General features: G+C 35.7%; 4 long non-coding RNA genes and 1 other non-coding gene across 5 annotated transcripts; 3 read left to right on the top strand and 2 right to left on the bottom strand.

Annotated features, from left to right (window-relative positions):
- The first annotated feature begins 7,836 nt into the window (after positions 1 to 7,836).
- LOC144315159 (uncharacterized) lies at positions 7,837 to 35,523 on the top strand. Its single transcript, XR_013380926.1, has 3 exons — positions 7,837 to 7,905; positions 27,551 to 27,721; positions 35,342 to 35,523. It is a non-coding gene; the product is annotated as an uncharacterized LOC144315159 (long non-coding RNA).
- A 3,688-nt stretch (positions 35,524 to 39,211) lies between these two features.
- On the bottom strand, positions 39,212 to 189,253 carry LOC144315671 (uncharacterized). The gene is made up of 9 exons (XR_013381415.1): positions 189,147 to 189,253; positions 185,143 to 185,243; positions 184,178 to 184,297; positions 180,639 to 180,767; positions 145,356 to 145,437; positions 143,882 to 144,061; positions 134,359 to 134,462; positions 113,112 to 113,311; positions 39,212 to 39,443 (listed from the first exon to the last, which is right to left on the bottom strand). It is a non-coding gene; the product is annotated as an uncharacterized LOC144315671 (long non-coding RNA).
- On the top strand, positions 59,827 to 76,461 carry LOC144315158 (uncharacterized). The gene is made up of 3 exons (XR_013380925.1): positions 59,827 to 59,989; positions 74,766 to 74,877; positions 76,222 to 76,461. It is a non-coding gene; the product is annotated as an uncharacterized LOC144315158 (long non-coding RNA).
- On the bottom strand, positions 95,601 to 95,705 carry LOC144316665 (U6 spliceosomal RNA). Its single transcript, XR_013382588.1, has one exon. It is a non-coding gene; the product is annotated as a U6 spliceosomal RNA (small nuclear RNA).
- A 13,908-nt stretch (positions 189,254 to 203,161) lies between the features above and the next one.
- LOC144315672 (uncharacterized) lies at positions 203,162 to 234,969 on the top strand. Its single transcript, XR_013381416.1, has 3 exons — positions 203,162 to 203,290; positions 210,715 to 210,797; positions 234,578 to 234,969. It is a non-coding gene; the product is annotated as an uncharacterized LOC144315672 (long non-coding RNA).
- The last annotated feature ends 338 nt before the right edge of the window (positions 234,970 to 235,307 follow it).

Raw genomic sequence — 235,307 nt, 5'->3', positions numbered from 1 at the left:
AAATCTTAAAATTTATATAAAACCTCAAAAACCTCAAATAGCCAAAGCATTCTGAAAAGAAAAGCAAAGGTATTTTTAGAGGTATTATTATACCAGACTTCAAGTTATACAATTTTAGAGGTATTATTATACCAGACTTCAAGTTATACAGTCAAAATAGTATGATACTGGTACAAAAATAGACATATAGACCAATGGAACAAAATAGAAAGCCCAGAATAAACCCACAATTAAATAGTGAATTAATCTTTGATAAAGCAGGGAAAAATATCCAATGGGAAAAACAATGTCTCTTCAACAAAGTGTTGGGAAAACTGGATAGCAACATGCAAAAGAATGAAACTAGATCGCTTTCTTATACCATACGCAAAAATAAATTCAAAATAGGTTAAAGACCTAAATATGTGAGTTTTTAAACCATAAAAATCCTAGAAGAAAGCATAGGCAGTAATATCTATGACATCAGCTGTAGCAACATTTTTTCTAGTTATGTCTCCTGAGGCAAGGAAAATAAAGGCAAAAATAGACTACTAGGACTACATCAAAATAAGGACAGGAGAGGAAACAAACAACAGAACGAAAAGGTAGAAGATATTCACAATGACATATCTAAGATATTCACAAATGACATATCTAATAAAGGGTTAGTATCCACAATATATAAAGAATTTATAAAATTCAACACCTAAGAACCAAATAATCCAATTAAAAACAGGCAAAAGAAATGAACAGACATTTCTCCAGAGAAGACATCCATACGGCCAAAAAACACATGAAAAGATGCTCAACATCACTCATCATCAGGGAAATGCAAATCAAAACTACAATGAGATATCATCTCACACTTGTTGTAATGGCTAAAGTCAACAAAACAGGAAACAATAGGTGTTGGTGAGGATGTGGGGGAAAAGGAACCCTCTTGCATTGATGTGGGAATTCTAGCTGGTGCAGCCACTGTGGAAAATAGTATGGAGTTTCCTCAAAAAGTTAAAAACAGAACTATGCTTTCATATTCTTAATTATTATTTTTATTTTCTTTATAATTTTACTTTAAGAATGACTCTTATTCTACAATGCCAACTGGCATTTTGCTTAGTGATTCTAAAAAAAAAAATCTTTAAAAGAGATACGGTATAAGAACAAAAATATATATATCTATTTTCATGTATTGATAAGACAAAAGTTCTTTCCTCTTACATTTATTATTAAAGATATTTAATATCTTTATTATTAAATACATTAAATTAAAGATATTTAATTCTATCATTGTGAGTCTGTAATTTATTTTGAAATTTAGAGAGATCTGTCTAGCGGTGACTATAATATAATGCCCTTAGCTTTGTCTTTCTTTAGACACTACCCTTTGGTTCCTTAGAATAAATAATGCAAAATGTGCTTTATTCTCTTCACACTCTAATTCTCTCCTTTTCAACTCAATCTTAGTAAATAAAATATTTTTCTTAGTCTTTAACTCTGTATTTTTAAATAGGCTTAAAAGTCTACTACTTATCAGCTTCTACTGGTATTTTTGACTTTCAGCTATTATAAATGAGGCAATGGAAAATCTTAATTCTACTTTCCATTTTTCCTACTCTTTCCCTCATTTTATTACCTGTGTAATTTCTACTGGCTGTTTCTGACATGACCCCAATCAAAAACTTCTTCCTTTCTTCCCTTGTCTCCATATAGATGTAACTTTCTGCCTAAATCCACCTATCTTTTTTTTTTAAGATTTTATTTATTTATTCATGAGAGGCACAGAGAGAGAGAAAGAGAGGCAGAGACACAGGCAGAGGGAGAAGCAGGCTCCATGCAGGGAGCCCGACATGGGACTTGATCCCCAGTCTCCAGGATCAGGCCCTGGGCTGAAGGTGGCACTAACCGGCTGAGCCACCCGGGCTGCCCTAAATCCAGCTATCTAGAGTTATTTTTGACCCTAAATATACACAATTAGTAGAACATGCTTAGTTTCTTTGTTTTTACTTTCTGTCATCTAGATTTAAACCTAGGTTAAAAGTCAAATTGGCACATTTAGCATATTGTTGTGTATTAGCACAAATTATTTTTTTAACTAACTCAAATGTACTGGCAACAAATACAGAATGAAAGTAATATGCTGAAATTTCTCACACAATGAGTGTCTTTGTTGTTGTTTTGTTTTCTTAAGTGGGATAAGATCTATTTGGCAATAAAATATTACCAACTCCTCAATATACGGGAGGTAGTAGAATTTTACAAAATCTTTCTGTATTTTGAAACAAAAGAGAATCATTCTAAAGGGAAATTAATTATCTTCTTTTGAAGTTTATTTAGGACCTTAAATTTATCATTAAAATTAAGCAAATAAAATTAAAATATAACAATAAAATGTATTTATAACATCACTAAAATTGATTGTTACATCACACATGAAGGAGAGACTCATTTCTGAAGTAACTCTAATGTACTGACATTAAAATGTTTGTTACATAGGCTACTTTGATAATATTATTAATAGGATAGTCTGACAATACAATTCAGCACAGAATCAAGTATGTACATGCAACTATTTGTGAACTAGCAAAAGGCAGGGATTATGGGAGATCTCTACATCCTGCTCGGAGAGACTAACGCTAAGAATGTTTACATTTTGCTTTACTTTTATTTGGTATGCACATGTGGGAAAATCAAGGAAAACCCATAGTTAAGAAAGAATCTGACACATACGCCAGGAAAAAAAAAATGTTACGCATTTAGATTTGTTTTCATGTTATCATGAAATACATCAACAAAGATAAGTTTATATTGACACTTAAAGCTGAAAGCTATGACAGAAACACACACACGTACACACACACTCATACAGAAATGATGGCTCCTGCAGAAGCTTTTGCCAGTCTCACATTCCTGATAACAGGAAAAAATCATGAGTTGCTGGCTTCCTCTAAAATCAACCTTGAGGGGCAGCCTGGGTGGCTCAGCGGTTTAGTGCCACCTTCAGCCCAGGGTGTGATCCTGTTGACCAGGGATGGAGTCCCATGTCAGACTCCCTGCGTGGAGCCTGCTTCTCCCTCTGCCTGTGTCTGTGTCTCTCTCTCTTTCCCTCTCTCTCTCTGTGTCTCTCATGAATAAATAAATAAAATCTTAAAAAAAATAAATAAAATCAACCTTGAAATTGCACAGAAGAAAGTTGATTTTGAGATATGAGAAGGGAAATATGAAATTTGTGTGTAGGGTAAGGTGGTTGCTTGCCACTGAGAGATGGAAGGAAAGGAGGTGACAAATGTGAAGTCCATCAATGAAAACTTCTGGTCAAAGAATAAGAAAAGGAAGAGCTTTATAGCTGTGCTTAATTCTTCCCCCCAGGCTGCTGTTAGTGTGTCACCACTTGCCTCAATAGCCTAGAAAGAGGAGCATCAACTTGGATCAGGTCAGGGATGTCCTCAGAGCCTGGTTGGATTAGGGTACAGATTTCCATAGATTCAGAAATGCATTCTAGTTCTTGAGAGTTATCTTGTCCCCAGATAACAATTCTTGCAAGGCAGGAATTTTTGCTTATTTTTACTTTTATTTTTTGGAAAAATGAGTACTCTTAACTTCCTAAAGGCCAGCATTATGTGGTATGTTAGGAGAAGGAGACTAGAGTGTGTTGCTAAATGTGTAATGGTAAACCTCACACTCTAGAACCCAAGAGATGTATTTCCAGCCACTGGAGTTGATATATTCAGGGAACATGTTAAGATAGCTGAAAGATGCAATTGCTGGGTAAGAATAACATCGAATTGAATAACTATGCCATTTAAAGTACAATTAATGGGATGAATAAATAAAAATTTGAATAGTCGTTATCTATAAGAAGATAGAGAAGGCTACACAAATATGAATTAAGCCAAGAAGCTAGGTAGAAAGAAAAATCTACTGGAGATACTGGATACTCATAAAATTAAAAGAAACAAACAACTGAAGCAAACTCACAGAAGCTTTGAACATTGAATAGTTACTCTCAAGAAATGAATTTGGTTTGTTCAGTGAAAAAAAAAATAGAAGAAAGAAGCATATTTAATATTTATCATAAATAAGAAGGTAGAAATAAGTCCTAGTATAACAATAATGCCATTAAATAAAAATAGGTCTGGGTCCCAAATAAAAGCTAGAGAACTATATTTGCATTAATAGGAAAAATCTGAAAGTTTGAGAATTACTGAGAAATATTTGAAATAAAAAATACTATAGAAAACCAAAAATTATATATTGGAATAAAATACAAAAAGCAAACAACAAAGTACACTAATTTGTATTAAAAATGAAAAAGATTTGATTAAAAATATAACCATGAAAGGGTACTATATAGAGTAATATGAAAAATATAATCAGAATGACATCATCATTATGAACATATAAACATCTAACAAAATAACTTAAAAATGTAAAAAAAAAATCTGACAGAGTTATAGAGGAAACAGACAAATCAGCAATTCTAGTTTGTTATTTTGTCATAAAATTTTTAGAACCTGATAGATTAAAGAGAAAACATTAAGTACACATTATTGGAATAATATGTTAAGAAGCACATACATTCTGCATATATGTTGGGAACAAAGTAATATAATTTTACCAAACTGTATTTATGTAGGTATGTTTTATACATATATAATTTTTACCTAAAAGATTGCTCATTATGCCCAAGAATACATTGATCATTTATGAACATCAATCATGTCTTCAGTCATAAATGATACAGCAAATATACCAAAAATTAAAGTATGTTCTCTAACCAGCATGCAATGGCATTATTAGTTAGTAAGCATAATCTACCATTTAATATGTAAATGAACTTAAACTGAAATGTCACTACTAAATAATATGTGAGTGAAAGAAGAATTTAAAACTAAATTGTGAGGAACGCTTGCTTGGATGGCTCAGTCAACTGAGCATCAGACTCTTGATTTTAGCTTAGGTCATGATCCCTGGATCTTGGGATTCATGCATCCCCACCCCTCCACCCCTGCAACCCTTCGGGCTCCAGGCTCAGAGGGAGTCTGATTGAGGATTCTCTCCCTTTTCCTCTGCTTGCATATGCTCACACTCTGTCTCTCAAATAAATAAACGAATCTTTTAAAAAAATAAAAAGTAAATTATGAAAATCTTAGAGTCAATGACAAAATTGGTAATGGTTAAAATCTATGAAAACATAGCTAAACCAGTAGTACTTATAGGGACACCTCAAATTTAGTTACAGATAAACAAAAAAGATTTGAAAATAAGCTAAAATTAAAAAAAAAAAAAAACTAAAAGACTTAGGAAGAGAGAATGTAAATAAAACCGAATAGGAAGAAAGGAGATCATAAAGATAAAGGCAGAAATCAACAAAGAAGAAAACAAAAGGCTGATAATTTCCAAAGCCAAACTAGTCATTAAAATTAATTTAGAAAATCTAAAGGCAATGCTGCCAAGTATAAAGAGGAAAAAAAAAAAGAAATGATGCAAATGAAACTAATTCAAAATAAAATGTGAAATAACTTCTTCATATGCCATCAATAACAGATAATTGAAATACTATAATGACAATACATTTTCATACTGAGAAAAATTAGATAAATTTGTCAGAAAGTATAAAATGTTAACTTTAAAGAAGGAGGAACAATAAAACTTAGATATATCAAAAATTAAAGAAATTAAAATTTTAATCTATTACATTTCTTCAGTAAAAGCCATGCCCCAGGATTGAAGTCTACCAATTTAAGGAATAATAATTTTTTCCTCAGACAAGTTGTTTCCAAAGAAGCAAAGGGTTGTTCATCCTTTTGGTGAGGCTAATATAACTTTGTTTACAAAATTAGATAACAATAATTCAGAGAAAGAAGATTAAAAACTTGTTTTACTCCTGTATGTCAAAAATTCCTAAATAATATATTCCCTAAAATAATGCAATTTTGTACTAAAAATAATATACCAAGATGAAATGCATTATAGTCTAAAAACATGTATATAATAAAATAATAAAAAATCAATATTTATTTAGCTTTATAAAGATGTATATTTATTTATCTCTATGTACATGTGTATATACATGCATGAATCTATATTTCTATCTATATAAATCCATGTATATACTTATATCTCTTTCTCTTAATAGATAAATATTGATTCAGATATAGCTATCTACAGATCTATCTCTCTATATATAAGTATTTATCTATCTATATGCATATATATTACACATACAGAAACATATATAGGATGGATAGAATGGATAAATTTAAGATCTTTTTAAAATAGTGAGGTGTATTTATATACATTTTTGGTGTATATACATACACTGTTTATATATTTATATATATATCCATTAATGATTGTAAAAGAAAAAAATACATTATTTTTAAATGATATCATTTACCTATAAGATATGGTGAAATAAAAAACCTATTAGAACTAAGAAAAACCTATATTAAGGTAGTTGATTTCAAGATCAATTTGCAAAAGGGTATAGAATGTATCTACACAAGGAATAGCTAACTAGATAGATAATATAATAGAAAATAAAGTTGCTGAAAATAGTTAACAAATAATGCATAGACTTTTTATGGGGAACATATTAAAATACATTAAAGGATGTAAAAGACATGAATAAATAAGACTTAGAAATGATAACTTAAGATCATAAAGATATTAATGTATAAATTTAATACTTCTCAAAAGAAATTACAACTGACTTTTGAAGAATTTGAGAAACTTATACTAACTTTATGTGAAAGAAAAAGGTCCATGAATAGCTAAGCCAATTTTAAAATAGATGAGAATGAAAGTAGACTTTATTCTATCCTATCAATATTAAGATAATATACAAAGCTACTGTAAAAGAGCAGACAGTGCAAAAATGATTCATCAGTTATAGAATCAAAGAGAAAATGTGGTATGTGTGTATGTATGTGTATATGTACGCACTGGGATGTTTAATGGGTGTCGTTGGAATTACTGTCATGATGTATGTGTAAAAATCAATATGGATTTCTCCTTTTTTATTAAGCTCAAATTCAGTTTAATTAAGTCCTATATGTAAAAGATAAAATTCAAAATATAATTAAAAAATGGTATAGTATCTCTAATTCGGGGGTAGATAAAGACATAAATCAGATCATAAACCATGAGTGAAAAATTCAATGGATTTAACTATATTAGACATATTGGATTTAGTGGATAAAATATTCAGAATCAACATACAATTGGTAGACTGAAAGAAGGTATTTCCAATGCATAAACTCAACAAAGCATCCATATGTGAAAAATAAAATGAACAGCTGCAAATGAATCAGAAAAAAGAAGGGAAAACAAACAAAATCAAAAAACTATTTGACATCCTTCAGATTGTTCTACATTGGGTCCCCAGATGATATCATTTGGCCTTCTTCTAGAGCGAAAGGGAATCTCATGTGCTGCTGGTAGGAGAATAACATGCTTCCATTTAAGTTAGTCAACCAGCCATGCTTAGTGAAATATAGATTGCGGGTACTCAGCATTCTGCTTTTCATTTCCTGGAAGTATGCCCTAGAAAATCCCCTGCAGGGAGGCTGTATATGAATTTATTACAACACAACTTGTGGTTACATGGAGTTGGTTACAATTGGAGTGACTATTATTATTAGAGCAGAAGAGGAGATATGAGTACCATTAGATAGGTGTTTGTGTGCATATATATACGTAGAATCCATACATATAATGAAATATCACATGTTTCTATTTCCTAGAGCTGCCACAACAAAACATCACACACTGAGTGGCTTAAACAGAACTTTACTGTCTCACAATTCTGGAACCTAGAAGTTCAAAGTGCCAGCAGGGTTGGTTTCTCCAAGGTCTCTCTCCTTGGATTGCAAACAGCCACCCTCTTGCTGCTTCTTCATGTAGCTCTGTGTCTACATGCCCCTGGTATTTCTTCCTCTTCTTATAAGATCACTAGTCATACTGGATAAGGACTCCATCCTAACGGTCTCATTTTAACTTACTAATCACTTTAGAGACTTTTAATGACCATAATTAATAATTCTGTATTGTATAATTGAAAGTTACTAAGGGAATAGATCTTAAAAGTTCTTATCACAAGAAGAAAAAAGAAATTGTAACCATGTATGGTGATGTTTGTTACTTAGACTTATTGTGGTGATCATCTCACAATACGTACATATATTGATTCATTACACTGTACAACTGAAACTAATATACATGCCAATTATATCACAATTAAAAATACCCTCTCCAAATATGGTTACATTCTGAGATACTAGGGGTGGAGACTTCAAAAGATACATGTTTATTTGGGGACACAATTCAGTCCATAATACATTAGAACAGTTAACATTAAATCCCTAAAAATATATTTGGCAACCTGGACAGAATTTGAATAGTGTTGAATAGTAAAAAAGTAAGAAACATAGGAAACATAATTCTATCAATAGTTAAATAAAAATTTTTATGAATTAAATATATACATAAAGAATTAGTATATATTTGGAAGGTATATTATATATATTAGTATATAGTTGGAAGGCATATATATATATACATGCATACATATATACATATATGCATACACACATATAAAACAGTGAGAGAGAATAGAATGAAAATGAAGATTAGGTAAAAAGACAATGGAAGTAAAACGTAGACCAATAGTGACTGCGTATCATAAAAAAGGAAGTTGATAAAATCAACTCTCAAACTGGAGATGAAAAGTTGAAAGCTAACGATCAAAGGTGTACAGACATTTCTATTATGTTGTAGAGACATGCATTCGATTTAAAGGCTTGCACTTTTTAAAACTGAGTTGACATTGTCATAAACATTGTTAATTTTATTACTACAGGATCATTAGGCTGAACACAAAATTATTGGCATTATGTGAGGGGACAAAAACAGGAAGAACATAAGTTTTTTAAAAAGAATACTGAACTGAAGGAATGAAATACAGCCCACAGTAAATGCTAGAGTACTAGATTAAAAAGGTGGCTCTAGAAAAGCTAAGTTGACGTTAAATTCTATCAATTCAGGGATAAAAATTCTTGCAAGAAGCATAGGAACAGAACTTGGAGCTGGACATGTTTTCATCTGTGAGGGCTGGGACTGGGCGGTAAGGCAGAGTGTTACTTACAGGTAATATCAAGAACAGTGATATTCTCACCTGAATTGTTTTCTGATATCCTGGCCAAACTAAACACATTAAATGGACCCAGGGGATGATCCTGAGCAATGTTAGACATGGTTTCATATCTGTTCTCTCCTGATGGATACTTACAGGTTGTAAATAAGGATAAATCCACACAAGCCTTTACCTTAAAGTGACCTTATTTTTAAGACAGATTTCTTTTCTATCCCTTTTCTTTCTACAATTAGACACAGAAAATATACCCATTGAGAGTCTCACCTAAACATCTGATTCTTTATGACCACGTGGAACAGTAAAACATATATAATAATATTTACTATTTACTCATTTATGAAATAAATATTTACTGATTACCCACTACATCCTTGGCAGTATACTAAGAACAAAGTTTAAAGACAAATAAAACTAGAATCCTGCCTTTGGTTTGGCTCATACTCTTTTAGAAATCTAAACAAACATAACGTTACACAAGTGTGAGAAACAAATAATGATGATTACCTAAATTATGGAATCACAAAAGAAGGAAACCTAACTCACAGTCGACAGAAGGGATGAACAGGGAAATCTGATGACATGGACGCAGGATTGTGTTTTGAAAGTCAAGTAAACATTTGTCCACAAAACAGAAAGAAAATGCCTGTGTATTCATAGAAGGGCAGCACATGGGAGTCACATCATAAACACATTTAATGTATATGCAATCAAAATACATGTGCAGCAAAAGTCAACAAAAGATTTGTTTCAACTATTGAGGGAAATCTGGCTGCACTGGATTTGTGGAGATAAATACAGTGTACATAAAATATGAATGTTGTACTTCATGGCAATTTTCAGAGGAGATTTTGGCAATGCATCAATTGTTGCTAAGTGTGCTGCATTTTGAGTGTCATATTTTGCGTAACGCCTATCTACACTGTATTTCAAAATGCCGAGAGCATGATGGGCAAGTGTATTGATGGAATTTAAGGAACAAAATTCAAGAGAGGCATATTCAGGGGTTTCATGGGCCCTGCTAATTGCTTAAGTTTCTTTGCTAATATTCAATGACAATTTTAATCGGTGTAGTGACAGAATCATAGGCATTGAAGAGAAACAAGCATGGATCTGTAAGTGGACAACAGATCACACAAAGGAAGGCATAAAGAAGGCATGAGGAGCAGTTAGATTTCAGTAACTCAGGAGGAAATCAGGAGGAGTTGAAACTAGGAAGGAGCCAAGGGGTTGGGCAAAGGAGACAGATTCAATAGGGGAATTTGAAAACACAATGACCAAGCATAAGGGGAGGGCAAGGCAGGCCAGGGAGGGTGAGTTTTTGGTGGCTGGCTTAGGAAATTCTGAATGTAGTATCATTCACAGCACTGAGGAGGATGCATTTTATTTGGGATATTGGTGGGAATCTAACTGGAGAAGTATCAGGATCTTAAAGTTTAGCCAAAATATAAATTTTAAGCTGTTTCATCTATACAGTGGTTGAAGCCACAAAAGCAAATGATATTGCCTAGAGAGAGTTTGCGGAATACTACATTTACATTAATTCTTATTTGATTTGAGAATAACTTGGTTATAGATAATCAATTTTATAATGTATTGTTCATGAAACAATCTTATCTCTCCATGACTCAAACATCTATGAAGTGTACTTTTTGTTTGTACTTTCTTATTATTCTAATTAGAAGCAGTATTGTGCAATAGAAATAGCTGTCTTTCCAGACATGTAGACGGGGGTTGAAATCTAGTCTGACACTTGATCTTTGGATGGGTAAAATGAGGTTAACATTATAAAACACACAGTACACAGTCTGATTAAAGTGAACACTCTATTAAATAGCAGCACACTTTGTTCTGGGTATTTTTGCCAATGCTATGGCCATGGGCCAATAACTGATACAGAATCAATAGTTATAGATTATTGAAGGATGCTGACTGCCTTAACAGGATGCAAGGACTTTAATGAATTCCAATATAAAGGAAAGACCAAGGGGTAAAAAAGGCAAATAAGGAAGAGAGTTGCAAATTTCCACTTACATGAAGCATTATTGTTTCTTCTTTTTCTTTGAACTTTGGGTTATTACTCAGAAGCAAAGTCAAAAAGCCTCTGATTAAAGCTTTCAGTGCCTCTGGAGTCTAGTAGGAAAAAATTATGCCAGGTTCAGTGGAAAGAAAATGGGTTTAGGAATCAAATCCTACTTCAGATTCTAAACTCATGTTAATACACTATAAACTAAGTGTCATAATTTCATTTTGGGGAGCCTCAGTTTCACTATCTGTGAAAGGGGTAATATACACTTCCTCTGCATATATAATTGGGTCCTGATGAGAATAAAAAATAAATTAATGCAAAAATGTTGAGAATTATAATATTATAAGTATATTTATATTTAAAGGACATATTAGCATGTGATGCTTAGTATCTTAAGGCAAAGTAAGAATGTCAACCTCTCATTTTATTTCATGCTATTAAATGTATTGAATCGTACTGTACTTGCCAAGAAATGAGACTGGCTGTACTTACATGTTATGTGCTCATTTCAATTTTTTTTTTTTTTTTGGCTTCTTATCCTATGGTTTCTAAATAGGAATACTTTTTCATTCAGTTTTTATACACTTCTTTCATGAGAAACTGCACATTGAAATACCAGAATTCGTAAGAAATATATCTTTTTAAAGATTTTATTAGTAATTTATTTAGAGGGCATGCTCCTGTATGGACAAGTAGGGGTAGGGGCCAAGGAAAAGGGAGGGAGAGTCTTAAGCAGACTCTGTGCTGAGCTCTGAGCCCAACTTGGGGCTCAGTCCACGACCCTGAGATCATGACCTGAGCCAAAACCAACAGTCAGACACTTAATCAATTAAGCCACTCATGTGACCCTAATAAATACATATTCTTTTCAATGATTCAAAGATACTACTAATTGCAAGGTGCATTATTATTTCACGCTATACCAAGAAGAGGGGTGGGAAGCACTGCTACTTAAACTCCAATACATCTTAATCTTAACTTCAGAGTTCCTGCAATGTTAAGAAATATATACATAGGGTCTGTGATAAATAATAATAGTGTCTTGAACTTGTTCAATCATTATTATTTAAAAATTACTATTTTACATGCATTATCTCATTTCATCATCACAAGATATTGGTATTTCCCTTAATACCGAGGAGTGGAACTATAGTTTACCAAAAAAATGATTTTTTTTTGCATACTGTCACAGGGTATAGGATATTTTGAGAACAGAAACCCAAGCTTCTCCTAAGGAACTTTGTTTTTCTCTTGTACCATGCCATATAAAGGAAAAGAGAAAAAAATAAAATTTGAGAAATTATATAAACTTGGAGGTCGCAGAAATAGAATTTCTAATCCAACCTCTCCAATAATACAGAGGTCCATTCTACTTAATAGTTTATTTGCTGGCTTAGATTCAGCACTTCTACCAAAATCTATTTGACTTGGAAAATTGATATGACTCAGTGAATAGAGAGATTTAGGATCCCATAAGCCATGATGAGATCAGAATGCTAATAGAAACACACACACACACATGCACATATATCAATGTCTTTGTTCAGATGCATTTAATCATACTTTCTACACCTAACCATTAAAAGAAAAAGAAGTTGAAATGATGACAACATGTGACTCAAGAAATTAAGACCTAAAGGCATCATACAAATAAGACAAACTCAAATTATTTATATTTTGCTCACAGAAGAATTTTAGTCCTACCTCATAGTTTCTTTCGATACCTAGCTTGACCCTTCCTTCATTTAATAGAATATTAAAATTCCCATTGTTTCAATTTCAGAGGAAGAATGAAGTTAATAGATACCATGTTTCTAATTTAGTTTGTAGTAGTGGTAGATCTTCCCTGGGTAGTCAATGATGAGCTGGAACATCAAAGAGAACTGTCCCCTTGTAAAGTCTCTGTGAATACAAAATACATCAGGAGACCATGGTCTCTATTCTGCAGTATAACTCACGGTGTATCATGGTGGGTCTGACTCAAGTAAACCTCCAGGAATGCCTGGAGAGACTCATATCATACTTGTAAGTTTTTCTTACAAATAGCACTAATGTAGTATTTATGGTTTTATACTCACTGCATGGATAATCAATATAGATCACAATGTAGAACTTCCAAAAACAAGTAGGAGGTCCAATAAGATCAGTGCTTTTCAAAATTTAATGTGGATGATAGGGTTATTGCACTAATGGGTCTCATTCTTGTACCTCTCGGTATGCACATCCTTTGGTAGTACCCTCCTACTCTGATTCTGTGATTTGGTGTAGGGATTTTTTTGGTCAAAGCATCAGTACAAAAACTGATGCAAAAAAGACACTTGAACGTTTCTTCTCTCCCTGTTTTCTTCAACATTTACCATTAGATAAGCATCCTTGTCTTTTAGAGAATGAGATACCATGTTAAGCAAGGAAGTTTTATAGATTTTTGGTTTGTGAGACTGGGTGGCACAAATAGGCATCATGTAAGTAATAAGGAAACTGAGGGAAGAAAAATTGTAGATAACAAAGTGTGGTTGAATCATGTAAGGTTGAGATACTTATAGTATATCAAAGTACAGTCCTATAAAAAGTTGGTGACACAGATTTCCAGTTTCAGTTAGAAATGTAAAGAGCTGGAAAAAGCAGTACTTCTATTTTGTAAGCAAAAATAAAGACTGGACAACTTGCACATTCATAAGTTTTTTTTAGCCTATCAAGAACTGAGATTACAGGATAACTAAGTAAACTGAAATTTGGAGTAAGAGGGACTCTTACCAGGTGAAAAAGACCTGTTCATTCACTGGCTTGGGAAAAAACATTAGATGATATAAAAATAGGTAACAAGTTATAGTTAATAGTAAAAAAAAAATGCTAAAGGCTGAATGTGAGCTAGTATGAAAGTATAAAGTAATGGGCACCAAAGATATAGGTAGAAGGTAAGTTGCACTATTTTGCACACTTTTTTTTTTCCCATAAATCCAACGAGGTCTCACAGAGAATATAGGGAAAATGCTAAGTAGAAGCTCCTGCAGGGCAGGCACAGTTAGGAGGACAGTAACCACTGTCAACTAAACTCATCCACTCTGCCTCTCCTAAAGAACAAATATCTTAATAAACACAGTAGAGCAACAAAATCTCCTGTCTTAGGGTATATTTCTCATTGTAGTAGTTACAGAAAGTAACAGTTTTCTGTAGTTACAGAAAAAGAAAAGAAAAACAAACAAGCAAACAAAGCAAGCACAATCTCTAGAGGAGGTTCAAGGGTAATTGTGAAGTCTTTAGTATCTCTATGATCCAGGGCAGAGTGACTTAGTAAGACCAAAACATAATCAGGACATCAGAAAAGGTCTTCTTTCTAGCTTTCTAGCTTTCCTAGGCAAGCTAACATGCATAACAACAGTTGAATATAGTTCAAGAAAACTACAAGAGACAGATTCTTTCTGGAGCATAGCTAAGACAAAAACCAAAGGAAAAGAGGGCAGATACTGAGGAAATAATGTTGGGAAAACAAACCCACAGCCTAAACACAAGTTCTTATCAGTGCAAGGTTTCTCACCCTCAGCACTACTGGTATTTTGAGCTGAATAATTCTTTGCTGTGTGTATGTGGGAGGGGGGATGTCTTGTGGATTACAGGATGTTGAACAGCATTCCTGGCCTCCTCTTACTAGATGTTAATAGCACCCGCAAACCCAGAGTAAAATCAAAAGTGTCTCCACACATTGCCAATGTACCCTGGGCATGTGTGTGGGGTTGGGGTTGGAGGGGGGGTGGACAGAATTCTTCCCCAGTTGAGATTCACTGCACTAGAGGACTTGGAAATATGTAATAGACTGAAGACAATCACAGCAACATTAAATATAAAATCCAACCAAGTTTCTAACTTGATTAACACAAAGATTTACATTGAACGGCTAGCAGAAGGAAAAGTGTGTTCTCCTCCAAATACCTATGATCCTAATAAGATGTCCAGCTTTCAACAAACCAGGAAGCACAGAAATAAGGTCATAACAAATTCACTCAAAACATGAAACAATTAGAAGAAGACGACTCATCTTGGAACTAAAGCATGAGTTCATCTTGTTCATCTTGTTAAAACAACAGGAGAAGACATTTAAACCTAACATTGATATTATAACACTGAAAAAATTTCTTCAATGTGATTATCACTAGATTCATCCGTTAAGGAAAGAATTAGTGAACTTGAAGGTAGGTCAATAAAAATAACCCAAATTATATCACAATGAGATAGAAGACTTAAGATACTATAATAACATAGCCCCCAAGAGGTATGGGACAATGCCAGATGTTAAAACAGATGTATAGTAACAGCCAGAAAGTGGGGCAAGAAAGAGAATGAGGAAAATTAATTGCTGAAAAATAACATCCAAAGATTTACCAAAATTAATTATAATCAGTAAACCAGAAATTGAACTAGCTTAGAGAATATCAAGAAGATAAAAACCAAAATGAAACAAAGGTGAGCAAACTATCACACTGAAAAAAAAAATATTAGCTGTATCAAATTCAAACTGCTAGAAGTCACAAACAGAAAATCTTGAGAACTGATAGAGTAAAAATACTTATTGCAAAAGGAACAAAGATAAGAATTATAACAAATTCTCATGAAAACCCATGCAAGCTGGGGATGATGGAGGTACATCTTTAATGTGTTAAAGGAAAAATAAACAAAGAAACCAAACCAAAACAAAACAAAACAGAACAACAAATAACTTGTTAATCCAGAATTCTATAATCAAAAAACTATCCTTAAAATAATGATAAATACTTGCTTTTTTATTGATCTACTCTTATGTCAAGGTTAAAGGATACTTATTATGACACTGATCAGAAATTTAGTCCATAATTTAAAGCAATGAGCATTGAGAAAAGAATAAGTTAATGTAAAATGAGTATAAAATTCATTCTTCTATTTTTAATTGATTTAATAGAGAAATGGGCTTTTCTGCATACTGTAAGCAATACTCTAAGAAGGTATTGTGTGAATTTTATAACATAGATGAAAGTTAAAAAAAATAACAACTGCACCAAGGTAGACAGAATTATGAATATACAGTGTAAAGTCCTTACATTACCTGTGAAGTGGTATAATGTTAGTTTAAAGTGTTAAAGTGGATATGTTAATTAAAATGTATGCTATAATCCCTAAGTGAACAATGAAAGAGTTTATTTTAAATAGATGTATAATAAATAAGGAAAGAAAGGAGATGAATTGTAATAAAAAAAAGTATTCAAATAACCCAGGATGAAGTAGAAAGAAAAAACAACAAATTCTTTTTGAACCTAAGATTTAATTCAAACATATTAATAATGACTTTGAATGTGAACTGTCTAAACATACAAGTTAAGAGATAGCTATTGTCATCTTAAAAAAATAAACCAAGCCCCAATATACACAGTCTGTGGAAACATGCATTATATATAAAATACCTATTTCATTTCATATCCATTTCATATATACTTTAACACTCCTCTCAAAATATAAAAGAAGTAGTTACAATCACTAAGCATATGGTGGTAAGAATAATTCTAAAATGGCCATGAATATCTCAATCTTTAAGTGTACAAATTCTGCATAGTCCCCAAGAATATGAATATGATAGATTTTGATTCCAAGGTTCAGTTATTTTATAAGGAACAGTAGACTTTAAGAAATGTAAATAGGCAGCCCTACTTAATAAAAGAAGTCCTTTAAATTTGAGAGTACCAGTCAGAAACAGAAAAGGTTAGACATGAGAATCATAAGCATGATTTGATGCAAGAGATGTTCTCCATTGCTGGCTTTAAAAATAGCAGGGAGATGGAAAAACATTCCATGCTCATGGATTTGAAGAATAAATACTGTGAAAATGTCTATGCTACCCAGAGCAATCTACATATTCAATGCAATCCCTATCAAAATACTATGGACATTTTTCACAGAGTTGGAACAAATAATCCTAAGATTTGTATGGAACCAGAAGAAACTCTGAATAGCCAGAGGAATGTTGAAAAAGAAAACCAAAGCTGAGTGCATCGCAATGCTTTTCAAGCTATATTACAAAGCTATGATCCACAAGACAGCATGGTACTGGCACAAAAACAGGCATAGATAAGTGGAACATAATAGAGAACCCTGAAATGGACTCTCAACTCTGTGGTCAACTAATCTTTGACAAAACAGGAAAGAGTATCCAATGGAAAAAAGATAGTCTTTTCAATAAAGGTCTTGGGAAAACTGGACAGCAAAGTGCAGAAGAATGAAACTAGACCATTCTCTTATACCATACACAAAAATTAACTCAAAATGGATGAAAGACCTAAATGTAAGATAAGAATCCATCAAAATCCTAGGCACAGGCAGCAACCTTTTTGACCTCTGCCATAGCAACTTTTTGTAAGACATTTCATCTCTAAAGGAAAGGGAAACAAAAGCAAAAATGATCTATTGGAATTTTGTTAAGATAAAAAGAAAGCTTCTGCACAACAAAACAAAAACAAAAAACAAACAAACCAAACAGTCATAAAAACTAAAAGGCAACCTACAGAATGGGAGAAGACATTTGCAAATTACATATCAGATAAAGGGCTAGTATCCAAGATCAATAAATAACTTATCAAACCGAACACCCAGAAAAACAAACAACTCAAGAAATGGGCAGAAGACATGAAAGACATTTCTCCCAAAGAAGACCTACACATGGCCAATAGGCATGTGAAAAAATGTTTCACATCACTTGTCATTAGGGAAATACAAATCCAAACCACAATGAGACACGCTTTACACTGGTGAGAATGGCTAAAATTAACAAGATGGGAAACAACAAATGTTGGCGAGGATGTGAAGAAAGGGTAACCCTCTTACAGTGTTGGTGGGAATGTAAGCTGATGCAACCACTCTGAAAAATGTTATGGAGGTTCTTCAAGAAGTTGAAAAAATAGAGTTACCCTATGACCCAATAATTGCACTCCTGGGTATTTACCTCAAAGATACAGATGTAATGGAAACAATGGGTCACAGTACCCCAATGTTCATAGCAGCAATGTCCATAATAGCCAAACTGTGGAAGGAGCTGAGATGTCCTTTGAACAGATGAATGGATAAAGAACAGATGAATGGATAATACCTCTTCTTTATATATTTGTATATATATATATATATATATATATATATATATATATATATATATATATATACACACACACACACACACAATGGAATATTACTCAGCCATCAGAAAGGATGAATACCTACCATTTACATCAATGTAATGGAACTGGAGGGTATTATGCTAAATGAAATCAGTCAGTTGGAAAAGACAATTTTCATATGGTTTCATTCATATGTGGAATATAAGAAATAGTGTTAAGAGATCATAAGAGAAGGAGAAAGACAAACCATGAGAGACTCTTAACTCTGGGAAATAAACCAAGGATTGCTGAAGGGGAGATGGTAGGGGGATGGGGTAATGGGGTGACAGGCCTTAAGAAGAGCACATGATGGGAGAAGAATGGGTGTATATGTTGGCAAATTGAATTTAAGCTTAAAAAATGGTAGGGAGTATATGGCAAGGTATGTGGGTGGCCCTGTGATCTGAAAGTGGTCCTTAGCTGGCAGCCAACAATGAAATAGGGACTTCAGTTCAACAAGTACAAGTACCTAAATTCTGCTAACAACCTGAAAGAACATGTAAGTAGGTTTTTCCCCAGAGAGAGATAGAAAAATTACTCCAAGGAATAGTAACCAAAACTTCTATAATTTGATGAAAAACATTAGTCTAATACAAAAGAAGTTTAATGGATTCCAAGTAGGGTAAACACAAAGATACTCACACATAGATACATCATAATTAAAGCATTGAAAGACAAAGACAAAGAGAAAATATTGCAACCAGCCACAGCAAAATGGCTTATATACAAGGAAGAACCATAATAATATTAACATCTGATTTCTCATCAAAACTAGTGATCAATGCAAAGGTAAAGACCAAGTATTGAAAGAAAGGAAAAATAAAGTTAATCGACAATTCTATTACAGAAAAAAAACTATATTTCAAAAATGAAGGCAAAGGCAACCTAGGTGGCTTAGTCTGTTAAGCATCTGACTCTTGACTTCAGCTCAGGTCATAATCTCGGCTGTGAGACTGAGCTCTGTGTCTGGCTCTGAGCTGGGCATGGAGCCTGTTTAAGATTCTCTAACTCTCCCTCTGCCCTTTCCCAATCTTCCCTCTCTAAAGAACAAAACAAGACAGAAGGCAAAATAACATTTCCATATAAAAAAGATTTAGAGAATTTGTTACTAGAAGCCAAATACTAGATGTAGTTCTCTAAGGAAAAGTTATATAGTAATTAATACTAGATAATAACTTAAATCTGTAAAGAATATAAAACATTAGGAAAAGTGACTATTTAGACAATTATAAAGGATACATCCATATAGTTTTTTCTGTTTTCTTATTTTATTTAAATAACTTTGTATAAAACAACATATTTTTTTTAATTTTTACTGCAGGATTTATATAAAGATTTAATGAACATACATGTCTTAACTTGGATTAGTTTCAAATTAAGGCAAAGTAAAAAGATTACATACTGTAGGATCCATCTATATAACATTCTTATAGAGATAGATAATAAGTACTAGAGGACCATCATTCATTCCCAGGGTCCAGGGTAAGAGAGACAGTGACTATAAGGTGATCCTATGATGGAGTTTTTTTGGGCAGTTGAACTCTTTTGCATCTTAATTGTGATGGTAATGTGTGAATCTATACATGTGTAAATATTCTTAGAAGCATCCTAAGAGTAAATTTTATGGTATAATATAGAATATAAATTTTAAATTAACAAAAATATCTTCCCTTAAGCATTATGCAGAGATGAATGTTATGGGTGCATATCTGAAAGGCCATCATCTGACACAAGTGAACAAAAGAATAGCAGTTTACTTCTAATGGGTAAACAAAGTCATCCAATTGAATCGTCAAGGATGGGGAGGGAAAGGAAAGATAGTCTTGACTTAAATAGCTTCATGCATGTGAAAGGCATGAAATAAAGATCTTAGGATATCCATGGAACTGTGAGTAGCTGGAAGGAGATGACAATGAATAAATAGGAGAGCAGCAAACAAGTGACAGCAAGCAAAGGTCAACTCAGAACATGAAAGGTCATTCAAAAGATCTCGTTTTATCATGAAAGCAATGTAGAAGTACTGAAAGGTTTGAAAGTCAGGGAGGAGCCTGAGGAAATCAATGTTACAAAATGACCAATTTGGTAAGAAACGAGAGTAATGAGGCATCAAATGGAGGGGGAAGATGTCAAGACAGAACTTTTTGTGATGATGTGAATGTTCTGTATCTTGAGGAGGGTGGAGATCACATGAGAGCATACATATGTCGAAACTCAAACTGTATGTTTAAAAATAGGTGCATTTCATTGTAAACTATACAATTTTTTTTAATTTTTATTTATTTATTTATGATAGTCACAGAGAGAGAGAGAGAGAGGCAGAGACATAGGCAGAGGGAGAAGCAGGCTCCATGCACCGGGAGCCCTACGTGGGATTCGATCCCGGGTCTCCAGGATCGCGCCCTGGGCCAAAGGCAGGCGCCAAACCGCTGCGCCACCCAGGGATCCCTCATTGTGAACTATATCTCAATAAAATTGATTAAAGAATACTATAGGGAAACTAAAAAGAACTAGCTACTCAAACGCATCACAGCATGAATGGATTATATAAATATAATACTGAGAAAAAAAAGAAATGTACAGCATATTCAAAAACACACAAAGCTCTCTTGCTATCTTTGTCACTATCTCTCTCAAATAAATAAATCAAAAATATTTTATTTATTTTTAAAGACTATTTATTCATGAGAGACACAAAGAGAGAGGCAAAGACATAGGCAGAGGGAGAAGGAGGTTCCTTGTGGGGAGCCTGATGTGGGACTCAATCCCAGGACCCTGGGATCACAACCAAGGCAGGTGCTCAACCACTGAGCCACACAGGTATCCCTCAAAATTTTTTTTAAAAGGGGTGGGCATAATCAGTCAAGCACCTGCCTCAGGTCATGATCTCAAGGTTTTAGGATTGAAGACTGCATTTGGTTCCCTGCTTAGCAGAGAGTCTGCTTCTCCCTCTCCTACACATTTATGCTCTCTCTTGCTGTCTGTGTCACTATATCTGCCTCTCTCTCTCTCAAATAAATACGAAATCTTCACATACACACACACACACACACACACACACACATACATACACACACACAAAGCTAACCCATGGTTACAGAAGTGGAAAAAAAAAATTACTTTTGTTAAGTAGTGACTGGAAGAGTCCTACAGGGGACTGTGTGTGTGTGCCAGTGATATTTTATATCTCGAACTGACTGAAATTATATCTATGTATACAGTGTAAAAAAGTCATTGAGATGTACTCATAATTTATACATTTTATATAAATCTGCTATACATAAATCTTTTAAAAAATAGAAAGGCTAAAACAACAAGGATGGTAGGAGAACTCAAGAGGAAATATACAGATTGTGAAGAAGGAATCTAACTATATTACAGCTTTATAACATATGCACACCAAAAAAGATGGGGAAGGAATAATCTAACCTAAAAAATTTGTAAAACAGTGTTTTGACTAAATACTGTTATGCTAAAAAGAAAAAAAAAAAGAAAACTGTACACAAGCAATTTACTCTGATTGGTACATTTTTTTTTCCACAGAAGTCCAAGTCAGCAATTCTGACTACTTTATATGTATAAAAGTTTGGACAAGCAAATATGTTATAGATAATGAGAGCCAGGTTTCTCCTTGTAAAGAAAAAAGTTAAATATAAGTGAAGTAGAAAAGGCTAGAATCCATACTGAAGTGGTATGTCAGAGTGAGAGATATCAGAATGAACTCATATTTATCTTGATTGATAGACTACATAGATGATAGATAACGTAAATACAGATTTATGTATGTACATGGTTAGTATGAATAAGTTTCCTAGCATGTCTAAAATCAGTAAAACTTCAGTAGCAATGAGTATATCTCTTATACTCTAAATACCATTTACCAAGAAGAATCTAGGGCTCCTTGAAGAAATATTTAAATCTTGAATTTGAGCAGGCTCTAGAGAATCTTATGTGGCTAGAAAGTAGAGAAAAAGAAAGGATGGATACATGTTGAAAAGACACCAGGAAACAACAATGGAAGAACCCCCAATGGCCAAAGCTGAAACAATTTGAGCAATAGAATGATCACAGCATTAAATTATTACCTAAACTATATATCTACAAAACTACCTCAATATACACAACTGAAAATTGAATGAATAAATGAGTGAATAAATAACTAAAATATGATAATTCTTCCTCACAGAATTACAGTTAGTTAATAAAAAAAAGGTGGGAAGTAATTATTATTTAAAAAATAATCATTACAACACTACAGTAATAATTGTTGCAGGCAAGATCCACTGTGAAAGCTAAAATTAGTGGGTAAAACTTAAAAGACAAAACAGAATATCTTCATAGCTTCAGAGTATCTTCCCCCAAGTATTTTTAATTACTGTGGTGCTTTTAACATACATTCAGGGATGCCTGGGCAGCTCAGTGGGTGAGTGTCTGCCTTGGGCTCAGGGCATGATCTTGGGGTCCCAGGATTGATTCTCACATTGGGCTCCTTGTGTGGAGCCTACTTATCCCTCTGCCTGTGTCTCTGCCTCTCTCTCTCTCTCTCCTTCTCTCTCTCACGAATAAATAAGTAAAATCTTAAAAAAAAAAAGAAACATATATTCAAAACTTCTTTCAGAGTTCTCCCTTCAGGAATTGAAGCTTAATTCCTCTCCCCTTAAGTGGTCTGAGGAACTCACTTCTGAAAAACAATACATGGAAAGAGAAAAATAGTAACTTCATAGTGGAGAAAGCTGAAAGACACTCCCTTCATCAAGTGATCAAGGTGAACTTCATGAATAATAAGACATAAAATGAGACAAGAAAGGCACTTCATTTCCATGCTATTTTTTCCAAATGTCCATAAGCCCCTTTCAACCATGAGAAAATACCAGGCAAAAAAAAAAACAAAAACAAAACAAAACAAAAAAAAAACCAAAAAACAAAAAACAGGCATTCTATACAATAATGATCAAAAGTATGGAGGTTATGATAAGCAAATAGAGGTTGAGTAACTGGTCTAGAGTGTTGTGTCCTCAATTAGATTCTTATAAAGGACACTAGTGAGAACCTGCTGAAATACAAATAAAATCAGTGTTGAATTACCAATGCTTATTTCTCAATTGTGGTCATTTAACTACAGATCAGTACAATGCCAACATCAAGGAAAACTGGGTAAATGGTACCTGGGGCCTCTTTATGCTATCTTTAAAACTCTTCTGTAAGTTTAATTTCAAAATAAAAAAAAAAGTTTAAAAAACCCAAAAGATAAAAATAAAATTGGCAACATAATTCTGGAAGGCAGAAGAAAGATCAGAGCTAGAAATATAAATTTGGGAGTTGCAATTGAAAGACAGAAGTTGAAGCTTGAAGGAGAAAGTAGACCACCTGGGGAAAGGATGCATGGTTTTGAGAAAGAAGAATTAGAAGTCTACTCTCCTGGAACTGTCAGGTCCTTTTAAGATTTTAGCACACTGGTGTTACACTATATGTTGGCAAATTGAACCTCAATAAAAAAATATATATTAAAAGTAAAAAAAAGAAATAAAAGTGCTAAAAAAAAGAAAAATAAATTCCAAAAAACTATATGTTTGAGAACATCACAGTCATGGTGCAGCTTTAAAGACTGCAGATACATTAACTAAATTTGACCTCAATTTCAGATCCAGAGAGTAACTTAAACTGTCATACTTAATTTATTTATATTTAAAATAAAGTGATTATTTTCCTATTTTAAGGGACTTTTGCCAAGGATATTGTAAATAAAGTGCTTAGCAGAGTGCCTAGACCTAATAGTCACAGAATAAATAATAGCCATTTTTAATATTCATTTTAAAAGACAGAAGTGTAGAGAAAGTAAAAGATATTTGACTTTGATTCCTTTGATAACTACTCTTGATTAATTTTGATGATAAAAATTGAGTAGGTTAATTTGAAGAATTCCAGGGGAACCAGAATCAGCATTCAAGGGTCATTAAAATAGATGTCTGTTGAGATGCCTCCTATCTCCTTAGCCATTTCTACTTGAGTTCTGTAGACTCTGTTCTTAGAGATACAAATCCTACTGATGTGGTTATGAGGAAGCAAAGCAATGAGGCCCTAAATATGAGTCAATGTCTCTCAAGGAATTTTGTTCTATTTGGACCCATTGCCTGATCGCTCCACTTATCTCACCTCTGAAATTACTACTTTGAGCAAGCACAGTTTAATGTTGGAGTGTCTCCAAATCACCAAAGCTTCAAGCCTCAAATAACATATTTGCCCTTCTTTAATTATAGATTTTTAAATTAAAGGTTTATAATAGCAATAGGGCCTCTGTGTAGTTGTCTTGAACCTGACAGATGTAGTATATATAATGACAAGATTTATTGCCTAAATAAACAGTCAAGAAAGCCTATAATGAACTGCAGCAATCTAGCCAAGATATAATGGGGACATGAATTAGTGCCTCATTCTCCCCCTGAAGGCAGCATTGGTTTTGTGCTCCACAGAAGAAGGTGGTGAGAATTATTATTGTTATTTAAAATGGAGTAGTAATGACTATTGATAGAACTAGAATTTGACACTGAAATTTTTAATGAAAATTCTTTTTAAGTATTTATTTCAAGTTTAGTGAGTAGCTGAAAATACATTCATCTGTGTACTAAAGTTACTTAGAAGATGGGTAAAAGGAAAAAAAAATCTTCCCTACTTTCAATGTCATGTTCTAATAATTTAACTGTAAGACATTCAGACACTCAAGACTGAGTGTCAATTGACTGGAAAGAGCTTCCTTTTGGTCAGGGAAAATAATTCATACATCAATGTTATCTTAAGTGATTCCTTTGAGTGATGATATGTAACCACCTGGGAACAAAGATGTGAACCCTATCCGACTATGCTGCACATTTATAACTATTAGGAGAGCTGAGCCATGATTGCATATTGTGTGCCCTGCATAAAATAAGTCCCCAAACTTTTCTGAAAGTGGCCTAATTCAGTAACATAAAGTTCCACATACCTTAAAAGTCCTCAAGAATCACAATGGCAGAAAATAATACTTTTTGATTATAATTCATTCTATTATAAATTTGTAAGTTTCTACCAGGTACAAGTATGAAGACAAAACAGACTGCAGTTCTCCTATTCCCCTGAGTTCTCTACCACAGTATCTCCTATATCAGAACTGTGCAGAAATTTACTCACAGATTGACTGGGTAGAAGCTAGGGCAGCAAACACTAGAATTTTTAAGTTCTAAAGTTTCATATTCCATTCATAGGCAAACTATGTTATTGTGGAATCTTTGAATACAATCAGAAGAAAATTATTCTCTCTTCTTGCCACCATGGACTTCTTCCATTTCACTTTAGTTTCCACTAGCCTATCTCTGTTTTAAGGTCAATTTCCATTTTTCATTCAGTCTCTCTTTTCCTGGTTTCCACATTCTCACAAAGAAGGCACGATGGAGGCAAAGCTGGCACAGTTAAAACTAATCAAAATGCTCCTGAATTTCATTTACCTATATAAATATTCTTGCCCCTTGAGTATAGGTTGTTTAGAGTTTTGCCATTAAAAAAAACCTCCTAAACAGAACCTTTATTGCATAATACAAAGTATGGTTTCTGTTGGCAGACTGTAATTGAATACTGGCTCCTCCCTTCACTAATTGTGTGACTTGGAGCAATTGCATCTGGAATCTTTCATCTTTAATCTGAGAATACACATAGTATCTATCTCAGCTATACTGTATAAGAGGATCACATTTATAAAGATATAAAAGTCTTATGCGAATGTCTAAAAATACACAGGAACACTCAAAAGATTAGCTTTTCAAAAAAACTATATTTTGTTTCTGTATTTGTGTTACGTTGTTTGCAAATGACAGAATAGCATTAAAATTGACTTAGAGGAAGGAAGGATATTTATAGGGTCATATAACTGAAGAGTTATATAGGATAGGGAGTCACAGCTTGACATAGGGTTTTAAATAATCTCATCAAAATCTGCTTTTGTCTCCTGTATGCCAGGTCTGCATCCTCTGTGAAGACTTTATTCTCAGTGTATTGTATATAGTCACAAGATGGCTGCTGGCGGTTCTCAGGGCTCAATCCAGGACTCGATCCTTCCCAGTAGAGATCAAGTGAAAAAAAAAGAGTAGGAGACTGTGTTCCAATACTTCCAGCTAAACCTGTCCCTAAGGCCAACCTCTGAATCAATATTGGAAGCCAAATAAATGCACGCTTATACATACACTTCATGTAATCTGCCCCGAAGGTAGAGTTTAGGCCTTTGGAAACATATGAACTAATATGGACACAGGGGAAGAAAAAGCATGGTCCTAGACAGAAATTAGGGAGGGATTACCCAGAGGAGGATGAAAGCTGCTAGGGTGCAGAAAGAGTTGATGTCCATGACAGCCTGGAAGTAAGAACATAACCACCTAGATATAAGATCATAGTCTCAGTATATGTGTGTAGTTCATTAGCACAAGATAACAGAAATTTAAAACACTATAAAAATGATGACCAAAATAATAACACAATAAATGCTGACTATATTTTGCTTTTACATTCAAAAGTGCTTCACTTTTCTAAGAATTCCACACATGTGACCTCATCTTTTCTGTGTAATATCCTGTAAAATACCTGTGGGTTCATCTTCAGCTTTGTACTTTGCAAGAAACTGAGGCTCAGTTTCATTAAGCAATTTTCCCTAAGGCTATGCAAACAGCTTGAAGCAAAACTATGATTAGAATCAGTGTCTACCAGCTTTTAATCTTGTATCACTTTAATGACATCACATGACTGTATCCCAGAGATCTAACCAGTGGTTCATGTCCTGGGCAAACGTCAGGAGGAAGGGGTACCATGTTAGGGGTCAGTATCTTTACAAGATATATGAAGAGGGTAGCAACTGGTAAGCACTGCCCATCTGATGCTTTCAAATTCTGCATGATCCTGCTATAAAAATTGTACCACTCTCTCTAGAGTGGGCAAAAAACTTAGTTAATGGAAAAAATGATTAGAGGTAGAAGCTGCTCAGCAGCTCTAATGGTCTCAATTTTGTTCACAAAATAACTTCTAAACCATTCATAGTATTCTACCGGTACCTCCTTCTCTTGATTTATAATCTCTTTTTTATGGGTTCAGAATGGAATCAATGGTCTGGAAGAGCACAGGAGGGTAATGTTTCCCAGAAGAGATGATATTAGGGAAAAAAATGTGCTGCCTTTGCAGCTTTTGATGCACTTTCTCATTGGTCTACAGGTTGTTTTCTTTCTCAACTGTGATCTGGAAATGTACAACTAGAGGATCTCAATAAATGCTTCAATGTGTGACCGGCTAATTTTATTAACATCAGTTCTCTCTGAAATGATGCTGCATTTACTTGGTAACAGAAAGAAGTGGCGTGAGTGAAGAAGCTGCGGGTACAACCTGGTGAGTGAGAGAAAAGAGCTGCTGCCCATAAGAACTGGGCATCTAGGCTCCATATTTCTCTCTAAGTGGCAGTTTCAATAGGACTAAATATTAATTCATCTATCTTCCCCTAAAGGTACCACCTTCATGAAGAAAACACCCTCAATATTTGTGATTTGTCTTGTGTTTGTCAGGGACCATCATTTCCTCTGCCTTGCTAATGAGAAAATAATTTTCTGTCATTCATGGCCTCTGTTCTAGTCTTCCTTTGAAGTAGTAAAATTTATTTTAAAAAAATTTTGGAATTAAAAGTGCCCTTGTAGTCCTTGACAAAGAAAAACTAACCTTTACCTCATGAACATTTAATAGATTAGTATCCAGCTATCCCAAAGAGCCACTCACCCATCCATTGAGCCCATAATTTTCAAGCCTTAAGAAACATAATTACTTAGAATTTGAAAGATCATGTCCCCACTGCTCTTACCAAAGTCTAGCACCTCAGATTTCACTTGGCAGGTTACTGTCTCCCTTACTTGAGAGAGCTATTTGTCATGAAAAAGAAGTGCATCCCCACTCTATTCCAGAGAGTCCAACTGTTTGTCAAAATCCATCATATATTTGTCACTCCTTCTATGGGACACGGCAATGTAAAACAATCATAAGTGTTGTTTCAAATATGTGATTTCTATCAGCTTTTGCCTAAGGGTAATTTAAATAATTTATGGTAAAACAGCTAATTTTCTCCTTGACTTTTGTCTGGTGGCTATAAAAAAAGTTTAAAAATATGAATTAATTATCAGGTAGTAAGCTATTTTATGGTGCTATGATTGTGTTCTAAGGATTAAGAATTTACACCATTTAGTGAATTCTAAACGCAAAGATAAAGCTTAATGCTTATGATGACATTTGAGGTAATGATATATAAGATGGTCAGAATTTTTGGTTATGGTGCTGAATCATAGTTAATTAAGGGATTAAGGGATGGTAAAAAGAAGACCTCCGAAAAACTTTACTTTTAGACAGCAATGCCCTAACTGCCATAGAAGTCTATGATGGCCAAGGGGAAACATACTCTCTACGGATTGAAACTAATCCCTGCCATGCTTCAGGAATGACCATCAAATGAAGTCAGAGGTATCTATTGTATTATTGTAGGAAGAAGAACAAAAATTCATGCTTGACTAAGCAAAGGCACAACAAGATCTATAAATCAATGTGAGTTGGGTCTCTGTTCTTCCAGAATATGAACACGGGTTGCTGGAAACTCTTATGGTTTTTGGAAGCTATCCTTTTGCTCTACCCATTAGTGTAGGAAAACAGATTTTCATTAACTGCATGGGGACGTGAACATCTCTTTTTCTGCCTGTACCCCTGCAGTCCTCTCCATGGCATCTGAAGTAATAGACATTAAGGCTGGCTGCCTTCCAGTCCAAAAGTTCTGATCTATCTGAGGCTGCATGCAAAATGATTGTGAATTTGTGCTTATGCATTTTTTCCTGTAGGAAGGATCCATTTTTCACTGCATTCTCACAATCCTCACCAAAAAAGACTGGTCAAATCCAAGACTATTGTATTGCAAAGAGAAGGAGGAGAGAAAGAGAGAGGGGGGTGGAAATAGGTCTCAACAGATACTTTAGGTGTCCACTGATGATTACAGGCAGAGGCAGAACTATAGCCCAACTAACTGCTCCTCCTACAAGAGGACTGGTCTTTCCTGAATACTGTGCAAGTAGCACCTGGCACCCACCCGACCCCCCAAAAAAGAAGAAAAGGAAAGAGAAAGAGAAAGAGAAAGAGAAAGAGAAAGAGAAAGAGAAAGAGAAAGAGAAAGAGAAAGAGAAAGAAAGGGAAAGGAGAGAGAAAGGGCTGGAGAGAAATACAAGAGACTCAATGCTTCCAATTCTTCAAAAGTCTGCATCCTTTATTATTAATAAAATTGTTTATCATTTGCAAATTTTGTGTTTAGAATTATTATTTAAGTTAAATCCCTCCTTTCTTTACAGAGGCAAATATTACAAATTAGCTTTTTTGAAGTTAGTTCTAAAGCAAATCCAATATTAAGTTATATAATAAAAACCTAGTTCTATTGAAAATCTATAGATAAAAATGTATCTATTTATATTGGATGACTAGAGAGAAATATGATGATCTTTTTTAAATTCACCTTCTAATTTTTAGAACCCATCACTGTGAAATGCGAGATGATTTGCAAAGAATTAACATAATCCTATTTAATAAGAGCTTAAGTAACAAAAATTGCTAAAATTCGGACTGCCTACTCATTCCTTTTTATTACAAAGACATAAAGGTTTACACAATTTGGTAGAAAAGGCAAAAACTGTTACTTTCCCTCATTCACTTAGCATTTGTAAGCAATGTTTCACATTGTTTACTTCTTCCTCAATTAAAATATAGTTGCTTGGGAAAATTTATAAGGTCATCCCACTGGTGCTAAACACATGAAACATATCATCTGTTTAAAACCACTTTAATGGGTGGGCAGTCTCTGTAAAAGTCTGTAAAATTATAACCCTAGTCATGAATATATAGCACAAAGTAGTGTAAGTCAACTGGTTCAATTATCAACCACATAAGGACCTAGTATTTGATTATTTCACGACTAGGGTCATGAGCAAGCACTACAGTTTAGAATCATGGATAATTTGTTTTGTGTGCATATGTGTAAATGCATACATGTGCATTTTGTATAAGCATCTACTTGTCAAGTCCCAACGTCAGTTTTCAGTCTTATTTTATTTGACTTTTCAGTGTCATTTTACATATTTAACTATACTTTTATGCCTGAAATATTTTTTCCAGGAGCTGTGAGAGCATACTCATCTAGTGCTCCTCCTAATTTATTGGTGATTTTGACTTAGTCAACTTAACTTGCTGCATTTTCTCATTCTGATCTCTACATGCCCTTTATTTACATACATTTCCTAGGTGAGCTCACCCAATCTCATATTATTTAGCCTCCAAAATATGTTCTGAATACAAATTTCTATTTCTATGTTTAGCTCTCCCCTGAACTCTAATCATTTCTAGTCAGCTATACAAGAACCTCAAATTTCACATGTAAGTAAATAATAAACAAAAAGATATTTTCTTCAAATACACTTTCTGTTCTTCAGACTTCCGTTTCAAGTAGTCACTCAGGCCAAAAACCTAAGTGCTATCCTTAATTCTTCTCTTTCCTCACACTTCCCTCATTATCTTAGCCATCAGGAAAATCTGGTTAATACTGGCTTCAGAATTGTCATTATATTCACAAAACTTTTCCATTTTCACCACTATCACTTCTGAATAATACACTAGCACTGCTCAGGGACTATGTGATAGCCTTCTCTTTAATTTATAGAGTCTATATTTGCACCTGAGTGGTCTATTCTACACCCAACAGCCAGACTGATTTCTTTTTACTTAAGGTCATGCTATTTTCATGCTCAAAATTCGTCTATGGCTTCCATTCATGCTTAGAATAAATCTAAACTTCTTGCCATGGCCTTAGTGGCTATATAGGATTTTATCCTTGCCCACTTCTCCAACATAATTTCCTAAGGCTATGTTCCTTATTGGCAATGTTCTAGTTCAGAGACATCTGTACTGACTCTTACTTTGTACATGTGTAACATTATCATTTACATATCCTGGGCTCTCTGTCTGGAATCCTCCTCCCTAGATCTCCGCCCCCATCATTAGAGTTTAATACAAATTGCACCTGTATTGGCTGTAGGGGCAAATCATTCATTACCACCCCATATCACTTACTATTTTATTCTACTCTATTATTTTCTGACTTCATTGCTCTCTAAACCCACAGCATTTATTTTTGATCAACCTCCACAACCCAACTTTAACAGTGCCCACCATGAGAACAGAGACTTTTCTTTTGTTCAACATTGAATCGCCATCACCCAGATTAGTGCCTGTATACAACAGGTGCTCAATAAATAATTACTGAATATATATATGGTTTTGCATATTGAGATATCATATTTACATATTAATAATTCAGTCACTTGCTGAATAAGGAATTTCCTTGGTGAACCAGTTATAACAAAACCTGACTTAATTAAAACTCTGAATTAAGTAAAAACATAGATGAATTAAGAAAATAATTTAATTCTATGTGTTTGGTTTAGTTGATTTATCTATATATTCTCCATCTCTTCCTGTTAAAATCTAGAAATGTCCACAATGATGACCCTGATCCTTTGTGAAATTCAAAATGAGGAAACACTTTTGCTTTGATCTTTTGGTCTCTCTGATATAAAGAAATGTATTTAGGAACTTAGAAATGGTTTTGATGGTCAAAAGTAAAACAAATATACTTACAATAATTTTATGATTTTACTGTAGTAAGCTTACCAATTATTAATTGTTCTCTAAATGATTTTAATAATTGTTTAAAGTAACTATAACTAACATGTAAGGTCATTTTTTTACCTTCTAAACTGAAAAAATAAATCCAGGAACCTCAGCAGCAATAAAAATGGACTTGAAGGAGGTGTCTCTGGCAAATTTACCCCACACTTATTTGGAATCAATATCAGGTTTATCAATATTAGGTTTATCGGACAGGTAGGTGGTCAGAGACTTAGAAAAATCAGAATTCAGCCAGCTATAGGATAGCTATAATGGACTGGAACCACTTCAAGATCCAATTCTTGACCAATATGTAAAGTACCTTTATTTTTATGGGGGGGAAGTAACTCAAATAAATAAAAATTGCTTTTTCCACTTACTTTGCTAACCTTACTCAAAGATGATTTTCAAAATAGCGAAAGAATATGTCTTTGTCTTCTAAACAAACATTTCCAAAAATTTGGTATAAGAAGTTAAGGTTACAGGGTCATTCAAGGTCTCATTCTGAGAGGATATAAAAGTATGGGGGGAGGAGAACTTTGTAAATCATGTTGATTATAGAAGTGAAAAGAAAATCCTTTGAAGAATAGGTCATTGGTTTTGATATTAGGGAATAAGGTATGAGATGCACTTTGAGGAACTGTAACCTAACCAAGCAGCTCACACATAGTGGTTTTCATTAAAAAAGTTGCCATTTATCTTATCATGGCAAGTTTATCTTACCATGAGCTGTCATTGAAAGGATAGGGAAATACTGTGACTTACTGCAGGCACAGCAGATATCAAAAAAAGACAGATGGCAACTTTTTAATGACAGACACTGTTCTCCAGGACTTATGCATGTCTTCAGATTTAGGAGCAGCCACCATCAATGCCAACCTCTGGGGCTGAGCTGAAAGAAGACATTAATAGAGTAAATTCTACATTAGTATTAAAATGCTGATATATTTGGGAAAATTTTATTTCTTATGGAATCTCCTGTTCATACTGGAAAAAGAGTACATGATGATAAGAGACAAATTTTTACTTTAATATTTTAATCTTAGCTTTTTAAGCAATGTATATTATTTATAATATTTGCAAATTTTCTGAATCGAATCTAATAGTTAAAAACCTGCGGTTTTGAGTCACACATTCTTGGAATCTATCTGCTTTTCTCTCTTTCTCTCATCCATAGTGTGTGTTTAGGAAAAACTGTTCCCAACTCACAAGGCTGTATTACATAGTCAAGAAGATAAAGAACAGAATAATAGTGTTATGCTTACTGTTCTTAGTATTAACTAATGATGTCCACTGTATTTGATGTTCTATTCAATAAATCAAAATCAAACTCTTTAAATAAGGAAAGCAGCTCTAGTGATTGCTCGCCAAAAGACAATTTAAAAAATATTCTACATTTAAAACAATTAGTTAAACATACCCATAAATCCCAATTCTGTAACCAATGGCAGACATCCTTGTGTCCTTTTGTATCATCAAGTGCTGACTGGCCATGAAGAGAAAACTGTCCTTCCTACTGAATCATCTCAGTTGGGCTACGCCCAAGCCACCTCTCTTTCTCTCTCTCTCTCTCTCTCTCTCTCTGGGCTATTGAGAACACTTATCACCCACACCACATGTTTTGGTACTTCTTCATATAATGCATACTATCATTTTGTTTATGTACCATTCTCTCCCAACTAAATACAAATTCCTTCAGTGAGAACATATGCTGCACATTTTTTCATAGGCTTCTAAAGCAACCTAGTCCAGTGTGAAGCAAGAAATTAAAACTCGTTTATGATATTTTACTTTAAAACAATATAAATTAATTTACATAGGCTAAATTTACAATATCATCATTCTATTTGTCTTACCTACACCCTTAAATTTAACAGTGTGATGGAATGGAAATATACTAAGCTCAAAAAAATCTTCAAACTTGCAATTTAGAATGAACTTCTAGAAAAAACATTTATTCTCTCTGGACCTTAGTTTCATCACCTGTTAAATAATAAAATTTAACAGGTGATTTTAAAATCCATTCCAAACTGAGTGTTATTGATTATTATTTTATTAAATTTGACAATGTTTGTAACATATTCACTAATTTCAATATACATTTCAAAATACTGGCCTAGCATATGTTCTAACCACATATAATGACACTGGTCATAATCTTCACAATTTTAAACAAAGAAACGAAAACAGCAAATGAAATCTGATCACTAGGTATTTGGTATTTTACATTCAAACACAGAATTATGCTAAAATATATAAAACCCGGAAGTCATTTCTTTTTAGACTGCTTTTAATTCCCTTCAGTGCTTCACTTGAAGTATTTTGCTTTATTTTGTCATTTATCAGATGCTTAAAAACTCTGAAGAATGAAGTTAACTAATTGTCCATTAGATGCCATGGATCTTTCATCTATTTAAGAATGTCTCCTTGATGCAGTTCCTCTCATTAGACAAAGCTATGAGCTTTGCTGTGCACTCACAGATGGTATCCTGGCTTCTGCAGCAATGGGCACTTAAGCTCCAGGAAGCCCTGTTTAGACGGGGATGCTTTAATAGAGCAGTCCACATCCAACCTCTCACTCTTGTCTAAGTACCTGCTGGTGATGATCACTTTGCTTCCTGCTGCTCTAAGTGGAGTCATTAAAAGAAATGCAACTTTCAGCACTATTGGGAAAGGGTGGAAACTTCATCTGAAGGTCAGCTCCACCAAACATTTTCCCTGTCTACTTCCATCAATTTAATCATTATGAAGAAATCCAGTAATTCTTATCGTTAAAGAGTCCTAAGAGACCATTAAATATTATTTTTTCCTCCCAACACTTGGGGAAGGGAAAATAATAAACTAAATTTTAGAAAATTAACAGCTGTTCCTACCTTTTTTTAGATATACTAAGAGTATATAGTATTTCCCAGAATGTACTTTGGTACTTACTATAATTAAATATTGGGGACCAGTTTCTTCAGTACCTCCTTAACCTTCTGTTTTGTGGTAACAGAGGAGATAGTGATAAATTATCAGTTTGAGATTATCTTTATTAGAACAAAAATACAAGAAATAAAACTTGGGCAAAATGTGGCAAAGAGGTTGAAGTGAGGATAGAAGACTGACCATTAAAAAAAATAATAATAAAAAAAAAAAAAGAAGACTGACCATTATCTATGCTAATGACCAGGTTACTGAAGAATAAGAAACATGAATTTAATGGTGAATGAATAACTTAAGTTTTTAAAAAATATATTATGTTTATTCACTGGTTTGCTGTTAATCCCATAGGTGTTTATCAAAGTTACAGGAATTGGGTTATATCACTTCCTGGGGAATGTATCAAAGATGCATCTGATATGACATCTCAGGAAATCTGTTCTGAAATCTATTTGGATAAAAGGAGACAATACATATAAAGAATAAAATATATTCTGGATTGTGAAACAGAGGAACTATAAGCCACCATAAAGGCAGGTACTACCTTTAATATAGTGAAGTACAAAAATAAAGTATAAAGTTTGTATTTGCAATATATAGTCAAGATATTCAAGAGGTTACTACTACTATTCATATTAATGCCCCATATGTAATTTTAGATTTGAAATGATTGTTGAAGAAGCAGGAGAAAGAAATTTTAGATGAAAAAGTACAATGAACAAAAGGTAAACCTACTTCTTTAACTCAGGGAGTCCTAGGTAAAAACATTTATCTGGGAAGAACCCTACCTCTTTATCTAGCTCCTGAAGAACTTTATCACTTTATTACCCACTTGGTCTCCATGCCCATCTGTTTTATTTTTCCTTATTTCAATTGTATATTTATAAAATTGCACCCTCCACTTTCAATAGCCTCAGGGTACAAGTACCAATAAAATTCCCATTGATTAAAGTATTAAAATACATGAAAAGGAACAATAGCCAGCAGCAATAATGATTAAACACGTAAGTATCAAACAAAACAAAATTGTATTAAAAACAACAGCCTCCTCAAATCTATCCCTTAAAATGTAGCAGGCCAGCTCAGAACGTAGGAAAAAATTGGGTGAGTTGTAAGCATACACAACAATCTTGCCTATGAAATAGAGTAAAACTTTCATATTACTGTTTGGCTCAGCTTCTTCATAGTCTCAGTATAATTTTCTTTCCCTTCTGTGTGCCTCTGTTTCTCTAGCTGTCAAATGGGAAGGATATGCTCATCATAGAAAAAAGAGTGCTGGCTCCTAGGAATATTGTGATAAAGAATGAAATAAAATTCAAATTACCTAAATATGTATAAATACTAATTGTTCTTAACATTATTTAGCATTCTAACATTTTAAAAATATTTAATACCTGACTATGTCCTTACTCTAATAATAGAATCTGCATTTTTAGAGGTAAAGTCTGTGGTTGGAGATGCTAAATATCAAATACTGAAATCACACATAAATATTGTACTTATTGCTTTATTAGTTTGTTAATACAGCTGATGACAGTGTAAGAGGTAAAATGACCCTGTCTTCTATGGTACATTTTAGACATTACTAGGCACACTTCTAAAGACCTTATTGAAATAAAAGAGACTAAAGGAGGGCACCTGGGTGGCTCAGTGGTTGAGTGTCTGCCTTTGGCTCAGGTCATGATCCCAGGGTTCTGGGATCAAATCCCACATCAGCTTCCCCACAGGGAGCCTGCTTCTCCCTCTGCATATGTCTCTGCCCCTCTCTGTGTGTCTCTCATGAATAAATAAATACGAATCTTTAAAAGAAGAGAGAGAGAGACAGAGACTAAAGGATACCAATTTTGTGTTAAGACTTCAGAAGCCACAAGTGTCTCTGCACGGCTACTTTTCTACCTACACCAGTAAATACAACATTACAAGATAAATTTATCCCCCAAGAAGAACAGTCTTATTTTCTTTTAAGCCTTCATTTACAAGTTAAACTCTAGAAAACTATCTTTACCATAATATTCACAAAGTCTATTCCAAACATATTTAGCAGACACTCTGTGCACACGTATACACATAGCATCTGCCATTCTGACTGCTCTGGATGCCATGTTATCCTTATTCTCATTTTCTTGAAAAGAGCAGACACCATTGGTCCTTATCCTCATTTCAAAAATATAGGGATCCCTGGGTGGCGCAGTGGTTTGGCGCCTGCCTTTGGCCCAGGGCGCGATCCTGGAGACCCGGGATCGAATCCCACATCGGGCTCCCGGTGCATGGAGCCTGCTTCTCCCTCTGCCTATGTCTCTGCCTCTCCCTCTCTCTCTGTATGACTATCATAAATAAATAAATTAATTAATTAAAAAAAATATGTTGGGTAATAATTTAATAAAAATCAAACCACCTATGCACACTACCCAAAACAACAATAATGATACCAAGAACAATTGATAGGCATGCATTGTTCCCATGCTTCATTGTGTTCTTTGGAAATTACTTAATACCTAACTTTAGGTAAGATCTTTACTTGCCTGCCTTGTTAGGCCATTCATGTCAGAAATGGAAAGAAAAATCACAGTATCTCTTTCTTTCCTAAATTTGAACAAATAGTTGACCTCCCTATTTTCTCCCACATTGCAAACTATCAAAAAGAAACTCAGTGAAATTCTTTAAGAAGCGAAAATATACACAGTGGTGTTTTTACACAAAGTTTCCAGTTCTACAGATACAATAATGCTAAACAAGACAAAGAAAGTTTAGTGACCGAGCACAAAGATTAATGATACATAATTCATTCACCATAAGAGCAATGGTTTGAGTTCTCTTTCTTATCTGGGCACTGGTGAGATGGTACTGACAACCACAGAACAATATGAGAATATGATGTCATAAGAATGGCTTATATACTGAAAGTACTATAAACTCACACATATCTCTACTAATGCTTATGACTTACCTTCTGGTTGAAACAAATATATAATTGGATATGCATGACTCTTTTAGCAGCTACTCTCTATATGGTAAATTTTCCTTAGACATTTCACAGATCTTTCTCAAACTGTGAGTTCTTCTGGAAGGAACATAAGTATGCATTGCTACTAAAGGAAAGAGGTCAAACATCTATGGATCTAAGGCAACCCTGCATGTTGCCGGAGCAAGCACTTTGCTAAAGAATGTTTGTAGGCTCCAATGGGCATAAAACTAGATTTTCTTCCACAGTAATAAAACTAAAATTTTAATTTTTTGTACTACAGGGACCCTTTTGGATTATCATTACTTTTTGTTATACTATGAATGTATCATTATATATTTTACCTACTAGATATATTTGTTAAATGTTTATTAATGAAATTCATTATTATAGACAAAGAGGTAGGGCAATAATAAACAAAAATCAAGTTTGGGAGACTAAATGTAGAAACACAGGTAATATAATACATCATCATCTGAATGATGGAAAATAAAGGAAGGAAAATAAAGCATGACAAGTGAATGGAGTGTAGCGAATATAGGAAAACTTAGATAAGTTGGGACAACTTTGTGCAGAGACCTAGAGAAAGCAAGTAGATATATGCGAAGAGTATTTTGTATTTTGTAAAAAAAAAAAGGAAAAAATAAAATAACAAAAAATGAACAAACAACACTCCTCAGGACTCTAACAGTATTCTTGGGACTTGTGTAAAATAGGAAGATGGTGAGCAAAATTCATTATTTCAGGCAAATTCTTATAACTCATTACATATTATGAAGAATTTTCATCTCATTTGATTTGTTTATTATAATCTAGTGTCATACATATCATAGATAATGTCCTCCATTTTCAGATGTAAAAACCTGGATTCAGGTATTTAGTTCTGTTGTCCAAGCTATTGGTGGGGAATTGGTAAAGCTCAAAGTGAAGTTTACTTAGTACTTTTCCCCATACTCTACATACTCTGTTCAGAAGGTCATTTTAGCATTATTACTTGATAGATTCCTCCCAACTTTTGAAGACCATATCTTTAAGAATTTATTTTCAAACAATATACATAAAATACACATATATGTTCGTGAAAATAGTCACACATTAACACATAAATGCAGAAAAAAATCTCAGATATTTAAAAGAGCCCTCAAAAGCAGGGCTTTCATAGAATAATGTATGGAAAAAATAAAAATAAATAAAAAAAGAATAATATATGGATTGGAAAGAACTCAAAGAAAAGAGAAGTCCTAATGAAAACAAATAAGTTTTAAGGAAAAGATGACTTCAGTTTATTTATTTATCACTTCAAATGGTACAAAACAAAGAGTCCTACAAAAGAAGCTTGATGGGGTAGAGAGCCAAGGACCAATGGATACTTTGGAAGGACTGCATTACAAAATGTCTAGGACTTCTGGTGAAAACATTTACTCCAGAGAGACCATTTGTAGCAGTATAACAGCTCTTACATAGTGAGAGGATTCACATTCAGAAGATGTCCTGAAACAGAGGAAAGGACAATGCAATAAAAAGTACAATTAGTTACTACATTCTGTGTTGTTAGGAATTAGTTACTACATTCTGTATTCTTGAGAAGGTGACAGCCCAATCAATCACTCCACTAGCACATCACTGGTGACAGTAAATACTATCTGCACTCCTCATCATGGTCTGCCATGCCCACTCCTTGGTAAACTGAGCCAATTCACAGCAAAATGTAAAACTCGTCATATTTGTCTGTATCAACTTCAGCTTTATATATGACTTTTTTAACATATATGTGGGCACACACACACTTGCACACACATTTATCTCTGTAATGCATTTTAGATTATATATTCTTTGCTATCTGTTCACTTGTCTTTCTCAATGTAATTTCAGAATAAAAGTAATAATGGCTAATGGGTTAAAAACATACACTTTTACATATAAATATGTCTTTCAAATGTGAAGTTGCTTTGTTCCCAAGTAACTTAAATTGGGATCTAGCAGTGAGGAGATGATGGGTCTGTGTATTTGTATGTGTCTGAGTGTTTTTTTATGACCCTTAATAATAAATATATTGTTTATAAAGCAACGACTTGTTGCTTTTTTGGAAAGATGTAGGTTTGTTCCTTTAGGCAATCCTCTAAAAGGCGGGGCGAGGGGAACTTTTTTTCCTGATGAAATATGCTGCACTAAACAAATCCAAGAAACTTCAGAGAAGATTATATACTCCTGACAGCCCAAATGTGATAAGTATATCAAGATTTAGTGTCCCTTTATTAGTTTCTCTTACAAGAGACCACAGCTGCCAAATCTGAATCATTACCCTCATTTTTCCTGATATAATCAGTATGAAAATGGTGACTACCTGGATATTGCCTCAATGTGAGCTTTTCTAACTAAATAAGGTGAGATCAACCTTATTGTATCCCTCACTGATTAGAGTTCTGATTAATGCTTCTTCTTTTATTTCCATTCCCCAGGTGGAGATAATGCATATGCTCTTGAGTTACTGGGCCTGGCACCTGTTTCTGAATCAGATCCGTTCTAATATGTTTGCTGAGAGTTTGAGGAACCCACAGGCTTCTGGGAAAGTTTAATTACTGCCAGAGTCTGCCCTTTCCTCTCTCTTTTATTTTCCATAACTTCAGACTAAAAACTATGCCCCAAAGCTGTATAGTGTGTTTATTTCAGTATATTGAACAACATCCTGGTCCAAAACAGCATTGGACCAGCAACTCTAACTACAGATACTTTACATTTCCTGCTAAAACACTTTCGAAGTTAGAAGACAGAAAAGCATTAAAAACTCACCACCCCCAAAAATTCAACTGACAGAAAATCTTTTGCTATTATCTGAAGAGATTTGACATTAAGTATAAAGACAATGGAGCTGGGTTGAGAAAATAATAGGTGGCTCTCCTGCTGTTCACTTCCTTGAGGAGAGCAGCCTATTCCCCTGGCAACAAAATGGGGAGACAGTATCTTTTCCCAAACACCAGGAAATGTAACAGTAAGAGAACAAAGCAGCTTCTGTCCACTGCCAGGGCACTGCTTTTTTTAAAGGACATATTTAAATGTCCCCTTCCCAGACCATAATATCACTTTCATCTTCTGCCCATTTTAATACTGCTACATGTATTTGAAAAAGAGTAGGAAGTAGGGCAGAAAAGGCAGAGTGAGTGCCTGGGAAGGATACATCACGGGACGTACACTTTCCACAAAGACACTGAAAGTTTTTCTCTAGGTCAAACATCTTATGGAGGCAAATGGAATATGTCCAATCCTCACTAAAGAAAAAGACAATTTATTATTTTATAGCAAGGATCAGCAAACTACGGCCTACAGTCACTATTTTTATAAATGAAGTTTTACTGGCACAAAGTCACAATCATTCCTTTATGTATTGACTGTTAGTGTTTTTACACTATAATAGCTGAACTCAGGATTTGAGAAGGCACTATCTGGCTCTCAATACCTAAAATATTTACTATCTGGTCATTTATAGAAATGCCACCCCGACCCCCTCCACCTGACAGAATTAATTTATCCAGAGACGATTCTAACTTCCAGGATGTTTATTGTTTAGGGTCTCTCTCTCTTTCTGGCCCACTTCTCTCTCTCAGAATTACAGTCCAGTATGTTCATTTCATTCCCATGCAGGCTTTCTCTAAATGCAGGCTTTCTCTAAAGAATGTCACTGGTAGTTTCAAGGTCATATTATCATGTTGACAACATCTGAGAAAGCAAAATATTTTTCAAGTAGGTGGAGCACAAGCCTGTGGAGGCTTCTGTCCTGAATGGTTAGTGTTCTCATCCTTGAAACTATTCAGCTAGATTGGGCAGGACTGTGTTTCTCTGGTAGGGACAGGAGCATGGTGAGGCTAACTCAAATCCATGTAGAAGACATGGCTGCTACTGATTTATGGAAGATGGGCAGATTAAAGAGTAGGCAGACATAAAACATGGCCACTTCAATGGCAATGAAGAGGGAAGGAAGAGTGCTCATAGCCCAGCATAATTAGATCTGTAGTTTTTGCTTACTATACAAAGGGTTAAAGCATGAGGCCATGTATTTAAGTCCCTCAAACCATCAGATACTCCAGTTGAATGGACGTTTGATACTATCAATTTGACCTACTATGACTCTAAGAGGAAGTTTAAGCAGAAACAAAATGGACAACGTGACATTAAAAAAAAAAAAGGCGTTCACACATTCTATATATTGACAGACACAAGATGTGTATTTTTTCTAATTTTGTATATTTATCCAAAAAAATACTGAGTCCTAAATATGTCCTAATTATGTTTCTAGCTATTGTTTTTAGATATTGGGTATAAGGTGAGAAGACATTAAGAAACAAATTACTAGACTATAAATAAATTCTTAGAGAACTTATCATGACTTATACCTCTTTAAAGTTCCCTATAAATAGCTCTCTGTTAAGGAGAAAAATATCCATTCTGAAACCTCAAAATAAAAGCATATTTATATTTTTTTTAATTATCAAAGAAAATTTTTGAGGTCTGTTTCCGTAACAGCACATATTATATAAAGATATTAATTAGAGAATAAAATCTCATGGACAGAATGGATTAAGGTACAGAAACCTATATGGAAAGAAAATGAAATGAATGCAAAGATGATCAATAAAAATGAGACAGGAGACCACTGACAAAGTTTAATATACTGCTTAAGAGAATGGGCTTTGGGATTTAATAAACCTCATATCATTTCCAGGTTTTTGTGTTATTTAAATCCATAAAGCTTTAGTAAATTAATATGTTAGTAGTATCTACTTTATCATTTTTAATGGCTAAGAATTAATTTAAAAAATACATAAATATATAGAGAGAATGTAAAAGCTGACCAAATATCGCAAAAGAGTAATAGATTATAAATAAACAGAATATTTAGGAATATAATCACAAAAAAAGATCAAATAGACTAATTATCAAAATAAATGTAAATTAATTAAAATCTACTTATAAAAATACCAAGTATGAAATTGGAGGAAAAATTAACACTAAGAAGAAACATTTTTAAAGAGATGACAGAATGAATAAAAATAAATTAAATGAATAATATTCATTGGGCAGTACTGAAGAAGATTATAAGGATAAAGTGGGAACGTTATTTTTTAGACAAAGTAAAATTAAGGCAAGTTCCTTCAAAGAGTAATAAAGTTTATTCACAGTATATATACCTTTCATACAGAATAATCATACAATTTTCCATACCAATTTATTTATCAACTATATATATTTAACTGTCTAAAGTGGAAGAAGACTGAGAAACTCACAATGTTTATGAAGCCTCCAAAATACATCTATCGACATTGGACATATAAAGTAAGTGCAATCAATATTCAGTGTAGAAATAATTTAATATGTAATTAAAAAAGAATGAAAAGATTTATAGACATGACAGTCAGAAGTACTAGCCTTGACTACTCAAATATAAACAACTGGAGAAATGGACAAAATGTATGAAATTATTTTAAGTACTGGACAGTATACAACATAGCACTGAGATCATGGATGGAGGAAAAAAAATGTGGTGAGCTCAGTAGTCACCTCGGCTCTCTGTGGAGGAAATTTTCAAACCATGGAGGAACTCCCAACATTTCCAAAAGGAAGAAGGACTCACAATGAACCTTGTGACTGCTGAGTTGAGGAGATGGATTCGGAGTTCAAGGAGGCTAAGGCAGTTGCAAGTTGTGGAGAAGAAATACAGAAAGGATGGACTACTCAAAGAAAGACCTCCAAAAATCACTACGTGGTACCCTGGAGTCTTTGCTAAGTACAAGGACATGAATAAATAAAGTGAAACTCCACAAAGTTGGTTAAATAATATCCAAGGGTAATATACTTGGTAAAAGAATGAATATTTTCCATTTAAAACTGAAGGAAGCAATTTCTACACAACACTGTATTTGAATCCTATTAAGGGAAATAGGGCAAAAATTTTAAAAAAAATTATATATATATATATAAATCATTTGAGCGATGCAGCTAAAGCAGTTATAAGAAATTTCTATTTTAAAATGCTTTTATTAGGAAGTTCTACAATTAATGATCTAAGCTTCCAACTTGAAAAACTAGAAAATTAAAAAAAAAGAAAAACTAGAAAATTTTGCACAATAAACCTAAAGTAGAAAATGATAAATAATAAAAATAAGAGAAAAAATCCATGTAACCAAAAATGGAAAGACAATAGGAAAAGCAACAAAAGCCAAGTAATTTTCATATATATTAAGAAAGTTGATAAAACCAGGAAGGATGATAAAGAATAGAAGAGAGAAAATAAAGACTTTCAAAATTAGAAATGAAAGTGGAAGTATTAGCAAAAATCTGTTAAGTATAAGAAAATTATATTTAACACCAATAAGCTTCATGAATACAATTAATCTCAACAAACATTTGCAAACTAATCCATGTCTTTATTTGACTAAGCTTTGTTAATTTTTTAACAAAGGTATCAAGGCAAGTACCTGGAGAGAAAAACAAAGTTTTAACACAGGATGCTGGAAAAACGGAGTATCTGATTGAAAGGAAAAAAGCAAAAACAAAAACAAAAAACAAATCCCCTCAACATTCTGGCTGACATACACAAATAAAAGCTAAAGTATAAGAAATAGGGGCACCTGGTGACTTAATGGTTGAGCATCTGCCTTTGGCTCAAGTCACAATCCTGGGGTCCTCGGATCAAGTCCTGCATCAGGCTCCCTTTGGGGAGCCTGCTTCTCCCTCTGACTATGTCTCTGTCTCTCTCTGTGTGTCTCTCATGAATGAATAAATAAAATCTTTAAGAAATGAAATGAAACAAATTAAAATTAAAAATTAAAAAAAATTAAAATTTTAAAAAAGAAATAAAGTAGAGGAAAATATTAAGTAACTCTGGATTAAATGGATTTTTTAAATAAGACAAAAAATGACAAGAAAAAACAATAGACTAAACTATATTATAACTAAATACAACTGGTCTTCCGAATAAATCATTAAAGAAAAAAAAATCTATAAGCCAGATTGAGGAAAAAATACCTCCCTAAATATATCCGATGAACTTTATCAAAATATATTGATAACCTCTACAAATTAATAAAAAGGTAACAATCCAAACACACAAAACACTTATGACTTCACAAACTAAAACAAAATAATAACCAACAAGGCAATCTAAAAGTGATTGCCGTCATTAGATATTGGAAAATAGCAAATTCAAAATATGAAATACCACTTCACAACCACTAATATGAATACTGAAATTTCATTACCAAATACTGTTGAAGAAGAACAACTGAAATCTCATAATTTTTCGGTGCAAGTTACAAGTACAGCAATCACTTTGGAAATCAGGTATTTTTATAAAGTTAAAAACAGACCTGTAATGTAGCAATTTTGCTCTTAGATAGTTACCCCCCAAAAATAAAAACTTATGTCCTAAAACAGAATGCTTTTAGCTGAAGTTCAGAAGTTAAAAATAAAGAACTGCAGCTAAATGCAACCAAATGTAGGAATGTCAGTTTTTAAGTTCGGCTAAGGAAGCCAGGCATATAAAAAATACTCAGTTATGTGAAGTCTTAGAACAGATAAAATTCTATGCTGATAAAAATCAGCACAGTGTTTGAGGGGTGTGAATTGCCAGAAAAGTGTCCAAGTGTTCCATCTGGGTTGACAGAAACTTCTGTATTTCCATCATGGTTGGTTGGGTCTGTGGTTACACTTATTTATGCATTTGTCGGAACTCATCAAACAGCATGCTTAAAATGCATTCATTTTAAATTCTGTTTAATTTGCAATAAACAAACAAATAACTAATGGACAAACAAATAAACAAAGTAACAATTACTTCTGGGTGACTGGTCTTTTTCTAAAAGAGAGAATTCTGGGTAAGTACATGTAAACTGCTTAGTTTAAAATTCCAGGCATATCACTTGGCAGAGTTATGCAACTTTTCTTCATCTAAATTCTCTTATCATCTCTAAAATGGGATTATTGACTGATTAAAATACATTGAGCACACACAACAAAACCTAGAACATAATCCAAATAAAATGCATAATAAATATTACTAATTTTTAAATGTTAAACAAAACTGAAGATAAACATAGATCAAAATGTATAGGGTTTTGCCAAAGTACATTTATAGCTTCACATGTTTTCATTATTAAAAACAGAAAAAGTACTGAAATATATCTTTACACCAGGCAGCTTGGAAAATAATAGCCACATAAGGAAAACCATTCACAGGAAAAATAAAATAGCGAATGATTATGTAAAGTTAAAACAAAGACTATGTAAATTAAATTTTAAAAACCTCTTATTTAAAATAAAAATATACAAAATTATACTTTAATGTGAGACAAAAGAAAAATATCTAAGACACGGAGTTTAAAAGGGTTCTCCAAAACTTTATAATGCACTTACTGAAAATTTGATGTTTTTTTAAATACATAAATTTTCCGGAAAATATAAAAATAAATTACCACATGAACAAGAAAGGTGAATAGCAAATAATTTCCAGAAGCTATAATTTGTTTAAGAAGGTAAGAAAATCTTAAACTTTCCAAATAATTTTTGAAAATTATATTAAAATGATCATTTTTGTTTTCATTTTTTCTGTAATATACTAAAAATCTTAAATAAAATATTTATTTAGTAATTTTAAGAATATATCAGTTGAATAATTCTAAAGAAAGAATCTTTATCTCAGAATTGTGATTTAATATTAGAAAATGTATACTTTAATTATGAGAAATTTTGTAAGCATATTGCACAAAAAGGGTCAATAAGAGAAATATGATACAATAGATTTCAAAGACATATTAGTATTCTAAATAGTATTTAAATACTTGTAAATAAAAATGGAAGCATGCTTCACAATGCAATAAAATACATATAAATCATTCCAGACTTAAAAGTAACTTTACAATATTAGAACTCTCAGTAAATTTGTGATAGCTATTTATTGTAAATTCTCTTTCAAGAAATTTTGATAAATTCAATAAGACATAAAAATATTTATTAAAGGTAGTAATTAGTGAAAGGAGACAGATCATAATTGCAAATATTTCTAAATTATATTTATAGAAAATAAAATATAATATACAGAAACAAGTATAAAATTAATAATATAGTGTCTTAATGGGCTGGTCTATGTACCATAAACAGCTAAAATATTTAACAATGCTGTGAAACAAATGTTTTGCAAAACCCTTAGTATAATTTATACTGTAATTAAGTCCGTCTCTCAAAATAAATGTATAGATCATCACGAAAATTATAGGATTAATATGTTTTAGAGTCAGTTATCTCAGGCAACAGAACAAGAATGGCAGTGGTAAATGTTGGATTTATTTTGATGAATTGATTTTATAATTTTCTAAAAACTAAATACAAAAATATTTTTAAGCACTAATAATGTGAGTATTTAGGACACCAAATGGGTCATAATTATTGCAATAAAATAAAATAAAAATTAGACCTGAAAATTCCCTAAGCAGACAAAACCAGTTAAGTCCCATAAAGCAAAACTTATTCTAGTTTATTTCATGAATATAAGCAAAACATAACTTAGTTATGTCTTGCAAATGGTTCTGATAATCATAATTGAAATTTAAGTCATCTTCCTAAAATGGCATAAGAATATCACTTATTCCCTGCCATCTGGAAGACCTCATGCAACAAGTAATGATTATAAAGGTTAAACACTTCCTCATTTTCACTTTATACGCCATCCTGTGACATCATGCCTTTTAGCTTCTTACCTGTTTCAAGTGTAAAGTATCCCTATTTGTGCACAGTTTCTTTCCTGTTCAATAAAATATTTGCATCAAGTAAAGCCCTCTGAATTTTCTTTTGACATAATAAATGAAATGTCAATAATAAAAAAATTAATGTAGAATAAAAGTGTTTTTTCCTAAAACATACATGTGTGTATTTATGTGTGTGTAGCATAATATACAATAAAGGTAACATTCCCTATGATTGAGAAACAGAATTTAAAAGTCAAGAAAAGTGTTCAGTTAAAAAGTCAAGTTAGAGTCTTAGCTTATATTATATTAGAAAATAAATCTGCAGTAGATTAATGAGTAAAAAACATCACAAAATCATATGGAAAATAAACACTTGAATTACAGGTAAAAACTGATTTTAAGATTGACAAATGTTAAGAACAAAAAGATAATTAAAGAAAATATTAATGTTTTACCACCTCATATTTTGTACTTTAAATTTGACAAAATAATTGAAGCATAAGTGAAACAATCTGGAAATATTTTAATATAATTGAGAAAAGGTTAATATCTTTCATAAGAGATTTTAAGAATTAGTGAGAAATTCTTAAGTTTAAGAAAGAAAAAAAATAGTAAATAGTGTAGATGTTTCAGGAACAAATGGAAATGCTTAATACAATATGAAAAATGTCTGCCAATGCTATTTAATCCCCTTCCAATGGAAGAGTAAATTAATACACTATTTCAAGATATCTATTTGTCAGGATGAATCAAGAAACTTAGAGATGATGATATCCTTTAAATTAGTTATTCCTTATCAGTATTATCTAAAAATAACAGAAACACATATAGGCAAAGATTAATGTACAGAAATAGCAAATTTGGTATTTATTAAAAATCGAAAAAGGAAACAAATGATGAACAATATTGAAGTGTTGATTAAATTGATATTTAAATCAGGGATTGCTGAACAGCCAATTAAAATCACACATGAGAACCATTTACAAACAAAAAACATGTTCAAAATATTTTATGGGAAATCAATATATGAAAATTTAAATAGATTAAAGCCATTTGAAATTGTCAATATCTGTCTAGTTTTGATCTAAAAATGGTAATATAAAATTCAATTTAATAATAGCATGAAAAAAAAATAATAGCATGATTTACAGATCCATGAAGAAATTCCAAATTATTTAGAGCTATTTAAAATATAATTATTAGGATATTTCTATATTTCAAATTGTTCAAAAATACATTTATTATTTTTACACTAGAAAAATAATTTAAAATATATACCCTGTTTCAAAAATGAACTCATTAACATTTCGACATCTGCCCTCTCTCTCTCCCTCCCTCACACATACACAACTCTCCCACACACACACATACACTATGCAAAAAACTCAGAATTCACTGAACAACTCCTATGTGTTCTAAGTTAGGTTAGATTTTTTAGGAAATTCAAAGAGGAACCCTAAAACAGAAGTTACAATTGTAATAATTTACTAGAAAAAAATGAAGCATATTAAATTAATAATTTAAACTTTACATAGTTTCACATCAAAATGAGACATAAAGGTATCATCATAGAAAGGTTTTACTGAACTTTAGACTTAAGTTTGTCTCTGAAAAATAGGATTTGGATAAGTAGAGATTCTAAAGACTTTCTAAAACAAGTACTTGGTTAGTTCCCTTAAGAAACTAAGAAAGAGGGGATCCCTAGGTGGCTCAGCGGTTTAGAGCCTGCCTTTGGCCCAGGGCGCGATCCTGGAGTCCCGGGATCGAGTCCTGTGTCGGGCTCCTGGCATGGAGCCTGCTTCTCCCTCTGCCTGTGTCTCTGCCTCTCTCTCTCTCTCTCTCTCTCTCTCTCTCTGTTTCTCTCATGAATAAATAAATAAAATCTTAAAAAAAAAAAAAAGAAACTAAGCAAGATAATTTGGACACCGACATAAAACCCATTCTCTAGTCCATATGCGTTGCCAATGGAGGGTCAACAGAATCATGGTTTGCTGTGAAAGATGGCATAGTAATTGTGGGCCCTTCAATAAGTAACATAAAATGCAATCATGAAGCAGCCTCCAGAACCACTCAGCCAGGAAATGTTGAGATGCATTCTGCACCAGAAAATAGCAGCTGTCTTAAAAACAGTTTCTTATTGATTAGAGAGTAAGGCAGGCCATTTTTAAGACTCACTCCCTGGAAACTTTACCATGTTGTTTGTCACCATGAAAATATGTGTAGTTTGTTCCAGAAAAATACATGTAACAATGGAAGAAAAGTTAAGACTAAGAATCCAGACACTTGCTTTTGTTCTAGCCTCATATCAACAATAAACTTATTGCATAACACCCATCAGGTCTCTGTAAGATAAATTCTCTCCTATGGCTGAAAACCATATCTATATGGTGAAGACTCCAAAATCTGTATGTACATGCTCAGTGACCTCCTGAATCAGGAAGCAGCATCTATTCGATTTATCTTTAATGACCTCTAATATACCTATCATACATACTCAAAAGACAGCTCTAGGTTTATATACTATAAGCTTGTACCCCACATATATCTTCCCCCATCTCAGTAAATAGACATCATGTCATTGCCCAAGACAAAAATCTAAACATTATCCTTCTTTCCACAACCAATCCATCAGGAGATTGTGTCAATTTTACCTCTTAAACATTACAAATGAATTCACTTCTCTCAACCTTTACTATTCCTTTTGAAAACAACCCATCTCCTAAAAGATTTCAATTGCCTCCTGCTGGCTTCCTCCTTTTTTTTTTTTTTCTTACCTAATACTCATTTTCCATATCCCATACATACTGATCCTTTAAAGATGAAAATCAGATCATGTGACCATTGTAAAGCATGCAATAGCATCCAATTGCACCTTGAATAAAATCCAAACAACTTACTGTTGGCTTAGAAAATCCTTTAAAAACCCGGACCTCTATTTCTAACCTCATCTCACAAGACTTTCTCCTTATTTCTACATTCTGGCACTGTACACTTTACTGTGTTCTGCACATTTTGCAAGCTGTTTCCTACCTGGGAGAGATAGAATAGTCTCCCCCTATCTGAAGGGGATACATTCCAAGATTCCCAGTGGAAGCCTGAAACTAGATAGTATGGAAACCTATGTATACTATATTTTTTCTACACATGTTATACCTACGATTAAGTTTAATTTATAAGTTAGGCACAGTAAGAGACTAACAACATAATAATAAAATGGAATGATTAAAACAGCATACTGTAATAAAAGTTACATGAGTATGGTCTCTCCCTCTTTCTCAAAATATTTTATTACACTGTATGGACCCTTCTTCTTGTGATGATAAAATGCCTAAGTGATGAGATGAAGAGAGGTGAATGATGTAAGCACTCAGTGCACCATTAGGCTACTATAGACCTTCTGACAACTCTTCAGAAGGAGGATCATCTACTACCAGACAGAATGATCACAGGTAACTGAAACCACAGAAGGCAAGGCTATAGATAAGAGGGGACTACTATATTAGCAGTTCTCTGACTCTAATCATGGGAAGTTTCACATCTATGGCCCTTCTTTCAATTGAGCAGGATGTTTGATAAGATCTGGTCAATACAGTGTAAGCATGAGAGGCATGTCACTTGCAGGCTAAGTTAGTGAAAAGCCTATATACAATCCTCTAGTCTTTCTTTCCTTGTCTTACCAACCATAAAAGTCTGGTTGTGTTGTGCATGGCTTAGCCAAAATATGGTGGGATCTCACTCAGGTGAAGCTTAAGCTTGAGATCCTAATAGGCCTGATGAAGCAGAAAAGTTGCCAACCCCTGCTGAATAAGGACCTTGAGAAGTAATTTTCTATATGTTAAATAATGGTAAAATTAGCCTTTCCTAACTAATGAATCACTTTAGGGTCTTTGAATGTACTATTATATTTGTCTACCAAAAAAAAAAACAAAAAACAAAAAACAAAAAAACTCTTCTTTTATCATTCTATACTTCACTTCTGGTGATTTAGTTTTTATTTTAAATAACGTATCATCAGAAATATATACAATGATAAGACAATTGAAATTAGACCCAGCATTCTACATAATGTCACTCTTTCAAAAATTCTCTATATATCTTTGTCTGATATTTTTCAGGTTAGTTTAATTATCTGCTTACTCTGTCTCCCATGAGTTCTAATAAAATGATCTCAAGGTTTTTTTTTTTTTTAAGATTTTATTTACTTATTCATGAGAGACACAAAGAGAGAGAGGCAGAGACATATGCAGAAGGAGAAGCAGGCTCCCTGCAGGGAGCCTGATGAGGAACTTGATCCCAGGACCCAGGGTCATGACCTGAGCAGATGCTTAATCACTGAGCCACCCAGGTGCCCCTGATCTCAAGTTTTGTTGGCTGCTTTATCCCTCAGATTTTTATTACAGCTTGGGTCATAGCAACTGATCAAAAATATTTCCTAGAATATCTGTCAAATTAGCAATTGTTGCTTTTCTTATATTGTAGTAAAGATTTTAAATTTAGGACTTTATTTTTATGGTACCAAAGTAACAAAGTCAAAAGGTCAACAATTACCTGCAGAGTCAGGTCAGCTAGTTCCTAAAAATCTTACACAACTGTATCAAGGCTTTTGGAAGAGTTACTGCAGTATCTTTCATGTGGAAGACTTAAACTTTATTTTTCATAGAAGAAACATGTATTCTCCCAGAGGTGCTTACATAAGTAACACAGTATAATCATTTTGATATTTGAATAATAATATGAAAAACAGCTTCCTACAAGCCCTAGCAAGTGTCCCCATAAATAAAGCCATATTATGCATGTAGCTTATGTGCATGATGCCTGAAGGTACCTTAAAGGGGTACTACAAAAAGCATGAAATTGTTGAAAGCTTTCTATTCCTGAAAGCATCCAAGGCAAACATCAGAGATAAAGATCACTTGAGCTATGTTTGTCTGCCTTATGGTGTTAATTAAACGCCAATATTTTTTTCTCTTGAGAAGCTCAGAATTAGATTCATATTCTCCTCTGAGAAAGACAAGATCATAAAGTATGCTTGTCACATGGTATAAGGCCTCCCATCCTTTTGTGAAATCCCCAGGAGGTATTTTTCATTTACATATTTCTGAAATATTATTTAAGGTTGTAATTTTTTTAAAGTATTGTATATATTTTATCAGAGTGACAAATCTTGCAATTTCATAGAATTTAAAATTGAAGCAAGAAGAATCACCCTTATGTCGTTTGGTCTAATGATAAATCTTAATCTTTATTTTTCATTGACAATAAATAAACTGTTTATTTACAGAGCATATACTATGTACATATAAAATGAGCTAGGTGCTATGAATGATAGAAAAGTATAACATATAATGTCAATATTAAAGAAACATTAAGACCATAAAATCAAATTTAATTATATAAAGTCATAGGGTTCCCATATAAGCCAGCATATACCTAAGGATCTGGGAATAGTTCCATGGATGCCTTTAACAATTATCAGGTATTAAGGATTATATATCTCCAAGTGACGAAAGCATCCTAAGTACATAAAAAACAAAAGCCATGTTCCTAAAAGGTGGCTTTAATATGTCCCAAAATAAGTTAAACATTGTACTGATGATCCAAAAGTATTATGTCAGTTAGAAACTATTAAAATAGTCCAGTTATCTGCGTTTCTGCTTCTGGCCAACATGGAGAAACAATAATTAAATTACCTTGCCACCAGAGCTTTTCTTTCTCTCCCCCTACCAAAACAAAACAAAACAGAAAACAAACATTTAGGGAGAAAAAAACAGTTTTTAAGACACTAGACATCAAGAAATAGAAGACAGAGATTCCTGAGAGACAAGAAGAAAAACAAAGTGATACCTGTGATTATCCCAGATTACTGCCTTGAGAGAATGCATAGGCTGTAGCACAGCAAGGTGGAATCCAGACAAATCCAGGCAAATTGTCAGTGAAAATCCAGGAAAATGAAAGCAACTATATTTTGCAAGACAGAGTACCTGAGAACTGAGGGTGCCCAGTGAGAGAATTTCAACAATATCTGCAGATGGTCAAGAACAATATATACATTCCAGGAAAGACAAAAAGAACTAGAAGACCAGTAACATTAACACAAAGCTTGATATAGTGCCTATTCTCACCAGCCTGACTACAAAACTTCGTAATTCATGTGACCCTGGAATAATTCATGTTATGTAGGGTAAACAGGATGGTCTGACCTCAGTGGCAGGAAGTAATTAACTATGAATTAAACACAACTCTGGTCCCACTTAACATTCTAAAAGTACGACCAGAAATAACTAAAACTAAACAACTAACTAGTGTACAACTAACTAGTGTAAGTTAGTGTACAACTAACTTAACTGTGTGCTAAAAGAAAGCTCCAAAATAGAGGAATTCAAAAATATCCACCATCCAGAAAAGTAAAATTAATAGTAACTAGCATCTAATAAAAAAGTACCAGGCATATAAGGAAACATGACTCATGGTGAGAAGAAATATCAATCAAAATTCACCTGAATTAAAATTAGCAGAAACGCTGAAACAGCCAACATAATTGTATTGTATATGTTTAAAAATTAAGCAGAAATAGGTAAGATATCTTTTTGAAAAAGATTCAAATTAGGCTCCTAGAGATAAAAACTATAATGTCTGAGATAATATATATATGTGTATATAATGTATGTGTGTATATATATGTATATGTAGATATATATGAAGAGATTAATGGAAGGTAAATACTGTAGATAAAAGGCTAAGTGAACTTGAAGACATTACAATAGAAACTATAAAAAATGGAAAATAGGGGGAAAATGAATAAAGATAAACAAAGTATCAGTGAGCTGGGAAAGAACTTCCAATGTACTACTATATGCATAATTGGAGTCCACAAATGAGAGGAGAGGAGGAAGAGAGAGAAAATTACCTGTATATGGTCAAATTTATCCAGACATAATGAAAATTATACACCTGCATATTTAATAAACTCAATGAAACCAAGCACAAAATTACACGTCACACACACACACACACACACAAAACTATGCTGAAAGTCAAATTCCTCAAAATCAGTAACAAAGAGAAAATCTTAAAAGAATTAAGAAGAAAAAAGAAGTATTACATACATAGAAACAAAGTATAGGATGTTTGAACAATACCAAATAACAAGCTTGACCTAACTGACATATATAGATATTACATCCAACAAGGATAAAATAAGCTTGTGCTTCAAGTGTGTCTAGAGTTTTCAGAAAAATTTACCACATATTGTTTTCTAAAGCAAAGCTCAATATATATATTTTTTAATTGCATATATTCATCATTTGATATACTACAATGGATTTAGGCTAGAAATCAATTTAAAAAAAGGTAACTGCCATTGATCTATTGCTTAGAAAGTAAGCAACACACTTATAGAATACCTATGACTCAAAGAAAAAAAGAAAAATATTTTATATTATTTATATATAAATTTATAATAAATATATACTATATATGTTATAAATAGTACAAAATACTTATTTATAAATATATGAATAGTATGAATATATTTTTATTTTTTTACTTATTTTAATTTTAGAAAAAATCAAAACAAATTGTTTCCCAAAGTTTATTAGATCAGCTCCTTTCTTATGTACTTCAGTACATTTATTTTACTAATTTGTAGTACTATCAGAGTTGTCACAATCTGCATTCCATCTTGAATTCTTCCAAAATCTTGATCTTTTCTTTTGACTTTAATACTGTAAAATTTATCATTTGTTGGGGTGTTTCGTGGCACAGCTGGTTAAGCATCCAAATCTTGATTTCAGATCTAGTCATGATCTTAGGGTCGTGAGATAGAGCCTTGAATTGGTTGTTCAGGACAAAATATGCTTAAGTTTCTCTCTCCCCCTCCCCCTCCTACTCTCTCTCTCTCCCTAAAATAAAGAAGTAATCTTTAAAAATATATAAAATTTATCATTTGTGATGTACAGTTCTATAGATTTATGCAAATACATATAGTCATTCATATACTATCACAGTACTACAGAAATTGATTCCTTTATCCCCAAAATGTCCTCATGGTGTCCCTTGTAGACAATAAATTCTCCTGCCCCAAATCACTGGCAACAGATGATACAGTTCTTATAGTTTCATCCTTTACAGAATGCTACTTAAGCTAGAAACAAAAACACATGATACGTAGCCTATTTTTTCATCTGACTTCTTTCAATTAGCAAAATGCAAAATGTGCTTAAGATTCATGCATGCTACGTGAGTCTTAGTACATTTCTTTTTATCACTGAGTGGTACTCCACTGCAAAGATGTACACAAAATGTTTATGCATTTACCTGTTGAAGGACGTTCAGATTGTTTCCAGTTTTTCTGTGATGATAAATAGAGTTTCTATAAACTTCAAAGTACATACTTTTTCAATTCAGTTAGATAAATATCTAAAAATGGATTGCTGAGTTATGTGATAAATGCATGTTTAACTTTAAATGGATTTCTAATGTGTCTGTAAAATTTTGTTCCAACAGGAGTATATGAGAGTTAGACTCTACATCCTCATCACCACTTGATATTGACAATCATCTTTAAGCCGTTATTTTTTAGACTGGTTGATAGGTTCACAGCAAAATTGAGAGGAAGGTAGAGATTTCCCATATCAACCATACTCCCAAACATGAACAGCCTCCCTCACTACAACATCCCCCAGCACAGTGGTACATTTACTACAGCTAATGAATCTACACTTGTACCTAATGAATCTACACTGGTACATCGTAACTACCCAAAGTCCATAGTTTACTTTACAGTTCACTCTTGGTGTTACACATTCTGTGGGTTTGCACAAATGTATGATGACATGTATCCACCATTACAGTATCTACAAGGTAGAGTATTCTAAGAGATAGATATTTTTATTCAAATTTTACAGATCAGTAAACTGAGAAATGAAATAGGAAAGACAGGCAAAGCATATATTCATTAAAGTGGTGTGTGTGTGTATAGTGTCATTAACTGTTGTATGTAATATAATGCTAGGAATAGTCCTGAAGACATCCAGACCTATAGATGTCTTTCACTCACAATGTAAGCCCTGAAATTTCACTTTCAGGTGTGATATATTTCCACTTAGAACCTGATCATAAGGAAAATTAAAATCTTCCTGATACAAGTGATGTTCCAGCTCCCTAAGAAGAATATGTATAAAATACTTTTTATAACACAACTGAAAACAACAACAACAAACAACAAGATATCAGAATTAGTTGTGTAGGGGTGAAGTAATGAACACAACAAACTTCTAGACTTCATTTTTGCCTGTGGCCAAAAATAATTATAATGATATTATGAATTTTTCTGTATGCAATGAATAAATCTAATTTATTCCAGTAGTCAAGGATTTAAATTAATTGTTGATGTAGTTTATATAATTACTGGGTAAACACAAATATAGAAAACATAAGTCTCATTTTATGTGAACATGAGCTACAAATAAAAGGCTTTGGTTCAATATTCTTCATATTTTAAATTATTCATCAAAGACATTAAAAACAGTAGAAACCTTATCAAATAGATTGAGAAATAGATTTTAATTATACACAAAATAAAATAGAATGTAAATTTCATGAGGGAAGGGGATTATGATTGACTTGCTTACATCTGTTTATTCCAGTATTTCTTGTGTTTAGAACAGTATCAAGTATATGTAACCATGAGATGAACTATGCATTAATATGGCCCTAGATACCGTGGTTATACTCCGACATGCAAGTTATGTGGTCTTTGTTGAGTCTGATGGTAATACTGATCTCACTGGAATGTGACAAAAACTAAGGGATGTATACTAAATAATCACTATAGGATCTGACACAGTATAAGCACAGTTTCTCTTAATTTAAGAAGTTTTTAAAAATTAAAATTTGTGTCATTAAGAAGCATGTATTTAATCTTCAAATGCTTTGATTTTTTGCATTACTGCTTCAGATTGTTGAGAAGAATTCTCAACATTAATCTGCTTTTACATAGAAGAATAAGTAAATATTTATTAATCTCTATGTGCAAGGAACAATCCTTAGCCAATATGATCTTGATAAACTCTTTCTCAGTCAAAATCAAGTATACAAATTCTAAATCAAACTAGGTTAAAAAAATGTAATATAGGGGACTGAAGACTCTCCCCTAGCCCATTAGAATTTTATCACTGCTAGCCTAATTCAATGAAATAGTATGTACAGGAAAACTTGAGAAAAAAATAACCCAACTTGTTATGAAATATTATAACCATTAATAACAATCTTAAGAAATCAGACAAAATAATTCAGTGGTTACAGATCTCAAAATGTCTGATGCTGTGCTAGGAGTTAGAAATTTTCCATATTCCTTGCTGCATTTGACATCATGTAGCCCAAACCTTTTGGCCTTTTCCTTATGGTCCTATAAGGAAGTAAGGTTTTATACTATGCCCTGATGAAGTTTCATTTCAAATCCAGGCAGCAGGCAGGATGGAGTTGCTACATGACTCTCTTCTCCTTAAAAACATATTATCCCCTAATGGGTATATCCTCACCTTCCAACCCTTCCCTAGGAGAGAACAGTCCATGGCATTTTAGAAATATGTGCTGCAAATTGGCAGGCACAAGCACCCTAAAAGACTATAAAATAAACATGAATCCCCTTTGAAAAAAACTTTATATTTTCATCACATCCCCTGTAAGCTAACACACTGCACTGTTTACAGTCTTCCACTACAATATATTTTGAAACGATTACCTTCTTCTGAGTCATTTGTGTCATAATGCTCTCCATAGGTACCCATAAAATGAAAATGTAAGCCGTTTTTATTGGCCACACTACATCTTAATTGAAAATATTAAAGGGGATTGCTCTCCTACTGATTTTTTTCCTCCATTTAATTGGCTAATCATATGATATTTTTAATGGAATAATCGTGAAGGAAAATATGAATCTAATTTAAATTCAAACTGGATTTGGGATATTTAAGAGATTATCCCAGAGTAGCAGAGGGTGCATGAGGCAATAAACATCTGTTCATTCCTGACCACTAGCCTTGGTGTTTATGAGCTTGGGGGATATTTATTTTCAGGAGACATGATTCTCTCTACATTTGAGCTTCAGCTGTTTTACTGCTGTGTTTTTAGTGAAAAATTTTAAATTTATCAGCAGATTTTTGTCCATTTTTTTTACCTCCCTTTTTGTACTTTTATCAAAATGCAATTCTGACAAATGAGAAATTGTCCCAGGGAATCTCTACACCCTACTGAGAGGAAGAATTCAACCATTTATTTATTATTGGCTACAATATACTGTAAATAGATGAACCAAACCATGTAACAACAACTGGGCATGTCCTTCTATAAGACTATCATAGCCTTAGTGATGGAAAATTAAACATTTCATTCATGCATTCATTCAAGTACTTTTGAGTATCTACCACTGCTAAAATACAGTAGAAACTACTCTAAGCTAAATAAAAAAGTCCCAGCAATCTCAGTGTGTGCAGTCTAGAGAGGTAGATAGAGCCCATTCCTGTGAAAACTAAAAGACTATCTCTGCAGTTTTAGGCATTCAGGATAATATGGAAATAACACAAGTGAATTCATAATTGTGTTTACAAATGTCAACTATACTTCAACTAAAAAAATAATCAATTTTTAAAAATCATCACTAAACAAATGGTACAGGTGAAAATTAAAATGCAAACTCAGGTAATATCAGAATCAGATCATAGCAGACTCATGTAGCCAAGAAAGCATTCACTTTAGAATATTGGCTTTGACTTTCAGGGATATAAAATCTGGAATTTTCATAAAAAGTAATTCAAACAGATTCCCACAGGATGTGTAAATACCCATGGCTGGCTAGGTAATAGTAAAAGACAAAGCTTACAAGTATGTCACCTGAAGTTTTCTGGTCCTATCAACCTATAAGCATAATAGAGCTCTCATCAATAGCAATAATGCCTAAATAATAGGTTTCTTTCTTCTAATTCAAGTTGAAGTCTCCTCCAAATTTTCCTAGAGCACATCTAAGAATCTATAGATGTCATTTCACCAATATTTATAATCAACACTGTATCAGGCATTATAGAACATCCTTTTAGCAAAATTGTTGCTTCTCTAAGTCTTGCTACTCTCTCTCTCCAGGCTCCAAAGTCTCATTTTTGGCATTCTCTTTGCAATACTGGGCAATGTGGCCTCAGTCACACCTCTGCTGGATACCATCATATCCTGGAATGTTTCAATGTATACAGCTGGTAAAACTCTAAACTCATAGAAGCTGAAGATGTTCAACCTACACATATCTCCAAGGTAAAGTGGGGCCCACCTCTCTCAACTTTGCATTCATTTAAGGCAATCTCAAGAATTTAACACTTACACTCCAAAACTCCTAAAAGCTTTTGGTGTAATCACTCTTCCTTGTTTTTTGGGCTTCTGCCATAAGGCTCCTGAGGTCTCAGACTTTAAGCCTTTGGGTCCTAGTCCATCAGTTTAGTTGAAGCCAAAGTTTTGTTCTTGGGTAAGCTAATCACGTTGGACTTCTTCCCTTCAGATGATCTCCAATAAGGTGGATTTTTTCAATTCTATAAAAAATACGTTTCTGTGGACTCTCCCAACAGGCCACCAATCCTATGTAGTCAAGCCCTAGACCTTGCAACAATAATTAGTACCTGGACTTGAGGTCATGTACAAAATTTAGTATCTCTCAGAGGACATAAGACATTAACACATACCAGTTATTAATTATCATTCTGCTGAACTTATATTTTGCTAACTAAAATATTCTCACAAAGTGTCTTTAATATAGGAATTCAGTTAAAACCTAAGGAATCCACTTGGGGCCCCTTTGGGCATTTCCAAGTAAATTGTGAGATTACAAAACAGCTTCAAAGACTGGCCTACAGATTAACATTTGGTTTGAGAATAGTTACAAAGAAATGCATGGGATTTTAAATGGTTTTAGAGAGCTTGCAAGGAATAACAGAAATTGCATTTTTTGAAGTTGTACATTGTTAAATAACATACACTCCATCTTTGAGTTAGATCTTTCACTGCAAAAAAGAAATACATGGGACAGGAATTTAAGCAACCAAACTGTTATTGATTATCAGTGGTATAAGTGGTGATCTTAATTCATTGCAGTTCAGAGTAAAATTTCTTCCCAAGGTGAATGCCTCATCAAATGACCATTCGTCTTAATTTGGAGCCAAAATTTCAATGGTATCTTTGCTCAGAAAACAGAAAGAACCTTTAGAAATAAATAATATACTGGGTGAGGGATCAAAGTTAAGTGAATCATGAGGCATAAATGAGTAAGCGAATATGGTCTATGACCTCATAATATTGCTCCTGTTGTTGTATATCTAAGTTCCATAATTTAATGTCCTCTGTACAACCACAGTCCTGAGAACAGTAAATAGTATAAATCTCCTAAAATAGGTTTATACATATATGCACATTTTTAAAGGTTTTATTTATTCATGAGAGACACAGAGAGAGGTAGACATAGGTAGAAGGAGAAGCAGGCTCCCTTCTGGGAGCCCAATGCAGGATTCAATCCCAAGACCTGAGCCAAAGGCTGATGCTCAACCACTGAGACACCCAGATGCTCAACCACTGAGTCACCCAGTGCACATTTAATATTAGCACTTTGGGTTCTATCACCATAAATTTCACATGACAGATAATTAGGGCTAGAAATTAGATGGTGTGGTTTTGTTCCAACTGTGACTCTAACATTTTACGTTTATCAAGGCACATGTTTTTCCTTGTCAGGGACTCAGGTTCACTCTGTATAAAATGAAGATTGTTGACTCTGGTGTTCTTGGAGGTCTTCTATTCTAGTATTTCATGGTGCTTTGATTCTCTTTGTCTATTCCCATGTGTTGGCTAGGAACAAGTTCTGTCTAGTAAGGTTGGTTTCTGCCCCATAAGAACTATGTAAAAGACTAGGGGATGAACTTTCTTGAACAAAGACCCTCGATCCTATTCCTTTATGTTGCGTATCTATATTCTTCTTGGCCTGCAATTACTTATAGAAGTGTTTGAGTTGACCTTGTAATTAATTAAACCACCCCAAGAAAGTGTCTTCCTGATTTCTTTTAGTTTTCCTTTCTATTTTCTGATTCTCTTGGAAATCTAGACCTCTCCTGACTTCCTGGTATACATGTTGGTCCTTCAGATATTTATGCACTCCATTCCTGATATGTGATACATATTGAAGGCTAGATAATCTTTGGTACTCAAGTCTCAGTGATGATTACATCTTCCTTCTTTGAATGTAGCTTATCTAAATATTGCCTAAATGTAAAGATCCATATTTCAAAATCCTGTGGTATAAAAATCATAACCACAGGGGATAGACTATTTATTTATTCTTATGAATTTTAAGATTTTATCTTCAGATAATTGGGAAGATAATATGAAAAGTTATTTATAAAGCTTCCTGGTGACTCTTAAACCTCAAAAATTTGAGATCCTGAGGCTGTCATTTCATGCTAGCCCATGTAATTAAAGTAGTCCACCATTTTCACTATGGCATACATTTATACATTGAGGAAAATGAGTGTCCTTCTTTCTTTAAAGCACAGTGAACTTGGAAACAGAAGACATAAACAGCCTTCTAGATCACAGCCAGGGTAAAAATTCAGAAAAATAAGTTCTTATACCAACAAGTAGGCATTCTACAGCAGAAACTGAAAGTATGCATTTCCAAATAGTTCATGTTCTGCTAATTCATAACTTCACAAATTACTGGGCATGGTGCAGGATATAAAAGAGTAGAATTATTTGTTTATTTTTATTAGTTTTATTTTGTTGCTACTTTATTAAACACAAGTGCAGAAGTAGTCATGACCTTATATTAAACACGGCTGTTACCTTATTAAATACTAGAGTAGAGGAAATTTTGCTCAAATATAACATGGGGCTGGGACAAAATATTACATGTCCTCTGTATTCTAGTAACACATTTTATTCTCTGGCTCTCCAATATACTTTTTAAAAATCCTGGGTCCCTGCTCAGAGGGGAGTCTGCTTCTCACTCTCTCTCTGCCTCTCCATCCTGCTGGTGCTCTCTCTTTCTCTTTCTCTCTCTCTCTCTCTCAGATAAATAAATAAAATCTTTTTTTAAAAAAATCTTCTGTTTGTAGTGATAGTTCAAGTTGTATAAATACATGAGGTAACTAAAGAAACAATAAAGAGGCAGTGAAGGTCAAGATCATAACCCAGGGGGTTCCTTATACTGAGGTATTATATTAATGAGGAACAAAGAACAAGAGTAATGTCAGCGTTAAAAATGGAGGACAAGAATACTTTAATAAAGTTAAAGACTGACAAGAAGAAAAATTTAAGAAGGAGAAGAGACAAATAGTCAATAGTCTGAAATGTTACAGATGGTAAATAGGATATAAAGGCAGGAAAAGGACAGTAAATCCAGGAACATGGCAGAAATTGTTTCTGTATGTATTGTAGGAAGATATGGTATAGGGCAGCCCTGGTGGCGCAGCGGTCTGGTGCCGCCTGCAGCCTGAGGTGTGATCCTGGAGACCCGGGATCGAGTCCCACGTCCCTCTCTCTCTCTCTGTGTCTATGAATAAATAAATAAAATCTTAAAAAAAAATAAAAATAAACAAATAAAATATTTTTTAAAAAAAGGAAGATATGGTATATATCCCTTACTTATCCCCACCCCCAACTCCACCTACCCAAAGTATTATAGGGCAATATCTTATAGAATTCATAACCACCTGCTTAAAGGAAAATTTGATTAGTCAATGATATATCTAGTTAACACATTCTCTCCTCAATGGAGACATGGTGCAAATAAATATTAAGTTAATTCTCAGAATTTAGCTCTGAGATGTAAATCTATAAATACTAAAACTTAGTATACATCATATGTCTTTCTCAGCCAATATCTTTGCATAACCTCTTTTTAATGGTGGACACTGCCTTTAAGCTTCTCAAACTCTCACATGCAAATGACTCATCTACTATTGAAGCTCATTACTTTATTGAAACTTTATAGGACATGAAGTGACATGGAAAATTTAGAGTCCACCGCTGTCATTATGATCACATTAATTAAGCAATAAGACCCAGCAGTGCAGGAACTACATTGTACTAATTCATATCTTGGGATGAATGTTCAAAGTGATACTTGGGAATAAAGCCACAGGACTCCCATTAATGTCATGAGGCTATGTGGATTAATGCTGGACACCTGCTCCCCAATTCTGCCATTGCTGTTAAGTCTTGACTTAATCTTTGTGGAAATGTGATTATGCCTCCCTTCTCTTCTTCATATCTCTTTTTAAAACCATTTTATTTGCCAATATTTTTCCTTACATTAAGTGTATGACTCAAAAATTTTAGGTAAATTCAGATGTATAATTAGAAAATCAGGGATGTTTGGAAGGACACTTTACTGATTTCAAGACAATTTAATAACATCATGTTAACATGTAACTGGAAACAAAGGACTAATGGAGTAAAACCCCACCTAAGGATACATTTGGAAGATACTACTTTCACCGCTCAAACTAGGAGGTATAGCAGGTAGCCTCAATATACACAATCAAGTTTCAGAACTTGAATCTAGTAAAGTTTCAGACTTCTCAAAACCCATGACGGAATCTCATATTTGGGGTTTTCTCTGCAGTGTTTTTTACTCCCTGTTTAGTGTTGGTGATTTTGGATCAATTCTTATTAGTAACAGTTCAAAAAAGTTTTACTCTGATTCAAGGATTCTCAAATTGTGACTTCTGACCTACATTATCAATATCACCTGGAATTTGTTAGAAATGCAAATTATCAGGCCTCCCCATAGATACTCTGGAGGTGGGGCCAGAAACCTGTGCTTTAACAAGCTCTCTGGGTAATTCTGAAAAATGTTGATCAAAGGTTGAAAAACAAAGCTATAATTGAAGTACTAATAGAAATGCTGTCATTATTTCTGTCTAGCCTGTCTTTTGCTATCTGTCAGATAGAATCTTGGTTATGGGCCTGCTAGAAAACTCTTCTAGGTATTTACATTAAATTTTAATATGGCTTTAATTTCAGTAGGATTCAATAAGTCAGTGTGGTTCTCGCTACAAAATATGTCCATCTGGTTTTACTTATTTTTCCTCAAAAGTCTACAGTGATAGAGACATACCGAATATAATTTCAGCCCCACCAAAAACTTGGCTTTATAATGCAAATAGTTCAATTGGATCAGCATCAAGTCAACAGTGGTTCTAAATCATCTTTGACCTTGCATCTCTTTCTAGCACACAAGATGTCTGTCTGGATCCTGAGATACAAGAGGCAACTTCTTTCACTTTTGTGGTTACTAGATCCCTGCCTTATACTTTCAACCTCTGACCCTGTCTTGATATATAGTTCCTCTAGGACCAGAAATATACCTTCTCCTAATAAGTTCCTCTGAGAGAAAGAGTCATAGATCAGCCATAGAACTGAACTTCAAATACTATCTTATTGGATTTTTGCATATGGTTCTATTTCTGAAACATGTTCATGCCAGCTAAGATACTCCCCTTTCTCCTTGTTGGATCTGCCTGATAGTGGCCATTTGGACACAATGTCTGAAACTCTTCTTTCAATCTTCCTTCCTAGCTGTCTCCTATTGTAAAGCCTGTCTCCACCACTAGGCCTCCACAGTGTTTATGTCTGGATCTAGCCTTTCCCAGCTCACACTGCTCTGTTTTGGTTAGATCTTTCGTCATTAACCCTCCAATGTGAAAACGCTATGCTAACTTCCCTATAGGACTCTCTCCGTTGCCTAGTTAAGAAAAGCAGGTTTATTACTACAGAAATAGCAAAATAAATCTCCATTGCCAAAGGCTAGATTCAGGTCAAGACCACGACATTTTTTTTTTTAAGATTTTATTTATTAATTCATGAGAGACACAGAGAGAAAGAGGCAGAGACACAGGCAAAGAGAGAAGCAGGCTCCATGCAGGAAGCCCAATGTGGGACTCAATCCCAGGTCTCCAGGATCAGACCCTGGGCCAAAGGCGGCACTACACCGCTAAGCCACCAGGGCTGCCCTCGACATTTATAATACAAAGATTAAGAGATGGGTTTTGGAATTAGACAATCTTGTTTCAAAACCTAGCTCAAGTTCTCAGTAGCTATGCGACTTCAGCAAGTTGCTGAACCTGCCTACACACCAGAGCTTATTGTTGCTGTTTTTGTTTTTCCTACAAACTAGTAATAATACTACTACCTTTGACATACAATTATTGAGAATAAAAGAGCCAGAGTACCTGACACCTATCAGTCCTCAATATCCACGAATTATTATTACTCTATTCATTTCCCGAGGATACACAGATGAATTGCACTGTAGTCCCTGTTCTCAAGAAGTTGACAATGAAGCAGAGGAAATTAAATACATGTTTAGATAGTGATAAATATTAACAGAGAGGTACAAATACAGTTATGCATTAAATTTAGGAATCAAAACTTTCAACTAGGGGAATCATGAAAAGGATTTTGGAGGTGTTAGCATTTAACTGTATCTTGGCATCTGGGAGTGATTTTTTTTTTTAGCAAAGCTAGCAATAATGGGCGACATGAGGGAGGCAGATTATAATGAATTCCAGATGCTGAACTAAGTATTATAAAGATATTATGTAATTTAATCCTCATGGCAAAAGAATGAGATAGGTTTGATTCTATACATTTTACAGATGAGGAAACTGAAAGTCTAAAAGTCAGTGGGAGTAGTAAGAGGCTAGGACTGTATGGCTGAGAACAGGACTCTTGAAGTGTCTAAATCCTGGTCTAAATCACAATATCTCTTCCAGCAGCCTGGAAAGAACAAGCAGGTCGCTCCCATCTCTCTTTGAATGTCTTCACCAACAGGGCACTCATGAGGTGATTTATTCTATAACTGAAGAGTTCTGGTTTTTTTAAAATGATAGTTTTAGAAATAATATTTCTCCAATTTAGGTTCTTTCTCTGATTTTTTCCATATTATGTTACAAAAAAAACCCTGACAGTTCAGGGGTGAATTCTTGTGACTGGACTGGTAGAGGCTATCATGTGATTCATATAGTGCAGGACACATTGAAGGTTTTTAAAGTGAAATAAATTTATTTGGATAATGTGGGTAGCATTTATTTTTGAATGAATACAGATACTGAGTGTGGCATTACGGATGGAATAAATGCAGCTGGGCAGCCCCGGTGGCCCAGCAGTTTAGCGCCACCTTCAGCCTGGGGCCTGATCCTGGAGACCCGGGATCGAATCCCATGTCGGGTTCCGTGCATGGAGCCTGCTTCTCCCTCTGCCTGTGTCTCTGCCTCTCCCTCTCTCTCTGTCATGAATAAATAAATAAAATCTGAAAAAAAAGGAATAAATGCAGGCAAAATACTTATTTTCAAAAAGAATGAACATAATAACTGCCTATATGAAGTAAGAGAGAGAAAAGCAGAATGGCAACTTTTGGATTTATAGAAATATGCTTAGACATTTTATGTATTAGACTATCAGATGAATTGTATGTGCTAAGAAAGATGTTCAGATACAGGAGATAAAAGAGCTAGAATCTAGTTAAACTGTGTTTTTTATCTCCTGACTGAATCTTATAATAGCATTCATAAACACTATGACCACTTTCATTATCCAGTTTAAATGTGTTTTACCTAGCCAGGGATATTTTCCTGCCTTCTTACCTCTTCCAGGTATTCCTCAAGATTCATTTCATGCCCAATCTCTCCTTTGTTAAATATTCCACACCCTATCTGACTCTCCTCTTTCTGACACTTTTTGTCTCTTCCACAAAATTTAGCAGTGGATTAAACAAAGTTGAATTTTTCTCTACTACTTGTGTTTGATTTTCTTCCTTAGATGATTATAAAATCATCTCAAATAAAAGTTACATCTTACGATTTTTCACTTGTTTCGGTAAATATTTGATTGAATGATTGAATTGATGGATTGAAATTGTGTATATGTGTGTGTTTAATCTCTCAGTATATAAACTAAAAAAATACAGGGCAAAGAAGAAGTCTTCTAAAATCTATTACAGTAGAGAGATAGGGTTGTGATAGTATACACTATGTAAAAATGTGGATATTGCTAGGTTTTATTTTTAAAATAATTTTATCTTTAAGATTTAAGTAGTTAAAAATCTCCCTTATCATATTGTTCTATTAATATTTCTGGATTTTGTTTAATTTTTTCTCATAGGAATGACATTAGCATGTATTTCAACCCATGTGCACATGACAATAATTAGAATTATGGTAGTCCTTTATGGTTGTAAATGGGCAGGAGTCTGGTTCCCAATAGAGGGAGTGGTGAAAAAATGGAACTCCAGCTCTGTGTAATATAATTTTTCCAACTACAGAGGAATACTGTAAGTTGGTTAATTTTATGTATCAACTTAACTAGGCCATGAGTGTCCCCAAAGGAGGATAGTGGGAGAAATCCTCCCATTAGGCAGAACTTTGAGCAGTGCACCTGGTTGTTTACTTTACGTGAAAGAAAAGATCAGCCATGTAACTGTATACTGATTTATGAGCTGTGACAAATGGATGGTCAGGGCTTTGGAAGGAACAGGATTGGAAAATCAGTGACAAGGAAATTTGGGGAAGAGGTATATGGAGAGACATATCTAGGAAATTTGGGGAAGAGGTATGTGGAGAGACATCTCTGAAAGGGCACAACATATGAATATACTTGTGTCCCATGTTGATGATCACCAAAGAAGAGATTTGAATAATCAAGTGGATAGGACGACCCATTCTGTGGATATCAGCCAGCCTCTCCCTAGCCACCTCTGCCATTGTCCAATGGGCTCATAAAAAAAGAGGCCAAGGTGACAGGGATGGGTATTATATGTGGACTCAACAACACAGACTTCCATTCACCAAAATCAACCTGGGTACAACCACTTCTGAGTGCCCAATTTGCCTGCACCAGAAACCAACACCGTGTCTCTAATGCGACATCACTACTTGAGGTGATCAACCAACTACCTGGAGGCAAATGGATTACATTGGACTCTTCCATTACAGAACAGATGGACAGCAGTTTGTTATTGCTATGAGGAGGTTGCTTGAAGAAATTAACACTTAAATCAGTAGATTGAATAAAACAGATTGCCCTCTCCCCCCCCCAAGTCAGGCCTCATTCAATCTGTGGAAGGCCTGAATAGAATAAAAGGCTGAGTAAGAAAGAATTATCTCTGTGTGACTGTCTTTTAGCTGAGATTCTGGTCTTCTCCTGCCTTTAAATTTGGACTGGAATTTACATTATTGGCTCTCCTGGTTCTCAGGCATTTGGATTTGGACTGAAATTATACCATTAGCTCTCCTGGGTCTACACCATGCCAACTGCAGATCTTGGAATTTCCTAACCTCCATAATTGTATAGGCCAATTTCTTAAAATAAAACTCCATCTCTCCATCTCTCTCTTTCTCCCTTTCTCTCTCACTAGACATAAATACAAATGCAGATATCTCTCTATATTTTTCATTTGTTCTGTTTCTTGGAGAATCCAGACTAATACCTAATGCATACTGATTCCAACTAAATCTGAGTAAGTCCAAGCTAACTTCCCTGGAGCCAGAGGCAAACTACCCCAGGGATTGGTACTTACCAGAGAATATGTCTGTGGATCAAGAGAGAAAGCCTTGTGCTCTTCTGCCTTCTTAGTAGTACTTCAATCAGAAAAAGTCATTTTCTAGCCCCAAATTCTGAATAAATTTCCTTTTTTTCTTTCTTGGTGTCTTGACTTTTCACTGGTCTTTAATTTCCATTGTTTCCTTAGCTGATGATTTTCTCAATAAAATTTATTATCTTACATTTTTAAATTAGGATAAAATATTAGAGATATCTTGCTTCAAGTAGCTTAAAAGTATAGAAAGTTTTCATGTGGGAATGAGAGAGAGAGAGAGAGAGAGAGAGAGAGAGAAAGTGTGTGTGTGTGTGTGTGTGTGTGTGTGTGTGTGTTGTGTTAGACCATAAAAGTAGGTCCAGTTGATGATGGGCATCCAAAAACATGATGTACACATATGTATTAATATATTATCCCATACATAAACAGACTTAGATTAAAATATTGTTGAGTTTCACCTTTTAATTTTTTAATTTTTCACCTTTTTAATTTGTTAAGTTTCACCTTTTTAAATTTTTTTAAATTTGTTTTTAAAGGAAGTCTTATAAATGCTTTTAAACATACTTTTTATTTATATAATAGATTAGGTAGACCCAGAGAAATAAAGGTCTTTTCCAAGAGTGCACTGTTAGATCTGGGCTCGAACTAAAAGTTTTTGAAATCTAATCTGTTTTCTTTCTAAAGTACATTGTCTCAAGCAAGAAATAACTGAACACCTGGTAAGTATTAGATGTTATTCTATGCAAAGACAAAAGTGTGACCGTTGCTTTCAGGGTCTTAGAATCTGGTTGAGTAGATAACGTAACTAATATTTTGTCATCCTTATTACATGTCCACTAACACACATGTATTTTAAAACGTAATCATTCAATTAAACTACAAAGTAGATCCCATATAAATGGGAAGATTCTCAAGTTCAGTCACTCAAGTAAATGATGGATTCCAGGTGAAGCATTCAAGACTGAACCCAGGTCCTTTTCCTCTCACTTCACCAAGGTCTCTCAACTGACTAAGAGTGAATTCCACATGAGGGAGCTATCTTCAGTGTTCAGAGAAAATAATCACCAAGCTTTGTTCTTGAGTTGAGATTTTTGAAATCAGTAGAAAGAACAAATGCAGACATCCTCATATAAAGGAAAGAGCCCTGTTGTCTGTCTCTCTAAATCAAAGCCACACAAATTCTCAAAGCTAGACTATGTCCCAAGCACCTTGCAAAAAGTACATTATTGTTTAGCATCATGTACCTCCCAATGGCCAAGTAATGCATGCTAATATAACTCACAGACCCTTGAAGGGATAGTGACATTGTTGTTAATTCAGAACAAACCATACAGTCTCAGCATTGGGTAATGTCAATTGACCTATTACAAAGTAGAAACACTTGATTGCAAACATGCTGTTTCCCATATATAAATGCATACAATACTTTTCATTTAGGCAAATGTAATGAAACTAAGTCTTCCAGGAATTTTCTCAAGCCAAAAATCATCCTGGGGTTGGAGATAATCAATTTATAATTTGAAGAGCAATTATTTGGGCCTCTAGACTTCCAAAAGAGTGAAGTGGAACAAACATTCACAGCAAGAAAAATGAAGCATTTCACCTCTCTTCGCATCTAAGCTTGAACCTCAGCTCTGGGGCATAACTCAAGATTTGATATTAAAGTGTTTCATTTGCAGCCAATTAGACCTAGGATTAGATTTCGCAGCCTCCTTGCATATGAGGACAATAGTGCGATTTCCAGCAACCTTATATCCACTCCCTTACTCCCTCACACATCCCTTCAGAACCATCACCGCCTTCATCAAAACAATTTCATTTGTACTTATGAAAGCGTTACAGCCGGTAAGCGGAAGGTACAGAACAAGCTTAACCACTGTAGCTTTTTTCCCATCTGAATATCACGAATCTTGTATCTCACTGTGGTGTAAGGTCTCTGATTACATCAACCTCTCCAAATTATGCTGAAATGAAGGCCATTCAATTTGCTACAATCAGTAACTTTCGAAAGAGCCCACATAATTGATTTCACAGTAATATAGGCATAGGTGACTGAGAGCCTCAGCTTCATTTAGACAATGTTTTCTTTCATTCCAAAGTGCAGTATTCAATAGAAATCAAATTTTTTTCCCAACAGTTGGCAGCTAAGCTTTGGCACATACAAAGTTTTTTTTCATCCTTTTTTTTATGGTGCAGAAACATGAAAATTGAAATTAATGCCCAGGGTGATCTAATAGAAGTCGACAGGCGTTAGGTGAAATAACTTCTTTTTGGAGCTTGCCCTGATGAGGATTTCAGCCAGCAGGCAATGAGCCATTCTGAATGCCATTCAGACCTCCAGCGACATTTGTTACTGAGGTAGTTTCTCAGCACCCAGCTGACGGAGAGCTGTGATGTGAATGTGGCTATTATTTCAAATGTTGCTCTCCCATTGTTTGCTTATTTATAGTGTGATCTGATTTTGACTCCATTTTTGACCTATAACTGCTGATGATCTCCACTATTTCCAGATGCACACATGACTTTGAATCAGCTGAGCTTCCTCCTTTGACCTTCAGTTGGATAACAATGCACGGGGAATGCTTACTTTTACTGCCCAAATTGGGAACTATCTGAATGTTGTGAAGAAGAAGCAGGTTCTGAACCTAGAAAGTGTATAGTCAAATACTCCTGAAATTTTCATTGGGGAGTTAGGCAGATAATGAACTATTAAATTCATGACTTTATCAGGCAGACATTTAGTTGGGGGTGGGAGAAAGCATGACTTAACTCAAGAGCCTGAAAGCCTTGGATTCAATTCTCAGCTTTAACTTTGGCATCTACATGGCCTGAAGAAAGTCACTTATCTTCACTGAATTTAGTTTACTCATTAATGTGACACTTATTTTATAAAATTATTGTGAAAATTATGTCCTTAATAATGGATATACATTATGACTATGGAGTACATACTGGGTACTAGCTGGATGATCTTGGGTAACTTACACGATATTATGAACCTCAGTTTCCTTAGCTGTAAAATTAGAATAATAATGCCCCTTACAGTTTTTAAAAGAATCAAATTAAGTAATGTCTGTTAAGTGTTAATTGGAGTATCTGGCATTAATTATGAAAGACTTAATGATTATTATTATAAAATTGTATTTTATCACTCCAAATCCCCTTCCTTGATACCTATTAGTGAACACAAGTTAAGCACTAAGTACAGTTTCATGTTTAAATTATACATTTCTAAATCATAGCATATATTGTGTTTTTAAGGCAACATTAGCAGAAAACAAAGCACATTCATTTAACTTACTAGAGTATTAGTGTACAATTTCCAAAGGTAATTTCCTGTGGAAAATAAGGTACTGAACAAACAGTTCTGATATTGGGGCACTTGTAAAGGTCATGGTTGACTCTGATCCATTGGGACTGGGAGGGTGATCGCATCAGAATAAGCAAGGTGGTAAAACTGCGATAAGATTTAGAATACAAGCAATGCTGTGATCTGTCTATAGTGTCTTCCATGAAGAGGGACATATGTGACAGCTTAGATGCCATGCCTCTTCTATCTCTGTTTTGACCTTGTTTTGTCTGTATCATCAGACTTTCACCACACAAACTACCTAAAAACAAATCATGGTTTCTCATTTTATTTGTTCTTTATCTTTAGCTCCTCTCTAGTGGCCCTTGATATATATACTACATTAGGAAGACATTGGTTTCTATAAGTGACAAAGATAATTTTCATCATTAAAAACCTTTATATGATTAAGTGGTATCAACAAAATCAGAGCTACATGCTAAAAGAGAGAGATTTAGTGAATATATTAGATAAACAGTATTAGGAAACAAATGCAGAAGGAGTGATTTTTAAAAAGACAAAATTTAATATGACCTACAAAAATGGTTTCTGCTATTACATGATTAGTATCAACTTGCTAGACTGAAAAAAGAATATCAATTTTCTCTGCAATAAATGACCATGGCAAATATTTAATGAGTTATTTATAAATGATAAAATAGTAATTCTAAATAAAAATCAGCTATGCTACATCGTTAGAAAATACTCTTTCTGCCCAATAGCTTTAATGTAAAACTTAGCATGAGCCTCAAGGCACATTTTTTGAGGGAAAAACAAGACTGATCTCCTTACATGTTGCCAGTGGAGACTACTGTGGTGAACCCAAAACAGCAAAACCCAGTCAAGGATGTCACCGATGGTCGAGAATTTTCCTAGCGAATTCCACTATTCATTCTCTCATTCATATATTCATATAACAAAACTGTTCAAATGGATTATTAGTGAGGCAACTCATAAATAAAAAAACTGGTCAAAATATATTTGACTAAACTAAATGATTCATATGGTTCAAAATGCATTTAACTTCAAAGTGAAATCAAAGAGATATTTCACAGTAAAGATTCATACCATATTTTCAACATCATTATTTTTAAATTTAATGACAATTTTTTTCATTTAGAAATATATAATTTCCTAGAGTGAAAAATTTGTTAATCTTTCTAAAGTTGTCTCATGGTCTCAGCTACTCACTGAATTGTTTTGGCTATTTCTTGTTTCTCTGTACATCCTTCTTACTTTACCCTTTTCCATCATGCTTTATGCCCCAAGAGATCAATCTCCAGAAACTCAAAGGGCACCCTTTTTTGACTTCCTATTGGGTTTGGCCAATGGAAGGTACCTGTAGAAGACTAAAGGACAGGAATGTTGAATTGGGGTATTTGGTCTTCTTGCTTTTGTCTAGCCAAGATGCCACACATTTGTTGTGTGCCTCTAACAAAGGCCACAATTTCTGTTTGATAGATCTCCCCTACAACTCCCCTTTCCACTTACTCCTCTTGACCTTTCAGGGGTGGCGATATCCCTTCAATGTCATTAGCCTTAGATTAAAGCATCATTTTTTATTGGTTTCTCTTAATCCTGCCTGTGTTTTTCTGAACAGTCTCCTTTATAATCTTTCCTCAATTACTCCATTTGAGTGTACCACCTATTTCTTGATGAGACTCAAACAATACCTTGAAAGATAAGGTGCTGGTTTTCCCTTGGTATAGCCTCCCCACTCAGGTTGTTCTATTGACTAGCCTACAATAACAGTCTCAGATACACAATGAGGGACAGACTAGAAGAAACTTCCAATGGCAAAGTGAATTAATCTATTCTCTAGAAGGTCCCAGGCTAGGAAGGATGGCCAAGAGGAAAAGCAGTGACAGATTGTCTTTCCATATGCTTATACCAGGCATCATTAGAATAACAATTTTATAACTTGCTTTTTAATTTAATGTATGATTTAATCATTTTGTCATATTCTTAAGGCTTCATTGTAAAATCACTTTGGTTACATATTATGCCAAATTAAAGGCTGGGTTTCTAGTAGTCATAAATTACGGAAGTATAAGAAACATCTTTCAAGTATTTGCTATCCTCCTTCTCCCAATCCTACCATGCAGGGTCCAGTTGCAAATTTTATAGATCCCCAAAGGAACTCAATGGCTGAATGAATATAGAAACTAAGGTTTTCTCCAAAGATGCCTTATTATAGTTCCTCTACCTACGATGCAAGTAAGTATCTTCTTCCTTTAGTTTAATACAGTTGAGTCAATAGCTTCGTGAAGGATACAATCTAGATTAAGTCATATATTTTAAAAGAGACTCCTGTGACTTACACCGTAAGGAGTTACACACATATGGCAGCTAGAAGTGAATAGACACTTCGGGAGCTTTCATAGCATACTGGAAGGTTGTCAGATCCAATGAAAAATGGTTTCTGGGTAAAATGTGACTGATTTCATTTAACTTGCACCTAGCACACAGTGGAACTCTATAGTCCACTGCATCAGACGCTGGTGAGAGACAAGGGATGCAGGCAATACAACATTTACACCAAACCGTTAAAAAAAGATAAGTGCAATAAACAGTAAAAAATTCTAAGGGATATTTTAGTTTTGTTAGTAGAAAACCTAGAACTCCCCTACTCCCTTCAAAAAAAAATTTTTAAAAAGGATGTAAAGAATAGAAAATAGTACTCCACATTCTTTTAAGGGACCATATCTATCTTTGAATATCCATAATGGCTTGTGTAGAACTGAGCAAAGTGTAGCTCCCCTTTACTTTGTCCTCTCTTCATAGGCCTGGGCCAGGCATACAAGGGTGTGAAATCCTGGTAAAACTGGCCTTTGGGTGCCTGGATCTGAAATGCAGAGATATCACCACTTTGTCATTCTGCCACACAGCCATTCTCCCAACAGGGGATCTTTCTGAGTATGCAAGGCTACTTAGACCAATCAACCTTTTCTCACATCAACCCCACTTCCAGATACATTTGAGAGCTGTTTAAATAAAGAGGTCACTTTCTATTCTGGAGGTTTTGACTTTAGAAGAGTCAATTTAAAAAATGTATCGTTCTGTGGAAAGTACTGCCTCATCCCACTTGGGTACAGAAAATCTGGCCTTTACTGTAAATTAGTCTATATATACATATATTTTTTAAATTGAGTTATTTGTTGTGATTTTGTGTGTGTATGCACATTGTGCATATTTGTTTGTTTGTTTGAATATGGGAGTTCAATTATAAACTACCCATGAAATATATTTCTACACAGCAAATTTGAGCAGCATTAAAGTTTATGCTGCTTAAATCACTTCAAATTGTGGGATATTCAGATCTCTGAATTTTATGATAATGTCAAGAGAGCTTCTGGTGAGTTCCATTAATTTTTTTGGTATTGTTTAATTTTACATGAGTAAATATAATTACTCCTTTTGTCATGAAGAGCAAGTTCTAATACCAATTTATAATTCATGGAGCTAATTATGTTAACGAGAAGGCAATCTTTCCTCAGCTATCTCCCCTGTAATTTTAAAGGATTTTGATTTTTCCCCTTTCCTCTACAATTTCTCTTCCAGCTATGAAAAGGAAGTGTACACAATTCATCTGTGATATAATTATTTACCATGGCAACAGTTTGTGAATGGGATTGGGAAGTTGCACAGAAGGAGAAAGCAGCTTAAGGGAAACAGCCGAAAAAATCCTTTCAAGACAAGTGAAGAGGCCTTTCAGGTGGGGATGGTTTTTGTTTTCCTGACATTTTAAGGAGGGGCTCAGGTTTGCCTAACATTGTAAAAACTGTTGTTGATCCTAAAATAAAAGAGTCTATTTTCTACAGTTGCATTTCAGAAAATCACTTTGATTAAGAGAGTGGCACAAAAGGCAAACCCACATTTCCCTCTGCATTTGAATTAACAGCCCTCAGGAAGGTAAAGGAAAAGTATTTGCTGCTAAATTATCAGATGGCATTGCCAGGGAACATTTGGAGGAAAAAAAGAGACTTGATTCCTCATATTCTTAAAATGAATAATAAGCTCCAACCATGCTCAGCAACAAAAATCTTCCTTCTTGGGTGACAGAGTCTGAGAAAAGTAAAGAAAATCTATCCGAATCCACTGGTCCAATCTCTGGGCCTCACCTGAGGCTTCACAAATTCTCTCTTCATCTCCCCTGTTCAATGGGATATTGATGATATTATTCCCAATTGTGCAATGCCAATGAATGTAATCAATATTCTTCAAAAGAACACTAGCATGCATGTTAAAATAATAATAATATATCAAAATATAAGCCACCTTTTCCTGAGTGTTTGCAGGCTTATGTTCTTTTTACCTGTGAGCAATGCTACTTCTCATATTCTTCCTTTCTTCCAGTGTTCAGCAATAACTAACATCTAGCTTTAGCTGAAGTATTCTTGATTGCATGATAAAATTACTTCTGTTCAATATTCCAGGATGCTAATTGCATCAAGAGCTGTGGGAGAAGCTCACAACTGGAAGCTGTAGGAGTAGAAAACTCCAGAGAGCTTGATTTTCTCAGAAACATACATAAACAGGATAAGGCTGGAAAGGGTCTGGCCATACACCACTTTAAAATTAAACATTAAATACACACACACAACTTGATTCTACAAAACACTGAGTTCCTATGTTCTAGTTGCAGAATCAGCAGAGTTGGTTCATGAGATGTTTTACTGATCTGAGCTCTTGCTGATGTTGCTGCATTTGGGCTGCCATTTGTATGTGCCCATGGTGTGCCTAGAGTCTAGTACCAAGCATTGCTTTTCTGGTGTTCTGCTTAAACTAGATTGAACATACCGTTGTGCAAACTAAACAAAGATAATATATATTTCCCTTCAGGGAGAAGGACAAGGGAAGCACAACATAGTTTCACAGGATAATAGAACTGGAACTGACCTTTGAGATCCATATTCCTATTTCTTCATCTTAATAGATAAAAAAATTGAGTTTCTAGAAGGCTATACGACTAACTTTAGGTCTCTCAAACTTCTTACGTCCAGGCTATAATTGCTCATTCAAGCAAGATGTACAAATAGGAAACAGAAAAAACTTCAAAATCAAGCACAGGTAGTACACTTCTACAAGGACTCCACAGAAATTTAGAAAAGAAAAGATTAACTGTGCTGGTTAGTCAAGGCAGACTTCATGGAAGAGGGAGCCTTCACATGAACCACACATGATACGTGAGATTTCATTTAGGAGAGAAAAGGAGGTCCTTCCCAACCATCAGAACATAAAGCCTGCCCTCAAGTTTGCCAGGAGCAATACTGTTGATGCAACCCCTAACAGTTGCAGCTTTAACTCTTTGCCCTGCAGCCTAGACAAGGAATAATGGAGGTTATTTTCCTGAAGTAGAGGCAACTGATATCCCTAGGAATAGGGAAACTACCCTTAATTCAGTCTCTACAATTAGGATTAGTTCAATTGTGATATTACCAATAAGTTGACTCCTTTAACCACAACCCATCTAACTAACCCAGATAGATACTGCCTCTTCACTACTGATAAGATTATCATTTCAGCAACCACAGCCTTCAAGTGACTCCTCACTCTATCTCCACTATGAGGCTGTATGCGTAATTTAGCTCTCTTGCCAGACCTGGTTTTTTTTCTTTCTTTCTTTTCCTTTTCTTTTTTTCCCCTTCAGTTGCTCATGTCCTTCCCCCAGATATTCTTACTCTGTTACATTATTGCCAAGTTTCTGAAAACTCACTTACTTCCCTAGACTTTTCCCGGTTTAGAAATTCCCGCTTTCAGGGCAGCCCAGGTGGCGCAGCAGTTTAGCGCCGCCTTCAGCCCAGGGCCTGATCCTGGAGACTGGGGATCGAGTCCCGCGTCGAGCTCCCTGCATGGAGCCTGCTTCTCCCTCTGCCTGTGTCTCTGCCTCTCTCTCTCTCTGTTTCTCTCATGAATAAATTAATAAAATCTTAAAAAAAAAAAAAAAAGAAATTCTCGCTTTGGACAAAAACGCCCTCTTGTTAAGGTCCCCTGTTCTAGGAGTGTATTTTCTAATGGGATGAGAGCAAATAATAAATTTATTCACATGAAGTTGTTTATGTCTGAAAGTGACTTAAAAAGCCAGAAAATATGAGACTGCCTTCAGAAAACTGAGCTCTGTGAGCCACATGATCTCTCTGGTATGAAGTGGAAGGTGGGCGGAGAGGATAGTGTTAGTGTTTACTATTGAAGACTGAACAAAGGCAAAGAGAAGAAGCAATGGTTGGCAGTGCCCATCCCAGCACTATTCAAGAGAAAAGGAGCTTTACTCTAAGGATGCTGACGATCTCAGCTTCTTAAGGCAGTCCTGGATTTGGCGAAGACAGCCTTGTCTATACCTACTCTACCATATCAGTTAGAGACTGAAGAGTTGAATTCATCTGCTTTTTCAGGGCCCAGCTAACCCCTATGACACAGGCAATACTTACTTATTCTGTCTATGAAGATATCCCCGGTGATCATCTCACCCTTCTATGTACATGTGGCTTGTGGCTCCTCAAAATGTTACATTAAACGTGTTAAGCCAGACATTGGGGATCCTTCTGCACTTAATGAGGTAAATATACAGTCTGTGCTTCTGCAACAACTAGATGCTTCTGTGCCTTGGGGTAGGAGTGAGGGGAAAGAATATTCTGATTGGAATCACAGCATGCCTGTATGCAAATCAGCAGTTAAAGGCGACTCTGTAATTATGCTAAAATGACCCACTGTTAAACATTTCTCTTGTACTCTTCCTGACCCCCAGGTAAAGAAGAAGTGGTTGTTAAATGGCATTGACCATCTATGTCCTCATCTATGAGGCAGCTCAGGCTATAGCTGTTGCAAAATGGTATGTCCCAGCCCTGTCCACGTCCAGATGGCTGGTTTAAAGCATCATGAAGTGAAATAAAAAAAAAAAAAAAAAGAGGAAAACATTAGCAGATAGAATTGTAGCTTGTTCATGGAAAATTAGAAGACACACTCTTTGATTCTTTTGTGGCTCCCCACCCCCACCCCCACCCCCAAGTGGTTTAGAATTAAAATAGGGACAAAAAACATCTCTAGATTTATTTGGCTCTGCCATATTAACCATAAAAAAGATCTAGCCTGTTCCAATCTTACCCAGCAGTAAACTATAAATCCAACTTCCCCTCTCTGCTGGGGAAATAAAATCCAAATACAGTAACATCCAAATAATTATCAAGAGTTGAGCTCTGCTGGCAGAGTGCAATGTACAAGATTCAATTTTAACTAGTGATTACAGACCGGCAACCTTCTAGCCCTGAATGTCAAACGGCCATGTCACTTTCTCCTGTCACGAAGTATGTCAGGACTCACCGCAGCCTGGTGACTTTTCATCAGAGGTAATGAATCTTGTACTCCTGAGATGGGAAATGTCACTGTGCCTCCCCGCCCCTCCCTCTCCCCCCACCTCACCCCTCATTCCCTTCCTGCCACCTGTCCAGGTCCCAATAATTAGGAAAAGAATGTTGCATGTGACACTGCTTCTCACATCCCCACCAGGGCCCTGCTACTGTCGATTTAAATTGTGTGGTCAGTACTCAATCCACAACCATACATGATGAAATGGCTACCTCAGTAGACAGTTTACGGGGCTGGAGTCTCATGTATCAAGTTCTCTTGTCCTTGAGCAATAAAATGGAAAAACAGTTAAGCTCTGACCTTATAGCCTGTATGGTTTGGGGCTCCAGTCCAAATCCTGATAACTTGCCTTTAAATCTTTCAAACTTGGGAGTTTTTTGTTTCTGACCTTTCTGCTGCTCAATGCCATTTGGGACATTAATGAGGGTGGAGCCTAGTATGTCTGTGTGGGTGGTGACAGAGAAGGAGAGTACATGGTTTGTGATGTCATCTGTTAACTCCAGAGTTCAGTGTCCAACATGGACAAGCATTTTACATTTTTTTTTGACATAGTGAAAACATAGATGACATACACACACGTAGTCACTGGTTTCTGAAAATCTATTTCTTAAATTTCTTAAATTCTTAATATAAATCCATGAATCTTAGAGGTGTAGAGGTAGTACATATGAATTGAATTAGAAAGAAATATTTCCATTAGTGATAAGAAAATTCCCTTTATTTTTTATGTATTTCATCATTTTTAAAAATATCAAATTCCTAATATGGTCAATACAACATTGCTACTTATTAAGAAATATAATAAAGCAATATATGGCATGATCCCTGCCTCAGTTAATATGAACAATAAGACACTTGCAGGATAGGTATAAAATAAGGAAATAGGTAGTAAAGACGGTCTTCTCAGTACAAATAACAATGCCCATAAGATATAAGTGAGTTAAAGTTATCTCAGATGAGAGAAAAGACATAAAACCAAATATGGTCTGTAGTCAACCAAGGGAAAGGTATTAAGGTAACAGTGCACACAAATACAGGATTACACTGTTTGTTAGTGCTAGGAACACCTCTATATCTGGTTGTAGTGATTAGGTATCCCACGGAACACAGCAGTAAATTATAGTTGGAGGTCAGTTAATCCACTGTCATCCAATATAAGTCAGACAGATGGGAAGGCAAAATCAAGGCTAATCATAGTGTCAAAAATGGTTCCAAAGGAACTGTGGGCCAGCTAGTTTCCCTCGCTAAGTAGGCATTTTGTTTTTCTTGAAAAGCTCAGGGCATTTTTTATGAATCAAGATTCTAGGAGAAACACTTAAACCTTAGTGTACCAGGACTTGTTAGAGAAAGTTTATTTCTAGATACAAGACTTGCCTACCTTCCTTCTTTTTTTTTCCCCTTCCTCTTCTCCCACCTTCCGCCCTTCCCTCTGTTTCTCCCTCCCTCTCATACTATGTTCCAGATATTGAGCCAGGCATAAGCAATGAAACACTAAGCAAGGCTAACAGACTTCTTGTCATAATGTAGCCTAAAGCCTGGTGGAGAAAATGGGCAAGTATCCAGGCAATTACAATCCAATATGAGAGGAAAATGAGAGAGGCTGCAATATGCTAATGGGGCCCTAATAGGGGCACTTGGTCCAGACATAGGAAGGTAACAGGAAGGGCTTTCCAGAGGGGCCCCAAAGGTAAACAGGAAGTCTTTACCATTGATCTTCTAGGAAGCCATGAACCTCGGGTAGATTTCAAGTTCTTTGAGAGGAGTCTGAAATGTCTTCTATTAGCCACTAGAATGGGTCTCCTCACTGGGGTGATGGAAAATTATCCTTATTGTCATCAGTGTCTTTATCCTGCTATTTAACAGGACATTTAGAGGAGATCTTTAAGGACAGAAAGGGGCTGAATTTGAGGCCCACATAGTATGATTAGGGATTTGTGTCATAATATTGCAAAGCATAAGCATACCTTCTCCTTTTCATGTTCTCTGTGCCATTACAAATTCATTACAAGTAAATACTGGGTAGTAAAGTCAGAAATTGTTTCAAACCATCTCCTTGAAGCATGACAGAAAGTTGGTTTTCTAGTATCTATTCTCCTTATATCTATTTTTTAAGTTTATTTTTATTTTCGTTTTAAATTCATTCAAAAATTGAGAGTCTACCATGTAGCTGGCCAAGTTCAAATTATTGAGGGACCCAAGAATAAATAAAAGCAATAGTTTTTTTTCCATTATGTAACTTGTGGTCTAGAAGGGGAGACAGACGTAGTAGACAAATAATCACAAAGCAATGTAGTACCTGTGATGATATGTGAAGACTTACCCTGTATACTAAGTGGGGAATTGTGATTCGGCTAAAGTTCATGGACATTTAAAAAAAAAAGGCATAAGCCAGTATATCTGTTTTTGTTAAATAAGCAGCAACTGCCTTTCCAAAATATAGAGGCAATTCTCTACTGAAAATTAGTAGAGGGGAATCCCTGGGTGGCTTAGTGGTTTGGTGCCTGCCTTCGGCCCAGGGCATGATTCTGGAGACCCGGGATTGAGTCCCACATCAGGCTCCCTGCATGGAGCCTGCTTCTCCCTCTGCATGTGTCTCTGCCTTTCTCTCTCTTTCTCTCTGTGTGTGTCTCATGAATAAATAAATAAAATCAGAAAGAAAAAAGAAAGAAAGAAAGAAAGAAAGAAAGAAAGAAAGAAAGAAAGAAGAAAGAAAGAAAGAGAAAGAAAGAAAGAAAGAAAGAAAGAAAGAAAGAAAGAAAGAAAGAAAGAAAGAGGGAGGAAGGAAATTAGTAGAGCCATCTGTAGCTTCACAGATAGGGTAGGTGCTATTCTGGATCCTGTGATGATCCTGAACAGTGCAGAAGTGAGGGAGGTGATAAGTGTGGCAAACAAAAAGAATGTGCCAGAATGCTCCCTAATTGCACAAGATGCATGACAGACATACATTTCAGGAAGCTTCTTATAAGTCAAACAATTAAATTGCAAATGTCCTCCTTTCATCACCAACACTTAGGTCCTGGTCATTCTTATCTTCAAGTCAGAATAAATGAAATATATTTCTTTGGGGACAAAGAGACTCCCTGCTCATTGGAGCTAAGAAAACTGATGTCTTAGTGTTTGTACAAGCAGTCACCAAAGGGACACAACCTCCTTGAAATGCAGGTGTGTCTGGGACAAAGGTAAATGATCACAGGGAAGTCAAATTCATTAACTGGCACACAAGAACATATAACAAGAGAAAACTATTTTGTGTGATACTGTAATGGTGGATACACATCATTATACATTTGTCAAAACACACAGGATATACAGTGTAAAGAGTGAAACCTAATGGAAACCGTGGACTTTAGTTAATAATGATCTATCAATATTGGCTCATCAATTCTAACAAATGTTCCACACTAGTGCAAGATGTTAATAATTGAGGAAATGGAGTGAGTGTTAAGGAAGTATATGAGAACCCTCTATACTTTTCCCTCAATTTTTTCATTAACATAAAACTGCTCAAAAGTATATTTTTAAAAAATAGTTGTTATACTGTATAGTGGTTATTCATATAATCTTGGTCTTCTAGTTAGTCTATAAGCTATGAGATGCTTATATTTTTAAAATTCTTCTATTTGGTAACTTAATAAAAATTATTGCATGATATAAAAAAATCTAGGGTTTAGGAAATACTTCTCCATTATAAAATATAAAACTGAGATGCTTAGGAATTAGCTGGCAAAAGAAGAATGGCAGCAGTCTGAGTGGCAGTTCCAGGCAGAGATGACACATTGTACAAAGGTCTGGGTGCAAAAGCAGGTTCATTTAACAATCTCAAAGTACCTCTTCTCATGAAAGGCCTTTGGGGAAACTAAATCATGACCTTGGTCCACTGCTGTGGGAATATGCAAATCAAGATCCTCATGACTCCATATTCAATGTCCTGAGATAGTCTTTCCTGGAATGTCTATTTAGCTACATTCATCCCACTGTCTTTGATTCTGGAAAAAAAAATTAAATTCTGATAATCGGGGGAAAAATGCTCTTTTAGTTGAAGCCAAAAAACAGCATCATGAATATCCTATTTAAATGCAAACTTCAGAAATTATATTTCTAAGAGGACTAATTAATAATTGTAAAGTGCTTTGAAGATGGAAAGTGCTAAATTAACGTCAATATTTATTTATTAATAATCAGAGGAAGTGATGCTGCCATCTTGAAGTTGCTTCTTTCACAATCAAGTACTGACTGCTACAATGATTTCACCCTCTTAATTGCCTTCTCCAGCCACTATTGCCATGTGGGAATTCCAGACTTTATGCTTGTGTTTAGTATCTTATTATTTTAAAATATCACTAGTTCTATACACACGATTGGAAAGAATTTCTACACATTGTGTGCAGTGAAGCTATGCATTACAATGAAAATTCAGGCATCAGATAAAAAGAAGCTATACTTAATAGTTAATACCAAGCACAGGATCCATAGAGTAGGAGCTAAGTAACAAAATTTTGAATGAATAAATGAATGAAAAACAAATTAACCCAGTTTCTTTTTATATAAAGTATAAATAAATGTTTCCTTTAGCCTTCACCTTATATCTATTTGTATCACTTGGGAACCTACTTCATATATTAACTACTCAAAAATATGCTTTTTTATTTCTTGAATGCTAGGTTGCAATCTTCACTGTCATATATATTGTTTAGCATTCCACATGCATATTCTGTTACTTCCAATTATGTCTGAAGATATGCCAATGGAAAGGGAAGTTTTTTAAAAAAACTCAACAAATAATTACAATATTTAAAATGAGGGAAGGGAGAAGAAATGGGTAGAAAATATCAGAAAGGGAGATAGAACATGAAGACTCCTAACTCTGAGAAATGAACTAGGGGTGGTAGAAGGGGAGGAGGGCGGGGGGTGGGGGTGAATGGGTGACAGGCACTGAGGGGGGCACTTGACAGGATGAGCACTGGGTGTTATTCTGTATGTTGGCAAATTGAACACCGATAAAAAATAAATTTATTATAAAATAATAAAAAGATAAAATATTTAAAATGCCCAAATAGCTGGCATAACTGAGATCAAATCTCAAGAGGGCTTCTTAGCTTTCTAATTTTAGAGTTAGGTATTTTGCACTATCCACAATGAATACTGTTGCAAGAAAGGTTGACACAGCCTGGAGTCCATGGCTCAGTTTCTACCTTAAAATCCCCTACTAGCTATAGTCAGGACCTGGTGTGAGACATACCCATCTAAAGCAGTGTTGGTTACTAGTCAGAAATCACAACCCTTTCTTAGGAACAGCACATATCTTTAGTCAACTAGACATAGGGACCAGAAGAACAGACTGTCAAAAGAACAGTAGATAGTAAAAATTCACTTATAATTTCAAACTGTGGTCTTCAAAACCAAGATTCAGATGAATAAATAAGGGGAAGATTACAAGTGAACATGCGGACCAAGAGAGAAACACCAGTGTGAATCTGGCATATCAGGTCCTCTCTGATTTGGAAGGCTGAGAGAAGGCCCATTTTTTGACTAAATAAATGCATTTTATTTTATTTTATTTTATTTTATTTTATTTTATTTTATTTTATTTTTTATTTTTTTAAGATTTTATTTATTTATTCATGAGAGACAAACAGAGAGAGAGAGAGAGAGAGAGAGGCAGAGACACAGGCAGAGGGAGAGAAGCAGGCTCCATGCAAGGAGCCCGATGTGGGACTTGATCCCTGGTCCCCAGGATCACACCCTGGGCCGCAGGCGGCGCTAAACCACATGCGCCACTGGGGCTGCCCTTTATTTTTTTAATATTTATTTATTTATTTATTTATTTGAGAGGAAGTGGGGGCAGAGGGAGATAATCTGAAGCAGAGTCCCTGCTGAGTGTGGAGCCCAATATGGGGCTCGATCTCATGACCTTGAGATCATGAGTTGGAAAATCAAGAGTTGTCTGCTCAACAGACTGATCCACCCAGGCGCCCCCTAAATAAATGTATTTTAAACACCATGCACCCAAAACCTTAAATTAGACTATAATTTAAGATACTTATATAGAACTTTGAAGATTCAAAATTCTGATTGTTCTTAAGGAACCTCTACAAATAGTACTTAGGCTAAAACACTCAGCAAATGAGTAAAAACTCAACCACTTGTCCAGCCTTGCCATCTCCATGGGACTTTGCTCAATTCTTTACCATATACTCAATTACTTCCAGACAATTATACATAGCATTATACATCATATATATGTATATATATATATATATTACATACAATATAATGTTATATTATATATTTAGTTAAAAAGCTTTCACACATAGGGACACCTGGGTGGCTTAGCAGTTAAGCGTCTGCCTTTTGGCTCAGGGCGTGATCCTGGAGTCCCAGGATCAAGTGACACATCAGGCTTCCTGCAGGGAGCCGGCTTCCTCCTCTGCCTATGTCTCTGCCTCTGTGTGTGTGTGTGTGTCTCTCATGAATAAAAAAATAAAATCTTAAAAAAAAAAAAAAAGCTTTCACACATAAAAGAAAAAAAGTAGCTGAAAATTTTAAAGATAGTTATATAGAAAGTACATGCCTCTTGATAAAAAACTGATTCTGAAGGAAGCAAGAAACCTGTACAGATATTTCCATATAGGCAATTTAGAGAGTTTGCCAAGAGCTAAGCATACCACCTTTGTGACCAACAATATTTTGTGGTCTAAGACACCATTCATTTATTACCATGTGACAGACAATGCAAATACACAAATGTATTGTGTTGGGAATACAACTACAATGAGATAATCATGTTTTTTTCATATTTGTAAATTTAATCTCATCTACGAGATAACTAGTTGCTTAAAGAAGGGGTCAGTTCTTGCTTAAGACTTCTGTATATTGCCAGATATACACTCAAGAATGGACTATAGTTGACTGATCAATATAAAGCAGACAGAAAACAATAAAAGGCACTCTATAGCAAAATTCTAACATTAGTGCAACAGATGCATAGGAATCCAGAAGGAGAATTCCTAGCTTTACTATTTTGAACTATCTGAAAGCCCCAATATTTAGAATTATGGAACGAAGTTTATTTAAATAAAACAAGTTAAGTCCTAAGGCCAACTCAAATAACTGTACATGATGAAAACAATACCATTCAGCTTATTTTCCTGTCTTTACCTATCTTGTTATAATGTTCAGTACCACTGCCCATGCTAGCTGGGTGGTTTCAATGGCTACCTTCCCACTCCTCCAAACATTCATTGCAAATATCATTTAGGAAAGGCTTGGCATCTCTTCACTGTCTCCCACTTCAATTTCCCTGCTTTTCTTTGGTTTCCCACATATTTACCTGTTTATTAAAAAGTGAATTTCTCTAAAATAAGCATTCATTTTTTTAAAGATTTTATTTACTCATTTGAGACAGAGAGAGCACAGCCAGAGGGAGGAGCAGACTCCCCACTGAGCAGGGAACCTGATGCAGGGCTTGATCTCAGGACCCTGGGATCATGACCCAAGCCTAAGGCAGATGCTTAACTGAGTAAGCCCCAGTTGCCCTGATAATAAGCATTTAAATAAATATTCATTTCTTTTTGGTTTGGTGTCTCCCTATAAGGGCTTTTCAGATACCCTCTTCCTCCACATATTCACAAGCTATACACCATGGTCACCCAGCAAGGCCCAGCATCATAGTACAGCCACTTTGGGGAACCCATTTGTGGGGTAACGAGGGACAGTTGAAGAGGATGGGGGAAGCTACCTCAAAATGCCATCCAAGAAATTACCTGTAAAAGATAAAATTATATCTCTACTACTGAGAAATTATTTTGAAATAAAGTTATTAAGAGATTCTCTGGAATTTTATTTTTGAGCTAAACACTGTTCCAGTCTGAGGCAAATTTTAGACTACTTTAATAGCTACCTTCTTTTGCTCTACATTTTTCCTCCTCTTCCTCATCTCATTATCACAACACTTGTGCTTCATACTAAATAAGATCTTCCACCTATATTCTGACACCCATTTCACAATTTTGTGGTGAGGATGCTTCCACCCAGAGGGAAATCAACAATACTGAACTGCTGGATATTTCATTTCCCACATCTTTTATGTAGTGTCCTAAATTATATCCTCTTTTTTTCAATTCTTAAAGCACTTCTGGTCATTGTCACATTGTTATTTGAAAGATGTGTGTCCTAGTAAATACTTTGGATTTTCCAAGAAGGTAAATGACAATTTTGGAAAATTTTCTTGAGGACAGGAACTATGTTGTATGCTTTCAAATTTTCTGTCATTACTGGCACAGAACTAGGTATATTAGAGATGATAAGATTTTACTTGATATTTGATTGACAGATTTATTGATTGGCTGAATCTTTATGGTAGAGACTGTAGCAGAGACCATTGTTCTTTCAATTTGTTGTGCGCTGTGCTTTGTAGATAGCTGGTCTAAACACAGAATTTGTTGAATTCTATTACAACAGAATTCTGAATAGAGGGAGAGACTTCTAAGGAATAATATTGGAATGTTATATGATATGATTTATAATTATAATGAAAATAGATTCTATCATATTTTACAACTTCATATAGGTTAATATAAATTTGTGTTTTTCTTTTACTTTTACAATAAAACAATAAAAAAATTCTTTCATTGCAAAGACACAGGAAAATTGTACAGTCTCCTATACACATACATTTGGACACACACATATACACATACACACACACACACACACACACACACACAAACCCCTCTATATATCAAATAAATACCACATGAAACACCAAGCATCTTCGTTGGGTCTTTGACAGCTAAATTAGATTAATTTAAGTTAAGTTAAATCAAATACCTTGCTTTGTATATTTAAGTTGCCATTCAAATAGTACAGATTTTTCTGCCTGTCATTTAGAATGAATTCAGTACCACAAGTTTTCCATTGAATGAACAGAGCTAACTGAGGGCATCCAAGAAGAAACCTTCATAGATAATTGGCTCGCTCGGGGAGCTAGTGTAGCGGAACATGATTCCAGATTGAATCAAATTCTGGAGCTCTCCTGAAAAGAAGACTAAAGAATGGGGGGAAAGCAAGGTTATATGCCAATTAAAGAATGATTTGTACTTTTGTTTTTATTAAAATGTATTTCTTCTCCTCTAATACAAATTTCTTTATGAAAATATATAAGAAAACTTGATCTCTATATTTTTTTTACATATTATGAAGTGGAATAAGAGAAAATGTCTGTTAACTGGAAGAATAATGAGCACACAAATTAATGAGGATTCTATTTTCTCTTTTTTTTAATTTTGGAAAAAAAGTTAGTTTAAAGGAAACGTTGGTAGAATTGTCACCATCATTAGGCACATGGAAGTTCTATAAGGAAATTTATCTCCTATGAAATTTAATACATCACTGACAACATCAGAGGTTAAAATGGGCTTTGGGTCCAAACAAATATAATTATCCTTGATATTAAAAGTTGAAATAAAATTACATTTAGTCAATCAATTTTGCTTCGTATTTGTGAATACAACCCTAAGATTAAAATTGGTCCTTTATAATTTACCCCAGCTAATTCTCTATTATCTATCTACCTATCTATCCAATGTCCATCTAACCATCATTTATTTTTCATCATAATATATTCACATTTCTAATAACCTACTGTTTTATCATTCATATTTACATATTTTAAATATATATTTTGGTGTCTATTATCTATCTAAAGCCACACAATATCATCTCTAAAGACACAAAGACTTATCCATGCAAAGATACCTAAATATTTTGTGAGAAACAAAGATATTTGTCATAAATTATGTTGCTGGTCTGTATCCTATGTGGTCTACATAGTAATCATAAAAACTGTTTCTGTTTTATAATCCTGAGACTAGATGCCTCTGTGAGTTGAGACTAGTTACCTCTTTTTTCATCACTCCATCAATTGTGTATTTTTCTTACTCATCTGCAAGATCCTTGGTTCCTCTGAAGGCACTGCTTTATTCATCACTGAATTTTCTATAACATTAGCAGAATTAATTGTATATAACATGTGTCTATTGTATCTTCAATAAATTAATGAATCATCCATTTCTGGTTTCAATGGATGGGAGGAGACTGAAATTTCAATTTGAAACATTCTTTTCTATTTTTCCTATAGGCATACTAAGGTTACTAATATGGTATAGCCTGAATATCTGATACTACTCTCTGTTTTAAGTAATAATGGGATGTTACCTTTCTCTAAACAAACTGAGCATTTAGTTTTACTGTTTTAGACCAAAGAATGGATGGTGTAAGGCTTCCACCTGATTGCAAAGTCCTGTTCACTGCCATCTTTCAAGTGCCACCCCTAAAAGTTGTGCAGTGCTCAGACTGACAGCCCTGGCTGTAGTATCTTCCCTTTCCTCACAATTCGAAGACCAAGCAGGTTCCAGTTGACCTAATCTGTGTTATGAGCATTGTAACTTATGTTGCATACTATTGTTATAGGAAGATATTTCCTTCTCTCACTCTGTGCACTTGGAAGCTAGAAACACAGGGATTTAACAGATTCTTAGAATACTGAAGGTGATGATAATTGATAATGAAAACAAAAACAAAAACACAGCTCTGCTGAGTATAATAACTAAGCCATATATAGCAATGGTTTGGGGTACTCTCTAGTAACATTAGTGACTTTAGCCACAGAATGACCTCTCCTTTGGCAAAATGGCTAAATGGGAGACTTTATTATAAATGCAATATAGTGTAGATGTATAAACAAACACATTAGTGAACAAAATGCTTTAAAAGGTATAGTTATCTAAAGAAACATCCAGCAATGAACTGAAGGATCAGTGGTGATTCATATTTTTTGTTACTTTTGAAAGAGGATTGGAAGAGTAGAAAAATACCCTCAAGTTCTCCTGTGAGAAAATCAATGGAAAGATTTGGAACTGTAATTAGGCAAGATGACTTGCCAGATGGCATAATTTAAAATATTTTTATTAAGAAAGTATTTGCATTTTACAGGCAAAAAAAAAGTGATTAACAGGGACTTTTGGCCACCTCCAGCATACTTTCAATAAATGGATACTATGCCCTGCCATAGGCCATGACAGAACTGGCTGGCAAGCTGTCATTATTTCCCATCCTAACATGTGCTCTCCAGTGAGGGTAAGTGTTGCCTTGATTTTGTGGGTCCAAGGGATAAGATGAAAAAAAAATTAACTGCAGCCATAAATACCCTGTATCTTTTTAGTTCTAAACAATTTATACTGGCACTTACAAAATATTGTCATTCCTTTCTTCCTTCCCATCACTGCATGTACTTATTTCTCTCCTGCCATATAACAGGTCTCTTTGAGGGTAATGCCTTAGCCACTATCAAATTTTCCATAATTTTTACTAGTTTTGCATAGTTTTACTAGTTTTGCATAGTTTTGCATAGTTTATATCTATTAGATCTTTGATAAGCACATAAATCATTCATGTTTGGTTATCAATGGATAGCATGTAGGACGAGACTCAGTTTTTAATTTCATATATTCTATTTTATAAAGTATATTGTGCACAAAAGCAGAGCTGGGAACTTTAGCCTTTAACTCTAATAATCACATAGGCCACTTTCCGTTGACTTATCCCCATCTATTCCTCCCTGCTCCAGTATTCTCCAGTACTTCATGCACCTTGCCCTACAAGTACTTTAGCTTTGACCAACAGCTTTTCTTTCTCCTTAGATGCAATCTAGTATTTGACTCTAGCCTGATACACAGCATAGAGCTCAAATTGGAGAAACCTTTTGTTCCTTCTTCTCTTCATCTACACTGGACGGTACCCAACAGTCCACTCTTCAAAAAAAAGAAAAAAAGAAAAAGAAAAAGAAGAAAGAAAGAAAAGAAAGAAAGAAAGAAAGAAAGAAAGAAAGAAAGAAAGAAGAAAGGAAAGAAAGAAAGAAAGAAAGAAAGAAAGAAAGAAAGAAAGAAAGAGAAAGAAAGAAAAAGAAAGAAGAAAGAAAGAAAGAAAGAAAGAAAGAAAGAAAGAAAGAAAGAAAGAAAGAAAGAAAGAACATTAAGATATATGGGGTCAAAAGAGGCTTGGGTATGCGATTGTGAGTAAGACAGATTGGTATAAATGACAAGAAGATTCAAATGAGTTATCAGAGAGGGAGGATGCAGAGGCATATAACAGACACGAGACTACATCATAAAAAGTCTGGAAGTTTAGGGAGGGCAAAAGCAGGGTGAGTTAATAAAAGCAGGTGGACAGAAGGGAGGTTTGGATGGATTATGAAAACCATGCTGCTGTCGGCACCGGACATTTGGAGTAGGCACGATTTTATATACCCAGCAAAGGATAGATGTAAGCACCGATAAATCACCCAACAGCACTTGTGAAAATATTTTTCAGAAGTACCAGATGTATTCTTACAAGAACTGAGGAAAACGACTTTGGGGATAATTATAGATGCAGGAAACTACAAGAATAAAACCTGAATTCAAGATTCTTTGAGATACAACCTCTTCTAAAATGCAAACAGAAAACCTACTAAAATATTTTAGCTTTTCTGATAATTACTACTTTTATTGTTTTTTAGTTTCTTTTAAATTCGGCCATTTTAACAAGGTACAACTTCTGGGGATCCCTGGGTGGCTCAGCGATTTAGCACCTGCTTTCAGCCCATGGCATGATCCTGGAGTCCCAGGATGGAGTTCCACGTCAGGCTCCCTGCATAGAGCCTGCTCCTCCTTCTGCCTGTGTCTCTGCCCCTCTGTGTGTGTGTGTGTGTGTGTGTGTGTGTGTGTGTGTGTGTGTCTCATGAATAAATAAATAAAATCTTTAAAAAAAAAACAGAACTTCTAGTTTAATAATGGAATTTTGCATTGGTGATATCCACCTTTTTCCAAGACCCTGTTTTTTTTTTTTTTAAAGAGATATGGCAAGAGAAAGGGCCATTGATTCAAATCCTGACTTTCATTTGCCTTCTAATTTCCTATAACATTATTTTCAAACAGCTTAAAACCATGAAAAGATGTCAATGTGCCTTGTGTCCAGGAAACAATAAAAATATCTACCTGTGTTCACATTATCTAACTCAGCACATATGGTCCTCAATGAGAACATACTGGATGGCACCACAGAAGTGCAAAGTGCAATGCAGTTCTTGGTTTTCTGCAAGTGCACAGGGTGATTTCTAGTTTAACATGGCGATCAAGTGCCTGCATTTGCCTCTCTTCTCATTAAAATAAGTGAGAATAAAAACAGAACTAAACCCCTAAAGCCTAATAGGAAAGGGACTGGAAGATGGGCCATCATTCAACATTAGATGTCACAGCATTTCTGGAAGATGAAAAATGGATGAGAATCATACAATTGAACAACGAAGACTGAGGAATCCGCAGCCCGAAATTAACACAGGAAAGGATGGTAGAGAAAGAAATAGCTAATTTTCTAGGCAGAACCCCTAAAACTTCTGGAATAAAATTAGAAAGAATGGAGGGTAGTATTAGGAAAACAAGCCAAAGCTGGTAGAAAGAAATAGAAAGTCTGACTGAAATTCTGTTTCTAGAACACGAAGCCAATCACTTCCCTACTCCTCTCCTCTCTCTCCCACATTTCTATCTGGATATAACAACAGTACAGGAAACCTCACACTGCTTCAAGGCAAAAGAAAACAAAGCAAAATGATAATCACCATAACAAAAACAATGACCCATACGTTAAGAAATGTACTGCATTGAGTGGGGAGAATTAGGACTACTAGCTGGGTGCTAGCCCCACAGAATAAACTTCTCCCCATTTTAGTAATCCCTTATCAAAAACCTGGCTCCTCAATGATTTAAGTACAGACCTGGCCAGGTTAGCCTCCTCACTGAAGGAAAAACCTTGTAAGGAAAACAAGCATGCAAATACAGTGCAGAGAAGATCCAATCCACTCCCTGGAAAAGCCAACTGAGTATTTCCTGTCTTAAAAATGCACAAATAACTTATAATCACTCACGCATATAAAGAAAATTAGCAGCATTAAAATGGCAAATAAACAAAACAATCCCAGTGGAAACAGAAATAACTCACTGAAGAGAAGAAACTTGAAAAAACCTAATTAGTATTCTCAGAGAGATTTGAAAGATTATACCGAAAAACAGAAACAAAAACAAACACAGTAACACAATAAGATAAAGTCAAAGAACTCTACATAAGTATAGAGCAAAAAGGACAGAGACAGAAAATATGTGATAAAATATAAAAGGCCTAAGAGGATAATCATTAATACCAGACATCCCACAAATATGATCTCTAAAAGAAGAAAACAGAAAAGAGAAGGGAAGAAATACACAAAATAAAACACAGGAAAAATTTTGTAGGACGTGAATCTATTTAAAGGGTACCCTGCTTACATACAAGAATGGATGAAAACATATACCTATTCTAAACATAACATCAGGGGATCCCTGGGTGGTGCAGCGGTTTGGCACCTGCCTTTGGCCCAGGGCGCGATCCTGGAGACCCGGGATCGAGTCCCACGTCGGGCTCCCGGTGCATGGAGCCTGCTTCTCCCTCTGCCTGTGTCTCTGCCTCTCTCTCTCTGTGACTATCATAAATAAATAAAAATTAAAAAAAAATAAACATAACATCAGAAAATCTGAGAACTTAGGAGAAAAAAAAAGTCATCTCAAATTTTGCCAGTTGCTGTATCAGAGGACTGACAGCTATACAGTTAGATGCCTAGATCTGAGAACAACTTGCTTCCCTGCTGCTCAATTAATTGGCCAAAGCTAGTCCCTTGGCTTCACGGCCACAAGTGGTACAAAGTTCAATAATTCCATGTGCATAGAAGGCAGAGAGGAGGAAAAGTTATTTGTGAACAGCACTAATAGAACAACAATTGCTTCTACATACCTTTATGAATAGCTTGTATATGATATTATTCCAGTACAATGAGGGTGAAAATTGAGATGTGAAGAAACATATTAATTTTATATGGAAGTCAAGAGATATGAAAAGTTGAATAGGAGATAGTTTATATTTTTTTATTGTGATAAAATATGCATACTAAAATTTACCATTTTAGGGGATCCCTGGGTGGCTCAGCAGTTTTGTGCCTGCCTTTGGCCCAGGGCACGATCCTGGAGTCCCGGGATTGAGTCCCACGTCAGGCTCCCAGGATGGAGCCTGCTTCTCCCTCCTCCTGTGTCTCTGCCTCTCTCTCTCTCTCTCTCTCTCTCTCTATGTCTATCATAAATAAACAAATATTTTTTAAAAATAATAATAAAATAAAATTTACCATTTTAAGAATTTTTAAGAATATACGGTTTAGTGATATTAAGTATATCCACATTGTTGCACAGACATCATCACCATTCATCTCCAGAACTTTTTCATCACTCCAAACTAAATCTCCATATCCATTAAACAACAAGTCCTATTTTCCCCACTTCCCAGCCCCTGACAACCACCATTCTGCTTTCTGTCTCAATGATTTGATTACTTTAGGTATCTCACAAGAGTAGAATCATAAAATATTTGTCCTTTTGTTTCTTGCTTATTTCACTTAGCCTCATGTTTCCATGAGTCTTCCCTTAAAGTACAATCTTTTTTAAGGCTGAACAATATTCCATAAAAATATGCAATGCATCATTAATTTACATGTCATCCTTGAGCAGGGGTTATGATCATATCTGCTATCATTCCAATTTTAACATATGTGCTGCTGAAGCAAGTACTGAAGACTTAACCTACTGGAAAACTAAAATATTAGCTAAGAGTTAAGTAGAAGACAGGAAATTGAGGTCATGGAAGTTAGCTAAGTCTTCATCTTTAATAGCAGTAAATGATAATGCCTATGTTTCATAAATCAAGAAAAAGTTACACCAACACCTTGCTTACAGCTATGGATATAACCTCCACAAGAACAAGAATTTTTAAAACTAACAAGAATAAGGGCAAGGTAATTGGAGAGGTAGAGTGAGGGAGAGGTGTTATTTTAAGCATCATTTCATTATTGTTATTGTTGTTGTTCTTAAATCTTTACATATAATAATCTAATAATAAAAAGTACCTCCAACAACAGTACTACTTGACCAGAACTGTAAACCAAAACTCCTGATATTTAATAATGTTTACTTTTCATTGCAACAGGCTACCTTTCTCAAGACACTTTCTTGAAGACTTATTGCCAGAGACATCATTAAGTCACATGGAAAAGGACACGGAAAGGCATAGCAATGGCCTAATTCCAAAGGCCTTCTTTTCTCCTTATTTCCATGTTTTACTTCCTTTATTACTGATATTATTATATTTTACATAATATTTTATTACTATAACTATCACTTTTACTACTACTTTTCTTCTTTTAATAAGGTCTATCTGCTTCTTTTGGCACTGGTTTTTGCTACTTGCCTGGAATGTGTAAAAGTTCCTTGAAAGCACACTATCTTACTTCTACACACCCCAGAAATTTTCTCAAAGACCCCTTCTTTTCAGCACAATTTCTACATCAGCATCCAAACTTTGAGGGTTCCAGGCCAAGGCATCACCAGTCAGTATCTTCTGTAGTAGCCCCAACTTCCACTATCCCTATGGGAATAATGCTTCTTCTCTTTGATTCTCCTTAACTAACCAAAGCCAGTCTAACCAACTTAACACTTCTTTTCCTGACTAATCTGAAAGCCTGAGCTCTGTTAGCAACATTAGCATAACCATAAGATTACAGTGAGGCTCTTAAATTTGCAAGAATGATGCACCCCCTGTGTGGTTGCACCCAAGGTGGCTGAGAATAAAGGATATTCACCCCAAATTTCAGCTGATGGGGGACGATCTGGTTCCATGTCCTCAAAATTAAGGAAGAAATCATTTAAACTAAGTTGTTGTTGTTTTAAGATTCTATTACTTATTTGAGAGAGAGTGCAAGTGCAGGGGTTAGGGGAGCCAGAGAGAGGAACAAAAAGACTCCCTGCTGAGCAGGGAGCCCAACCTGGGGCTCCATCCCAGGATCCTGAGATCATGATCTGAGCCAAAGTGAGATGCTTAACCAACTGAGCCACTCAGGCTCCCCTAAACTAAGTTGTGTACTACTCACTTTTATAGAGAAAATGGTGATGTTTCAAATAAATACAAAGAATCCTTCTGATCTGAAAATAGGGTCTTCTCAATTGTCAATATTTTCTATCTTCTTTAAGTTCTGTATTTTGGTGTGTTTATGATGTAAGCTATCACCTTTATTTTAATAACTTTTGCAGATGCAGAAATTTGATTTGAAAAAGTGATGAAGAAGGGTGGCCATCGAATCTTCTATATGCTGCATTTGTCAAACATTTCCGTATTATTTCCAGTTCAAAGTTCCATACATTAAGAAAGCTAGAAACCTTTAAAATAAAATCAGTTATGATCATGTGGTGACTAAAAGTCATATCAATTAAGGAATTCTTTTTTTTTTTTTTTTAAAGATTTTATTTATTCATGATAGAGAGAGAGAGAGAGAGAGAGAGAGAAGCAGAGACACAGGCAGAGGGAGAAGCAGGCTCCATGCACCGGGAGCCTGATGTGGGATTCGATCCCGGGTCTCCAGGATCGTGCCCTGGGCCAAAGACAGGCACTAAACCACTGCGTCACCCAAGGATCCCTCAATTAAGGAATTCTTAAGGAAGCAGAGATGTGCAAACCAGAAAAAAAATGAATAAGGAGATAACGTGTAAAATGAGAAGGTAGAAGCTGTTTGTGTGTCCAGGATGCAAAGTGCCTAAGAGCTTGAGCTCTGTGATTTAACAGACTTGGCCACAAGATCTAACTCCTTATTAATTGGTAGTGTGACTCTGAGCAAGGTCACTCTAGTACTCTAGGTCTTGATTCCTTCTTCTGTAAAAGGGGAGCAAATATTAATGCCTATAACATAAAATGTTTGTGATAACAAATGAGCATAATCACATGCAATTTTATTACATGCCTACTATATAGGAAAAAATTTTCTGAGCCATCATTATCATAATTATCATTATTTCTCTTTTTATCACACATTATTTTTATTATTCCAAACAGGAAAGTAAATACTAATGGTAAAATGTCCTAGATCAATAAAAGGGTGACTTTCTTAACAAATGAACAACTAACCATGGGATGGAAAGTTCAATGAAATAATGAGCTTCCAATGGCCATCTCACAGGAATTCTGTAATTAACAGGAGTTCCTGCATTAAAAAGGAGGTTATACCTGATTATCATTAAGGTCCCTCTTACTTTTTAGATATAATGTAATGATTAAGTTTATGCAGCTCATTAGTGCCAGCAAGTTTGGGGTGTCATGTGGTCCCAAACTGTCCTTACTTTTAGTTAATAAGGAGAGAGGCTGACTGGGGAGTTTCCAGTTACTATTTCCACACGGTGCTGCCAAGTAAAGTTGTTTCTTATACCCCACAAGCTGGCAGGCCTCACTCTCCTCTTCTGTTTTCATCATGAAAGCCTTAGGAAGCAGAGACCGCCTGTTTTTCCCATCCACTCCCCCAAGAAAATGACAAAATGACATTCTTTCCCACTCTCTGTGAAATGATTTCTGTTAACAGCTCTGGAAAGAGGCTGCAAAGATGTGAGAGAAATGATGGCAGGATTTGTTGACAAGAAGGTAAAATGAGGGAATTCAGAAAAAAATCACCCACATTAGAGACTGAGGGGCCTGTGGGTTCCATCTGCTCCTCTCTCCCCTGGCCTGGGGTAGTCTCAGAATCATCTCAGGGGATCGTCAATCTTCTTTTAAATGACTCAATCAATGGGGCTTCTAATAAAGTCTAATGGATCTCACTATCAGCAGATTTTTTTCTTAATATTCAGTCTAAAATTTTCCTTTGATTAGTTTAACCTATTCCTCTTCATTAGATGATGGCAGTAATTTTGAAACAAAGGAAAGCATGCAAATCTGAAAAAAGTCATTGTGGAAATTTCTGCTTAAAATATCCTAATTTTACAGAAAAACAGGGCATAATTACTGTTCAAACAACCTCTAAAGAAGTGAAGTTTCTGAAACAGGAAGTATACTTGGAGCCACCTTGCCCTAATGTACATATTTCTATTCTTGAGACTATGATTAGAGAAATACAAGGAGAGGTTACCTGCTGACCCAAATCAGGCCAATGTGCCTGATATTATATGCAGAAATTCACTCTACATCTTTCTAGACTCTTTTTTTTTTTTTTAAACTAGAATATCTTTGAAAGTCGTTATGTAAACTAGTAAGAGGATGAATGAAAAAAAAAAAAAATACCACTCTGAAGGCAACGATCACTGTCCTGGGAGATAAACACAGGCTCTGGGGACTGTGACTTATGGGTCCTGGCTATGCCACTAGCATTGTCTTAGACAATGTATTCATCTTTTGAAGCCTCAATTTTTGTCCTATAAGATGGTCATAATAACCCATACTTCACAGAACAGTCACAAGGCAATTTTGGAGAAGACCTTAGCATAATATAAAGGCAGAAGTCTAACGCTCAATAAAGATTATAAATAATAATTCCCTTTTTGGTGTAAGATTATTTTAAGTATGAAGTTTGGGAAAGATTTATCAAAAATATTTCAAGATGACTGGAAGCAGATGATAACAGACAAATGTAATTAATTGTGAATTTGCATGAAACTAAGTGAAGGGAGCTCATTTAGGAGCAAAATGATTGGGGGGGGGGGAGTGTTTCCAGAAAATCTCAATCTTGGCATTCAATGGTGGGAGAATAACGGAGGTGGCGTTTCAGGCAAGGGAACACACGGTATGTTAAGCTGAGCACAGAGTATTCAAGGAGCAATGAAAAAACAACCTGCTTTAAACAAAGATGAATCCTGGAGCATGAATGGACAGAGAGATGTAAGGAATAGGTGGGGAAAGGCCAGAATAGGAAGAATATGAGAAGCCAGGCAGCTGTCATTGTGAGCTGAGTTCCTCTTTGGAAAGTGCTCCTATCCTCTGTAAAGACTTTGGTGTGCATCAAATATCAAAAATTACCCTGTGTCACAGGCATAAATGGCAGTATGTGTAACATAAAAGCTCTATACCTGAATCAGGAAATCCGAGTTATGATCTTTGCTCAGCCAGAAAATCCTGGGCAAGTTACTTAACTTAAACAAATCACCTGATCTCTGTCCCAATGTATTCATATGTGAAATGAATGATTTCATTGCTGTGCACTAGCAATGATCAGGTGAGATTGTTTTGCACATGCAAAGCGTTTTTGTACAGCTCTGGGTACAAAGGAAGCACTCAATAAGTGTTCATTTAAAAATAATTCAAACAAACCAAAACCCTCATTCAGTGGATTGGGCCATTTAAATGGGATCACCTTTCACAGAACTCCAGCCCATAAAACATGGCTTGTGAAATCCTCTAACACAGTGATTGTGTTGCTTGTAGTAGGAATGGGACAAATGATAGGGGGATCAACTTCACAGCACTGCCCTGTGAAACTGGGATACCCAATCTCAGTACACAATGAAGAACAAAGTACCAGAAACACAGCATTCTGTAGATGCTGTATGGTACTACTATGGTCATTGAGAGTTTTTATTAAATGCTATTTGAACAAAAAGAATTGTAACTGCCTTTTCCCCACCACCCTTCTGGTTCTTGTACTTTCTGATAATAATCTAGCCACCTTCTTGCAGACCTAGACAGAACACACCTTTCCCATCACATTTTTCTTCCTCCTCATTCACCAAACATTTCTTAATCCATGAAGATGATTGGTTGGGTTTGTTAATTCACCACACAAGTGTTTTGCTGAAGATAAGATCCCAAGATCTGTTGTAAAACAGAGGGCACCCCTATGTTTTATGTAATAAAACCACTGATCACCAGTAGAGAGTAAACCATGTTTATCTGAAGACCCCCACTCCTAAGGATTTATTCATAGCAATAATACTTACCTATAGGAAACTAGCCGCTTCTCTGCTTTGCCAACTCTGGCCAGTAATGTCCCGTGCAAATGAATTTAGAGATTTTCTCAGCTTGTGTTCATATGCTACAAAAGGGAAATGGTCCAAATTGCACCTACTTGGGCCTGAATTATCGACTTCAGCTTTGAAGTGCAAATGAGCTGAATGAAAACATACTTAGGCTGCAACACAAAAACTATTCCTACTAGCTGATTGATGGTGCATTAACTCTCTTGTAAGGAAAGCCTTGTATTGCTATGGATTTGTAGTCCCCTGGTCCAATTATCCCACAGATGAAGGCAAATGCCACCCACCATATGAACCAGTCAATAGTGGTCATTTCTTAAAATTCTTTACTTTCTCTTTTTTTCTCATAATTTGAATTACTGGATCACCCATAAAATAGTTCTTTTGTGGTTTATCGGCCCTGCTGCTTCTAAAGCTAGACTTATGGACTCGGGCTAAGAAAACAAACTGCTATAAACAACTTCTCAGTAGGCTAAAATCATCAGTATTTATTGTGAATGCAAACTCCTTTGGAAACTTCTAATCACCATAATCCATCTGTATAAAAATAATCCTTGACTAAATGAATATGTCTGGAAGGAAAAATGAACACAGTATTTATATGACCACACAAATGCCATGTACAAATTATTAAAGGGTTTTCAATATTTTGCAGCTTCAAAAAAACCCCAAATGAACCTTCCATAGAGCCTGACCATATTGCCCTGCGAATGAATGAATAAATATTGACTTCAGAAAATAATGTTAGGTCTTTTGGTAAGTCCTAGATTTAATCATAGATATTTAAATGAACAAATATAGTCTTTGTTCATTACTTCCCACTGGTACCAATTTAAATCATGTTTCAGGTATAACTGAGAGACTGTGCACCAAGATGTCTCCAGGCAATCTTTTGGTTAGGTTGGCATATTAGAATTGGCTTCTAAGAGGGTCCCCTTCTTTGTTGAAAATAGTAGCAAATAGGTAATATTTAACATCTTATGTTAAGGTATCATAAATATCTCTTTCATAAGATGATGATTTTTAACAACTCATTCATTCACCTTTACTAGTTGCCCAAGAGAACTTTCTGTATCATAGAATAATACTTAGACCTTTTAAGAAGGTGAGAAAGAAACCAGGTTGAAAAGGGAACAAACAAGGCTAAATACATTTTCCTTTTTACAGACTCATGTGTTAGGAAAAGTATTTTAAGAGTCACATGAATATTTTACCACTGAAGTGTATCCACCTTTTTTTACATAGAGATTCTTTCTCCAGAAATGACAATGGCCCCAGGGAGTGTTTGGGTATAGGTTCTAACGTTGTGTTCCCCACTAATAAGACAAGGAGGAGGTCTGGAAGTAATAAAATGTGGAGACAATCTTCCAAGTTCATTGTACTTTACCTTGCAATACCTTTAACCAGTTCTCTCACAGCATTTTCAAGCATACATGTGAGAGAAGAGCAGAATTCATTGAATTGAAATTCCTATTGCTCATAAAAAAAAAAAAAGGACAGAACAAAGGGGTCTTGCTAGCCAACAAATGAACTAATCAGACTCCAAATAATTAGCAGGTATCAGTTCAGTGGTGCTGAAGTTTGAATTCCTTAATAAAGGGGTAAAATTATCATGCAATGGGAACCAAATGAGAAAGAAGCAAAGAAGATGAACCCATTTGACTATAAAATTGTACCTGAGCCATTTCCCCAGATTAGATAGACCTAAAGTCCCACTTTTTGCAGCTTCAAAATGGTTTCAGAAAAGTTTTTATTATTATCATTGTTCAATTTCATGCGTCTCTGCACTTGAACTTCCAGCCAGGAGCAGGAGTCGAACTGCCAGAAACGCTGTGAGGAAACCGTGTTTTTCATGGCTTTTCCAGCCAACATTTTCAGGCCCAGGAGATTTGAAGACACATCCAAACTTTTGAGTGCTAATATGATTTGAACCTCTGAATCTTCTGAGATTTTTTTTTTTCTTTCTCAATCAGAACCCAATTATGAGCTAAGGAAGCAGAAGAACGGAATACAATTTCAGGAGTTATTGTCTGTACTGGATGCAATATCTGCAGGCCTCCAGATTTCTAGTATGTTCCTTCTCTACTCTAAACATTAAGTGCAGTATCTATAAAACTAATTATGATGCATATTATCAAGAGTGACCAATGTTTCTTGTGAATAGCCTCTTTATGAAATTCCAATCTCTATTTGAATGAGTATTCAGTTTAACAAGAAAATGTATATGCTGAGCGATCACCATAGAACATCTGTGTTCTATACAGAATATATTAAATTATCATTTAATTTATCTGGCATTATAAAGGGATGGGTATTTTCCAGATAACCAGACCTTAGTTTTGCAAGTCAAAACGAAGCTTATTTTAACATAGTATGATGGAGATCTTTCTAAGTAGTCTGATCACAGAAAACGCTAAACATCATTTAAACATTTCTTGATAAATCACCATTGTGATTACTTCTATGCTATCTGAAAATATACACTTTATCCTTCGTATGACTGTTTTAAATAACACTTTATTGTTCTTAACTATAATTTCTTAGAAATGCTAATCTGCCTGATTCAAACAAAACCTCTGTCTCTTCCCTAATTTGAAACTGAAAATATGCTTTGCTATGAATAAGCAGATAATCAAGTGCAGTATGTTAAATTGAAGTTGTTAGGTATTGAAAGAAGAGCAAAAGTACTTGCCTTTTACAGTGTGGTTTTTATGACAATTTGTGTTGTCAGAGAATTTTTTTCTGTTTATTTCTAGAAATGAGTTTATATTCACATGAGACAGGATTACTACAAGAGTAATCTCTGCACACAATTCATCAGTTTTGGTCATCTTAGTTGGTGATACAAAAGACATATGCCTACACTTTAAAAAAAGGAATTCAACTCATGTTCACAAAGACAAAAAGACAACTCTGCAGAATGTAAATAGAGGTATATTGGCATGATGATAACTGCTCCTGAATATCCTGCATATCTTTTGGTCATAAGACTATTTTCAAAATAACCTCAGTTTATTATGTATAACATTAGGCCTTTTTCATATACAGTAAAACATTGTCTTCAAATTAAAATTATCATGAAAAGACTACAGTTTCTAAAGACAGCCTGAGTTCAAGGGCTGACTCAAACACTTCCTAGTTTTTTATCACATGCAAGCAATTTAATATCTATCATTAGGATTGTTTGTGATTAAAATACTTAATTTGTACGCCAATATCAGTAAGCCCAATATGCACTGTGCACTTACATCAAGCATTGCTATAAGTCCCTTATACTTTGAGAAATTGATCCCTATAATGTCCCTATAAAGTACTACTGGCACTTACATTTTACAGCTAGGGGAACTGAGGCAGAGAAGTTAACTAATCTGTCTAATGCCATATGGCTAGGAAGTGGAGATTTGAACTCGAATCTCAAGATTTGGTCTAGATTTGAACTCAAGTAGTGTGATTCCAGAATCTATACTTAACCAGCTGTCTATACTATAATTAGGAGAATGCTGAGTAATTTTTTAAAAATTGATTAATGTTATATTACTTGGGGAGGAAAAGGTATGTTCTATCATGCTACCTTCACCTCTCCTGTGACTTGCTAGAAGTTTTTGTCATGCTGGTCAGCTGTTTCCTTGAAGAGTCTAAGACTCTAGTCAAAGGGGATTGGACACCATCTAATAAAGATTCCAGGCCTGCCCTTGGATAACATGTTGTGAGGAACAGGAGACAGACAAGTTGAAAGTGGAAAAAAAAAAAAAGAAAAGAAAAGAAAAGAAAAGAAAAGAAAAGAAAAGAAAAGAAAGCTAAAAGAAAAAGAAATAGGTTTATAATCTGAAGACAGGGAGGCAGGGACACTCTGGAGCGGTCCTCAGACAGAAAGGTGAGCTAAACAGATTAAATGGGCATGGGGGGAAGGTGAGAAAGTGAAGGATTTCCCAGGATTTAAGGTTCTCCATTAGTCACCATTCTCTGTCTTACTATTATCCTGAGTCATTGTAAATTGACCTTTACAACCCTTCACTCTTCCCCACCAATGTCATATTACAAAAAATGATCAATAAACTTTATGCTTCATGGACACCTAATTCTTCCTTCTAGTGATATCCCTTAGTATAAATGGTGTCTGGTTTGGGTTTTGAAAAAAAGGGGGGACTGGGGAATCCCTGGGTAGCTCAGTGGTTTAGTGCCTGCCTTTGGCCCAGGGTGTGATCGTGGAGTCCTGGGATCAAGTCTCACATCAGGCTCCCTCCATGGAGCCTGCTTCTCCCTCTGACTGTGTCTCTGCCTCTCTCTCTCTCTCTCTCTCTCTCTCTGTCTCTCATGAATAAATAAAAAATCTTTAAAAAAAAAAAGGGGGGGGGATTAATTTAATTAATTAATGACTGCACTCTATATTTACAATGAATTTAAATTTTGTTTTTGAGGAAAAAGGGCATAATGAAGAACTTCAACTATTACTTTAAGCTTATGTCTTATTTTAAGCAATTGTAAAGCATCTTACTTTAAGCAATTATTATAAGTTGAAGTAAAATAATTTAAAAGAATATGTTTTTCAAAATATAAATAATACTGCACAATTGGTATTACCACAGCAGGACTCTCATGGTCCGGACGATACACTCTATGTGGAGAGTGAATCCATGTGAGCTTTTAAGAAAGCATATCACTATCTGAAACTAACATCCAGAACTTCACCTAACTCCATGGACATAAATCATGCTGTCGTCACTCTAGGGAATAAAAATTGCATTTTGTAAATGCAGTGAAACATGCTCCTTCCTTCTTCATCATCATCTTGATCAAATAACTGTGAAGAACATGACAGTATAATCATGGTCACATGATTGAGCGATCAGAAAAAAGATATATTTTCAGTTCTTCGCCTTACTTTTGTCTTCAAATCTTATTTATTTGATAATAGTTTTTCAATGTACAGTGGGACTTCAAGTAGCTAAAAATGGGCAAACACAAAAATTAGAGGCCCACAACAGAAGAATCCATATGTCTAATTTCTGGAATAGTTTGTATCTGAAAGAAATGCAAACGGTGCCTCTCATTTGAAACACATTTTTAAGTATTCTTTAAATATCAGATTCACAGGAAAAGGGTCAGGGAAGTAGTTCTTAAAAAGGAATTAGTCATATGAGAGCTTAAATTTTATTTACGGGAAAGCTCTCTTCAATTTTTGACATGTGACATAGATCTTCCTTTGTCTGATACATGTTAAATGATTTATTGTATGTAGGGCATCCATTTTGATTTTGTGGCCCTCAAAACAAATGTAAAAAGTGAAAAATATAGCAGTTCGATTGGAGTACACTGGGCAAAATGTAGAGGCTACTAGGTTCTAGACTTCAGTTCACTCATATGATACTGATAAGCATGTTCTCTGTGACAGCCATTGTGAGCATGGGCTAAATATTCATGGATCCATTTTGTAATCCACTAGGCATGACAAAAGTAGTAATCTCTAATTGCTGTTGTCCTTAATTCCTAGAAACCAGCACAGTTACTGGCGTACAGAAACTGCCAATAAGTCTGTGTTTAACTGAATAGAATGAAACTATATAAACAAAAATTCAAATTATTTAGAAAGCAGCACATTCATTTAAACCATTTAGATGAAATAACAGTTTAAATTGTGAAGTGTAATAATGAGGAAGTTTTAAAAGAAATACAGACTTTCTGACACATTCAATAATAGATTTAACATAGTATTATCAAGTGTTGATTCTAGAGAAACCATCTTAAGAATAAATAACATTTCTAAATAAATAAATCAAGCCAATATAATGAAAATTGGTGTATCTAAAACATTTCTAAAGGATTCTCTGAACTTTTTCAGACATTCTTCTCAGAACTTAGACCATGAATATACTGAGCAAGTCTTTTTTATCACATGCTTTAGGTGAATCTCCGATTCAGAATATCACTACATCAATTCCAAAATATTGAAGGTATCAGTGAAGGAGATATTTAGCAGACTTCATAGAGTTCTGCTTGTTTGATATTTTCATCAGAATTGTGGTGCCTTACAGCAAGGTGAAGATACTAGAGATCAGTGGATGATGTAGTGGTGAAGTGACTTTGTGGATGATGAGGAAAACTGTTCCTGACTCCTCTTTTTTTTCCCTATATTCTCACAAAAGATTCCTCCATCCTATGCAGGAACATTCTGTGTCTCATTTGAGTCTCTAGAGACTCAAATCTACAATCCACCTGTGGACCAAACCAGGTCAGCAGACAGCTGTGAAATGGCTATTTACCACATTGACCCCATGCAGAATGGCTTAAATGAAATAAACAGTGGGACTAATAGTTGAGTCTGATGTCCACAACAGCCATAGAAATATGAGTTGGTCAATGAAAACTAAGGGTTAATATAAAATTGCCTCCTGATGATGTATTAGTGCACTCGGTAGAAGAGTTTTATGTGTTAAAGTGTTTAGACTTTTTTTTTAATGTATTTTATTATACTTAGTTTGATCTGGCAGCCTGAGCAATCTCAGGGTTGGTGTATATTGGCTCCAACTGAACATGTACTTGTGAACAGAGTCTGTGAAGCAAGTGAAAGAGAGCTCCAAAGCTGTACTTCTGGCATAGAAGTGTGTAAATAGCTGTGGGGTAAAATACTACAGGAAATACAGGCAATGGGGTTGCCTTTGGTTATTCCAAGGGCTCTCAAACCAAGAGAAGTACATTGCAATAAGCATGTTACAGAAGGCCAAAGCCTTCTGTCAAAACTAAACTACTCATTCCAGAAGGACTGATTTTTTGAAGAACCTAAGATCATAAGTAGGCTCATTTCTTAATATCAGAAATATTATTTACTTGGTCAAAAACAGACAACATAATTGAATGTCTTTCTGACCTTGAAATCTGATAATCCTTATATCCCTCTGAAATAGAGGTTGGTAAAAAGAATTGCAAACCACTGCTTGGAAAACTAAAAGGCTAACAATATTGAAACTATTCTGCTCCTAAATAAGCTTGCCTAATGTTATATTTATGGCTGAATTCATAACTGAACCTTATACAATGCAATTGCCTAACTTCAAAGTTCAGATGTTACTTTGTAATGGCAGAATTAATTTCCTTGATTGCTAATCCATCACGCCTAAGTGTGATGCATGCGGTATCAAACATGGGTATTTCTGCTATCATTAATTGTGGCATATTGTCACAACCGATAAGGAAATGCAGTAAGAGAAAAAGAAGAGAGGCCTTGGTATTGGCAGTTTAGTCTTGTTTTCCCATAAACCACTTCAGGTATAGCCAGACCCCTCAAAATAAAGGGAGGGGGACCTTGTGATTCTCACAAGAAGAAAAGACAGGCATCCAGAAGCATCAATCACTGGGTGAGCCTTGCTCTCCATTTGCAAAGCTGTTGTTTATTGTGAGATAATGATTGATAGGGTCTAAACAAATGCTGGGAGAAATCACCAAAGGTGCAGGCGCTTAGGTGTGACATTTTGCCACAGGAAATCTGCAGGGAACAGGCCAGCTGGCAATGAGGACATTCTGAGGAAATTAACACAGATGCATTTAAAAGAAGAGCAAATAATGAACTGTGGGTTAAATGACAGCAAGGTAAAATGGCAATTATGGATACCAGGTAGACTATGTGCCAGAGAGGAAAGAAAATGGGAAGACAGAGGGCAATAAAAAATTAGTTGGGTGGATTTCATTGCGAAAAGGGCATTTTTTAAAGCAGTCACTCTTAACAAAAACAGAACATTCAGTGAGGAGGGCAGAAGATTCAAGAGATAAAGCACAGATAAAAGAAGTGGTCTTGGAAAATTTTGTTATGAACATAGGCACAATTGGGCCAGAAAAAGAGTGTGAATTATTGATATACATGTTTTTCTCCATTAAAATTCAATGACGGGAGGCTGAAGAGACACAGCAAGCTTGTTTGCCAGCATCAGAACCACAGGCTCTTCTTAATGCAATCCTAGCACTTAAGTACCGAGAAATGTCTATATCCTGAGGAAGCATAAACAAGCATCCATATAGTTGACTTCATTTTCCCCTTTACCATGGGAGAGGAACACTGTGCAGACCAAACCTAAGGTCATGACTTTAACACAAGGTCTGCCTTAACACTGATTAAAGAAGATCTTTCCCCATTGCAAGCCCTGTTTTGTTATTATTGTTGTTTCCAAATACCAACTTTTCATTTAGCCATCAATGACTTTCACCAATACCTACAATTAGCTCAGTTCTTCCCGCCAGTCTCATTTCATTTCTTCCTTAAACGTGCCATCTTTCTTAAGGATCTATTCTCCCCGCTATCTTTGTCACTTATTCCTGGTCTCCTCCTTTACTGGGCCTTGGTCCATGCCTCTCTCAAAAGGTGATACCAGGATTATTTAACCTCTCCTATTCTTGGCTTTATCTTTTTTTTTTTTATTTTTATTTTATTATTTATGATAGTCACACACACAGAGAGAGAGAGAGAGAGGCAGAGACACAGGCAGAGGGAGAAGCAGGCTCCATGCACCAGAAGCCCGACGTGGGATTCGATCCCGGGTCTCCAGGATCGCGCCCTGGGCCAAAGGCAGGCGCCAAACCGCTGCTCCACCCAGGGATCCCCTTGGCTTTATCTTTTCTAAATGAGAAAGTACAAAACCTTCACAAAGACTTATGATTCAACTCACATTGAATGAGTTAAGCTGTATATTGCTTGATACATGGTTTCTGGCTCAAAAAATACACTTGTTTTTGTTATATATTTCTTAAGATGTTGTGGTAAGGCATAGTAACGAGGCTATCAGACAGTCCATTATACTGACATACAATTAATGTTTTCTTTTTTTATGTAATAAGAGAGATAGAGGTCAATTCTATTTCATTTCAAATCTCTTTTCTAGCACTATTATTACTATGCTTAATTTGTTGTTGGCCTCAATATATCTATAATAGCACATGGATCTCATGTCTACACTTACTTATCTGTTCCTTCAGTGTGTAAGGTCTCTATCTGTGTTGTGTTGGTGGGTAGTTGATGGGCTATCTTGAGAACTATCTTTCTCCCTTTTTTATTAATTTGTTAATTTTTTCTAACTTTATGAGAGAGGAAGCTTTCCTTAGTAAGAGCCATGGGATAGAAGCCATCTTCTTTTCTGAATTTGACAATGAAGCTCACTCATCAAATGGTGGTGAGAACAATCAAATGGGCTTTAGGAGGCAAAGTGCCTCGTCAAGCCTAATAGAAATCTCCTGAGGGGATCCCTGGGTGGCTCGGTGGTTTGGTGCCTGCCTTTGGCCCGGGGCGCGATCCTGGAGTCCCGGGATCAAGTCCCATGTCGGGCTCCCTGCATGGAGCCTGTTTCTCCCTCTGCCTGTGTCTCTGCCTCTCTCTCTCTCTCTCTCTCTCTGTGTGTGTGTCTATCATGAATAAATAAATAAACCTTTAAAAAAAAAAAAAAGAAATCTCCTGAAAGTAACAGGGTTAGTATTCCTGCTTAATAAATTGCACTTCTGATACCGGTCTCTCTTGTTTTTTTTTTCCTCTGGTCTTAATTTAGAGGGGAAAATGCCTACAAACTCATACCCTACTAGAAAAGAGTTGAAGGGAAGTCATAATCAGGTAGGCAAGATTCAGATTTTTTTTTTTGCATGAATTTCAACTTTCTTCCTGTGTTAAACTGGGGAAAAATTACTTAAGCATTTTGAGTGCTCTTCCAAATCCAGCTAAACAACTAAAACAAGCAAAGAAAAGCAAATAGGAAGAGGATATGATAACAACTGCTGAACGTTTCAACAGATCCCTTTTTCCCAATTTTCCTGTATGTTGTCCTAGATTCTACCATCCAGCCTTCCAGTTAGATATGGCTGTGTTCTTGTATTCTAGCTTACGGAATGAGGGTAAAAGAGATGTGTATTGATTCCAGGCTGAGAGTTGAAAAATCCTCCCTAAGAATGATGAAGTTACCAAAGAACTGATAACTACCTCTTACAATGACAAAACACTGAATGTGCTCACAGTGCATTCATGACTCCATCATTAACAATTCTTAGAGAATAAAGTACATAGTGAGGAGAAATCTGGCCTAGTGCTATGACCATGTTGAGTGGTGGAAGAAAGAGAAAGTACAAGCATGAAGCATGGAAGAGTGCTGAATCCTCCACCTCCAGTCACAGAGGGCCAATCATCACAGCAAGAAATGTCATCAAAATTCAGCAGTATAAGCAGACGATTTAGAAGTACGTGAGTTAAGGAAAGTATCGCTAAAAGGGAGGAATCTGCTGCTGTTGGATGTGAGAAGTGCAAACAAAGCAATCTTAACATTTCACATTATGAATCTTGTCCTATGATTTGACTTTAAAAAGCTATCTAAATACATTAGTTGTTTAAAAATATTCTGTTAAAGAAAGGCAAAATAAGACATAGAAAAATATTACAGCATAAAATTCTAAGGCATTACAGTTGAGGAGAGGGTAGTGATGACCACTTTGGGGTTGCAGGATATATGCTAGCCTTGCCAAAATTAGCAAGGTAGAAAATGTAAATATTCATACAATTGTCTCATTAATGCCAAACTTCACCTTTCAGATCCTGAGTATTAACTCTGGCTCTGTGATGGGCTTGAATATAACCCACGTTTCATTTCTTTCTTGGATCCGTATAAAAATAATAATAAAAATTAAAATAATAATAATAATACAGGCGGAGTGATGATGAGCTATGAATTTTGAAAACTGAAAAATGGTTTGGTCCATCCAAACTCAATGACAGCATTCCTACTGATTGCCCATATCCAATGGCAAAATACTTGCAGAATTTACTCCCAAGAAGGCTTGCCAGGGAGTTTTATTTTATAGTGACTAAGGAGCCTCATGAATTCCAGAAAACTCTTAACCACATGCAATCTTCTCAGGCCCCCTTTCATTCAGTTCATGGATGTTGGCACCAATTGAACAATATTCTGACCTTTTTTAAAGGGCAAATATAATACTACATCAGCTTGGTTAGCTGAACTTTAGACTCCTCTGAATTGGAGAGTATTTGGGAGCTCCTGGGTAGATTTCATATATAATGTCATAGCAGAATTAATGATTCATTTCTTGTAGGAATTACAAAGCTTTCCTTTAAAAACAAGTTAAAATATATATCATTTAAACTTGAGTATTTAAACCTATTGTTGAATCAGCAGCCCTCAGGATAAGTAGAAGTATACTGAAAAGAAAACAATGATTGGATCAAGAAAAATATGTAAGATTAAAAGGCATATTGCTCACAATTTTAGAGAAAGAACAAGAGTGGCTCTAGGCAGAAATGAAATGTGGTTAGCACTTACCAGCAATCTGAAATACATTTTGGGACCCTTCACTGGTTTTGCTCTTCCTCTCTGGCCAATATCTGTGTCTGATCCCTAGTACCCCTGACTTCTTCCTGAAGTTTATTTCCCCCCATTGAAAATTATTCTTTTAAGTATCTTATCCCATAGGTCTTTCAGCATTCCAAAGTGAAATCCAGCTATTCTGATAAACTGACTCATCATTACAACCCATATCTCAATCACGTTTTACTGTTCACAGGATATTATGTCATTCAGTCCTCCCAATAAACCAGTGAAACCACAATAAATCTGTTCATCTTAAAGTTGATGTTGGTAATGTAGATACTATTCTAATTATATTATCTGACATACTTTAAGTACTTAATATATAGTAGCTAATTCAATTTAATTTTCTCATCTTCCATAATACAGCAGGGAGAAAGGAACTGGGTATTTAAGACAAAAAAAATTGGTCCCTCTTTGTATGCAAAGAAAATAATATGTAGCCTAAGATATGTCAAAAGAAGTACTGCGTGTTCAAATCAGATGCAAAATAGTTGCAATGATCATTAGCTAAGACTTATTTATTAACACTCTTGTATAAGGTACCTTAAGATGAATAGAATAAATAAGTAATAGTATCTCTAGCTCCAGTAAGCTTATAGTCTAGTCAGGAAGTCAACACAATGTAAAAAACAGAAGATAAAAAACATATCCCTTAGTTACTACTTGCTTGATAAATGAGTAGAAGAGGAAATAACAGTGAGTTTAAGAGAAGCTAGGATAAACTCAAGTGGCGGCAGGAGAGGTGTGTATAAAGACAGAGAGGCTTAGCAGGAACTTACAGCAGCTCTATGCTCCACAAGCTCTCAGGAGTTGGAGTGTTGTTTCAACTGGAATGGGGCAAGGAACTTACCTATGTTGGTTCCACCTCTGCTGCTGGGGAGTCCCTCCTTTGAACTGTGTCACCAAAGCCAACTTCCTTTATCCTTGCTCTCCAGCATTTGAATTTAAGTGAGCAATAGCTTTGTTCCAGAAGCTGAGATGTTTCTGGCCATATTGCCAACTGCGGCATGGCTGGGCAAAGAAGTTGTGGAAGTGATGGAGGCTGCTGACCTGTATTTGTGAAAATCCGACTTACTTGTCTTATAGTTGGTGGAGCGAAAGCAATCCTCAAAGCATCTGCTATAACACTACAAAGGTAGTTTCACACTAAGGCTCATCTCCAAAGGAGAAGAGTTGGCCTCTTTTCTCTACAGAGAGCTTCCATGTTAGGCTAATAGCACTAAGACCCAAGGGAAAGATTAAAAAATATTGCTACAAAGTAGGGATAAAATCAGACCTTGTTCTGTCACCAAGTAGGGTTTGACATTGAATAAGACCCTTCTCCTCTGTTTACTCATTTCTAAAGTGAGGGGCTGAGTTAGGTTGTCCTGAGCATCTTTAATTATCTTAAAGTATTTTAATAAACCAAATTGTGAGACAGAATAGAACAAGGAATATTTGGCAACAAGAGTTAAAGAACATAGAAATATAAACATTGTAACTAGAATATTTAAGTCCCTAGGGCTTTCTGCTATAAAAAGTGCTCATTCTCATTTCTCTTGAAGGTAACTAGTGAATGGGATACAGAGAGCTGGAAAGCCGTGATTATATTTATTAACTGCCTTGGGAATTAATTTCCATAATTCTGGCTATTGCCTAAATTCATCCCGATTGACTAGTATAAACTGCAACCACACTCACCCTCTAGGAGATCTTTGCATCTTGTACCCTATTCATATGTGTGTACAAGAGAGTCTCAGAGGCTGGATCCCTGAGCTGCAAGGAGCAGTGACATGCTGGAGGTCACTGAGACTAACTTCCAAGTCTTATCAGTTGGTCCACAGTTTACCTAGCTTCCCAAACTCAAATCTTAAATTCCGTTAATGTCTAAAATTACTGACTGAAAGAAATCACAACCCAGGAAAACTTCATAGAAGGGACGGGGAAGGAAAGGAATTGCCATTTGTTGGACGGAGCAACCAACCACCACTTTCTCCTAGTTATGAAACTGAAGCGAATGACAAGGTAATGAAATATGGACTATAGGCTTCAAGAAAAACAAGAGCAAAACTATATTTTATTGACTAGGTATAACTTACACTAACCCACCTGCTCTCCCAGGATTTTATTTTGCTCCTTCATCTCTGATGACTTAGTATGCAGTCAGTGCTTCTCTGATGTTCCTCTCTCCCACTTTCATCCTGGCCTCAACCTGAAGCCTCCAGTAGCCTTGGTGGCTGGACCAAGTGCAACATAAAGTGGAAGGAGCAAGCCACCATGGCGGGAGCAAGCCCACATACCAGGTGGTTCTGAGTTATTCACCTTGGCACAGTCCTGCCTGATGATGTCCTTTTAAGACTCATGGTACAGGGGATGCAGGAGAGAAAGAATCAATGCATCTGAGAATCTACAAAGTGCCAAGTACTATCCAGGTACTTTCGAAATTTTATTTGATTTTTATCTTTATAATTACCCTGGTTTTCTAAATTATTGCTGGGTTTTCCTCCTCCTAAAAAAAGATGCTCAGAAAAGTTCAGTAATACTGACAGAATGCAAATACTACCACACAGGTGTATTATGTTATATCTATGTTACAGCTTGCTGCCTTTATGATCACCAGATGTTTCTATAATAGGGACATGCTGACCTACTACCCTGGCTTAGGGTATCAGTTCCCAAACCCTGGTATTATTGTAGGGATTTCCCTTTCTTCTACCTACCTTTTCACGTGTGTTCAGGGTTATGCTTTCTTTGGCCTGTATTAATAGAGAAGTCTGCCAGAAAATTAGCAAAGTCTGAGTCTACATAGGGGAAAAAAAATGGATGGGCACCAACTAAGATCTTGGGGCAGAGATGGCACTAATGGTGGCCAAATGGCACAATCCTGGACATCCTTGAAAGGAATTCCAAAAGAGAAACCGTGGGAAGGAATTCACTGGTAATCTCTTGTGGATAAAGCTAGAGCCACCCCACTTGGCTTCTGAGTACTTCAGTAATGTGCCTCATCTATACAACTTTGTGTCTAGCCCTTTCCTTAAAACTCCTCCATCTCTCTTTTATCTACATTTCTTTCCACAGAACCATCTCTTTAAAGTCTATTCAATCTATAAGTAAATATGTACTCTGTGCCAAAACCCATTGTAGGTGAGCCAAGAAAAGCCAAAGAAATTCATTTTCAAGATATTTCGGTTATTATTGGGTTAATAAAGGCATAATACCATGAAGTTAGAAGAGGCTAAAGAAGATATTGTGAATCAAGAGCAGGTCATAAATGATATGCTCAAGATTCTAAGTAACCTAATCTACTGATTTGCTAATGCTATCCTGGCTTGCACCCTGTGGAAGGCAGGGTCCCAGAGCTCAAAGTTTGTTAGTAATATTTGTATTTATATTTGTTGTATATTTTTATGAAATCTGAACAACCAGTGGATATAAACTTATTATATATATATGTATATATATACATATATATACACACACATATATACACACATATACACACACATATACATATATAATATCTTGCTATTAGCAGAGATATAGTAGTGATCTGAATTATTAATGCTTTTATTTCCCCATGGGATTGTACCAACAGATGATCATTTATCCATTTATAAAAATAATATCTAGAACAGATAACCAGGAAGGTCAGATAAAGGAAAGATTTAGGATTAGGCTGTCTTGCCAATATATAAAAGATTCTTTCCCATGTGTTTCTGGCCTTGACTTTTCTAAGGGTAGTCCTTACTAAGAACCTTTCTAAACTGTTGATATGAGTGTACACAGCACAGAGAACAGAAATTGGCACAGAGTGTCCAATATATCCAAGTTTATGGAATGACTGAATAAATATCAGTCATGAAAACTGTTTCCCTATAATCAGGTCATTCCATTACATCACCACAAATATATTCATATATTCTTATATTCTTATCTCTGTATTGAGTACCTTTATTTATTTATTTTTAAAATATTTTATTTATTTATTCATAAGAGACAGAGAGAGAGAGAGGGGCAGAGACACAGACAGAGGGAGAAGCAGGCTCCATGCAGGGAGCCTGACATGGGACTTGATCCTGGGTCTCCAGGATCACACCCTGGGCTGAAGGTGGCGCTAAACCACTGAGCCACCGGGGCTGCCCAGTATTGAGTACCTTTAGATACTTCTAGACATTGACCAGATACTTCTAGACATTGACCAATCTTCCTTTACCTTCTTTCAAATGGACTCATTATTCATGATACTTTTCATGCATTTATGTATTGATTGGTTCATTCATTTATGTTTATACTGCCATTTAGTGTATGTTAACCTGTGATGCAAAAGGTCTATATTTTCACTGCATATTTAAGCTGCAGAGTTGGGTCATACCTCCTGCACCAAACTTAATCATACACTTATTCCCTTAGTGTTTATTTCAGTCCCTCACGCTTCCTTCTTTCAGTCTCTCAACATATTATTTTTCTTCATTACCTCCATTGTCCTAGACCCTAAAATAAAATGTGCTGCTTCCTTGTTCAATTCAGTTTATTTCAACAGATATTTTGGTCATCTAATATTGCTTTGTAGTGTGGTAGGCACCGGGGATATAAAAGTTCCTATGACACTGAACATAAGCATTTCAGTTTGGTAGAGAAATATAAACAAGTAAACAGATTATTTCAATACAGCCACTCTGGATAATAGAATAGATGTTCCTCAAAAGGTTAAAAATAGAACTACCCTATGACATAGCAATTGCAGCACTAGGTATTTATCCAAAGGATACAAAAATAGTGATTTGAAAGGGCACATGCACCCTAATGTTTATAGCAACAATGTCCACAATAACCAAACTATGGAAAGAGCTGTGATGCCTACTGACAGATGAACGAATTAAGAAGATATGGTATATATATGCAATGGAATATTACTCAGCCATAAAAAGAATGAAATATTGTCATTTGCAATGACATGGATGGAACTAGAGGGTATTAGGCTAAGCGAAACAAGTCAGTCAGAGAGAGACAAATACCATATGATTTCAGTCATATGTGGAATTTAAGAAACAAGAGAGATGAACATAGGAGAAGGGAAAGAAAATAAGATAAAAACAGAGAGGTAGACAAAGCATAAGAGTTGCCAAATTGTAGGAAACAAACTGAGGGTTGCTGGAGGGGAGGTGGGGGGGATGGGGTAACTGGGGGATGAGCATTAAGGAGGGCACTTGATGGAATGAGCACCAGTTGTTATATGCAACTGATGAATCGCTAAATTCTACCTCCAAATTAATAATACACTATATGTTAACTTGAATTTAAATAAAACCAATAAATAGGTACATGGAATGATCCATAAATATGATTAAAATGAGCATAGGAGTAAGAGAGCTACATAAATCAAATAGAGGCTACTAGAAGGGTTGCACTCAAACTATGTTTTGAAGAATGAGGAAGAGTTAACTAGGTAAAGAGGCAAGACAGGAGGGGAAGCAGCTATTCTAGATAAAGGGGATAAGGAAAACAGCATGTTGTTGTAAAGCCACATGTGGAGAGAGAAGCATGTTGGGACAGAAGTCGGAAGAAATTAAGTTGGTTCTATCTATATACCTTCTCAACAAAGAGGTTCACTATTCACTATTTCTCCTCCCATTGCTCTAAGCAACTAGAGGGTAATAATAGCAGACTAACACTCTATAGCACTAAATAAATGTCAGATATTATTTTATATGCTTTACATATATGTTGTCTATATTAACCCATATAAACTTCTTCACAACAACCCTAAGAAATTAGGTAGCATTATTACTTCAACTTTACAGATGAGAAAGCTGAGGAATAGACACTTTATATAACTTGCTGTAACTGTGATTTGAAACAGCAACCTAGTCAGGAATTCATGCTTTAAACCTGTACACCATACACACACCATTCTCACTCAAAACAATTTTACGCAATGTGAAATTAATCAGCAGAAGTATGTGGAAACCTAGTCTAGTCAGTTTCTTCAGTAGTTGTGTGACTGAGGGAAGAAACACTTTTGTAACATTTTCTCCATTTATAAAATAAGGAATTTGGTATAGAAGATACCGCAGTCCTTGGGGCACCCGGGTGGCTCAGTTGGTTAAACTTCTGCCTTTGGCTCAGGTCATGATCCCAGGGTCCCTGGGATGGAGCCCAACATTAGTCTCCCTATTCAGCAGGGAGCCTGTTTCTCCCTCTGCCCCTCTCCACCACTCAAACTCTCTCTTTCTCTCTCCCTGGCAAATAAATAATACCTGAAAAAAAAAAAAAAAAAAAGACACCAAAGTCCTTCCAAACAAAACATTCCATATTAGCTCCATGCAGCTTTCATAGTCAGGTTCCTATACACAATTTTCATACTTTGATAATTGACAATATCCTTAGGAAATTCAATAAAACAAAAATAATCTAAATCAGTAAAGAAGATCAGATCACAAAGTTAAACATATTTCATTCTTGAGATAAAATTCAATCTAGGTATGTCACAAACACTTATTCAAGTATATGTAAATAAATTTACATATTTATTTTAAGAATATAAGTATTATTATGTTTATATTCTCAAAATCTAGGGATCATAGTAAGAGAAAATTGGTAACCATAAGTAATCTTAAGTCAAGGACTCTTTACATTCTATCTCAGTATCATAGTGACTATATCTCATCTGCCCATAGCTCTTCCAGAATAATACCTGCAATAGTAAAGATGGGGCACTTTCTATCCAAAGAGATGCAAACTAGAGATAAAGAGACCTAGACCAGTAATTTGGCCAATCTCAACAGCCCAATAGTGTCATGCTACTTGCAAGCTTCTTTCTCCTCTTTTGCATACAAGGCAGGCTACGAGGCAGAATGTGTGTACTTGAAGAGCTCTTCCCCACATGGTGTAACTGAAGAGGATTTCTCCTACAGTTGCTCCTCAACACAATCATAAATACTCTCATGTGGCAAAAACCACCTCTTAATAAACTTGCTGAACGTATTTTCTAGAAATATGAAAAAGATACTATGAAGAATGGCCCCTCTCTCCAAAGAATCAGAAAAAGACAGTAAAGCTTACATGGAACCATTAGATATAGTTTGATTTTCATTTAAATCTTTTGGTTAAAATATACTGTAGACATAATACAGTATTGTACCCTCTGATGTTTTTGCAAAAAAAAAAAAAAAAAATGCCCTTCACAGGGCCATGTTTGAAACATCCCAAATCTATCTTTCTAACCATGTCCAGAATGTGTCATGTCTGCCAACCTGGCATCTAACGGTGATTCATTGAAATGTGTTGGAAATGTGATTTGTGTGGGAGTCAAATAGAAATCAGATTGGTCCCATCCCTTATATCTATATCTCTCTATATACATTTGGCTTTGACATTCATCAAATTACTCTGTCCTAACAAAGCTTTCTTGCACAAAGTAATCTCAAGCGACAGTGCATAGCAATGTGTATAATATGAAAGGAGTTGAATGGCTAAGTAGTCAGCTTGACAGTATCGCTGAAATCTTTTATTGCATATATTAGAGAGTTAAACATTGCAATCTGCTTTTCCTGTGAGACCCAATAAGTAAGGAAAAAGCCAGGTTTACTCAGGATTAGACTGGTTTTCCTTTGTTTTCTTTCCAAAATAGAAAAAGTCTTGATTAGCTTATAGAAGGCAAAATTTGCATCTCTATGCTTAGTGGGGTGAGATTTTCCTGCTAGAAATCCATTTTCAGAAGGAGCCTCTTGAGCTAGATATTTCATCCCACTCTTCGGTCTCCTAAATTAAAAACAACTTTATTTTCATTTCTGACTTTGTAAATGGGAATTTTATCCACTTCACGAGAATGACTCATATATGAATCACACACTTCAGGGAACTGCTGAATCGAAAAGTCTTTTTGTTTGTTGTTTGTTTATCTCACTCCAAAAGCAGCTCTTGTGCTCAGCCCAGCTCTCTTGGACATGTCGGCCTCGACACACTCTGATAATCAGATGAATATAAATTATAACAATGCCAATAACAATGACAATGGAGAATGAAGAGCTGAAAAGAGCTGCCAGTTCACAAATGGCCACTGACAGTCTGTGACCAGAACATCAGTGCAATGGAAAAAAAAATGTGTATATATACACATATGCATACACATTCATACATACATACAAATGAAATCTTCATGATTGTGCCATTTCCTCATATCTGGGTGGAGTCTGTTCTTTGGGGAAGCTATGTTAACTCTTCTTGTGTTTCTATAATTGTCTAGAAACTTTACTAATTTCCTAAAAGTAACAGTTTTAAGCAAATCCTGATTTAAGGTACTCTGACTTCTCCATTGTTGCTGTTTTTCTTTTCTAAGAGTAAAAATGAATGGCATTCTTACATTATCATATGAACCATTATAGCTAAATGAATCCATGTGTTTTAGTTAACAAACCTTGCTCAATACTTATATGAGATACCAGAACACCATGTGGTCTAAGTCTTTATCAACTATGACTCATTTGATCCTCATGAAGCCACTACAGGAGAAGTGATGACTATCTTCCTGCAAGGAAATTAAGCTAAGAGGGTTAAGAAGCTTGCTCATGTTCACATAGGTAGGAAGTCCCAGAGTCTCACTTGAACACAGATACTTGGTTCTAGAGTCCATTTTAATCACCTCTGCTATGCTTGGAAATTAGAAGCTATATTAAGAAATTAAATATAAAGGATAAACATAAATTAGCCAGAAATACAGTATCAGAGACTTATTAATGAGCCTCCTGAAGAGTATGTCCTCCACCCATCTTTCCTATTAATTGAAATTATATTGTTAAAGATTCATTGTGGCATTATAACATTTTAGAGTTGAAAGAAAGACAGGTAAGAATTTACCCGTTATATTGGCAGATAAATTGAGAACTATAGCAGTTGAGCAAGATGACATGGCAAATGAATTGTAGAACTGGAACCCTATTCCTGTGCTTTCCATTCCTAGGAGAAATGTCCCAAAGGAAGCAGGAGGAAATAAATTAAATCTTAATAATCATACATTTAAGTGGAACTAATAACTTTATGTGTGCTAAGATTCTTTCTACCTAAATCATTCATAAATACTGCATACTGCCAAAGCTAGTTAATCACATATTTCAAGTTAACAATAAAAATTTATTAAGACATATTTGATATGCTCTAGAATAAATGGTTCATAAGCAGAATAAAGAAATATTTCAAAAGACAATTCTACTTCTAGATAGGAGCACTGGGAATTTTTGGAAGATTTTCTAATTTTATTTCATTCATTTTGTGTTTTAGATTTTTGTAAGCATTTAACTCTTATAATTAAAACAAAGCACTGTAAATGACAAGTTAGTAGGAAAAATATTCTGAAGAGGTAGAAAAAGAAAAGGGAGAAGCTTATAAATCAAAAAAATATGACCCAGAGGTGCCAGAGGTGAAAATAATTAGTTTCTTTTCTTTTCATTTTCAAATGACTTTAGATTCATAGAAAAGTTGCAATAAAATAAAACAGCACTTGGATATACTCCATCCCGCTTTCTCTAATGTTAATACCCTGTGTAAATATAGAAGTATCAAAACCAGGAATTAACACTGGCACTATACTGTTAGTAAAACTATACCCCTCATTCAAATTTTATAATTTTTTCAGGTTCATATTTGTGTTCTTTGCATTTAAAAGTTATTTCTTATTGGTCACCTCTAGTCTATAACATTTCTTCAGTATTTCCTTTTCTTTCATGTTATTGACATTGAAGAATATCTGTCACTTGTTGTGTAGGATATCCCTAAATTCAGGTCTAACGTTTTCTCATGTTTAGACTGAAGTTAAGCATTTTTTGCAAGAAAACCACTGAAATGATACTGTGTTCTTCTCAGTTCATCAACCAAGGGGTTCATGATAGCATTTTGTCTTATTTTTGGTGACATTAACTTCAATCACTTGATTTCTCCTGAGTTTCTGCATTATAAAGATACAAACTTTTCCTTTCTAGTTAATAAATATTTAAGGGTAGATACTTTGAGAATATACAAGTGCTTTGAGAATATACAAGAAGTATATATATTTCTCCTCAAGCTCTCACGCACTAATATGAGCATCCATCAAGGGAGCTTGTCTGCAAACACCCATTGCTCTGCTATTTACTTAATGCTGATTTGTCTTCTACATTTACTAACAGAAAAATTTAATTAATGGGATTAACAGAATAACAGGAATTTTATAAGAAGGAATGATCTCTTTTCTCCTGCTTATTTAATTATCTGTATCAAAATAGATTCATTACTATTATTTTATTCTACAGGTTAAAAGTCAGTTCTTATTTGTTGTTCAAATTGTTCCAGCTTTGGCCATCAGCACCTCCTCCAGACTGGTTCCTATATTGTTTAAACAAGTGCCTATTCTTTCTTAAGAACTTCCTTACTTTCAGTACTACAAGATACTCCAGGCTCACCTTGTATTGCTCTACCCAAGAGCTAGAATCAATCACTTCTCCGAAGAGAACTCGTTGCTTTTTATTAGAGACTGGTGTTTCGCAAGCAAGATGTATGCTAGGTATGTTCATTGCTATAAGAGTATAATTGACTCTAAGCCTTGTCAGGAGACAAATGGTGTAAAAAAAAAAAAAAAGTGTATACTAAACTGCATGCATATGTACACATTGCTCTCTCTCTTTCTCTCTCTCTCTCTCTGTATACACACATGCATACATACACAAGGACACCCCACAGGCAGATATATCTGTATCTGTATACACAGATATATCTGTATTTATATGCATATCTATCTACATAAATATATCTATATTGATAGAAATAAATATACATGTGTATCTATGTCTATATCTATACTGGTATCTGTCTCTGTATCTATAACTATGCATTCATGCTTATACCTTGGATTCTAATCCAGTGTCACAGGATTACCTTTAGCCTCTTTGTTCCTTCTTTATAACTTCTCTTTTTTTTTTTTTCAAAGATTTTATTTATTTATTCATGATAGTCACAGAGAGAGAGAGAGAGAGAGAGGCAGAGACACAGGCAGAGGGAGAAGCGGGCTCCATGCAGGGAGCCCGATGTGGGATTCGATCCCGGGTCTCCAGGATCGCGCCCTGGGCCAAAGGCAGGCGCCAAACCGCTGTGCCACCCAGGGATCCCTATAACTTCTTTCTCTAAACTAATTCTTATTATCTTTGATATATTTATTTGTTCAATTCTACTGTACCCATTAGTGCCATGACTGTTAATCTGTATTCCCAAGAGAAACACAGTTAGTGACTAAATACCTACCTTTATGTACAGTACATCATGCCTTTATCCTTATAGTATCCAATTGTAGTTTATACTGCCTTTACTTGAAGCCCAGCACTAACACCATATTCTGGTTAAATTTATTTATTTGGAGATATATAAAATAGAGGTAACTTCACTTCTAAGAGTAACTGCTATAAAAAAGACTTTTTAATCTGATTTTTTTACTTGCTGATGGTATCTCTTGTCATTCATAGTTTTGTTTTATAAATTCAAGTTTATCAACTTTTTATTTTCTTTGATTTCCAGTTATAGAAAGCATTTCCCTGAACACAATTAAAAAGGAATGTACTCACATTTTATGATGCTACTTTAATGCTTTCCTTTGATACATTAGATTTCCAATCAACTTGGAACTTAACTTCACAGAAAGTATAAGATTGGCACCTAAATTTAACTTTTTCCAATTGGCTACTCAATTGTCCCAGCATTGTTATTAGAAAGTTCCCTTTATCTGAATGATTTGAAGTGACATTTTTGTCACACAATACATCTCCATATGCAGTTGGGTCTTCTATTAAACTTTTCATTTTATTTACTGGTCTGTATGTCTATTTATGTACCAGCATCATGTGATTTAATTAGAAGCTTAATAATATGTTTAACTGTCCAAAAAGGCTATTCAAACCTTGTAGTTAGCCGAATGGTGGCCCCCCAAAAAGATATGACCCCATCCTAACCCTCAGAACCTGTGAATACTACCTTACGTGTGAAAAAATGCAATTAAATTAAAGATATTGAGGGGAGGAGCTTACACTGGGTTATCTGAGTGGCCTAAATGATATTACAGTATTTTTATAAGAAAGCAACAGAGGGATTTGTAAGGCAGACACAGAGGAGAAGGTAATATGAAGAAAAACCAGAGGGAGATGCTACCAAAAGCCAAAGAATTTTGACAGCCAACAGATGATAGGAGTCAAGAATCTGATTTTCTCTTGAAACATCCTGATGAGTACAGTTCTGTTAGTTCACTGATTTTATTCTTCTGGCCTCCAGAACTGTGAAATAATAAATTTCTATTGTTCTAAGCCATCCAGTTTTAGGTAATTTTTTTAATAATAGTTATAAGAAACTAATATACCCCTCATAGTTTTCAGTGCTTTCCTAGCTATTCTTGTATATCTGTTTCTACAATAAAAACTAGTATCAGTTTTTCCATAAGATGGCTTATTGGTATTTTTAATTGAAATTGCATTGAATTTTGTAAATTAATTGGAAAGAACTGACATCTTTATAATGCTGAGTCATCCTATCCTAAAACAAGGCATGTTTTTCCATTTGTTCAAGTCTCCTTTTGTATTTTAGAACTTTATTCCTTGTATCAATTGTGCATTTTCACTAATTTCATTCTAAGTGTTTAATCTCCTTTGCTTCTATTGTAAAAATGGGTTTACATCTGACTTGTACATAACAAAAAAATTGCAAAGGCTTCATATATTAAATTTTTATTCAAGGAATTATAAAACAATTAAAATTATTATGTTCAAACATATAAATTATAAGCTTGAAAATATTTTCAGTAAAGAAGAATACTCTAAGGAATGATAAAGCAAAAAAAAAGCAAATATAATTTCTAAAAACATTATATGTGATAAGTAAAATGATATATTTAACAGACTGATTTAATAGCATATTAAATACAGATGAAGAAAGAATTAGTGTAAAGTCATGAAATGCAGTAAAGACTTGGAGAAGTTTTTCAGAATGTAGCACAGAGACATAAAAGAAAGCCTAAGTGATAATGAGCATGAATGTCTAAAATGTGTGTAACTCCTGGATTAAATAAGAAATAAAATCACTAAGTATACAGATTTTAATAGGCTTAGTCTAAAGTAGATTTTATTTATCTACATAAATATTCATATACGCATATATGTCATAAATGCAGGTACATATACATTTGTGCATGTACACATATATATGTACATGTGTGTATGGATGTAAAATTATTTCTAGTTGTTGAGGTGAAGTGTCATTATACAACATTTATGTATATATGACATATATATATTATATATATGACATATATATGACATTTTACCTTACAGCTAGAGAGTAATTAATTTTAACCTGCATATATGGAAATTTTACCAAAAAAAAATCAAGCACTCTAACAAAGGCAAATTTCAACATACTCTAAGCACAATGAAGCTAAGTTTAAACCACATACTAATAATAAAAAGGAAAAATCACATATGTATAATTATGAAATATATGTTCAGATTTTGAGCTTTTTTTTTTAAGATTTTATTTATTCATGAGAGAGAGGGAGAGAGGCAGAGACACAGGCAGAGGGAGAAGCAGGCTCCATGCTGGGAGCCCGACATGGGCCTCGATCCCAGGTCTCCAGGATCACACCCTGGGCTGAAGGCGGCACTAAACTGCTGAGCCACCCGGGCTGCCCAGATTTTCAGTTTCTGATTCAACATTTAAAGCTCCTGGGAGCCATCATTTCTATTCTTAAAATGAGAAAAAGCTGGACAAACTGAGTATTAGAACTTTCTCAGACTCCTCAGAGAACTGAGGCGACAGGAAAAACTACCATCTTACAATCTAGAGAAATATAAAATCTGAGGATTTCCTCACCTAGAGTAAAAATGGCCAGATGTCATTAGCTGGAAGACACTTAAGGAGAAATTTGGGTGAATCATTGGAGCCTGAGTGTGAACTAGCATGACAGAAACTCCTGGGGACTATACCATCATAGTGGCCCCACACTTTTGCTGGCTTCTTCTCCTAAAAACCCATCAAACTGCTTAGGAAGGATCCAAAAACTGTGACCCTAACACGAGAAGAAAAAGAGAAGCTATTGCAAAACAATTTCTACCCCCAGACTCTTCTCCCTGACAAAGATTTCATCTCCAGAAGGAAAGACTTCACCAGAGGGCAATACTAAAATCTCACCAGGAGAAGGAAACACTGCTATGTTCCAGTCATGAACTACCTTCTTATCGTGGACATATCTCTTTAAATCTTATAAAAATTATTTGGTATAGGATAAAGGCTTCTCTCCTCAACTCATTTTATGATGCTAATATTTTTTACATATTGACCTCATATATAGCCATTTTACCAAATACATAGGATTTTTAATTTGCTATGCTGTTGTGTTTTCTATTTAGACAATTATATGATATAAAAAATGAGAGTATTATTTCCACCTTTTTAAAATCTAGGGGTTTTTTGTTTCTTGTCTTATTGTGCTGGCTAGTATCCCCATAAAATATCAAAGTAATGATAGATGCTATTTTTATATTCTTCCTTATTCTATTTTTATTTTATTTTTTTTTTTAATTTTTTATTTATTTATGATAGTTACAGAGAGAGAGAGAGGCAGAGACACAGGCAGAGGGAGAAGCAGGCTCCATGCACCGGGAGCCTGACATGGGATTCGATCCCGGGTCTCCAGGATCGCGCCCTGGGCCAAAGGCAGGCACCAAACCGCTGCGCCACCCAGGGATCCCTATTCTTCCTTATTCTAAAGTAAAGATTTACAAGGTTTCCTCATTTAAGATGATTGGAGTTTTTACAGGTAAACTTTTTTTTTTAAAAACAAACTTAAGGAAATTTCCATCTAAGAATACTTTTCTAAAAGTTTCTAATCATGAATTTATGCTGGACCTACTGAATGATTTTCTTCAGTATTTATTGTGACAATTTTATATCCCCCTAGTGGTTTAAAAGAAAAAAAAAAAAAAAGGGTTTCGACTTTCTTGTAAGCAAACCGCCTTAAGAAACCATATTTTCTAGAAGACTCCTTAGAGTTTAGGAAGCCCCAAAATGTCTTCTTGAATCTGTTTGGCCGGTTTACCAGACATGCCTAGAAAAGTCAAATCCCTGCAGAGGACAGATAGAGCTTATGCTCAAACTGGGACTGAACCCGATACACTAGATTTAATGCAATTTTTAGGTGGGGGGCACTCTGTTTTCATATAATAAGTACATTAGATTTCTTGGATTCTCTGTGGCTTAGCATATGTAGGAAAAATCATTATTTAGGATTGAGAAAACCTGGGTGTCAGTCTTGACTCCACTGCTGGCTTGATCCCATTTAACCTCATCGTATCCCAGTTTATTCTAACTCAATTAAAAGGAAGTAATCATAGTCGTCCTATTCATAGTATCACTCAACTGATTAACCCCAATAATGATTATGACAGTTCTAAATGTATAACATGCAGCAGTAATTTAAATAATTTGTTTGGACAATGGGGAGAGGAAACACTGGTGGACCTGAGAAAACAGGTGAGGTGGGGGATAACATGGGATTAGAGGAAGTGCAAACTGAAGGGCAGAAAATAACCACAAATCCAGGGCCAGCCGTGACTTAGTCTACCTAGGATACCTAGTTTTTAAATTGCTCGTGGTGAAATTACTGTTTCAGAAGAATTTGAGTCATACTCCTTCCTTTACTCATGATCAATGTCTTCCCTCAATCATTCTGCAGATGTTCGATTAAGCCATAGGAAGAAGGGACTCCAGCCAAGGTGTTTCCCAGATATGAAATACAAAGGCAACCCCAGTCTTCTAAAAAATTAAATCACTGAGAACTCCTGAAAGTCAGGAGTTTCAATAAACTCACAGGCAGCTCAAGCAATTTCAGTGATGGAGGTACCGTTTTGGAGATTGACATGTAGCTTATAAGTATTAGGTGAAAGGAACAAGAAAAAAATCTTTATTAAAAAAAAAGGAATTAATGAAAAACTAATTAAAGTTTTATAGGAAACTTTCCTCTCAGCTGAAACTGCCAGTATTCAGACCTAGAGACAAAATAGTATGAAGGGGCTTTCAGGAAGCAATAAAAAAAGTGATCAAGGGACAGATCAATAGGATACAGGATCAGGCCTCTGATTCCAGCTGCAGCCCCTGGTAACTGTGAGGAGCATATGTCCTTAGTTTGTGGGGACACAGGGAGGGCATGAACTGGATTAGTTTGCATGGTTTATTCAGTCTATCTCTGATCTCCCTTCCATGACAGTTTGTACCACCTCATCCACTAAAAAGGAAAAGTGTTCCCTCTGTTTAACATTTTCAGCTACCAGTTTTTTTATATGCCCATCATCTATTCCTCTTTGCTTGAAAGTCACATACAATACACCTATAGGTACTAGTGGAGAAACGGTGTTGGTTAATTTACTGACTCATGAATTAATTCATTCAATAAATATATTCAGAAGCATTAGGCTAGCTGCTAAACAATGCTAAACAAAGGCAGAGATGATGTCCACTACAAGGAAAGTCTGTTTCTGAAAATGAAGTCAGTTAACAAAGAACAACTTGAAAAAAGTGAAACCTTTTTGAAATAACTCTATGCTTAAGTAGACACTTTTCTTTGGTCAGCACCATTTCCAATCTCCGGGCCCTTCTCCCTTGCTCACCTCTCTCATTTTGGAATAAAAAGTCATATACCTCGTCTTCCAATCTCTTTGCACCTAAGAGAGATGTGAGACCCCACTCCTTGTAAGAATGTAAAAGAATAAATGTGGGAGGGTCTTTAATTTCTTGATAAGAAGAAAAGAAGCAAAAGGAAGCTCCTTGGTCCTACCTCTTTCACCCTTCCTCCACTTTAATATGAAGTTATACTGAAGGTGAGTCTGCCACTATATGGCCTTGGGCCAACTAATATGAGTCAAAGTAATTGTAATCTGGATAGCAGAACAACAACAACAACAACAACTAAAAACAGACTTTGTTTTTATTGTCACAGAACAGGTAACCAAATGACAGATTTTCTGTTATGAAACAAAACCTATTTCCTGAAAGGATTATTTATTTGTTGTTAACAGCTGAAAATTGGGAATCTACTCTTTTTTTTTTTTTTTTTTTTTAATGATAGTCACAGAGAGAGAGAGAGAGAGAGAGGCAGAGACATAGGCAGAGGGAGAAGCAGGCTCCATGCACCAGAAGCCCGACGTGGGATTCGATCCTGGGTCTCCAGGATCGCACCCTGGGCCAAAGGCAGGCGCTAAATCGCTGCGCCACCCAGGGATCCCGGGAATCTACTCTTAATTGAAAAACAGATTTTCATGTTGGCTACTTTGAAGAGGACTTGTGTTCTTTGAATGAATATATTCTACTATATTTGCTTAAAACAATCAATCTCATTATATTATAAACTTACCTCAAATATCAACATCCTTTTTACCAACACAGTGCCATGTTTGCAATCACTGACTCCATATGAGTGAACAAAAACTCTCTGCTCTCCAAAATAAATATTATTGTAAGTTGTATTAAAATCATAGCAAATAAGACAAGTCTTTATTTTTGTCTTTTCTTTTGGTGGTCCATGGAAATTTGAAATTGACTTTTTTTTCCATTTCCTAGAAATGCCCTAGAGGTGCATTTCTCCATGGCACTGTTCCTAATGAGTCAAAAGGCTAAATTCTGTTTAGAACTGTAAGGCAGCTAATTGTGAATAAAACTAACCCCTCCCTTTGTGTATAGAAGAGAAAAAGAAGAGAGGGAAAAAAAAAAAAAACAACAACTCCACCCAGTACTCAGCCTTGTACTTATTAGTATTAGTTCCAGACCCAGTGGTAAGTCAAGTATTTTGAGATGCTAGTCCATGAATAATAATGTCATCGAAGCACAATAATTAATAAAACAGGAGAATGCTCCCTGAAGAGGAGACACAGTATTGCAAGGGGAGAGAAGACCTCGCCTTTCAAATGCGTCTGATACGGACGCTTGAACTTTGATTTCTAAAGGTGGGGGCGAGGTAAAATGAATTATCCTTCATTAGCAATGTGGAAGGAGACACGGCCTCTAGTCTCTAGAGAAGCAGCCTTTAATTGTTTAACTCCCAGCATTCTCTGGTGGATGGCAAGCCCCATTCTCTGTCCTGATTTTGCTGAACACAGGTAGCATTTTTTCCATGATTGGTTATAATTTTCTTCTCCTGTCATCATTATTGATACTATTTATTAGATTATGCAGCACTGCTCATACATAGAACAAAGGGCTTTGTGGACAAGTTAGCAGCTTATAAGCATATGCCCATCTGTTCCCTGCTAGAACTCAGCTTCAATTCTGGTTAGGCAGCATCCTCCCCATCAGGTTACCTCATCGATGCCTCAATGCCTCAACTAAAAAATGGAGAGGCACAGTATCTTATTTGCTTATGCTTAGTGTACTGTGAGGAACTGCATTCTCTATGATCGTACTTATCACATTTCATTACCAAATAAATATTAGGTAGGCTATAAAATACATGATAAAATAAGTATTGCATTTAGGAACAATAAAATAAAAATAAACATCTAAAGAAGACAAGGTGAAAAGTAACAACAGGAAAAAAGATACAATGTATAAAATTGGAATTTTAAAATATGTATGGTAAGAATTTGCAAAATTTCTGGAAAAGCATGATAAATTTCTCTCTGCACTACTAGTAGAAAAGCAGGGAAAGCAAAGAGTAATATTCTACTGGATGGAGAATCTGAAAATCAAATAAGACAGTCTACTTCTTATGAACCTAGGTAGAATCTAGAGGAGCATCTGTGATTCCCTCATAAGATACTACTGTGCTAACTTCAATACATAAAAACAATAAAAATTAAAAATAAAAGTATGATACAGACCGTAAAATAAAAGCAATAGTAAGTGATCACAAGAATTCTAGAATGAAAAAAAAAATTTCCAAGTAAACTGATTTGGACCTAGAATAATCTCAAGCATGTACCCAGAAAATCTGTATTTTTAAGGAAGTAACTTCTTGGCGAATCCTTGGTAAATTTCATGCAAACTTTATCCCTCAGTAATTAAATGGATAAATTAGTCTATGCTATGTAGATCTGAGACATAAGCCTAATACATTTTGGAGGAAATTTAACAGAAAGTTTGATTTGGGTGTTTCAGTATTTAATCTCAAGCTGTTCTTTCAGGACAGGAAACTGGTATTAGAAGGAATCATTCTTCCAGATGATTTTGAGTTGATGACAGTAATGCCACATCATCAGTTTTGACTGGAACAATTAACTCAATGCTTTCTACAGCTTGATAAAAAGAAGGAGGGAAAACAGAGGCTCAGGATGTATGCAGTAGATACATTACACATCAAGACAGTCACTTTAATGATGCCATTTTGATGCAGAAAACTTTGATATTTATAAAATGTCATTGCTCCAAAAATACAGCAACTGTTATTATCATTACTGAACAACAGTCATAATATAAACTTCAATCCAATTCTGACTCATTCTCCATCCCAGAGTCTCACCCCATTTTTGATCCCACCCCACACTGACCTACCACATAGCCTTTAAATTCTCTTTCACAGAGCTGCTAAATCCATTTATACCTATTCACTCTTATTTGAACATGTCAGGATCTCTCACACCTCCTTTTCACATGCTATTCATATGACTGTCATCAGTGCTTTTCTTGTCAAGTTGGCCACCTTTGCTAACCTTCTCAAGTGCATCTGTTACTTTCGCAGTGAAGTCTCTGGCATTTCCTTGTGCTCTCATAGCACTTTGTATAGCTTAGAAGGCTCTAGAATCTTATATTGTAATCATTTGTACACTGTATCCCCAGTATGGATCATTCTCTTTAATGTTAATGACACTAAGTAATTTATTTTTGAATTTGCAGAACCAGAGAGAAACCATAAAGTGTGAATTTTGCTCCAAGATTTTTATAAAAATAAAAGAATGAATCAATCAACAAAATCAGTAATATATTTCCAAGGCATGCCAAGAATCAATTCTCCCAGTAAGAAAGAGATGCAGGTGGGATTGAAGAGACTTGTTGGGTGAGATCCAGGAGAGGCCTGTTGGATCTCCTAAAAAATCCCATAGCTTACACACTGTACTTCTGCCTCTTTTAGGCCCTGACCAGGGGCACTGTCTCTTTCAATGAAGGATAGCACATTTCATGTATTTAAACCACTGGACACCTAATGAGTAATAAGGATTTTCATTTAAAAACCAACACTTCTCTTACTTCAGTATAAGAAACCTGAAGCATCACTGGCATTGGACAGGTATAACTACAGGGGAAATGATAGCCTTCTAATGAGAATGAGTGTATATGATTGAACATAATGAAATGTTTTTAGGTGCAGTCAGTAAAAAGACATTGTAGAAAATACAGTTCAATGATATGGTACAATAAAACATCCTGGTTCCAAACATTAACCAACTTCCCTCGAAGTGAAGACATCTCCACTGGATGACTGGCCTTGAATTAGGCCATCCGTATAATGCACAGTGACATAAATTGCCATTACAAGCAAATGAACATTTACAAAGTGGGACATGGGGGAATAGTCACAAAGCTGGAAGGCTAGGCCTGGGAACTTTACCTCATGGAGATGCTTTTCATAAAAAGACAGCAGGACTATCAGGGATCATCGACATTTCTAAAAATGGATGTTAATAGTAACAACGTATTTATGTGTGCTACTATTGATTTTAACATATTTATATCCTCAGAAGAAACCATGCTATTAAAAATAATTAAATCACAGTACTTGACATTTTGGGGGAATTTACATTATTCAAAATAACAGATATGTATTATCATCTTCATTATTAATAATTTAGATTTTCATTTTAATGTCCGAAAATCATTTCATGTTGATAACAAAATTTACTTAATCATTTGGGAGGATGCTTTTGGATGAGCTATCTTTTTGTGGGAAAGATATTCCATAATAAATCCAGCCTACTCCATAAAATGGAGGTCTGTCACCACCACGTAAATCAAAGTGGAGGCGAGATGCAGAGGAATTTTTTCAAATCCCTTACATTTGTGAAATATTTATCATGTAATCATTATTATACTTCGTTAATTTATGTTAGCTTATGTAATCATGATAACCTGATGAGGTATCTTTTCAGATGAGGAAACCTGAACTCAGAGAGGTTAAAAAACCAGCCCAAGATCAGAGAGCTGCTGTGTAGCTAATCCAACCTCCACCCACTGGTTCTTCTGGCTTCAAATCTGATGTTCTTTCCATTATTACATTCTGTACCTACATGTTCCAGTGAGATTAAAACTGTTTTCCTGTGTGAAAACAACGGAACATGCATGTCATTCCTCACATCTATTCCCTCCACCGCCAGACAAGTCTCAGAACATAAAACACAGGACAAAGAAGAGAACAAATATCAAGCCAGGTGTCTCCAATTCCTATAACAATGTCTGGAGGCAACACAGATTTTCTTCCCAGATTAATGTCTGTGTCAATCCTCTTCCTAGCACTTCCTGTAGGAGGCACTGCTTGAAAGCTCACCTGCAAAACTTGGGTAAAATCTCAAGTCCCTTTACTGTCATAATTCCAGGGGGGTAACAACAATTAGTCTCGTTGGTGAGGTACAGGCTGCCTACCTCTAAGGGTAGTCAAGTGTCCACTCTTTCCTTTTCTTTTTTTTTTTTTTTCTCCAGTTTCTTTTTTAATCACCAAGATATCAAATGGGGACTATGGCCTCTGGTTAGTCATTCAAGGTCCTTTATTACCGTTTATGTCTTTGTATCTTATTTCTCTAAACAAACATTTTTGTCTAAGTATATCGATTTCATAATTGTCGTCACATAAATCTTACACTTTTCCACCCTTTTGCTTTTTTCAAGGATTTTATCTCTACCTAGCCAAATTCTATCCACCTTCTAACTCCAAGATAACATCCCACCCATCTTTGAGATTATAGACTGCTCAGGCCACATTCAGTTCTAATTTTTTATTCTGTCTTCCTGGTATATAGTACTTTCCTGGAAAATATTATAATTTTTTCTATATATTGATGGCATATTAATCTGTTCAAGTTGCCATAACAAAAAACTATAGACTGGGTGGCTTAAACAACAAAAATTAATTTTCTCACCATTTTGCAGGCTGGAGATTGGAGATAAGGGTGCTAGCATGGTCAGGTTCTGGTGAGAGCAATCTTCCTGGCTTATAGATAGATGGCTGCTTTCATGCTGTATCCTGGACAGAGAGAGTGAGAGCTTTGGTATCTCTTACTTTTAAGTCAACTAATTCTATCCTCTGACCTCACCTAACCTAAATCACCTCCTTAAAGGCCCTATCTCCAGGAGTCACATGAAGGGCTTAAGACTTCAACATATAAATGAGGACTTATGGCTTCAACATATAAATGGTGGTGGTGGGGAATCGAGTACACAATGCAGTTCATAGCAGACAGTTAATATTTCATGCATGCTTGTGTGGAAATTCTGTGGCAGAACTTCTTTGAATCCTCCTAAACAGTAAGCACACCAATCAACACTCTTTAATTGGTTATATAGGTATGCAAATTCAGGCTAATAATGTAGCTTCAAAATATCACATTGTACAAGTAAATTTTCATAATAGTGGGTATTGGTGCTAATCACAGCTCACATTCAATGAATGTCTTTCAGTGTTTGATATTGTTAATTTTTAAAGTAGACACATGGGTGCTTATTCATTTCCAGCTCTGCTCTGGCATTTTTACCATTTTGGGGCCCATTGACAGGAGGATAGGAAGCACAGGAGGAGAGAATCTGTGTTTGTGTGTTACACAATCACACATCCCTGCCTGAACAGTGTAACATAAATGCAAATAAACTGACTGACTGACAAAAGGAGTCCTTGATTAAATACTACAGGGAAGTGAAACTATAATATAAACTCCTATTTTTTGAAACAACAGCTGATAATTCAAATAATGCTTTTCTAACCAAAATACATGAAATGAATCCAAATTGTAATTCTGATAACCTCTATAACTTCAATCTAACCAAGAAGATGGGGGCAGGGAGGGGAATAAATTCCATTAGGCTGCAAAGGAAATTATTCACTGAGAATAAGAGAAGAAAGCTGGCTTTCAAGAACAGCACCACAAAATATTATGAAGTCAAATAGACCAGGCAAATATAAGATAGGTAGCGTTCAACACCAGTTCTTATTCATATTTAAAGGGCAACTAAGTTGAAGCTAAGATCTCTGGCTCTAAGATAAAGGATTTCAATTTTCAGAAAGTGTTCTGCAAAGAAATTAAAAAGGAAGAAGATAATGTTATGAAAGATTCTGGTATCTTGGTTGGGCCCTAAAGACAAAGTCTCTAAATCTCCATCGTGTTTTGCACTAGGGGGGACTTTGATGCCATATGACCAGATCACCAGATCTGCTTCACCTGCTTCACCAAAAGCAACAGGATCAGATCCATGTGAGAAGAGGAGGGAACTAGTGTATTAAGGCAGAAAATAAAGGAAATCTCTGAGAGATTTCAGCTATCATAAAGGTGAAATGATTAACCCTCTATCTCAGACTCAATTTTATTTTCTTATTTTTCCACCAAAGAAAAAGTGCCCAGCAGGTGGGAGACATATTCCAGAAAAGATAACAATAAGTTATAAAAAAGCTGCTCAATCAAATGGATTCATGAATTTCACAACTGAATAGGCAAACAAATTTACTTTTATTTTAAAATAAAATGAACCCCTACTCTGGGTCCTTTAGTGACTTGAAGGCTTTGACAATATTTTTTAATTATAATTTTCTAAGGAAAATGTAAATGTATAATGGTCCCTAATAGCAAGAGGTAAACCGATCTAACCAGCATGGCCCTTCTGAGTACTAATTTATGGTTCCTCCTGGCCAAGTCTGCATGACAACACCAAGAACAGAAGAAGGAAGTAGCTGCTACCCTCAGGGTGCTTATTATACAACTATAGGTGAAGCTCTGAACTGGTCAAAGTATAGCTACTGTCACCTTGCAAAAGGAATGAGTATCTAGACCAACATACCCTTAGAAGACAATGATAAAAAGAAAATCATGACTTGTGAGCCATAAAGATATGAAGGAGAGTTTAATAATGTATAAAGAAGAGGTTTTGTTTGGACATTGGATCATGTCTTGATCCTGCCAGGAAGATAGGGATAACTCTTGGATATGGAGCACAATATAAGGTAACTTTGCTTGGAGTATAGGATTAGCCCACCCTGGAAGAGCAGATTATGTTATATAGGTGAAGAGCAAGATTTATAGTTGGCATCTTTTGCCAGTGTGAAGAACATTTTAAGGCTCTGAGTAAAAATTCAAAATTCAATGTTATAATTGAGAATTACTTGCTTTTGAGAGAAGGAGACTGTCATTATCAGTAAGTATTTACAAGAAGGATGGGTTAATTTTATCTCACAGTGGGGATGGTAAAGTGAAGGGATTAAGAACAGATTCTGGAGTTAGACATACCTTCATTTTAACCTCAATTCTACCTCTTCTCACAGTGAAATCCTTAAAGTTATTTAATCTTTGTAAACCTCAATTTCCTAATATGTAATCTGGGACTAATAGCCACAGTATTTTTTAGAGGGTAGGGTGAAAATGTATCTACAGAGACAGATCTGCTGTGAAGATCATAAAGCTAATGCTTCAGGATCCCTCATTTTCTCCATGACCCTGGGAGAAGCCCTAGAAATTTTATATCTGTAATGTTCCATCTACTTTCTCAAAGCAGGCTCCCCAATCTGTGTAAGCTTCAGGCCTTACAAAATGTGGATCTACCTCTATGTATATAAACTATCTAGCATATAAATTTATCCAGAAAGTAATAATTACATTTTAAAATTACAGTGTTCTTCTCTGTATCACTTTACTATTTCTATCCTCTCCCTAAGAAACCCAGAGTAATTCCTAGCAGTAGATAATACAGCTAAATTCTTCTGTTGTCCTGGAAAATCAAATAACCAATTCTTTGTGAGATATCACATTAAGTTACCTATTCTCTAGTATTTTCTTTTAAACAGACTGAGAATAAATTTAGGAAAAAAAGGGAATCATCAAAAGATTTGTGATTTAAAACACACACACACACACACACACACACGAATTTTAATCACTGTCTTCCTAGATGTAAGAAGACATTGTAATAGGATACTATTGCTTAATTCAGACAAGCAGAGGTCTAAGAGACTAGGAGAAAGGAGATTTCCTCACTTATAAGTTAAAATCAATAAGATATCTTGAGGACTGAATAAAAGAGGAAGGTACAATGTTAGGAAAAAAGTAAACAAGAATGGATCTTGGGATACTAGTTCAAATTGCCCAGCAATCTGGGGTTTAATAAAACTACTGGGTGATTTTCATGTACACTAAAGTTTGATATCATTAAACTAAAGGAATGGTGCCCAACCAGTTAGGTTGGCTGTAGAGAAAAAGAGAATTTGGAGATGTAGCCTCAAAGCTGAAGGAAAACAAACTGAAAAAAGGCAGAAGGCCACCATAAAATGGTGCCACACAGCCTAAGAGATCAAAGATCAAATAAGGAGGTTGTGTTTGAACAAGTGTCAAATGGACTAAAAGGTCAGAACTTACACACTGAAAAAATGTCCCTTTGTTTAGCACTTTGGGGAACACTGTTGATCTCAAGAGGAAACATTTAATGAAGTGTTTGGAATACAAGCTAGTAGGCTGAGACCAATGACATAGAGACCATAAATATCTAGATCTTTAAACACATGGCTTAAAAAGAAATAGGAAGATGATAATGAAAGGGAAGTATCAAGTCAAAGAAGATGAGTTTTCTTCCCCTTTAAACTAGAAAAAAATTAAGTAAATTAATATACTGAGAGAAGAAACTGAAGAAAGAAAGAAGGGCTTTAGACTCCATGAAAGAAGACTATTGTAGTTTAAAAGAGGTAATGTAGGAGAGATTTTAGGAAGTTTGTCCAATACACTGGAGGTCGAATGACTAAGAAGGGACATATAAAACAATTATATACCTATATATGTATCACAAACATATGCACATACACACACATTTATGTATGTAGCTATAAAAGTTTTCTTAACTGATGGAGAAATACCAGCCTTTCCCATCAAGTGATATTCATGACTGCTTTGTCCTCTGGTTCTGGCTCACAGTTCCCACACAAACTCTACTGATTTTTCCATTTCTCAAAGAGTACACATGGAATGCATATGATATAGCGGATGCTGAGATGCGTGCTGGGATTAAAAGGTGAAAATACCATAGTCCAGTCCAGGTCATCAATAAGATCAAATCAATATATGTCTATGTTCATAGCTTCTATCTCTTCTAAATCCTGCAGCAAGTATCAAGATTAAGTTTAATCTACTAATTTGAATAATTACATAGCACTCTTTGAAGATTCTCTGAAATCATTTGTATGTCCCAACAAGATCATCTCCCCTACTCATCCAAATGCCAGGTAAAAGTCCTCTAAATTCAAATAATTTCTGAGATAACATACTAAGGAATAGAAACCACTTATCACTTTCATGAACAGTTTTCATTTCTGCTTCTCTCCCTGCCTCTCTTGTGCTCTCTCTCCCCTCACTCTCTCTCCCTACCTCTCTTTCTCTCTTCAGTGGCCCAAATCATTGGACTGGAATAGGATGGTGGGGATGAGGTGTAAATAACTAAGGCTTAGGTTTTATTTCTAGCTTAAGTTTATGAAGACATCACTTCAGAAGTACTGCCACATAGGCAAAAGGTGGGACTTTTTTCCAGCCACTTGTGACTCCATTCCTTTATTCAAGTCCTCTTTTCACAGCCCCATCGGCCCCAGGTGCCATCCATCTTCAGCTAGAAAGATTGCTTTATTACCACATTCATCAATTTGCACTCTGGGCTGGAGTTAAAAGTGACTTGGAAAGACAAAACTGTTACCTTAGTAATTGAATATGAAAGTCTTATTAGGATCCACTTTTGCTAATCTGATATGAAAGTCACTAATGCGATATGACTTTAACACTGTATAAGCAACAATAAATTCTGATATGATATGAATATTAATACAATGCAATGGGATACTGCTAATATGTTAATGTGGTGAGATATTGCTAACAAAATACAAGGATCTTGATTGAAAAAATTAATATTATTTCACCATAATTCTTTGGAACTGCAGTCACCATGTTCCAAGATAGCTCTTGTCTAGATTTTAGGAATAAATCATTTGCTTTTTGTGTAACAGACAAAGTAAAAGTTAAGATTATTTTCATGTTTCAAGTTAAGAAATTTTTGTAAATATGGTTAACAATTGCTGTTTGCACTGTTCTTATTCTAATTACTTACATCTATGACTGAGTTACATAAATTATATAAAATGCAAGTTAGACAACAGGTCAGACATTAATGTGCACTTAGCTATACTCTGGAAGGAAAAGAAAAGAAAAAGTGGGAAGACATGAGCTTTGAGTACATATAATACCAAACAGGCATATATTTGTTATTCATTCAAATTGTTTCCTCTGCATTATCCTTCCATTTTCAATCCTCTTTTATTCCCTTCTAAAGCAGTGCAGTTCTGGGCTTATATCTGTTACATGATTCCCACCCTCCAAAAAATTCAAGGGCAAGTTAGTGAACATATCATCATAAATCAGGGTATATGAATGACCTTCATTTTGCTGTAAGTTTTGACAAGTTTTAGTGCTTTAATTCTGTTACTAACAACATGTCTCAGAACTCATAATGACAAATGTCAGGATATCAGGGCTGAAAGTGGCTGGTATAGATATTCAGAAAGTGGCCAAAATCTCTACTATTCAGCTCAATCTTTTGGGATTATGCAAAGTTAACCACAGATCTCACCTCTAAAGTCTAGTAAATCAAGATATACATTAGTATATCTTATTATAAATATATAAACAAGTAAAGGGCTTTTGTTTATGATGTCTAACACTCAAATTGTGTAAAACTTGCCAATCCAAGTCTCTATAAAATTTCACAATTTAGGATAGCGAGGACCAATCATTCCCACTTCTAAATTAGTTCATTCAACTTGTACACTTTTGTAACCAAACAAAACAAAAAGATAATCATAAATTCAGATAAATAACTCAATGGAGGGCTGAGAGTGAGGTGACTGGTACATAGTAAGTATATTTGGAAGTTACTGATGTTATTTAATAAATGATGAGTAACAGGTAAAGGAAGTCAGTTTTAAACCCAAAGGCAAAGTGGGCTGATAACGAAATCAGGTATTCTGGTTGGTTGTGACATTTATCGCACAAGGTAGAAATTAAATTGATTTCATATATAATTTTGTGAATTCTCTGGCAAATCAAAAATGCGAACAACACAAGTTTTCTCCATGTAGCTCTGTATAAAAAAATTTGGACCTCCAAAGTTAGGCTACAATAACAAATGATTTCCTTTCATGCATGCATCATCTGGATAGATATAGGTAATAACTACATGACGAAAACAAATATCTACATTTCATTAGCAATGGAAAAAATAGTAATAATGGGGAAAAATCTCTAACCATTTTAATTGGAAAAAGGATTGAGGGGTTTAGAGGACTAAGTTAACTGATTACTTGATCAATTACTACTATGGTGCTATCAATTTCAAAGTGTTTAGAACTGATTAGCAGTGATGGCAAATTCTACCATATCAACTCTTACCATATTATTTTTCTAAAACAGTTATCAAAAGTAAAATGTTAATACCATGTTCCATCTGGACTATAGAATACTTCTTCTTCAAAAGCTAACTGCTGGGATCCCTGGGTGGCGCAGTGGTTTAGCGCCTGCCTTTGGCCCGGGGCGCGATCCTGGAGACCCGGGATTGAATCCCACGTCGGGCTCCCGGTGCGTGAAGCCTGCTTCTCCCTCTGCCTATGTCTCTGCCTCTCTCTCTCTCTCTCTCTGTGACTATCATAAATAAATAAAAAATTAAAAACAAACAAACAAACAAAAAAAAACAAAAGCTAACTGTTTTTGTTAGTGAATATAAATATTAAAAATAGAAATCTTCTCCCTCAGAAAATAGGACATATCTCTCGCTATTACCTTTAACATCAGTAACTAAATAGAACAAGAGATTCTGATGCGATGTGATGTTAAACCTCTGGAAGTTGTTCCCATTCTAGAGAAATACAGACAAACCAAAATCAAAACCAAATGTCCTGAAAATTTTCATGTATACATCTTAATCTGAACAGAAACAAACAGAGAAAGCACAAGTGTGTATATATATATATATATATATATATATATATATATATATATACACATATATATATATATTATTTTTAGTTTTAAACATTGTAGAGGGTACTTAATGATATCTTACTATGGTTTTCATTGCATTTCCTTTATTACTTATGAATTTGAGCATCATTTCATATGTTCATTACTATTACCATTCACATGTTCACTTACCATTTTAATATTCTCTTTTATAAAGTAGGTAATTCAAGTCTCTTGCCATTTTCTATTAGCAGTATATATATTTTCTTTATTTTCTTAATAGCTTTTGGAATTATGTCTATGTATATATATAATTTTTTCAGGTTTTGTGCTTCCAATATCTTTTCCCACAGTACAACTTGAATCCTACTTATTTAGTGTTTCATAAATAGATATTCTTAATGTCACTATAGGCCAAAAAGTTAATCTTTTCATTTATATTTCTGATCTTTGAATCCTTTTACTTTGTATTCTGCCCCAAGGTTACAAAGATATTCCTCTATATCTATATTGTGTTTTTTCTTCAATACTTGATATCTTACACCCTGACTGGTGCATATGGGATGAGATAGCTGTCAAGTTTACATTTTGTTTCTATATAAATATCCAACTAACTCTGTACCATTTATTGAAATGACTTTCCATTCCGCATTCCTCTATAGTGCCACTTCTATTATTAAATGAGTGTCTGTATTAAATGAATCACACATGAGTGCCTAGGTGGTTCAGGTGGTTAAGCATCTGACTTCGGCTCAGGTCATGATCTCAGGATCCTGGGATTGAGTCCTGTGTCAGACTCCCCACTAAGCAGGGAATCTTCTTGTCCCTTTTCCTCTACCCTTCCTCCCACTCATGCTCTCTCAAATAAATAAAATCTTTAAAAAATTAAATAAAAAAAAAATGAATGGTACACTTTCATTGTACCATTCATGAAAGCTCTAAGCTCTAAGCTCTCCTTTCTGTTTCATTAGAATATATGTTTATACTTATACTAAATCATACTCGCCTTAATTATTTCAGTATTATAGTTAGCTATATTTAAGCCCTCTCAAATCATCCTTCATTTTGAGGATTATTCTGGCACTTCTTGGCTATTTGAATTTATATATATATTATAATATATATATATATTAGAACCAAACTCTCAATTTCTCTTCAAAATCTATGAAAATTTATTGAGATTAATTTGGGGGGTAATTTGATATTTTCACAATATAAACAATTTCTGGTACATGAAAAATGGTGTTCTCTTTTTTTTTTTAAGGTATTATTTATTTATTCATGAAAGACACGGTGGGGGTTGAGGGCAGAGACACAGAGAGAGGGAGAAGCAGGCTCCATGCAGGGAGCCTGATGTGGGACTTGATCCCGGGACTCCAGGATCACACCTTGGGCTGAAGGCAGGTGCTAAACTGCTGAGACACCCAGGGATCCCCAAGGGTGTTCTCTGTATTCACTTATGGTCTCTAATTTTTCTTACTAGTGTCTTACAGTTCTCTGGGTAGAGCCTTGCATATTTTTGTTAGACTACTTTTCAGCCATTTATTATTTTTTAATGTTGTTAAAACTGGTATGCTATTAACTTTATTATCTGTGTTGCTCAGTATGTAGAAATACAATTATATTTTGTATATTAGCCTTGTATCCAGCAACCTTGTTAAACTCATTTCTAATTCCAGTAGATGAGCAGTAGATGAGCTATAGAATTTATCTTATTTTTTTAGCTTATATAATAATACTGTTCAACTTCACTAATCATCAGGGAAATGCAAATCCAAACCACAGTTAGATATCCCTTCTAGTAGGGAGGCTCCTCTAAAAGTTAAAAATAGAACTACTATATATGATCCAACAATCCCACTTCTGGATATATATCCAAAAGAAATTAATTAATGATGTTGAAGAGATCTCTGCATTCTTATGTTCACTGCAACATTTCTGTTGCATTAATGTTCATATAACATTACTCACATATGGAAAAAACCTAAATGTCCATCAACAGATAAAGTAAAGAAGATGTAGGATATAGATAGATAGATAGATAGATAGATAGATAGATAGATATAGATATATATATATCCATAATGAAATATTATTCAGCCATGAGAAAGAGGAAATACAATCTTTTGGAACAATATGGATGAACCTCAAGGGTACTACACTAAGTGAAATAAATCAGACAAAGATAGATCACTATCATTACATGTGGAATCTAATAAAGCCAAATTATAGTTACTAGAGGCAGAGAGGTGGGGGAAATGGGAAGGTGTTGATCAAAGGGTACAAACTTTCAGTTACAAGATGAGTATGTTTTTGGAAGCTAACACACAACATGATGATTATACCTAATACTTTATATTTAACAATATGTATTATATACTTTAAAGTTGCTAAGAAAGTAGATCTTAAATGTTCTTACCACGTAAAAGAAATGGTATGGGTGCCTGAGTGGTTCAATCAGTTAAATCTGCAACTCTTGATTTCAGCTCAGGTCATGATCTCAGGGTCCTGAGATCAAGCCCCACCTCAGGCTCCACTCTGCAGGACTCTGCTTATCTTCCTCTCCCTCTGTTCCTCCCTCTGCTCACACTTTCTCTCTCTCTCTAAAATAAATAGATCTCTAAGAAAAAAGAAATGGTAATTTATGTGATGTGATGAAGATGCTAGCTAACTCTATGGCAGTAATCATTTTGCAGTATATTAAGTATAGCAAATCAAAACACTGTACATCTTAAACTTACATAATGTTATACGTCAATTATATCTCAATGAAGCTGGGAAGGGGGAAATCTTAAAAATATATGCATTTGATTCTATAAAACTTCTCTTGATCATTGATTTAACGGTATCCCACAAATTCCAATACATAATATTTTATTATCATTCAGCTTAAAATGCTTTCTGGTATTCATTCTTAGTTATCACTGACATTGTGGACACTTCAATGTATATGCCTTATTTTCTAAATACATCTAATTATCTTTGATGTTGATTTCCAGCTTAATTTTATTATGACAGAAAACATATTATGTATGATTTTAGAACCTTAGATTATGTTGATATTTGGTTTATGAATAATTTAATGTATTGGGATTTTACCTGGAATTCTACCCATGATGAACTTTACATGCCAACTGTTAATGTTTTGATCATATAGCCTCCCATGAATATCAAAAACACTTCTCAAACTCTCTGCTACTTCTCCTAAAATTAGCAAGCATTTTCTCTAGTGGAAAATGGTGGTCCAAAAGCCTGAGTAATCTTCTTTCTCTAGTTCTTGGTCTAGAGATATTTTCCTACTTTGTTATTTAACTATATCACAAATATAAAATCTATATAATTATATATTTAAATAACAAGATAGTAAAGAATCTCCCTCTACATTATTATAATATATAATATGTATACCTATATATAAGATACACATGTAAAATTTCTAGATTTTTATTTTTTCTAAATGTAATAGCCCATATTACTAGCCTAATGATAATGGTTCCTTTATAGTTCTTGATGCTCTTATTTTTACACTTTAACTTTATGTGAAATTTTCTTGAAAAATTACTCAGCAAGATCTTCCATATTATTAATTTTCTTGTCTGCTGTGCCCATTTTTTATATCATGACATCTACTGACTACTTAATTTTTATTTTTTTTATAAATTTTATTTTTTTGTACAAGCTCTCTAATTAGTTCTATTTTCTTGAACCTGACCTCCCCCCCCTTTTTTAGATGAAATATTATCCCTGATCCCTGCCAAAATGTAGTATCTAGTATCCATCTGACTTTTTCCTTGGCTATACTCTATTTCATTTATGGCAGTGTGTTGCATTCTTTCACGAATTATGGTAAGCCTTGATTTTGTCACCACTTTTGTAGCTGAGATACCTTGCACATCTATTTACTTACACCTTTGGATCAGGCTGCCTTCTTGGGAAGATGGTTCAGAGGTCCACCCTCCCCCTTTGCCTTGCATTCTATAATGTATTCAGAGAGAGACAGAAAGGGAAAGAACAGATTAAACTCAATATTAATGGTGTGGGCGTCTGTTAATTTCCCACAAAACATCACCAGTGCCTGGAGATCTGCTCTGTCATCAAAGATCCTGGACTGTATACTGCCTCTAGCAGGCAATCAGTCCAGTTACTACTCATAACACTTGGAGCAGTAGAAGTGATCAGTGACCAACATGTCTGACTACTAACACTTTGGCACCTACACTAATCACACTTCTTGCTGCTTTGGTCCCTCTCTTGCTCCAAGCTCCACCACTCAGGAAATAGATCACTTCATGTCTCCTATTTATGTTTCCCCTGCTGGCCAAGGGCTGTGGCTTCCCCTTAGTCTTATCCTCTGCTTTTTTACATTCAAAAATCCTACCTACATAATTTCTACCCCTCTAAAATTACTATACCAATTCTAGTGTGTTTTAAATATATTTTTCTTTTTTATTAACCTTTTCTACTATTTTTATAAGTGTCGCATGAGGAAAAGACTCTTTGGGATAGATACAGCATGTTATATCTTGAAATGAAAACATTCTCCAGACAAGAATGATTTAAAGAGGTGACAACAGTACAGTACTTTAAAGTGGACCAGAATGCCCGTGAAGCATAACCCTAGACAGTCACAACAATGGGAGACACACAAGGTCAATGTATGGAATCAAAACACCAGGGGAATGGAGAGAAAATGCTGAGAGGAAGTGCAGAGTGAAGAAGGTAGCAAACTTATACTAGCAGGATTTTTTCTGACCAGAACAGACCTGACCTGACCAAACCTGTTTATCCCTGAATGTGAAAAATAGGTTAACATGACAACATGGTATAGTTCACTTAAGTCTTTTTTTTTCTTTTAACATAGTTTCACTTCACCTGTAGATGATAGCCCAGCTTGAGGATCCTGAGATTGATAACATTTGTTTATATATTAGCAGAAGGACTGGGTCAGGAAAAATGAGATGAGAGATGACTCACCAAAGCTTAAACAGCCTAGTCTAAAGACAGGCAGCATTTCTCAAAGCATTTACTGACCCTCATCTCTGTCTGCCATGACTACAGGTTCCCATGAACTCTCAAACATTAAAGCCTCATTGCCTTAGTTAGCAATTAATTAGCGAGTTGTGAATTTTTATCACATGGAAAGCAGTAAGTTAGGCATTTCTAACGATAAAAGTGAACAAATTGTAGTCTCTATATTCAAGAAGCTTGCAACAAATAAACTAAAAAACAAAAACAAAGGAAGCTTGCAATCTACTGGGAAAGATGAGTTATGTGATTACACTACAGAATAACAGCAGTAAATCTGATAAAAATGAGAAAGAATTTACAATACTATAGTTCAGAAGACATGGGGATTATGTCTAAGAAACCAGTTTAGAAGTGGAACATTATAAGGACAAATACCTTAAATAAAGGTATTTACGGCAAAATACAAGGAAAGCACTGGATGTCTTCTACTCCGATAATAGTTTGTTTAAACAATAGTTTGTTTACTTAAACACAATATTCTTTAAAGAGCACAGTGTGCTAGATTTTAATGTAGTTCAAGGTCATTGCATGGAGATTTTTAAATATCAGGATGAATACTCCTAGCCTATTCCTTGCTCAGTTTTAAGTTTAGATCTTGGGATCATTTTAGTGAGGACAGTGAATATGTGGAGCAAACACTGACTCCATACCAACACTTCTGCTCTACCCCTGCCCCTGCAAAGTGAGAAGCTAAGGTGAACATCAATCTATTAATGTCTTACTTCTGCTCACTAGATGTCGGAGTTTCTTACTTTTACTCTGCTGAGGAAAGCTGAGTGATATGAGGGATACAGAAGATGTCTTCTCAATACTTACAATAGGGAGAAAGTTTTTGTGTATGGATTGTTCCAATAATGAAATGATGGGAAGAAAACAGCTACCTCTTCAGCAATGAATTCTAGTGCTATAGGGCAGGCAAGAACTTTGATGGTGAGATTAGAACGAGGGAGTACGGTAGCTTGTGGAGGTAGTAGAGCAGGAGTTTTGTTGTTGTTGTTTTTAGATCATAGGTAAGAGTTAAGCAGGTACATAAATTAAGAAAAAAAATGACACAGTCAAAGAACTAAGCAAATAGAATCAAAAAGAGAGAATTTAATGAAGCAAGATCCCATGCCTGGCCAAAAGTACAAATCATTATGGTCACAGAAATAGATGGAGCTCTTGTACTCTTCTCTAGCAATCTCCACTAACCCTGGCACAACAGGCACTTTGCAAAACTTTTATGTACACCCAGGGATGCTCTCTTCCATGAGAACCATCGCCAAGCAGGAAATTCGTTCACTCCCACATATCAGCCTTCTTACGTCTTTCTGTGAAACTGATCCAAGGATATGGTCTTGGTACCCAAATTAAATCTACCAGAAACTACATAAAAATAAATAAATAAATAAATAAATAAATAAATAAATAAATAAACTACCAGAAACTATGATTTTCAATGTAAAATAAATCTGAAGTGAAACACTTCTCAACTTTTGTCTTTGAAAGCATTTTTAAATTAAGCCTAATTAATCATGTAAGCCTTCTAAGGTTTTTTTTAATTACAACAAAATAATTTTATTTTTTAATCTGAATAAGATAAGAAACATAATCATAGTCATAGAGACTTACATTTAGAGCAGTAGAAACCTTAGGTATGTTCTACTAAGGATCTAATTCAACTCCTTCAAAAACAGATGAGAAAATCAAGGTCAGGAAAATATCAGGATTTTTGTCAGTGTGTCTATTTGCTCAATCCCAAGTTCTGTAAAATACCTGTTGCCCCTTGCACACAGGAAGAAGGCAAAAATACTGAGCCAGATGAGCATTTCAGCATTTCTGATTGTTATTTCCATGTAGTCTATAAATGTACCATAATTAGCATCACCTTCTAGAGAGGAAAGATCCATTTCAATAGTAGACAATTGTGTGAAAAACTTGATTACTGTTTAATAAGCAAATAAAATTAAATGTTATCAAATGTCAAACATTTATAGCTTTGAAAGAACCATGAGAAAGTACAGTAGAAAGAACCTTGTGGTTAACAGGCAAGCTCAAAGTGTAGCCTCTATTCAAAATAAATTATTATTTCAAACTAAATTAAGAGCTGTATACATTGTATCCTCTCCACAATCTATGAAGTAGATGCTATTAGTATCCCCTATTAACAAATGAGGAAACTAAGGTCCTAGATGAGGCAATGTGCAAAGTCATGAATGTAGCATATGGTAGAACTAGAATTTGGGGGCAGATTCTTAGATTCCAGAACCCATAGTTTAAACTCAGTACCTCAGTACACAGCCTCCAAAAGTTGGTTAAACACTCAGAGGGAAAATGTTTGCCAATGACCACTGGGTGCTGAGAACATAGGAATTCTGAAACTGGATAATAAGATAGAGGAAGGAATACTAGGGTCTGAAAGTAAAATGTCCTTAATAAAATCCCCAACATATCTCTGTCGCCTACCAACCACAGTTATGGAAAACTTATTTATAGAGCAGGATGCCATCAGTTCAATTGGGTCAAGTGCTTACTCTTCATATTTTCAGTCTGATAACAAGTGATTCATGCAAACTAGGGCAGTTCCTATTAAGAGTCAGGATGCTGCACAGTAAGTATGCTGTGCCCACTCCAGATTCATGTGTTGGAGCCCTAACTCCAATGTGATAGTACTGGGAGGGTCCTTTGGGAGGTAATTAAGGTTTCAAAAGGTTTTGAGTGTAGAGCCCCCATAATGAGGTTAATAACCTTATGAGAAGAGTGGCCATCTGCAAATCAGAATGAAGGCCCTCACCAAGAGCCAAATCTGCTGTCACCTTGATCTTGGACTGCCCAGCCTCTAAAACTATGAGAATTAAATGCATGTTGCTTAAGCCATCTACTTTATGGTATTTTGTTATAGCAGTCAAGCTTACTAAGACAGTGGTCTAATTTCCAAGGAGTCAAATGAAATAATTGTATTTGGGGATTTATTGGTAAGCCATGAGCAAGTTGCTTAAGTTACAAAATACGAATAGTTATTATCTACTATGATAGATTTTATAAAGATTAAATGAGATAAAATTTTTGAAAGCACACAATACAGAGTCTGTCTAAGGCTGTATCCAAAGAACTTGTTTAAATTTTTATTCTGACAGTGTTTTTATTTGTTTGTTTGGTTTTATGTGAAATTCATATTCCACTTCTTAGATACATGGAAAGGGCAAAGGGACTCACAACCATTGAAATCCGAGGAGAATACAGGAAAGAGTGTGAGCATGAGTTGGGTTGGCATCTTCTAGGCACAGCCTTGCAAAGTCATTTGGCAGGAGAAACTGCAAGTTTTATACTTAGAGAAGCCAAGAAGAAAATAGACATGGAAGTGAAGGAGTCATTGTTACATGTGACCATATGAGAGGAAGATGAAAGCGAGATCACAGGAAATGTAGCAGGCAGTAGTTTGTTAAATATGAAAAGTAACTAATTTTAGTTAGAAACTTTCTTTGGCTGCAATTACATTCATCTGAAACTGGTTGTTGATTCAAAGTCAAACGTCTGTAGTGTTAAAATTATTCATGATCTGAAAAAAAATCATCCGAGTCTCCTGCCTATATAAATATGTATGGAGGGATGTAGGCTGTTTGTATGCACAATAGGATGGCAATGGCTAAAGCTTTTCTCCTAGAGATCTCCCATAACCACCCACTGCTAAGTCATTTTGTAATAACATGATAGATGAAAAAGTATCAGAGCCAAAATACCAACTTTCTCTGCTAGAGATGTTGTTTTAGATAGTAAAATTAAGGAAAGGAATAAGTTATAAAGGTTAGTGCCATATACCCTCTGCACAGCACTTCTTCCCTTCTTCTAGAAAGAGATCATAACGAAGGGCAGTAGGTAATACGGGATCTGAACACAGTAGTATAAGTCTGTTGAAAAGTAGGTTCAAAAAAACACTAAAGGCCATAGCTTCATACATTGGAAAAGAGGTCACATGTAATATTTAACCTTGTTTTTCCCCAGAAAGTATGATGAGAACTCCAAAACAAATAAGACAGATAATCTGTTAGAAAAATACATTTCTAACAATGTATTCAAGACTGAGCAGATGCTATGTGAATGGTGGGTCCCCTGTTAGTGAAGTTTTCAAATGGCTCCCTGATATGATCTCTTGACATAGAGGCTCTGGAATGATCTTTACTTCAGGTAAAGAAGACCATGGTCCAGCATTTTGCAGTGTAACTCTCTGAAGAACCCCAATGGTATCCAAGCTACTGGTCATTCTGAGGATCATTCTTCAGGATGAGGAAAACAAAAATAAACTCAGTCATTATTGAATTCTTCATTGTAGGACATGCAAAAAAATTTCAGGGTCCAATCTCAAATTTCCCTTCTTAATTTTAATAGGAAAAACAAAGCAAGTGCAGCTACCCATCCCTTTCATTTATGCTTCTCTGTTCTCCGAAGTTAATCACTATTCTGAAGTTAATATCTGTCTCTCTACATATTTCATCATGCATGGGTTTTCTTTTTGTTTTTTTGTTTTTAAAGATTTTATTTATTTATTCATGACAGACACAGAGAGAGAGAGGGAGAGGTACAGACACAGGCGTAAGGAGAAGCAGGCTCCATGCAGGGAGCCCGACATGGGACTCAATCCCAGGTCTCCAGGATCACAACCTGGGCTGAAGGCAGTGCTAAACTGCTGGGCCACCCGAGGCTGCCCATCATGCATGTTTTTATAGTTTTCCTTCATATATATATATTTCCATAAACAATATATAGTATTAATTTATTCGGTTTAAAACTAGATGAAAATTTTCAGCTTATTTTACTAAATATTTTGTTTTTCAGGTTTATTTATTTTGATACAAGTTGATCTAGATCACTCATATATTGCTTCATTATAATACTACTAGAAGAAAAAAAATACTAGATATTTTTCCCTTACCAGATTAATAAACAAAGTACTACCTCATTTTTGTTCATTATTACATACTGTTACAGTAAACCTTTTGTGTGAATCTCCTTGTGTACTATCTCAATAAATATTTTCTTAGGTAAGAAACCAGGCAGTGGGATGTATATATCATAAAGTATAGGCAGTTTTGACTTTTCTGCATTTTATTCAGTTACTTTCCAAAACGGTGGTACCAAATTATACTTGCATTTGCAATGTATAATAATTTATATTCCTACTATTTTCACCCAAATATGGCTATCATATTTATCTAATTTTGCTCATCTGGTAGGTAAGAAATTTTAAATTTCATTTGATTTGAATCTCCTTTATTATTAGTGAAGCTGAGTGAGTTTTTTTCCCTATTCTTTTCAGATACTTGTTTTTATGAATTGCCTATTTAAATTCCTTATTCACTTATAAAACACCCTTCTTAGGGATTTTGGAATACTTTTAGGTATTCTGGGTACTAATATCACATCAATTAATTGGACAGTCGTGGGAATATTGTGTTATTGCAACATAGACAAAAACATCAATCTGTACCTTTGCAACATAAGATTTTTAAGATTTTATTTAAAATATTACCAAACATGGATATCATTTAAAAAAAAAAAAATGTCCTCCTAGGTTTTCTCTTTAAAAAGGGCTTTTTTTTTTTTTTTTTGTATTTTAATCCATCAGGATGGGATTAAATTTTTCAATTAGGAAAGTCAATTTTTACAATACAATTACTGAATTAATCTATCATTTCCCTACTGATTGACATTTCCCTGCTGACTTGTAATGCCTCCTTTGTCACATAACGAGTTTCCATTCTATATGCAGTTATGCTTTGGCACTCTTTATTATGTTCTATCTAATTGTCTACCAAACACTTTTAATAACTTTTGCTTTGTAATAAGTCTTTGTGGAGTAAGCCCCAACCTTATTTTTATTTTTTTCAAGATAATCTTGGCTGTATTTTGTCCTTTCCCTTTTCAAGTAAATTCTATGATCAGCTTGTCAGATTACATTGAAAGAATGTTTTGGACTTTTGATAAAAAATATCTGTGCTACTAATGATTACTTTATGGGAGAATCTCCATCTTTACAATATTAAAAATTTCCATGTATGAACAAGGCATATCTCTCTGGTGATTTTAGTACTCTTTGATCTTCTTCAATAACTTTTCAAAATTGTTGTTATAAATTTCTTAAATATATATCTTACTAGAGTTATTTCTAGGTACTTCATAGAATCAGTTACAGATTGTTACCTTCATAGAAAAAAAAGTACTAATTGTCACTGGTACACACAGAAGCATCACCAATTTTTTCTTATATTAATGTTTTTAGTTTCAATAATTATGCTGAAATCTATTAGTTATTACAGATTGCTAATATTTTCTTATCTGTTGAACATTCTATGCTAATAATTATAGTATCTTTGATTAATAAATATATTGTCACCTTCAAACTATTTACATAACTTTTAGTTTACAAGTAACTCTTTTTGCAATACCCAGTTCTTCCAGTTAAAATTAACAGAAGCACTGCATACTTCAGTTACTTATATCAACTCAAAACTGCTTGATATAAATTATCTATATATTTACTTTTTTTTCAATCTGATGACCTATTAATTTTTTTCTTAGATTTTATTTATTTATATATGAGAGACACACACACACAGAGAGGCAGAGACACAGGCAGAGGGAGAAGCAGGCTCCATGCAGGAAGCCCGATGCAGGACTCGATCCAGGAACTCCTGGGTCACGCACTGGGCCGAAGGCAGGTGCTAAACTGCTGAACCACCCAGGGATCCCCAATAACCTATAAATTTTTAAAAGAATTATGTTTAAAATCTCCAACTTTAATTTTGGATTTGTCTGCTTTTCCTTATATTTCTATCAATTTTTGAATAATAGATTTTGAGGCTATGTTGTTCAGGACTGTAATTGTTATGACATGAATATTTTGGAAGTCTATATAATGAATTTCTTTAACCTACTAATGCTTTTAATGCTTTTAAATTTTTTTCTTACAAAGTGTTTTGGCTGATATTAAGGAAGTTATACCAGATTACTTTTGGCTTGTATTTACCAATAAATATATTTTGGATTATTTTACTTTGAAATTTTATCTTGCTTATTTATGTTTTACATCTTATTCATATAAATAACATGAAAAATTTTCTTCCTTGGGTTGTAGCAGGCAGGTCCTAGTTTTGTATTAGGAAATTTCAATTCTTATTCCCCAAAGCCCATGACATTGTCTCCTCTTTCTGTTGATAGATTAAAATCCAAGACTTGAGCTGTTACTAGCCCTGTTATTATCACTGCTTTTCCTTTGTTTTGTGAAAGTAGTTCTCTTTCTTTCTTAAAACTCAGCCACATATTAAGTGTGTCGGTCATGTTTCACTTTACTCCATTGGACAATCTTGTAATGGGAGGATATCAACACTATTTTAGTCCACTATTTTTCTAGAAACTGACTGCTCCAGATCTAGTTCCATTTTGAAATTACCCACAGTCTCCTAAATCATACTGACCATCTATAGTTAGATGTACTGGCTGAAAATTAGTCACTGGATTAACAATGAACAATTAAAAGCCTGAGATTATTTTATCTTATGGCACTTTTATGTTTTAAGGTCTTTTTTTGAACATACTCTACTTGATGCAGGGAAGCAAAGTAGCTATCATTTGTCTTTTTTTTTTAAGATTTAATTTTTCATTTATTTGAGAAAGAGATAAAGCAAGAGGATGGGGAAAGGGAGAAGCAGACTGTGCAAAGAGGGGAGCCCAACATGGCACACAATCCCAGCACCCTGGGATCATGACCTGAGCTGAAGGCAGACATTTAACCAACTGAGCCATCCAGGCACCCCTATCTGTCTTATGAAAGAAAAAAAAAAAAAAGAAATATAGATAGATAGATAGATAGATAGATAGATAGATAGATAGCATCTTAGAGAAGTAGAGCAATAAAATTCAGAAGAGAAGCTCCAGCTTCCTCATTTCTTAGCCACAGATCTTATCACTGCAGAGTACTGCTAGCATACTACACATTTCATTGCACATAAGATAGAGCCAAACATCTGTCCATACTGTCTGTACCAACTCTGGAGGCCATGATGCAATGGCAGGCTGGCCTGGAGGTTGAAAACAACATCTCAATCCAGTGAGATACCCCCCAATTTAGGAGAAATGTCTTGAAATTTTACATTTACAGTGTACTTAGTTAAGGCTTAATATTTATTGAACTTAACTGAACTGATTTTATTTTATTGTCAGCTATTTTGAAGATTCTCAATTAAAATGTAGGGAATATACAAATGAAATGAAATTTAACTTTTTTTAACCTATTCACACCTAATAGTGTACCTCATTCTAGTCATTAACCAGTCTTAGAAACTTGTAGTATGAAAAATAAAATTAATATTTATCATTGGTAACATGCTTTTAATTTCTTTCAAGACTTTAGTTTGAATTATTTCATGGTATTATACCAATACCCTTATCTAACAAGGATGGCAACCAGTCATAAAAGTCATTCTACCATAGTCTGTTCAGGTTTACTGGGCTAAATATCAAGGCTAAATATCATCATAAAGCATGATTTCTGCCTTCCAGACTCATAAGATCCATCAACATAAGTTATATTATATATATAATATATGTAAACATATTATCACTTAAGTTTCTAGTTAAAAATCTACTTTAGGACAAAGACAAAATATCATAAATGTCTAATGAAAAGAAAAAGTAATGCTATCCAGGTGGAAATGAGAAGTTTTAGATGAGAGGCTATAATTGAACCACTGTTCTCTTTCCTTAAATGATGAGTAAGTTGGTAATGCCCTGATATTAAATGGGTTACCCAAGGATACAGAATACATTAATGATGGCTGAGACAAAATATAAGGTCTTCTGACTCCTAGAATAATACATCTACTAACATTCTTGTTAACACACTAGAAAAGAATAAAATATATAAATATTTAAAGAATTTCTTTGGAAACATGTACATTTCATTTAAGATAATATGGCTTAGCCATTGTATTTCTGAGTTCTCAACCCAGGCATGAGAATCACCTTAAAATGCCTTTGACTACAAAACATGAATATAGTCCCCACATATAAATCATTGAAATCACACTTAAATGGGCTTAACAACCAGTATCCATCTTAATTGTAATGTGAAGATGCTGAGGTATGTGTTCTCAATGGCAGAAATGTGACTGAGACTTTTCATTGTGTGCAGGAACCACATGCACCAGCTCTTGAGACTGGGCTTAATTCATTTCTTTCCAATTCCATATTCAATTATGTCATATTGCAATTAGCCAAGGTTGGAGTATTTACACCATGGAAATCAGTAAAAGATACGAATTCAATATATTTTTTTTTTTTTATAGAACTGCTTGCTAAGCATTTATCAGCATATGACTAGGCTTTCTATCCCTTCAATTAAAAAAAAAAAAAAAGATCAAATCAAGTTACTCTTTAAGAGAAGATTATAGTTTGAAGATATATTTTCTCTGCCTTGTGCTACCACAGATAGACCAAATCACCGACATAATCAAAAGCAGCAAACAAACACCATGAGAGGTTTTCCCATACCCAGCCAGGGCGAAAATGTAATTAGTAAAAAATGCTAGGCGAGAGCATTGTGTGACCAGAACTATTCAATCAGAAAGTGCTGATTGAACATATATAAGCACAATCAAAGCCTTTATTTAAATAGGGGTTACAGTCCTAATAAAACACAAAGGGAAGTAGGGGCATAGGCCTCCTCGACAGGTAATGAAAGAAAAAATTAAACTCATCCAATTACATCTGGGGAAAAATCCATTACCTATAACAGAGAGAGGACTGCCCCAGGAAAATTCAGATGCAAAACTAATAATGAAGGCACACTGTCCTTTCAACAGATTCTAAATGAGCTCTAATTTTCTTATATCCACCATTCCCAAACTATATAAATTTCAACTAAGCAGAAAAAAGTGACATGCTAGCACAATTGTTATTCCAAACAGGCCCAGCTGCTTGCTCACCTTAATTAGACCTAATCCCAAAAGGGAGCCAATCTTTCCTTATTTTCTTCTATGAGCTCACCTGATTTCCCTCAACTTTTCTTTTCTAATAGATTTTGCTGTAACCTTTCAGCAACTGTCGTTTTAGATACTCTCCCAGGGATCACAATCGTGTGGGTTCCTTTGCCAAACAGAACTTAAGCCCATGAGACACAGAGAAGGAAAAAACTGGGGTGCTGAAAGACAGGGTGTCAGTAAGGAAAAGTGGAACTCAGTCACCTTTCATTGAATCCAATCTGTTTGTGTATATGAATGTATATGTATGTTGCTATCTAGAATTCTAGAATGATAGTGCCTAGAAAAGTACCGACATCGTCTTGTCATGCCCTCTACTGAATGGCTTTTGAAATGGCTTTTAAAAAAAATAACAACAACAACAAAAAATCTTAAAGCCTCAATCTTCTCAAAGAGCTGAAGTGGTCTTACAAGTTGGAAAAGCAGGTAACCCTTCTAAAAGTATATATACTCTGTGGCAGTTCTGCTGCTGTCAGCACTGCCCACTTCTATTTGGCAATTAAACTCCATGAGAACTTGTCTTCACCCCTAATGTGATCATTCCAAATAAGGAAATGTCCCTCAAATATTTGTAAAAATGACTTGGCTTCAAGTCACAGAAACAAAGCCACATTGGATATTAGATCTGGAAGAGATCTGAGATATGTCAAAGAGAGGAATTTGTTCAAGGTCTCTAGGCTATAAATCAACTCAGTAAATACTTACTGAAAAACAGCATATATCAGATGATGTGTTTGGTGCTATGAGCTCTATATGAAGCACAAAATGAAGCCCTTTACTCAAAACAACAGAAATGTTGAGAGAAAAGGTGAGACTAAATTTAGACACACAAAACAAAGGAAGAATTAGATAATATGTTGTCCACTGGTTAGTATGTGGTAGCATGTGCTAATGTAGAGGAGTTCAGAAAAAGAGGAGATGCTGGTGAGATGCAAAGACTACAGATTTCCTCATTGAGAAGATAAAGTTTAATCAAAACTTTGAGGGCTGAGTAGTATTTGGGAACCATTTGGTAAGATAAACAGGCAAGGCATTATACAGTAACTAACCTGATAAAACCGGAAAGTGTGTGTCAGCATTGTGTGTTCCAGAACAGTAAAGAACTTAACAAAGCTTTTTCAGATCATCCAGTCTGCACTGATCCCCCAACTAAGAGCTGATAGTACTTACTGCTCATCTGATTTATATTCCTATATTGCCATTCAAATCTTGAATCTATATTCAACATTTCATGCATATATATCATGTCTTCCCAAATAGCAGCAAACTCCTGAGGGCAAGATGCGGCATATAATATTCTTTACGTTCCCCACAAATGCATTATGCATTCCCCATATCCCCCAATGCCTTAAATAAGTAGAAATATAAATAAAAGCTGCATTGATTAAAGGGTAAACACAAGAAGATAAAGGAAAAAAGGGAGATAAATGAAGAGAAGAGATGGAAAGGAAGAAAAGAATGCAGTCATCCAGTGAATGACAGGAAATTGGAATATACAGTCCAGAAAAATGAGAGCCTGCTTTCTTCTCCATCCACAAATGCCCTCACCTCCTCTCCTCAAATAGTGCGGCAATAACTTTAGCTATCACCCAATACAGCGTTGAGTTCAGTTGCACATCTATTTTGAAAAAAAAAAAAAAGGTGACAAAATAGATACAAATAATCATACAATAAGTGAAAAAGATAAAATTTAAGAATAAATTTGGCAGTAGAAACTACCTCCCTCTCCCAGCTCCCCCACACCAAAATCTTTAGCAAAGACCCCTATATTTGCTTTTTTTTTTTCTGTATTTGAGAACAGTCTTTATTAAGGAAAACAATGAAATTCAGTCAATTTCAGATGCCTTCCAGATAGCTAGTTTTTACAAAAGCAGAGTCACACTTATGCAAACACCTCTATTCTAGTCCCATTAACAAAGATTCTCAAAAACACAACCACATGTACTTCAGTTTCATGTCTTTTTTTCTTTTTTCCTTCTCCTAGTATCTCTGTTCTAAGTGTGCAGTAATAGCATGCCGTCAGTGTCACCTCTACAAAGGCAGAACTTCAGTTTGGGCAAGTGTAACTATTCCAAGAGTAAGTTGCCAGACAGGCATTCGCTCAAATTAGCTTTAAAAAAAAAAAAAAAAAGAAAGAAAAGAAAAAAAAAGTTGTCACATCTGTGTATGTGGGATGTCTTTGGAGTATAGAAAGAAAAGAAGCAGAGACATGTATTCTTTCAAAAATCTGCCACTGCAAATTCCTGCCTCCCGTTCTCATATTTTTGCTTTTTTAAAAAAAGAGAAGAGAGGCAGTCTGTGCTTATACAAGGGTGGGGAGAGGAGTTGAAAAAAAAGGGGGAAAGGCAGACAGACAGAAAGAAAAAGACTGCTATTTTCCTAAGATTCATTAGAAAAATATATCCTACCTGAAAATGCAAAATAACACAGCACTCCCTCCCTCTCCCTATCTACTCCACAAAAGGCTTTAGAAGGCAGATGTAGTACTCTCAGAAGGAGTCATCCACCAGGCAGGAAGGGAGGAAGGAGCAACAGTTGGACCACTCATACATATTCATGACATTTGCAACTGAGAGCTTCCTGATTTTAAACTAGCAAATGAACATCCAGGACACATACAGCTCCATCATTTTCAGGATTGTTACAAAGACATAGCAACCTACTGATAATTCATTTCTTATCTTATGTGATCAAGAAAAAGAAAGTAGTGTAAAAACCGAGAAACAAGATTCAACTATCATATATAGGTCACCTCCTTGGCATCCCCACACCTACACATTAAAATATGTGTAAATAGTTGGTCCTGTGTTGAATGCAATGATGGTAGATCTGATCCCTGAACTTGAAAGACAGGTAGTCTAGTTGGAGAGACCAAATACATATGGAGCAATCATAGATGTATATAACAAAATAACCTACAGCACATAATAAATTATCAAACCTAGATGAATGAAATAATAATCATCTTCCAAAGAGGATTTAACACATTCCACCATCTCTACTACCAACGTTTAAAACAATACGAATGACATGAATTCCTATTCTCATGTTTCTTAGAACTCTAACATTCTTGTTTTGTATGATTTAGAAGACAGGCTTATCCAAAGTCTGTAGGAAGACTCATTCACTCAACAGCCATTAACTGAGCATCTTTTATATTCAAGGCTCTGAAACAAATATGTGCAGGAGAATATGATGTGCAGAATACAGTTCTACCATCAAGGAGCAGAAAGCCTGATGAATTATGAAATATACAACAATCTTTCTCCCTCTTCTCTTCTGAGCTGAGTGGAAGCATCTGGGAGAAGATCTGGGAAAGCAGTTTGCAAGGACTTTCCCCCTACTGCCACCATCCCCCACCTCCCACTACCTACAATAAAGTAACAATGCCTCTTGCAAGGCTAGCAGAGAATAACACAACTGCTTTTGAAAGGACCTCCCATGAAGAGCTGAGTTCTACTGCTCTGCTTTATTACAACTTCCTTAAGAAGCTATCTCTAACCCTCATACTTTATCGTACCCCTCTATTATTCATTTTCATAACTCTACATTTTCTATTTATTATCCCAACTATAATTAACTAATCAATAAAGTAATTATTTGTTAAAAGGCCATGAGCCCTATCATTATGCAAACTAACTGAGGACAGACTGCTTTCTGTCACTACCACTAAGTAGGGTGCTTTGAGCAGTCTACTTTCTCAACAATTATTTACTAATTGAATAGAAAAGCTAAAAAGGACAGGTACATGTACATGGTAAAAATTATTTACCAATTTTTGATAAAGCAGTAATTCAAAAATGCCCCTTAAAATGTTTACCATTCAATTAACTTGGATTCTTAGTTATACTAACATTAGAGAAAAAATAAACTCAATATCTCCTTGAGGTATTCTTAAATAGCACAACTTAGAAATGAAGGGTTCCCAATTTCTATAATACAGATTTGTCCAAATAGGCTGTGATCACATGCACTGGTGCCAGATTCTACTTCTACAGCTGCATTTATTCTATTGAATAATTTGGACACTATTTTTAGAAGGAAATTTAGTTTCTTTTCTAAATCCTACATTTACAAATAGGAAAATGAAGATTCCAAGATTATGAAACTATTTCCTGAAGAGACAAATAATGGATGATTACCTACATTTGTCAGGCTGGTTAATGAACAAGTTGAAACCAAAACATAAGTTTAGGAGAAACTTACTGGTCTGAGTTCTCAGGTGCATGGTGTTGCCCAGTAACTTATTTTAAGAGCAAAAGAGATCAGAAAATGAAGAAAATCTTTGAGATATCTTCCCTAAGAGCTAGCTTTTCACTGCCTCAGGTTATTTGTTTTCCTTCTAGTCCAAGTTAATCTGAAAATTTATAGGTCACCCTCCCTAAAATTTTAATGATCCAGGAAAGAAAGGCTGTTATAATACATCAGAAAAATGGGGTGATCACCTTCAAATAAGCTCTTCCTAACCACACAGAAATATTAGCTCTTTGAAATTTCCTTGATAGATCAATTCAATCAAAATATTCCATCCATTTGAGAATTAGGACACAATCAGTAAAAAAAAAATCTATTTGAAACTTATATTGGTTATAATGTTTAATTTTTAAATTGCTTATTTTACTTTCTAAAAACATTTTTTAAATGTATTTTAAGAAGATAGATTTTTAGGTACCTAACTAAATACTTGGATTTCTGAGTCTTTGATTTTAGCTACTTGTCTCATTTGTTAATGCAACAAATGGCCTTTATAGATGCAGTACTGTAACTCAGTATTCCATTCAGAACTTAATGAGGACATACCCAGGAATGCACCATCTTTGACATGTTCAAACACCATGCAAAACTACTTGATCCAATGCGCTTACTTTTGTTATAACATTGCAAATATTTCAACCAAAATTCATGAATCAGCAATTCCATCAAGTCAACAAACAATAGGTCTCCATCATATATACTGTGCCTATGTCTCTTTGCTTGAACTGCAAGGAAGCTTACAGCCGAATCTGACCGTCTTCTCTACAAATGTTAGAAGGTCATGTTTTACTTCATTTTCCTTTCACTCTAAGTACCTTTTTTCTTTTTACTCACTAATGCTTCTTAGTTTTTTTAGCTGCCTCAAAATCCTTAGTGGAATTAGGTGAATATTCACTTTTGGATACATAAAATTAGTGACTAACCAACTCAAATTTACTTTGGCCAATCCCAGTTTAAAATATTCTGTCACATTTTCTCCTACAATGTATCAAAATACCTATGGAAGATCACTATGTTATAAATATGAATTCATTTAATATGAATCATGACAGTAAGCATTATAATTAAAATTTATACTTGTTTCTAAAGTATAGCACAAAAAGCAGAAGCATATTTACCTAATGCTGGATCCAAGATCCCTTCAGGTATATTTTGGGATGCTCCTGCCATCAGAGCCTAAACATGGCTTCCCCATCCACAAAACTGAAGAAACACTTACCTTACAGGAGTGCATTTTTATTTCTTCCAATATATGTAACTGATTAAAAGTCTAACTCTCAATGTTTATATGCCTGAGGGAATTTTAATGTCAACAGATTCACAAATATGAAAAATAAATCCATAGGTAGACCACATGATTTGGTTTGTGGTCCCTAAAACATGGTCATTTTCTTTGTTCATAAAATTCCAAAGATACACCCACTTTTGCACTGCATGTTCTAAGGAAAATATATAAAGTTTTCTAGAAAACAGAAAGTATAACAACAAGAGAGAGAAATATAGAGACAGGGACAGAAATGGAGAGATACATATACATTTACCTCTTTCTCTACACCAACCTGCCAAGGGGAAAATAGGGTTATTTTCTTGTTTTCTACTTAAAAGAAAATATGACAGCAATATCCAGTGAGCAAGATATTCAAGTGATCCAAGAAAACTTGAATAAAGTTCTACATTGCTCTTCTACTTCATTTATGTTGTGCTTGTAGAGTTTTATTCTTTTTTGTCTTCATTTTAGTGGCTATAGGTTTTGGTGTTGTTTGCTTTGTTTTTTGTATTTTTGTTTTCCAGATATGACATTCCACAGAACTTACATCTGAAGTTTCACTATAAAACAAGCCAATTTTATAAAGTTTACAACTACAGAGAGACCAGTTTAATCAAAATGCCAAAAAATTAAGAAAATAAATCACTTGATAAACTATGAAATAAAGACTAAGAGGATATTAAATCAATTCTTTAACCAAATGCTGTCCTTTTCTTTCTGAAATGCGCAATTTTTAATAAACTGCCAAGCTAAGTATAGGAGGAAAAAAATTGGAAAACACACACACACACACACACACACACACACCAGCATTTGTGCCTGCCTGCCTTTTGAAAAAGGAAGTCTGCAGTTTTTCATTTATATAAATTTCCAAACCTCAGTACTAGATGCAGCAGAAGCCAAGGCAGCAATATGTCCAATGTACCCAAGATGAAATGCATTAGAAATCCATAAAACCAGCACAGTGTCAATTTTGTTTAAATTATTGCCCTTCAGCATCCAAAGTATCAGCTGTACTTAGTAGCGCAAAATAGGGTAAGATTTTTATTTCCTTGTGACTCAATGCAACTTTTATTTTGTGCTATGTTCTCTCATATAAGTAAATTGTGTTAGCCATAGGGGGAAATTCTGAGAATCAAAGAGAAATGTATGTTTCATAATCATTACTGGAGAATGGAAGGAAGTATTATGAAGTTGAAGAGCTCTGCTTTGTCTGAGACTTCATAAAATCAAGGTTTTAATTCTAGTTCTCTAATAAACTAGGTGCTAGGCTGGCCTTGAGCAAACTCTTCACTCCTTGGAGGCATCAGGATCCTTATTTAAAAAAAAAAAAAAAAAACGTTGGGGGTAAATTAGTTACCACATGGGAACTTTCAATTCTAATCATCTGTGATGTAAATGCCTATTAACTAGGGGAAGGGGAGAACTCATCTGGGAAATGTTTTTTTTTCCTTTTTCCCACTTTCCTGATCCAAAAATGCTTTCTAACAAACCAACATTTTAGATTATTGTTTACATTATTTATGATATTTGGCTCTGATTCTCTTCCACAGTGTGAAATATACATGTTTTGAGAACTGCCATTTAACCTTATTTCATCATTTATAGTTTGATGCATTAACAATCACAGCACTTACTGATGCAACTAATTAAATAAAAGTAAACTTGTATAAAGTTTCACTATTAGTATAATTGATTTGTAACAGAAAAATAGTCATATCTATTATTTTGTTGACAAATTAAGTTAAAATGTTTCTTAATTTTATTGCATTCTTTACAGATAATTTCTCACTTCTAGGAAAAATCATCCCGCATTTCTTTTGGCTTTTTGCATGGAGAAGGATTTTAAATTAATGCACTTAGGTTCTTCTTTGTTTCTGTTGTGGTTAAATATTTAATTGAAAAAGAATAATTTATAGTGCCTAATTGCCTTTTCCAAGATCACTTATATCAAATTAATATTGGAAACCAACTACAGAGTCCTTCCACAGTGGGTCACTGGATTCAAAGAGTGCCTAGAAGAACATTTGAGTTTGGGGAAGGCTATGTTAATAGGCAGGTCAGGGGAGTTAGGACAAAAATGATAGCTTTTCTGTCAGTCACAGGGATGAGCACTGCCTGAAGCACATTAGCTAATGAAATCAGGTAAGCATCTCTATTCAGTAAGCATACATAGTGGGAAAGAAAGGAAGATGGGACAACTACCCTTGCCTTCATGGTCACAGACTCAGCCATCTCTCACCAGCCATAATGAACATTCAAATCCCAAGACATCAGGAAATCTGGGAAACTTGTGATGGGGGGCGGGGAGGAGGATGGTGGTAGGGGCGGTGGTCCCTAGAGGCAATGTGCATAAAAACATTAATTACAAAATCTGAAATTCACATTCTATTCTTGATATTGCCTCCTTGTACGATTTTGGGAAATAGCATGATTTAGAGCTAAATAGAAACTTACATTTAGAATATATCTTACTTATTTTTCAAATTAGAAAATGAATCATCAGATGCTCAATACATGTTTATGTTTGATGAATTAATTAATGAAGTCCAAGTTGTTGATTCTTGCTCAATGTATTACGAAAAAAAAAAGTAATCTCTTTTTTGTTTTTCTTCACTGTACTATGGCAGGTAAATCTAGGAGTCAGTTGCAATCCATGGGAACAGGGCTAGAAGACAAAGCTCAAAAAGGGAGACCTTGATATTCTTCAAATTCAGTCCCCAAATAGTAGTCTATTATACTTGATTCAAACTAAACGTGTTTTGTAGAAATAACCAGACTTGAGTAAATCTTAAGATGAATCCTTTTGTATAAGGAGAAGGCCTTCCTATAAATGGTCATTGCTGGTTCAAATCATCTTAGGGAATGAAGAATAATCATTTTCACTTTCCAATTCTGTTTGTCCAGGCTTATATAAAAAAGGTTTGCTTATATATAGGCAAAGTAAATTTGCACTTATATAGGTTTTAGTGTTAATATAATTTTGAAGGCACTATTTGTTATCCTTCAAAAAAAAGTTAATAGTTCTAACATTCAATATTTACTGAGAAAACAAATTATATATAAGTTTACTATGCAATCAATCTGTGTTTAGTGGAGGCTTATTTAAAAACTATATGAAATGAAAAAGACATGGTCTCCTCCTTTAGAAGTCAAATCTTACAATAAAATGTGAAATGCAAGGCTTAGAACACACACAAAGATTAAGGAAATGGTAAGCAACAGGAACGTCAGTTTGATTATGTCATAAGATAGTATATAATTAATTAATTAATTAGTTTCAACAAGACTGTGTGGGTCATAGGAACATGAGATCACTAAGGACAGATTCTAAGGAAGAGATAATTTAACCAGGTCTTGGAGGATATGTAGAACTTCAGTAAGTAGGTGGGTTACAGAAAGTCATCTCTGGCAGAGGCAACATATAAACATGAAGGTATAGAAAGTGTACTCAAGGAACAGTAAAGAAATGAATTGAGTGTTAATTTATGAATGTGTAATTCTACAGGCAAATAAGAGAACTTTGGAGAAAAAAAAGTAAAAATTATTACTACAATCATCTGATTTTCCACAGCCCAGAATTTAGGCTCTATACCAGTGGAGTAGACCCATAGACTCAGCATCCATGACCTCATCTCCTATATCAACCTAATGCCCAATAATGTTTGATCACCCACATAGCCCATCAGTTCAGGGGAGACTGACCACAATACCATCCCTCAATAATGGGTTCAGGCATTCAGGCTTGAGCTAATTAGTGCATGGTGTCCTCCCCATGCATGATACAGAAAGAAGAATGCTGACCAAAATTATACTAATTAGACTAAGGGAGAGATTCTAATCCAAAATTTAGGGGCAGCATTTTTTTCTTCTTTTCAATTTCATATAAGAAACATTGCCCTAGTCCTTATTTAATGCCATTTAAAAAAATAAACATGATGAAAGCAAGTTTCAGCCCAGAACATATACACAAATGCAGCAGAACTGAAAGCATGAAAGAAAAACAAATATGGACCCTACCTGATTCTAGTTTCTCAGCCATATAAAATTATATACTACCTTAATTTTAATGCTGTGTTGAATTGAGCTTTTTGTTACTTGCGGACTAAATTATACCGTCTACAAATACCCCAGTCTCTCCAAGAATTTCAGTGGAACTACCACTGTCAACAGTAAATAAGGCTGAAATGTAAAGCTTCTTATCACTGTGGTTGAATCAAAGTGGCAGGGGAGTGGGTAATGCTTTTCTAAAGCAACTTTGCTAAGAAGCTATGTATACAACAGATTATACCAATCAAGAAATCAACTGAGAAATAAGAAAAATTGACAAATTTTCATAGCATACTGCATAGTCTCCTCACCCAATAATAATCAAACCCTAACTACAAACTTCCTGGATGACAGGATTAACACAGGTCCTATTCCTTTTCTTGCTTTCTGTGTGAAAACCTACTCTGCATTCTAATCCCAGGGAAGTAAACTGGTTCTTGATGTTGGGTTATAATCTTTGCTCACTCAGGTAAGAAAGACCCTCTCTTGAATTTGCTGCAAGTAGATGTCTATTGAACTGCTTAATCAGTTTCATAAAATATATCACAGATTGATACAACTTTGATTAAGCTAATAAGCATTCAACTGGTAATACAATTCACTTGCCGATTCAATTGATGACTGAAGTATATTCATCAGCTCTGTAAAATACTTTCAACAGCAAAGATCTATACCCTGCTCAAGTTACATACCAGTACAGCAGTTCTCTTGCTTCAGGCTGCTTGGGATCTTGTTTGACTCTGAGGGCTTCCTTCCAGAATCAACAGAGTTAGTGAAACCCCACAGTGTCTTTCAGAGCTTCTGCTCAGCCATGATTCATGTCATGTCTGTCCACATTCTATTGGTCAAAGCTAGATTTATGGCAAGTCCCAGCATTAAAAATGCAGTGAAAGAACTGCAAGCAGAAATGCATAATCTTCTTCCTTGAGGGCCACAGGAAGAGTTGGAAACAATAATACAGTTATTCTTTTCATTATCGTTGAAAAACACTGATGCTTCAGTCAATGTGTTGGAGTTAGAGGTAAAACTATGCAAAAGATTTGCCTCCTTTCCTCAAGGCGCTCAAAATTTAGTATTAAGATTATGCAAATACTTATAGAAAAAATGAAAAAAGAGTTATTTTAATGAATCACTGAACTTTAGCCATCAATGTTCCAAGTGTACAATATCTGATTATCACTCAAAAGTATATAAACTATCATTATGGAAAATTGAAGTTAGACACCTTGATTGCTATAATTAAGAAATAAAGGAAAAAAGACAATAAAACAAAATAAAAAGCCCTCTGGTTTCTCCCCCAGTCAAGTTCCCCTTGTTTTTAATTACTGATGACTAATAGCTCAACAAGTGATTGACTAGTATGGCAAACCTCAACAAGGTATAGCTTTTTCAAAAATATATATGGTTTTTTAAACATAGTAGTTAATCTTAAGTATCCTTGGGAATATACAATTTACTCCAAGATTAATAATAAATGGAAATATAAATAACTGTAAATGGTTCCAACCATTGAGTTCTTCTAGCATTGAAGGTATTTTAGTTAGTGCTCTGAAGTTGAGTTAAACTGAATCAGTGATATCAGTGACATATATAGACATCATCTGAGACTTATGAGATGGTTCAACAGTACTGGTTGATAACTTAATCTAGCCCCACAAAGGTCAGTGCATTCAAGTCAATCAATTGGAGTTGCATACAACCAGTAAACAAAAAAGCAGACCAACCTCTGGGAGATACTTTTAATCTACTGTATTAACTCTGCATGGAGATAGAGAAAAGACTTTTTTCCTCAGTGTTTGCTCCCAACTGTCCCTGCTTTCCTTGCCAAGTCTGTCTATTGAAAGCCTACCATCCACTGACTGAGCTTTGCTCAATCCGCAAACTAATTAGAAGAACTCAGTCTGGCTATATTTGATAAATGTTTCTTCCCTGTTAGTGGGGATGGTATTCTGCTATTTCCACTCCTGGGTTCTGTAAAGTATCAGGTAAACTCCCTCCCATGGATCCCAAATGACCATTTGGCTAAACATTGTTATCTTCTCAGGAGCTTCTACCTCTGACCATCAAAACCATACTAGCAACTTGCTACCATCAGAGCTTATCTCTCTGAAGCTAACACATCTTGACCTTAAAATAACCTGTGTTATTTCTCTTAATTTCTTTTCTTTGGGAATGGACCTTGACTTTGGTGCATTTCCCTGAAACAGGGCTAAGAAGCCTTTTTGATAATGAGAACTACCCAAACTGGGCCTGTGCTTTCCACTACTGCCAAACAATGTTGCCCTTGGCTTTTGACACTGGACTGGAATGACTACTATTTCCTACCTTCCCACATCTAAGCTAGATCCACTTGATTATTTAGATTAAATGAGGTCTCTGTCCAAATCAGTTCTCTTCTTCCTTTCCCCATATTACCCAATGACCTATATTATTACTTCTTTAAAATCAGAGCTCTAAGAATGTCTCAGTCTAGGACTGTGCAGACACTGACACACAATCCCTGAAAGAAATGCACCATAAATTCTAACTTCTCTTTGAATACCTAGAAATATACCTAGAAATGGGTAAGGATACCTAAAAGTACAAATATATAAAAATAAAACATACCTAGAAATGGGATACAAGGAGGCATGCATTTAGCTTTGGTAGATATTACCAATCTTCCAAAGTGTTTGTTTAATTGATACACTAGCAATGTCAACAATTTTCATTTGCTTCATATCTTTGTCAACCCTTGATGTTGTCAGTCTTTAATTTTAGTCCTTTCATAAATACGGCTTTAAAATGGACTTCCCTATTGATTTATTTCATATACTTATTGGATTTTTATTACTATATTTATTTAGTCAAATGCTTCTTCATGTCTTTGCATAATTTTAATTGGGTTGTTTGATAAACTGAAGATCTCTCTCTGTGTGTATATAGATAGATAGATAGATAGATATAGATACACATACAATGTATTATAATATTTTATATATACATACATATATATATTCTGAATAGGAGTCCTTTTTTAGATATTTATATTATGAGGATCCCCATCCAGTTTGCTGCTTGCAGAATTTACTCTTTTGCAATGGGACTAAAGCTAAAAAAAAGAAAAAAAAAAAAAAAAAAAGAAGAGGAAGACAATGACCACACATCCTTCTGAATAATACAAGGGAAACATTATACTAAATCTGGCAATGCAAAGTATTTCATATTTGTTAAGATCATGAGGCTTGACAAAGACAGTTTTGGTGCCTCATGTACCTTTATGGCTTTACAGAAAGAAAAACTTTCTGTAAATAAATGCTTGACAATTAGGGCTAAAGTCCATGGAAGAAAAGAGAGATAGCACAGGAGTTTGAAAAATCCCCTGTGTCCTCTGCATAAGTAATGAACTGAGAACAACTCCACAATAAAAACAGGTGTCATAAGGGGTTCTGGCTGCATGACCAGTGGGCAACTGAAAGATTTAGGATTTCATTCTGTGAATTATTAAATATATACCCCCTACAGACAGTGAAGAAAATTCTAAAGCTTGATTATCTGCTTCTCAGGAGCTACAACTTGGGGAGTATATGCATGTTTCTTAAGCCTACGAAGCTTTCTGATAGAGACACCCAGTGCTCATTATATTCTCTAGTGGGGTGTTCTTCGCGTGCCATCCTCTAGTTCTTCTTGAAAACAGAACACAAAGAAGAGGAAGATTTAAGGCAGGCATAACAAATACCCTTTGGGTTTGTGATTTTAGGAAGGCAAGTTCTCTGGCTGAAGACCACACAAAGAACAGCAATATGACCAGATGAAAAGGCTTTGTTGAAGCACATTAAATGACACGATTGTCACTAAACTCTCACAAAGAAAACAAATAGGGCAGGCATGCTACTGACTTGGATTTACTTTCAACATCAGACTAGCAAGTATGTTTCAAGTTGAAAAGATTCCAACTTGGCCATAAAAGCTTTCTTTCTATCACGTGAGCCATCCATGTTGCTAACTTAAGGTCCAGCACTTTTACATCCGAGCATGCTCACACGAAGTTCAAGTGGATGAGGCGGGAAAGGAAAGCAAACAACAAAACTTGTTTATCGGATTCAAGTTGAACCATCTGTTGTTAATGATTAGATCTTCAGCTTCCAATTTTCGTTTGAATGTTATTGCTCATTTCTAGCGGGGCACTGAGCCGCTGCTTTCCCCTGTGTGTGGATGCTAAGTAAAATATAGCCTAGATTGAAAGACTGTTAGAAGAAGAAATCATGCTTCATGAGTCTGGCAGACTCTCCATTTACCCTGAAGGAAAAGTCAAGGGCCTAGGTCAAGAAGGAGGTCAATTCTTGGCTCAACATGGCATTACAATAATGGGTGTACTCTGTGGGGCCCAGTTGGCCCAGCTGAAAACTGTCATTATAATTTTGACTTCCCAGGAGCTAAAGCTAAATAAGGATTAACTACTGTTTTCCTTTCACTTTATATAGGAGACTCAATTTTGATGCAAAGTTTATGAAACTCAATTCAGGTTTCCTCTGTGGTAATAAACAGGTTGTTGGGATAAATGTTTCTTTCCTGAAGGGTTTTATGTCTCTGTAATTGTGGTTTGTGGGAGTATCTTAAATCACCATTTTTCATAGATTGTATTCACCATTTGGAATTGGTTGTATTGATTGCAGGTAATTATAATTGTATTTGCTGTGCTGCATCATCTATATATGGGGGACATGTGAAATTGCATAATCTAAGAATTTCAACATAGTGAGAGAATGTGTGTATGTCTGTGTAAGATATTGTGTGCATATTTGACTTAAAGTCCCCTAAGTAATGCATCTCTTTCTCTACATATCTATATGTGTATATACACATATATGCTCATATATATACACATACCTATATATATTTAATATGAAAATAATGCTCTAAATTTGCCCCATCCTTGTATGTGTGCATGTTTGTATGTGTGTCTAATAGGACTCAGTCCTAATTATTTATATATACATATCTAAATACACATACACATATATGCTCATTATGTGTTAAATTCAGAAAGCTCAGAATTCAGAGAACTATTAATTACTATTACTAGTTTGAGTATTTTGAGAATAACATATTTTCAAAATAACTAGCCAACAATGACATTATCCTGGTCCATTTTGGTGGTGACGTGTTACAGAGGATGACCTTAACTTTTGACACCAAATTCTAAGATTACATACATCATTGTAATACTTCTATAATTCATATATTTTTGCTTCTGTGTTGGGGGTATCTGTGAAATTTGCAATGATAGTAATAAAATACTGAGACATCGACTTTTAAGTATTTGCTGTCTCATTGAGCAGACAATAACAAGTAACTCTCAAACAAAACACCAAATGATAGCAGAAAACAATAATGGAAATGTTATGACATGGCTAGAATTCCCAGCCTAATGGCAGAAATGTGCAATAACAACTGCAGATATTTGAGATTGTAATCAGACCAAACTGGGAAAATTAGGGACTATTTCTTAGAGGAAGTGAGAAGGAAGCTAGGTCTTGAATATCAAATGGAATGGGCCACAGGAGGAGACATGCTTTGTACTATCTCTTAGTTTTGAAAACCCACTCTAGTGCAATTTTGAGAGATGGACTATGTCACCTACACATCACTGGGTTGCAAACTCAGGATGGTATCCATACACCTCTCTGCTCCCACTTTCCTTAATTGCCATTGATAATTTCTTTAAGTCCTTCAATCTTTTATCCTCTTTCTCCTGTTCTTATTCTAAATGAATTACATTGTCTCCAATTCTTTCATGTTTCTTTGTTCCTATAGTTCAATTCAGACTTTATGTCAAAATATTCTTTCTTAGGGTGAAATGTTAGGAATAAGACATTATTTATTTGGACATAGTCTTATCATCTATTATTATGCAGTAAAAATTCCAACAGTGGAATCATGAGAAAGTCCTAAGGAATTTTGAAGAAAATTCATGAACATCACAGAGTTCCCCTATCACAAATAACCAATTAAAAAAATTAAAATTAAAATTAAAAAGAAACCAACAGATACCTTGTCCACAGGTTTCTATACATCAGTTAACAATTCTTGTATATTCTAATTTATGAGTTAAGTATGTCCTGGGATGATATATTATTAACTATGTTCATTGAAAAATAACGAGATTAAGGTTGATTAAGCAAAAAGTAGAGTTCCTTTTTAAATTCACAGAAGGCACCATGGGACACAAGGGCAGGCACAGAGTTGGGTCCCAAAAATGTACTAGGCCGAGGGCCTGAGACTTTATCACTACTCTCTGGCCCTCTCTCATATCTGCTCTGCTATAATTTGCCTTCCTTACCTTTCTTACCCTAGACTGTCTGGTTTGTATCCCAGTCCACCTAACAGAAAATGGCTGATAATAGCTCTATGGTTTTATCTTCTCTGCTCAAAATAAAGTCACATGGACACAGAAGTGTCACAGGCTAATTTTAGATCCTCTCAGAACAAAAAGATTATTCAACTCTAGCTTTAACCAGATGTTCACTCCTGGACCAATCAAGTATGTTCATGGGTATGATGTCCTTTGTTACAAAAAGAGCCACCAGGAGACCTTCTGCTATAACCTTGTGGATTAGGGTTGATGGATGAAGTCCTAAGGGAAAAATAAGCCTACAGAAACAAATCTATTCTGAACATAACTTACAGAGGGCTAACAAAACACAAACCCTATCCCACTACTTGAGCCGTTTGCCTACTTCACCTCTGATGTGCCTTAGCAAAATGAGACAATGATTGGGAGCATCACCAAACCAGAGTGTGAAGAGTAAATTAAAATCTCCAGACTCTGCCTAGCAATGAGGCACAGGCATATCCCTAATGTCTGCCTATAACTAGAAGCTGCAGCTAACTGCATTCTAGAAAAGCGATTCTCAACAGGAATCCCTGGACAGGCAGGATCAGGATCTCTTGCATCATCTGAAATGCAAATTCTTAGACCCTAACCTCAAATTACAGAATGAGAATCTCTGGTGCTGGACCCAGCGACCTGTGCTTTATTTATATAGCAAGCTTTTTAGGAGACTCTGATACACGCAGAACTTTGATCACCACTCCTCTAGAGTCTAGAATCTAGAGTATTGTTTATTTGTTTCTTTGCTTTTTCAACTTGGTCCTGAAATGCAAGTTAACTAAAGAAATTTGAATAGTACCAAGAAAAGAGCAGGGTTTAAATGGATGTCCTGAACTTGGGGGAAGAGGGCAACTTTGGTCACAGGGCATTTGCAAATGTATGTATTCTTTACTGATTTCATGGAATTCCTGAAATAATTCTGAACTTCATCATTTCTCTCTGCAGACATTTGTCTCTACTGTGTACCAGGAATTCAGAGAGGCTGGAGCTAAAAGGATAAAATATTGGAGGCCTAGCCTCAAAGAGCTCCTAAGTTTGGTGTTGTGAGACAAATGATAAAGAGACGGGACAAGAGACCTAGATAATAACAACTAAATTACAGCATAATTCTGGCAATATTAGAAATGCTTATAACAAAGAAGTAGTTCAGAAAGTCTTCCCATAAGAGTTGGCATCTGAGCAGTAGAGAGCAGTGAGCAGAGGTCAAAATGATGTCAGGGAGAGAGCTGCATGTTGGAAAACCGAACAGAGTGAACAGAGGAATACAAGTTTTAAAATGGCATTTGAGAGCTAGGGCAAATAATGTTTCAAGAGAGGAAACTGCTGACATTCTTGGGCTCAAATGACAAAGGGCTTGCCCCCATCACCCTTAGATGATTATGCTAAGCATGCTTTTGCTTTTCTCTTGGACAGGATGCCCTGCACTGCCATACCAGTCATACTTCTTAAAGTATTTACTCGGCACCATTCTTAACAGAGATTAGTAGTGCAACTGCAGGAGAAGGGACTGTTCTTGGCCCTGAGGGTATTTAGAACTCAATGGAACAATGAGTAAATGTGTGCTTCCACTTAGCATAAACTCAGTAACTTCTATTCCCTTGGGTGAATTATGATTTAAGAGAGAGGAGGCAAGTACTGAACTCTTATATTTCTGGAAAAGCTTTCTGCAGGCATCCCCTGCAGGCAGTATTGCAGATGGAGTCTGAATGTGGAGGTGGACTCAGGCTTACCGATGTCTTTATAGAGAGAAATGGGTGAAGAACAAATCAGCACAGAGGTGACTACCTAGAAAAGCACCATGGGCGAATAGAACATATGAGATTTTTTCAAGTAGTTAGGTTTCAAATTTTATCTTTGGCATGATATGAGATCACAACCTTGAGAAAAGGTAACAGTGTATTTTACAAATAAGACTCCCTCCAACTACCAAGGCAGACAAGGAAGAAATGGAATATAAAAGACACAATGTATCAGGAAGAATTGATGGAAAAATAAATGAGGGAAGAAAAGAACAGCATTCTCTCTTACACACACATACACACACATACACACACGTACACATGCACACATATCCCTAATACATACTTGAAACAATATAGTTGAAAATAAATATAGGTTAACCTAGAGAGAAAAGTGAACTTGCTACCTAAAAATTAATTGGCTTGGCTCATATTTCTCTATTAAAATATTCATTAATGGCAATTGCAATCAATTGATTTATTGCTTTGCATACACAATCATCTGATTACCCATAGAAATTAATTGTAATTGTGAATTTCACAATCCTCCCCCCTTCTTAAGATACTATGGACACCCTTGTTTATCAGCGTGTATATATTCATAGTGCATTTCTCCCCTTGTTTCTACTTCCAAGCTACAGACTGGGAAAAAGAAGAGGGAACTGAGACAAAAGAGTAGAAACCATCCTGCCCTTTCCTTGGCTTTGGAGAGAAAAATCTGGACTTTCAGCAAACCTAGGGTTACATCTCCCTCCCTCCTAGTGCCCCTACATCCACCCCAGAAGGGCAATTCAGTTTACTTATTTTCTGAGATTTAACATCAGGCTGGTGAGATTCAAAATGTTTATGCTCCAAGCAAGAGAACCTTTTTCATTGTTTGCCAATCTGTGTCAGATTTAATCTAGATCTGTAAACACCAGTACATTTTCGATTCTGATGCAATTTCCTTAAATTTACCCTACAAAAGAGGCTTTTTTGTTGTTGTTTCCTTCTTTCCTTTTCTTTTTTTTTTTTTTTCTTTTTGGTAATCTAAGAGTAAAAAAAAATCTCTGAACCAATTGGTCAATCGATTAACAAATTAACTGCTAAATAATAGATTGGACCCTGTCGACATGGTGACAGGGTGCCCAGAATAAAATATGTCTCTACAATACTCCTTTGAACACATGCCTAACAAAGCAACACTTGCTTTTCCTAACTAGTTTACACAAATGCCTAGAAACCAAATAGAAAAACATGGGCTGATAATATTTTATCATTCATACAAGCTGAACAGAAATGGGCATTACATTGAGAAATGAACAAAACTCGTTTTCTTTCGAATTAAATTTTAATGTAGCAGAACTTTACATGATCCTTTGAACATAAATAAATGCAGGAAGACAACAAAATATTTTCCACCACTAATTATACCATTTATACTGAACATGGTGTAAAAGTACACAAAAAATAATGTTACTAAGTAGACAAAAAAGAAAAAAAAAAGAGAGTAAAAGGGATTGGAGGAGGGAGGGGAGGATGACAGAACCACATAATGAAGTTGGTGTTATGTAAGAATTATCCTCTACAATGTTTCAAGTCTTGGTTATTTACTTAAAGGCTTTTAGTCTGGAATAATGATGATATGAATAATCATCAGAAGCCAAAGCTGTAGCTTAGAAACCTAGTCAGAAAGGATGTAATATGGGGGTAAAAAAGGAACTGTTTATTAAAAGGAGGACATTTAGGACTGCTCTTAACTGATAATATTCACACAACTTTTGCAAAGAATATTACAGAGCAGAATGGGGCTCTCTCCCAATCTGCATTTTCCATTCATTCGGGGTTGTTCAGACTGATGTTTGGGGGGGATGCTGTGGATTTAGGCTAGACGCAATTTTCAAATGTCCAATGTAAAGGATTTCCTCAGACTCTGGATTTGAAGCAGTGTTCACACAGTATAAAAATCAGTTGACTATTGGAGACCCAGGCTATGAAACAGTTGAATGGCTTCCTAAACTAGAAAAAAAAATCTTTAAAATATTTCCTTCTTTATTAAGTTTGATCCATTTTTATTCAGTAAGGGCTACTGACTACTATGTGCAGCTCTGCATCAGTGTCTGTTGGTTTGAGCTCAAGGGTTTGGGAGTGGTCCTACAAAATAAGACTGACATCACCCACAGGATTACAAGGAACACATTGGGAGATAAAATAATAACATAAATAATAAAATAAAATAAATATTGATTTGTTCTTGGCATTGGTTGAGTGTGTGGGGTAGAGGATAGAAAGTGAACAAGTTTTGGAATAAACAAATTTAGAATTAAATATTTGCTCTCAATAGTTGTTCTGGGAAGCACAAGAATAACTATATTACTTCAACTGTGTGTGTGTGTGTTTGAAAGTAGTGGGATGTGAATAAGAAATTGCAGAATTACCAGACAGAATAAGGAGTGTGCTAGTCCTGGCATTTAGATACCTTCTTCCAGTAAAGCCATTTTCCAGTTCTGGAAGGAATGACAAAAAGGTTGAGAAGTAAAGCTAAACTTCTGACAACTTCTCAGGAGAGCAAAAAGCAGGACTATCTATATGCGTGTGTGTAAAGGACAAAACTAACCTAAAAATATCTTGAGAATTTGATCAAGGAAAAAAAGAGGGAAAAAATCAATAATCAATATCAGAAATAAAAGAGACCACTAATATAGATTCCAAAAATATTAAAATATTACAAATACATTTATGACAATATATTTTAAAATTTAGACGAAATAGAAAAAAAATCAGAAAAATACAACTGATCCAATGGATACAAGAAGTACTTTAAGAAAACTCAAAATTCAGGGCAGCCCGGTGGCTCAGCAGTTTAGCACTGCTTTGGCCCAGGGCCTGATTCTGGAGACCTGGGATCAAGTCCCACATCAGACCCCCTGCATGGAACCTGCTTCTCCCTCTGCCTGTTTCTCTGCCTCTCTCTTTGCCTGGTCTCTCATGAATAAATAAATAAAATATTTAAAAAAAAAGAAAGAAAACTCAAAATTCAGATTGCCTCATAATTTAATTCTACCAAACACTTAATAAAGAAATAATGTCTGACTTCTTAACAGGATTCAAAAAGCTCTACCCTAAAGGAAACTATCGATAAATTTGATTAAAAGACATTATTAAAAGTTTAAAAGGCAAGTTGCTGCATGGAAGATGTTAACTGAAGATCTTGACTTTTAGAATATATTAAAAAATCCAAAATATATTCTACAAATCAGTAAGAAAAATACTAATATATTCAAAAATCCAAAATATATTCTACAAATCAGTAAGAAAAATACTAACAACCTAAAAGAAAGGTTACTAGGGATTTAAATTGATATTTCAGAAAAGAGAATATAGAATTTTTTTTAAAAAGGGCTGAACTCATTAATGTCAGGAAAATAAGCATTAAAATCAAAATGAAATACTACCATGCTCTTACATAATATCTAAAATGAAAAAGAGATCTAATGCACATAGAATTCTCCTATAGCACTAGTGGGAGAGTGTAAATTAGTACAAATCCTTTGTCAAATTTTCTGGCATCATTTAGTAAAACTGAAAATGCACATTCCCTGCAACTTGGCAATTCCACTACTAGCTATTAGCCCAGCAGAAATCAGTTCATGCTTGCAACAAAATACATGTATAAAACATGTTTGGAGGAGCATTTTCACAATAGTTGAAAACAGGAAAGAACCCAAACATTCTTTAATGGTTAATGGACAATTATCTGGTGATAAAGTCACACAATGGAATAATAGGCAGCACAGAAGATAAACGGACCATAGCTACATCCAACAACATGAGTGAACCTAACAAATATAATGCTGAAGCACAGACACCAGACACAAAAGAGTTCATGTTGTAAGATATGATCCATGGAAATATTAAAACATAAACATACAGAACTTAGCTTTAGTGTTTACTGGTCTAAGCTCGTGTGATTAAAATGATAAAGATAAAATGACTATGTGATATCAGACTAACGGTAACCTCAGAAGAGGAAAGGCAAGGTGACTGGGAGGGATATAGGGGCTCTGGGGTACAAGTACTGTTTTATTTCTTGACTTGATCTGTGCGGTAGTCCCATGGATGTTTACATCATGATAAATCTATCATTGTGATAAAACTATTCATGTTTTGAATGACTTTCTGTGTATCTATTATAATTTACACAAACACAAGAAGAAGAAAAAATCTAAAACCTCTATATGGTAGAAGGCTCTGTAAACCTTGGATTTCTCCTACATAATACGGTGGTAATAAGGACTACTACTATGGTTTTTAGGAGATGCGAATGAGATAAATTACCTGACACATGGCAAATACTCCATGCTTTTGAGTATTTCATATTTGTGAAAATAAAAGGGGAAAAGAGGTGAGTTAAGGTACCAGCTAAAAGATGGGTAAAATCTAGACTTCCTTCATTAATTATTAAACCTGCTGTTGTAGTCAAAGACATGCTTGGATGAACATCTATCAGGAGTGTGTGAATGAGGATTCCTGTGTTGGGTAGAAATGTATTCAAAAGATCAAGATATTTCATAAGGAAAACAATGCTCACATAGAACATGAAAAGTTACCTATATGCCGATTCTAAAACAACAGCCTAACAGGAGGAAGTTTTGATCTATTGATTGTTTATTTAGCAGTTGAGGCAGGAAAAATAAAGGCAAAAATTTGAGAGTTATCCAATTACTCTTGTCTTCTCTTTTTATCTCATATCTTCAATCTAATCTATCAGAAAATCTTTTGGCATTATCCTTAAAATATGTCCAAAACCCATCCATGCTCCCTACCTCCACTCTTCTCCAATACCAGTATTTTATTTTAATGCTTTCTCTAATTGCCCTGTGCATGTTTTTCTTTGACCCCTAAAACTGTCCTTCGCACAACAGCAAAGTGGCCTTCCAAAAACAAAACTCAGAATTGGTCCATTTTCCTCTCAAAACTGCCTAAAGGGACAATGCCAAGGTACTTACAGTAGTCTATCAGGGCCTAGGAGATTCCCTCCCAATCTTTTCACCCTCCCACCCCCAACACACATGCACACACATACTTTTCTCTACCCTAAGCTGGGCCTTCTTGCTTTTCCTCAAGAAAAGAGTATAATACATTCTTCCTCCAGGGCTACTCCCTTACAGCTTTTTCTCCAGGAATTTTCTTCCTCAGATAAGTGCATCACTTATTATCTCACTTTCTTAGGTCTCTCTCAGAATTCCCTAATCAGGTATCCACCTTGACCACCCTGTCTAAAGTACCCAAGTCACCTTTGTCTCATTCTATCCCCCTTTATTCAACACATGGTCATGCCTTGGTACTCTATGCACTTACTGTCTCACCTCTTTAACGTCTGCCTCAAGACAACAGAGATTGTTTTCTTTTGTTTTCTGCATTATTGTACCAATATCTAAAATAGTACTTGGAATATGGTGTGTGATCCCCAAAATGTGTTGAACAGAGTGAATGTGGGGTAGATTTTAAACTCTCCACAAGGATGCCATTAACAATTTATCTAAAAACCTACCTTACCCTCAAATCAAACCCTCCTACATTCTTACATAAGCTGGATGATTCCAGATTTACTTATTTCAGCTCGTCACCACATTTATACCCTTCACACACACACGCACACGCACACAACCTGTCTTTCATTAACCATGATGCAGATTTCTACTCAAAAGCAATAAATACCTAGGTAAGGTCTCAAAATGTTAATAGTTGTTCAAGCAGATATTGCTGTCTCAAGAAGTGACCACTTAATGAATCACTACTACCAAAGGGGTCAATGAGGCCAGTCCCATATGTGTCATATTATTTCAACACACCCACAAATGAGCACATTAATATTAACTAGTGGATTTCATATCTTTATGTAAAATTGGTTTGGGGAAACTACACAAGTGAGAGGTGTTAGAAAAGTTTCCATGGTTTGCCATCTTACAATTCAGGCTGCTTTGCACTCATTACTTACATAATAGCAGAAAATCTGATTTTTGACTTTTATCTCCCTAATTTTTTTTTAATGAATAAAGCAATACTGATGTGGTACTTCAAAAAATTTAGTTGATAAGCAGCTGCCAGGCTTAATTCATAATCATTTCAGTAAATGGAAGGTACATTTCTAGCTAACAACTGCTCAGTCATACCAACCTATGTATTTCTTAAGCTTTGCCTTATCTGGAATTAGTAGCTATCGCAATTGATTGGAATGCTTACTCTAGAGAAATCTGAGCATGCCTGTTCAATAAACATTATGAAAAACTGTGTTGGTAATTTCATAACTTAGAACATGAAAGATCCTCTGATCCCATATTCTGCAGTTCTCATCCATGAAGCTCCTTTCATTTTCCCAAAAATGACTTGTCCCTTTCCTTCCAAACAGATGTGTTTCCAAATTCACTGGAGCACCAGGCTTAGAGGAATTTCTCTTCAAATGAGTTTACCTATCTATTTCTTCTTCCTCTTCTATCTTCCTCTCCTCTTTCCTTCTCCCTCTCCTTTTTGAATGCATCTTTCACTTCATGCATTGCCCTTACGCCTTTTCTTCTTCCTTTTCTCCCCCACGTTTGTCACTAAGGCAACAAAGAAATATATAGTAAAATGTAAATGTGAAATAATAATATCCTAATAACAAATCAGTCTCAAAGATGAAAGACAAAATATGAAGCCAAACTTTTCTATATAGTTGCCATGGCTGAGGTCAAATTTGACTTTGAGATACTAATGTACATATGAAAAAAAATTACATCACTCATAATACCAATGAAACGCAGTTTTAAAATACTGGTGTCTGTTTTTTAACTATATAATGTCTAACTCTGTATAGTAGATAGGGTAATAGTTAAAGTTATAGTGAATGCTTGGTAACATAGTCTTGAATTTTAAAAGAATCTTCACTGTGCCTTTACAGAGCAAAGTGATAAAATATCGATGATGACAAATGTTTGGAGAACTGATCACACTAATCCTCTCTTGCTTTAGGATGTGATTCTCATCTGAGGAGCACTTAAGAACTGCATGGAGAGGGGCACCTCAGTGGCTTAGTTGGTTAAGTGTTCAACTCTCAATCTCAGTTCAGGTCTTGATCTCAGGGTCCTGAGTTCAAGCCCCATGTTGTGCTCCTTGCTGAGTGTGGAGTCTATACTTAAAAAAATAAAATAAAAAGAGAAAACTTGCATGGGGAGATCTTTGTAAATTCAGGGCTCTAGTCTAGACCCCACTGAATCACAACTTTTAGTAAGGGTCATGCTTCTGCAACTTCATGAATCTTTCTAGGCATTTCTGAAGACCCGCTTTCGAATAAAGTAGTTATAAAAGTACATATTTCTCTCCAGCTGCCATTGAGTGTGAACATATAAACTTTGTATGTGTGTTACGGTATGATGCTCTATTTGCTTATCAAAGACCTTGGTTTCCAAATATAGATATTTTTTTGTGGACACTCCCATCAGTAAGACAACTTCACATGCATGACCACATTATATGTATTGTTAAAACCTCAGTGGCAACTCTGGTATGCATGGTGAGTGAGGCATACATAATCCTTGACCCAATCTGTGTCATGAACCAGGCTTGCTCTGAGACATCCTACTCTCACTCAAATACCTCATTTCACAACTGAAAAAACCTGAGTCCTACTATATATACCATAACATACTCGAAAGTCAAAAGAGTCATAGATAATCAGGCCAGGACAAAACCCCAGGAGATCAGATTCTCAGCACTTTGTCCTTGTCACTGCTCCACATGGTCCCCATGAGCACCTGAGCACCCTTCCTATGCCTGCTCCCTTCTCTTACATTTCAACAGGAGCCCTGCTGTCTCTGGAGGTGCCATATTAGCCGCCTTCTATGGCCATCTCCCTTTGTTTCTTTTATTCTCCTTGCTCTTTGAACACACTGAGAGAAAATATGTATTTGTTCTCCTCATTTTGCATTTGTTTCTCTACTTCCTTCAACTCTACCAGTGTGATTCCTGCTGCTATCTGTAAGGGGCTTTCTTCTTCCCAACATTTAAAATATCTTTGTATAACTCAGAGAGCCATGCAAAATTTCTCTATTGAAATTCAAAACCCAACCAGGCTGACCTCATTTCAAAATAAGACCAAATCTCAAGCCATCTAGTTTTTATGCAAACCATTCTTTTACATATTTTTATTTATTTATATGAAAATATTTTTCCTGTGGATACTTTGTAGCCGCATGAGGGATTTTAGAGTGTTAATGAGAAAGGGGCATGATAATGCCCTGTATTTGCATACTCCTTCACAGCTTCAAAATCCTTCTACAAGTTTCATTTCTCCTATAAGAGTCCAGTGAGGGTACTAGATAAATCCTGTGACCTTTCCCTCCCCATTTGGCCACTGAGTCTTTCAAAAGGGATAAAGTGAGCTTCCCAAGGTCTCCCGGTTGTTAAATAAGTACATGCACTTATGCATACACAAATTCACACACACTCCCAAAAAGTACTATTTACTATGAATCTAGTTATGAATCAATTTACTACGAATATTAGCTAAATATTAGGAAGCTTGGGCTATCTCTTATTGGGCCAGCTTTCCATAGCTGTCAGTCCACTTGAGGAATTCAAGTAGTATTTTGTGTTAAGTCCTAGGAAGAGGGCAGCCTGGGTGGCTCATCAGTTTAGCGCTGCCTTCAGCCCAGGGGGTGATCCTGGAGACCGGGGATTGAGGCCCACGTCGTGCTCCCTGCATGGAGCCTGCTTCTCCCTCTGCCTGTGTCTCTGCCTCTCTCTCTCTCTGTGTCTCTCATGAATAAGTAAATAAAATCTTAAAAAAAAAAAAAAAAGTCCTAGAAAGAGAAAAGCTGATAGTAAAATAACATAGTGAAGATGCACCAGATTTACTTTAACCTGTGTATTCTTTTTTTTTTTTTTAAGATTTTATTTATTTATTCATGATAGTCACACAGAGAGAGAGAGAGGCAGAGACACAGGCAGAGGGAGAAGCAGGCTCCATGCAGGGAGCCCGATGTGGGATTCGATCCCGGGTCTCCAGGATCGCGCCCTGGGCCAAAGGCAGACGCCAAACCGCTGCGCCACCCAGGGATCCCTAACCTGTGTATTCTAACAGCATTCCACTACTATTTATATCCATCCCTTCCTAAAGTAACAAGGGGAATGGAACCTCTTTGTCAGCCCAAGAACATACACACTGACTTGGTATTTGGCAACTTAACTGATATTTTCATATCAGTGGTCAGGGGGAAAATGTGCTTCTGACCCACCTCTGGTCAATGACACATGAGAGGAAATCCAATGACCCCGGACAAGAAATTGGCAAAGTTGTCCTTGCTCCTAAAATAGAGTTATATAAAAAAACACAATCTCTCTCCTTATTGGTTCTAGCTTTAAAGGCTGGATAAGCCATTTTGCTATGTGCCTAAGGGCATAGCTAATTTGCCACTAGTCTTTTTGTTATTTGCAGTCTAAGCATCCTAGTTGACTCCTGTTAATTCTCCTCCCATCATTCTCTGGGAGAATTCCTGCTCAGAGCTCCCCAGCCATCATCAGTGGTCATATATATATGGCACCATCCTCAGTGATGGTGAACAGAATTTTAAAAAATGTGTTCTTCCAACCAAATTCCTCTAGGAACTTAGAATTGGGAAAATCAGGATGTTGGGCTATGAGTTTCAGCTGAAATGTCATGCAAATTTGGGGTTAAGAGAGTGAAATGGCCTTCATTCACACTAAAGTTACATGAAATTATAGACTGAAAAATCAATGGTGGCTAGCCAATAGAGGGAGAGAGAGTAAAATAGAGGGAACACACAGGGAGAGAAACATATGACATAGAAAAAGTGCCTGGCACATTGTAGGTACTCAAGAGATGTGTTGATTTTTAATGTCGAATGTCACTGGTTTACCCCTTTTTTCACAGTCCATGATATGTATATTACAAAAGTGAACTCTGGAATCTTAAGACAGCTGTTTCAATGATTTGATTCCTATTTTGCCTTACCAAGTATTTTTAAAAGTAGTCCCCAGATTAGCAGTAGTCTTCTTGATCCTCCTTAGGTAATCATGACCAGTTCAATCTGAGTGTAGGAGTTACAGGGCTACATTTCTGTCCACTCAGGTTCTACATTAGGAACACAAACAATCCTTGAAGGACAATGGTCAGAAATTATTTTTTGAAAATAGACTGCAGTAACATGGTAAAAAATTTAGACCTCACAATACCAAAAAAAAAATAATAATAATAATAGATAACATTAGAGATGAAGTGTACAGTGAATGGGTATCAAGCATCCATAAAATGACTAAGAATAAATTATAAAGTAGCATCAAATGTAGACAAAAATGAGGTGTTTTATGATGAGACTTATTAATGAAACAGTATCACACTCACTATAAAATGGGTTAAAATATTGACATTTAAAGTGTAAAAATTACATCTGATAGTCTGAATTGATGTGTATTTTGGTTTAAATTATTCCTCTGTCTGGGTAAAACCATTACCTCTGTCCCTACATATGCAGCAATAATTATATCTTTATATTGCTCTTAAAGGATATCCGAAGCAAGGACAAATAGAAAAAAAGCTATAAAAACGGCATGACAATGTCCTTTTAAATTATGTAAACCTCATTTTATGTAATAGTGTCACTGAACAAATAATCAGTTGGTTGAGGAAGATAAGTGGCTGTAATTATTTATTCATTTTAATGTTTGTTATTAAGCCTTCCTTTTGCTATTTGTGGCCATTATATGATGAAAGATCAATACAAAGAAGATGAGAAAGTGCAGAGATGATGGTTAATTATCAGAAAGGAGAAAGGTAGGCAGATGCCTGGCTTCCTGCTGATAATCCCACTCTTCATCTCACAAATGTTTCTCTAGTTAACATTTTCCTTGGCTTGAAACAATACAGAAAGATAAGCAGCTGTCCAATTCCCTTTTCTGTAGGTCAGGCATCTTTCTTACCACTAGAGTGGGTTTCATGAGGCAGTCCGTCTGTCTTGTATCATGCTGTACCCCAAAGCACAGAGTGGCACGTAGCGTGTAATGGGCATTCCACATGTCTGCTGAATGAATAATAACAGAACAAGAAGCACATTGAAAAGCATCATATCCTTTGTAGAAGACTTGAAATTCACATTAGCATTTTAAATGCCCTGAGAAGGCCTGCAGTAAAGGAGCCTACTTAGTTTGCCTAAACTTGGTATGACCAAATGAATTTTTCCTGATTGTACTTCAGGGAAGCACACTGGAAAAAATCTTAAGAGTATTTTTTCAGTTGTGGTATGATATTATTTCGGTTTCCTGAAAAAATTGCTTCTATTCACTTGGAATATTTATATATAGATTTACATATATAATTTTTTTCCAATAAGAAAAGTTATAGTCCAAATTGGCATGTTTAGGATATCATGAGTTATCTAGTTGGTGATTCCTCAGAACTAGGCCCTTTGCAAATGCTTTAGATATTGCCTTCACTATTCATATGGCTTTCTCCCTCTATTGACACTAGAAGCAGTACTTTAATAAAGCCCTGTTCCTAGGAAAGGGTACACCTACGGACAGATTTTCATAGTCTGAAATATCTTTGGACACATAATACACAAACACACACATACTAAAGAAGAAATTTACTTATCTTATGATCATTTGAAACACAATGCTTATATCAATCACAAAGTTGAAAGTGTCGATTATAGTTGTTTGTCCATGTGGCTTTCTATTAGCCCCATGATCCATTTACTACCGAATGTCTCTCCTTAAAGGAAGAGACACTTGCTCTCTATAGCTCCAATAATGGTCATCTCCATACAAGGCTTATAAAAGTAGTTTTTATTGTTTTACATGTTTTTGTTTTATTCTCCACAATTAATATACACTTTTTTTAAAATCATTAAACACCAAGTGAGTATCTTCTACCTTTATGTATATAATAAATTAAGGCTGTGGATTTAGAGTTATCCATACACATTATATGGCATACAAAAGAGTAGAATGACTCCAATCCTAGAAGGATGGTGCTACATAGCTTTTTCCCGTGCCTTGTATCCATCTCTCTTGAATAACCCTCCTCACAATCCCTAACATTGATACAAAGAGATATCAGCACATAGCAAATGATTACCCCTTTGGCAAACCAACTGGTCAGATCTTTTCAAGTTCTGCAGGGCAGAAAATTTTTAAAAAACGTTAAATGCTACATATCAGTTTTAAAAAAAGATAGTATTTTTCTAAGGATTATAAAGTTATTCAGAAAAAAAAAAAGAAATAGGACTTTCTGGCAGCATTGAAAGCCTGGATGAGGTTCCATGAGCACAAATTTATAATGGTATCAATCTACCTTGATGTGTTATTTTGATTTTTTTTTTAAGATTTTATTTATTCATGAGAGACAAGAGAGAGGCAGAGACATAGGCAAACAGAGGAGTAGGCTCCCTGCAGGGAGCCTGATGCAGGACTCGATCCCAGGACCCCAGGGTCATGACCTGAACCAAAGGCAGATGCTCAACCACTGAGCCATCCAGGCATCCCTGTTATTTTTGTCTTAATTGGTAGCATCAGTTGCCTCAAAATTAAGGAAACAAGATAAGCCACATATTGTGAGCAAGTTCCACAGGCATACATCTTAGGAAAAAGCAAAATGATATCTCCATTTTAATGATCTGCTCTTAAACAATGGAATTCAAAAAGATCTATTCAATTAGACAACAAAACAAGTAAATCTATCATTCTAACCGTGATCTTAAGGAGTCACTTAAATTTTCAGGGCTTCAGTTTCTTCCAGTATGACATGGGAACAATAGTACTAATCTCATATGATTTCTGTGAGCATTAAATAACATAAACTCTGTAAACGTCTGACTGTGGTACCTCTTATATATTAAGCATGTATCATTACCACTTTTCAAAAGAAATTTTTTTATTTACACACAGACCGCTGGCTGTTTTATTTCTCAGAGATACAGATTATCAAACTGGTTAAACACTAAAAGATGAGAGTGCCAGTTTAAATAACTGGGTCAGAAGCATGTTCAAAATATCCATTGCAAAATATTCATTGTACTAGGAATATATAGCTGATTTACTGAGTTTTGACATTTCTTTGCTAAACTCAGTTAAGTCAGTCTTTTAAGTTTCCGGGTCATATTTCACTCTGACTTCTTATCATTTTGACCATCCCTTACTTTACCTAAGTCCAACTGATAACTATATCCTAGCTATCACAGCATATATACATGTTTGTTTCTTGTGTCCTGTAATGTATATTCTGATTTGAAAAATGGGATCAACTTTTTATTTGGAGTTTTCTCCTTCTATCTCTGGGGGATCCCATTTGAACTCCTCACTGTAGAGATCTCTGCTATAAATGAGCCAGGGTGATGTAATATCACCAGACCTCCTCTGTCTTTTTTTAAAGATTTTATTTATTTACTTAAGAGAGAAAGAGACAGAGAGACAGAGCATGAGAGGAAAAGGAGGCAGAGGGAGGAGAAGGGAGCCCAAAGCAGGGCTGGATCCCAGGACCCTGAGATCATGACCTGAGCCTAAGGCAGCCACTTAACTGACTGAGCCACCCAGGTGCCCCTCACCAGACCTCTCTTGTATAAGCCATGTAAGTCTACCGCACAGCCTCTTGCTGCTAGAACCCCCCTGCCCAGTGGTCAGCTCTTTTACTGGCAGAATAGCTGAAATATAAGTAGCTTTCATTCCTCCAGTTTTGCCAAGGTAAACTTCTATACCTTTGTCAAGTCAAACAGTAGGACGAGAGATAGAGACTGTTCACTGAGGCCCTTTTCTCCTTTCTGTCCTCTCCAATTCTATTTTTCCTTGTTAAAATAGTCATAGAAGACCCAGCTCACACATATGTCCAACAAGTTAAAAAGAAAGGGCAGTCTTTTCCCATTGTGTGCCACTGGAAGCAATTCCCTTTGAGCTACTGAGCTTCATACTAAAATTCCATTGGGGCAGATACATGTCCTCCCCATTTCCCTTGATTTCAGGTAAAAACAGAAGAATGACGGCACTCTCTTCCTTATGTCTGAGATAATCCCCATGTCTTCCTCTCATAGGCTAAGGGAGGAGAGGGGAGGCAGCATGATGGGGGTAGCTGAACTTGTTCTGCTTCTAAACAGATCTAAAAAAATTTCCAGCCACATAATTGTTACATGGTGACTATGTCAGTCCTCTTTAAACTGCCTGCCAATTCTAAAATCATAGAAAGTCTTACTCAACATTCTGATGCTCACTAAATAAACAAGTAAACATTACATCATATATATATATATATATATATATATATATATATACACACACACCTATACTTAGGCATATACATTTTTTTTGCAAGTTCTCTTTTGAGCTGTTCAAACTATTGAGCTGTCCTTATAACTTTCAAATGTGAAGAGCTAATGAAATAAAAAAGCCATGGTTAGCATTTAGAATTGATAGAACACTTGTATTTGCAAAATGCTTTAGAAAAATTCAACCCCTAATCTCCATAACAGCCCTAGTAGGAGGACCCAGTTATCATCCCCTTCATGAAAGAGGAAGCAGAAACCTGGAAAGGTTGCATGGCATCGTATGCAACTGATTGGTGGCAGCCACTGCTTAGAGCACAGAGGTCGTGACTTGCAGGAATGTTGTTCATCCTTTGGGCCCTAAAGAATGAGATTTCTTAATAAGCCCATGAGTCATGGAGAAGAGGCACAGACTGACTATGATTTTACTAGGCTGTTTCCACTGCATCTCATTGATGGCTTAAATCATCTTAGTGCCGCTGAACCCTTTTCAGCAATAAAATAAAAAGTGTATTAAGTGCTAAATTCTGCCCATAACTGGTATTTCTCATTGACTGCAAGTTTATGGAAGTTGTCAACTTCAGAGACCAACTTATATGAAGGCAATCCAGCCTCTGTAGGTAGATGAATTGATGTAGTCAGAAATGATGGGGATAAAATTAACAAATTTACCAATCTTTTGGAGCTGAGGCTACATTTGCCAGTTTTTATACTTCAGCACCATCTCCCTACAAAACTCCAGAGTTGAAGCATTCATCATTCTCACCTTCAGACACTGTTACCTAGATACCTCAGTTTTAGTTACAAGCTTGAGATCACCATAGCAACCAATTAGTATTTATGTTGCTAAGACAGGATGCAGAGAAAGGGGAAAGTAGGATGTGCTTACTCATTTTTATGTGATCTCAATGGAGAAAGGATAAAATGCTGATTCCAGTTTCCAAATTCCCATTGACTTCTCCTATCCTAATTTATATTCACATTTGTCTTTTCCACAAGTAATCCACTTAATGGCCAAGCACTTATGGTATGTACGATAAATTCTACAATTGCTAATCATGCCCAAAAAAGTGAGAAGAGACAAAAAATTACATTTTCTGGTATTCTGGCCTATTGTAGGATCTGGTTTAAAAATCTAAGCCTTCATCACACACTTAAACACCTCTGTATCAAATTATATACCCTTCTCTTGCTTTTTAACAGACTAAGTCATGACATGATTTATTGTTATTTGTATTTTGATTGCATTTAACCTCCTCACTTTAATTCTAAGTAATCTGAGAAATATAGAAAGAGTACAGATCAGTTAGGTCCAAACTTCAAATCTAATACTAAGATGCTAAGATGCTAGTTAGTTCTTGGCTGAGTCTAAAACAAGCATGGAAATTTATCCCCAGAGCCAGAGTTAGTATCTTAGAATCACCATAAGGTAAATGCTCATTAAAACTTACATCTGGGGCACCTGGGTGCCTTGGTAGGTTAAGCATTTGCCTTTGGCTCAGGTTATGACCCCAGGGTGCTAGAATCAAGTCCGGAATTGGGCTCCCTGCTCAGCAGGGAATCTGCTTCTCCCTCTCCCTCTGCCCCTTCCCCCTCCTCATGCTCTCTCACTCTCTCTCTCAAAAAAATAAATGATACCTTTAAAGAAGAAAAAAAAAAAAAACTTGTATCTGGGGGCACTTGGGTGTCTCATTTGGTTAAGTGTCTGACTCTTGGTTTCAGCTCAGGTCATGATCTCAGGGTTGTGAAATCAAGCCCCATCTCAGGCTCTGCACTGGGCATGGAGCCTGCTTAAGAATTCTCTCTCTCCTGCTCCCTCTGGCCCAATGTAACCCCACCCCACCCCTAACCCCCACACCCAAGTATGTTCTCTCTAAAAATATATATGTATTTTTTTTAATTTTTTTTGAGATTTTTTTTTAAGATTTTATTTATTCATGAAAGACACACAGAGAGAGGCAGAGACATAGGCAGAAGGAGAAGCAGGTTCCCTGTAGGGAGCCTGATGTGGGATTCAATCCTAGGATCCCAGGATCACAACCTAAGCCAAAGAGAGACATTCAACCACTGAGCCACCCAGGTTCCCCTATTTTTTAAGATTTTTAAAATATATTAGAGAGAAAGAGAGCAACACAGAGAGCATAAGCAGGATGGAGGGGCAGAGGTAGAGCAGAAGCTGAGCAGAGATCCTAACATGGGGCTTGATCCCAGGACTCAGGATCACAAACTAAGCTAAAGGCAGACACTTAACACACTGAGCCACCCAAGTGTCTCAAAAAGTGTAATTTTAAATAAATCATCTTTTGCATATTTGCGTACATGGATGCATTCTCTACGATTGAATATGTTGTTCCCATTCAAAACACTAATTCTTGGAAAACTTTCCTTACTAACAGAGTGGGAAATATCTAAACCCTTTGTAGTATGATTATGTATAGCAAAGACACTAGAACCCTTGCCACAAAGCACTTTCACTAGCATGGACCTGTGGTATCTCTGATATCATCAATCACCATTGCGTTTGGTCCCTCTTGTGTATTCTGTTTACAGAACAACAGAAAATCCCCATAAGCAGCACAATTTCTCCCCAGGTTTATCCTGAAACAGTTCAGCACCCTTTGGAATTAATGAAATAGACTAAGAAACTATTACTCTGAAAAGCTAAGTGTCTATATAGTTTGGATAAATTAGGTAAAGAATTAAAATTTCCTTTCTATCCAATTTGTTGTAGGCTGTGTTAATGGCAAATAAATGGCAAAAGCTCTGCCCATGGACTATATAGGAAATGGAGCAATCTTTTGGTCTGGTTTGTTTGATTTCAGTCTCTTTTGACAAATCAAGTAAAGAAATTAGTCAAACAAGCTGACAAATTATTTAGTGAAGCTCAGTTTATGTTTTAGCTGTTCTAAGTAGATATTCCAATAAACCACTGCTTGCTTAATCCACACCAGCACTATTTCCTCATCAATCATAAGCATACATGGCTCTATCCCAAAAGTCACCTTTCCGATATGCCTGTAAACTCAAGAGTCAGTTCAGGGTTCCATGTCTCCTATAGCTACTCTCTGCCACTCTCCACTTCACTGTCTTTGATAGAGTTATTATAGATATTAATGATGAAAAATATTTGTTAAATGATTGCTAACGCCAAAATAATACTAGTTATAAAAACAATAAAATAAAACTAAGTTTATCTGGGCTTAACTGATAGAGATGAGCAGTCTGCACTATTATCTTGCTGGCTAATTTCTTTTTCATTGTTTCTTCCTTATAGAGACAGAGCCTCAAGACTTTTCCATTCAATATATAAACATACTGATATGCTTTTTCTCCCAGAACAGCCAATTTCAAAGGTTTAATGGTGAACAAAGCATAAAACATTTACTTCTACCACTGATTTTATATAAGAAGTTTTAAGTCTTCAAAATTAGGGACACCTGGGTGGCTCAGTCAGCTAAGCACCTGCCTCTTGATTTCAGCTCAGGCCATGATCTCATGGGTCATGAGATGGAGGAAAGCATCAGGCTCTGCACTCAGCAGAGAGTCTGAAGATTCTCTCTCTGTCCCTCCACTGCATGCACGCACTCACTCTCTAATAAATAAATCTTAAAAAAAAAAATGCTTAAAAACTGTTTCTCTTAATAGTATCTTATGCTATTTTAGAGAAAAAGTAAAGATTTTTAAATGTTAGATTTTTCTAAGTTTTTTTTTTCTTTTTCTTTTAGTAGTAAGTAATCACCTATGTTAAGTTGCACATTTCTATTTTAAAGGGCAGCTCATCCATTCTAGAACAATTCGCTCCCTCTAAATCTCCATTGGGAAAATTATGATGGAATTGTATAATTATATTCATAAAAGAATGAAGGCATTATCTGCCTATGAAAATCCTCCTAGATCTATTATAAAATCAAATTCAGGCAAATTAATTAAATAGAAAAAAGTAACAGATATATTTTTAGTACCTACAATGTGCAGTGCCATGTAATAAACATTGTAAAATATACAAATATGAATTTACAGTCCTTTTCATTGGGAATGAATAAATCACTTGGGAGACTGGACCTAAATTGGTTAACAGTTAAATAGTATCAAAAGATTACCTATAAAAGGTAAGTTACAAAGCACAATATGACTCTAAGGCGTAGAGAACAAGACACTATGGGCACTAAACAGATGCAAGTGTAGAGGTTTGAAAAATCATTTCAGATGGAGAATGTTCAATCCATTCACCCTTTGCAAGTATTTCTTAAAATTATTCCATGTACTCCCTGGGGGAAAACTTTATGGAAGAGAGAGGATTAGAGCTCAGATCCCTAGAACATGTACTGTACAAACCACCAGCTTGCAATTTATCATAGAATGCCTTGTGCTATTGCTTATATTTTTAGAAGTGTAAATAATACAACAGCAACAATAATAGCTAATAATAGCTATAGTTTATAAAAGCCGGACATTATGCAAAAGGTTCTTTATATATCATCTCATTTAATCTTGCATCAATATTTTGAGGTTTGTTTTTCTCAAACCTTAAAAGAAATTTGGCTTAGTAAGACTGAGTGGCTCAGTCACTTAAAAGCCCCAACTCTTGGTTTCAGCTCAGGTCATGAACTCAGGGTTGTGGGATTGAGCTCTGTGCTCAGTGAGGAGTCTGCTTGAGATTCTCTGTCCCTCCCTCCCCCTTAAAATAAATAAATAAATCTTAAAAAGCCAAAACAAAAAAACCTGGCTTAATAAGTAAAAGGAATGGGCTCAACAAGCTTAAAGGTAATATATCCATGAGTTCAAAAGTATGTATTTGGAACTACTGAGCTCTGGAGCCTCCACAGCTAGATTGTGAATCCTTTGATGTTAGAGTCAATGCCTCTTATATGTTGGTACTCCTCAGACTGACTGAGTTTGAATTTGACAACTGAATCTTATAATGAATAACTCTATCATTAGTCCACCCAGAAGCAGCTGGGACTTTAAGAAACCATACTTCAAACACATCTGAGCTAGGTTAGTGGCTTCTTAAACTAGAGATGTTCTTTTAGTGAATCAGAGAGTACTCTCTGGCTCTAAACGCTGACAATCTGAGTCCAACTCTGACTCTATCCCATTGCAATTATAAGACTTTGGGTAAGGGATTTACATGTTCCATGCCTCAGATTTTCATCTATAAAATGGATAAAATAATAATGCCTATTATTTTTGTTATGAGGATTAAATGGGAAGATTTATGTGAAGCACCTAGAACCGTGACTGACAGATAAGTGATCAAAAATATTAACTATTATCATCATTCTCTGGCCTTTGGAGACATTCCCATTCTTTATGCAATGGAGAAATTTAATAGGCCATCATCTATCCCTCAATTACTTTTCTATAAGGAAGAAATGTCATAAAGTGGCATGGCAGTGTTTGCTGGAGGATCTGAGAGTGAAAGACCCAGGCATAGAAAACAAAAATTTAAAAACTACTGAACAACACCTCAGAGTCTATATCTGTGTTCAACTCCCACCCCTAGTGAATCTGATAAAAAGACTGGAGATGAAAATGGATTCCCTTTTTGCTGAACTTCCAAAGAGCATTTGAGATTGGAGTTCTATATAAAGTTTTCTCTTACGCATTTCAGAAAGGATATGCGCATACGCATGTGTATGGTGTATGCACGTGTGTCAGCATTTCTTTTGCTTCCTAGAATCTTAAAACATGGCTTAGTGTTTTCTCCTTGTTTTATTTGTTTTGAATTGTTTTCTTAATCATTCTGTATTACTTAAGGTGTAGCAGGAGGAAGTTTGAGTTGGCTTCTGTTCCAAAGGCCTTATCATTTAATCTACACAAACACCTTTGACATGAAAATCTCCAAATGAAGAATCAAGATCTATTCAGCTTTCTATATCTTACCAAGACTGTTTTTAACTCACCCCAAAAAAAAGTGAGACTTCCAGAAAAGACTAAAAAAATTTATCAAACTACTTTGACACAAAATAACCAACCAAAATACCAGACTAAGAAAATTCATCACTTTTTTTAAGCCATAGAAGCATAGATTCATTTCTGTCTCTAAATCAACCAATGAATCATAAATCAAAACAATCTATTGACTGTCTATTGAAATTTTAGCCTTGAACTTTGTTTCTTGAGGTAAGGAGTGGGAAGAGAGGAAAGAGGCTAACAGTTATTAAACACTTACACCAGAAAGTTTACTTTTGGTTAACTGTCCTATGGGCCATTCTAGAAGAGGGTTAAGATAAGGCCATGATAACACACATCAATTTTCTCTGGCCCTACCTCAGTATAAGCAGAAGAACTCAAATCTCTTCCCTTAAATTGTACTCCCAGGTAGTTTTGAGAATTTCTCATAGTGACTTGTCTCCTGGGCAATCACCTTTCACTTTGCCTATCACCCCACTTTGGCCCCACAAACCAGAAGGTCACAGCCTTCTGTCTTCTCAGTTTCTTTTCTACTTTTAAATGCCTCTTCACAATAAGACTTCTGATTATTTTAAGCTCTTTATCTACAATCACTCTCTTGACATTACTTCCCTCTTTATCTGGTTTATACTCTTAGTCCATCATTCCACGTCTTATCTTCTCAATAACCTTATCTAAGAGGTCAATTCCATCTTCAGTATCTTCTTTGACTCCTAGCTTCCCTTCATACTCTGCATCCAATGGATCAACCAATCTTACTATGACTTTAAAATATATACATAACTATCTTCTCAAAACCTCACTACCACAACTGTGCCCCACATCACCATTTTCTATGTTCTGAATCACAGCTAAGGCTTCCTAAATGGGCATCTCTCAATTTGATGACTAGAGCAGTTCCTAATATATAGTTTTCCAATCTATTTTAGCCACATGATATTAATACTAATTTTTAAAAAACATAAATCTGATTATGCCTTGCTTTCCCTTAAAGCTTTTTAGTGATGCCCTGGTTTTTCTCAGAATAGAGTTCAAAAATTTGCCCTTGACTATTCTTCTAGCCTTATCTTTCATCATACCACCATTTGCTAAGCATACTATGCTTCCTTAAGTTATCTACAGATGCTATATTCTATTTTTTTTTTTGCATCAGTATACATTTCTTTCCTCCATCAGAATAGCCTTCCCTATGGACTGTCTCCAACCATCCTAAGGTTCACCTTCAATGAGGTTATTTCACCTCACTGAAGATGCTCTACCCTTATAGCCCACTCCCAAGCCTATAAGATGGGCCTCCATGGCACCTGGTACATCCATTACCAGTACCTGCACTGCACCATCAGCAACTGCTTACTTGGCTCTGTGTACCTCACATAAAATAATGAGGCAGAAGTCATCATTAATATCTTGAGAGTGCCTGGCCTATAAAGGATACTCAGTTGATTTCAGAAGAATGAATGAGCGATATAAAGTAGCGGTATCTGTGACCAAGGCTGCCAGTGCCTCTACCAATGGAAATGATGTTTCTATAGAGGGCAATAATGCCACAACATTAGTTCTAATGGCACTAGGAACACTGATACCCAAAGTTGAATGTGCATCACTTGCAAGAGCAGCTGATGTCCTCACCACCACTGTGGTGAACACTGAGCTGGGAATCTGCTCACATTGCCTAGCACACCCCAGACCTGCCTCAGAAGAACTTTAAACAGAACTTTTAAATTTTATTTCTTTTTCCCCTTCTCCTTATCATTCAGAAATGGGTCAATGGAAGGTGGAATAGAGAACAGCAGAGTGACAGATATAAAATAATTAATTTGCAGATCATTTCTCTTCTTGGTAATACTTGTATCTCTCTTGAAGGCCTCATCTTTTTCTTCCAAAAATGAGTTTTTACTTTGAAGATACCAGATTTATTACCAAGTGGAAATAAATTCTCACTCCTATCAGGAGTGCCTAGGTGGCTCAGTTGGTTAAGCATCTGACTCTCCCTCTCAGTTTAGGTCTTGATCTCACAGTCCTGAGTTCAAGCTCTGTGTTGGGCTCCATACTGGGTGTGGAGCCTACTTTAAAAAGAAAAAAAAAAAAATTCTCACTCCTTTTAAAGCAACTGTGTCCCTTTCCAAACCTCTAGAAAAGTCTTAAGGGCAAATATGTATTAGGCTCAAAATAAGCTCACGACACAATCATAACAAATCTCAGGAGTCATATTCTATAGTCTTCATCTTACAAATAGGGATAATTAAGTCTCTGAATATATCTCCACAGCTTAAGATCATTCTTATACTGTATACTGCCTTTCTTCTAAAGTAAAACAGAAAAGTTGCAGGTTATCAACTGATATTTTACAGTAGAAAGTACCCACTACAGAAGCTTTCAGGATATCTATATATTAGTTTCTGGTCTGCCTTTAATTAGCTGTGTGGCATTCAGCAAATTAGCAAATGAGCCCATTTTCCTCATTTGTAAAACAATCCAGTTCTATTAGACAACTGCTAAATTCCTCTTTTTTAGTAAAATTCCATGAATTAGTGATCTCTCTCCTCAAAGATGCAATGAACTATTAAGAGATGGATGGCTTAGCAAAGATAGCAAAGAAATAACAATAACAATTTACTATATAAAAAAGGGCTAATAAGAGCTTTTGAAACTAAAAAAAAAAAAAAAAAACAAAAAAAAAAGAGCTTTTGAAACTAAAATCACAAAGAGATCTAGGATAAGTGAAGTGATTTGAAAAATAAAAATGAAGGGTGCCTGTGTGGCTCAATGGGTTGGGCGTCTGATTCTTGATTCCGGCTCAGGTCATGATCTCAGGGCCATGCAATGGAGCCCTGAGTCAGACTTTGCGCTCACTGGGGCATCTGCTTGAGATTCTCTCTCACCCTCTCCCTCTGCAACCCACCCCCCCAATCATGCTCTCACTCTCTTTAAATAAGTAGAATCTTTTTTAAAATGCCATAAAAAAAGAAGAAAAATAAAAATGAGAACAGAAGAGTCTTGAGTTAGCATTGAATGAAAGATAAAACAAAAAGGCACAGAATCTACAGCAATATAGTGAGCGTCTAAAACAGACCTACATATTACGGGTCTACTTTGGGGTCTAATTTGGCCAGGGCCCGAAGAAAAGTGATTAGTATAAGTAACCAGAAAGTACCGTGTAATCTATTAAAAACAAAGGATCAGTTTAAAGATTTAACATAAAGTCTCAGTCCTTAAATTGATGAACATTCATCTATCAGGAAACTCAGCTATACAGAATGACACATGTCTGTGGACTTTGAATAGTGACAGCTTTACTGAAATAATAATAACCACAGTGCTGGCAAAGGAAAAGACAGATGGACCCAACTTCTAGGCCTTACCATCACTCCTCCTGATTACTCTTGCTTATTTTGAACATCGACAAAACGGTGGGGCTGTTATCATAGATCTTTGCATAGCATTGATTCAAGTGTGTGTTGAAACAAGGCTGCTACTGTGTAATTCATTTATATCACTGGCTCATACCTGCCTCTTCTTCCCTTCCTTCGATCTTACATATATCTCCAAGATGAGCATTTATCTTACTTTGCTCTCCTGTTCCTCTTCTGTTGTCAGTCTAGCAGGTGTTCTTTTCAGATTGCTTTCATTCTTCATTATTCATTTTGGGTCCCTTTCTACTTTTGTGTCCATTTTTATCCTTCCCTTCCCTTCCTGTGTACCTCAGGCGCCAGAGCCATCCATTTGTCAGAAATGCTTGGTGCTATTTGTTTGTGGTTATTTCCCCCCTTAAACTAGGGCTTAGAAAATCCACCTGGTGAGCTGTTTCTTGTTTCTAAAGGGAGAAATTCAGCTCTCTAAGCTTAGGAGTTAGAAATCAGAACTGTCATTTTTTCTTCACACCTGCTCCAGGCCTGCTCCAACCATTCTTCTTCAGTGGCCTTGTTTGGTTCTGAATGACATCACCACTTATTTTTTCCAGCAATAAATTTAGTTGAAGTGCTTCTGAAACTGTGTGATCCCTGATTTTCCTGTTCCCAAAGGTCAGAGGTTCCAGTCACTATAGGCTAATTTAGCATCTGGCAAGTAGTTAGTGTTGAGACTCAAACAAAAGTATTTAAATATGTATACAAATTCATTTGTTAATGTGTTTTAAGTTTCTGCTCTTGGAAAGACTGTCATAGAGAGTCACCCCTACCCTTTCAAAGTGATTCAAAGCCCACCATCTGCCTCTGGCTCACTAGATGATCTCACAAAACATGCAGTTCCAGCATCATTAGAGCAGGAAGACAGGACCCATCAGCATCAGAGAATGACTAGTGACACTAACACTATCCAGGCATGGAGGGACCACAGCCTCACAATCAGTAAAAAGCTCTCAATTCAACTTTAATCAATATAGCAAAAAAGATACACAAGTAAAATTAAAACAAACAGAGAAATCAAAACTTTATAAAAAGAAACATAGAGTAGGTCAAAATAAATGACCTCTTACTGGGAGCTACACAGGGAGCCTTAAAACAGTGGCTGCTTGGACCCAATCCTATTAACAGTCTGCATGCTGCAGCATTTCTGAAATCTTTCCTGACATCCAATTCTAACTGAGCACTTTATTTTTCAGTTTAGTCAAATACTGTAATAGTGCCCCTAGCTCGTAGACTTTTTTTGCTTTCTGATCTGAATATATGCAGCAGCATGAACTGACTGACAACAAAATTCTTTCTATTTTAAAGTAAAGATTTCCAATTTATTTTCTTCTGTAGTTGTAAGTAAACATTCTGAGGGGGGAGAAAGAGTTTATATATTGTCTGAACCAGAACTTGGCTTTTCATTATTGGGGATTTCTGTAGGGTATGTATAATGTTATCTAAAACTCTGGACATTTTTCATTTCTTTTGTTAACAATCAATTCTGTAGATTTTTTAAAAATAAATTTTCAAAAGACATCACTCCATCCTATCCAGTATTTCTATAGTTTCAACTTCACTATCCTTAGTTTCTGTCTGCTTCTTTAAAGTAGCAGCTTCAATACTAGATGCCTTGCTTTTTAACTTTCCTGCAACTCCTTGAAAAGGTGTCTAATGGAATATCACAAAGAAGTACTTGTAAACTCTTTTTTCGTAAAAGCACACAGACATTTATTATTATCTATGAGAGTTCTTTCATGCTTCTTTGCCTGAGTTAGTCAGCAAAACAAATGTTTTATCACTATCACTATTCAATAAAACACCAGATATTTTGATTAAAATATATCAGATGTTGGAGCAGAATTTCATTACAACATTACAGAATTTTCACTCTCTCCTGAGTCAATTTTTCTGTTAAGACCTCAGGGGACATTTATCCCAGGTTATAATTTTTTTTCACTGGACATCTGTTCATCCATCCTTAAAGAGTATAGGATGCAGTACTGTACTGTGTTTCTCGTGCAGATTCCTTAACCTATTCATATTTTGTATCTAAAAGAGCATGACGTACAGTGTGTCTGCTAGAAAATGGTAAGAATGCTCATAGAGTTATAGAAACTTGTTTAGTTTATAACTCAGTTATTTATTGGGATATTCCAAAACCTACAGTACTCCAAGAGCTGTATGAGTTTTTTATTTTCATCTTCAGGTATCATATTTTCTCTATACGAAAATAATGAGAGATCTACCAAGAGCATATTGGATGATATCTGAGCATTGGAGAGTGTTGACTGAGTAGATATTTGTGCTGCTAAAATAAAAGCAGTTTTAGAAAGAGATATCTGGATTTAAGAACAATGGAGTTAGTAATTTGGATTTTTTTTCACAGTAGTTTACATATCCCTGAGAAAAGAGAAGTTTAATAGTGTTTTTTTTTAATTACAAATGTAGTAGGGACTCAAGAAAACATTCAAACGATAAAGAAAAAGTAATCTCCCATCACCCTGCAGAAATTCCCATTTACAACCCTGATTATTTGAAAAGACAGATACACTTATTCACTCATAGTTTTCCAAAAGAAAGAGCTCATATAATGCATACTATTGAGAAAAATGTCTTTTTAACCTTCAGAATAGGCAGAATATAATGAAAATCTTTCACTATGGCACATGGAACTGTCCTCCTTTTGTTAGGTGGCTCTAGACCATCTAGCACATCTAGAGATGTGCTCTAATGCAGCTTTCCTTTCCCATACTGATGGACAAATAGGTTGTCTCTAATTGTGCATTATTTCAAAGAATGTGAAGTTGAAAAATCTTACCCATTTCTACAGATAATTTATATAAGACAGGCATCTGAAAGTACAATTATATGGCCAATTTTTACATGTATTTAAGACTTTTACAGACACTACAAATGGCTTTCAAAAAAAGTTTGACAACTTACTGTCCTGCCGATAATGGAAAAGAGGTTTATTTGATGAGATTAAATATTATTGTTCTTTTAATTTTTGCCAATATAAGATTTAAAATCCTATCTTATTATTTTTGTTTTGTGATTATCTTAGCCATGCACTTAATGCACGTTGGTACTTCTATCTCTTCATATTACTTTTATTCCTTAAGTTTTTTCCTTTTTTATAATTCATTTGTGTAAGCTTGTGCATATTAGAGATATTCATCATTTAAAACTATTGAAAACTGTTGCATGCATTTTTTCCAAATCTGTCATTTGTTGTTGAACTTTGCTTTTACTGTTGCCATTCTAAAGTTTCTATTTGTATTTGTCAATCTTTTCCTTTATGGCTTCTGTAGACAACTTAGAAATAGAGGTCATCCTAGCAATAGTTAAAAATATACATTTCAATAGGCAGGATTTTGAGAATTGCTTTTTTTTTTTTTCTTTTCCACGATAACTTGAAGTCTACAAGAATGTATTTCTATACACTAAAAACTGAAAATAACTTGTAACTGAAATACTGCTTGACCCAGCAACAATTCCACTATTTTGCTGATAGGAGGAGAGAAAAGGGAAACCTGGTTCAGTGGCTGGCTGGAATATAAACATTAGGCTATGAGATGAACACATTTAGTGTTGGCTACTCTTCAGGGTTAACTGTCCACCACACTGCATCCCAGCAGGCAACTGATTTTGTCACAAAACCTTATATTAGTAAGAATTCAATTATAGTTTACAAAGGCTATGTGAAAAAAAAAATGTGGATGTTTGTGTTTTACATCCTCAATTCAGATAAATGTAAATGTAGCTGGGGGTCCGGGCTTATAGACACAATGGCCTATGGTCAACTAGTGTGTATTTTGACATCTGTTTCTGATCACAGGGCCATGAGGTAGCACCCAATTCATCTTTAAATGCTCAATTCTTTAAACTCATTCTTATCCTTTTTTAGTCCTCCTTTAGGCCTATTAAATAAATAGGCCAATCCTCCCCTTGTTTTTAATCTCTGTAGGAATAAGCCACTTCTGCCAGAGCCTTTCCAATTCCAACTCCTAAAAGTTTAGTCAGAAGGACAAGACTAGATCAAAAGTCAAGAACATGAAGTTCACTACAAAGAATATACTGAAACCCTTGTTCTCATTTTTGTACAAAAAAAAAAAAAAAAATTAGATAGCTAGGTAGCTACCTAGCTAGACAGATAGATATAGACAGTGCTCCCCTAAGGCCAAAATTTATTTGATTTTGTGTTTAAAAACTGCATGCAACTAAAATACTCTTAGCAAGCATTTCTGGGAAGCTACTACTTTTGTGGTGCCAGATCTATGGAATTTAAATAATTTAATAAATTGGTCTTTTAAGATAATTGCACTTAAAATCATTTTCAGAAAGCATGAAGCAATAAATTTGTAATATTTCATGTGTCATAAAATTTAAGGAAGTGAAAAACAAAACAAAAAAGTACAAGAAATCAGAAAAGATCTTATTTAGTTACTTTTTAGGGGTTGGGAGGAGGCGGGTCATGTTTTTAGAAGCAATTTTTAAAAGTACATAGATTTCCCCCCCCCCCCCAATATAAGCATTTCTAATACAATATAAACATTTGTAAACTCTAGTACAAATGTTTCCTGACTAATGTACATCATACTTCTATTTTAACTCCCATATTTTACCTATTTTACCATACATTTCTTTCTTTCTTGGTAAGGCCTCAATTTTTCTTTGAATAAAATGTGAACACCAAGAAAAGTACCCATAAGCTTTTCCTTTTAACTTTTTAGGTGTTGGAGGCAGATGAACTGCAGACCTATATATTAGTTGGAACTCAGGCCAGCCGGCTTTACTTTAAGAGGAAAGAAATCAACTTAGAACCTTCTAGATGGAAACTTTGCCCTTTTGCTGCTGCCTTTCCTCTTAGAAAACAAGTTAAAAGATACCATTGGCCAGGTTAATTGACTTACAAGTGTGTCTTTTTAATAAGTGTCATAAAGTATGTCAGGCTGCTGAAACTTGCTTTCAGTGCGTTTTTTAAAAAACTGTTGTCAACCAGATTAAAGTTTATTGTTCGCATGTGCATTCGGTTTTCAGGTGGTAATGAAAGACACTGAATTGATTTGCCATGCGTAAAGAAAAAGGGGTTGTGTCCTTTGCTCTCTCTCAATGTGCCTTTCCTTCTGGTGTCTCTTCTGAAAGGTGTTGCCAGTAGACCTTGTCCAGCTCTGGACTTCTGCACTTGCAGAACAGCTCTCACTGGCTCTGTTGTGTCCACACTAAGACTTTCTAGAGGACGAAGAGAGTGACTGAGAAGTGTTATCTCACAGTGTCTATTAATTTTGAAATTGAGTATTTTGAATGAAATGACTTTAAATGAATCTCCTTTTCCCCTAAGGACTTAGATCATTTTAGAAAGAAATATTTTCTTTTGGTTTTAGTTGGCAGATGTTCAGTGTTCATGTAGAGCCAGCGCGGCCTCCTTGTCCTTCAAGTCTCAAACTGACCTTTACAGTTCCATGTTCTCCTGCATGACTGCCTCATAAAAGGACCTAGAACAAGAATTTGGTAAGCAGACTCAAAATATTTGACTTGCCAAACACCCTATTATTTTCTAAATTTCAGAAACATGGGAAGGACGTAAAGGGAACCCTCTAAGCAGTCACTGACTAGACAACTTTACCCTGTACCTGACCAGTTCTACATACAGTCATTCTAGAATTCATAATCTCAAAGCACCTTTTTACTGCGATTTGACATACACATTTTATGCTGAAGCTTTAGCTTTCTCTCAGGGCTCAATTTGACATAAAACACATCTATAAACGAGTAACCAGCAGAACTGGGTAAGGAGCAAGAAGATGATGGTGTAATTTATGTTCTCAATCTCAGAAAATTTCCTTGCCCAATAATCCCTTCACTTTCTCACTCAACCTTGCCCATGCGAAGAATGCTATAACCAAACAAAAAGGATTTCTACCCAAGCTAGAAATATTTGATTTCTGCCCTGATGTCACAAATACCATCATTTGAGAACTGATATATTTGTCATTTTACTGTCTGTCTTCTCATACTAGAATCTAAACACCAGGAAAATGTGAGCTTTGCAACATTTCCATGTCCCTATTGCCTGGCATAATTTAGACTTCAGTGAGTACTGGAGGGAAAAAAATTTAGGTTCTTTTTTCATATGTTAATTATTCCTGAACAACACTCCTTTGTACCAAATATTCTAATGTGAAAAGGTGTGTTCCATATCTTTCATCTCTGCAGGTAAAACCAGGGCTGTTGCCACAGGATAAAGCTGGATGCTGGGAAAAGGGCTATGGGTCACAAGCAAGTGACAGATTGCAGAGATAGAGTGACCAGCTTCTCAGTGCTACTAAGGAAGGCAGTAGCTTTTGAGTAGTATTTGGGTCACATAAAGGGTTAGGGGTTAAAAAGCAGGTAGCCCAATTGAAATGTTATACATAGGAAGTAACAGAGCAAGTATAACCAAGAACTAAGTGGGGAAAGAGTGAGAGGAGACAAAATGGAAACAGGAGGAAGAAACACAGGGCTTGGCAGTATTGGAAGAAACTACAGTCTCTCTAAAGCAGTTGTTCTATAGAGTAGCTGAAAATAAAGCTGGAAATTTTTAGAACTAGCACCTAGTAAGCACTGAAAATGTCATTTTTAAACTGACCTTGTGTTCTCCAAAGCCCTGTCTCCAGGTTTCCTTTCACTCTATGGAGCTATCTCTATTCAGTGTGTGTATGTGCATGTGCATGTGCTTGTGGAGAGTTAGGGAGACCACACTCAGGGAAAATGGCTCCCTCTGTACTGTGATCTTCATGGAACTGCACTGATGGAGGGCCTGGCTTTGCCCCATGGTCATTCTGCAGCCCATACATTATAGAACTACCCCACTTATACGGCTTTGCTCCCATCTAAAACCAACCCTCCTCCTAGCTTGGTAGAATATCTGAGGAGCCCTAAATTATCAGGATGCTCAACTCAGCACCAAACCAGCCTTACCTGCTTTATGTTAGTCCTGATAAGAAGATTTCTCCTAGTCCCCCAGCCAAGGGCTCTTCCAATTTACTCTACCTAGATCCTTGTTTTTTTGTTCTTACTCAAACCCTATACTCAGAAGCTTCTCTGAAGAGTCACCTGTAGCTTCCCAACAGTCTTGAAACTCATCACTGCATCTCCTGTTAACTGCCAGTCTCTCAGCAAAACCAATCTCCCATGCTAGCCCCCACCTCTGCTCCTTCCCTCACAGCCTTCCCCTTGTCTAGAATATCTTCACAGCCCTTCATTCTTCCAAAGCCAGCAGAACTATTAGGGTCTTTGATGACACAATCTAACTTCTAGATCTCCCTGTTATTTATTTTCTATTTCTCATAGCAAAGGGTCATAATTGTATAAAATGTACATAATGGTTTGTAGTTCCTATAGTCCTTTCTCAATGTAATCTCATTTGCCCCTAATAACAATGTTGGGAAGCAGACTGGGTAGTCCTGATTCATGGATTATAGCCTCATAGTGGGGAAGAGACTTAGTCAACTTTAACACATGGGTTTTCTGATCCTGCTCTACTCTATCTCTTCTGATTCAAGAAGGGTCACAGCATGAGATGAGGTTACTTAGGGAAGGAACATGGGAGAGGTGACTTTCAAGCAGGTCCTTGAAGGAATCAATAGAACAGCAGGATTGCAGCACAGAAAGAAAAGGGAGTAATTAGCATGATACAGGGTCTAAGAATAACATGTATGAGGGCAGGGCAACCTTTTAGGAGTTTGGGATTGTAAGAGAAGTGAGAAGAGATGAAGATGGATAAATTTAACCTCTAAGTGCATTTGTGCATGTGTGTGTGCACATGTATAGGAAGTGGGGGAGAATTTAGTGAGGAATGACATTGGGAAGTGTCCCAAAACAGCATTCCTTCCACAAACTCTTCAATTGGCAGCAAAGAGGACAGAGCTATCATGGAAATAGCACTAGCATTGGAACCAAAGATCTAGTTGCTTTTCAGAGTAGCCTCTTAAAAGCTATGCAGCATTTGGCCATACCACTGTCTTGACAGACTGTATGATCTATCATATAAATATTGAAAAAATAGTTATTTCGGCAGTGCATATAATTTAAGGGGGTTCAATATGAAAATGAAATAGTATGTTTTGAAAGCATACTATAAGTTAGAAAGAACACTATAAAAACAAGATTTTATTCTCATATTCAGAACCATCAACAGAAAACCACAGAGGAAAAACTAGCACACATGCATATACATGAGTATACACATGTGGACACATCTCCAGAAGGACACTGTTGAAGTTCATTGTCCCTTTCCCATAGGCTGAGAAGTTGATCCAAAAATCCCCTTGACCACCATGAGGTCTCTTCCTCATCTCACCCCAGGAGGCCCTTCCAGTGAAGCCCTTCAGGATACCCATACTCTTCTTGCATCCCCCTATAACCCTCCCCACCAGCCTTCATGGAAAACAAAGAGTCCTGCTTGTTGGTCCTTTCAGAACACAATCAACATAGCCAATTGGAAGCCACATGAATAATTTAACCTCCCGGCAGGGACTGGACAGGATCAGAAGATACAGCAGCTTCCCAAAATTAATAAAGGCTTTTATAGAGCCATAAAAAGCCATAATTCAATCATTTTAAAAAGCGCACCAAACACAATGCTTATTAAAGGCTGGGTGTTGCAGAGGTATACACAGAAAAGTCAAGAATGCTCACTCAGCAACAATGGCCCCAATGCACGCCCACCCCTTCCACTTGACATGCAGACAACCTGACCCAAGCATTTAATAAGCAATATTTAGTTATGATTCTTCCCTGAGTCAGTTAGGGAAGAGTACTAATAAAGAGGATGACAGAAACAAGGGAGGAATGTTTTTTTCTAATAACATTAAATGATTGTGGTTAGAGTGGGAAAGCCACCTTATTCCTGGACACACTTTTTTTTTCTTTAGCTAAGCACTTTCGAGGTGAATTTGTTTTGTTCAGGCTACCCTATTCCTCTTTGAATAACTTAAATGGGGCAATTGCTTTCTCTAAGACTGTTTCCCCCCAAGACTGTTGCCTCAAACAGCAGGGATGGCACCAAATGTCTGCTTCCAGATGAAATATTCCAGTTTCAAGACATTATGTTTCCATAGTCACTGTCTACACTGGATCAGCATGCCCTGCCATTCATTCAGATGGGGAACTCTAAGTTCCCCAGGATAAGATTGGACCAGGCACACTGTGCTCAGAACTCAGAACTCAAGACCACGGTTGCACAGTCTATGCAATGCGCAAAGCTGCTCCACAAAATAGTGCAAATGGGGCAGACCAATGAGTTGCTTCAGTCTAGAGAAAGGAGTATCTTTTTACAGATCTTCCAGATGGAGGAAGAAGGATTTCCTTTTTATAATTCATACAATGGCACTGTAGGTGCTAGCAGTGGCTCTGATATCTGGTCAGTCAGAGACCTCTATGCTACTCCTCCTGTTCCATAGTCCTCAGAGGTCTCATGTGTTAAGTGATTTCTCTCACCAGCCCATGGTGGCAAGGTTGCTTTTCTGAGGGGCAGAGAACAGGAGCAGGAAAAGGGCAGGTTAGAACATGCTTTTTTTTATTGAAGAGAATAAAAGTCTCAGACCTCAAGGAAATCATCAGGATTGGTCCAAGCATGCCTCTTTCTGCCCCAATTCTAACTTTGCTATTTACTGGGACAAGTGTCCCAGGACTACCAGAGCAGATGCATTTTCAGCCAACAAAACATAAATAAATAACTAGCTTCACAGCCAGGATGGGCTCTCAGTGACTTGTCTGACCCACATAGCTTCAGTGTGCTTTGCTCTCCTAGCTGCTTTCCCAAAGCATGAGGGCATATGTCTTTGGGTACCACTGGTAGTAAGTGATCTTCCCGTTTGCCTAACCTCAAGTGACAAAGTGCTGGTCCTCATATATCACAGTCTTTCCCAGCAAGGATTAGGTCACACTGGGCCGAGGTTTTACTAATGAGATCATGCATAATCAATAAGGGTCGGCTGACATCTTGTCAACTCTATCACTGTCACCAGGGGGGCTGAGGTAAGGCAATCAGGAAGGGAGACCTGTCAGCCACCTGGAATCTGAACAGATGGGCAGCACTGGATGGAGCTGCTATCCCTCTAAACAGGCCCAAGTCTTACTAGCAGAGGAGATAGGTCATACATTCATTCATTTATTCACCGCTTCCTTTGTCTCTTCCACAGATAGCCAAGTGTCAGGTCCTAACCATACAACAGAGGATGAGACAGAAAAGGAATCCATGCATTAGGAGCTTCCCTTGCAACACCCCCATTCTACTGGGTTTGATAAGAAATGCTGAGGAAAGAGAAAAAAAAAGAGCAAATAAGAAAAAAATGAAACAGGAAAAGAAAAGAAAGGGAAGGGAAAGGAAGGAAAGATGCACAAATAATCTTAGATAATGTTACATAGTTAGAGAATTAACACAGGGCAATGTGAAGTAGAAAGACCCAAAATTTCAGTTTGAGGGGTCAGGAAAGAACATACACATCTCTCTCTTTAACTAGCTAGGGCTCTTATCAGTCCTAGTCTAAATTTTCATGATTCTGAACATCAGGATAAAGCCCAACTGGCTCACATTAATGACCTCATTAATTTGTCACTGGATCCATGAAGCTTGTAATGGGCCATACCATTTCTTAATTCAAAGTTTAAATCAGACTCTCATCAACTACATAGAATTCTCAGAATGTTTTATTGGGTCATGGAGGTATTATATTAATGAATATAATTTAATAATCTATATGTGTTTCCATTCAATAATCTGGAATACAAAATAAAGTCAGAATTCTTAGTAAGTCTTAAGTAATAACATCAAATCCAATTTTATTTATCAGGAAAAATCCCTATTTTTTTTTCTCCATGAATCAGCTTCACTTACACTCTCATATTCAAGTGACTCATTTTATCTAAATACAAAGATCTTATGCAAAAAATTCCAATGTGGGAGAGAAAGGATCAGTGATGTTTGTTTTCCCAGCATTAGTACCTGACTCTCATAGGCCTGAGCTCCTACTATTATCACTCATTCTGGTTGTTGGCAAGATTAAGTTACTTATAGCTAGAGGACTGAGAATCCCAATTTCTTGCTGACTAGTGGCTAGGACTCACTCTTAGCTCTTTGATACCATTCTCAGTTCCTAGGTACTAGCAACAGTATGGCAGCTACAGCTACTTCTTCAAAGTCTGCTGAAGAATCTTTCTCCAATCAGATATAACAAAGTCTTATATAAGGAAACACAATCATGAGATTAACTATCCCATCATCTTTGTCAGGTATCTTAACCTAGCTTAACCCAAACAAGTGAATGACTATCTTTTCATAATCACAGGTCCCACGAAACTCAAGGGGAGAAAGTTATACAGGGTGTGTGCAACAAGGGTCTGGAATCTTGGGAAACATCTTAGAATTCTTCCTGTGACAAATACACACAGTACTGTGCATATATCATAAGGGCACAAATCAATAAATTTTACAAACTAAACACACATGTACTGACATCCACTTCAAAAAAGGAGCAGCACCCCCAGAAACTTGTCTCTTGTTTCCTTTTGTTCTCTAGCAGCACTACCCTCCTTCCAAGGTAAGTAACTGCCATCCTGACCTCTAATAAAAGAAACTGGCTTTGCCTTTTCCCTCTCTCTTGCTTTTTTTTTTTTTTTTTAGATTTATACATATAAATACATATATAATTTGAATCATTCAATATGGGCTCTGTTTCTAGCTTCTTCTCTTCAAAATAAGCTCATCAATGTTATAGTATTCTATTGTATGAATATTTTCACTCTACTGTTGATAAGCACTTGAATATCCAGTTTGGAGTTACTACAAATATCATCATTATGAGCATTCTAGAATATGTATGTTGGCAAACATGTAAGTACAATTTCTAAGTTAGACTTTCCTGGCTTCAATCTCAATTCACCCCCTTGTGATCTGAGGCCAGTTATTTATATTCTAGGTCGCCTTTCTTAATCTGTGAAAAGCAGGTTATACCACCTTCTTACAATGTTGTATGTGTGTATGAGCAGGGAGATGGGTTTAACTAACTCAATGAATATGTACTCATCTAGGCAGTGGAGATACATAGTCAGCACAGTAGACAAAAATGCATGTCATTATGGAGGTGCATTCTAGTGGCACAAAGGGGAAAGGGTGGGTGAGAGAAGATAAGAAAAGAGAATAAGCAAAAAATAAACTACAACTATATATAAGAAACATATATGGAATATTAGGTAAGAGCTAAGGAGAGAGATGAGGCAACAAAGCCAGAGTTAGAGTGTTGGGAGAAAGAATACATTAAATTATTTTGTCAGGAATGCTATCACTGAGAAGGTGACATTTGAACAAAGACCTAAAAAAAAGAGAAGAAAATTTGTAAATATCTGGGAAAAGAGTGCTACTGGCAGAAGCTGAGACAAGTACATGTCTAGGACATTTGACGAATACAAAGGCCAGAGTAGGAAACAGAGAAGATCAGAAAGGATAAGGGGACACAGAATGATAAGTGTGAAGATTGAATAGGGTGTTGTGAGTCACTGGAAGAGTTTTCCTCTGAGTGAAATGAGAAACCACTGGAGGGGTTATGTGGAAAAAATTATGTTTTAACAATGTCAGCAGAAGTTCTCATGAGAATGCATTATTACATGAGGCATGAAAAATGAACAGTAAGTGAATGATGGGGATGAGAAACACATAAGGAGTATACTTATTAGTATGTGTGGATGCATTGTATTGTATACACACATATGTCTATGAACATAAACCACAAGAGTTATATTAGGAAGGCTTTTCAAAGGAAGTAAAGTTTTGGATGTGTATTTGAATTATAATTTGAATAGAGGGATAAGACAAGGCAAGATAACAGACTCATTGTTAAACATAAATCCTTAATGTCATTCTCTTTCTTTCCCATTTAATATGAAACACATCATAGTCAAGAAATTTAGTCACTCCATGTTTCCGTGATGTGATTCCTCTGGAAGAGACCAAACTTCTACCAAAGGGGAATATATTTAGGTAATAAACCATAATCTATCTGCATTACCATTGAAACCACAGAGAATATACATCATGTTCATTATCAACTTCATCATATGATTTTCAATTGTGTAAAGACATCAAGAAGTGTGGTAATGGGAGAATTATTTTTTAAGTAATTTCATTCCATTTATTTCTGCAAGCATTAAATACTTTTCTTGTATTTCCAGCCCACCCACATCCTTTGAACTTTTCAAGTACTTGAGAGTACACCTTCTTCGCACTCTGCCATCTCCTGTCTTTGTGTGGTTTTGAATTCTGTAATTTTAATAGGATGATTTTAGTTAGCATGCATTTCTCACAGCTGCAATATTTTCTCGTTTTTCATGGTAGTAGGTTTTCATGACTGTTGATATTGTTCTACTTGCTTCAACTTATGGCATATTTTGCATTCTTAAAACTAAACTTTTTAAGAAGTGCACTAACTTTTTGAGATGCTGTTTATCCACATATACCTTAAATAACATTTCTTATCTGAATATATTATGATCAACCCATCTTTGACATTTGCCAGTTTCTTTCGCACACGTTAAGACTTAGATCCATCCCCAACAAGGTCTGGAATAATTTCTGCCTTCTGTGATTATTAAGAATTAGATGTAGGGATGCCTGGGGGGCTCAATGGTTGAGCAATTTGCTTCTGGCTCAAGGTGTGATCCTGGGGCCCGGGATCAAGGCCATATTGGGATCCCCATGGGGAGCCTACTTCTCTCTCTGCCTATGTCTCTGCCTCTCTCTGTCTCAGTGTCTCTCATGAATAAAAAAAATAAAATCTTAAAAAAAAAAAAAAGAGCCAGATATAAAAGCAGGTATTCTTTCACATGTGTGTACTGTGCCCCAGTGATTCCATATGTGGTGCGCTGTCCTTATGAAGGCAATTTACATTTCTTTTTTAATTAATGTTCTCTGCTTTGATTAATTCATCTTGGCTGGGGAAAAAACTAAAAAGGTTTTCATCTCATCTAAATCTCAGGTACACAGCCTCATGTCAATGGTCTATGATCACTTATCATTTCCATACCTATCATTTACTTTAATCAAGGCCATCTTTGGGGGAGGGGTAGAACTGCATTTTTGCTTTACAGACATCATGCCCTTTCTCATCCATTTGATTCTAATCAATCAGCACAGATTTGTGTACCGTATGTATCTTCCTTTTAGTAACATGACCTGTCAGTCACCTGTCAAAAGGTTTGGTTGCTGAGTGGACCCTCTAACAGTGTCTAGGTTTCCCTAAGGGCCTTTTTTGTGCCCAAGATTGCGAATCCGAGAAACCACCGAGGAGTCGACACCGACGCAAACACACAAGGGTTTATTTACAAGCTCGAGCTTGGGTCCAAGTATACCCGACACAGCAGAGCAGGGACTTGGACCCCGAAGTGGGTTACAGCTGGGTTTTTTATAGGCTGGTCTAGGGGATTTCCAGAAGGGATGGAAGAATTAGGCTGGTCTAGGGGATTTTCTACCATGGGCGTGGGCTCTGTTGTCTTTCTGATATGGGATTCTCTGCCGAGGACAATTCTGAGCTTTGTTGTCTTTCTGATATGGGATTACCTGCCGAGGACATTGAGGACATTCTGCAGTTTTTCCCTTTAAAGTTCAGCTCTTATTCACAGGGACCTAAGATGGCTGTACTTGTGCTAATGCTAAACTTTAGGTGGGATGGCCTTAATTTTTCTCAGCCTCCACACCTTTACTCCACAGAATCTTCAAATATTTACACTAACCCCACCAAGCCTGTCCTGGATCCTCATGCAGATACTGCTTTGTTGAAGTATGTTAGTGATAAATACAGCACATTGCAATGAGGAGTAAAAGACTGATATATGTGAATAGGTATCTATATATAAGGCCTTCCTCCTCACAGAGTCAGAGGTAAAACCTTTACAGCAAACAGGCTCTAGTCAGCATTTGGAGGCAATTAAACAATTTCTAAAAAATTACAATAATAATCATGTAGAATTAATAAACAATGGATTCAAAAATTAGTTAACAATTTCAATTTTTAATCCAGGTGATGATTACTCTGGCATACAACTGATTTTTTTTTTTTTTAAGAGAAAAAATTTATTTTATTTACTTGGGATATTACTTGGGATATTTATTTACTTTATTTACTTTATTTACTTGGGATCCCTGGGTGGCGCAGCAGTTTGGCGCCTGCCTTTGGCCCAGGTCGTGATCCTGGAGACCCGGGATCGAATCCCACACCGGGCTCCCGGTGCGTGGAGCCTGCTTCTCCCTATGCCTGTGTCTCTGCCTCTCTCTCCCTCTCTCTCTCTCTCTCTCTGTGACTATCATAAAAAAAAAAAAAAAAAAAAAAAAAAAAAAGATTTTATTTATTTATTCATGAGACACAGAGAGAGAGAGAGAGAGAGAGAGGCAGAGACACAGGCAGAGGGAGAAGCAGGCTTCATGCAGGGAGCCCAAGGCGGGACTCAATCCCGGGGACTCCAGGACCATGCCCTGGGCCGAAGGCAGGCACTAAACTGCTGAGCCACCAAGGGATCCCCACAACTGATTTTTTAAGTCACTTTGCCAAACTCTGATCAGTTCTAAAATGGTTATGTCATACCTGCTGTGTTCAGTTTGAAGAGCCACTCTTTGAGGGGGCATGGGAAATGTGGAGTGAATCTTCAGACAAGAATGCCTGAAAACCAACTCATATGAAGAATAAAGGAGAAGAGAGAAGTGCTTAGACAGTGATAAGTCTATGATGCCTTCTTTAGAATCCATAAATTGTCATTTGGAAGAGAGTAGAAATTTATTTTAATTTATTCCAAAGAAAGAACTCATTCATTCATTCATTTGAAATTCGTGATCACCTAATATGCACCAAGCAAAATCTAGGCACTTGGATTATAGTAGGAAAAAAAATAAAATAAAAATTCCTTCCAAAAAAAAAAAAAAAAAATTCCTTCCCTGTGGGTATTTACCTTTTAGCATGAAGAAACACTTAATGATGAGAAAGAAAAGCTGGAAATGGGGTCAATGATATAAGGCCTTCTAAGCCAATGACTGGGCTTTGAACCTAAGGGACTTGAGGAGACACTGAAGGATTTTGAGCAGAGAGGTATCTGACATATTTTCTGACATATTTCATTTGATCATTCCTAATGAATGATGCTGAGTTGAGACTAGACTATACAGAGACAATAGGAGACCAGTTTGGAAGCTCTGGGAGGATGGTGGTAATAAATTGTACCAGACGGTGATAGAGGCCATGATGGACTGACCGAGTATGGTAAGACCAAGAAAGATAAAGATGGCTACAGATGGTTAAGGGTAAAATGTAGGGCAAAAGTTTCAGAATAAGTTCGGAAGAAAACTCAGAGCTCTCTTACACCATTACAAAAACAACTCTTAGGAAAAATCCAAAATGTTATACTATATTCTAAATACATGAGTAACAGTAAAACATAAATAGTTTCCTTAAGGAGATCATATCTATTAGGGGAGAATAAAAATGCAATGACAGTAGAATGAAAAAAAGATGCCACATAGCCCCAAATGAGCAAATACTATTTATCCACTCTAGGTAGGAGGAGCCTAGACATTTTAATAAACTTCTGAGTCTCAGTTTTCTCATTTGTAAAATGTAAAAAATAACATTTAAAAAAAAATCTTACATGCTCATAACACCCATCACTCACCCTCTCACTTCTGCCTATTCTCAGAAATGCATTTTTTCCTCACCCCTCCATACCCTTTCCATCTCCCACACCTATCTGGAGCAGTACCCCCAATCTCTATGCTTTGCTTACCCACTTCTAAGTTCTGCATGCAAATTCTCTCTCTGCTTCCCTGCTACATGTGAAACCAGGCCTGCCTCTGATACTGCCACTTCTCTAGAGCCATTCTGTAATCCACATCACTCTTTTGCAGTCCCCCAAACAAAAGGGATTCAGTCTATCACTTATTCTGAAGTAATCATCATTTCTTAAGAATTTACTTCAGGGGACGCCTGGGTGGCTCAGCGGTTGAGCATCTGCCTTTGACTCAGGTCATGACCCCGGGGTCCTGGGATGGAGACCCGCATCGGGCTCCCTGCATGGAGCCTGCTTCTCCTTCTGTGTCTCTGCCTCTCTGCCTCTCTCTCTCTCTGTGTGTGTCTCTCATGAATAAATAAATAAAATCTTAAAAAAAAAAAAAAAAGAATTTACTTCAGGACACCTCACATTCCCAACATTCTTTGCTGCTGGCCAGCAACCCCCAGAAGCCACTACCACTTTCATTAATGCCTTCATTCAGCACATTAAATCTTTATCCCTAAGTAGAGTGACTCTAGATGTTATCAATTGCCCCCCTTCATTTTTCTTCACAGGCTTTGCACTAGCAGGCGGTCACTACACATTTGCTGAATAAATGGATCTTAATATTATTTAAAGTCTTTGAGTTCATCTTGGGTGGTATCAGAATTTATATTAGGGACTCCTCTTTACTCCTTAGCTATATTATTTGATTTCACTGGCTTTTAAAGGCCATCACTTCCAGTCTATTTCTACCTCACATATCTCAAAGGGCATTGGTCCAACTAAACATCCTGAATTTTAAAATACTCTGAAGGTATGTAACATTTGTCCTCAAATTTAAGGGAAAACAAAGTAAAATTAAAATAACATGAGCATTTCTCATCACCTCATGTACTTCAATTCTGAGACTACTTTTTAGCATGTTAGACTCGACTGGACAGCAGTCCCACTCTAGAACCCCAACAAAAGCAATCTGTAAGGGGAGAGCTGTCTAGGACACAGCACCAAAAGGGGCCTGTTTTCCATCTGACAGGTTAGGAATGAGTTGCTTCTGACTGTGAATAAAATCATCTCCACAGACTGTCAGAACACACAAAACCAACAAAATGAGAATAAACAATGATGATTTTTAATGTTGAGACTAAAATTTTCTGATGTTAAATATCACCCTTCACAATGAAGCTTTCTTTCTCTATTCTCTAAACTCCAGCATCCCATTCTGCTCTAAGACTCACTGTTTTTGATCTGTTCTACTCATGCCTATACTTGTCTATGTTATTGGAGTCACCTGTTTGAGGAAGGCACAGGGTCTGTGAGGGCAGGCAGTACCTTCACTGCATAGGCACCTCCCCTTGTCCTGACAGCACATTAGTTTTCTTTTTTTTTTTTAATTTTTATTTATTATTTATGATAGTCACACAGAGAGAGAGAGAGGCAGAGACACAGGCAGAGGGAGAGGCAGGCTCCATGTACCAGGAGCCCGACGTGGGATTCGATCCCGGGTCTCCAGGATCGCGCCCTGGGCCAAAGGCAGGCGCCAAACCGCTGCGCCATCCAGGGATCCCGCACATTAGTTTTCTTAAGGAATCACCATTTTGCTTTCATGTGAACACTCAGCACATGTGTCCATCCAAAGGCTACCTTTCAGCTATAAAAGCTGATATTCCTACTGCACCCTTCCACCAGATCCCACCCTGCTCATTGTCCAGATTTAGTCAAGGAGTAAAGACATTGAAGCTTTTAGTTGGTCTCTTTTATTCATGATCTTAGATCTTAAAAAGAATACCACAAAAATGGAGGCAGGCCATGGTTGTGACATGTTTGTTCATTCCAATAGGATCTGGATGCAAATGGAGAGCAACTACTAGACTTGACTTCCAGATTCTCATCTGTTTTACACACATTCTGTATCCTCTCTAAAATCTAGAGTTTCCTTATAGTCTTTAAGCAAATTCTAGAACTTTCGTGTAGCCTAACAGCAAGTTCTCTTCTTGTGTAAGTTAGCTGGGTTGTGTTCCTTATTTTTGTTTGCTCACAACAAAGAGACTCTAACTGATACAAAGCGAGAAGTATGCCTTTTTAATTATGACCTCTACAGGCCTTGGGCCTACGGAGCATTGTATAAATGTTTATTTAATGAGTGAATGAATAAAAGTGATTTTAGTAGAAGAGGACAGATAAGATAACATAAATGAGCATTCAGATTGAGCTGAAAATGGACCCTGCTTTGTCCTTGTTTCCTTTGAAAACACTTCTCTCCTTCCTGTCAGTTTTTTCCTGCCCTGGTTTCTGGTTTTCAGCTGTAATTTGCTCTAAAGATAATACTGCCATGTTTCTTTGAACTGAAACTATCTGGCAATTTATGGCCAAATTTAAGTTTGGCATAACAGGCTTAATGTTCAGCTTTCCATCTGTATTCTGTGCTTGGCAAAAACCCAGGGAAACTTGGGATTTTATGCTCCTGAATTTTATAAACCAGTAAACACAAAGGTATTGGAATTGTATATCTTAGCATGAAACATTTTATCTTGTGCATAAGAAATATCAAATTGGACTGTGGCATAGGCAGCTAAGGGATTTGTGCTGTTTCCTCCCTTTAGAAATGTTCTTATTTAAGAACCAATGTCTGTGGAAAGTGATGATAAAACAAAAACAGTGATTTACTTTGTTTAGTGTCCCGATTGTCCAGCCAACTAGCTATGGATTCTATCATGGATTCTATCATGTTATCTTTCCAGTGGTCCACAGTGGTCAAGGTTTGTGTTAGATATCATATTATAGAGAGGTACAAAAGAGTTCCCACAGAACTGAAGCGATTCCAAAGGTCATGCAGCTGGTTAATAGGAAGTCATAACCAGAATTTAGGTTTCGTTCATGCTGATCACCAGATGTAAAGTTATTTCATTACTTGATTCTTTCATACACTTATGCAACAGTTTTGTTTGTGGTATACTTTCTCATCTGTACGTGCCAGATATGTTATAGGTTGTGGGAATAGTGCTATGAACGAAATAAACGAATTCCTGCCCTCATCTCAATATGGAGACAGCTTAGCATGGGACTGAGTAATTCCAAATATCTGAGAACTTGTTCCATCTTTTAGAATCCTCAACCAGGCCTGTCCAAAATATGGATAAAACTGGCCTTGATTACGATGCTGATATTGACTGTAATAATGAAAATCATGGTGGAGGCCAATTTCCAATTCTGTATATTTCTTCATTGAACATTAAATATCATTATCCTCTAAAAGAATGCTCTCTAACTGCCGCGTCCCTAAAAACATGTTGACTCCTGAAGCTGTTTCAGTGATACTGTCAATAATATCACTCTTCTCCATCAACACTCCTACCAAATCCAAGTCTATACCATGGAATGCCATCCTGCTATGGTCCAAGAGGTGACCTTACCCTTTCTTAACCTCTGATACCTGATTATGACAGTCCAGTGCAAGGCTAAGGACACAAACTCAATTGGAGAAATATTAAATCAGAAGCAAAATATAATAAATATGCAAAACTCTCCTTTCAGAAGCCTTATTCCAGGCCATCTAATAATGTCCCTATATTTTTTCATGTTATTATTCTCCCTGCTGCAGTGGGAGGAGGCTGCTTTTGCAGCAGTGTTTTTTTGCCTTCCCACCTGTTTACATTTACTATATGGCTGCCTAGGGAACCCTGCAGAAAATAATGCTTGTGTGAGCCATTTAGTTGACTACATGTCAAAAAGTAATTTGAATCAAAGAGTCACTAACTTAATTGATGGTGATGGCTCCATCCAAAAACAACCAAAGAAATTGATGTTGTGCAAATTGCACATATATTGCTCTTGAATTTGTGAGCATATTCTTGTTTGCCTTGACAGGATTCAAATTATCTTTCGGACAGCTCGACACATTACTTAAGATGTGCCTGTATGTGAATTTTAGCTGCTAAAGGGGGCAATAACAACCTTCCTATAAAATTAATTCCCATGACTTCAACTTCATCTTGTTCTTTCTTTTACTCATTCCCTGTATATACCCCTCTATCCCTTTACAATTTGCGTTTTAACTTCCATTCTAGTCACCAAGACAAACAGACCTATTGTCTTTGCAGACTCCATAGAGACCTAAGGTCTTAAGGAGCAGAAGATGATGCATTAGAGTCAATGAAAGAATTTTAAATTATCTGGACACATTCCTTTCAATGTCATTGGGCTCTATTTTTGAACTGTCACTGGTTCCTTTTTTGAGGGGTAGAGATACTCAGCAGTTCAGAGTAAGTTGATTTCCAATAAGCCTATATCCCTGGGAGAACCAGAATTTAGATCCTGGGCGAAGGGGGTCAGCCAAGCAGTCACACACTTAGAATGGTGGTGGTATGGGTCAGAGGACTGGGTCAGAATAAGGAACATAGTCAGCTTGCAACATGTGGAGTTATCTATATGAAGATGTAAGACTCTCAAGAATAGCTCTGAAAAATGGTGGTGTCCTAGGCATTTCCAACAGGAGCCAAGTCTAGCAAAGAGTAAAGTAAGGAGAGCACTGGCTAAAGGGGAGAGAAACACAGCTATTGGGTACACTTCTGACACTTAAGAACTATCAGCCATAGGTGAACACACTATCTTCAAACAAGCTAGTACTTATGGAAGATTAGAAGTTTTCCAGTATTAAGAAGTAGAGTTATTATAAGATTTGAGGAAGAAGATTGGGCAGCATCCCAATTGTTTGGCCTACCTCTTTGCTTACGGTGATCATCCCATGGAGCTCTAAATGTCCATGAACATAGCTTGAAAATCAAAAGATTACAGAGTGTTCAAGAGGTTTGTGATGGCTAATTTTATGTGTCAACTTTACTGGGTTAAGGGATGCCCCACTATCTGAGAAAACATTATTTCTGAGTATGTCTGTGAGGGTATTTCTGGAAGAGATTAGCATTTGATTCAGTAGACTGACTAAAGAGATCTGCTCTCACCAATGTGGGTAGGCATCTTTCAGTGTATCTAGGGCCCAAATGGGAAAAAAAAGAAAAATACAGAGAAAGGGCAAATTCTCTTTTCTCTTGAGTTAGAATGATGTCCCTTTTTTCCTGCTCTGACATAGTGGAGCTCTTGGTTTATAGGACTTTGCACTTAGACTGAATTTTACTACCAGATTTCCTGGTTCTCCAGATTGTAGATGGCAGATTGTGGGATTTTTTGTCCTCCATAAGCACATGAGCCAATTTCTATAATAAAATCTTCTCATGTATTATATCAGTTCTGTTTTTCTGGAGAACCTCACTAATATAGAATTGTAATAACTTTTATATCCCCAAAATACACTTGTAGCAGGCTCAATACATATACATATATATATAGTAATAAAAGTCATTGGTATAAAAATTAAAATTTATTTATTTCTCTACAATCAACACTAATTTTGCTCTTGAGCCTCATCCATGAAAATGGTGGAAATTTTCATTTTCCAGCTCAATTTTGCTTATTCCTTCACTTCCCTTTTTCTTAGATTGGAGGGTAGGTGTTTTACGGGGAGGGCCATGTACCTCTGATCACTGCTATACTGGTTGGTACTGCTAAGAGTCCTATGCATATGCACTGGTTTTTCAGCATGTGTCATACCTGGGAATTTCTTAAGAGTGAAGCTTGGGGCAGCTGATTTATCCATATAGTTTGTCTCTTGCTGCTCATCTTCTGAGGCCTGGCTTCTTCCTTCAGTCCATTCTAAGAAGCCCTCTCCCCATATATCATGGCAGAGACTCAGGTCTCAGCTTCCTTAAACTCTCATGATAGGTTCACTGATACTTCCGTACATATTCTCCATGCTCTCAAGTGCCAAAGATGACTCAGCTTTGATAACCAAATCTGTATCTCCCTCTCTCTCTTTGTCTCTCTCTCACCTTCCTCCTCTTTCCTTCTCTCTCTCCCAAGACAGCCCACATGCCCTTCCAATCTGTTTGCCTGTTTCATTTTTAATGTAAGGCTCTTCCCTGATGCTTTCTCCTTGATAGTCTCAGAAAGAAGGGTTAATCCCTCAGTATTAATCCCATGGTTCTCTAAACTCTCCCTCTTATTTTCCACTTCATTCTAAGCCTCACCAACTTTTACTGCCCATCCCAGGAAGAGTTCTTAACTCCCTACTATTCTTCTGTTTCCCGCAACCTTGTCATTCTGGGTTTTTTGGTATAAACAGTGAGACCTAGAAAGGCTTTACTGTGTAAATTTCTACCATAATAAATTCTACCTCAAAACTCTAGTTCTGGAATAAGCAATTTGGTCTCCAAATAGATTTTCTACCACAGACTTTGCAGCATGAACTTTAGATTCAGCTTTGAATCACAAAGCTGGACAATATTATTTGTTGACCTGAATCACAAATGTTACTTATTCTTATCCCACAGACATAGAACACAGCATCCATAGATGGGAATTAGACAACTGTCTGATGATCTTGGATCTATTTGGCCACATTCTGGAACCAGTCTTTTACCAGTAAAGACCCCACCATGTGTCTGGATTTCAAAGATGAGCATAGCAACCTAGACTAAATTTATCCACCCTAAACTTCATGTTAATTCTAGGATCCCCCTGAATAATCAACTGTACAACTACCACCTACTGCATTCCTGAACCCCTCCATTTTAGCCTGTGATTTGCTTAGTACTACTGACCACCAATCTAAAATTCTTTTTTTTTTTTTAATATGGTCATTGTTTATCATGATACTATGAACAGCTTTTCAGACAATCCCTTCCCCATGTCATCACTACCCCAACTCCCAGTGGCACTGTCTATCCTTAACACTTTATCCAGGGTGGATCTATACATAGCTCTCTAACCTCAGGGACATAATGCAGCTAGAATAGAGTCATAATAAAATTCTCTTATTAAAAAAGACCAAATAACTTTATCACCTCAGCATTTCTTTGATTCACTTGGCCATTTAGACAAATGCTTCTTAAGCTTTAATGTGCATATGCATGAGTTGGGATCTTGTTAAAATGCAGATTCCTATTCACGGAGTCTGAAGTGAAGCCAAAAATTCTAAGAAGTTCCCAAATTATGTCAATGCTGCTAGTCCATGAACTACAAGTTATATAAACTATCCATTATTTATTTCAATTTCCCTTGGCTGCATCTCCCTTATTATTTTATTCTCACTTTATAACAAGTCCCTCTAATTATGCAGACATTATGATTGCGAGGTAATCCAAAATAAATGGTATTTTTCTTGCATATAAAAATTGCTTAGATGTGTGTATTTTTTATTAAGTTTTGTTTGTTCATATCCAATTATGCCTGCAGAGTTATCATAAACAATTGTCCACCTCATTGCATAATACAATACACTTCATACAACACACTAAAGAAAATATTTTAAAACTCTTTCTTTAGCAAAGCCATTTTCATATGCATTTACAGATGTTTAAATGTATGAAAACTGAAAGGATCAGAATAGGTGACCTCAAAATATACCACCTTAGCATGTGCATTATTTTGAGCTTAAGGTAAACAAAACCCAGTAGACAAAAAAAAAAAAAAAATTACCTCTCCCTAAATTACCTAAAAGAATTTAGGTAGGTGGCCAGGGCTAGAAAAAGAACTATTACTAGAATGACCTATTTGTATGGCAGGACAAACATCTAATTACCAACATCTACTCTTCTTATTGTCCTATAAATTAACACCACCACCACCACCCAAACTTTGAATCCCCCAGTTAAGCTATTCCTTAATTCAAAATGGCATATAACCCTCAAATGCCTGACTTGCCCCTGGGTCTCATATTTTCAAACATATGAAATTAAATTTTTCTCCTATTAATCTGTCTTATGTCAATTTAATTATTAGATCAGCCAAAGAACCTATAAGGGTAGACAAAAAATTTTTCCTCCCCTGCTAAGCAATCTAATGAAGAAAAGCACCTGTGTTCTAGATGAAAAGCCACATGATTGTGAGCAACTGAATCACCTCTGCATTATTTAATTTTGTCCATTACACTGGCTCAAGCTTATCTGTATGAGTCATTCAGCCCTACCTGTACTCTAATATAAAGCAGATAAATCAGAGTACGGGTACCTGCATGACTCCATCAGTTAAGCATCTGACCCTTGGTTTCAGCTCAGGTAATGATCTCAGGGTCTTGAGATTGAGCCCCACATTGGGCTCCATGCTCAGTGTGGAGTCTGCCTGAGGTTCTCTCCCTCTGACCCTCACCCTCCCCCATCCCATGAGCACTCTCTCTCTCTCTCAAAAATAAAATAAAAGCTTTAAAGCAGATAAATCAGAACTCCCATCAGTTTCATTTCCACAAGGGTGTTGAGATCCTGCTGCTTGCTGGCACCCTTCTTCCTGTTCTGACCTTATGTGTATGTGACCTCCTCAGTTACTGCCTCAGTACTCAGATCCTCCCTCCTTTCTGTCCTATTCCCCAAAACTGCATTATTCATCCTGCCCTGCTAGCTCTCTTTCTTCATCCCCTCTTGATTATACACCTGTGCAGAATGGAATGGGGTAGGTTAGGGTTGGAGAGAGATGACTGACAAGCAAAGGAGCTTAAAAAGAAATGACCAAATGTCCAATAAGTACGAAGCCATATGCTCAGTGTGACTTCACACTAAGCAGTCTCACCGTTACCCAAAACAAACTGGATCTGTCTCTAAAAACTCGGCTTTCATTTCCAAGGGAATTTTGATAGGAAAAGTTAAACCTATTGTGCCTTTTCTCTTTCAAGTGACATCTCCCAAGCATGATCTGCTGTTTTGCTGGCAATGAAAAATGCCACGCACAGATCTAGTCTGTGCAATTTTGAGGCATAAGACCTTTTGCTGGGCTGGAACAACACCACCACAAAGCAAAACCCATCTTTTGTACCACAGTCAGCAGGCAAGGACTGCAAAAACAGGAAAGGTTTACATAAGAAAGCACTCAAATGTTAATCCATTTTTATAACTATGCTTGACCCCAAACTTTTTATAAGCTTCTGAAATACTGAGATAACTCTTTGCTTATTTGTTCCACCTTCCTTTACAAAACAAAGGTAGCCGAGAAGCAGAGAATTAGCTGAAGTCACAATGAAAAGTGATACTCTTCCTTCACCAGGCCACTTTCTCCAGGGCAGAAAAGTAGTGTACAGAATGGAAGCCCAGGAGTCTGGAAAAAGGAGACCTCGTTAGAGTGATATGTGACCTTGGTGGGGTGGGCGGTGGGGACGTGCTTTGGGGTCTCAGGCTCATTATCACTTGTGAAATTCAGTTAAATTTTAAGGCTCCTTCTAGTCTAACTATCCTTTTCTTCTAGGAATGAAGTCTGAAATTTTGTCTTTAGTTGAGGACAGAACAAAAGCAAACAAATAGTACAGAAATAGAAGTTTTTCAGAAATTCCTAATGATGATCATATACTTGAGTCCATGTTTACCATTCCTTACATGGAAATGAGAAAATGTTTATTTCTCAGTCTCTTGAAAGTCTTTCTAAACTTCTACATTAATGGAAAGGGTCCACTCATAACAAAGACTCTAATTTATAAATTGATCTTAAAAATCGTTAAGGATTGTAAATTACAAAATCAAAAATAGTTATTTTTAAAGATTTTGTTTATTTATTCATGAGAGACACACAGAGAGCAGCAGAGACATAGGCAAAGGGAGAAGCAGGATCCCTGTGGGGAGCCCAATGCAGGACAATTCCAGAACCTTGGGGGCACCACCTGAGCTAAAGGCAGATGCTCAACAACTTAGCTACCCCAGCTACCCCTAAAATCACTTTTTATTTCATCTTAGCAATATATAGAAAGAATATAAGCTTCTGCAGGATGAAAATATCAAAAGATACAGTTTTTTGAATACTTCCTAATACCTTAGTATTTTGTGGTTTTTAAGAGCAAAAATTCTTAGCTGAGAGCAGTGGCTTGCTGAGAGGACGATAAACATGTACCCATGGGAATATTAGAACCTGTGGTGTTAGGGGTTTGGGAAAAAGAACTTTCCCCTCTGAAACTCTGAAACATGAGAAAGACAAGAAATATTCCCTAGGAGAAGACATTAAGCACGCATGAGGAGTGGGGCTGAAAAAAAAAAGTGTGGAAGAGGGGAAGGTCTCAGAGTACACTTATTAAAAAACAAGACAATAGATTCATCTGACTCACTCACAAGTCTTAGAGATTGCAAATAACCACAAGGACAAAGAGAAAGCTGTCAAAGATTTTTATTTCTCAAATTATCTTTGTCAAGATTCCATAGAGCATGCTTTTTAATATCACAGATTATATTTGGTCATAGGTGAAGAAGTTGTCAAGGCTTAAAGTGAGTCCAACTCCAATTTCACTTAACAAACCCTCCATGCTCGTGAGCCAGAAAGCAGTAAACAAGTCCCCTACTTCTGGCAGCCTGAGGGAGTCTGAGGCCCAGGGAACTTCCTTAATCCAGAAGTGGGCAGGTGAATATATGTTGGATTAAAACTGTGTGTCTGCTCCTATAATGTTATGTGCAGTGCCCTTTAGATGGAATGAAATAGAGACAGAGAGGGGCTAAAAAAAAACAAAAAACAAAAAACGAAAGAGACAGTGAGAGACAGAAAGAAAGGGTGGGAAGCAAAATTGGAAAAAGGAGTAGAATCTAAAATTAAAATCTAAAATATCAGAAAAGGGGCAGAAGATTAAGCACAGGCTTGTTCAACAAATCTCTAATACTAGGTCTCAGAGGAACCTGTTGAAATGTGAAAGAAGTAGTTTTTTTTGTTTTGTTTTTTTTGTTTTTTTGTCAAATCAAATGAAGATCTACGTTAAAAACTCAAGGGGCACTAAACTCCAACACTGGGGAAAGGCAGGCAAAGGAAAATACACTTAGTTCCTAGAAAGATTCATACAAAATCAGTCATGATGGCTACTCTCCGGGTTGATAATGGAAGATGTACCTTTGGAGGTTTGGGCCTTAATCATTTTATGTTGATATCTAAGAGGACAAAGTTGTAAAAGCTGATCACATCAATTTATAAACAAGTTCCGGACTAGAATGAAGATGAGAATGCTCTGGAAGTCTTTGTCTTTTTTTTTTTTTGGAAGTCTTTGTCTTATATGAAATTTTCTACCCAAGTTGACAAGCCCCTTTGCTGCTGCTGAAACAATCTATAAAAAAACATGTAGGGGTGCAAAAGTTCTTTCTTCTTTCCTTGGAGGGTTCTATGGCTGATCTAATACTTAAATTAATAGAAGACAGATTAACAGAAGAAAACCAAACAAAAGTCTAATAATATGTATATATACTGTATACAAGAAAGAATCCCGGGAAAACTGAGTCACTTTCCAAAATGGCTAAGTCATTGCCTTAAATACCACTTTCAGCTAAAGACAAAATATGTTGGGGGTAGAAGGTTAGTTGAGGGAGGTTACTAAGAAAAGACAGTAAACATGGATAAGGTTGTTATGCAGATTTAAGCTATTATCTTTTCCTTTGATAAGAATTTCTGGAGATTCAGTCACCCTCTTCCCTCTTCCTGGTATAGCTAAGGAACCACCCTTACAAAGATTGCCCTTATACTTGTAAATGTCTCTTACAAAAGAATAATTTCTTGTTTTTTGAGTTTATTCTATGCTTGCAGTTTCTTAGAAATAATCAGTCTAACATAATCTTATGCCAAAAAGATATATTTTGGGGTGGCAAATTTTGCTCCCCTATACATGCAAAACAAACCAGCTAGGAAACATACTTCACTAAAAAATAAAAAACCATTTTCAAATCTTCTAACCACTGTCACTCTGGACCTTGAGCATCATACCAGGAACGAGAGGTCCTTTCCAAGTAGAAGTGAATTTTTGTAGAGTTGTTTATTAATGATTCTGGGGCAGGGAACAAAAGGAGAGGCTTCTTAGAAGGGAGGTAAGTAAGCACAGTACCAACCTTTTCCTTTTAGACCCAATCAAGCCAGAACAGGGCTAGCTAAGGGACAAAGCACAAGCTGATAAACCACAAAGGACCCCTGCCCAGGGTGGGATATGTGTGACATTCCTCAGGAAGTTTCCAATTGTCTTAATGTTGGGTGCATTGCAGAGGGAGAAACAATCTTTAACTTGACAATGGCAAGGCCTCCAATATTTTGTAGGTCCTCCTTACCATATGAAAATCCTTTTGAAATCTCCCTTTTCCTTATCTCCCCCAACTCTGCAGGTATATAATCAGCCACCCCTCATAAGCCTGGGGCAGCAGCTCTTCCTGCCTGCAGTTCCTGTCCCCCTGTGCTTTAATAAAACCACCATTTTGCACCAAAGAATTCTTTCTTGGTTGTTGGCTCTGACCTCACCTATATTCTAAAACTTCAATAGTGTGGTTCAGTCCTGGACATACTATTTTGAAAGATAACTGAAGGACTGAAGGTTCCTCAAACTTGAATGGTAATGTGACTAGCTAGACCTCAAGAGTTGACTTGCACTGCTCACCTGCTTGTACCCAATGACCTCAGTCCCACATTTTTCTCTAAGTTCCTTAACTCAGGCAAAAGACCCTGTGAGCATAACATCCCATAATGGAAATCAAAACTACCCCTAAAGCAATAATGACTGCCCAAAGGAAGAGCTCCTGCAGCCCAGACAACCCAGTTTAAGCTCAACCCCCAACTTGCACTTGTACAGATGGACCATAGAGTAACCTCTGGAATAATCTTACTGAGATTAAAAAAAAAAAAAAAAAAAAGTAAATAATTACCTTTACCTCATTATCATCTAAAATGTCTACCCAAGGAGGAGCACAAGCCTTATTTACATAATATGCAATATATGCATAAACATGTTTCCTTAAGACCATGAGCAATCTTATCCCATCCCCCCTGTTTGATGACTAGGCTTCTCTATCTAAACATTCCCCTTAATCCTAAATAAAAGGAACCCGTTCACCCTTGCTTGGTGAGCTATTCTCCATGACCTCCTTATTTGTTGCAAATAATGTTTACTTTGTGTGATTCAACTTGGTTTAGCTTCTATCTGTGACTCAACAAGGGGCAAACTCACATTAGTTTGGTTACAGTAGGAATCATAAAAAGACATGGAACTATATTAACCCAAGGATGGGGAGAAGTTTCTGCAAAACTGTTAAACCACTTACAAGCTGAATTTTACTATGAATCATCTCTGTAAACTTCTCGGCCATATTGCTAAGCCTTCTTTAGGTCATTCTTCCAATCTCCTATATTATACTGTAGCATCTAAGGGCAGGCTGCTCCGAGATGGGCCATTTTGGCATGTGGATTATTTTGAACTGCTGGCTCAACAGAAACTTTTGTCCCTCCCTTAACTACACGAAAGGATCTAAATTGGAGGGTCTTTCCAAAATAAGGCTTATGACAAGAGATAAAATTGATCTGAGTAAGCCATCTATATGGCAGAGCAAACATTTGTTTACCAACATTACTTTTTTAATCTTCCTGTGAATTGCAATCCTTCCTTTTGAAGTCCCAGATCCCTATTACCTTTTCCTTAGTTCAGAATGACATATATACCTCGGTTTGCCTGATTGTCTGGAATTTCCGCATCTGTATGGTTCCCTGTATGAACACTATTAAATTTGACTTTTGCCTATTAATCAGTGCCATGTCAATCTTATTTTTAGCCCAGTTAGAAGGACCTTGAAGGAGACAGGGATTCTTGCTCTGCAAAAAAGGGACAGGATATTCTGGCTCCCTGACAATGTTATAGATCAACCTATCAGAGCCATAGTCACTAACTACAGAAAGGAACAGGTCAGGCAGTGTGCTACCACAGCCAACTGCTCCATCCCAGGGAATCCCCAGGGGGATGGGCAAATTGAAAGCATACCTCATAGCTGGGTTTGCTCAAGCTGTTGCTGAACAACCTGGGACAAACTCATCACAAGAGAAGCCAGTAACTCAGTAAGATGAGGGTTTGGAAAAGAGAAAGAGAAATTTATTTAAGGTGACAGCAGATGGGGAAGGTGGCAGGCTCAAGCCTTAACAACCAACCTGTCCACACACAAGATGGACACCTAAGAGTTTTATAAGGAGAGGTTCAGAGGGGGAAGCAAGAGAGCACATGATCTAGAGTAGGAGTTGCTGGTATGTGCTCAGCCCAAGATCTTGGGCAAGGAAGGCGATATGTGGGGTATGGTCTTCTAGGAATTCTGTTATCAGGACTCTTCTGTTCTGCTGGTTGGAATGTTCCAGTCATTCTAAACAGTCTTTAATACCTCAAGAAAGTGTGATAAATAAGCATAATAGGTTTTAGAGCAAGAATTAAGTGGTCTTGCCTTTCTGGTTTACTGTTGGGGTCTATAGTTGAGTAAGAAGACTTGCTGACAACAATACACATTATGGAACAACCTGGAATTTCAAGCTCTGACCTAGCTGCTCCCTTTAGAAACTTGCTATATTAAGATTAGGAAGAAACAAACATGCAATTTAACTTCATTTACAAAATACAAGGCAAAGAGCATCTATAAAATGAATAACTGGGCCTTGGTAGTCTCTAAGGTTTCATCTAATGGGAAAAGCTAGGAGTCTAAAATATTGACTTTTCGAAGCAAAGCAATATTGATAAGAATTAGAAAAGGCAAAGTACAATTTGTGACATATACTTAAATTTATCTAGATGGGAATAAACAATAAAACAATTCATAAACTCTTCTGCCAATATCATAATATATCAGTTTGGGCACTGTGATGTCTGTTATGATATGGGTTTCCATAATTCCCCATCTGTGCTAAAATATACCAGAAAGATACCAGAGCATGACCCATTTCAAGAATAAAGGCAATTGTAAGACTCCAATGCCTATTCTACATATCCAAAGTCCCTACTAGATTTCTGGGCAAAACGACTCTCAAGCTGTTTCCTTCCAGATGTCTCAGCATATAGATACATTTGTTTATATGATTTAAAGATGTCTCCTCCTTTGGCAAGAACCACAAGAAGCATATAATTTTTCAATGAAACCAGGCAATCTTTTGTTCAAAAGAAAAATTTTAAGTATATAATCATAATGTGTTATATATATATAAATGGGTAATCCCTTTATAATCTACCTATAGATTGATGTTGAAGTTTTATAATCCTAAATTAAAACTTGAAAACCAAATCAATGAACTTTGATTTAGTGATCAGTTTGCTCTCCAGGTGTACAACACATACTAGGAAATACAGTTTAGGTTTTATGTTTGTTCTGATGATACTACTTGGAACCTAGAAATGCCTGTATTCAGTTTCAATCACCATTAACCCAATCAAGTTTCCTGAACAATGATGGGTAGAAGAATGGGAATCACAACACTACTCTGAGCACTGGTCTCTATGGGCAATGGTTACTTTGGACCTCAAGGTTTACATTTAAGAACTAAGATGGACCTTTTCCACCTCACTCCATTTCTCACACCCCCAAAAACTGAGGAAAAATTAATTTGAGACTGGCACACTCAAGCATACCAGCCAAGAAAACTCCTGTTGCCTTACCTGCTAATTGCTCATTATTTTCCCAACTTTATCCTCCACTTCTCTTGTGTTCAAGTCACAGCCACCCAAAAAGAGTGAGAGTATGGAAGGGTAGGAGGGACGCATTACAAAGGGGAAAGAAGAAATTTTGGGGAGATGGATAAATTCATTATCTTGACTGTGGTATAAGTTTCACAGGTGTGTGTGTGTGTGTGTATGTGTGTGTATAAAAACTCAGCAGATTGTGCATTCTGATTAACAATACCACCCTGAGCACTGATCAGTTAATGCTACATTCCCAGTATTTTGTACACATTCTTTATTTTGTTCTATTAACTCAAAATTGAACACACAGTTGCCAGGGAAAAGTCCAACAAGTGACTGATCAAGCCTAAATTGATATTTTAAAATGCTTAATGATTTCCATTTCTGTTTGGATTTATTAAGTTTTGGATTTACTATTTGAATGTAAAAATATGATAACATATAATTTCTCCCAAAATCCTAAAATATCAGGTACTAATACAAAGTTCCAGATCAAAACACAAACTTTTAGAAATGTAGACCAGAGCCAGTTAAAAGGCTCATCAACTTTTCACACCTATCAAGGTTTTAAATGTGTCTGGGTTTGGAGACTGAAGGCAATTTGCTTTAAAAAAATTTTTTTTTAGGGCAGCCCGCTTGGCTCAGCGGTTTAGCACCACCTTCAGCCCAGGGCCTGATCCTGGAAACCCAGGATCGAGTCCCACGTCAGGATCCCTGCGTGGAGCCTGCTTCTCCACTCTGCCTCTCTCTCTATCTCTGTGTCTCTCATGAATAAATAAATAAAATCTTAAAAAAAAATTTTTTTTAAGATAATTTCAAACTAACTGAAATTTGCAAGTAGAGTACAAAGAACTTTCTTCCCGAACCATTTCAAAATGGGTTGCCAAACAGACGATACATCAGCCCCAAATATGTCGGTATTTATTTCCTCCAACAAGGAAATTCTCCTACATAACCAAAACACAGCAATGAAAATCAGAGAATTAACATTGATACAATGCTATTTTATATTGACCTCATTCAACTTTCATGAATCGCCCTACTGTCCTTCATAGCTAAAAGATCTAGTCCAGAATCACACTGCATTAGTTTTCATGTCTCTTTAGCTACTTGTGTCTGAAATAGTTCCTTACTTTAGCCCAGACATTTGTGAACTTCACAATTTTAAGACTATAGGAGCAGGTATTTTATAGTATATTCCTCAGAGTAGATGTGAGGCTTCCTCATGTCATAATTAGATGAGGTTATGTATCATTGACTGGACTAAAATAAAGTGATGCAGTGTTCTCTTAGCAACCTATCAGGTAGCATACTTTGTACCAATAATGATGATATTCATGTTGACCCCTTAATTAGACTAGGCCAAGCTTTTCCACTATGAAGATAATATTCTCCCATTGTAAATAAATATTTTGAAGGGAGATTATTTGAAACTATATTAGTATCACATCCTACACTAATCTTTTTATTAATTAATTTATACCACTACAGACTCATGGTCATCGGTTTTACTTAGAGATTATAATCTCTTACTATCACTTATTTTGATACTTAACTTGCCCCAGATTGCCCAGTGGATGCTCACTGGAGTTGGCTTCTCTACCTTTTTCACCTGTCATCATTCTTTGAGGACATCTTCTCCTTTAGCAAGAAGATTGTTCAGCCTCCTTCTGTACTTCCCTTGCCCCAGTCCTAGAATCAGGCATTTCTACAAAGATCCCTGATTCTTTTAGTTGGAGAATAGTAGTTAGAAGTCAAGATACTGGCTCTCCATGATACTGGCATTACTGCTTTTCCCAGGTCATTTCACTGGATACAGCCAGGAAATTCACATACATCTCCCCTACATACACTTGTGTGCACACATCTCCACTCCCCCTAACTGTATCTCTCTCTCATCTCCTTTATATTGCACTGTTACCTCCAAATCTAGTAACTAGAATTCATATGTCTTCTCTATTTCAATAATTAGAACTTCTCCAATATCAAGATACTTGGCCCTGAACTGTCTCATTTGATCAAATTTTCCAGCATTATCACCCCAATGAATAATATGTCTCATGTCTCATGTATCACCCATGTCTCATGTATCAGTTTATTTACTCATTAATCTAGTGAAGGATATTTTGGTTACTTGGCTTATTTTGACTAGTATGCTTCCTTAATATTTTCAAAAAGGAATATTCCTTAAAATGATGATTTTTGGCATTATAAATTACAAATTTGTATAATTTGAGGTTTTGGTGTTGATAATCGTGAATGTGCTATGCTTCCTCTGTCCTAGAGAAATTACATGGCATGGGAATGGATAATATGAATATGTAGAGTTAGGTTGACTTGCATTTGAATACTTCTCTGCCACCTACCAGCTCTAGGACCTTGAAAACTCACTTAACTTTGTCAGCTGTGCCCTTTAGACTCATCCTGATCTGAGGATAATACATTTACTGAGCCTTGCCACAACATTTTGAAAGTCACTGTAACACCACTTTTGGGGACTACTGGGCTTAACCTTGAATTCCAATTCTGATTTTGCCTTTATGCCCAGCTTTATTTTCCAGTCCTCTTCAGTTAGTTTCCTCTGTCCATCCTCCCACCCCCTCATCCACCCATCTACTCATGTATCTCATTCTTTAAAACTTAAGTGGCACTGTGTGCTAGACATTGTGTTAGGTCCTGGGATGCAGAGGGGATAGATATAGTCAAGTGAAAAAGACAAAATAAAGTGGTACATTTACAAGATGTTATGAGGCCACAGAAAAGAGGCCTTGAGTCAGCCTGGCAGATGCTCTGAGAAACTTCTTGGACAATGATTTGGGCAGGGCGGAAGTAGAAGGTAAACAACAGTGTGGCAGATAGTAGAGAAAATAGCACAAGAAAAGGCACAGAATGAGACTTTAATCTGAAAGGCAAAAAGTTCACTCTAACTTATCCCCTGGCCTGGGTCCAGATGACCTGCCTGGCACCTTGGCTCTTCCAGCTTTTGGGCCTGCCTTGCCTGGTGGAGTTTCCTAATGATAGACATTGATTCTACCCACTGTACCAAACTGCTATTCCATTTGACTCTCAAAATGTTGAGAAAAATCTGCCAGAATGTCCATTATGGTGCTCTACTGACTTATTTGAGTATGCCCATGCCTTCTAACAGACCATTCAGATGTTGAGTATAGAATATCTTTTTTGGCAGAACCTCTCTAACCTCAGGGGCACATTTATTTCAGATCTTGATCTTTTCCAATCTACTCCATAGCGCTAAAGTTCACTCTGGTATGATCCAAAGTCTGGCAGTAATATTTGTGAGTATATTTTATAAAACTCAAAATTACGTTTTAGATTCCAGGTTCTGATAAAGGCTTTTTTATAATAATCATTTACTGATCAGAAAAATTCACGTTGCCTGAATAGTCTTTGAGATCTATGGATTTAAAAAAAAAAAAAGGAAACTGAGAAAAATACAACTGGAATTCAAGTAAATTATTAAATTGAATTATGTATTATTTATTGTTATATAGAATATGCATTAAATATAATTATATATTAATTAAACTAAATCTAAATTAAATTGGAAATATTTGGTATTTAAATATAAGCAGGATGAAATGAGAAGTTCAAATGTGCACATCCTCAAATTTTCACCCCTCTGGTCAAACTTAGACTAACTATCTCATTTAGTGTAATGATTTCCTTCTCTCTGTAAACTCCTTGAGGCCAAATGATGCTTGGTTCATCAGCATGTTTGTTAGCACCCAGCAATAAACTGAAACCATATAAAGTTATTTGTTGATTGTTTTCTGATACCTAAGAATCATCACCATAACCTTCGTTAAATTAAATGTACCATTTCAGGACAATTCTGTGATGGGAATTACAGCTTAAAATGTCTTTCTTCCTCTTCTTTACGGACATAGTAAACATTTGTATTTTCAGAAATTCTTCCTAAATATTGTTGCTTCAAAGAGCTTTTCATTTCTAAAGCTTCCCAGCTTGGACAACCCCTAGTTTAGACCCTTAGTACTTAGCAAAACAGCAGCAAATATAAGATCTTACTTTCACATTACTTGTAATAGTTCAAAAACTATTCTTGCATCAAATTCTGTCAACCCTATGTGTTTGTAAAGGAGGTTAATAACATTTCTGTTTCAGAACTAAGGAAACTGAGCTCAGGAAAGGTCATTGGTTCTTCTAAGGCCTCCCAGTAAGTTCAAGGCAGAACATAATTTAGACTCTTGATACTAGAGCATAGAACTGTGGGCTCCCATTTCAGTTCTCTATAAAATCTGTCTCATACTTCTCTATATGTATTGACAAGTGTTTTTTGTTTGTTTTAAATGTAGAAGATATTTCTTCCCTCCAGATCTTCCCCCATCCCTATTGTCTAGCATACAGCCCTACATATACACTATCTGGGACATATATTGGTCTACTGAATATCTCAGCACATAAAAAAATTATGCAATTCATGTAAAAGTCTAAAACGATAGTAACGAAAAGAAAAAAAAATCTGAGATTTTAGCCACGACTTTCCCACACCCTTTTCTTATTTTCTGTTACAGAATACAGACAACAGCATACTTTCCTAGCAGTATGGAGACCACCGAGACGCTCCTACATTATTCAATCTAGCGGCAGTGGCTTCCAAGGGGAAAATAAATACCTTGACTGAGGCTTCACTGGTCTGCATCGCATGCACAAGCATGAAGGATTTCTTTGCTGTCAAGCTTTCAGTTGGGAACAAAATCCCCCTGCTGAGCCCTGTTGCTCACTGCAACACTTAAGATATGATTCGGCACATGGAGTCTTAGGCATCTCTGAGCTGGTACCTCTTCTTCCATGTTCCTAAAGCGCAGGCAGGCACAAGAAATGGGATTCCTGACTATCAGTTGGTAACAGATGTGGCAGGTCCAGAGAGCTGACCACCTGTCAGCACATACAAAGATAAAATCATTTTCTTGTCACCAGTGGGCCATGCATTTTCAATGATGTTTCTGGGAATGTGTCTTACTGAATCATGAGCTATAAAAAGGGGGAGGGGGTAAGAAAAGGGGACCCTATTAAATGAGTAAAATTATGCTGAGCTAAAAAAAGTTATGAAGCAGAATCCCCAAGGCAGGTGCTTATAAATTAGTTGAGGCACCATAATTCAGAATTTTAAAGATACATGGCAGTGGAAGATAAGGTGTAAAATATGCCACATCAGCAGTGCAACTGTAAACACTACAGAAGTTCTAAAGGAAAGTGATCACAAAGTACTGAGAACTGGAAGTGGAAAAGATCTAATGGAGA

Source organism: Canis aureus, chromosome 6 (genome assembly GCF_053574225.1).
Source record: "Canis aureus isolate CA01 chromosome 6, VMU_Caureus_v.1.0, whole genome shotgun sequence".
Lineage (NCBI taxonomy): Eukaryota > Metazoa > Chordata > Mammalia > Carnivora > Canidae > Canis > Canis aureus.
The sequence above is the reverse complement of the archived record's forward strand: the minus strand, read 5'-3'. Positions and strand labels throughout refer to the sequence as shown.